General features: G+C 41.8%; 2 protein-coding genes across 3 annotated transcripts; one reads left to right on the plus strand and one right to left on the minus strand.

Moving 5' to 3' along the window:
• Positions 1–29,009: 29,009 nt before the first annotated feature.
• Positions 29,010–125,405, plus strand: FHIP1A (FHF complex subunit HOOK interacting protein 1A). Of its 2 annotated transcripts, XR_009558141.1 has the most exons (13): positions 29,010–29,430; positions 68,216–68,425; positions 69,589–70,215; positions 76,456–76,614; positions 83,342–83,428; positions 94,780–94,947; positions 99,404–99,483; positions 100,680–100,867; positions 104,607–105,659; positions 109,266–109,444; positions 110,022–110,160; positions 114,648–121,107; positions 121,159–125,405. XR_009558141.1 is itself a non-coding variant. In XM_035114011.2 (12 exons), exons 2-12 carry the CDS (start codon positions 68,321–68,323, stop codon positions 114,896–114,898), a joined length of 3,036 nt encoding a protein of 1,011 aa, XP_034969902.2. In that variant the 5' UTR covers positions 29,010–29,430; positions 68,216–68,320; the 3' UTR covers positions 114,899–125,405. The 2 variants fall into 2 exon arrangements, 1 of the variants encoding a protein (XP_034969902.2); XM_035114011.2 differs by having other exon boundaries at positions 114,648–125,405.
• On the minus strand, positions 123,333–162,081 carry GATB (glutamyl-tRNA amidotransferase subunit B). Its single transcript, XM_035112165.2, has 13 exons — positions 161,897–162,081; positions 159,033–159,183; positions 151,960–152,073; positions 149,298–149,496; positions 147,940–148,062; positions 144,105–144,218; positions 142,177–142,261; positions 141,344–141,388; positions 138,241–138,430; positions 133,998–134,131; positions 133,310–133,388; positions 128,379–128,513; positions 123,333–124,828 (listed from the first exon to the last, which is right to left on the minus strand). Exons 1-13 carry the CDS (start codon positions 162,046–162,048, stop codon positions 124,703–124,705), a joined length of 1,647 nt encoding a protein of 548 aa, XP_034968056.1. The 5' UTR covers positions 162,049–162,081; the 3' UTR covers positions 123,333–124,702.
• Between the last annotated feature and the right edge of the window lie 126,277 nt (positions 162,082–288,358).

Here is a 288,358-nt window from a genome sequence, read left to right on the forward strand (position 1 = left end):
ATGCTGGGAATTGTAGTCTCAAAACATCTGGAGGGCCAAGGTTGAGGAACCCTGCCTTAATTCAATGATAGAGTGCATGTTTTGCATACAGGTTCAGTTCCTGGTAGGGCTGTCTGAAACCCTGGAGAACTGATGCCAATCAGTGTAGATTGGACTTCAACTCATTCTCCCTGAGCACTGGCCATGCTGACTGGGGTGGATGGAAGTTGGTGTCCAACAACATCTGGGAGGAGGCACAGTTTCCCCATCAATGGAACAGACACTCCTGAGCTAGACAGACCAAGAATTTATGGGTTTCATATATGATCATATAACATCATGATTTCAATAACTGGAAGAAAGTCTGGGTTGGTGCAAGGTGCCCAAGTAATGATGCGTGCCACTTTTTAAATTTATACAAAACAAAAAGTAGTGTACAAATAAGCACCGGGGAGTAACTCTCCTATATATTGCGACAAGAAGAGCTAGAACAACGTTTATATACAAACTATTTGTATTAAACATACAAATTTGTTTGTTTCAGTCAAAGTTTAGGCCTTAAGACCTGACATGATAATTTCGAAAGATGGCTTAATAGGAATGCTCGTACAGTTCTTACAAGTGGAAAGACCAATCTGGTATTTTAAAGCAACCCCCCCCCCCCCCCATTTTGGAAAAGTTGTATATCAGTCTTCTCATTCTCAGTGATGCAACACGGATGCCTTTGCATTATTGCTTACAAATCCCAACTTTCTACATGAAGCTTTCTACATGCATAGCTGTGAGCTTCTGTGCATAACTTTCTACATGAAGCTTATGCACAGAAGCTCACAGCTAACGTCATCATAGCTGCCAAGTCTCCCGTATTCCCTGGGAAACCCCCGTTTTTCCAGCTGTTCCCAGCCGAAAAAACGGATTATTTTTGTTTTTCCTTGGTTTATTCTGGCGCGACGGCCATTTTGGAACTGGGCGGAGCATGCTCAGATGCGACTTTTGATGCTGCTCCGCCCAGTTCCAAAATGGCGGCAGCGCTACTTCCGGTCTGCTACTTCTGGTCCAGTCCCTTATTTATTAGGCCGGAACTTGGCAGGTATGAACGTCATCCACACCATACATTTAAAGCACTCTTACGCCACGTTGACAGTCGTGACTTTCCTCAAAGAATCATGGGAGTTGTAGTCTCTTAAGTGTGCCCACAAAGCTACAATTCCCAGCACCCTTAAGAAACTACCATTCCCATCATTCTTTGGAGGAAGCCACAACTTAAAATGTTATAGGAATGCTTTAAATATACATTGTGGGACTGGATCTATACTCATCAAAGAAGTGCTTCAATTTAAAGTATAAATTTAAACAGGGAAAACAGGTAGAGAAAAACAGGATTCCACGTTGCCATCTGATGGCACAATGTTATATCTATCACACATGAAACTCATATAAATCACTTTTTCTTTACCAGTCTAGCAGAGTCCTGGGTGTGACCTTAAGTGTTTACACCAGGCACTTCCTATGTGATGCATGCTATAATGTGCCAGCAATACTGTTATCACAAATCTGGCACCTGCACTGGCAATATGCAGAAACAGTAGAAGATTTCAGTCTACCAGAACATGCAAGGTTACTGACTTTAAGGTATCATCCTTGAGCAAAGGAACTCCAAAGGGAAATTCTGGCATGAAACTGCTAACTCACAACATAACAAAAAGTGTTTTTTATTTTGAACTGAAGAGAGACTGTGCCTTCTTGTTCCACTACAGGGGTTAATACATTACTCTTGACATTGCAGAGTACAAATTATCTCCAATAGCTGTTATTGAGGAGAGTCACTCTGCTTATTCTGCATATGTTTAAGCTCTTAATTGTAGAGGCAGTATAGTACCGGTACTTTTCACATTTTATTGCCATTTTAACTCCCAAGTTCTACATATCTGCTCCCACTGCCTAAGGATCACACTTTCTAATCATCCGGTGAACTCTGATAAATATGATCTTCTGTAACACACAACATTTGTCAGTTGTTGTTTTTCCTGCAACTGACTAACATGGCTACTCCTCTGGAACTTACATATAATTATACAGTTATATGAGTCAGTTGTTATTCCTTAATGCTGCTGTTGCTTTTGTATGCTATATACAAAATAAATAGCAAAGAAAGGGATGAAGAAACAAAAGGTTGATTTTCATAGGTGTGTACATATGCATGGATACTTTTGCCCAGTCATGCCTCCAGTCTGGTCAGTAACCGAAATGATTCAGTCAGTCAGTCATGCCTCACCCACTGCTGTTAAGACTGTGCAAAAGTCCTGTAGAAAGCAGTAGGATGAGTCTTGAAAGGTCACATAGACCTAAAAGATTATGGAGATGGGAGAGGGCTGAGTATAGAAGTTTCACATATTGGCAACTAGAAACTGCAATCACATCTGTCCAGTTTCTAAGCCTTTAGCAGGAATGACTAGATTGTTCTCCCTGCTTGTAAATCATCTGCAATGAGGAATCACAGTTACGGTATATATGTTATTTCCTGTTTCTTTTCTTTTTAATAGCGTAGATAAAGGGAGGCTGGAAATAAGAAAATGGCACGCACCCTTTCTGGAATCTGGTGTCCAGTGTTCATGCTTCATGGTGCTTCATATTAAGTCTTTATTATTGTCTTATTATGAGGATATGTCCTGTTCCAAAGGCAGAATCAATATGCAGTGACATTTTACTTTTGCCTGTACTACTATTTTTGCCCAATAATAAACTGTGGCCCTTAATTCTGGAGTTGGGAGGTGGTGTTCTTCATCCCAATCATCCTACTAAGGTTTGAGAATAATAATAATAATAATAATAATAATAATAATAATAATAATAATAAAGCACTTGCAAGGATCCACCTATCAAAAGGCTGCAGCAGACAATATAATAGCAGTGTAGCAGGAGGATGAGTCCGTGAACCTGGAATTTCTTCTTGGGTAGAAGCCAAATCTAGAGTTAAAGTCTCACTTAGATGTCTGGAGTGAACCAGACATCTTATGTTGGCAGAGATCCTACATGGTACTCCCAGCCTTTTGTCTCGGGGCATCTGAGTAGCATCTTGATATCATCATCACCACCACAGTTATGAGGATAAATGGAAAATAATAAATAAGCAGAAACAGAATTATGAAAGGTGGAGGAGACACATTTAGGTCAATTACTGCTGTCCAAAGGCCTACCCTGTTGTTGTTGTTTAGTCGTTTAGTCGTTTCCGACTCTTCGTGACCCCATGGACAGCGCCGTCTTAAGCGCTCCCGGCGCTGTGGTGTGCCGGATCCCTCCGGCGCCCTCCGGTGCCCTCCCGCCCCGTTCCGGCGCCCTCCCGCCCCGTTTCCCAGCGCGGTGGGCGGGTGGGCGCCGCGCACAGCGCGGGTGCAACAGGCGCTGCTGCGCGGCAGACCGGTCGGCCAGCGGGTGGGCGCAGCTCACGGCGCCCTCCTGGCGGGCCGGCGCCATGGTGCCCTGCGCCACCCAGCCTGCACGTTGGGCCGGCCCTGCCCATGGACCATAGCACGCCAGGCACTCCTGTCTTCCACTGCCTCCCGCAGTTTGGTCAAACTCATGTTCGTAGCTTTGAGAACATGGCATACCCTAGCCTAGCACAAAGGTGAGGAACATGTGACCCACCAAGTGTTGCAGGGATGTTCCCATCCATCCTGGCCATCAGCCATGTTGCCCTGGGCTGATAGGAACTGGGAGCCCAACAGCATGTGTAGGGCTGCAGGTTCCTTACCCCTACTCTAGGGATAATGGTTCTGAAGCCAATCCAACTGTAAGATCAGTTAAGAAAGAAAAAGATTTATTAAATCTGTTTAGTAGATATACATAGAGAAATCTAGAGTACAGTGGTGTCTCACAAGACGAAAGTAATCGTTCCGCGAGTGAGATTTTTGTCTTGCGAAGCGCGGTTTGCCACGGCAAAAACAAAACAAAACCAAAAAACGCTGAAAAACTTTGTCTTATGAAGCGAGGCCATAGAAAACTTTGTCTTGCGAAGCTCCAAAAACATTGCAAAACGCTTTCGTCTTGAGAGTTTTTCGTTGCGCGAGGCATTTGTCTTGCGAGGTGCTACTGTATATCTACGAACAGCATTGTTATATATTGTGACAGGCACAGGATGGGGTTCGGGACTGATTTGCAATGGAGCCTTAACCTGTACCAGGTTGCAGCACCTTTATGGTTCTCTATAGCACCTCCTTCCCTAGCCTCAAAATCCTTCCTAAACAGGGCAGGAGAAGATCTGCTGAGGAGCACTGCACTAAGTCATATTATTGATCCTGATACTATCAACCCTTGATTGGCAACAACTCTCCAGAGCATTAAGATATATTTTGGGGGTCATTTTTTTTTGCCTGTTTCTGCTCAGTGGTCTCACCAGTTGATATGCTACTGTAATCTTCTGAATCCGTACTGCAATGTCCAAAGGGAAAACGTGTTCCAGCAGGAAACTTGATGGAAACACACATTGCAGCTGTACACACTGGTTATCATAATTTTTGTAGCTTGATTCAACAAATTTATACAGTTTGTTTTTTAAAAGATACATTTCAGCCTTTCCAACAACGTTTTGAAAAGCAAGTAGGAGCTTTTTCAAAAAAAGGCAATGCATTTCCAAAAACTGAGTAGTTGACCAAGAGGAGGAAGTAATCCCTCCACATATACACTGCACATAAAATGAAGTAAACAGGCCTCAGTGAACCAACATAATCCGCTTAAAAATGATATCCAGAAGAACTGGAGTTTACTAATCTCTTATCCACTAAAGTAGTTTCAGAGCTATACATGTCAAGCCTTTAAGAAAAGTCACTAACAGTCTCCACATACCTAAAACTCTCTCCTGCTATTTGAAGTTGATTTGCAACCCAGCTAGTTGCTTATATACACACTTCTCTGCACAACTCAGGACTGTTCAGTTTCTTAAGGATGAGTGTGAAATCTGGAGAAATGCTGAGTTGCAAAGATTTGATGAATTCTGGCCATAAGAGAACAAAAGGTAGAGTTAAAGGGACCCTGACCATTAGGTCCAGTCGTGACCGACTCTGGGGTTGTGCGCTCATCTCGCATTATTGGCCGAGGGAGCCGGCGTATAGCTTCCAGGTCATGTGGCCAGAATGACAAAGCCGCTTCTGGCAAACCAGAGCAGCACACGGAAACGCCGTTTACCTTCCCACTGTATTTATCTACTTGTTTTGTTTTTTTAAAAAAAATAATTTTATTGGTTTTACAGAAAAACACAACACTTTAAACACAACAAATACAAAAAAATAACAAAAAAATAACATTACAAAAATAACAATAAAAACACAAAAATCAAAGTACCATAATCCTTTTCCTTTAACATTGTAAGAGGGGACTTCCTCGAGTTCCCTCTATCTGCGGTTCATTTCTCTTTCATCTTTAGCAATTTCCAATTCATTGTTTAAAACTCCTTGCAATTTCAAATCTCTCCTACATAATTTATTTAACATAATTCTCAAACCCGCAGTTTCTATAAACCTATTTATCTACTTGTACTTTGACGTGCTTTTGAACTGCTAGGTTGGCAGGAGCTGGGAAAAAGTGACGGGAGCTCACCCCGTCGCAGGGATTCGAACCGCCGACCTTCTGATTGGCAAGCCCTAGGCTCTGTGGTTTAACCCACAGTGCCACCCGTGTCCCATAAGAGAACCAGAGAAGGCTATATAAACATATGAAAGATACAGAGTAGCCCTCTTCAGACATTCAAAAAAGAAAAAGAAAAAGTGAGGAGCAGGTACACAAAAAGCCACCATCCCCAACATCTCTCTGCATGCCAGCTCCCATTTCTGACGTTTACACACTAAGAATCCTTCGTGGATTGAGAATACCATGGTTAGAATCTGCCCCATCCTGTATAATCAACTATTCTCTTCCAAGCTATCCTAATCGTGTTCAGCTAAACATGGTTAGCATGACCTTTGTACTCTTCAAGGCATGAAAATCAGGAGAGGCATTGCTAACACACACATGTCCCAAGGCAGCTTCATAGTTTGAGCCCTCATGCAATCTTTTGAATGCCTAAAGTGGGCTAAGTCAGAGTAATTATCATCTCAGTCCTTATTGCGCAGCACAACCTTAGCTTGATGCTACTTGACTAAGCCACCTTCAGACAGCCATTTTTGCCCCAATGGATTCCATTCACTCCATGGCTCCCGAGACTTCTTCCTGCTTCGTCAGTCAACCAGATATAAAGGTAAAGGTAAAGGGACCCCTGACCATTAGGTCCAGTCGTGACCGACTCTGGGGTTGCGCGCTCATCTCGCATTATTGGCCGAGGGAGCCAGCGTATAGCTTCCAGGTCATGTGGCCAGCATGACAAAGCCGCTTCTGGCAAACCAGAGCAGCACATGGAAACGCCGTTTACCAGATATATAAAAGACAAATTTAGCCAGAATCCTGGGAGTGACAGTGAGAGCAGGCAGCTTTAAAAGCCTGGCTCAATAAATCCACTTCTGATGGATGATATAACTTTTTCCTTTTTTCTATTGCTGAAAGCATTTCTGTAGTGTGATTGCAGAGGACTGCATTGTGTGGATTTCTTCAAAGAGCGTTCTCTTGCCTTGAAAGTTCAACAAATTACCTGTACTGCAAGCACAGTTCCACGGAACATCTGTTATAAATAAATAACACTATTATAAAATGCTTCTGCCGGAAGGCTTAATCGAGGTCCATGAATATTCAAGAAGAAAACTTACAAACTCTAGAGAGGAGGAGGAGGAAGAGGATGTGACAAGGTACATTACCAAGGCATTATATATAGGTGCAGAGTTTGCAAGGGATAACCCTTTATATAGCAGGATATTATTTTGCTTCAGATGATTTTGCTCAGGGGGGGAGGGATTGAGGCTGGAAGATGAATGGTTCTTAAATATAAAGTTATACCAGCATTTATCAGATTATATTATTCTTGACTTTAAGCCCTTTTCTTGATGCTTTGGAGATAAAGTGATGCTGTTCTATATGAAAGAAATGGCTCTTATCATGGCTCAAATGAAATATGATATTTATCAGATCCAGCTTTGTGTAGTAACTCATCCCTTGAAGCACAAACTTGAGATAATACTCTTTTCTGGATAAATATATTAGCTTAAAAGGATGAAAATCAATGCCAGAGTTTTTTCAGCTTCATTACAGTAAACTGACCTAAGTGCTTAACATTTAAAATGATGCTAGGGTTGAATCTTGCCTTGATATTAAATGCTCTGCGCTGGAACTCCTTATGCTCCTAAGGGGAATATTGTCATTATATGAATAACAGTAATGGAAAGGATATTTGCACATGCACCGTGGAATTAATTTTTCCATTGTATTTTCAATTATAAACACCACCACCTAAGATCAATAATGTTATTTTATAAGTGTAATTAATGTATGCACACAACACGATAACAAACACCATAAGCAAATAAAAGATTATTGCCCCAAAGATCTTAACATTATAAATTTCAGTAGATAACCAGACAACAGAGAGAGGGGAGAAAGACAGAAAGAAGGAAGAAGGAAAGGTAACAGGAGAATGATATCCACAAACAAAGTTATATGTGCTTAGACTTAGTTCAAAAACTATTTTATTCTTAGTAAACATTACAAGCAACTAGGTAAAGGTAAAGGGACCCCTGACCATTAGGTCCAGTTGTGGACGACTCTGGGGTTGCGGCGCTCATCTCGCTTTACTGGCCAAGGGAGTCGGTGTACAACTTCCAGGTCAGCATGACTAAGCCACTTCTGGCGAACCAGAGCAGCGCACCTTCCTGTCGGAGCGGTACCTATTTATCTACTTGCACTTTGACGTGCTTTCGAACTGCTAGGTTGGCAGATGAAGGGACCAAGCAACGGGAGCTCACCGCGTCGTGGGGTTTCGAACCGCCGACCTTCTGATCTGCAAGCCCTAGGCTCTGTGGTTTAGACCACAGTACCACCCGCATCCCCACAAGCAACTAAGGTAAAGGCAAATATAATCATTTGAAAAACATAGGTGTAACTAAGGCTCAAACTAAATTTCAGCTTTTTGTAAGTGTGTATTTTACTCTTCACAAAATGCTCATTTTAAGCCCAAACAGAAATGACAGTCCAAGTTAAAATATTGTGAACATTCAGTGTGTGGCACATTGTGCACTTTAAAAACACCAGCTGCTGTAGCTTTACAGTGGTACCTTGGTTTAAGAACAGTCCTGTTTAAGAACGATTTGGTTTATGAGCTCCGCAAAACCGGAAATAGTGTCCCGGTTTGCGAACCTTACCTCTGTCTAAGAACAGAATCTGAATAGTGGAAGGCCACCAGCGGCGGGAGGCCTCATTAGGGAAAGCATGCTTTGTTTTAAGAACTGTTTCGATTTAAGAATGGACTTCCGGAACAGATTAAGTTTGTAAACCGAGGTACCACTGTAGTTCATCATCCTGAGAACCCTCTGAGCGGATTTACCATTTTAACATTTCACAGGTGTAGAGCTGAGAAACGGTTACCTGCTCCAGCCCACCCTACAAGGGAAACCTCCGATTTGAAATCCGACCATTTTCAAGTCAATCCACCAATGCGACAGAATGCAATTTTGCTATTACAAAACTATATAACTGTTTTAGCTGTTTTAACATATTATATGCATCACCTTGAGACAAAAACATGGAAAGTGGTATAATTCAAAAAATCAACAGCAGAGGCAGATGACATGGTTTTCTATCAAATATTTTGGACAATAACTCCCAATAAGCTCAGCCAATATTGATGATGGGAGCTGTAATTTACAACATCGAGAAGGTACCAAGTTGGCTACCCTTAATATATACAGTAATAAAATACAATAGGCTGCAACCAAGCCATATAGAGGGATTGCAGTAAAACCTGGTTTGTTTTAGAGGACGCTGTAGTTCCACAAATGACCAGAGAGTGGCAGAATGACAACAAAAACAAGCACAATCTGGACAAGCATTCCCTTCTGCAACTAGGCTCTTTAGTCCTACTCTGTTTTAGTTACAAAATAGAAACAATAAGAGGACATGAGATACTGCAAGTTAAACTAATTAAGATTAGATAGTATATGAGGATATTCCAGTGAATATCCAGTGAAGTTGGCATTTCTAAATACAATATTTGATCTGATTTGCTTATCTTATTTAGTCCACACAGCTAATGCTGATTGTCTTATCTACCTAGAGGAAAGATAACTTTAATGCAAATAATATTACAGATAAGGATTTTTCAGTTTTATTTGTTTCACTCATTAGCCACATTTTAATACCTGTATATGAACCTACAGTGTCTAAAAAGAGCAAGGTGAAAGGCAGCTTAGTTTAGAGTACACCCATTGCCTAAATATCAATAAAGCACCTAAATGTGTAAACCATTTTTCTCTTTCACTTTCTGGCAGACTTTATTTAAAAGCAAAGGGTGGTAATCCTCAGGGTAGTTGACAGATATAACACATTAATGTCAAGGGTCTACTCAGAGTAGGACTAGTGTTGAACCCAAATAATCAGTTTTTGTAAACCAATCCTCATGTTCCTTGAACAATTTAGTGAAGAAGGAATTTGAACTTAATATGTTATAGATCAGCACAATAACACTGTGGCAAATCCTGTATTCCCATATTTGCACATGCAATGCCACAGAGCGCAAGGAGTACTGCATTTTTTTCTCTCTGAAACTGTTTGTGTATTAAACTGAAATCCAAGCCAGATTAAAGCATTTCCCGGAGTGCACCCATTCAAACAAGGACTAGGGTGCAACCTTTGTGGGGACCAAGAAGAACTGTGTGTATTTATCTATCATCCTGTTTTTGAATTCCTGCTTAGAAACAGACTTCCTATATCTATGACTGCAGTTTATTGAAGGAAAAATGCTCCAAAACTTGAGTAAATAATATATACTAGGTACTCTAATTTAGCCATGCTGGATTGAATCTGTTCTAACAAACATACTTTCACTAATTTTCTCTGGCAAAATATGTTAGCTTGGAGTCTTAGACCAATAATTTTTAATAATTAGTGATGACTCCTGCTGCGATTCTGTGATGCCAGAAGTGGGTTTTGGTTTTTTTTTGTGACCCTGCCCATGGTTGCCAAAACATGTCCTTTATTTTTTAAGAAAAAATTTAAAAACCAGCTACACCTACTTTTACACTTCAGCCATGCCCCGTTTGATATGCAGCCTCCAATTGGTTGACCATGGGTCAATATGGCCTGAAAAAGCCAAGCCACCCCCATTCATGAGCCTTAGAACTCGCCATAATTTGATCACTGAAATAATTTCCTTATTTCTCAGTGCTAGAAAATAGTGCTTCAAAGGATTGGTATGATTCTGCTTGTTCAATTATATGGGGATTTAAGCACCAGGTGTGGAGAGCTGTTTTATTCCCTAATGTATCCACTTTAGTTTTATTGTAATTAATGTTCAGCAGATTCTCCTTGCAAAAAGAACTTAAGGCAACTGTACTTCTAAGCCAGGCATAGGCAACCTTGGCTCTCCAGATGTTTTGGAACTACAACTCCCATGGTTCCTAGCTAACAGGGCCAGCTAACAGGGATCATGGGAGTTGTAGTTCCAAAACATCTGGAGAGCCAAGGTTGCCTATCCCTGTTCTAAGCAGTAGATGGAAGCCTGCTTAGTGAAGGAAAAGGGTACCATGTTGTTTGCATAAAGCAGTGAAGAGAGCTTTCTTTTCCCTTTGTCGGATGGAATGAGTTTCTCATCCCTGGTCTTTGAGGCATAATCGTTTATAAAGAAGTTACATGGGAATGGATGAAGTACACACCCATGTTTCCACATTACTATATACTGGTTAGTATATACACTGGATACAGTGTTGTTTATAAGCAATACTGGAAGCCGCAGATCTAAAATTCAAGCTATTACTATTGTAAACCGTTCACACTAACAAAAAAATAAGTGATGATCCAGACAGGTTATTTGAATGGTATTGAAAGAACCACAGAAGCAATGAACTAGGAAGCCTTTCACAGACACATATTTATGCAAAAACAAAAAACAAAAAAAAACCAGGCAAACAACATAATTATTAATTGTGGCGTAGCTGGATCTGAAACTATCTTCCTCCTTGGCAAAAAATATATATTGGCAGACCATTTCTCAAGATGCAAAACTAGATAGTTTTCATAGTTGGCCTCCATGTTAAGTATAAATGTCTATAATTTGAGAAGTTGATGCTGTGCTCCTACTTGTAGATGATAACTATTATGCGCCAGACAACAGAACTGGGTGATAAAATCAAAATGGTTCCTCATAATCACAGCCCATCCTTTAAGGTGTTCTGGTCCCATCACCTCCTGGCAAATAGAAGGGGAAGAAATGGAGGCAGTGAGAGATTTTACTTTCTTGGGCTCCTTGATCACTGCAGATGGTGACAGCAGTCACGAAATTAAAAGACGCCTGCTTCTTGGGAGAAAAGCAATGACAAACCTAGACAGCATCTTAAAAAGCAGAGACATCACCTTGCCGACAAAGGTCCGTATAGTTAAAGCTATGGTTTTCCCAGTAGTGATGTATGGAAGTGAGAGCTGGACCATAAAGAAGGCTGATCGCCGAAGAATTGATGCTTTTGAATTATGGTGCTGGAGGAGACTCTTGAGAGTCCCATGGACTGCAAGAAGATCAAACCTATCCATTCTTAAGGAAATCAGCCCTGAGTGCTCCCTGGAAGGACAGATCGTGAAGCTGAGGCTCCAATACTTTGGCCACCTCATGAGAAGAGAAGAATCCTTGGAAAAGACCCTGATGTTGGGAAAGATTGAGGGCACTAGGAGAAGGGGACGACAGAGGACAAGATGGTTGGACAGTGTTCTCGAAGCTACGAACATGAGTTTGACCAAACTGCGGGAGGCAGTGCAAGACATGAGGGCCTGGCGTGCTATGGTCCATGGGGTCACGAAGAGTCGGACACGACTAAACGACTAAACAACAACAACAACAAATAGCTCACGTCTGCCATCATTTCCCAAAGACTTGCTATTAGAAAATGGGGTGATCAATACCACAGGTTCTGGGGCTATGGTAAAAAAGGTAAAGGTAAAGGACCCCTGGATGGTTAAGTCCAGTCAAAGGTGACTATGGGGTTGCAGCACTCATCTCACTTTCAGGTCGATTGAGCTGGCATTTGTCCAGTTTTCTGGGTTATGTGGCCAGCATGACTAAACCGCTACTGGCGCATGGAGGTGATGAGTGACAGAGCGCACGGAAACACCATTTACCTTCCCGCTGCAGTGATACCTATTTATCTACTTGCACTGGCATGCTTTTGAACTGCTAGGTTGGCAGAAGCTGGGACAGAGCAACGAGAGCTCACACCATCGCGGGGATTTGAACTGCCAACCTTCCAGTCAGCAAACCCAAGAGGCTCAGTGGTTTAGACCACAGCGCCACCCACGTTCCTACACTGGGGCTATAGCAGCAGGTCAGAGGTCATAGACATAAGATTGCTATTAAACCCCTGAGAGACCTAACTCGGTGAACACAAAGATGGTGAAGAAATGCTGTTTCCAAACACAATCCCATTAGGCTATATCCAGTTGTGTTAGTCCTTTAGCATAGTAGGTTCCTACTCTCACAAGTGGATGCTTCCTTCCCTCTCGCATCCCTTCAAATCTGTTTCAAATGGTTACGGGATTCTCTGGAGCAGATTTGAGTGGGAAGAGAGGGAAGAGCAGTCCACCCATTACTTACTGTTAGTCTTTTCTTTACAATCTCTACTAATTTACAAAAGTTGGCAGACTTCTTAGTCTGAATTGCCATTTCTAAGCAGAACCAAATATGTCTCTGGTCAGTGAACTTTTTGGCTTTCAAGACAGATTTACAGCCCCCCCCCTGCAACTACAACAGATTTAATTAATGATGAATAAGTATCTTTTGAAAATTCTCCTTGCAGGGTTGACCTTTTCTTAGCAACCTTACATCTCGATTGAACCATAATACTCTATTACCTCTTGCTCTAGAAGAAATACTAAGTACCATGAGAATAGAGTTTATTATGTCATCTATCTGTTGGCAAAAATATTTAATACTGGACATGAAAATGCAGGAAAGTGGTCTAAGCAGAGTATGGTTTTATTTGAACAACTTTACTAACCATTTTAGTATCAACAAGTACTTAGAGGGGTGGGGAACTTAATAACCTCTGTTCCTTGGCCTATCTTTCTTCCTTCCTTGGTGTGACACCCCCCCCCCCACTCTTCCTAGTGGCTATTGGCTGAAATAAAATGACACAGTAAATGGTCACTTGTCCTGAGACCTGTGTTTCAAGGAAAACAGCTGGATTTCCCTGGTGCAGAAACGTCTTAATGAAGTAATTACTTTATTAACTAGAAATACAGTGGTACCTCAGTTTAAGTACGCAATTGGTTCCGGAAGTCTGTACAGTGGTACCTCTACTTACGAATTTAATGCGTTCCAAACGCACATTTGTAAGTCGAAAAAAATTGTAAGTCGAATCCCATAGGAATGCATTGGGAGAAAAAATTCGTAAGTAGAAGCAACCCTATCTAAAAATTCGTAAGTAGAAAAAATCCTATCTAAACCGCATCCAAGATGGCGGACGGAGCTCCATTCGTAAGTAGAAACATTCGTAAGTAGAGTTATTCGTAAGTAGAGGTACCACTGTACTTAACCTGAAGCGTACTTAACCTGAAGTGAACTTTCCCATTGAAAGTAATGGAAAGTGAATTAATCCGTTCCAGACGGGTCCGTGGAGTACTTAAACTGAAAGTACTCAAACCGAAGCGTACTTAAACCGAGGTATGACTGTACTTTATTTCCAAGTACAATATTACATGTAAGAACTAGTGAAAAATGCATCTGTCAGAGAACTGAGCAGCACATGAAATTGGACCAATAGAACACCAATTGTTCAGAATCTGCCCTGGCTACCTATACACAACTGCCCCTTGTTTAAGGTATTGATGGCTTAGTCATGCTGGCCACATGACCCAGAAGCTGTACGCCGGCTCCCTCAGCCAGTAAAGCGAGATGAGTGCTGCGACTGAACCTAATGGTCAGGGGTCCCTTTACCTTTTGCTACCTTATAAAGGTGTTGGGCCATACTTTGAGATCTGCAGGTGAGGCCCTTATCTGTATGGATTTTGTCTGCTGCTGTATTGATATGAGGTGCTTAATTCTATTTCAGTATTTTATTTTTATTGATTAGTGTTTTTTCTTGATTTGTGAATTGTAAACTACGCTGCATTTTAATCAATGAAACTTAAATGGGAACTTTTGCCATCCTCAAAGACGAGCAGAAAAAAATGTAGACAAATATTGTAACAAACAGTGATCTTCTGATGTTTTCACCAACAAATCACTTGTTTGCACTAACTACAGCTCAGAACTGACATATGACTTTTTCTATATTGATATTTATTTAAAGTATTTATTATTAAAGGTATGTCAATAGAACAGAGCGGCAGCAAAGAACCATGTACGCTGCCTTGAATTCCTTGGAGGAACCCCAGAATGTAAATACTGTAAACTCTCTGTTAGGGTGTCCAGATGAAACACTTAAATATGATTGTGATGGTGCTAAGGGCTACTTGGTAATGGCATGTTCTACCACCAAGAAAAGTTGAAAAAAAAATATTTTGCCATTTTGCTAAAAGACTATAGGGCAAAGCAAGAAAAGTAAAGGCCAATGTTGTTAAAGTAAAAGTAAAGGAACAATTAGAGCAATGCATAAGCCACTAGAACAAAAATGTGGTTTAATGTTGAGTGCACTAGCTGACTTGCATTCTGGATCGTTGTAATTAATGTCATTAATGTAGACATGCTGTAGAGATAATTACCATTGATACTTAAACAAAACAGGATTGGTCTCCTTTCCCACCACTGGACATTCCATTTTACAAGTTGTTTTAATTTTGGTGCAGTCGTAACTGCAGATAACGTTTTGTACAGGACAAAATCAATTGGATACATGCCGTTTGTTTATGGCAAGTAACTGCATCATCCGATTTCAATTATACAATTACACAGGCACCAAAACTGAGTTTGCAAGACAACTTTCTGGTTTTTTTACTATCGTAACACCGTAAGACCAATTTTTATTTATATTTGGCATGCAATATATGCACTTGTATAATACAGTTTTCTAATTTGCATTAGAGTTACTCTGTTAACAACAGTAGTACAAGCACATTAATAATACATTGCTGCATATGTCGTGGTGCAAATCAGATATCAAGTGAGTTGAAAATTTCTGTTTAGTACAGTCATACCTTGGTTTAAGTATGCCTCGATTTGAGTATTTTCAGTTTAAGTACTCCGCGGACCCGTCTGGAACGGATTAATGGTGTAGTGGTTAAGAGCGGTAGACTCGTAATCTGGGGAACCGGGTTTGCGTCTCCGCTCCTCTACATGCAGCTGCTGGGTGACCTTGGGCTACTCACACTTCTTTGAAGTCTCTCAGCCCTACCCACCTCACAGAGTGTCTGTTGTGGGGGAGGAGGGGAAAGGAGATTGTTAGCCGCCTTGAGACTCCTTCGGGTAGTGATAAAGTGGGATATCAAATCCAAACTCCTCTTCTTCTTTCAATGGGAAAGTTCGCTTCAGGTTAAGTACGCTTCAGGTTAAGTACGGACTTCCAGAACCAATTACACTCATACCTCGGGATAAGTACGCTTCAGGTTGAGTACTCCGCGGACCCGTCTGGAACAGATTAATCCACTTTCCATTACTTTCAATGGGAAAGTACGCTTCAGGTTAAGTACAGTCTTCCGGAACCAATTGTGTTTGTAAACTGAGGTACCACTGTAATTTGTTAAAGCACCAGCTATCATGGATTGCACTTCACTTCATCAGATTCATTAAATGTTATCCAGAGATCAACTATACACATACATGGTCTTGTGGATTATGGCCTGAACAGTTAGATCAAGGGGATTTTTTTAAAATAAAAAATACAGATTGTAATAATTATATTAAAGCTAAAATGTATGTAAAATAATTAGCACCAACAAAGAAGTGATGATAAGCAAGCATCCTGGCATTTGTCAGCTAATTAACACCTATAGTTAGATAAAAACCCATTATCTTGATTTAGGCCGGAAATGAGCTAAGCCCTACTACATTCAATTGAGCTTACTCCTGTGTAAATATGCAGAGAATGGAGCTATGAATAGCAGTGCATGACAGAGCTCCATGACAGTTAATGTTTGCTCATGTCTGTAGTTCATGACTACAATCACGTATACAAAGCTGATCTGTACGCTTTTGTAACTGCAAGAGATGCTTGCTTTTATTTTAATAGTTCACATCTGCCAGAGGTAGTGAGTAAAATATTCAGGTCCATCAACATGACCTCAAGCTGATTTTTTGTGGTGATGGTGTAGAGCAGGCATCCCCAAACTGCGGCCCTCCAGATGTTTTGGCCTACAATTCCCATGATCCCTAGCTAACAGGACCAGTGGTCGGGGAAGATGGGAATTATAGTCCAAAACAAATGGAGGGCCGAAATTTGGGGATGCCTGGTGTAGAGAGTCTCTAAAAGGACAACAAACTTGGCTCATTTTAGAAACAAAAGTGTTAAAATTTTAAGACTTTAAAAGTAATGCCCAGTCCTAGTGCTTCTGTTAATTAAAACATCTACATTCCCAATATACTTTCCTCTGTACTTAGTCACTTTAATTTATTATAATTTGTTTCTTCCTCTCATATCCTAATGAAATGCCATATTTCTAAAATGGTGAAGTGGATTATATAAATAGGCTGTTTTTAGAATTAATGAAACCTCCTCAGTTTTAATTAATTCAAAGTTTTAACGAGGGTTGTATTCAGGATGATTAACCTGCCAAGGTATTGAAATTGTTCTCTCCAACCCCAATCCAATCAGGTAAGGTGGGTAATAATAGGTGGCAGGCAAGTCCCAGGAGTCGCGCCTAGGTACCAGTTTTCTTTTCAGTGCCAGACCTTTTTTTTTTGCCCAGGTATTTTATGCCTCCGTTTTAAAACTCATCTTATTTCCTCTGGTGCACTTTTATATCTCTGTCTTTGTACCTGATATGGGTATATTTTTAGGTGCATGTTTGAATTTTAAAGTAAATTGTATAGTTTTTCTGTTTGTGGGTTGTTGTTGTTGTTTTTTTGCTGCATAAATTCTCCAAATACATTAAAATAACACAAACCAGCTCACCTTACACCAGTATTTTACAGCAGAGGTGTGTGTGTGTGTGTGTGCGCGTGTGTGTGAAAGAGAGAGAAAATTAATAAATCTCATTAATTTCAATGGTGCTTACTTTCAAGTCAGTATGATTATGTATTGTGATCATACTGCGAGATTCTGCAAAACAGAGCATGCTACATCAGTGAGGATCGCTTCCTAGCTAAAAATCAGTGCAACAAAAATCTGAAGTAAGCGTGCATAGAACAGGGCTGCAAGTCTCTTGACGGCGCTTAACCATACACACTATCTCAGCAATGTGTCCACCACATCTTATATTGCTTCAGACTACAAATATGTTACATTATATATAAAATGCCAAATACAAATTGTACTAATTATCTAGGCATCTGCCTACAGAATTATGCCATATTTAGAAGACTATTGTAATAAAAATACTGCATTTTCATTTCCCACCCCATGTGGACGTTATTTTAGGATACTTCCTGTAGCCATAGACATGGGAATTGGGTGTCAAAAGATTTACTGGAGAAAGAGTGAGTGAGAGAGAGAAAATAGTTTTACACATTTGCTTGGAAAAGTCAAGAGAACTGAGAAAAACAAAAACAAAAATTAGATAAACACAAGCTGTCTGCTATCCAGTCTGTAAACCACAAGTAGCCATTTTTGGGTGGCTGTTCGTCCTACAGAATTTTAACAGTGAGATTCGCCAGCACCTCTAGTTTATTGAACAAGCATGCACAAATTCTAAGTGTGGAAACTTGGATAATCCAAAGGTGGCATGAATGAAGAAGTAGGGTGGCAAAGTGAAAAAGAGGACAGGGCTCTTGTACCTTTAATAGTTGTGTAGAAAAGGAATTTCAACAGGTGTGGCTTTGCCATGCAAGCTATACCTGTTGGAAACCCCTCTTTATCTGGCTAGTCAAATAAGGTTGTATTTATTTTATGTACTTATTTATGAGCTATACCTGTTGGAAACCCCTCTTTATCTGGCTAGTCAAATAAGGTTGTATTTATTTTATGTACTTATTTATGAGCTATACCTGTTGGAAACCCCTCTTTATCTGGCTAGTCAAATAAGGTTGTATTTATTTTATGTACTTATTTATGAGCTATACCTGTTGGAAACCCCTCTTTATCTGGCTAGTCAAATAAGGTTGTATTTATTTTATGTACTTATTTATGAGCTATACCTGTTGGAAACCCCTCTTTATCTGGCTAGTCAAATAAGGTTGTATTTATTTTATGTACTTATTTATGAGCTATACCTGTTGGAAACCCCTCTTTATCTGGCTAGTCAAATAAGGTTGTATTTATTTTATGTACTTATTTATGATGTTATACCACAACAGTTGTCCCAAAGCGGTTTCCCAAGCAATAAAATAATATCTGTACTACTATCAGAGGTTTTCTTCGAGCAAAAAGGTGCCGGCGGTACTGACCATGAAATTGTTACAGTAAGTGCCACACTTTTTTTTTTGTAGATAATGATTTATTAGTTTCCAATTACATTCCAATAATAACCTCATTATAACAATGCCGATTTATAATACAATTATCAATACCAATCGTTCAAATACCTAATTATATAATTTAATTAAAGTGCCTCCCCCACGTGCTAAATTTGCTGGCTTTCTGATTTTATTTATTTCTGCGATTCAAAATCTGTTTAGTTTCAATTACATTCTAGTCATAATAATAATTCCCTATACAACAACTGCGATGTTAATAACTTCTATTCGTGTTGACACATTGATTTATAAAACCTTTTGCAAAATAGAGCTTCCCTCCCTCTCCCCTTTTTTACACACACAGTTCCATTTGATGTTATAATCCATATTGTTAATCCAATTTCTTCCATCCTCACTTCTACAAGTATAGTTTGAACTAACATTCAGGGGAGGGTTGCTGAATCATAAATAGAGGAAAACTTTAAATAAACAAACCGTAGGCTCCCCCCCCCGTCTTTTGCACCAAATGAAGTCTTATCTCAAATGCAAACCTTAAAGTCCTTGCCATTGGTTTGTTCCAGTTTGTGATCTCATCTCTTCTAGCAAGTGCCTGTACTTTAGTCCAATTAAGCTTCTAATCAACAGGAGAACCTTTGTTTCTTAATGGCGGCGTAGGAGGGCTTTTGCCAGGCAAAGTGCTTTTGCACTTAGCACCTCCCTGGCCCCTGCATTCCATGCTGGAGTGAGACCCAGGTAATGAGACAGCCTGCAAGTGAAGTAGCCCTGGGGGGAATTTGCAAGAATGATCTACCCTCTATCATCCTTGTTTTTGCATCTCCTACGCTCTCCTACTGTCGTTGGGGCTGCCTCCATTAAGGCAGATTGGAACCGGAAGCAAGTAAGTCCCACACTTTTAACCAGTGCTTTTCTTCTAGAAAAATGGTGCTGGTGTATCCTTCAGTACCCCCAGAAAAAAAAAGCACTGCTTGAGAGGATGATGATGTCTTCATTTGGTGATGACAGAGCATCACTGATGTGCTCATCCATGCTTCCAGGAGGAAGTTGGATCTCATAATGAATGAGAAGGTTGTATTTGACATTGTATTTTAATATTCTGTTGGAAGCCGCCCAGAGTGGCTGGGGAAGCCCAGCCAGATGGGAGGGGTATAAATAATAATTATCCCCACACACTGAGCAACACTGTCCCCTCCACTTTAGGAAGAAGCACTTAAGGGTTTTATATGTTCCAGTAAGATATAGGCAATCAGTGCAAATTCAACACGAGTAGTGTGAGGCCTTATAGCACCTAAATACCAGCTAATACTTGAGTGATAGCATTCTGCACTAGCTGCAGTTTCTCATTCATCTTCAAAAGTAGCCCTGTGTAGAGCATACCACAATAGTCAAGGTGGGACATTACCAGAACATGCAGGATAGTGATCCAGCTATCTTGGTCCAGAACTACCATAGCTGATGAACCAGCTGGAATTCGAAGCAGGTGTTGTTGTTGTTGTTTAGTTGTTTAGTCGTGTCCGACTCTTCGTGACCCCATGGACCACAGCATGCCAGGCACTCCTGTCTTCCACTGCCTCCTGCAGTTTGGTCAAAATCATGTTGGTAGCTTCAAGAATACTGTCCAACCATCTTGTCCTCTGTCGTCCCCTTCTCCTTGTGCCCTCCATCTTTCCCAGCATCAGGGTCTTTTCCAGGGAGTCTTCTCTTCTCAAGAGGTAGCCAAAGTATTGGAGCCTCAGCTTCACGATCTGTCCTTCCAGTTGTCAGGAGTATGGGCAGGAGTCAGGCTCTGGGGCCTATAGTGCTTTGCAGGACTGGTGCCTGCCTTAGCTTGTGCTGGAGAAGCAAGGCGTGGCCACACAGGTGAAGTCCTCAGCTTGTGCTGGAGAGGCAAGGAGTAGTCACCCAGGTGAGGCCACTTGAGATCTCACTGCACCTGGTGGCAGGAGCTGGGAGGGATAAAAGCCCAGCATTTCCCTTCAGCTCTTTGCCACAGCGACGCTATCCCTGCCTGGTTGCAGCTGGCCTCCTGCTCCTTGGACCCTTGCCTTGCTGCCGCCTTGCTTCTTGTTCCTGGATCCTTCGCCTTGCTCCTTGCTCCTTGGACCCTTGCTTCGCCTTCGCCTTGCTCTTGCCCCGTGGACCTTCGCCTTGCTTCTTGTTCCTGGATCCTTCGCCTTGCTCCTTCCTCCTTGGACCCTTGCTTCGCCTTCGCCCTGCTCTTGCCCCGTGGACCTTCGCCTTGCTTCTTGTTCCTGGATCCTTCGCCTTGCTCCTTGGACCCTTGCTTCGCCTTCGCCTTGCTCTTGCCCCGTGGACCTTCGCCTTGCTTCTTGTTCCTGGATCCTTCGCCTTGCTCCTTGGACCCTTGCTTCGCCTTCGCCTTGCTTCGTGCCCCGTGGACCTTCGCCTCTGCCTTGCTCCTCGACCCTGCTTTTTCACCACCATCTTGCCTCTGGTCCTGACGCCCGCCGACCGGACCGTGACACCAGTGAGCACTCAGGGCTGATTTACTTAAGAATGGATAGGTTTGATCTTCTTGCAGTCCATGGGACACTCAAGAGTCTTCTCCAGCACCATAATTCAAAAGCATCAATCCTTTGGCGATCAGCCTTCTTTATGGTCCAGCTCTCACTTCCCTACATCACTACTGGGAAAACCATAGCTTTAACTATACGGACCTTTGTCGGCAAGGTGATGTCTCTGTTTTTTAAGATGCTGCCTAGGTTTGTCATTGCTTTTCTCCCAAGAAGCAGGCGTCTTTTAATTTTGTGACTGCTGTCACCATCTGCAGTGATCATGGAACCCAAGAAAGTAAAATCTCTCACTGCCTCCATTTCTTCCCCTTAAATTTGCCAGGAGGTGACGCGACCAGTGGCCATGATCTTGGGTTTTTTGATGTTGAGCTTCAGACCATATTTTGCGCTCTCATCTTTCACCCTCCTTAAAAGGTTCTTTAATTCCTCCTCACTTTCTGCCATCAAGGTTGTGTCATCAGCATATCTGAGGTTGTTGATATTTCTTCCGGCAATCTTAATTCTAGTTTGGGATTCATCCAGTCCAGCCTTTCGCATGATGAATTCTGCATATAAGTTAAATAAGCAGGGAGACAATATACAGCCTTGTCGTACTCCTTTCCCAATTTTGAACCAATCAGTTACTGTATTGCATATCCAGTTCTAACTGTAGCTTCTTGTCCCACATAGAGATTTCTCAGGAGACAGATGAGATGATCAGGCACTCCCATTTCTTTAAGAACTTGCCATAGTTTGCTGTGGTCAACATAGTCAAATGCTTTTGCGTAGTCAATGAAGCAGAAGTAGATGTTTTTCTGGAACTCTCTAGCTTTCTCTATAATCCATCACATTTGCAATTTGGTCTCTGGTTCCTCTGCCCCTTCGGAACTCCACTTCTGGGAGTTCTCAGTCCACATACTGCTTAAGCCTGCCTTGTAGAGTTCAGTTCAGAGCTTACTACGGCTATAAGTCCACTAGGTATAAAACACACAACATAAAATACAAAATACAAAAATCAGATTTTAGCAGACGGCCACACCACCGCCATTGGTGATAAACGTAAACATAAACATAAGCGTATAAAAGCTATGGTTAGAAATAAAACAACAGACCATTTCGTCTCTTTTGGGAGAGAACTGAGGTTAAAAACCTCGCTACTTGCAAGGTTATATGGGGGTTGCAGTCCTGTAGAATTAAGGCAAGGTGTCTCTCTGTTGGGGAATCAGCCAATTTCAGGATTATTGGGCCCAGTAAATTCGTTCATGCCGCATTATGCAACCTTGTAAATTTTAAGCATAACCTTGCTATCGTGTGAAATGAGCACAATTGTGCGGTAGTTGGAGCATTCTTTGGCACTGCCCTTCTTTGGGATTGAGATGTAGACTGATCTTCTCCAATCCTCTGACCACAGGTGAATTTTCCAAACTTGCTGGCATATTGAGTGTAGCACCTTGACAGCATCATCTTTTAAAATTTTACATAGTTCAGCTGGAATATCATCACTTCCACTGGCCTTGTTATTAGCAGTGCTTGAAGCAGGTACTGAATACTATGAATAGCACTTTTGCCTCCAGTGATAAAGATGGACCTACGAGCACATTCAGACCACTTACCTGCTCATTCGGTGTCAGTGTGACTCCATTCAGAATAAGGCTGAGCACCCAATCGATGTACATAAGAAGCATATGTATGTGATGTTGAATGCAGTCAATGGGAGTTTTTAAGACTAAAAAAAGGTTTTGGGGTGTGTGTGAACAGGCTCTACGGTGCCCTTAAAACAACCATCAGTCAGAAAGCCAATTACATAGCACATTATTAAGCACATAGTCAGAGCACATCAAATAATGCCAGCTTGGTTGAGAGCAGTGAAGACATAGAATAAATAATTACTGACAGATTTAAATACTTTCTTTAGAGAAAACAAGTACAAAAATATGGCATCTCCACTCCCTAGTGTGCCCTTGCTAGTTATAAATTAGCAAAATATATAACACTTTACTTTTTATTCTCATGCCATGTTCTTTACTCTTTTCATTCAACACCCCCTAAAGCAGTGAGAGTTAATATTATCATGGTCAGTCATCATATAATATGCTAGTTGTGCCCACTGATGGAATCAGCAATTTGATTGTGTATTGTTGGAATCTCAAGATTTTGAAAACAACCCAAAGCCATTTTAATTTAAGAAAGAAAATATACACAAAGCACATGGAATCTGGAGACTGGCACAGAACCAGGCACATTGTGTAACTGATTCCTCAGAGGCCAGCTGCTTCTTCTTTCTTTCTTTTAAAATTGCTATTTAGTTTTATTCTCAATTGTGGATCAAGAGCTTGTAACTTAACCAAAGTTCCTCCTATTTCAGTTCAATTGATGATCACTTCAGGGGCAAACAATACATTATACACAGATATGTGTAACAAAATCATTCCGTTCTATTTTCTTCCAAAATGAGACCCACACTTGAAAACTTGCAAGCTGAAACACAGAAGCAGTACGTCTTGTTGGTTCTTAGTCCTTTTTCTCACAGCCAAAGATTACCCCCTCTAGCACTTTTTCACACGACAAGGGAAAAGATACCAATATCTATGTTGTATGTTGCTAGCAGTGAGGGGCATGAGCTTTAAAGAAACAGTGCACAACTACAGTATATTTGGAAACTAGAAGCACTTTTGATAGAACCAGAGTTAACTGGAATAAATGAGTAATTCTTAGGCTGCAAACTACTAAACACACTTACCTGTCCTAGCAAACTTAACAGGGATTACTTCTGAATAGACATGTATAGGAAGACGCTGTTACTCAAAATAACAAAAAATGCATGAATAACTCTATGTCACAGATGATCTCAGGTCTGAGTCATACAATTGTGAATACTTTTTTTTAGTGTAGTGTACACCCGTCTTAAAATAGGACTGTAATCCAAACGGGGGGGGGGGGGGGAGAGATCCGGCCAAGGACAACAGAATGGACATAAAAAGTGAAATGTTTAGGTGGATCATAGTTTGCCATGTCATGGGAAATCTTTCTTAAATGAGTTGATCCAGGATATGTGAGCTGACATCTTGACAGCTTTTCGTGCATTCATAAGAGACTGTTTATGACTTCTGAATCCCTCAAAATAAGTAAAATGTAGTGCGTCCTGCATAATAATAATCCCTCAAAAGAAGTAAATTGTAGTGTCTCCTGCATAATAATGATGATGATGAATGAATGAAAATGTATATTCAAAGTGATAGTTTTGCTGGATGAAAATATTAAAAATGAAGGAAAATATGTATATCTTACTATTGTCTTAATATTTGTAGAGAAAGAACATTATTATTTACAGTATTATAATTTACAGAATGCCTAATATGCGCTAGATACTACACAGAAATAATATTATAAACCCACAAGACCCTGCCTGCAGGCTTAGAATCTAAACATCATGAGGGAAAGTTAGAGAGAAAGGATAACCTTTGTACAAGTTGGGAGAAAGTGAAAGAAGGAGAGTAGGAACAAAAATACAATAATTAACTTCAGAATAAGAAACAGAAAAGCCAAACAATGCATTAAGATGGAAAATACAAGAGCGGATATGTCACCTGAATATTCCATCCGCAAGATGACTAAAGAAAGAGCAGCGACAAGGAACAGAGTAAGGGTGTGTCAGTTTACCAAAAAGATTAGTGTTAGATGAATGTTGGTCCTGGGAAGATTTGAGAGAGATAAATAAGAAGGGAGCAATATCATGGAGATCAGTTCAAAACTTACTGCAAAAACAGCAGAGAAATCCAGCAAAGGGAAAAATATAAATATATAAAAGTGAAGAAACAAGCACTAAATGAACAGAAGAGTTGAAAACTGAGATAATGTTTATCTCAGATCAATTTTCAGAATGTTCTAGAGAAAGAATGGGGGGGGCAGACTTTGGCCAAAGCAGAAATATGAAACAAAGAGAAGGATAAACATTTGCTGAGAAGACTAGAGGATAATATTTCTAACTGAACGAGAAAAATAAGCCAGCAGCAAAGGTTTAAGGAGGAATGGCTAACCTATGGCCCTCCAGATGTTGTTGAACTACATCTCTGACTGTGCTGGCTGGGCTGAGGGAAAGTTAGATATGAGTCCAGCTAGATATGGAAGACCGCAGATGAGTCACCCTGATTTAGGGAGAAACACAATACATGCACAGTGCACTTCTATACATGTTTACTCAAAAGAAAGTCCCAATAAGTTCACTGGGGCTTCCTCCCAGGAAATGGTGTATAGGATTGCAACATTAGGCTTGTACATATTAACGTTGTTTTTAAATGTTTTTATTCAGTTTTTACAAAAGTAAGCATCAAAACTGTGCTAATATATCAATAGACATTTGAAGAAAGTACACTTTTACATGTATAGATGGATTTCCAGGCAGGAAAATAATAAAAGAAGTGCCAATAGTTGGTGTCTTGAGTTCCATTTAGAGCTCTTGTATATTTTGTAAGTGTCTCCATTAATGCCACTGTCCATCTCTTTTGTCTCCGTAAGGCAAATCGCAAGTTTGCTGATTCCACACCCACCCACCCCAGTTTTGTGCCACCTGTAGCCCGACTGCCACAAGTAGAAATGTTATTAGTTCCTTGGAATGCAACTCCTATTGCTCTCCATGGAAAACATATTAGATACCGGTATTAAGTTTGAGATAATGATCCAGCATCCAGGCAGATATAGACTAGACATATTGGTAAAAACAGCAGGAGAAGAGGAAACGGGGGTGGGAAGGGTGAAGAGCTAGATATTGTCAGTAGGATACTGAAAGTCAAAAAAAGAAACCAGATTGCCAAGAGTAAGTGTACAAAGAGTAAAGGGAAATAAGCCCAATACAGTGGTGCCTCGCTTAACAAACGCCCTGTAAGACAAAATTTTCGCTTAAAGAAAGGATTTTTCTAGCAGAGGTTGCCTCGCTAGACAAATTCGTTTTACGAAAAATTCGTCTAGCGAATCGCAGTTTCCCATAGGAATGCATTGAAATTCAATTAATGCGTTCCTATGGGCAATTTTTTTAAAAAAAAAATTCCAATGCATTCCTATGGGATTCGCTAGACAAATTTTTCGTTATAAGAATAGACCCGTGGAACGAATTAAATTTGTCTAGTGAGGCACCACTGTAACTGAAACACTGAGAAAAGAAAAAAGAGCAATTGACAGAACTGTAAAGAAATGATTTGTGAAGTAGGTTAATCCAGAACAGTACATAAGATATATTTTATGACACCTTTGCTTGTGTCACGTTTCTTCTGGATTCAGTTCCCCACCCTGCCAGTTAACACAGTTAACAGTTAACTCTTTCCCTTTAACCTTCAGTGTCTATAAACACAGGAATTTTCTAATTGTGTCAAGATTAGTCATTATATCATTCCTAGTTCTGGCTGACATCATGGGCATAGCCAGGACTTTTGTTGGGGCGGCAGAACCGATGTGAATGGTCAGTTAAGTATTTCTATTGTTTTACTTGATTTGGGGGTAGCTGCTCCCCCTGCCCCCACTTGGCCACACCCATGGCTGACATTGCAACACATAAGAGTGCTTAGTTCAGATTGTCCTTTTTAAAGCATGGACAATAGAAATCGTGTTAGCATAATGCCTTCAAAAGCATGTTCCTGAGACATTGATTGGTCCAAAGTTTTCTAACTATAGAAGATTCTCCAGTCTCAAAAATTCAATGAAGATGACAGAGAAGGTTTTAGGTTAGCACAACTGGTGTGGTTGCACACGGGGTGTCATGCTGCAGGGGCACCAAAACAATGCTGTAAAACAGAGTGTGAGAGGCAGGGGGGGATTTTAGTACAGGGTGCTGCTGAAATTTGAGAGCCCAAGGTCCGCCATTGAAGATGGAGCTTGCTACTATAGGGTAACTACTTTCCCTGCTCCTTTTATCAAAGAGCAACAGCAACCATTAATCATTGGACTATGTGGGGCAACCTTTGAAGGTGACCTGGAAACTACAACTACTGTAATCCAGAATGCGGCAGCTAGATTGGTGACCGGGAGTGGCCGCCGAGACCACATAACACTGGTCTTGAAAGACCTACATTGGCTTCCAGTACATTTCCGAGCACAATTCAAAGTGTTGGTGCTGACCTTTGGTTGAAAACCAAACCATTTACTACCGGGTGTGCGTCATTCGAAAACCAAAACATTTGTCAATGGAGACGTTCAAAAACCGAGATACCACTGCATTAGGGGCTTGATAGTTTAGAAAAAAGGCAAATAAGGAGGGGCATGATAGATGTTTATAAGTTCATGCATGGCATGAAGATACTGGGTAGGACTGGGAAGACGCTTTTCTCTCTCACAAAACTAGACACACACACACACAGTGGTAGGAGGCCTGGCGGTGTCCATTATGGCAAGGCCCAGCAGAGTCTGCGAGCAGGCCTGGCGGGGGCCATTGCAGCTGCTGGAAGCTCTGGAGGGGGTGGTTGCAGGTAGGCCCTGTGAAACCTGTTGCCGGCCACAGGTAGACTGCAGCTGCGGGAAGGCCCAATAGGGCCTGCTGCAAGCTGCAGAGTATTGAGACCCAGCCCCCTACTAGAAAATGGGGGGGGGAGGCTTGCTCTCTCCCCCCCCCATGGCGCTCCTGATACTAGAAATGGGGTCCATCCAACAAAGGTGGCTGTGGGAAGATTCAGGACAGACAAAATAAACTTCTTCACACAATACTAAGCTAAACTATTGAAATTGCTCCCACAAAATGTAAAATGATATTCACCTACTTGCATGCCGTTTAAAGAGGCTAAGACAAATTAATGGAGGAACAAGTCCATCAGCAGCTACTTGTAATGTCTACAGCCTTCCCATAGGAATCTGGTTAGCCACTGTAAGAACAAGATGCTGGAGTAGATGGGCCTTTGGTCTGATTCACCAGGACTTATGCTCTTAACCTTTCATTACTGCTTGAGACAAAAAGGAAAAGTCTACGCCTGCCGTCTTAGCTGTCCCTGCTACTTCTGCCACCTTCATTAGCCATAGGAATCCCACTTTGCTTATTTTGGGTGAGCAAGGAAAGACCCTTGTCCCACCTGCCTTACAGGGTTGTTGTAAGGACTTCTGGATCATGCACATGGACAGCGGAGAACTCTGTGGACATAATCCTGCCAGTGCCAGGGGATTTACGTGGCACTTGAAAGCTCCTAATTTTGCCTGAACTATATCCTATGCTCTACACCAGGCATCCCCAAACTCGGCCCTCCAAATGTTTTGGGACTACAATTCCCATCATCCCTAACCACTGCTCCTGTTAGCTAGGGATGATGAGAGTTGTAGTCCCAAAAAATCTGGAGGGCCGAGTTTGGGGATGCCTGCTCTAAACACTTACTTGTCAAATCATATTATATTAAACCACTAAAGCTCAATCCTTCTTTCCCCCTTTTCTTACTCTTTTTCTGTTGCCCCTTAGGGACAGAATTTCAGCTGGCATTGGCAGTCCGACTGGATCCCACCTGTCCGTGCAATGCGAGTTTTTATTGTAGAGAGGATACTCCTCCCTGAACCCCCTTGACATTTTGCAGACTTAGAAGGAACCAGAAATATTCAGCGAGCGAAGGGACAAGAGAGGTCTCCACCTCCTACTTGCTCCGAGGCGTCAGCAGAAAAGGCGCTTCGTTTGCAGATAAGCGGCCATCCCTAAGCAGAGCGAGCAGGCAGCTCATGATGGGACTCCGCGGAGGCCAGGTCTTTAAAACCGGGGTGAAAATCAAGGCTCAGGAAATTAAGCCCCAGAGGTGCGTGAAGACACTCACGTTACACGTTCCAGCTCTTTCTTCCTCGTGACTCACACGCCCCCAAACCCAAGGCCCGCTTGCAGCCCACGCTGGCTGCCTTGTTACGCGCCCCGCCGCCCGCCCAGTTTCTCCATTCCTGCGCCGCCCGCACGCCGTCAAACTGCTGTTGTTCCAACTGTGTTTTCTGGAAAGGGGCTGGCAGGGACTCGGCGGAGCAGCCTCTCCTTCTCCCCCGCCCTTCCCTCCAGTGCTTGGAGGATTATTGCTCAAAGCCGGCTGCTCCAGCGCAAGGGAGGGATTTACCTGCTGCTGCTGCTGGAGCTGTTGTTGTTGTTAGCAGCGCCTCCCCGCCTCTCTCCCCAGAGGCAGCGCAGCGGCGCCCAGAGGATTGCGCGGGGCTGAGCCAACTCCCAGGGAACCCGTGTCGGGGGGAAGCGCCTCGCCGTGGAGAAAACTTTCTGCTCTCCGGACATGGGAGGCTCACTACTCTAGATAAAGTACCCGGCAGGGGCGAAGAGCACCACCACCGAGCAAAACAATCGCCGAGGAGGCGCTCGAGGCCGCCCAGGTATTCCTTCGCTCCTTTTAATTCTTTAGTGTTAATCTGATGTGGCAGCGGCTCACCCACCCACGTGTTTCTCCCGAGAGGAATTTTCCTCTTTAGGGGAGTTTCGCGTTTCTTCACTCCGGACTGAGGGGTCGCGCCGAGCTGGAGGATGCTTTGCTCTCATGGGGAGTCGGTCGCGACCCCCGGGAATGACGCCGTTTTGACCTCGAATTACCACTGCGGCCTAGGAAGGAGCCGGGTGGTGCACTTGCTTGCGTGCGGCGTTTTGTTGTGCCTCCCAGAGGTGATGGGCCAGTTCAGGTTTCAGCGGAGGAGGAGGGGCACGCCTGTTGCAAAGCTTGAAAAGGGAGGAAGAAAAGAAAGGCTTGGAGAGGTTTGTGAAGTCTTCCCGCCTTTTCCCGTGTCGGGTTTCTCCCTCACCTCCTCCTCCCGTGCCTGAAAGTATTTCTGAAACACTTGTTGCCTCTCCAAAAAGGTTTGGAACCCGGGAGTTTTCTCTCCTCCCCTCCCCCTCAGCGTGCCTGGTTGCAAGATGCGTCCGCACAAAGCATTGCAATTTGCAAATGCAGGAGAGGGAGGGTTGGGTGCTGCTTGCCTCGGGTTTTGTAAGAACACGAGCGGCAGATGACTCAAAAGTCTTCCCTCACTGTCAAACTCTGCCCAGACGAAACCGGTCTCTCTCTTGAGTTAACAAACTTAATCCTCTCCCTGCTGGGGGGGTGGATGCTGCTGCTGTGGGAGGGGCAAACAAGGAAGCGGCTTTCTTAGCTAGAGGAAGGTAGCAACACGTTACAGCAAACTTTGTTTACTTCACATCGCTACTAATAATTACAGTACTGTTCTGTTTTAAAATTGATTGGATCGACCCTTTCCCATTGCCCCCAGAAAAGGGTTAGGTTGTGGTTATTGCCATTCCATCCCTAGATGGCCTGCACTAATAGTAACTGGCAAGCTGACACAATTATATAGGTCACTGGGAAATAATTCCAGCTTAATCGCCTTTATCTTTTTCGCTAAGAGGGAAAAGAGTTTCCACTTACCATAGAGATGGCTGTTTTGGTCAAAGTAAGGCTCTTTTCAGAAATGATGCTTAGACTCAGAGTGATACTTTTTTCATTTTTTAAATTTCTTGCACTTTTATATCAACTATCTTTGTTTTGGATTTTCCTGGAACTAGACATCCAACGCACATTTTCCAAACATTTTATGATCAAGGAATGATCCCATTTACACAATTCTTTTCCTTCCTTGAAGCCAGTATGAACTGCAGCAAAGTAATATGTGATCTAGGAATAATTTATAGTACCTGTAGTTTGTCAACGAATATACAGGTTAGTTGTTTAAAAATGCATGTATATTGTTTCATCAGCTGGATGCAGCATGAATCTCCGCTAGCAGATATATTGGCTTATAGAGCAGAGGGGAGCTGCAAATAGTGGTGGCAGATGCAATGAGTCCATGTATGGAAGACTTTCCCAACCCAGGGCACTAGGTTTGTGAAGGCTGATGTGAAGCTTGCATGTATACAAGTGAACTAGTGATCAGACCCCTCCAGTCCAAATTATTTTTCTACGGTTTGAGTATGAAACCTTAGTATGTTTCTAGGGTTTTGTGGAGACACTAAAAGGGTTCTGTTAAACATGTAAATTCATTCCTAGCTCCTCAACAGGTTGTGTGGCCCTGTCTCCCTATCCCTCAGAATGGGTGCCTAAAAACTGACTTCTGGCTGGCTTTCCGAATCTTGATTCTGGCCTCTAGGCGCATATAAGGTGATCACATGGATACATTTTAGTGAAGTTCTTCATTACAACATTTAAAATAAACTTGGGAAGTTTTACTTTCAGCAGTTCGATGCCTAATGAATCTTAAGGCACAAGCTTAAGCATCTTTACCATCAAATAAGTTTGGCTGGGTGAAAAGAAAGCTTGTAAGTGAGTGAAGGGTCCTTACATGTTTAGGCTGTAACCTGATTCATAGTTATCAGAGTTGGCCTTGGTTATGAGTAAACATGTAGATGACACTATGATTTATTTTGATAAAATAGATAGTTAATTTCTTTCTTTGGGTATATTGTATGACTGGAGATTAGAGATAAGGGGAACAATAGTTAAGTAAGTTTTTTGGAAATCATGTGAGCTAAGTCTTTTTATTATTCTAGGCACATAACTGTGGAGGTGAAGAAGGCATAGAAAAGCTGTTTCAGCAAATGAGCTTCTAAAACCACAGTATGCCTTTTTAAAATGTATTGATGAACATAGACTTGCTTAACTGCTTTCTTTAATTTTTGTGAAAATGGGGGGCGGGAAGAGTTACCTGTAGTTTGATTTGACACAGATTGGCTGGCCTGTGTGAAGTCTGTGACCTAAGCAGTCAGCCATGTAGGGTGGTTTATCAGAGTCTTGACAAAACACCTGTTTTGTTGTCTATTTGAAACTATAGTACAGAAAGGCAAGTTGTGAAGCACTTGGCAGATCACAATACTTGGCTGGTGGAATGTTGTTTGACTTGAAGTTGGTTACTGATCACTTGTTTCCAGTGCATGTTTGATTAAGGAAACTAGTAATAATGGCATCCATAAGTGATGTTGTTCTACACTAATTGAGACTCCTTCAGATAGTGATAAAGCGGGATATCAAATCCAAACTCCTCCTCCTCCTCCTCTTCTTCTTCTAATTGACACGTGATTGTGTTTAGATGTTGTCTGCTTTCTGTCTATATATATATATATATATATATATATATATATATATTTGCAAGAGCTTAGTATTTGTAAACTTGATCCTAAGTGGTCATGCATTTTATTAATTGTTGTTGTTGTTGTTGTTGTTTAGTCGTTTAGTCGTGTCCGACTCTTCGTGACCCCATGGACCATAGCACGCCAGGCACTCCTGTCTTGCACTGCCTCCCGCAGTTTGGTCAAACTCATGTTCGTAGCTTCGAGAACACTGTCCAACCATCTTGTCCTCTGTCGTCCCCTTCTCCTAGTGCCCTCAATCTTTCCCAACATCAGGGTCTTTTCCAAGGATTCTTCTCTTCTCATGAGGTGGCCAAAGTATTGGAGCCTCAGCTTCACGATCTGTCCTTCCAGTGAGCACTCAGGGCTGATTTCCTTCAGAATGGATAGGTCTGATCTTCTAGCAGTCCATGGGACTCTCAAGAGTCTCCTCCAGCACCATAATTCAAAAGCATCAATTCTTCGACGATCAGCCTTCTTTATGGTCCAGCTCTCACTTCCATACATCACTACTGGGAAAACCATAGCTTTAACTATACGGACCTTTGTCGGCAAAGTGATGTCTCTGCTTTTTAAGATGCTGTCTAGGTTTGTCATTGCTTTTCTCCCAAGAAGCAGGCGTCTTTTAATTTCGTGACTGCTGTCACCATCTGCAGTGATCAAGGAGCCCAAGAAGGTAAAATCTCTCACTGCCTCCATTTCTTCCCCTTCTATTTGCCAGGAGGTGATGGGACCAGTGGCCATGATCTTGGTTTTTTTGATGTTGAGCTTCAGACCATAATTTGCGCTCTCCGCTTTCACCCTCATTAAAAGGTTCTTTAATTCCTCCTCGCTTTCTGCCATCAAGGTTGTGTCATCTGCATATCTGAGGTTGTTGATATTTCTTCCGGCAATCTTAATTCCGGCTTGGGATTCATCTAGTCCAGCCTTTCGCATGATGAATTCTGCATATAAGTTAAATAAGCAGGGAGACAATATACAACCTTGTCGTACTCCTTTCCCAATTTTGAACCACTCAGTTGTTCCATATCCAGTTCTAACTGTAGCTTCTTGTCCCACATAGAGATTTCTCAGGAGACAGATGAGGTGATCAGGCACTCCCATTTCTTTAAGAACTTGCCATAGTTTGCTGTGGTCGACACAGTCAAAGGCTTTTGCATAGTCAATGAAGCAGAAGTAGACGTTTTTCTGGAACTCTCTAGCTTTCTCCATAATCCAGCGCATGTTTGCTATTTGGTCTCTGGTTCCTCTGCCCTTTCGAAATCCAGCTTGCACTTCTGGGAGTTCTCGGTCCACATACTGCCTAAGCCTGCCTTGTAGAATTTTAAGCATAACCTTGCTAGCGTGTGAAATGAGCGCAATTGTGCGGTAGTTGGAGCATTCTTTGGCACTGCCCTTCTTTGGAATTGGGATGTAGACTGATCTTCTCCAATCCTCTGGCCATTGCTGAGTTTTCCAAACTTGCTGGCATATTGGGTGTAGCACCTTAACAGCATCATTTTTTAAAATTTTAAATAGTTCAGCTGGAATATCATCACTTCCACTGGCCTTGTTATTAGCAATGCTTTCTAAGGCCCATTTGACTTCACTCTCCAAGATGTCTGGCTCAAGGTCAGCAACCACACTACCTGGGGTGTATGAGACCTCCATATCTTTCTGGTATAATTCCTCTGTGTATTCTTGCCACCTCTTCTTGATGTCTTCTGCTTCTGTTAGGTCCTTACCACTTTTGTCCTTGATTATGGTAATCTTTGTACGAAATGTTCCTTTCATATCTCCAATTTTCTTGAACAGATCTCTGGTTTTCCCCATTCTATTGTTTTCCTCTATTTCTTTGCATTGCTCATTTAAGAAGACCCTCTTGTCTCTCCTTGCTGTTTTTTGGAAATCTGCATTCAGTTTCCTGTATCTTTCCCTATCTCCCTTGCATTTTGCTTGCCTCCTCTCCTCCGCTATTTGTAAGGCCTCGTTGGATAGCCATTTTGCTTTCTTGCATTTCCTTTTCCTTGGGATGGTTTTCGTTGCTGCCTCCTGTATAATGTTACGAGCCTCCATCCACAGTTCTTCAGGAACTCTGTCCACCAAATCTAAATACTTAAACCTGTTCCTCACTTCCAGTGTGTATTCATAAGGGATTTGATTCAGATTGTATCTTACTGGCCCAGTGGTTTTTCCTACTTTCTTCAGTTTAAGCTGGAATTTTGCTATAAGAAGCTGATGATCTGAGTTACAGTCAGCTCCAGGTCTTGTTTTTGCTGACTGTATAGAGCTTCTCCATCTTTGGCTGCAGAGAATATAATCAATCTGATTTCGATGCTGCCCATTTGGTGATATCCATGTGTAGAGTCGTCTCTTGTGTTGTTGGAAGAGAGTGTTTGTGATGACCAGCTTGTTCTCTTGACAGAACTCTATTAGCCTTTGCCCTGCTTCATTTTGAACTCCAAGGCCAAACTTGCCAGTTGTTCCTTTTATCTCTTGATTCCCTACTTTAGCATTCCAATCCCCTGTAATGAGAAGAACATCCTTCTTTGGTGTCATTTCTAGAAGTTGTTGTAGGTCTTCATAGAATTGGTCAATTTCACTTTCTTCAGCACCGGTAGTTGGTGCATAAACTTGGATTACTGTGATGTTAAAAGGTCTGCCTTGGATTCGTATCGAGATCATTCTGTCATTTTTGAGATTGCATCCCATTACAGCTTTTGCCACTCTTTTGTTGACTATGAGGGCCACTCCATTTCTGCTACAGGATTCTTGCCCACAGTAGTAGATATGATAGTCACCCGAACTGAATTCACCCATTCCCTTCCATTTTAGTTCACTGATGCCCAGGATGTCGATATTTATTCTTGTCATCTCATTTTTGACCACATCCAGCTTACCTCCACTCATGGTTCTTACATTCCAGGTTCCTATGCAATATTTTTCTTTACAGCATCGGACTTTCCTTTCGCTTCCAGGCATATCCGCAACTGAGTGTCCTTTCGGCTTTGGCCCAGCCGCTTCATCAGCTCTGAATCTACTTGTACTTGTCCTCCGCTCTTCCTCAGTAGCATGTTGGACGCCTTCCGACCTGAGGGGCTCATCTTCCAGCGTCATAACTTTTATATGCCTGTTGTCTTTGTCCATGGAGTTTTCTTGGCAGGGATACTGGAGTGGCTTGCCAGTTCCTTCTCCAGGTGGATCACGTTTAGTCAAAACTCTCCACTATGACCTGTCCATCTTGGGTGGCCCTGCATGGCATAGCTCATAGCTTCTCTGAGTTATTCAAGCCCCTTTGCCACGACAAGGCATTGATCCATGAAGGGGATTTTATTAATAGGAATATTAAAGGTCATGAACCAGTTGCATTGAATAGCCACAGCTTTTAAAAATTGTGCCCTTACTCTGCTTATCAAATAATGATAACTAAGCCTTTGAATGCATTATCGTTATCTAGATTTAATGATTTCCCAGGACATTCTTGTGTTGCTATCACAGTAAATCTGAGATCATTACTTGATGCAGAAAACCTTGTGACATGGTTTCAGGACTTTCTAGTGTTTGACATGTAGGCTGGTCTAAAGCATGCTTGTTGAGGGATGGGTGAGAGTATGAGCATGAAGTTTCCTACAGCTCATTCATGTAGCACTAAGTCATGGTATAGTGCCATGTCAAACAAGGTCAATCTAAGTTGCTGAAAGCACAAATGCCATACTTACTGACTGTGCTGTTCTGATTGCCTTGCTTCTCATGCTACTGTAACATATTAGATTCTGTCTTTCTTGCAAGTGCGGTTTGATTACAGTATGTGTTGCTGGTTCTTTGCAGTACTTCATATGGCTGGGGATTCCAGTCTTAAGTGCCCCCCCCCCCCCCGTAACAGGACTATCTTGAAAAATAAAAACTTTGCTATGGTTGTATAGAGGTATTTATATTGCAGAGTTATTTCTTCTGTGCCAGCCACTGTCATTACCATTTTCATCACCCGTTGTCTTGCCTGTGCTTTCTGTGGACTTCCACTCTAATCCTCAACACATGTATTTATTATGTAGAAATCCCTAAGGCTTTCTCTTGGAACTTCCAGTTGTGATCTGAATTCCCTTGCTGGAGCAATATGCCAAAAATGTCAGTTGGGTACACCTACTGCAGCTGGCTACCTGACAAAGCAATCATATGACTGGTTCAGGAGGCAGCCAGCTTGACATTCCACCCATTCCACACTCCTTTGGGGGACATTTGTGTTACTTTAATGATCACTGTCAGGCTCTTTCTGTATTATATATTTTAAACGCTATATTATTCTAATTATTTATTAAATTTGTATACAGCCCTTCATCTGAAGATTGCAGGGCGGTTTGTGTGCGGGCCCCTGGTGAGAGCCAGTGTGGTGTAGTGGTTAAGAGCGGTAGACTCATAATCTGGGGAACAAATGGGGAGACACCACAGAAAAAGCCCGTTCTCGTGTTGTCACCCTATATCACTATAGTTGTCATGGCTACCCCCAAAGAATATTGGAGAGTGTGGTTTGTAAAGAGTGCTAAGAGGTATTAGGAGAGACCCATATTCATGTTACAGAACTACAGTTCCCAGAGTTATACCACTCTGGAATTGTGGCTCAGTGAGGAAAATGGTTGTCTGTTGTCTATGGGGTGTGTATCCTGCATTTTAAAAGCCCTGAGTGCAGAGGCCTTTGACAAACTTACTTGTAATGGCAACACACATAATGTTTTGCAAAACATTTACATGGTGAATATAAAGGAAATAAATGTATATTACTCAGCAACTGAACATGGTCTTGCAGACTGGAAGCATTCCAGATTTATCATTGTGGGCAACTTCGCTTGTTAAATCTTAACCTGTCTAGTGTGATTCAGTATGGGTCATAGTAAAATTGGGTAAGTTGAAAAGGCCAAAGTTACTGTCCAGTTTCGGGAAAAGCAGTTTTCATACAATGTAATTCTGGGTGTGTGTTTTGGGCAGTTCTCCTTTCCTTTCACTTTAACTACTGAACTTTTGACTGTTCTCCCAAACTGCCTGCCATGACTTGTTATCAGGAATGTAAAGAAAGCTACAGAAATTTCAAGCTTAATTCCTTGATCCCAAGAATAGTGTATTGAAAGTAAGCACCACTGAGTTAAATGGAATTTGCTGCTTTGTATCACAGCCTAATGGAGAAGGAACTGGCAAACCACTCCAGTATTTTGCCATGAACACTCCATGGACAAAAGGAGAAGCTTTGAGAAGAAATTCTAAGACATGTTCTGGTTCATGGGGTCACGGAGAGTCGAGCATGACTAAGATGACTGAACGACGACCACAACCACAGCCTAAATAATAATATGTTCTTGCTTCGCATGCCATGATACCTACCAGAATAGGACTATTGTGCTATTCCAACTACTGTACTTATGGAAAACCTCTTAAGTGTATCTCCTGTTCCTTGATGGAGTCTTCTTTAGTCAGAAATGATTAATGGTTCAAAGGAAAATTTCCAGCTTGTTATGAGGCTATCTTATGTTACCTTTCTATTGTGGCAAACGCAGTGGATAACTGACACAGTTGTCCACCATTCATACTCACTGCAGGATTATCTGAAGTTTGCATAGTGGCATTACAATTGTGTAGCAACAGCTGCATAGGGATAGCATTTTCTCTACAGAGTTGTCTTTCAAAATGATAGGAAGTGAAAATAGATTTGCCCAAAGCCAGGATGCAAATAGCATCCTCTAGAACTGTGTTTCTGGAATCTTGGGGTTGTAGCCAATTAGTACCCCTCTGCTGATGGAAGGCACGTTGAACAGCACAGCATCCCATCAGCCCTCCCGCTTTATTATTCAAGCTGCTAAGGAGATGTGGGAATTGTGTCCAGGACCTTCTGCATGTAAGGCAGATCCCCTTTACCACTGAGTTTTGGCCATTCCCCAAGGGTGTAATGTAAGAAAAGCAGCCATTTTGAGGGAAAGCCACCCAGAGTGGCTGGGGAAACCCAGCCAGATGGACAAGGTATAAATAATAAATTATATTACAGTGGTGCCTCGACTTACGAATTTAATCCGTTCTGAAGGCACCTTCGTAAGTCGAAAAATTCGGTTGTTGAGTCGTTCGTAAGTCGAGGTACCATTGTATATTATATTCATTATATTACCGTATATTATATTATATTACATTATATAGCTTTCAATCTGTAAATGGGAGAAAGTGCATGAGGTATTGTGCTTCAACACGAGACAGTTGGCATTTCCCCTCCTTGCCTTAAATTAGATTTGCAGGGGGGGGGGTGATGATCTCATGAAACAAAACGCTGGGTTTTATAACTAGTTTGCTTTTAGTCAGTACAAAGTTCTTTCTCGCTTCAAAGCCCTTCAGGAAATCACTCTGGGGAATTTTTTGCCAACAATATTAATAGGATTTACTCCGGACCATTAAATTTTTTTAATAATAATAATAATCCAAAGAAATATAGATTAATAGTCTGCTATGCTTTTTCAAAACTGTTGAACAGTATAAAGGTCAAATAATTGTTAAATATAATGTCAGGAGTGAATGATAAATAATGCCACTAATACCATGAGACTCCTTTTTTTTGGGATGCGGGGGCTTGGATTTTGATCTTGTGCATGTTTAGGTGGAAGCAGGTCTTATTGACTTCAATAAGATTTACTCCAGAAGGAGTGTGTGTATAATTTTATCCCAACAATTTTATGATCCTGCTAAGATGGTTGGTCCTTTAGAGTGTGTTGTTGTTGTTGTTGTTGTTGTTGTTGTTGTTGTTGTTGTTGTTGTTGTTTGTTGTATTTCCAGTTTTAGGAGGCATAATATTGACATTAATACATTATCATTTAAAATGGGGAATTGCAAAGGAACTCTTACTGTCTGGAGTAAGACAGTCCTACCCTTTTCCATCTGATATAACTGGGGAATTGCATTGTCATCTGCTAAAATATAGGTGAATAAAGATGAGAGACTTGAATATAGAAAGGTTTTAAGCTGAATACAGTGGAAACTTTGTTCTCGAATGGCTTAGTTACGAATAAATCGGCTCCCGAACACCGAAAACCCGGAAGTAAGTATTCCAGATTTCAAACGTTCTTAGGAAGCTGAACATCCAACATGGCTTCTGCTTGAGTGCAGGAAGCTCCTGCAGCCAATCGGAAGCCACACCTTGGTTTTCAAACATTTCGGAAGTCGAACGGACTTCTGGAACAGATTACGTTCGAGAACCAAGGTACCACTGTACATTTAAAATATGAATCTCAGAAATGTTCAGTATACTGATATTAGTTACACATTCAACAGTTTTCACCCAAGATCTTTTAAAATGCTGTCTTTAGTAGGTGCAAAATGAAAGTTTTGTGAAGACTATATATATTTTTACACCACAGGGCAAATAAAACACAGGAACAGCTTGATTTCTGCCTTGTTATGAAGAATAAACATGAGGGTGTAAGGTTGATTAACCTCTGTTCTCACTTAAATTTCTTGTAATTACTTCAGGCCTAATGGGAATACTACCACATGCAGTTACTGGACCTAAACAACAACCTCTCATTATACACAGCTATCAAGTGTTGATGATATTTGGCTGCTAATAACATTAAGGGTGGTTTGTGCCTTAACAGGGAGTTTTGTTTTTGTTTTAAATAAAAAAAGTGAATTTACTTAATGAAACAGAACTGATAGTACACTTGGTACATATATGCACAACTTGACTCATGAGATAAATATAGTGGCATACCTCACTTTATTGTGCATAGTTTTATTGTGCACCATAGATAGTGCTTTTTTAAAAACAACAACAACTAATTGAAGCACTGGAGGTGTTGCTGGTGCTGGTGGTGGATTGGAGACGAGGCTATAGAGCCTGCCCAGCTGCTCCTTATGAGGATGCAGGTGCCTGATCAGTCAGCAACTACCAACATCAAGGTAGTGCCCTCCATCAGCCAGAAGATTGTGATTCGCTGAAGGCTCAGGGACGTCCAACTCCCAATAGACTGTGATCTACTCACAGTATTAAAAAACTAGCAGTGATCTACCCATTGTCATAAAAAAATCTAGCAGTGACCTACCTAAAGTTTTTGAGCTTTTTTTTGGGAAGCAAGAGTTGTTTAGCTTTTGTAGGAAGCCAAAGTTGTGGAGCTTTTTGGAGAATGGCAATGTTGTGGAGCTTTTTTAGAAAGCCGTTGTTGTTGTTTTGCTTCTTTTGCTTCTAAGGAGATCGCTGGGGGGCCAGAGATCAACCAAGATCTACCAGGAACACCCCGTGATCTACCAGTAGATCATGATCTACCTGTTGGACATGCCTGGCTTACATGATGGTTCACATATTTTTAGCATTAAAAGTACACGATGTTATTGCGCACTTAATAGACTACAGTGTGGTATAAGCATAACTTTTATGTCTGGGAAACCAGAAAATATGTGTGACTCACATTTTGCGATATTGTGGTGGTCTGGAACTTGAACCCACAGTATCTCCAAGATTATGCCTGTACTTCTGTTCCACAGTTGAAAACATTTTAGCTCTCTCTGTGTATGCAGTAAAACATTTTCCTTACTTTCTTTGTTTGGAGGCAGTTTGAGGATGTTAGTTTCTGCTATTGCACACATCCTCCTGCCTAGCTTAAAAATGTGGAGAAGTATGTGAAGACCACCACAAAAGTTCACTTGAGGTGTTGCTTATTAAATATGATTTATAGAGATTTGTCAGTTGTGTCTCAGAGCTGCAGCTGAAATACTAGACAAGCATACCATGTAAATAGCCAGTTATACATATCCCATATACAGGAGGGGACTGGACGATTACTGACTCATTTAATGAAGATAGAGACATGCAGAATTTCCAGCTAGCAATAGTCTGAGTCATCCTGTCCACCAAGCTTCATTTTAGTACACAGCACACAGGGAACACACTTTAAAACACACCTTCATTATTTGAGTTTGTGGTATGTTAACCGCCAACACGAATTCTAAGATGCTCACGGAAGTGATAAATATATGTTCAGAGGTTTGGTTCTTTAAAATATGAAATATTTACAGTGCATTCCTGTGTGTGTCAGCTCAGACATAAGCCCTAAGGGACTGACTGCCAAGTAAATTTCTATATATTTACAGAGTTGAAATCCCTTTGTAACTACTAAACAAGGTAACTTTTGGATACTTCTAGAAATTAGATACAGTAATTAGTCATTTGAAAGTTATGAAGAATATTTGCATGCTACCTACACAATATAAAAAATAGTTTCTTGTTTTTGATACATTTACGAATAGTTTGGAACTTCACTGGTCGAATCCATAGTGGTAAAATTCGGCCTTTTCTCAATTTTCTCAATTGAAATTGTGATTTTTTTAATCAAATGGGTATTGAGGGGCAAGTGACTAAAATGTAATTTAATACTGAATTTAATACTGTACCAGACTAGTGTAATTATTTTATGTATCCATCACCTATCAGTGCTTACAGAAACTTGTGAGAATGTAGCCTAATATTCATAACCAGGAAATGGTTCTAAAAGGGTTTTTTTTTATATAAAAAAAATGACTTAACGCTAATCTAAATCTATTGAGTTAAATATATGACATCATAGCGTATGTCAGTTTGTGCACTGTTCATTAGCACAATATCATTTACCTAATTAGCACAATGTTTTATTAGAAATAAGACAGTAACGAATTAGGACTCGCTGATTTGTGAATTTATATGGCTTTTGTCTCACAAGTCTGTATTAAAGTACACATGGGGACCTTTTTAGGTGCATCCACCAAAGTGTGGGTTCTTTTTGACCTGGAAGAGGGATGAATGGGGGGTTTAACGGGCTTTTGTGTGCTCTGCTGACGTCTAAAGGGGTGTAACACATTCCGCTAATGTGCGCGGGGGCCAGGAACAGAATCCCTGCACAAAATGGTCGCTGCCGGTATATATGAATAAGTGGTTATAATGTGCAGAATATCATTCTTCCCACTGAGCTGATGGACAGAAACTGGAAAGTTGTCATCTTGAGCCAGAGTTACTCATATTAAGGCAAATTTTAATTTATGATAGGAGCATAATGAAGCTAATATACAGTAAGGCAGCATGCTGGATTTGATTCAGTTGGTGGCTGGCATCTCTCATTACGATTGTACATAGAAAACAGCTGCTTTATTCCATTGGGCAATATCCAGCACCACAGTGGTGGATGCTATGAAATTTCCTGCTTCTCCCCCCCCCCCCCCTTTGCAACCTTGAGTTTCTCCTTCCATTCTGCAAGCAGTCTGACAGCACTGGAAGTCACCCAAGTGTGTGTAACTTCAAATATACAGCACCTAAAGTTGTGAAGTCACGTACGCTTGGTTTTCTGGAGAAGGACGATAGTGAGGGAATTGCTTAATGCCTCTAGTTATAATAATTGAGCTGTTTTTTTACATACCTGTTAAAGCGCTTCATTTGCAACAGTGTGGAAAGTGTCACCAGGCAAAGTGAACCAAAAACGTTATTTCAAAACTATTATCAAAGATAATGTGTATTGTGTCAAAAACCTGCTGGTCTGACATTGGATTTAAAAAATGTGCTGCCAGGACAGATTGGTGTGTAGCCAAGAGGGCATAAGTACATTCCTGACCTTTGGCTTGGATCCAATTTCAAGTTCCTTCTTTCTCACCTCTCTTTTCTCATGAGACATTTACAATTGTTGAGTCATTTGGCCTAAAGTCAGAAGGCTTTAATTTTTCAGAAGGTCATATTGGAGTGCTATTAGATTTGGGTTGCTAATGCGCTAAATTAAAATAACCATGTTATTCTGTGTAGATTTAGCCTTTATTTATTTTTGAATAACTTTTTTTATTGGGTTTTATAAACAAAGATCATATGAGTAGTAAATGATATAAATAAATAGACCAAATCTTCTCATGTCGTTTGTATATCACAAAAATAGCATAATAAATTTGCAGTAATATCTACAATGTATGGTTCAAAGTGAAGATAATTTAAATTTAAAGTTAAATCAATTAGCCAAATGCTGATGGGGGGATTGTTCATTTTTTGGAATACAGTAGACGCTTGGGTTGTGAACGTGACCCATGCGGGAGGCACGTTCTCAACCTGCAGTGCTGAGTCTGCGCACACATGGGTTGCAATTTGGCACTTCTGTGCATGCGCAAAGTGCAATTTAATGCTTATGCACATGCGCGAGCGCTGAAACCTGGAAGTAACCTGTTCTGGTTCTTCTGGGTTTGGCGCGGTGCACAACCCGAAAACGCGCAACCTGAAGCATCTGTAACCCGAGGTATGACTGTACTGGCCTATGTTATAAAATTAAACCACACTGGAGTAAATCCATCTTTCTTGATCCATCCATGTATCCACCGTAGTTTATTTGTTGATCTCTCAAGGAATGCTCTTTCCTAAACTGTTTTGTACTATTTGTTTATTGTTGTGCCAGAAAGGTCTTTCCAGTGTCTGCTTATGGTGTGTCACAGTGCTTGTAATAAATGGCTTATTAATTCTACACTATGTAAATCTAGATTGTTGTCTTGAAATATATTTAATAAAGCAAATTCTGGTTTGACTGCCAATTGTTTCATTATTTTATTAATTTCTTGAATTATGAATTTCTGAAAGACTGGAGTTTTGTACATTCCTGCCACTTGTGGAGATGTGTACTGGGTCTGGAGCAACCCCTTCAGCAATGTGGTGAGGCACCAAGATGGATCTTGGCTAGCTTCCTAGGGGTACCACTTATATATGAATGTTAGGGTTAATTTTCTAGTGCTTGTCGAAATAGACCTGAAGGTGGGGTTTTTTTTTGTCCAAAGTGTATTCTATTGATCTGGGTCATATTCATAGCCAAAACCTGATTCCTGTTGATGTATAATAGGGTTGAGTGAACTCTCTTATGCACTGAGCATAATTTTATAGATTACGAATATTATACCTGGGCCATTACAAATGGGCTAGTAATCTTGTGGCTGCCTTACTGGTAATTAGGTTAGCAAAAAAAAAGGTGTGGATTTGATGGAGTAGCAGCCAAGAGATTTGTAAATTTCCTAGTTTAGTCCACATTTCTTGGTCTAATAGTGGTGTATTTCTGTTATAAAAGTCACATAACTAGTATAGATATTTTGCCTTCCATCCAGCACATAAATTTGTCATGAAGTGTTGTTTGCCGAACAGTCTTAGCTGTGCCTCTGACTTGTGAGGAGACCCGCCTCAGAGCTTGAAGAGGACTGTAGCCAAGCCTTTCTTTAACAAAAGTGGTTTCTTGCTCAGGAGAAATAAGGGAAGATATCATCCTGCTTCTGTGGTTCATCCAAGCAAAGGCATAGCCGCTTGTCTGTGAAGGGAACTGTGGACTAAATTAATAATACATGCAGGCACAAATATATTTCAAGAAGTGTGGCCTGCCGGAAGAATCCTGCAATAGAATAGCCAATAGGGACAATAAGGGAAGTGAATATTGGTTCCAGTCTAGTTTCAATTTTTGCTTAGAAAGTTCAAGAAAAACCAGTTCTGTTATTCAGTGTACAGTACAGTGCTGTGTGTGAAATAAGATTGCCTTCAGAATGTGACCAAAGCGTTTAAGCAGATTTTCATTGTAAATGTATGACTACATTTTTCTTATTTTTAAAAAAATAAATGGCTGCCTTGTTATGATCTGAATTTGATTTTCTAGAATCTTTTTCAACAGTTTCTAGAAACTGTTTTTGGTATGTATGGTTGGAATGGCAACTTAAATATATCTTGTAGATGAAAAGTTATATTGGAACATGACTTTTGCTGCAAAGCTCTTTTAAAAATGAAACAGATCAACACGAGTTTCAAAAATTATAAATCTTTGGTAACCTGAATCTGTGCATATGGAGCTGCATCTCTAGCTTTTCTGAGTAACGAAAGCTGATTTTCCACTCCCCAGAAGCTAGAGCAAAAGGTAAGTTTAGGACAAAACTGTAGCTTACTGTAATAGATGTTGGTTAGCATATTTGTTTACAACATTGCAGATTGGTTGTTGAGACGGCCTCCAAAGATAATATCCCAAACTTGATGTTGGCTGTAATGTTGTAATCATTCTTACTGAATTAGAGTGATTGCACTGAGTAATCAAAGTAACCTCCTCTAGGTGCTTTTGTATAGGTTGATTAAGACATGTGCTTCATAAGCATTTACATCCTTTTATGCTTGATAGCTATTGGACAAATACCAATTTACTGGATGAGGACTGAAAGATTAAAACATTTATAACAGAGTGCGTAAAAAAAGAAAATGTGGCCAGTACAGAGAAAGAAATCTGATTTTTGCAGCTGGTTGGCAAGGAGGTGTAATGTAGGGACTCCAAGGGCATGTTATGGCTTTGAGGGACCTGATGCTGTCATAGAGTTGTCTAGGTGATTCCTGCTGACCCTGGAGTTTCCCACCATGCTGACAAGCAGTACCGAATTGACGTATAAGCTAAACAAGCTATAGCTTAGGGCCCCACTCTCTAAAACCTGGATGTACATTTCTAAAATATAAGATAAAGAACAAAATGAAACCTACATACAGCAATAGTGTTTTGTGTTGTGTAAGCTCCTATGATGTAAGTCATGGGCCCTGCCTGCTAGCTTGCTCCCTAAAATATCACTGGCTTGCTCATTTCTATATACAGTGGTACCTTGGTTCTCAAACTTAATCCGTTCCAGAGGTCTGTTCCAAAACCAAAGCATTCCAAAACAGCAACAATTTGTTGTTGACAAAGGACAGCTGGACATATAACGGGCCCCATTACCTTCAGTAGCTTAGGGTAGGGCCTCATCAAACCTAAATCCAGCCCTGTGTCACGGTCCGGTCGCCGGGCGTCAGGACCAGAGGCAAGATGGTGGTGTAGAAGCAGGAACAGGTGCAGGGCTGAGGGTCCAGCAGCAGGCAGTCGCAGGGTCAAGGAGCAAGGCAGAGGCGAAGGTCTGGAAGTCAAGGAGCAAGGCGTTGACAAGGCGAAGGTCCAAGGAACAAGAAGCAAGGCGGAGGTTCAAGGAACAAGAAGCAAGGCGAAGGTCCAAGGGTCGAGGATCAAAGCGTCGGCAAGGCAAGGGTCCAAGGAGCAAGGATCAAGACGTCGGCAAGGCAAGGGTCCAAGGAGCAAGGATCAAGACGTCGGCAAGGCAAGGGTCCAAGGAGCAAGGATCAAGACGTCGGCAAGGCAAGGGTCCACGGAGCAAGGATCAAGACATCGGCAAGGCAAGGGTCCAAGGAGCAAGGATCAAGAGGCCAGATGCAACCAGGCAGGGATAGCGTTGCTGTGGCAAAAAACTGAAGTGAAATGCTGAGCTTTTATCCCTCCCAGCTCCTGCCACCAGGTGCAGTGAGGTATCAAGTGGCCTCACCTGAGTGACCACTCCTTGCCTCTCCAGCACAAGCTGAGGTCTTCACCTGTGTGGCCACGCCTTGCTTCTCCAGCACAAGCTTAGGCAGGCACCAGTCCTGCAAAGCACTACAGGCCCCAGAGCCTGACTCTTGCCCATACTCCTGACACCCTGCTGACAAGTTAGGAACAGGAAACAATATGGACATGAAGATGCTAAGATATATATCCACAAACGTTCGTTTGCTTTGCTCAGTTGGCAACCACGTGAGAGCTCATTTGTGCTTCATCAGTTTTGTGTTTTTTTAAAAATCCCACCCACCTACCCAATAGAAGAGTATAAAAAGGTAAAGGTAAAGGGACTCCTGACCATTAAGTCCAGTCGCGCTTATTTTGCTTTACTGGCCAAGGGAGCTGGCGTACAGCTTCCGGGTCATGTGGCAAGCATGACTAAGCTGCTTCTGGCAAACCAGAGCAGTGCACGGAAACACTGTTTACCTTCCCGCCGGAGTGGTACCTATTTATCTACTTGCACTTGACGTGCTTTTGAACTGCTAGGTTGGCAGGAGCAGGTACCAAGCAATGGGAGCTCACCCCGTCATGGGGATTTGAACTGCTGACCTTCTGAACAGCAAGTCCTTGGCTCTGTGGTTTAGACCACAGCGCCACCTGCATCCCAATAATAGAAGAGTATAAATCTGTCTAATTAAAATATTGCAATGCAATTTGGTATTGAGCTTTATAGGTGGGTTTTTTTTGGGGGGGGGATGAATTGAAATGTTTTGTGGAAAGTATTACTATTTAAAGTAGGTTAATGTGGCTAGTGTAATTTGGAATGAAAAATTACAGTTTTCACTTGAAAATTTTCTCATGCCCTAGAGCAGGGGTCAGCAAACTTTTTCAGCAGGGGGCCGGTCCACTGTCCCTCAGATCTTGTGGGGGGCCGGACTATATTTTGGAAAAAAATATGAATAAATTCCTATGCTCCACAAATAACCCAGAGATGCACTTTAAATAAAAGAACACATTCTACTCATGTAAAAACATGCTGATTCCCGGACCATCCGTGGGCCGTATTTAGAAGGCGATTGGGCCGCATCCGGCCCCCGGGCTTAGTTTGGGGACCATGCCCTAGAGCAATGGTTCCCAAACTTTCCTCTCCACAGACCACTGGAAAATTGCTAAGGATTTTAGCAAACTGAATGATGGTAGCAATTTTAATGCTCTGTGCTAGATGTGGTATGATTTTAGATGTATTTTAATAGTTTCTTTTATTTCTATTATGGTATTACAATTTAAATTCTTTTTTTAAAAAATTTTTTATTGATTTTCAAACATTTCAACACAAAAACAAAAAAGCAGGAATAAAAATAAAACATCAAAAAAGAAAAAAAGAAAAAAAACCATATAAATTCTTACATTAACTTGACATTGTGGACTTCCTCGATACCCCCACACTGGGTCCATTTTTAAATCTAAATTAAGCAATTTTCCTTTATCATCTTAAATCATTCTGACACAATTTTTCCATTATCTCACAACCAATTCTAATCTACACAAAGGGGGGAAAAACATCGACTATCCTCGACCTATAATTCATTAATTAATCCAAATCTAAATTTATTTTCCCATCAATCTCTAATTCTTCCTTTAGCCTCACAATTTATACCCCCCAAATTTCCATACATTCAAATATTATTTCTTCTATCATAATAACCTTTAAGCACTTTTGTCTAATTCTAACCCCTTCCCCTGGACTCTGGATTTTAAATTCTAAACTGCAATGCAATGAAATACAATATATAATTTGAACTCCACAAAACTCAAATGGTATAATACAATGTAAGAAATAAAAAAGCAGTGAAATGCAATAAAATCAATATGAATATTAAATGCATTTGATGCTCTATCTCACATTGTCAGCCACAAATTCACAAGACACACCATGGACCACCTGAATGAAGCTTGTGGATCACAGTTTGGGAACCTCATGTTAATTCCCCCCCCAGTACACTACAGATATTCAACCTGAAATATTTGAGTGAGGGAAAGTTTAAAACATTCTTAATGTGGGGTTAGGTAAAATCTTTTTACTAGAAGACTGCTTGTAAATATTTAAGGATGTTAGCGTTTGCTTCCCTTACATTGTTTACATTGAAGGAGAAAAACAAACACTCAGCTACTGAAAACGGTTGACATACTAATAAATGTTTAGTAACCAAAGAACTGTGCATGATATGCAACTCACATACTGGTTAGGATTAATCACCTGAGAAATATTAATTACAACTTTGGAACTGCCAAGCTTAGCTAATATTGTATTTGCAACTGACATTCATTTAGTCATTGCTACTAATGAATGTATAAAAAGAAAATTCTGCAGCAAGATAAGGCACTGGAGATTACATGTTTTAGCAAATTTTCAGTGGAAAATTGTATGCATTACGTCACTGCTGCTTGTCTCTGATAGCAATTACCATACTTCCCTGGTGAGCGAAGAAGTAGAAAACAGGAACTCTGCTAGTGCAAGTAGCTAGAATATTTGGCCTGAGTGTGGAAATTAATGTTCAAATTCCCACTTCCCCAAGAAGCTCATTTTGTCTGTCGCCTTGGGCGTGTTGCTATCTGTCAGCCTAATGTACTTCAGAAAGTTGCTGTGAGATAAAATGGGAACCCCATGTATGGTGCCTTGACTTTCTTGTTAAGAAAGGACAAGATAAACTATCATGGCCTCCTTTCCTATCTGTCTTGTGCTGCCACAGCTATTACAGGTACACATCCTGTCTATTTAAAGATTGGACCAGCAGCGTAAGTTGTTCAGTACTTCAGTTCCTGCTTGGAAAAGCAATGCCACTAAATTGCACATATGGCTTTTCCAACCCCCGTTTGCTGAAAATGGCAAGTAAAAGCAAGTTGAATGCAAATTGTTGTATTTTTTTAATGGGGAGTAGCTCCTACTGCCAACCTAGCAGTTCGAAAGCACGTCAAAATGCAAGTAGATAAATAGGAACCGCTACAGTGGGAAGGTAAACGGCGTTTCCATGTGCTGCTCTGGTTTGCCAGAAGCGGCTTTGTCATGCTGGCCACATGACCTGGAAGCTATACGCCGGCTCCCTTGGCCAATAATGCGAGATGAGCGCGCAACCCCAGAGTCGGTTACCTTTAGCTCCTACTGTCATGTTATTCATCTGTTCCTATTACGGTATTATTATTATTATTATTATTAAGATTTATATACTGCCCTTCATAATAAGATTTCAGGGCAGTTCACAGAATAAAATACAGGATAAAAACAAGTAAATAATTAAAACAAAATAGCAAAACAATGACCCCTCCCTTCCCACAGACACGTTTAAAAGGCTGTGGAATATTAATCAGTCAAAGACCTGAAAAAGAATGTTGTCTCCTGGCGCCTAAAATATATATAATGAAGGTGTGTGTTTGTGTGTGTGTGTGTATGTATGTGTATGGCTGGTATGAGCAAACCAGAAGCAAGCCCTTTAATGCCTTTCTGGCTGTTCTTGTAGGACATGAGAGAACAATGAAAGCAGGGGTTTAACCATATTTTTCAGGTTTGGATATCATGGGAAACAGGTTTAACAAGCCAGAATATCAACACCAAAGCTGGTTGTTTGAAGGAAGGAATATGCACATGTTGTGACCTATCTGTAACTTTTCTGTCCAGTAATGAAAGTTAATTTTCATTATGCACGTACAGAGCTAAAGAGAACATGACTCTTTCTGCCTCCCCTCTGCTAAAATGGGCAAGGAAAGAGAGGAGGAAATGTGTGGCCACACAGCCCCCCCCCCCAAAATTATTATTTTTACTTATTAATACAAAGAACAGCAGCAATTAACATTCAAACATTCTATCACCACCCAAGTATCAATTTATTATATTAAACTTTTAAAGTTTTTAAACAAAGATATCATTCACAAGTTGCTATGTAACGATGTTTCATATGTAGTAAAACTATGCCATGTTGATTTTAAAAAGTTGTCTTGTTTTTGACTCAATAAAGCAAACCAAAGTTCTTTTATTTCATAGGACATTCTTGTTTACAAACATTGATAATGCGTACATGATTTCCCTTTTTAAATTAATATAAAGAAATAGGTATTTGGTTGCAGTCAGATTTAAGTGTTCCCGGAACAGTGTTGTTCAATTTTTTTAAAAAGCCAGTGCGTTTAACTTGTTTTTAATGCAAATAAATTTTCTCTCTACCTTGATTTAGATGTAAGGATTGGTGGAGTAAATAAAGAAAGCACATATGCAAGGTCGAATGAGGGCTTCTAACCCATGTGCAAACCAAATCCAGATTTTGCTGCTTGGATCATCTTGGCATGAGGCCGCATTATGCTTTGTATTAGATTTCAGTTTAGTTAGGCCTGTTGGCATAATACAAAGCTATGAGGCTGCACCATTATTTTCTAGAGTTAGTGGCATGGAAGGCATTTGCCTTTTCAATTGCTTACAAATGTAATTGGTGGAATTTATGTGAAATGGCAAAGTTGCCAGAATAGCCCAACAACCTAATCAATCATGGTTCTCATACAACTTCTAAATCAGCCTTTCCCAACTTGGTACATTCCAGCTGTTTTGGGCTGGCTGGGTCTGATTGGGCAAGATTGTTCTAGAATCTAGGTAATATTGCTTTGGAAACTGATACCTTCCCAATTTTTATGCAAAGCATAAAACCTGTACATGGAAATGTATGTTTATAAGATATGCCTTATGTTTGTGACTCACACATGGGAAAAATGGAGATGAATGGGTAGACTTGTAGACTTGATGTGTAGTTAATTTGCTCTTCCTTCCATACCGTTTTTTAAAATTAATTTATCTTCAAGCCTGGCATCTTTTTGCTATATATATCTGTGACATCACAATAATGATAATTTTGTCTCACTCAAGTTGCTGGTATATATTTTATTTGGCTTACCTTGAAAATGGAAAAGTGTGGATTGTGTGTCCATTTGATTCTAATGTTTTTGGCTACTATAAAGTTATATTTTTCATGATTATACTATAGGAAATCTATTTGCCTTAGGGAACTACAGATCTGGAATTACGGATTTCACAGGCAGATTTTTACCTTAAAAGAAACTTGATTAATGAGTGATCAATTTAGGCATTGGGTCAGGTAAGAGGATATATGGGCCACAAAGCCTTTTCTTTCCTTTGTGTTTTTAAGGTCAAATTCTTTTCTAAATTGAGTTGGAAATGAACGCTGTATATCTGGTAGAAATGAAAGATGAATTGATATAATTAAAGGGAGGCTATTCTAAGAGCTTCTGCTAAATGAATTCTCAAAGAAGAGCTGCAGTTTCCTGGAGTGAAAAATTAACAAGAGAGTGCTCTTTGCATTTTAATGGTGCATAGTACGGTAGAATTGTTAGCTGAAGCCAAAGGCAAGCGCTTCAATATTTTGAGGGTGGGAATGGAGGGTGCCTGTGCTTTTGTTTTCAATTCTGTTGCAAGATACTGAAACAATACAGTACATGAGTATACGGTATAAGCAGTTAGATATTCTAGATTGCATGCATTTTTGGAGCATTTTGCATACTGGTGTTTCTATGTATCAGCAGTATCCTTGCCATCTCTTCAAGTCCTCTGTTTTATTCTGCAGAGAGAAATGGTATGGGAACTCCAACCAATTAATTTCTAAGCAATAAGCAGTGCTTTGGATCCTGACCTGAGAATAGCATTTAATGGGTCTGTTACTATTTTCCGTGGAGAAATATTGTCAAATAACTATCCATCAAATATGATTTGTATGTTGAATAAACATGTCATATGTTTTTCTTTCACTGTCCTTATGACTTGTTCCGTTTCTCTGATTTGCAAGTTGGGTATTGTCTGGGGAAGGAGAACCAACATACTTTACAGACCTAGAATTTTAAAAAAGAACCAAGGAATAAACAGTTTAGTGTTTGCATAGGAATTGGAAGGAGAATGATGTAAGGCAGAGGTAACTAATGATGATTACTGTTTTCCCAATCAATCTCTTTTGGGCATATTGCTGTTAATGGCTCACCATCTGAATCATAAATGTATGCATGCAAATCCTTTAAGGCTCATGGGTGATGCTCAAGCTACTTACAAACACAGGACCAATACAGAAAAGGATTAAAGATTTATCATATGTTGTTATTGGTCTTTATTGGCAGAAGTTTAAACAATAAAACCATACAAAGTCATCCAAATATATTGATAATCCAAACACTAGATAGCCACTATTGAATGAACCAGGCAACTTTAGCTTTAGCTTTAAATACCCTGAAACAATCTTGGTGGTTTCAGGAGTATCATCCCTCAACAAATATTGGATTACAGAGTCTTTGTGAATCAATATCTTTAAAGGAGTCACTAGGAGATTTCTGTGAAGGGTGTCGAGAAGAGGGCAATCCAAAATAATAAATTATTTATTATTAGTGATGTATTGTATCTGGTGTTTTCTCATTACAGGAGCAGAATCTGTTCTGGAAGGGGATTTTTTTAAAAAACCTTCTGAACAAAACAGATGAGGGGAAAGCATTTAGACGAGCTAGGGGCTGCAATCCTAAGTAAGCAGATGAACATACAAAAGACTGGGAGGGGTAGAGTTTTTGGATTTCATGATCTACCAGTTTCTGCTTGATGAGAGAGATTTGTGACTCATCCAATAGAAGAAGGGAATCTATTGTGATCCCTATTTGACTGAGTTTGAAAGTAATACGGTATCAGAAAACCATGTAAAATTATGTCTATCTCTCAATAAAGAAGTTAGTAAACTTTCCGGGTCTGTATTAAAGTGAAATTTTAGTTGAAAGTAATAATCCAGCCCTTAGACTATAAGAGATGCTCTGCCTAACTCTGCACACATAGCCAGATAGGAGATGTATTTTGGAGCTCCTAGAATTTCTCGGAAGAAGGATGCCTCAACTTTGTTGTTAAAAGTCAGTTATCCATAAGGGAATCCCATAAAGGTGTGCAAAACAGTTTTTGTGCTATAGGCCCTAACCGCTGCACGCGCATTCTGGTTACCATAGAAAAAATAGAATCGTTTAATTCGTGCTGCAGAGCATTTGGCTAAGTTGGTTATCCTGTTACAATGGGTCACCCATTTTAGATTGTAATAAAAGGTGATCCCTAAATATGTAAATCTTTTAACTTGAAAACCAATACACCTGATCACAAATATACAATTTAGATTGATCATATACCCTAATAGCTTCCAAATGTGCTCAAGAGATAACATGTGTTAATTGCATTATTCCCTAGAGGTAGATTTGACTCTTAAGATAAAGACTTGGTCAAGATCAACCAGTGACATTTACAATTATGCTGAGACTTCATACTGAGGTTTTCCCAGTCTTGTGCCCAACTATCCAACCGCTGTCCATCTCCTATCTTCCTGTATCTGTAGAGTACATACAGGGCAGTAATGATCAGTAATGAACAAAATACTCTATGACAGGTTGTATTCAGCTGAGTCTATTTTGGAGTAGACTACTTGATACTAATGAACCTAAGCTGACTGTGTCCATTAACTTCAAGGGGTCTACTCTGAGTAGAAATCACACTGAATATCACCCATGATTCCATACTAAAAATGTGCTGTGTACAAGAGGCTTTCTTGGTTGTGGCAACCTACTTGGGAAATTCTCTTCCTGTGAAAGCTTGCATTGCTCCTGCAGTAGTGCATTATACCCAACACCCTACTTACCTCAGACCTTTTAATATGGTAAGAAACTTTTATGATGCTGCTTGATTTATTATGCATTTATTGTGATATAAAATTAGTTGCCATTCAAATCCCTGCAATTGAAGTCATGATGAACTTGTTCAAGTAATATAGATTGGATCCAGTCCAATATCTTTAAAAGAAAAACAAACAAAAAATCCCCAATGTGACTGCCTCTGGAATTACAGTGGTACCTTGGTTCTCAGACGCTTTGGTATTCAAACAACTTGGAACCCAAGCACTGCAAACCCAGAAATAAGTGTTACGGTTTGCTAGCTTTTTTTGGAAGCCAAACATGCTCTGTTTTGAGTGTTACGCTTCTGATTTGAGTGCCACACTTCCATGTTGAGTGCCACTCTTCTGTTTTGAGTGTTACACTGAGGTCTCTGTTTTTGCTATTTATTTTGCGTTTTTGTTTTGTTTTGCTTTTGTTACTGTGTGGAACCCAGTTCAGCTACTGATTTATTGATTGTGTGACTACAGTACATTGTTTATTGCTTTCATTTTAGGGATCAATTGTCTCATTAGATAGTAAAATTCATGTTAAATTGCTGTTTTAGGGGTTGGTTTTTAAAAGTCTGGAACGGATTAATCCATTTTGCATTACTTTCTATGGGAAAGTGTGCCTTGGTTTTGGAACGCTTTGGTTTTGGAACGCACTTCTGGAACGTATTAAGTTTGAGAACCAAGGTACCACGGTACTTATTGAAGGCTGCTTTAGAAATTAATTAAATAAACAAATATAAGTGCGAAGTATTATTTCTAAAAATGAAATCCCTTTTACCCCCTGGAACTAACATTTAAAGCCTTTGCTGAGATATACAGAATAATTGTTGAAATTTGGACCCTACTGTTTGCATTCTAAAGGCAGTGTATCAGAGCTTGCTGCTAAATGATATAGATGACAGCAAAAACTGGCTGTGGAACAGGGCTATAAAATTATGCATTGGATAGTTCAATATGTGCTTCTGCTATACTACTGGCACAGGACAATATATTTTGTTTTCCAAAAGCAAAGCAGTTAGATTGGTGAGATTTAAACCATCTGCACACTAGATTAAATTGTCCAAGGATTATGGGAATATTTGCAGACGTGCTGTAAAAGCTATGAAGTAGAACAGATTATTCTGTACATAGCAAAGAGAAAAATCTATTATATAAAGGAATTTGGCTGTAAAGTCTTCTGATGAAGTTGATTTAGTGAGTCAGATGTCCATATGCTTTTCCTGTCAGAGAGAATTCTTGATTGAAATCTGTAGTATGTTTTGTTTTTAGAGTACACAGATCAGCAGTTTTCAATTATAATCTGATATCTAGTTCAATGGCTCATGCTACTGTATGCAGTAATATACAACGAGGCTCTGTGCTCTCATTTTGACATTTATGAAACAACCTGCTGCTGGCTGAATGCTGCTTTGATCTGTGATATCCTAGATCAGGCATCCCCAAACTTCGGCCCTTCAGATGTTTTGGACTACAATTCCCATCTCCCCCGACCACAGGTCCTGTTAGCTAGGGATCATGGGAGTTGTAAGCCAAAACATCTGGAGGGCCGCAGTTTGGGGATGCCTGTCCTAGATGCAGATGAAAATGTTGTTTGGCTGGATCAGATGTTACTCTTCTGCATGGGAAAATGAGAAGAGCACATGAAGAAGTGTTAGGCTGTTGATAATTTCCTTATTCCAGATTCACAAAAGTATCATCAGATGAACTCCTACGTGGTGTTTTGTCTATTCCTGCTCCTTATGGATGACAGCTGTTAAAAGAAATTGAAACTGCAACTTTTAAAAAATGTCACTGGTTATGAAACTGAATATGCTTGTACTGTAAGCAACATTTCATTTTAAATGGTAAAAGTATGCTGTCAGTAAAAATAATGTAGTCTTGAGAATCATGTCCTTGTACGACTTCTAAGTACAGTATTTAGTAATCAGTCAGTTTGAGACTTAACGCTGCCTGCCTGTTCCAGAAAATTCCTGTTCCTTGTAGATCCAAGTGGTATTTTGATTCTGATGTTGTTTAATATTAATTTAGACTTCTAGAGCGTAGAAAGCATGGAAGAGATGTTGGACCTGTTGAGAGATGTTACAATCCAGAAGCTCATTCTGGGGCACTTATTGTATATTTTGATCACATGTTTTGTAGTTGCAGTCAGGATGGCTAAAGTGTAGTTGAAAGCTGTTCCCTCTCTTCCCAATTCTTGACACTGAGTTTTCATATATTCAACTTTCTTGTTTTTGAGCACTCTTGTGATCAAATTTTCCATGAATTCTTAACATGAATCTCTAACTGCGTTAGCCAAAACTTTCTTAGCCACTTTGCACTGACTGTGAAACCAGCCAAGTTGTGTTGATTGTGTGTAGTTATTAATTGTAGAAGTTATCAAATAGGGCCTGAGCTCTGTGACAATTTGCTGGAAGGCACCAACAAGATTGTGTCATAAAAAGTTGACACAATTTTGTCAGATGACAATGTCTCTTGAATATTGCTGCTCAATCTGAGATCATTTCGGTATTTTCACGGCCTGTATTTCTCCAAACACACTTGCAAATTTGGTTGTTGGTATGCATTCTATTCTAAGACACAGAGTCACTGTTCTAACACTTCAAAGTTGTTCACAAAAGTGAAAAATGAAGGAGAGATCAATAGCACTTCCACCACGTTTTTTCATGTGAGCTTCAGGTACTGACAACCCATGCTACGCCACTGGGTTTCGGGTAGAGAGAGAGAAAATGGTTAGACCTAGGCCAGTAGCTATCCATTTCAGCTCCTTATCTGAAAAAATACAAGTATTAATTAGTGAAACAAAGACGGTAAGGCTTGTAAGGCAGCCAAACTAAATAAAGAGCAAACCACATTCAAAGTCTGTATAGTGATAGACAGACTCTATATGAAAACCTAAACAAATATGTAAATTCTTTTTTTAAAAAAAATTAGGACCGAAAGTTTCAAGTGATTTCAGTCTTCCTGAGATCCAGTCTGCCCAGTTGGTTGGTACAAAGTGCTCTTTTAAAAATACAAAACAAGAAGTGAATTGTCTGTCTTTTTAAAAACAGTATGTGAATGCTTGGCTTATAGTTACCGTAGGTGGACTATAGGATTTCTCATGTGTAAATTAACAATGTTCCAACTTTGGAGAAGGGCTACAGGAGATTAACTTCTGGTTTATTCCTGAGTGAGTGAACTGCACTTGTGTGCTTAGATTTAGACATTCACTTGAGAGATTGGCAGGTTACCAGCACTGGATATTGGATTTGATTTGTTTATTTGCTTGAACAGGTTTTCATACGAGAGGCCCTAAGAGAGACTTGCTGAAAGAAAAAGTGGGATAAAAAAAACATGCAGGCTGAAGAATAATTAAAACAGAAGGACTCTTCTTCCAGATGAAGAGAAAGTGTGCCCTGCCCTGTTTTGTTTACAAAGAATTTTTTAAACTTCTTAAAGAACAAAACGGGACTATTAATCTCAGATGGAAAACCAAGAGAAGTACATTTTTAAAAGAGCTAAAATAATATATAGAATTTAAAAACGTATTGAGTTTTGACTTATTGTATATAAATGGATTCATTCCTAGGTATCCTTTCCAATCATATCCGTATGTATTTAAGTAGTTAAAAGAAGATCACATTGTGGCTAATCCTAAACTAAATAATCACAGACCTTTTAGAGATGTTTTAGAATTATATCTTGTGTACTTTAAAAGTATCCTGTACATAAATGCAGCCACAAACCTCTTGGGCTTTGTGAATTTTGTGGAGACCATGCTCTAATAGCATCTCATTACTCAGATTTGTACTCCCTTTCTCAACCAGAGATAGAACTATTGAGAAATTGCTTTTGGCTCATCATCAGAGAGCATCAATCACTGAGGATGGAATTCAGTGATTTGCTGATGCGATAGTTCTGTCACTGCAAGCATTACCTGACAGAATGACATCCGCCTCTTCTTCCCCATGCAGTATTCTGAGGGTTCTCCTGACCCTCCAGAACAGTTTTTGGGGTTGTGTGGGGTGTGTGCTAGCAGATGTCCTTGTACTGGTTTCTTCTAGCACATCAGATTAGTTGAATCCAGTCCTCTGTTGCCACTTCAGATGCTGCAGCACAGATAAACTTGTCCCACTGAAGTTAGATTAGCATTGTATACTGCGGAAATGGTCCTTAAGCTCTGTCTAATTTGTCCATGAAGGCCTATTGACGTCAATTTTGCAAATAATCCCTGGTGCTTCTAGGAGTACCTTTTCCAGCAGAGGCTTGACAGGCATATGTCAAGAATGCTTTGATGGTGTTTCCTGCTTGGCAGGGGGTTGGACTGGATGGCCCTTGTGGTCTCTTCCAACTCTATGATTCTATGGTTGGTTTGCCAGCTGCCAGCTTGCCTTTTGAACAGAGATAATTTAACCATTGTACTCCAGGCACTGTTAACTTTCAGATTGGATTATTGTGATGTGCACTATATGGGGCTGCCCTTGAAGATGACTTGGAAACTTTAGTTGGTCCAAATTGCAGCCGTCAGGTTACAGGCTGGGGTTCCATTCAGATCTCATATAACCCCTATTTTAAACAGCTGTGCTTGGTTGCCAGTTCATTTCTGGGCTCAATTTTAGGTGTTCACATTAGTGTTTAAAACACTAAATGACTCAGGCTTCTTTACAGACCCTCCAGGGTGCTGAAATCAGCAGAGGGGACCTCTTGGTAGTCCTTCCACCTTCAGAGGCTCATGGTGTGGTGGCCCAGGAGAGGGCACTCTCTGTGGCGGCCCCAAAGCTGTGGAAACCCACCCCCAGAGGTATACCTGGCATTTTTATTATACAGCTTCTGGTGAATGCTGAGCATGCACATTTTTCCCTGGCTTTTGGCACTTGAGATATATAGTTTTAGGACCCACCTAATTTTGGGAATTGTAAGTTGTTTTAAATGACGTTTAATATTGTGTTTTAATATCCGCCCCACGACCTTGGAGTGAAGGGAGGGTAATAAATAAATAATAATTAGGTTTTTTTTATAAAAAAAATATGCCACTTGTCCTGCATCTGATATATTCTGGCCAGGATGCTGACTTCCTATAATTTTTCAGAACTGTTGGCTCAGTGGGGAAGGAATGACAAGTTTTAAGCACTTTAAGATAACATGGTTCATACTGTTAAGATAGCTTGACCTTCCATTATCTCCTCGACCCCTTTCCAGCTCTGTACCTTTTGCTTTAACATCATCAGTGCAATTGGGTTTTTCTCTTAATAAATAGCAATCAGTCTTGATGTCATGTGTTTACAGTTTTCTAGTGCAGAGGCTTCCGTTAATGAACGTGATCATTTACACAGTGACACTGTAGTATTGGCATGCTAAATAATTTAGCAGGCTGTGGCAGGTAGATAGCTGTGTAGTGTCTCTGTTACTATGGCAATACATTTCCTTAATGCAAATATTAGTCATTCTGACTATGTAGATCTCTAGACTCAGGAAATTTATTAGTGAGGATGGAGAATTTAGCCTGGAGTGATTCATTTTCCGTGCTGGCTCAGTGTTGAGTCTGGTTTTGGTGAGCCAAATTTGCTTGATAGCCATAAATGCAGACGGCAGGTAGCCTATATTCAGAATAACCTTCTTAATCTTTCACTCTTTTTTTTAAAAAAGCCACTTCCTACCCTTGGCACTGTGGGTTAAACCACAGAGCCTAGGGCTTACCGATCAGAAGGTCGGCGGTTCAAATCCCCGCAATGGGGTGAGCTCCCGTTGCTCGGTCCCAGCTCCTGCCAACCTAGCAGTTCGAAAGCACGTCAAAGTGCAAGTAGATAAATAAGTACCGCTCCGGCAGGAAGGTAAACGGTGTTTCCATGTGCTGCTCTGGTTCGCCAGAAGCGGCTTTGTCATGCTGGCCACATGACTTGGAAGCTGTACGCCAGCTCCCTCGGGCAATAATGAGAGATGAGCGCCGCAACCCCAGAGTTGGTCATGACTGGACCTAATGGTCAGGGGTCCCTTTACCTTTACCCTTGGCAATAATGGTTTTCTCGGTTTACTTTGTTGACATAAGATGGAAATTGGTGACAGTGAAACAGGAAGGGATAGAAAGCAGGTTTGGTGGACTTTTCACCGTCAGCACCATATCTAGTTCATTTAAAACTTTATAAATGGGTGACTTACAAAACCCTTACAAAATACAGTGAGCAAGGCCCCTATCTTGAGGTTTGTTGCCAAATAAACTCAAGGCACTTAGGAAAAATTGAGATTTTCATTATATATTGTTTCAGCAGTTTTCCCATACTGCTATGTAACCTTTCCCAAACAAGTAAAATGCAGAATGGTGATGGTTAAGATTTCCTGCTGACACTTCAGTGCCCTGGATTTGTCCATCACAGCATATAAGAAGAAGTGGTGCTTCTCTTAGAATTCATATTCCCCTAACAGTGCAATTCTATACATGTTTCCTCACAGTATAGCCTTCTGAGTTCGGTGGGATATACTTCTTGGTAAGTGACTATAGTAAAGCAGGCTTAAGCTTCCTGCTTGTCCATGGAGCTTGTGTTTCTTTTTAGTCTTGCATCCCTTTGGGGTTTTTTCCTTGAATTGCTGCCTGCCCTGTTTTCTTGCCTACTACAAGTTTTCCCTAGTTTTCCTGGTCTAGGTCCTTTGTTTCCCTTTTTTACTTGGGATGTGATTTATACTCATCCCTGCCTTGATTCTGTGCAGACTCTTTAGGAAGAAAGTATCAATATTTCTATATGGATGGTCTTAATCCAATTTGGCTGCTAGTTTTTGCGTGTGGAGGTCCCCAAACCACCCCTAAATAAATCACAACGTACACAGAATTAAGTTTAATGGTTTTTGGCATGAATTTGGCCACAACTTTATTAAAATCCAAAACAATGTGTGAGTGGTTGCGTAGGCATTGGTTCCCAACTGTCACCTAAGGACAGAACTGATAATAAGATAAACTTGCCTTGTCAACACGGGGAAATCCCCACAGGGAGAGACGGGGACCGGGTGTACAGAACTCTCCCCTCTCCCTTCAGGCTCCCAGAGGCTTCAATATGCCGTCCTGGCCCCTACCTCGGGGTTACGGACACAGCATAGAGCCACTGTATACCTGACCAGGATTTCCCCACCACAATAAGATAAACTTGCCTTGTCAACACGGGGAAATCCCCACAGGGAGAGACGGGGACCGGGTGTACAGAACTCTCCCCTCTCCCTTCAGGCTCCCAGAGGCTTCAATATGCCGTCCCGGCCCCTACCTAGGGGTTACGGACACAGCATAGAGCCACTGTATACCTGACCAGGATTTCCCCACCACTCAGGCATAAACTTGGGGCCAACTAATCTTTAAGACCCTTAATACAAACATCATAACCAATGCCTAACCGCCAACCTTACAAGTTGTGACTATTTGCTATGCAGTAGGCGAAAACCCAAATGGCACCAGCCAATCAGCCAGATGGGAAAAATTCCTACCGGCCCCTGAATACAGGCGACCAAGAAAAGTCATAGCAATGTCAACACAGAGGCCTAAAAAACAGGGAGGGAGGGTGGGGATCAGAAACGCAGCCAAAGAGAAGGGTCCAGAAAAAACCAACGTTAAGCTTAAATACACCCCAAGGTTTGATTCACAAAATGATACATACCAATTTGCCCAACAACAGCCCTTAACCAATCAAACGGTGGCCACTCATGCCCCCACCTTTGCCATAGGCGTGGTTTTCAGCCCCCACCGCAAATCGTGCTCTCTGTAATGGAGAACCCGTCTTGCCCCTGAATCTTGCTTACATCATGTCTTCTGGCCTTCAGCCATGCTTCTATGTTTCTGCTACCTCTCTGCTGACTGCTGCATCTACTCACATCCTGGACTAAAAATATTATTCCAAGGAAAGACCATGTCTACAAAAGACACAGCTAACCTCCCCACCCCACTAATTAATCTTTTTTAAAATAATTGGAGGAATTTGGAGAGAGAATTTGAGAGAAGCAGTGTTGGCTGCTTAGAGGGCAGAAGGGGATTAAAATATAATGTGTTTTCTGACATAATATTCTGAAAGAGAAAAGCCACACATGAACTACTAGTAATAAGAAACCAAACATTATTTGGTTCTATACACTGTATATTCTGTATTCTGTGTAATAATCTTGGGCATTCTTAGCAAATACTTCTAGCAAGACACTGTCCTCCCTCCCTCCCTCCCTCCCAATAATTGCTCCATTTATTCAAGCAATAGTTGCACAAATAAGCATGATTCTAATATACTGTTCACTTGATAAAGTTTAATGTTATCCTTTGAAATTAAACTTTTCAAGCATTATTAATAGTGTTTATAATAAAGGTTACTGTGATTTGAAATTTAACATTAAAACGGAGGTGATTGCACTCTAGGCTTAACATTGAGAGAAGGTATATGTGCATATTTAACCAGCATAATGAATTGCAAGTTTCACTTATTAGTTCTAAACAGAGTTGTGCGCTGCTTGTAATGGTCCAATAATCTGCTGCTACTGTCTCTTGATACAGTAAGAGATGAGTGCCTTAACAAACATCGTATTCCTTTATTAAATTTAAAGCTTCTTCTGGGGTAGTTAATGTTAGTGCCATCAATGAAATTATGAACAGCATAACTCCTGGGTAAGCATTCATGTCAGTTTCAGGTTGCCATATTTTGAAGAGCCAAAGACACATTTGCCGACTTCTACTTTTAACTATGGATTGCTGTGGTGAATGTCATTTTACATACCCATATAAAAGACAACATATGGCAGCCCTGTGTCTGTTGAACTTGCATGTATCCTGGATCGCCTCAGATTTGAAACTTGTCAGCATTCATGAGAAATGGCTGTTCTGTACAGATGGAGCATTAGGCGGATATCGACAGATTTACGAATTCACATGCCAGCTTGCTAAGGGCAAGTATCTTCAGACAAGGAGGCCACCCAATATATTATAGAGCCAATACGTCACAGAGCCAGTTGCATTTATACAGGACTTGTATTCTGATTTTGTTTAATAGTTGTTTCCAACAGAAATGAACTCTTGTGCCATTGGAATTTGTAGTGCCTCCAAGTAATGAGGTAGAGTGTCCTTGAATTAAAACCAATTTGTGCCCTAAAACACTCCTGGCTGGTTTACAATTACAGCGGTTGCTCAAATTTATTTTCTCTTGACCAGCATATTTTAACCTACTTTCAGATAAAACCATGTTAAAAGCTATTGGGCAGTAATTCTCCTAAAGACAATAGAACAAAAGAGCATGTAATAATATCCAGTGGTGACTTTCTGCTGATGGAAGGGAATCGACTGGAAAAAGAAAAGGAGGCAATTTTCAGCAGTGGTACCATACCTCTAAAATTGTCTTCAAATGAATCTATGGGTTAAACTGTTCTTTTACACAAGTATTCCAAAACCCCTTTTAAAAGTGGAAGTATGTTCCTGCATATCTCATAACTGTGAACATTGTTCAAAATTAAATGCTTTTTGACTATTTGTTAAAGATGCAATTAATATGGTAAAGGTAAAGGGACGCCTGACCATTAGGTCTAGTCGTGACCGACTCTGGGGTTGCAGCGCTCATCTCGCGTTACTGGCTGAGGGAGCCGGCGTACAGCTTCCAGGTCATGTGGCCAGCGCCACCCGCGTCCCTAATTAATATGGTACTAAATAACAGTTTATTGTGCTTTCAAGATAGACACGTGCTATGCCTCTTGAGCAGGCTTGGCCATGGTCCTCCAGATATTGTTGGACTCTAACTCTCATCACACCTGAGGATCAGCCATGTTTATCTGGGACTGATGGGAGTTTGAATCGACCCTTCAACCCAACTCTTAGAAAAAGTAAAGAGAGACAGAAACTTGGGATTCATGTCACCCAAACCCAGCAGATATTGTTGTTCGTTGTTGGATGACCAAGATGGATGAAGAGTAATGCCACACATCTTTACAGGAATATGAAACCAATGAAACCCAGCTTCCTTTCTTAGTTGGAGTGTGCAAGAAACTCTATTTCTTATATCAGTAGTCTAAGTGGCTGATCAGACATTATTTAGAGGCTAGCTTTGACATGCAGTGGAAAGGGACATGGGTGGCGCTGTGGGTTAAACCACAGAGCCTAGGGCTTGCCGATCAGAAGGTCAGCGGTTTGAATCCCCGTGACAGGGTGAGCTCCCGTTGCTCGGTCCCAGCTCCTGCCAACTTAGCAGTTCGAAAGCACGTCAAAGTGCAAGTAGATAAATAGGTACCACTACAGTGGGAAGGTAAATGGCGTTTCCGTGTGCTGCTCTGGTTTGCCAGAAGCGGTTTTGTCATGCTGGCCATATGACCTGGAAGCTGTACGCCGGCTCCCTCGGACAATAACGCGAGATGAGCGCCGCAACCCCAGAGTCGGTCACGACTGGACCTAATGGTCAGGGGTCCCTTTACCTTCACCTTTTCACATGCAGTGCTAGTGTGGAGACTCTACAATTTTAAGACCAAGGGTACAAACACCTATGTTATGGGCTGGACAATCTGAAACAGTAGGGCTTATGTGGATACAGAAAGCAAACAACAGAAAGCAGTGGAAAGAACTTGAAGAGGCACATATCCAAAGATGAATGTGAGACAATGTGAAGAGAAAGAGAGTTTTGACATGCGTTTTCCTAACCCCTGTGGCACAGTATTTCTGAATTTAGATTTATTTGTGAAAGAATTCATGCAGTTACTTGTCTTATCCTCCTAGGGGCTGCTATTTCCTTGCAAGATCTGTGTGTGCTTGCTGCTTTATACTTGAATGTGTTGGAGAAAAACATTTCACTGAAAACGTGAACCAAATTGTAATTCATTTTCAATCAGGTGCAGTGGCTCAAATTGGTGGATGAAACCCGCCCCCATAACAAACTTAGTATTTTGGTAAAGGGACATACCATATGCAATTGAGTCTGCTGAACTGTAAACTTGGTTTACACAATAAATATTCCTCAACTGAAAGGATTTTTGATTGCTACTGTGTTTGGATATCATAATGAACCTTGGTTTATCAGGATGGGAACAGGCTACATTGAACACATGTTTCCTGTTAAACAGCTGTGAGGAAGAGGTATGATTACCATGGAAGACAAAATTTTGTGATGTGATGAAGAAATGCAAAGTCTTGTGGCACCTTTAAAGTGAACATATGTATAATTGATTTTTATTTTTTGGTCAATCCATTTGATCAGCCACATGATGAAGTAGACTGTACTCCAGTAGTCCATGAAACTTTACTACATAATAAATTTGTTAATCTCCAGAAGTGCCATACAACTCTTATTTTTGGTCTGTTGCAGCAAATGCAACAGACCTTTTCTGGAAACTGTGAAGGGAGGCTGTAATCCACATTATATTTAGTTTCAAAATAACTGGGAATCTGGTGTAGGGAAGGGAATTCTCTGTTTTTATTCTGGCTCTGAATACAGCGGTACCTCGGTTTACAAACACAATTGGTTCTGGAAGTCTGTACTTAACCTGAAGCGAACTTAACCTGAAGCGAACTTTCCCATTGAAAGTAATGAAAAGTGGATTAAGCCGTTCCAGATGGTCTGTGGAGTACTTAAACTGAAGCGTACTTAACCTGAAGTGAACCTTCCCATTGAAAGTAATGGAAAGTGGATTCATCTGTTCCAGACGGGTCCGCGGAGTACTCAACCTGAAGCGTACTTAACCCGAGGTATGAGTGTAATTGGTTCCGGAAGTCTGTACTTAACCTGAAACGTACTTAACCTGAAGCGAACTTTTCCTTTGAAAGTAATGGAAAGTGGATTATTCCGTTCCAGACAGGTCCGCGGAGTACTTAAACTGAAAATACTCAAACCGAGGCATTCTTAAACCGAGGTATGACTGTAAGTGAAAACACTCTTCCCCTCTTGTTAAAACAACCCCACTCAGTAGAACACCTATTGAGAAGAAAACCTTTTCTCTCATTGTATTCTTGCTCACCCTGGCACTTGTTAAATTACCTGCCTCTTTCCTTCTCCAAATATTTCTGGTTGCACTTAGCTCATATGAGAATCTATTATAGTATAAAAGAACACCATTTCCCTGAATAGATGAACTGTATACTCTCAGAACTTCCATCTAGTCGGAACTGAGCTTATTTATTGGTCTTCATCCAACTCATTACTGATTCCAGGCACTGGTTCAGCACATTCACGTTAATCTGACAAAGAGAAAAAGAGCTGGGTGCCATCAGTAAATTGATAAAATCTTTCCCCAAATTTCAGAATGACACCCCAGCAATATCTTAGATGTTAAAGAGCACGCAGGACAATGCAGAATCCTGTGGAAATCGATAGCGCCATCAGTAGTTCCAGTATCAGCTGCAGAAATGGTCCTCTAAGATGAGAGCAGAACTCCCATCAGGCCCAGCAAGCATGGCCACATCTGGCAGGCCAAAGGTTCCCCATACTTGTATTAGAGAGACATCTGGAATTAGTTGCAGTACAGTTTTATTATCTAACCAAACGGCTGGGCAATTTTGCTGCGAAAAGTTTTGGGTTTTTTTGGGTGGGTGGGGGATTATTAGCATGATGAGGCAGTTAATATTTACTTCCCAGCAGTTGCAAAGGTCATTTGGTTTGTTCATAATGTCAAGCACATTTCTGAAATCAGCATAATTTGTCTTAATTTCCATACTTGTTAAGCAGCACAGTAATTAAGGTGGACCACTTCCAAGGTGGTTTACCAAGGACTATATATGGCGCAGGAGTCCTAAGATGTATCACTTGGGTAGCAAAACACATCCCTCACCCATTCCCATTAATTGCTCTGAAATGCAAAGAACCAGATAACACTGCTAGCACCGTGTGCCAAATAACAACCGAAATTGCAAATAAATAAATAAATAAAAACAAAAATATTGTTTTGTCTGTCTGTTGAGTCCAAGAATCTATCTCTTGTTAGTCTGTTGCAGCACCTTTGATTAATGCATTTATTGTTGTATGACCATGTGTGTGGTCAGTTTCATGGGCTATGAAGCTGATTTATTTAATAACAGTTTGTGATAAACGATGACACAACAAGCACAGATCTTGTGAAATGAAACACTGGCTATTTCTCCCGGCTGTGTGGGAGGAGAATAAAGAGCAGGGGAGCACACTAACCCAAGGCTTGGCTCAGGCTCATTATAACTAGTGCGAAATCATGGTTTCAAATTATGTGTGAATGTGACCAGGATGGTGGTATGCTGTCATTTATCTGACCAAAATGATGCTTTGATTACATGTAGGAACTTCTCTTTATTTTCATGGCATTTTACCATTGGTACAAACCACAGTGTGGGGACCCTGTGCTCTTTCACACCCTGTAATTTCACACAGCTTGTTCTTATTAACAACAGCAACCCCAAAAGGGTCATGTTTCTGAATGAATTGCTGTTTTTGTCAGTAATCTTTTTAAAAGGCCCTCAACCTTGCATATGTATTCAGCTTTTGTCGTTAGTATTGCTTAGTTACCAAGGATAATATAGGAAAAGGCATGATGTATTTTCACGTGTACCAAATATAGCTTTAATTCGCTTTTGTGTTCTTCCAATTAGTACGGTAGCTCCCACAGAAGCCCATTCTAGTTATAAACATCCTTCACCATACTGTACTTCCCTCCCCCCGAGGGGAGGAATGATAACCTTTCCCACAACATACTCCTGGCTATGGTGTGCTGCAAAGAGCACAGAATCAAGAAATGATCACTTTGGCAGAAACATGGGTTAATCTAGTAAAACAATAAAGTACGTAAGAATAATCTTTCTAGATCAAACCAAAGGCCTGCCTATCTAGTTCAGTATCCTGTATCCCATAGCGTCCAACAAGATGTCTATAGGAAGCCCACTAGCAAGAGATGACTGCAATATCCCTCTTCTGTTATTTTCTGCCAGGGATATGTAATGCTATAAAGAAGTGAGAAGATGCCGACTTGTGTTGCAAGAGATCCAGGGCCATGTGTATAATCTCACATTATTCCCAGTACATATTTTAAAATCTAAGTTGTTTTATGTTGCTATTAAATCCCATGTTTGTTCTTTATGAATTTTGGTTTTGGTTTTTTTGCAGGTCAAAGATGCTATCCAGACTTGACACTTGTGATGCAGTGATCAGCAACAGAAGAGAGCAAAGGAAATTGAATATGGCCTCATAGAATTGAACTTTGGAGCGTTTATGATGTCCACAGGTGCAAGTGGCAGGAAAAACCATCAGGCTGTGAGCCTCGAAGGAGTTGACCCAGAAACCTGCATGATAGTGTTTAAAACTCACTGGGCACAGGTAAAGTAGCTCAGGGAAGCTTTTATTCTATTGGTTTTTAAAGTTGGTTGCAGTGGTAAGAATCCATTCCAAAACAACAACAAAAACAAGAAACAACAAAAGGATTGGGGGTTGGTTTTAACTGCCAATACACAGCATGCAGTCTGTTCCCAACACCCAAGTGCATTTTCTGTTCTTGTTATGGAAAATGGTAGAATCTTGCTACTCCATTATTTAGTTAACATCACATGTAATAATAAAGTGGCATAGCTCTGTTTGATGGGTAGGCTAGAGAAGGAGCTAGAAGATTTAGATTTTATGAAAGGAGATAAAATTTAGAATATAACTTTGAATTCTCGTGCTTTGACGGTCCAGTGGATTTTAAAGATAAGGCTCAATTATATATTAGCATTGGATGCAAACCTGCACATGGTTAGGCTCTTAAATCCTATTGAAGCAGGCTTTGTGCAGGTGTGCAGACTAAGGAGATGCATTTTACAGCAGCAGGCAATTATCTATTTTAATCCAGTATTGTTCACACTGACAGACGTGTCTACAGTCAAGTTGCCTTCCTCAGTCTGTCACCTGAGGTCCTTCCATTGTAATGTTGGGATTGACCTAACACACCCTCTTAGCGTTTATACAAGCAAACGATGCCACTTAATCATGGCTTCAGCTACTCAGTTCTCCCAGAAGTTGAATTAGCAAAAGACATTGTCAGTACTGAATTTGGTATTTGAAACTTGGTTGGCCAGCACTCTCAATTTTAATATATTTACTTACAAGAATTGTGACCAGTGGTAGCTTGCTACATAATGTTATGAGGCAATTAAAGAACCATTGGGGTTGAAGACCAGAATATAAATATGTTAAATAAATATTTTTTTAACAAACCCATTCGATGAACTGTTTAAATGTGCTTTCATAAATTAATTCCTATTGCTAATTTATAAGTTGTTTGCTACTTGATTAAATTATTAATCTCTGCAATCCATTCTGAGGTCCATTTTGAGAGGCACTTCGCTGCATTTGTTCAATAGATGTTTTTACATTGGGAGCTTAAAGCACTGATTCAGTCTAGCAACTTTGAAGAGTGAGTTTAGTGAAAAATAGGATTTGAGTTAAAAGGTTAGTTAAGAACCTCTTCACTCTGATAACGAGAATGTTGTTTCACGTTTCTCTAGGTGGTGAAAATATTAGAGAAGCATGACCCTTTGAAAAATATTCAGGCAAAATATGGGGCAATTCCTCCTGATGAGGCCAGCACTGTGCAGAATTACGTAGAACACATGCTCTTCCTGTTAATCGAAGAACAAGCAAAAGACGCTGCCATGGGACCTATCCTGGAGTTTGTTGTTACCGAGAATATAATGGAGAAACTCTTCCTTTGGAGTCTCAGGAGGGAGTTCACTGATGAGATGAAAATCGAACAGTTGAAGATGTATGAAATGCTTGTCACTCAGTCCCACCAGCCCTTGCTGCATCACAAGCCCATCTTGAAACCTTTGATGATGTTGCTGAGTTCTTGCTCAGGAACTACTACACCAGCCGTGGAAGCTGAGCTGGTGGTTCTTCTCAACCAGCTGTGCTCAATCCTAGCCAAAGATCCATCTATTTTAGAACTCTTTTTCCATACCAGTGAGGACCAAGGAGCTGCAAACTTCCTAATTTTCTCTCTCTTGATTCCTTTTATCCATCGAGAAGGGACTGTGGGCCAACAGGCTCGTGATGCACTGCTTTTTATAATGTCACTTTCTGCAGAAAACAATGTTGTTGCTAACCATATAGTAGAAAACACTTACTTCTGTCCGGTAAGTTGCTTGTTCTGACCCTACCCTCTAAAAAGAAACCCAACCCACCTCTCAACTTGATACTTTCCCCACCAACAAAGCAGAACTGAATTTATTTGGTACATTTTGTTACGGTTTTGCAGAAGTGGGAAGTGGTGGCATCAGGGGGATATAGCTTTCTGAACCAGTCTGTATTTAATTGTGGTCATTTCTATACTATAATTTGCTCCTCAACAGAAAACGTATCAGGAGCAAAATGAACAAATTAGGGACTAAATACATGCAATTTAGTGGGGATAATATCAAAGTATCAAAGTATGATATTTAGGTGGCCATTTGGGTCTAATTAACGTTGGTATTAGTATACCAACGTTAACATGGTATTATAATGTGCCATTTGAAGATCAGTTTTTTGAATAAAACATTTGCATTAGGTATTAAAGCTGTAAAGTGTTGAAATTTTCAAAAAATCTCTCCAGTTATGCTTCAGTTATGCTAGCTACATTTTGTTTTTTAAACAAATCAAACTATTTCCCTCCAACTTAATCTTACTGAACTCACAGTAGCCAAGAATTAGGTGTTTTCATTTTGCTCCACCACGTACCTATCACAATGACACACATGCCAACTTGCATAAGTTCCTATGAGTTTGTGGAAGGTGATTCCCAAAGGGAAGCAGCCTGCTTCCTTTTTATTCTTTCAAGTCAGAAACTAGCAGCGTTCAAACCAAGCTAACTTCACACTTACTGCTTCTACTCCCTGCCTCCATTCAGTTCCTGCTATCCTTTGACCTGCTGCCTCATCATTTATTTATTATATGCGTATCTGGCTTTTTCAGACAAATACTTTGAAAGTGGTTCATATCAGTAAAAAAGAAAATTAGTCCGGGAAAGGAGCTAGAGAAGGGCGAGGACTTTGATAACGCTGGAATGAAGTGATGAATTGTGTGTCTGGTTTCCAGTGGTGGCCAGATTAGACTGATAACTCTGGAACAAAGTGTTGAACTGAAGATGATCCAGTGATGATTGTACTGATCTACCTTTGCAGTTGATAACAGTTGGTGCAACTGCCTGATGCAGCTTGTTCCCGAGTGTTGTTAGGTTGGGCTAAGTTAGTTGAAAATAGTTCCTACTGCAACCCAGGGGTACCAACTTGAATGAAATATTGGGAGGCCCCAGGCCCCACCCCACATAATCGATCGCAAGATGTGGCACATGCACACCGTCTGAATGGCAATGCCCATCAACTTTGGGGGGTCCCGGCCCCTTCAAATATTTTACAGGGGTGGGGCAAAGGGACCTTGTCCCCTAGGTGTTGGCTCCTATGCTGCAACCAGTGGGGCAAATTGGTAAGGACTTGATTTGCTTTCCGTTTCAACTAACTATGTCTGAATCCAAACCTTCCCTCATACTTTTTGTACCAGCCCACCCATAAGGCAGGGTGAGGCCATTGCCTCAGGTGGCAGAAGCCCCACTGCCTCCATGAACAGCAGGGAAACACCACTACTATTGGCGCCAATCTGGCAGAGAATACAATATCTCATGTGATTTTGGGCAAGACCTTGTCCAAATCAGCCTGATTTTTCCAAAAATTGCTGTCAATGACAGCGGCACTTCTCTGTCATTGGCACTGGCAGAGCAGGTAGGAGGTGGCAGGAGGAAGGTAAGGTGAGACTTCCCATTTCACATCAAGTGGCGAGACGAGACGTGGGTCCCTTTATTCCATGCCAACTGACACAAAGGTCCAAATATCTGAGAACACTTTTCTTTCTCCCCCACTGACCTAGTATACAAAGAAATGAAATTGGATAGGCTCAAAATAAGTTGCATAGTTAAGGAAAGTTTTAGTCTAAAAATTAACACATTCGTAGCCTCAGCCCTTTTTGACATCATTTTAAAGATCCTCCTGGAAGAGTGTGTGTCGAGAGTGACAACATGGGTCACAGCATGTAAACAATTGAATGACACATTGTGAAACAACTTTCTGCCCTGTTTCTAATGAATCTCTTTACATGTACCGTATATCAAGATTTCAGTTGTACTTGCAAGCACTGAGTAACATGTCTCTAGCATAGACTTTTTCTTGTTGACTTCATTTAAATTGATACATCTAAAGAGTACTCATTTTTTAAAATTGTCCCCAAGGTAGATACCCTTATTAGATCCATGCTGTAACTTCCATAATTACATTTGCCAATTAATTTTTAGAATGACTTTTTACTCTGAAGATTAAAGCAAGCTGTATTAACCTTCAAACAGCTGGGCGTCTTGAGTGACAAAACACATTCCTAATTAGAATGATTGTCTTAGTGTGTAAAAGGTAGCTAGCCCAAGTCTATAATAAAATATCAGAGTCCGCTCCTGAGGGCTGCTCACTTTTTAAAGACCCATAATGTGTTGGTCTTGTGAGTTTGATCTTTGCAGTTTGGGGAGTTCTATACTGCCTTCGCGAAAAATCAGAATGATGCCGCAGGGATCTGGTTAGCATCCATCGTTCACTCAGGCAAAAAATACAGAATGATTAAAGGATTTCTTTCACTGTTATTTTCCCGTGAATGTAATAAAATAATCTAAATTCTGATTCAATTAAAAGAAAGCTAGGCGTGATATTGTACTGAATGTCAAAATCCCTCCTCTGTAATTAAAATAATGATAGCTAGAGTGCAGAAGCAAGCATTCAACCGTAGGCCATTCCAGAATGTGTGCCCTTATGCAAACTTCAACTACAGTAGTTGAAAAAGCAAGTCAGCCCTACTAATGCTATGGACTTCTTAGCAACCCCCTGTGTGCAGGGACACCCATGAGCAGGTCTAGAATACTGTGGATTGCAGCCATCCTGCAACACTATATTAAATATCTGATGGATGAGCTGTGTAGAGCTGACATCATGCAAGAAACAGAGGATAAGCAGAGTGGAAGGTCAAAATTGCTGCATGGGCAAGGTGGGGGTTACCTTAACTTTTGAAGCATTTTCCTAACTGGGAACTGCATGAGTAGGGAAGAGAAAAGCAATGTATCTAATTGACAAAAAAGAAAGAGGTGGATTAAATTTACCGGATTTCAAATTATATCATGATGCGGCTGCCCTATTTTGGCTAAAAGAATGGATTGAGTTAAAAGATAGTGAAGTTCTGGACCTTGAAGGTGCTGGACTGGGGTTTGGTTGGCACTGGCACTTGTCAAGAGAAAAATTAAATGTACACAATGCCTTGTGGAATAATATTATTAGGAAATCAATCTACAGAACATGGATAAAATACAGGGGGATATTGGAGCCGAGGACACCGTGGTGGATATCACCTAAAGAAATAATATCAGTTAAAAAAATAAATATGGAAAGTAATTGGCCAACATATAATGAATTATTAGAAAAGGTAGATGGGAATTTAAAATTAAAAGATTATAATGAAATTAGAAAATACTGCAATGTGTGGTTACAATATTTTGAAATTAATGAAAGATTTAAAAAAGATAAGATAATTGGCTTCGAAAAAGAGATGTCTAAATTTGGTAAAATAATATTGGAAGGGGGAAATAAATTTATAAAAAATTTGTATGAATTGATTCTGGAATGGGAAACCAAAGATGAATTAACAAAAGATGTAATGGTCAAATGGGCACAAGATGTGAGTAAACCAATAATGTATGAAAATTGGGAAAAATTATGGACAAGGGATATCAAAATGATAACTAGTTATGATTTAAAGGAAAATATCTACAAAATGCAATTTAGGTGGTATCTAACCCCGGTGCGCCTGGCAAAGATATACAAGGGAAATGATAAGTCTTGCTGGAGATGCAAGGAAGAAACTGGAACATTTATACATGTCTGGTGGTGGTGTAAAAAAATAAGAAATTTTTGGGATGAAATATATAAGGAGTTAAAAAAGATAACCAAAACATCATTCAAGAAAGATCCGGAAATATTTCTTTTGAGTATGTTAAGTGACGAAATTAAGGCTGAAAACAGATGTGTGGTAATGTATAGCACCATAGCCGCCAGAGTCCTAATCGCACAAAATTGGAAAAGTGATAAAATTCCAAACATAAAAGATTGGCTATTGAAAGTAGTGGGATATAAGAATCTGGCTATTAAAAATGGGATTTCCAAAGGATTGGGTAGAGAAAAAGCGGGCAAGAATTGGGAATCCTTCGAGTTTTATATGAAAAATAAGGTTGAATAAGCGAATCTTGTGGCAGAGGTAGGAAAGGCAAGGAAATCAGAGAGAAGGGGAAAAAAAATCAAATCGAGTATGCACCAGAAGAAAGAAAGATAATCAACATATAGGAATGACTGGAAGTCATCAGGGGGAGAGGGCAGGGGGAGGGCAGTTAGTGGTTAGCCTTTTAACACTAATGGTCAAAATGAATTAGATTAAAATTTGGGAAAATAAGGGGCCAAGTATGGATGACCCTCGGAAAGAATGATTTGTCTATTCTTATTTGATCCCATTATAAGCTTTTATGTTCTGTTTGACGATTAAGGTTTTTTTTATGTCAGTTTTTCTATTTTTGTTATGTTATAATTATGATTTAGAGATATTATAATATTATTATATATTATAATATTATTCTGTTTAAGTTATTGTTTTTGTTAAGTTTTGTCTTTTTCTATTTTCTTAACTTCTTTTTCTTTATGTTAATGTTATATGTGTAAATAATTATTATTAATAAAGTGTATTTTTAAACAAAAAAAAAGTAAAAAAAGAAAAAGAAAAGCAATGTATCATACTTGGGGAAGAATTTTTGTTTGTTCTACTTTTACTTGTTCCTTTTGAAATAACTTAAAGGTTATTTTGAAATAACTTAAAGTTGACAACGGTCAATAATACCACTACTGACAAATGGTAGCACTAGCTATGTTGGGGAATAAAATTGTTGTGTATTTATTGGATTGTCTACATGACTAACGTGCAACCCAACCATGCAGAATTGTGGCTATAGTTAGTCTTTCTAAAATATTAGTCTGATAGACTATAGCTTCTTTTCACCCTACAGTTCTATTAATTGTAGCTTGGGTGATGGAATAAGTAGCGAGTAAAGAACATAATAGATGCAGAGAAACACACATTGGCAGTCTTTTTATGCCTGTCAATCAAAAAAATAATAATGTTTCAACTTGGTGCCTCTAGAAAATCAGGCTTATCACCCCAGGTACTCAAAATGATTTACAAGTAGAATAGCTTTAACTGGCTCTTGTAAAACTAAAGTTGCATGACTGGTAATATTTATTCTTTCCATGTCTCTGCATTGATTGTTGGAGTAAGGCTAAGAACTTACACCCACCACTTCCCATTAATAACTACAATTTTTTAAAAACATCAACAACACAAAATTCCTTTTATGACTTCTGCTTAGACTGGGTATTTACATTCAAAGAAAAACCTGTAATGTTCCACCTACCAGTAGTATTCTTTTAGTAAGTCTTGCTTGTGTTGGTCCAAGGGTCAATTGCATTCATAGTAATATAGAGTGACATCTATAAACATACAATAATGGTTAGTGTACTGAGCATGGATTTTGTATGTCCATTCCAGAAGTAGCACTGTTCTCTAGGCAGAAGGTGGTGGTAAGGATGTGAGAACAAATCACATAAACTCTTCTGTGAGTACGTTGTTTTCATTGACACCTACAGTATATATTTTAGAAACAGATGAAAAATACAAATTGTGGAAGAAAGCACACCTTCCGTTTTTGCGTTAAAGCAACCATATATCACGTAAGCTGAGCTGTTACAAAAACCTAGAGCAGCAAATTCTGCTATACAAACACAAAGGCAGGTGTGGGGAACCTTTGGCCCTCCAGATGTTGAACTATAATGCTTGTTACCATTGGCCTTGCTTACTGGTGATTGTAATTCAGCAGAATCCAGTCAAAGGTTTCCCATACCTGATCTATTGGCTAACCTACATCTTACTCATCAAATATGTTTCGTGCATCTACACATGTGCTTACACTGGAAGTGTGAATCTTACACTTTTCAAACATTCAAGCTTGCAACAGATGCAGAGAAGGGAGCCACTATTTTATTTCAGTGTCCTGTGTCTACTGTGTGTTGCCCACATGTCGTTGATAGTTTACATACATGTGTCTCCTTTTTATGTTTAGTGCTCTCAACAACTAGTTCTGTTTGTTTACTTAATTTGTTTGTCTATATTCCAAGAAATCTCAGTTCTGTCTTAATGAAAAGCTTATCAATGATGCAAACACTGTGTTTAAATAGTTGCTTTCTCTCCCCCTCCCTTTATGTCCTTCAATTCAGGTGCTAGCCACAGGCTTAAGTGGCCTATACTCGTCTTTGCCTACAAAGTTGGAAGACAAAGGAGAAGAATGGCACTGTCTGCTGAAAGATGACTGGCTTCTTTCTCCAGCTCTTGTCCAATTCATGAACTCCCTTGAGTTCTGCAATGCTGTAATACAGGTACTGGACTCAAGGAGAGAGCCTGCTTATGAAACTAACCTTTTAAAATATGTGGATGATGCCCATTTGTCCTCTTCCATTTGTTGAGGATTTTTAATCCCATGTCCTCTGCTAACAAAAGGCGAGCAAAAAGCAATTTTTGCTGATTCCTTTTCTGCCCTGCATCCCTCTCCTTCCTTTTCAAAATCTCCTCCAGAGAGATAGGGGACAGTGGGGAAGGTAGCATGGGAGGGAGAAGGAGAAATGGGTGCAAATAGTTTTCATTCCCTTCTATTACCAGAGGTCTTGATGAGATCAAGTGCTTTTGGATGAACAGAAGGCGTTCTGTCCACATTAAGGGCACAGTTGAATCAAACCCTATGCTGTGAATATTTACAGTTCATATATTTAATTATTCGGTCTTGATTTCAAGAGAGAGCAAGTTTCTTGCAAGTATAGGCAAGTATTAATAATTGTGATTTACATAACAAATATTCCTCATAAATCAGATACATATTTCTCTTTATTAACATTGCCCTCTTCCCAAAGATGGTTGACTGAACACCCTTTATTGATTCTAAAATCAAAGATTTATTTTTCAGACAGAACATTGTGGTTGTCTGGGCTAATTATTCTAGTTTATGATCAGGTTCTCATAACAGTAAAATGCATGCACACAAATGCACCCCAATAGCTGTGAAAGCCATTTTCATTGTGGTTGAGCTGATCAGGAGGTTAAGTATGTTTCACGAATCTAAATTAAATTCTGTTTGGTCTTCTCATGTTCTTTGTTCTTGATTATTTCTTAATTAGATTTTCACTCTTTTGAGTCTTTGTTCTTCTCCAGTCTAATGATAAAATCACATTTTATATCTCTTTGATGCTGCACTTAGGATTCTTATTGCGGCAAGGCTGTTCAGTATCTATAGCTTTATGTGAGTTATGCAACTTTGCTGAGTTTCATTAGTGAAAATACAGGATGGAAGTGTTTGTATATGCCATGTAGAAAAATTCCTGTTTTTTATTCTCTTTACAAAAGTGATGCATGTAGGGGGAAAGCACCCTCATTTTGTCTTAATGTCTTTGTCTTTCTTTCTTTTTTGACTTCCAGATTCAGAAAGCTGTCTCTTTTATAGCAAACCTTTATTATGAAGTTGACCAAATGTATTGTATTATAAAAAGGCCTTTGAAAAAGTGTATTTGCCAGAGATGTCGCCAGGTGCCTCAACACCGTCCGTTTCTGTGTTTCTCTAACTACCTGAAATATACTCGGAGTCAAGAGTGAATTTCATGCTCTTTATTCAGCTCATAGTCATCAAGGAGGAGAAGAGAAGACGAATGGCTCTTTTCCCCAAACCATCTGCTTATATACATTATTTACACAATGGGCCTTGCGTGATTGGCTACTTCAGGGCTACACCTGTGGGCCAATTATATTATGGATTGACTTCTGCCTGCAGCCTGATTGGCTGCTCCTACAGGCCAATCAGGTAGCAGATTCACTTCTGCCAGCCGCCTGATTGGCTGCTCCAGCAGGCCAATCAGGTTGCGGATTCACTTCCACCTGGAGTTGGATTGGGTAGCTCCCGCTGATTCTGAATCCTATTGTTCTAGGATTCAGCTCAGTACATAACACCCCTCCCCTCTAAGTTCCAGTCCTGCCCGGGAAGTTGCATTCGTAGTCCCCAAGGTCTGCTGGCCGCCTCCGTGTGCGTTGTGGCCTGGGGTGTTCCTTGGTCAGGGGTTCTGGTTCTGGCTCGTGTTCCGAGGCTGCTGGCTGTGCCAGGGCTGTCTGGTCTGGCGCCACTGAACCACTAGGTTGTAGCTCTGGTTCCGGTGTCCTTCCAGCCTCGGGGCGCCCCTCTGTGCCTACTGCTTCTGCTTCCCCTGCCCACCCCTCTCGCTCTACAGGCCTCACTGCCCTGCTGTCCCCTTGGGGCCCCTCTGTCCCGCTCTCCTCCCGGGTTCCTCCTGGGAATCGTCGTCGTAGCTGGTCGCAGTGGCGGCGCCAACATTGCCCCCCTTCCGTTAGTACCTCGTACGACACGGGACCGGTCACCTTGGTGACTGTGGCGGGTACCCATGCTGGGCCTGCCCCAAAATTCTTTGCATACACTGGGTCCTGGGCCACAAATGTCCGGGGGTTCCTGCCTTTCCCCACCACTACCTCATCCTGAGCTCTGTCGGGGTGAAGTCGGTCCAGTCTAGTTGCAAGGCGCCGGCCCATTAGTAATTCAGCTGGGCTCCGGCCCGTCGTTGTGCTTGGGGTGCTGTGCTGTGCTAGAAGAAATGCGGCAAGGCGGTATTCCCAGTCCCCTTGTGTCATGCGGCGGAGGCTGTCCTTGGTGGTCCGCACCATGCGCTCCGCTTGGCCATTGGTGGCAGGGTGGAATGGTGCTGAGCGGATGTGGCGGATGGCGTTCTGCGCTGTGAAGGTCTGGAACTCCTCTGACGTGAATGCGGTTCCATTGTCCGAGACGAGGGTGTCAGGGAGCCCGTGGGTCGCAAACAGCTTACGTAGTACCCGGATGGCTGCCGCCGTAGAAGTGGATGGTACCAGTGCGACCTCCAGCCATTTGGTGTAGGAATCCACCACTATGAAGAATGTTTTTCCCTGGAAGGGGCCAGCGAAGTCCACGTGCAAGCGTGACCATGGATGTCGGGCGGACTCCCAGGGCTGGACTGGGGCCCTTGGGGGATCCGGGCGGGATTCTTGGCAGGTCTGGCAGTGTTGGACCCAGGCCTCTATCTCTCTGTCAATCCCCGGCCACCACACATAACTCCTGGCAAGGGCCTTCATCCTCACTACCCCTGGGTGTGTCTCGTGTAGGGCTGTGAGGACCCTTTTGCGGAGGGGCTGGGGAACAACAACCCTGCTTCCCCATAACAGGCACCCCTTGTGGGCCGACAGTTCATGTTTGCGGTTTGTGTAGCCAGCGAATTCTGGCCCGGGGCTGCTGCTGGGCCATCCTCGCCACACCCAGTCCAGGACCCGGGAGATGACCCTATCTTTTGTGGAATGGTGCGCAACTTCTTGTGCCTGAATGGGTCGGTCGGGAAGCAGCTCCAGGGTCATAACCTCTTGCGCAGGCGCTGGGTCGGGGCCTGTTTCTGGTAGTGGTAGCCTGCTGAGGGCGTCTGCGTGGCCCATCGCCTTCCCAGGGCGGTGGATTAGTGCATACTGGTAGCCGGCAAGGAAAATTGACCACCTGAGGACACGTGGAGACAACACTTGGGGGGTCTGCTTCTCAGGGGCAAACAGGCCAAGCAACGGCTTGTGGTCAGTCACTATGGTAAAGGGCCGCCCGTACAAGAAATCATGGAATTTTTTTACGCCCTTCACGATTGCCAGACCCTCCTTGTCAATCTGCGAGTAGTTTCGTTCGGCTGCAGCAAGCGTCTGGGAGAAGTATGCCACCGGCACCTCTCTTCCATCCGGGAGTTGGTGTCCCAGGACAGCGCCGATGCCATAGGGAGAGGCGTCGCATGCCAGCACCACTGGCAGCCTCTCGTCGAAGTGTGCTAAGACCGAGTTCGAGACGAGCAAGTCCTTGACTGCCTGGAATGCGGCCCTTTGTCGCTGGCCCCACACCCAAGGGGCCCTTTTATCTAGGAGTCTGTGTAGGGGCTCCGCTACCGCTGCCTTATGGGGAAGGAAGGCATGGTAAAAGTTCAATAGTCCCAAGAATGACTGAAGTTCGGGCTTGCTCTTGGGCGCTGGGGCCTCACAAATGGCCCGTACCTTGTCACCGGTTGGATGGACCCCTTCTGCGTCCACCTTAAATCCCAGAAAGTCCACCTGCGGCACTCCCAGTAAACACTTTTCCCGCTTCACCTTGAGGCCCGCCGTCTGGAAACGGTGCAGGACGGAGCGGAGGCGGTCCTCAAATTCCTCTGGTGTGGGCCCGGCGATCAGTACATCATCGAAGAAGGGGGTGACGCCAGGAATCCCTTTAAGGAGAGAGTCCATTAGATTCTGGAATATGCCTGGTGCCACGCTAACGCCAAATTGCAGCCGCTTAACTCTGAATGCCCCTCTGTGCGTCACAATCGTCTGAGCCTCTGCTGTGGCTTCGTCCACAGGCAACTGTTGATACGCTTGGGCCAAGTCCAGTTTGCCAAAGATTTTTGACCCAGCCAGGGTGGCGAGGACATGGCTGACCACTGGCACTGGGTATGCATGGGCCGTGAGAGCCTTGTTTATGGTGCATTTGTAGTCTGCACAGATGCGGACCGAACCGTTAGGCTTGACGGGTGTGACAATTGGAGTTTCCCAGGGGGCGTTGGGCACCGGCTCCAGCACTCCTTGCTCCACGAGCCGGTCCAATTCCTCGTCTATGCGGGGTTTCAGGGCGAACGGGACCCGGCGGGCCTTGTGCCTGATGGGTCGTACAGCGGGGTCCAGCTGTAGGGCAATGGGGGGTCCTGTATATCGTCCCAATGCCCCATCGAAAACCCCTGGAAACTCTTTGCATATGGCGTCCACGTCCACTTGTAAGCTAGTGCGGTTCACCCCGGTAACGGCTAGCCCCAGAGGTCCAAACCATGCCAGTCCCAGTAAGCTAACGTAGGGGCCCTTAACTACCAGCAAGTCCAATTGTTGCTTTCGCCCTCGATATTGCACCCTGAAGGTCCCCACCCCCATAGTAGGGACCTTACGTTTCTGGAAGTCCCGGAGGGTGAATGGGGCCGGCCTTAGTTTGGGACCCCCATTAGGGCACAGTTCCCTTAATGTTCGGGCCGAGATTATGGATAGAGTTGAACCCGTGTCCAGCTCCATGCGGCATGGGGCTCCCTCTATCTGTACCTCTATATAAATTTTCTCTGTGCTGGGATGGGGCAACTGGAATACCTGGTAGTCCGTGATCTCCGTCGAGTTGCCTTGGTGCATGGTGCTGTGTGACCTGGGGCTCCTGGGTCGGTCATCTGATGCTTGTCGACGGGTGAGTCGAGCCCGACACACCCGGGCGATGTGTCCCAATTTTCTGCACTGCCTGCACTCTGCGTTGCGGAAACGACAGGTCCTCCTCTCGTGGTTCTCCCCGCAGCTTGCACAGTTCCCTCCTTCTCGTCGAGGCTGCTGTGGTGTGTGTGCTGCTTGAGTGCGCCGCTGTACTCGGTGTACTTCCTCCCTGTCAGATTCGGATTCATCGGTGAGGTCTTCGTGGTAGACCCTCGGTTGGGATGGCGGGGCCGGTCGTGCCTCTTGCGTTGACCTCTCGGCGGCTTCGGTTGCCAGGGCTTCCTCCAGAGCAATCTGGAACGTGAGGTCTTTTTTGGCGTAGAGGCGTCGTTGCAACATCTCGTCCCTCAGGCCACCGACGAGGCGGTCACGAAGCATGTTCTCCAATTCTGAGAAGTTGCATAACCGGGCGGCTTGGCGGAGGGAGGTCACAAACCCAGTTATGGTTTCCCCCGGGGCTTGCCGCTTTGCGTAGAAGGCATTTCGGCAAGCTACCACCGAGGGCTGTGGTGAGAAGTGCTCCTTCAGCCGTTCCATTATTGTTTTGTAAGAGACGGTAGCGACATCTCTAGGTGCAAGGAGAGCCCGGGCGATTTCAAACGTCTCCTCTCCACAGACGCTGAAGAATGTCGCCCTCTTCATGGCATCGTTGGTGACTTCTTTCGCTTGCAGGAGGAAGTTGAAACGGGCGGCGTACCCTTCCCAGTCTCCTGATGCTGGTTTGAATGGCGAGAAGCTGCTGTCGGTTGCCATTCTGGGTTCCTTGGGTCCTGGAGCTGAAGCCTGGATGCACGGTGCGATGCAGCGGTGCAGCAGGTGGCGGTGCTGCGGTGCAGTGCGTGGTGGCGGTCAGCTCAGCAGGATCCCATCTTCGTCGCCAGTGAAATATACTCGGAGTCAAGAGTGAATTTCATGCTCTTTATTCAGCTCATAGTCATCAAGGAGGAGAAGAGAAGACGAATGGCTCTTTTCCCCAAACCATCTGCTTATATACATTATTTACACAATGGGCCTTGCGTGATTGGCTACTTCAGGGCTACACCTGTGGGCCAATTATATTATGGATTGACTTCTGCCTGCAGCCTGATTGGCTGCTCCTACAGGCCAATCAGGTAGCAGATTCACTTCTGCCAGCCGCCTGATTGGCTGCTCCAGCAGGCCAATCAGGTTGCGGATTCACTTCCACCTGGAGTTGGATTGGGTAGCTCCCGCTGATTCTGAATCCTATTGTTCTAGGATTCAGCTCAGTACATAACACTACCAAATAGTAGTTGCGGAAAAACTGGTTTGTTTGAACTATTGAAATAATGTTGTTATGTATTGAAAAGCTGAAACATGAATAATGGTCTTCCTGTTGCTTCACTATAATTTTGATAAATTTAATAGTAGCTTGGCCATTCTAAAATGACCTTAGTCGGCTGTAATGTACACTTGGGTGGCTATTAATCTATCATCTTGCACCATTAAATTGTATGACATAGGGATATGAGCCTTTTGATCTTTGCTTACATATGAATTAATTTCCCTTAAATATACCGCACAGTTCTACACACGCTTATATACACAAGTAAGCCTATCTTGAATTTAATAGGATTCTGTGCATAGGATATAAGCTATAGTTTGTCTCTTGATTTGTGTAAAGGTGGTTGGAGGACTTTATCAGAGGTTAATTATTATTACTATTTAATTTTTCTGTGAACTTCAGAAAAATATGTTAAATCATATCTTAAGTTTGATGCCTTTTTGATTGAAATCCCATGATCACTCTCCCCTTCACTTCTTTAGGTGGCACATCCTTTGATTCGGATGCAGCTTGTGGATTACATTTATAATGGGTTTCTGGTACCAGTTATGGCCCCAGCATTGCATAAGGTCAGTGTTTTTTGTATGGGTTTTTTTAAAAAATAAGCAGCCATTTTCAGAGTCTTAAGAATATTACGTGCGTGATGAAGATGGACCAATCTAAGCATAACTACTTTAGCCTAGTTTCTTTACTTGAACTACTCGTTAGACATCTGCTGATATAGCAGCAGAAGGTCACATCCCTTGAGTTGCTATTTGATCTATAATCAAATACAAAATGTTTGCCTGGCTGAAATCATAGTAATTCAGAGAAATATGGCAGGTAGTTCTGCTAGTGAAGTGAGTATATTTGAATAAAGGTAAAGGGACCCCTGACCATTAGGTCCGGTTGCGGACGACTCTGGGGTTGCGGCGCTCATCTCGCATTATTGGCCAAGGGAGCCGGCATACAGCTTCCAGATCATGTGGCCAGCATGACTAAGCTGCTTCTGGCAAACCAGAGCAGCACATGGAAATGCCGTTTACCTTCCCGCCAGAGTGGTACCTATTTATCTACTTGTACTTTGACGTGCTTTCGAACTGCTAGGTTGGCAGGAGCTGGGACCAAGCAACGGGAACTCACCCCATCGCGGGTATTCGAACCGCTGACCTTCTGATCTGCATGCCCTAGGCTCTGTGGTTTAACTCACAGCGCCACCTGCGTCCCAACTATTTGAATAGTTGACTTTAAATTGATTTGCTGATAAAATTCTCGAGGTCAAATGGTTGTTCACAGTGGCCAACCAGATTCCTATGGGAAACCAGTAAGCAGGACCTTAATAATAATAATAATAATAATAATAATAATAATAATAATAATAATTTATACCCCACCCATCTGGCTGGGCTTCCCCAGCCACAACAACACTCTATCTACTCTGCCTCTGACAGTTGATGTAGAACATAGCCACTGCAATTAGTAGTCACTTATGGTCCATTAAGTTCTAGTATGTCCCAGAGTTCTAGAATCCAATTCTTCTACCATGCACTTTTTTTTTTACACTTCTGTTATCTCTCCTTTTACTTGCCTTTCCTCTAAACTAAAAAGCACCCAAAGTTATAACTAGGGCTGAGCGACGTTGGGCTTTCAACATTGCAGTGTATCTCCAACCAAACATCGCGATTTGAGAAAAGCTCCATTGATGCCGGGTGAAACTGCTGCAGCTCTCATCGTGGGAGCTGAGGTGCTTTCACCCCAGTGCCTCGCGGGCTGTGGCCAATACAGCTGGTCTCAGCCTGCTGCTCAGCCAGGGGAGGCGGACAGGCCCCTGCCGCCAGTGGAGGCAGCCCCAAGTCCCCTGCAGTTCGCGCTGGAGCAGCAAGGACATTGGGGCTCCTTGCCAAGTTCCCCCTGCCTTCGCTGGCATGGGGGACGGACGAGCTACCTTGCCCACTTGCCACCCACTCCCTGAAGATGGACCAAGCGGCAGTAGCCAAGCGCATGGAACCTGTCAGGCTCCATGCATTTGACTGCTTTCTCCTTTGCCTGCGCAGGTGCGCAGTCTCTTTCTTCCGGTGAGGGGTCATTCACCCCAGGAGGAATGACACAGCCCACCCTCCCGGGCGTAGTCTGCAAGGCGTGGTGTGCAAAGGCACCCTTATCCTGCTGGAGACTTAATGCTCCCCAGCTGAGCAGCCTCAATCCCGCTCCTACTCGCATACAAGCAGGGGCGGGAATCTCCCAGCTGGGGAGGGGGAGCACTTTTACGGAGCCCCCATCCTGCCACTGTGAGGCGGGGGCGAGAGCTCTGTAAAACTGCTTGGCTGAGGCGAGGGCAGCAGTGTGCTCCTCAGCCCAAGCAGTTTAAAGAAGTGGAGGAAGGAACAAGCTGTATCGGCACCTCGCTGATTCAGCTTGATTCTCCCTCTGCCTGGGCAGAGTGTGATGGCGTTTCACCAGTGGTATATTTCTGGTGAAACTGCCACTGCTTGAGTGCCTCCAGCTCCCAGCTAGTTTATTTCTCCCTCAGGGCGCTGGAGGCAGAGGGACTCAAGAGTGGTGACGGTTTCACCAGCGATATACCGCTGAATGAACCTGTCATCACAATCTGCCCCCGCATACTGGTCCCGGATTATATATCGATATCACCCAGGCGTAATTGTAACCTTTCATCATAGAGGAGTTGCTCCGTCCCTTTGGTCATTTTGGTTGCCTTTTTGGGAAACGTCTCCAGTTCTGCAGTATCTTTTTTGAAGTCAGGTTACCAGAACCGTACACTAAGTATTCCAATCATGGTCACACCGTAGATTTGTATAGCAGCACTATGGCATTGACAGTTTTAGTTTCTTTCCCGTTTTAATGGTCCCTAGCATGGCATCCACCTTTTCCACAGCTTCCACACACTGGATCAATTTCTTTATCAAACTCTGTATTATGACCCCAAGGTCTCGTTCCTTGTCAGTCATGGCCAGTTCAGACCCCAAGAGAGTATCCATGAAATTAGGATCTCCCTTCGCAGGTATCACTTTACACTTTTGTCCATTGAATTGCTTTTGTCATTTTACTGCTCACTCACCCACTTTCACATTTGAATTCCTTAAGAACACTTGAGTGGATCTGGTGATTTATCAGAATTTGCTTTGCCCGTTTTTATTTTGTGAGGAAGCTTCTTGTTGTGACTATTTGCCTCAGTTCCTCATATCCCCTTCCTGTGGAATTTATTTTAGGGACAGGGACCTGCCCTATATCTTCACAGCTATTTTCTCTGCAGCATCGATCCATGACACCCTCCCATTTTTAACATGTTTTGGATGTGTTGCCTAAATGAATGTGATATATTCCAACTGCAATCCATCAATCTTTTCAAGTTATGCTTTGGCAAACTAGAAGGGGAGAACTTAACCTGGGGCCTGGCAGCACATCTGAAGCATGGACTGGTATTTCGGCAGCGCATTGTCGCATTGCTGCAGCATGAGCACTTCAGCTGTTTAAATGAGAGATTGCTGTGACAGTCTCATTAGCATTTGAAAGGCTCTCAGGTTCAGCCTGCCATGTAGATAATTAATAGAATTATTAATATTGCCGAAAAAGTGTCCTTATTTCCTTTGGATTTGTCAGTGTGTCCTGTCATCTTTACCTGTCAAGACTTTTGAGCTCCTAGTCTCATCACCATTTTGGCACAAAACAAGTACAAATACAATTAAATGTCTATGTATGTGTTTTTAAATGGTTTATGTACTTGCAGAGAAACAAAACTTTCCTTCTGGGTATGAGGAAAAATAAATAAATCCTAGGAGTGAATGTGATCCAGGCATTATCAGTACCTTCAAAGGACTTCCCTGCATCTGGATCAGAAATGCAGGGAGTTGAAATAGATGATCTTTGTGATCCCTCACAACTCTACAGTTCTATGATTCTGTGTGGTTTGAACTTCAGAACTACCCATTTATGTGGTTACCAGTAAGTTATACTAAAAAGAAAAAAGAAACATTTGAGCAGCAATTCTGGGAAGTACGTTTGAGCCCTTTTTTATTTTATATGGCCAGATGGTACAAATACCAACGCTTCTTCTAACTGAAGCTTTGGTAAATGAAGAAAGGAGGAAAAATAAACACTAAAGTCCAAAAGGCCAGTTTGTAATGAAACTTGTGATCATTTCATTACTGGTAAGACAAATTATGGATGAAGTCGCCAAAGGGTACAGTGTCCCCTGCGAATAAAATTTGCTATCTAGTAATTGATGTAGAATTTTAAAAGTGCCTTCTGTTTCCTTGTATTAACTATATTAACATCTGCAGAATGTCTTCAGTTAGAATTTCTGCCACTTCCAGAGATGAGCTACCACCAACCTCAGCAGTTCTTTTTCACTTCAGCATGGTGGTGGGGTTTTTTAAAGAAGTTTTTGATTTTTTGCTTTTGCCACACTGATTAATTCCAGCCAACATTTTCTGTTATAGGCGATCTTTTGGTGGGTTATTAGGTCTTTATACTATTTTTTTAGGGCACATACGGCAAGGTAGGCTTGCTGCCTGACAGAATTTTCGGATGTCGGGGCGGCTTTATAGACATTTTGCAGGGCTTTCAATGGCCTCAAAACAGGTGTGATCAAATCAGGGTTTGTTTGTTGTTATTGTTTAAATTGGCCTTTTCCCTGTGGTATTAAAAAGATGGTGTTATCCCAATGTATGCTGATCACATGTTAATTTTTAGCAATGTCATTTGCTGTATCTTTTTGAACATCTTGGACAGAGAAGGTTGGAATGTGCCATCTAGTGGATCTGAGGGGAAACTAAAAGAGGTGGCTGAAACCAAAATGCTCAATCAGATATAAATGAGTTAACTAAACATGCACCTGGATTCTTCACTTAATTGCTTTTTTTCATAAACTTGTTTAAATACTAAACAGGTGACGCTTGCACAATAATGACCTTTGCATTCAGGATAGTCAGTCTCTGGCTGACCCAGATAAGGAACACTTTTTCACTATTCTGGGACAACTCTTTTTTATGTTACCAAACGATTTGAAATCACCAAGTAATTTGTACTGACTTGATGGTGTTTTCTAGCTATATATCTCACCCACCTGATTTTTTTAAAATATAGAATGGATAAATTAGAAAAAAAGGAGATTTCAGATCTCACCCAATTTCTATCTCTAGCGCTCCCCCCTTCAATTTATTAAATTAAATGGAAGCATGTTATATTAGTATTCTAATCTGGTGAGGATGCACTGATTTTCAGAATACTGAATTTTGAACGACAGAGGCTGCTGTATAACTGTTAGGCCATAGTTTGTCCCATTTTTCTCTGGTACTCATTTTGCTGGTGGAGAAATATGGAGTCTCCATTCTCCTGAAATTCAGTCTACAAAATGCACTTCCAGTTTTTTTATTGTAATTACTTTATAGTTACTCCACCCAGGTCTCAGTGATACAGACCAGATCAGCCTCCTCATCCATCATCAGATCAGGGCTGAGAGTGGTCTTACTTAAGAGTCAGCCTGGCATTCAGCAACAGCAGCTGGAAACCAGAGGGCTGGCAGATAGGACAAACTTTGATTTTCTTTTGGAGCTTGCATGTGTTAAGTGACTTTTGAAGTGTGAACTCCTACTAGAGATATGGTGTGTGTGAACAGATCGGGACCATCAACTTCTGCTTCCGTGCGCTCTTCATCTCAGCATGCCCATACAGACTATGGAGGAAAAGGTGGAACCTAGTATGCTGTCTATACTGGAATATTTGTTCATCTAGCTCAGTATTATCCAATCTGACGGATGGTCCCTCTCTGGGGTCTCAGCAGACATCTTTCTTATCACCTACTAGCTGTTCCCTCTGAACTAGATATACCAGAGATTGAACTTGGAACTTTCTGTGAGCTTTACCAGGGAACTTTGCTAAGCAGAAGGTGCTGCAATGAACAGTCTGAATGTAGCCAGCTTCCAGTTGTACTAATACAGCACATACATTGATGCCTCTTCTCGGGTTACTACATCTTTGTAGCTACATAGCAAGATATTCCCTTGGCGAAAGCCATTTACATTTCAAGGCAGATGTCATTTTATCTAAGCAACTTTCTCATGACTGAGAGATAAGAGTCCATATATTAAAAAAATTAAATACCACTTTTGTAAAAACAAGTTACTCAGTACTATTTTAGCAATAAGATAAAATGCAACAAGTGGGAAGGGGAAAAAATCCATGCAGCCCAAGGTCTTGAAAGTTAGTGTAAAAAGCTAAAGTACTGAAAGTTGAAGCATGGACTTAAGGCTACCACAAGCTGAAACCCAACATAATATAACAGATTATAACTTGGTGCAGATCTACAGGGTGTCCTAAGCTGCACCTCCCAGGAATATAGCACTGGATTGGGTCATCCTTGGAATATATTAAAACAGGATCCTCTTTCGACAGAAGGCATGCCATAGCTACTCTGCATTTGAGGCTATAAGGCTTTAACTTTTTGTACTTGGAAACGGACTTGGTCCACATGATACGCTGCCTAAATTGCCGCCCCCCCCCCCCGGCCATCCCACAATGAAAAGGTAGGCAAGAGTATTCAGCATTTGCTGCAGCTTTTAGACAGTAATCAAAGCTAGCCCTTTATTACAATAATAAATCCTCAGGGCTGCCGGAGAATGAATAATATGGCAAGGTCTCCATGTAAGGGGATAGCTGGCACACCTTAGGGGATGTGTCCTCCCATAAGTCCCTCCCTTCCACTGCAGACAGAGGGTGAAAGGTCTCCTCTGTTTTCAGTTCTCCACTCATGTAAAACTGTTTTGAGCAAGTATCAGTGCTTTTTCCCAACAGTGCACCATCTCTATGAAACATCCTCCCAAAGGACATTCCTGATGTCATTCTGCCAGCAAGTAAAAGCTCCCTTGCTTTTAAAACCTTTTTTTTTATCAGGGAGTGATCAGCAGCTCTGAGGTTTTTATATGGGAATGGTAGTGTTTTGCTGCAGCCTTAGTCGCATTGCATATAGTGACTTTTATTAGCTTTTAAAGCTTGGACACTGCCTCAGGTGTGTCTGGCATAGTGTAGTTTGTAAATACTGTAAGTAAATAAATGAATAGCTGGAACAAATGAAAACCATTTGTATACACACTGTCATCACCTTAAGTCTTCAGTAGCAAAGCTGGATCCAGAGTATTCCCAAGTTGTGTACATGATCCTTCAGGATAATTATGATCCTCTGCAGAGCAGGAAGCCCCTCCTCATCCAGAATGTCTAAACAAGCCTTCGCCATCTCATGCTATCCAGATGTTTTGAACTATAGCTCCCATCAACTACATGTCGCACAGCTAATGGTCAGATATGATAGATATTGCAGTCCAGAAAACCTAGAGGGTACCAGACTAGCAGAAGCTGGAGTAAACCATGATTGATCAGATCTTGTAAATTAAAGTTGGCGCACTTCAGTTGTAGCCTTTGTGTTGAATCCAAAGGTGCTGTTCTGTGAGCCGAAAGCTTCTACTACATGTGTAAAGGATTCTCTTGACCCAGATTGTAGTTTGTGGAATATCATTCCTAATGAGATGTGTTTGTCTCCATCATTACTAACTTTCAGGAAGAATTTGAAAACATTTCTTTTTGCCTGAAGAATATGAAACAGGTCAATAAAACATTGATCTCTCCCAATAAAAAACCCACTGTCCCCCCCATCTTCCTTATGAATGTATATTCATAAGCTTGACCCTGCAGAAATTAAGATTTATGCATATTGTGCAAGCCTTCATAGTCCTGTCCAGGCATGTCACAGTTCTTCCTTCTCATGTTGACTATGTGCCACACTTTGGCCATCCCCCTGTCTTAAAAAAAAATGAAAGGCACAAATACAGGATGGGAGACACCTGGCTTGAGAGCAGTACATGTGAAAAGGATCTAGGAGTCTTGGTAGACCACAAACTTGACATGAGTCAACAGTGTGATGCAGCAGCTTAAAAAGCCAATGCAATTCTGGGCTGCATCAATAGGAGTATAGCATCTAGATCAAGGGAAGTAATAGTACCACTGTATTCTGCTCTGGTCAGACCTCACCTGGAGTACTGTGTCCAGTTCTGGGCACCACAGTTCAAGAAGGATACTGACAAGCTGGAATGTGTCCAGAAGAGGGCAACCAAAATGGTCAAAGGCCGGGAAACGATGCCTTATGAGGAACGGCTTAGGGAGCTGGGTATGTTTAGCCTGGAGAAGAGAAGGTTAAGGGGTGATATGATAGCCATGTTCAAATATATAAAAGGATGTCATATAGAGGAGGGAGAAAGGTTGTTTTCTGCTGCTCCAGAGAAGCGGACACAGAGCAGTGGATTCAAACTACAAGAAAGAAGATTCCACTTAAACATTAGGAAGAACTTCCTGACAGTAAGAGCTGTTCGGCAGTGGAATTTGCTACCAAGGAGTGTGGTGGAGTCTCCTTCTTTGGAGGTCTTTAAGCAGAGGCTTGAGAGGCATATGTCAAGAATGCTTTGATGATGTTTCCTGCTTGACAGGGGGTTGGACTGGATGGCTCTTGTGGTCTCTTCCAACTCTATGATTCTATAAAGTGTTGGGAACAGGGCGAATTCAGCCCATTTCCTAAATCTTCCTCCTCTCCCATGACAGCTGCTGCAGCATTTTCTGTTGCTGCTATTCCTATTGTTCTTTTCTATTAGTCCTTTGCTGTGTCAGCAGTGGTGACAAGAGCCTGGCCTGTGTTTGCATTCAATATTGCTTTTGGCTCCCTCCCTCCCCCCCCCAAAGAAATTCCCCAGTGCAAGCATTTCCATTTCAAAAGTTTTTGTAATAGATAGCCACTGTTGCAAGTTCTGGGGAAAAGTACAGTTGTACTTTAAAAATGTTTATAGACAACCAACATTTATGTATACAACACAACTTCCTCCAAACTGTTTCTCCTGCAGAATGTATTACCTTTTCATTATAGCCTGGTGCCCTCCAGATGTTTAGCACTACATGTTACCTGACCATTGGCAACGCTAGCTGAGGCTGATGAGTGTTGTAGTGCAGATCTCTGGAAGGCGCCAGGTTTAGAAGACTGCTGTATTCTGTGGTGTGTTCTTCTCTATGTACACATAGGGTCTTGAGCGGTTTCCTGCTTAAAGATGTCCACATAGGGACTTGCTCATCTTGTAGCTGTTGACTTCTATTCCAATAAAAGTTGCATCTTACACTCCTCTTTGAAGTTCTGGTGATTTTATTCTTCATCTTCTTCCTTTTTCTAGGATCTTGAATATTGTTGTTATTGCTTATTCATGTTGGAGGCAGATTCTAACGAGGCACGGAAATTGTAGAAACCCCTTTTGTGAGTACAGAGCATGGTTAATTTGTGGGTTACCAGGACATCACCTGAAGTTGCGTTTACAAAGTTAAATGCTCTGAGGCCTCTGTAACTCCTGCCTGCCCTCTCACCTGGCAAAGTGAAATAGCATCTGTTGTGTATATGAGAGCATTTCAATAAGGTTTGAAACAGACACACACACACACACACACACACACACACACACACACATCTCATAGGAAACTGCTAGCAACCAAAGCCTGGGCCTACTCAGCTCTTCATTCCTGCTTTAAAAAAAATGTGTATACACGGCTGTTGGAATAAAGGTTAGGCTGTAAGCTTATTTGCTCAGGAACCAGGTCCTCAAGCCAATTTGGAAAGTGCTGAGTATACACCCTTCTCTCATAAATAATGTATTGCTGAGGACTGTCAATCTAGTATATGCAGGGTACAGAATACATTATATGGTCCTTTTCTGTCTTTTCCTCCCTGAAATTGCTTAAGTTGGGAAGCCTATAACGGTGGCTCTAGAGGATCAATGTAACTCGGAGGAAGACTGAGGTGATCAGGTTTTTTATGGTTGGATGTGCTTTTATTTGTTTCTAATTTGAACTTAGATAAGGGAGGGGGGGAAATGCACCCATAATGAAAATTGCTCATGTTGCATCTGTGGTAGCTTGTACTTAATCATATGACTGTGAACGCCTAAATATGTTGCAGAGGTAATAGCACAAACTTTTGAAGCAAATGTAGTCCACCGGTTAGTCGTTAGATGCTATTTGGTATGTAAATATGAATGGAAACATAGTGTTAACAAGATGTTTTCTTTAGTTGAGGTCTTTGATGTTAATACGTATGTTTTTGATTACAATCTTTAAACTGCTGAACAAAACAGCTAATGTGTTGCATGAGCAGACAGAGAGAGAGAGAGAGAGAGAGAGAGAGAGAGCATTTTATGCAAAATGAGAGCGCATTTTATGCAAAACCATCCACTGGAGTACTTTCCAAATCCTCTTAGCTCTTAAATGACAGCTTGGAGTCTCTCCTTTACCTGTTTCTTTCTTAAGGAGAAAAAAAAACCCTCTCCTCATTTATTCAATGAAGAATACTAAAAAAAGATGGTTAATGCTCCTTTTCATATAGGCAGACCAGTATGCACCGTATTTGTATCTGTGCTTTTAAGCTTATTAAGCTTCCACGTAACTATTTTTGAAAATGCTGACTTTGCACCATTTGGTGCACAACACAAAGGCTGGATCTAAAATATCAGACACCTACTGACGAATGATATTCTAGGGACTGCATTAGCAAAGTAACTTGTTTCACTAGTAGAAACAGGAACATTCACCACAAGAGGCTGAGGTGTAATTGAAAGTTTATAGCTAGTACATATATTCCATTATTTTTTGTATTTACTTTACAACAAATCTGTTCTTCTTCTTCTGGGACCAGGCACTATTGGTGTCTACAATAAACCACAGCTAGCTCATGGATCACTTGTCATGCCTTGTCATGGTGAAGGGGCTTGAATAACTCAGAGAAGCTATGAGCTATGCCGTGATGTATGGGAGTGAGAGCTGGACCATAAAGAAGGCTGATCGCTGAAGAATTGATGCTTTTGAATTATGGTGCTGGAGGAGACTCTTGAGAGTCCCATGGACTGCAAGAAGATCAAACCTATCCATTCTGAAGGAAATCAGCCCTGAGTGCTCACTGGAAGGACAGTTCCTGAAGCTGAGGCTCCAATACTTTGGCTACCTCATGAGAAGAGAAGACTCCCTGGAAAAGACCCTGATGTTGGGAAAGATTGAGGGCACTTGGAGAAGGGCATGACAGAGGTCGAGATGGTTGGACAGTGTACTCGAAGCTACTAACATGAGTTTGACCAAACTGCAGGAGGCAGTGGAAGACAGGAGTGCCTGGCGTGCTGTGGTTCATGGGGTCATGAAAAGTCGGACACGACTAAATGACTAAAGAACAACAACAAAGCTAGATGTCAAAATCTGCCGATGTCTCTTAGTGCATCAACCAGGTGGCAACATGTAGTGGCGCAATCCATGGAGGGAGGGTTTGCTACAAACCAAGTGAGCTTTCGTAGGCTACCTTGTGCTCCTCGACTTCCGTAGCAGACAAAAGAAATAGGTGTGCTGTGTGACTGACTGAACTGGAAGAAACATGTTCACAATAATTTGTGCCAACTGATAGGAGAAGTGTGATTTTTCTTTATAACTCAGTATGGGCAAAGCTTGAGGCAGGAAAAGTAGAGAGCACATATAATGCAGCAGGAGGATTTTTATAAAACCCTGCATCTCTTGCAAGCACCTTCTCTGAATGTCAAATAGCAGGCCTTTTGGTGTTTAGCAAACAGCATCTTCAAGAGGAAGTCAAGTACTGGAAGAGAATGTTCCAAATAAATGGTTCGGTTGTTTGCATCCATCTTTCCTAGCATAGCAATGAAACTCCTGCACTATCATTAGCTAATCAAAATACTCAAACTAGCACACTGATGTTTGTTTTTGTGTATGCTGGCTTAGACCCACAGAAAACAAACAAACTGTGCTTATTATATATCCCATTGCAAGGTCATTGTGGAGGCCACATAGACTGTATAATCAGAGCAGCAAAGTTGATGTGGTCTGTAATCATTTGTGTATTCATTTTCAGGTGACGGTGGAGGAAGTAATGACTACAACTGCCTACCTGGATCTCTTCTTGCGGAGTGTTTCAGAACCAGCTTTACTACAGATCTTCCTCCGGTTCATCTTGCTGCACCGCCATGAGAACGTGCACATCTTGGATACCCTCACAAGCCGCATAAACACTCCATTTCGGGTGAGATGAGAATAACAGGAACATGGCCGTCTTTTACTCTGTGGGATTGTTTTAGACAACTGCAAGCTTATTTTGCTTATGCCTTTGTGTATTTAGTTACTTTAATATTCTTTAGAAAGTGCTTAAAATTTCTTGAAAAAACTCCACACCTACAAACAACACCGGCCCTGTTTTCAAGCTTACAATTTAATAGACTCAATACAAAAAGAAAAATGGAGGGAAGAAGAAAATAAGGAAAATTCCAGTTTCATCTCTTAAATAATGTTGCAGTGACAACTACAGTACCAATTTATTTCACCAAGTGGCCCATATGATTATTTTTTTCAGGGGCATTCTGGGAATTTGTCCCAGAATTTCTCCTCACTTCAGAATGATACAACAACATCCAGGCCATCCAGGGAATAAGATGAAATGAGCTGCAAGGAGGTGTGGGGGAGGATAACCTGGGATGTTTGGGGGAGGAAATGATGTACCAAAGCTCACCCAGTGAATCTACAACAGACTTGGTTCATTTCAAATCCCCAATATAAGAATCATTCTCTCCTAGCAGTTTCTGCACATCTAGAAAACTGTTTCCCATCTGAAGTTTGAGGTGCATAAATTCTGCTTTTGGACAGCGTATTCATTGTTATCCAGTTATGCCATCACAGGCTGTGAAACCCATACATTTAAATCACATGACTGGCCCCCCCAAAAGAATACCAGGGACTGTATTTTACTCCTCACAGATATACAATTTCCAGGACACAACAAATTACAGTTCTCATGAATCTTTTTTTGTGGGTGGAATGTGCTTGAAATACCTGGTGTGTATGGTTCGAAAGCATGCCCCAAAGTGCAAGTAGATAAATAGGTACCACTCCGGTGGGAAGGTAAACGGCATTTCCGTGCGCTGCTCTGGTTCGCCAGAAGCAGCTTAGTCATGCGGGCCACATGACCCGGAAGCTGTCTGCAGACAAACGCCGGCTCCCTCAGCCTATAGAGCGAGATGAGCGCGCAATACCAGAGTCGTCCGTGGCTGGACGTAACGGTCAGGGGTACCTTTACCTTTATGCTGCCACAATCCAATGGTGTAATGGTGTGAGAGGCAGAAACATATTTCCATTGAAACAAATTTGGAGGTTCTAAAGAATTCTAAAGTATCAGGCATCTGAATATAACACTGTTTCAGATAAATCATGGAACTGGTATTAGAATTTCAAATTGCTATTTTAATTCTGGATGTGACGCTGTGTCTGCCTCTTTGCAAGTTGTTTTTGATACTTAATTTGAGTTTATTTTATTTGTTTCTTCATTTTAAGTTTATTGCTTGTCTCTTTCGCCTTTACCAAGTCCTCAAGCCGACTACACTGCATTAGAAACAACCATAGCAATACAATAAAATTTAATTGTATAAACAATTAAAACAATAACACTATTAATGTAAACAACAATAAAATCAATGAGTCAGCAGTAAAATCAGCCCTGCAGCAGCATAAAACCGAATTGGAGTTTTGGAGTGTTTTTCTTGCCACTTAATTGGAGTTTGTTTTTTTGGTTATTCCCTGTGCGTTAAGTAATCAACTGCAGAAGTGTGCATCTCAGAAGCAGGCTTTTATAAAATTTTAATGACACCATATTTTTGAGTGTTCGAAATTAACTATGCAGACTTACGAAGTAGTCACTCGCCCCCTTCCCAAAACCGTTACTCGCTTGTCCCCAAGCAAGCTTTCATATTTTCATTGTCTCAGTTTAGAGAGGTAGAGTGAGGGGGCCCTCTATGCAGCATCGGAACACTTGCTTTAGTATACGGACGTTGCTCAATATGATGTCAATATAATGCTATCAGTGCAGCCAGCTTGATCAGTCCTTTGGTTTTTGCAACATAAAAGTATTTCTGTGGTATTGAATGGACTGCCAAGAGCCGCTCCTGAAAATAATTGTGGCATGTTAATTAAGCCACAGAAATAGTTAATCTAATAGGAGCATCCATTTGCAAGCAGGTTAATCTTGAAGCACCTGCTGCAGTCTGCATTCAGCAAGCTGCACTTCTGATCCCCTCTTTGGCTGGCACTTACTCAGTATTAAATGATGGAGGATGCACTGCAGCATATGGGTGGAAATGCAGGCAGAGCCAAATGATCAACGGGTGTATTACGTTTATGTATTAAGGACGACACCTTGCACCAAATAAACATTTCCAAGTAATAGCTGCACGTCCTCGTGGCTGTGACTCTAGCTCCAAGCAGATTAACTCTCTGAAAACTCCCAAGCAGCTTCAGTCGCTTACAACTTGCTAATGTGTGTGTCTCCTGTACCATAATTATTTGTTCCACAGACAAGAGGGCGTGGGTATTGCGAAGAATTCTCCAGCCACTAGCAACTCAGGAGCTCCGCCAAAATGCATCAGTGATGCTAAATGAGTTCTCTGCTGTATAACTTAGCCAAGTATAGAAACCAGCCCCACAGCTTTCGGCACGTTACCATAGCACTGTTGTTATTGCAGAAAGGTTTTGCAATACTTGATAGGATTAAATGTACAAGTGCTTCTGTCCACTTGGAACACACCTATAAAGCAGCTTTCCTTTCACCTAATGAACTAATTAAGACTCCCATTTCTCTCCATGAATGTTTTTGGTCACTCCCCCCTACATCCTATTCCTTTAAACTGTAGATCCATAATTTTGATCAGTGTATTCTCCACAGCTTCAACAGATGACAGCACTCGGCAAGAACAAAAACTCTATACAATAGCAGAACCCCATTTATGACGTTCGTTTACAGAATCCGATTTTAGTGTCCTGTTAATCAATAATATCCCTACATGAATTTTCATTTAATGCTGCCCTGCGGTCCTAACCAATGAGGTGAACCTTCTTAAAGTGCCTCAAACTGTTCTCTCAAACAAGGGTATGCATGTAATTTTGCTTGGCACTCTAGGCAAAGCAGCAGTCCACCTTCACCTCTTTGTACAGCTGCGATAGGAAGCAGTGATTCACACAGTACAAGAACAGGAATAGAAGAGATGGTCTTGAGGATATCATGCCTAACTTGACAGGAAGAGGAAACCCTTTTTGTGCCTATAGTGCTTAAGGTCTGAAGGTCAGGCATTTCTGTGCTCAGCCGATTTTAGAGAATTGTACCATGAGAGAGGCTTGAGATGCTCTTCCTTGATTTAGGAAGCCCAGATTTTGAGTGGGATAACCTGAGATGCAGATAATGTCATCCATTTGAGTATAGCACCACAGAATGCAAGCAACTTTATCCCTACCATAAGCTTTCAGCAGCTGGGGTGTCTTTGAAATGTTGATGTTAATCAAGGAATGCATCATGTGCACTGAATTTTCCTAAACATCTAAATAGACTCCAAGTCCCCGGTATTCAAACTTCCAGATGCAGCTAAACACTATCTTCAGTGAAATACAGTGGCTCTCACAATAGATCTTTCCCAATATAGTGGTACATCGGGTTACAAACCCCTTGGGTTACAAACACTTCGGGTTACAGACTCCGCTAACCCCTAAGTAGTACCTCGGGTTAATATAATAATAATAATAATAATAATAATAATAATAATAAATAATAATAATAATAGTAATAATTTATTTATTTATACCCCGCCCATCTGGCTTGGTTTCCCTGGCGGCTTCCAGTCGAATATTAAAAACAGTACAGCATCAAAGTTAAGAACTTTGCTCCAGGATGAGGACAGAAATCGTGCACCAGCAGCGCAGCGGCAGCGGGAGGCCCCATTAGCTAAAGTGGTACCTCACTTTAAGAACGGTTTCAGGTTGAGAACGGACCTCCGGAACGAATTAAGTTCGTAACCAGAGGTACCACTGTATTTAGTCCTTATTCTCTAGTAAACTACAGATAAAATGTAATCGGTAACATGACATGAGTCTTAATGCTTCTATGCAAGGTTTGCATAAAGCCATTAACCTTTTCCATTTTTAGGCAGCTGTTTTTGATGAAAAAATATATGATGGTACCTGACTGGTACCTGAGTTTCTCTACATTTGTTGAGGAACAGAACCATTTTTCTTAAAAGGCCTCCAGCTGTTTCAGAGTGTTCCAGACATATGACATGATACCATTCCAACATAATTTGACCCTGTGTATGATGATTGTATAATAATTCTGTCTAAGAAAGAGAAAAGAATACTTGCGTAAGTGTTTGAGGGTTTGGGGTTAATCACATTTCAGTTCTCTTTAAAAATTCATATTTGACTAATTGGAATCTTCTCTCCCTTACTGCATTACTGAAAGGATTATAGTATATATCTATGCTTATATCTGACTTTATTGGGGCATGCTAAATTAATTTGTTAGGCGATGTTATCTAGGTGAACTAAAACATCTCTCTCAAAAATTGCAAAAATTTAGGTTGTGAGCTGCTTTAATACAAAATAATGTTTTACCTTAGGAAAGCATGGGGAATTACAGATTTTGACTCTGCTTATCTTTTTTTTTTTAGCTCTGTGTGGTGTCCCTGGCATTGTTCAGAACACTTATCAGCTTGCATTGTGAAGATGTGATGTTACAGCTAGTTTTAAGGTAGAATCAAACACTCTTTCTCCTGATGTTGCCCCTGCTATTTCCTCCCTGATGATTAGTATCCTGTGATTGCTTTATACCTGTTGTTTTACCCATGCTGTGCATGGTGTGAGTAGGTGGAGATGTATGTGTTACACTGTTGTGGGTGAAGATCACACACTTCTGTTTTAGGATGTACAGAAAGCTCAATGTCAATCCTAGACGTCTAGTGCCGAAAAAATGAAAAATGAGAATTTTTAAAAACACAAACCACTTAAAAGAATGAAAGTAGACTTTCCACAAATTTAGCAGACTGAGTGAAGCATTTACATTCATTCGGGCTAAATTGATAGAGGCTCTTCTGCATACAGAGTGATGTGTCTTGTTTCTGAAAAAGGTCAGTACTTCCTAGGATTTGTGAGTGCATTAGGAAGAATACGATCAATTTTTGCAAAATAGTTTTGAGGAAGCCTAATGAGCCTGGGACGCGGGTGGCGCTGTGGGTTAAACCACTGCACCTAGGGTTTGCCAATCAGAAGGTCGGCGGTTCGAATCCCTGCGACGGGGTAAGCTCCCATTGCTCGGTCCCAGCTCCTGCCAACCTAGCAGTTCGAAAGCACGTCAAAGTGCAAGTAGATAAATAGGTACCGCTACAAGTGGGAAGGTAAACGGTGTTTCCGTGTGCTGCTCTGGTTCACCAGAAGCGGCTTTGTCATGCTGGCCACATGATCTGGAAGCTGTACGCCGACTCCCTCGGCCAATAACGCGAGATGAGCGCTGCAACCCCAGAGTCAGTCACGACTGGATCTAATGGTCAGGGGTCCTTTTACCTTTAATGAGAGTTAGCTGGCTTGGCACTGCACTTTCACAACTTACCAGTCAGATACATCCCTGTAAGATCGGCAACTTGAGTACCTGGTTGTTGAGTAGTGTTATGTTAATTGCTAGTATTCCTATGATGATGGTGAACCAGTTTGGTTCCTTCACCACCCTGTACAAACTGGAGTCCACTCTTCCATAGTCCTTTCTTGTCGTATTTTCCATATCCTGCAGACAAGTAGCAACTCGGCAGTTCAGTCATCAGACCTGAGACAGTTGGTATTATAAAATTTGGCTCATCTATGTGATTTAGTTTAAGGAATAAATGAGGGCTGGAGAATAACTTTTTTATAAGAGCTATTTCATGGCAGTTAATTAATGAAACCCTCTGTTCCTAGGTACTTGATACCCTGTAATCACATCATGTTCAGCCAAAGATGGGCTGTAAGGGAACGAGATTGGTATTCTGTATCTGCTGCTAGATTGCTTGCCTTGACTCCAGTCTGCTGCTCTAGTGGGATTACTCTGACTTTTGAAAAACAAGAAAAAGATTATATCCTGTGGAGGAAAAACATACACAGGGCAGGTAAATATTTCACCTGTTTTCTGAATGGACAAGTTGGCATCAGGCTGTTTTCCCTCTTTCGTTCCTCGCGGTGTATTCAGTGCCATTGAGTTCATGATTATCATTAAATTTCTTAATTTCTCCCATGTGTAACATTTGACTAAATTCATATTCTACTGGACTAACGAAAGAACACCCCCCCCCCCCCGCCCTGCATCACATCCACGCTATGCACTTAAAGCAGCGTGAGGACTTTAGCGCAGGATTTCTGTGTTCCAGGCAAATGCTTCCATCTCTCTTACACCAGTCTCATGAGATTTTGTGAAAACCTCTTTACTCTTGTCAGCATTTGGACTGAAGAGCTGAGTATTTACTACTATTACTAACTGTGTGTGGGATGCTAGGTTTCTGATTACACGCACGTACACTATTAGGTGTGGTTTTCCTTACCGCTGGTTAGAATAAGGAGGAGGAAGCTTCAGGAATAAACGTGTTGTGTGTGCATGAACATGCAGACTGTTTGCAAAAATATGGAAAACTCTTTACTTCTGAAAGGCTTTTTTAAAAAAAGTTTTTATTTTATTTACAGTGTATAAACAACAAGAACTGTTATGACCATCTTGACTGTATTTGCATTATTCACCCATAAGAGCATTCAGGATACTGTGAATGAAAGTAATTTACATTGACACACCATGCAAATAGTATACAAGAATATACTGTAATCAAGGAGATATCTCCAATGTCCACCATGAGACTGTGGGTGGGTGGGGAGGGAACCCTTGTCTGTTCTTCCTGCCTCATGTAAACAGTTGCTTTGCCATGTGGTGGTTTTTAATATTCTGAGAGAACAGAGGAAAAGAGGTGCTGGGTTCACTGGGTTCACACTAGGAACCCAGTTTCTCATTTTTCCCCAGCCTTAACTTCAGTTTGTCTCATTTCTGCATCAGTTTAGCAAGTCGAAAAGAAAAGAAAGTCCTAATGGAAATCAATGCACATTTGTCCACATTTCTTGTAATATATGCATTTACGCAAGCAATTTTCTCAACGTGTTGTTGTCATTATTTTAACTAATACAAGCGTTATTACGCACACTTTCCAAAAAATAAATGCTTTTTTGTAGACAATATTTGGTTTCAGAGCTGCCTTGCAAAATTGGGAGAATTGCAACTTTTGAAGCAAAGCTCCATTTTTAGTGAGTGAGTTTGTATTAAAATGGAAACTGAGCAATTCCCCCCCCCCCCATTCCTAGTTTGCACATGGGAAACCAGAGTTTCACACCCATGCTCAACTACATACCTCTCTAGGTACCTTTGTTCAAGCAGTTGTTTCTCAACCTAACCTGCCTCTCGGAGGTGGTTGTAACAGTTGTTGTTGTTGTTTAGTCGTTTAGTCGTGTCTGACTCTTCGTGACCCCATGGACCATAGCACGCCAGGCAGTAACAGTAAATGCAGCTAAATATGTATTATAACAGACTTGGGAGTTTTTGAGATAGGAAATAAATTCTAAGTAAAGGGGAGCATTGCCCCTTCTTTCAAATCCATCAAAAGTAAAACCATTCCCCATTGGAAAGAAATGTCAACTATGCAACCTAATAAAACTTGAGTCGATTGCCCCAAACTTTTGTATTTTGTCTATAAGAGCATCATAAATATCTTAGGACATCTTGGTCATAGGTCAGTTGAACAAATTTATTGGAAATTTGGTGGAAATTGCCTTTCCGGTGACCAGTGACATGATCTTTAACACTTCATTGTTTCTGTGTTTATGGCTGACAATTCAGTCAGATTGAGGAAAAAAATACACTTTTATTTTGTGTGTGTATGGGGGGGATTCATTGAACTTCTTGTTGCAAGGCAAACTGTTGTGCTAAATGTTTTAGAGCCATCCATAAAAATAAAGGACATTCCATACCGTAGAGAAACCTATTACATTTTGCCAAATTGAGGCTTTCTCCACATTTGTTTGTCTGTTCTCTAAAAAATTCAAACAGTTGGCTATTTAGTTGCTCAGTACTGCCTGTTTGATTTGTGATACATGGAGCTTCCTCGAGTCATTTAAACTTCATTGCATGGATCATTGCAGGAGGATTTTTCCCTTGAGCTTATAATAAGAGCAAGATCTGAAATACGTTTCCGAGCACAATTCAAAGTGTTGGTGCTGACCTTTAAAGCCCTAAACGGCCTCGGTCCAGTATACCTGAAGGAGCGTCTCCACCTCCATCGTTCTGCCCAGACACAGGTCCAGCGCCAAGGGCCTTCTGCCGCTTCCCTCGCTGTGAGAAGCCAAGTTACAGGGAACCAGGCAGAGGGCCTTCTCGGTAGTGGCACCTGCCCTGTGGAACGCCCTCCCACCAGATGTCAAAGAGAAAAACAACTACCAGACTTTTAGAGGACATCTGAAGGCAGCCCTGTTTAGGGTTTGGGTTTAATCTTTAAGAAATTAGTGTATTCTAATACTTCTGTTGGAAGCCGCCCAGAGTGGCTAGGGAAATCCAGCCAGATGGGCGGGGTATAAATATATTATTATTATTATTATTATTATTATTATTATTATTATTAGGAATTCAGTACAGTCGTATCTTTTTTTTTTTTTTTTGCAACCGGGATCCGTTCTGGAGCCCCGGACACTAGACGAAAAGGACACACGACAAAGAGCTGCTCTTTGTCGTGTTTGCGCTTCTGCACGAAGCGGGATTTAGTGCTTCTGCGCATGCGTGAGAGGCAACCCCGGAAGTAATCCGTTCCGGTACTTCCGGGTTTGCTGCGGACGTTCAACAAAATGTACGCTCAACGAGGTGGACTCAAAACGAGGTACCACTGTAGTAGTGTTCAGTAGAGTTCATTTAACTAGCTATGGTGAACTGATTTAGAAGGGGCTTGCCAAGTGACCTTGTTTCTTGGACCATTGAGAAGCACAAAACTATGTGCTATTACTGACAGGGCAGGACAGTTTTCTCTCTACTGCATCTTGTGGAATCTGGCAGCCTGTAGGAGCAACATATCTCAACATTAATTTGCTTCGGAGAGTTTTGTTAAAATTAAGTGGGAGAGGTCCTTCCTTTTGCCCCACTTGCCAGGGACAGGATGCGAGTTTGCAGCTGTTGCATAAATCACTCTTCTGCACTGTTACAGCTTGTTTACTGATAGCATCTTGCTTTTCAGGAGCTTACTTCCAAGTTTTAAGGACCATTGAACTAGTCTGCATAAAATAGGGACTATCTAGTCTAGGGAAAGGGACACGGGTGGTGCTGTGGGTTAAACCACAGAGCCTAGGGCTTGCCGATCAGAAGGTCAGTAGTTCGAATCCCTGCAACGGGGTGAGCACGTCAAAGTGCAAGCAGATAAATAGGTACAGCGGGAAGGTAAACGGCGTTGCTGTGTGCTGCTCTGGTTCGCCAGAAGCGGCTTTGTCATGCTGGCCACATGACCTGGAACCTGTATGCCGGCTCCCTTGGTCAATAACGCGAGATGAGCGCCACAACCCCAGAGTCGGTATCGACTGGACCTAATAGTCAGGGGTCCCTTTACCTAGTCCAGGGAAACTGGAAAATCTTCTTCCTTTGGCCTAATCTAAATAGCCACATTTCTCTCTGTAAATTTGCCTGCTTGTGGAATAGTGCTGTTTATTCACGTGCCACCTGACTATGATAGCTGTGTAACCCATGTATAAGTTACAAGCATATTCATAGCATCTTTCTATGCATGTTTGTGTTGCTGTTCAACACCCTAACTGTGACTCCCTGCCATTCCATTTCAGGTACAACTGAAGAGTCCAGCAGCAGAGGTACTGCAGACTCCACATGTATTGTGGAATATGGGAAGACTGTTGATATCAGTTACCTGCAGTACCTTTGGGATGCGCAATCCCTCATTCTCCACTGTATGAAAGACTGCCAGGTTTGGTCTGCTCCATATGACGGCGAAAGCCCTGATCCACGTACCTTTATCCAAACACTAGCTGACGAGGATGGTAAAAACCTAGACCAGCCCATTTTCCGATTTCAGCACAGAACACCTAGTAATACAAGTTCCTCTCAGATAACTCCTTTGGGAGAAAAGTTGCAGCTGGAGCTGGAATGGGACGATAGCTATGATACGGGGATCTCTCCTGGATCTGATACGGGCTCTCCACAGCATGATAATGCTTTGGGCAATGTAAACCCACAAGCACCTGCAGCGCCACCAAAGCACATTCAAGAAATGAAGAAAAATGCAATCATGCTGATCAAAGGGTCATACATAGAAGAATCAGACTTTCAGGATGATGTCATGGTTTATAGGTTATGTGCTGAAAAGGATGCTCAGGAAGCAGACAGCGCAAAGGAGGAAGCTCCGGTGTCAGAATCTCAAAGCACAGGTGATCAGCAGTCGCTCCCTGCCAATGGTCCCCTTAAAAGTCCCCAGACAGACTCCAGTTTGGAGGAACACAATATGAAAAATTCAAACTTGATCCAGCACACCACAGTCAAACAAATCCATGACAGCGTTGCTGAAACCCCGCAGCCAGACTTGGAACTGAAGTTGTCTTGCCTTGAAGAAGACCACAATGCTAACACGAGCTTGCTGAGCCCAGAAAGTGAGGATTTTATTTCCCAATGTGATAACATCATTAAAGAGTTAGATTCTACCCCTACAGAGTTGGTCGAGCTTAAATTGCTTATTCCTGAACCAATCTCTCCCGTGGAAGAGGAAGAAGACTTTGAAAATTTTTCAGCCGACACACCATCAGCAGAAAGTATGCCTTCACCTTTTGGGCCAAAAGATGTATGGTCCAGCAATCTGGCAAGGACCCAGAGCATCCCATTTACAGGTGAAATTTTCTAATCAAGTCACCTAAAACTCTTTTAAACAATGTTCTTGGTGGGGGAGAGGGCCATGTTAATAAGAGACTTATTGATTATGTTGACATTGAATATTAAGTGTAGATATATTCTTGGCTTGGATTTCATATCAATGAAATCTAAGTAGACCAATATACTTCTCAATATATCTTGTACAGAAATTCTCTAATAGCAGCATAATTCTAGAAAATATCCCTACATAGTTTAGGAAAAGGGATAATCGAACTATTACAGCAGGCACTGCTAAAGAGCAATTGCCACAAAAAGATTTGACAATAGCTATTATTTCTAGTAAGACAAAACAACAACACCTTGTTTATTCACTGTAAAATAAAAGTTGCAAATGTCTTAGTCACTTCTGATCACTAGATGGCAGCTCTGCTGCCATTCTGTGCATCTGCCCCATTTTACCTGCACATTGAGACATTTTGCTCCCTACCAATTGCGAAACGCTTAGCACTGCTGAATTGAATTCATCCTGTTTTCAATATCACACTTCCCTAAAGGATTTTATTGTAATGATGAAGGACACATTGTATTTGGGCTTAAAAACACTGTTATTTATTTAACTTTGGTAGCTCTTGGAACACAATTTGTTCTGAATTATCTCAGCTCCCCTGAATGACATGATGTGAATATTCACCCTATGGGGGGGGGTAGGGATGATGGTGGTAAAATGGGTGGGAAATTTCAAATATGCGCTCATAATGACAAAAGCAAATAACTAAAGCAAACTTCCATTTATTGTTACCTACTAATTTAAAATTGTATTTTTCCAGCGCTTCTCTGTTCCCATAAAGATCCAGGCAATACAATATAACTGAGAAATTGTCCAGATAATACTTTTCAGGGAAAGGGTGGAGAAGAAGGGAATGTTAAATATGGCCGCATGTCACATAACTCCATCGATCAATTAAACTGAGTAATGCAATTGAATAAGCATATTGCTATCAGGTTTATTATTCTGGTCTGGAAATAATTTCCTTTCCACTGGTGCAGCTGTCTGGCCACTGTGAAAAATAATCAGCTTAACGAAAAAAATCATCATAAATAGTTGGATTTGTGTTGCTAAAAGACCAGGAGCTTTGTGGCTTCTGAACAGTAGCAGTTGGTGGTAACTTTGATATTCCAAAACCCACACGGGTCAGTCAAATTAAGGAAAAGTTAACATTTCACATTATTGCAGTACTAATGCATCTTCAGCTCTTTGAGTGGCATCTTCCTTCTCAGTTGCCCAGCTGGCATGTAACAGTAAACCATATTTTAACATTACTAGGATGAACTGCAGTAAGCCTTGGGCCTCCTGGCTTCTTTTCCTGTTTATAAAAAGGAAGGAGCTGCGTGCAAATGCATAGAGCTTGTACATATTCTGGTTTCTTTAACCACAATTTTATCATCGAAACACAGCCAGCATAAAGAATTCTGTTGATTCCTTCTTTCCCATAGGATTGTAGCACTGAAACAAAGTTTCTGTGTCAAGGAATAAGAAGATTTCTTTTGTTCAGAGCTCAAGGTGGACAATGAACTGATCTTTGTATGTGGTACTAATGTTTTGTGTTTGTTGAGAAGAAAATAGCATCAGCTCCTTTCTAATAATTTATTGCGACTCAAATCCCAACTCATTCATCCACCGACAAGGACACAATCAGTATTTTAGTAATGGGAATGTAATGTGGCAAATAAAACTTTTATTATGAATAGGACCCCAATTAGTTTTATGTCCGCCTGCACGGTGAGTTTTGTATAACATCATTAATTTTGATCTAATTAGTCTGTGATACTCCTCTTGCAAAGCTTGTAAACCTCTACTTGTCACCTGAGATTCTTCATCTAACAAGGTGCTTGAAGCTAGCTTAGTGATGACAGGGCCATTTATATGTACCATGGTTCAGTCTTTGGAAGCAACTCACCGTGCAGCAAGAACCCCTTTGCAACTAAAGCCGTTTATGTATTTCCAAAATCGTTTACCATTCAATATCTACCACCCCCATACTTTTCTCTTTAATCTCTCACACAGCTTTTGCTCTTGGATCATGTCAGCAGTATTCGTCAGCGTCTGAAAACGATAATTCCAATAAGACAAGGGGATTAAATAATAATAATTATTATGGAGCTGTCCTGGGAGCTTCTTAAGAATTGCAAGATTGCAAGGGAGAACTTGCAATGGTTACAAGCAATCCCACTGCTAGTCTCTCCCAGCTCTACCTGGAGATGCCAGGGATTGAACATGGGACCTTATGCATGTGCTCGCCCTCTGAGTCACAGCCTTTCACAGAATAGCTCAGTTGGTTAGAGCGTGGTGCTGATAATGCCAAGGTTGTAGGTTCAAAACCCCTTATGGGACAACTGCCTATTTCTACTTTGCAGGAGGTTGGACTAGATGATTATCAGTGTCCCTTCCAACTCTACAGTTCTATGATTCCTGTGCATTGTGCATATAGCAACATTGCTATGCTAAACAAAAGGTGTTGAGTTTTTAATTTCCTTCCTTGGTAACGCAAACTTTTCTTGGTGTAGTAGAGGTTAAAAGGTCACAGTCATCTCTGATGGACTTCCTGGATTTTAACTGCCATGTAGGAAGGCTGAGAAACCTGATTCTAATGCTATGCTGCATAGTGGCATCTTAGGCATGGCAAGTGAGGCAGCGATGTCCAGCTGTGCCCTGCTTGCCATTTTAAACCCCTTTATATCAATTAATTGGTCAAGCCTCTATGAAGTAGACACTGTGAAATGCCAGAGCTCCAAGACCATGCTAAAATAGCACGAGGTTGTCACTGTCTGTACTCCCTCCTAAGCTTAGGAAAAAGATATATAAGAATGCCATTGTGCAATTCCTGGGCTGGGTGCTGGTGGTAGTTGTGTCCTCCAGAGCGAGGGGTGGGGGAGTTCTATGTTTAGAGCAGTGCAGCCTTGCATTAGTGCAGCCCCTCATAGCATTGCTATGTGTGGCCGATCTCCAAGTCAAAATTCCCTTGTTTCCACAGCAGGGAGCAGGTAGAGGAGACAGGAAGTGCCCGTTCTGCTGGGTTGAAAACAAGGCAGAATTCCCTTCCTGACCCCCTCCCTCTTGGCAGGCCATATCAAGCTGCAGGGAGAGAGAAGAAAAGGGGGGGAGTCTCTCCTTTCTCCGAAGCGTCAGGCTAGGCCAACGTAGCCCATGGAAAATGCAGGGCTACTTGACGTTGCGTTAGCCCTGTAGAAACTACAGTCCCCTGGGGCAACTGCTGGAGAAGAGAAGGGAGTCCTCTGTGGCTTGCTGGAGTGAGAGGGCTGCTGCCAGTCAGCCCAATAAGTGGAATGGGAGCAAATGAAGAAGGCTGGATGGCTGGGAAGGAGAGGATTTTAAGCAGGGGGCTAATTGAAAGGGAAAATAAGCGATACTACTTAAGTATTTTTGGGTGAAGGAACTTCTGTGGAAGTCTGATGCAAGCAGATGGCCCATTCTTGGACTCCACTACAGTTTGTCCTGGTAGCACTACAACCAGCACAAAATGAGCTTACCCAAAGGCCCAAACGGACTGGAAAACAGTGCTTCGCAATTAATCACTTGTGGATGTGTGTTTTTAAATCCTCAGGTCCATTTATCAGTGTGGTGCTCTCAAAGCTGGAAAACATGTTGGAGAACTCCTTGCATGTCAACTTGCTGCTCATTGGCATTGTCACACATCTGGCCAGTTACCCACAGCCCCTCCTTCGTTCCTTTCTGCTCAATACCAACATGGTGTTCCAGCCTAGTGTGCGGTCATTGTACCAGGTACTTCATGATTGCTTGACAGAAGTCCTAATATGGTTGAAGATATAACTTGCTGTTAAACATTCTCGGTATATAGTGCCATCATTATGCATGAATGCTAGAATGACAGAATGACATAAGCAACAGCCAGGTCCTTGCTCCAAGGAGTTTACAGTCTTCTTCTAAGAGGAAAAGGGAATAAGGAATGAATGCAAACAAATGTGATTGGGTTTTAGCGTCAGTTTGTTCTACACTTTATTTCCCTGCGTATTTGCAGCTTAACTCTATTGGGCCTCACTCCACAAGGCTGCAATGAGACATCTAGAGATCTCCCTTGTGAATTTCCATTGTTTCTAATCACTGGCCACATACCCCTTTAAAAACAAGGAAGATTTGCAAAATACTTTACCCTGATCTTTTTCTTTAGCTGCCACTGAACGGTGCCTTAAAGTTGATGCGTTAATAATGCTGTTGGGCAGAGCTTGGCACCACAGCTGCCCTTAATGTGATTTTGAGAGCAAGGGACACAGTAAACAGATGATTTGGGACACAACTCAAATGGCAATATGAAGATTTATTGCTGCTATTGTTTCGGCAGGTGCTGGCATCTGTGAAAAACAAAATTGAGCAGTTTGCTTCCATTGAAAAGGACTTCCCTGGACTACTCATAGAAGCCCAGCAATATCTGCTTTTACGGGTGGACATGTCAGATATTCCTCTGGAGTCATTGATTAAAGGCAAGCAACTACTATTCTTAAAAGCATATATATTCTTAAAAGCATATATATTATTTTTTAAAAAACACGTATTACTATCAATTATTTATTTTTAACAAGATCTCAAAGATCTCACTATGTTTATGTTCCTATGAAAGCATGTTTTGGGTTTGCTTTAACTATGTGGTAGTCTTAATATATTGGGATTAAATACAGTGTGAAACATCCCACCCACCCTTCCTTTAGATACAGAAGGCTGGAATGTTTTGAGGGTTAGCTTCACTATGTGGTCGCACCGCTGGGAGTATGGGTCACTCCACACTGGGTCCTGGGGTGCCTGAGCTGAGCCCTTCAGGAACATCTATGGTACAGTATCCTATAATGAGAGACCTGGTTAAAGGACATATAGGCTGTGGCTGCTGTCTTATAGAAGCAGGGTGAAGCAACAATCTTGCCTTGTCTGTAAGAGCAGAATCTAGATACCCTTTTAAGTTTACAAGAACAGAAGAATTCGTCTTATATATATTAGGGCAGACTTAGTTGCATATATAGCTTAGGATTGTCTACTCTGACTGGCAGCAGCTCCCCAAGATCTGGGGCAGATATATTCCCCATCACCTGCTATCTTATCCTTTTAACTGGTGATGCCATTGATTACACTCGGAATTTCCTGCACAGAAAACCTGCGCAGTACATTTGAGATGTGTTCTCTTCCCCCTCCAAGCAGCTGTGGGCAATGTACACGGTTGTCTCGGTTTATCCTCATTACAAGGCACCAAGGTAGGGTAGGTTGAGATAGGTAACTTGCCCAGGTTGACCCAGTTATCTTTATGACGATGGACCCCGCACCCTTAAAATATCTCTGTATGTGCACAGCTGCTTTTCACTATATAACTTCTAACTCCTGAAGGGAGTAACCATGTTTTCTTCTTTTCAGGGCTAGCAGAAGGGTAACTGGTAATGTGTGTGTGTGTGTGTGTGGATTGCTTTATTTTTAGAATGACCATGTGATGGAGAGTGTGGTTGCAAACATTCATTTAGGAATCCTAGAGGGCGGGGCGGGAAACCTCTGCAGTTTACGCATTGTCGTGAGAGATGAGCATGTCCAACATTTCATGAATGTGCTCTCTCAAGTGGAGTCGACCATGTTAAAAATAAGTCCTTCCATAACTCCCTGGGGGTGAGGGGAGGAGTTGTTTGGTCTTACCATGCAGAACAGCTTCCCCATCTGCAGCTGCCTTCTGAATATATTACCACCAGTTCTCATGCGTTAGCCAGTCAACTTTTATTACTGCGACCGAAGCACAAGCAGGGTCATGAGTAGTAAAGTGTATTACCTTTGACTGAGAAAGGTATGCGCATTTTCTGTGATTCTCTCTCCAGACCTCCTTGCAGAGAATTCCCAGGTTGCCTACTTACAACAATGCAGTCTCGGATTTTTTTTTTTTTTTGCACAAAAGCTGTTTAAAAGGAAACTTGGGAGATAAAACTATCCATGTGCACTAGAGGTCACTTCCTTTAAACAGCTCTTGTACCAAATCTCCAAACTGCTTCTTAAATTTGGGACTTTGAGTTCCTTGTCACCCAGTTATTAGCGTGCCGTATGAGTAGTTCTATTTGTCATACTAGGATTTGGATGTCACCTGTCAAGGTAGAGCCATTGCCACAGAGGTATCAGATTTTCCTAACACAAACCCATATACTTCAGTGGGTGTGTACTAAGGGTGACTAAGTCTGGAAACAAGCCATGCTGATTGAAAGAAAAGCCTTTGCTTATTTGTTTGAGGGGGTCAGCAAACTATTCAAATAGGGACGGTTTGGCAGCCATTATTACGTGCCAAAGAGCGTTTGATGAGGTCCCTTGCAAAAGTACTACAGAGCAGCAGCCAGCAGTTCTGGGATAAGAAGTGAGATCCTTTTCTGGATTGTTAAGCAAAGGGTAGGAATCAACAGAAAGTTCTCAAATTGAAGGGAAGTAAACAGTAGAGGCTCCTCAAGGATTGTTGGGACTGGTGCAATTTTACTTATTCACAAAAGATGCACAGTCAGAGGTGATGACTGTCACAGTTTCTTGCCTACCCCAAATTAATCTGGATGGGTGACATCCCAAGCAGTGTTTGAAGAGCTCTCTATAAAGAATGTCCTTGTGTTGGAGGAGGTTTTTTTTTAGTTGAGATGAAATATGACCAAGAGGAAGCAAGTCACAGGTTTACAAAACTATGAAAAATGTGGGTAAAGGGTATCTCTCCTCTCCCAACACCTCACTGATGATGTCTGGTTGGTTATAGGTTGATGATGATGATAAACAAATCAAAGCACTACTTCACACAGCATGCAGTGACCATCACAAGCTGATGTGGTATGATGACCACCAACAGATGTGGTGGTAGATTGCTCTTAGACCAATGCATAGATAATAGGTTTGGCAGCCATGCCTAAATGGAACCTCTGTCTTCAGAGACAATATACCTCTGTTTCCTGAATCATCTGGAAGTAATGTGGATGTTCCGTAGACTGAAGTTGGTCTGTGTTCTGCTTTCATAATTAAATTCCTCCTGCCCCTTCCCCCCAGCCCTGGTTCTTATCTTGCTAGAATCACTGTATCAGAGCACTGTTCTTGTAGGTATAAATTTTCATTAGAAGCTATGTTCAGGGGGTAATGTGCAGAATCTGATGAGCACAGTAACCATAGTGACTAATTGCTTACCAGTAGTATGTGTAAAGGAGTCACTTATTTTGGGAAGTAAAATCCTTGCCTTTCTGCTTGATTTAATTTGAAGCATTTCAGTAGTGCTGTGGGAAGCAGCCGCAGCCAATGTGTCCCCCGCTTCCCTTGCCTTTGAGCGTTCATCTTAGTGTAGCTCCATTTATAATTGACATACTGACATCTTCTAACATACTATGGAGCTTGCAAGATCATTGCCTGCTTCTTAATGTATTATTATCCTATCATGGGTGTGTGCAGTAAATAAGATGCTTAGCAGAGGTCATAGGATTTGGGAAGCTGTTTCAGATAATTACTACAGAAAAGTTTGCTGTTGTGAGGCAGTGTAGCTTGAGCTATGGATTTTGGGTTCGAAACCCAACATCCAATGACTGGGATCAACAGTTGCTTAGGTTCCTGCCTATGGCTTCCGTTAGCCTAATGAGTTTTTCTTTAAACAGCTGACTCCTAGGGTATATCATAAACTGCATTTGAATCAGGCCTAGGTTTCAAAATGAGTCTTCCTGGGGGCATGACGAGTGCTTTTAGAGGGGGAAAACAAGCCTCAAACTCCCTCGAGGACATAGAATTATATTTATGTTTCTTTGGATCCTGGCTACCGTTTTATGTCTTCCCCTAAGGGCTCACTATGAGATCTTTTCCTATCATATTCTCAACGTGGCTTCATCAATCCAAAACAGTTATTCATGCTGTGTGAACAAGTCCCAATATTCAGTGAATATTATTCATAGTTTGGTTCATATTATTTAGTACTTCATATCCTCTCTCTCACACACACCCCCAACACCTTTATTATTAAAAAAATGGATTGATCATTTGCAAAGATGTTGCACATTTTTTTAAATAAATCTGAAGCACAGGCTAGTCACTCTGCCTGTGCTGCCCCCCCCCATGCACAACCATATTAATGCTTATACAATAAACAAATGCCTGGATAGCTGCAAGTTTGGCGCTTAGTCATGCTCATAATGTCAGCAATCAAATTCCAGTGCCTGCAGCCAGTTGTCCATCAACTTGTATCATTATGTCAATTAGGGAATATAAGGTAGAAATGGCCTGTGGTAATGGTATATACAAGACTATTTGAACTGTGGCTAGGTTATGGCGGAATGCTCGGATCCAATTTTACCAATAAAATGAGCACTTTTCTTCCTTGAGCTGTAAAGTAAATGTGGTTTGTATATGTATACGGGGAATTTTCTTGGCACCACCTTACATTTTGAATACCGACGAATTTATGTTCAGCCTTAATGATTACGATTTTGCTTTAAGATTAGAGCATACAGAAAAGATGTGCATGTAGGAAATGTATTTACTGGAGACTAGAAAGATATATTGTAGGGTGTAAAGCTAAAGGACCCCTGGACAGTTAAGCCCAGTCAAGGTTGACTATGAGGTGTGGCACTCATCTTGATTCAGGCCAAGGAAGCCAGCGCTTGTCCACAGACAGCTTTCTAGGTCATGTGGCCAGCCTGACTTCTGGCGCAACAGAACACCGTGATGCATGCCAGAGCACACAGAAACGTGGCGAAGCCAGAATTCAGAGCCTACCAGTCCTGGTTCTCTATTGGTGGAATGAGAATACTTACGACTGATCTTCCTAGGATGGTTGTGTGGGTGAAAGAAAATGAGAATTGTAAAGCACTTGGCAGATTTTAAAAGTCCTATAGGAATTATTTAAAACTGATTCTGGGCTAGAGTTCCATGTACTAAACTTGGGTTGCAATTGCCTTAAATTTGTTTTGGTACAAAAGTGATTGGTTTTTTTCTTTCTCCTTTTCAGACAATGCACAGCACAACCATGCTTTGGGGAAAGGCAGGAACCTTTCTGAGGCTTCCCAGGTCATCCTGCAACCTTTCTTTGGAAGTAAGGAAAAGAAAGGAACGGCTCTTCCCAGCGTCCCCCTGCACATCCGGAATGCCATCCTGGCAGCTGCCCTGTTCCCAGAGTTTCTCAAGGAGCTGGCTGCTCTTGCACAGGAACACTCCATACTCTGTTACAAAGTATTTGGTGACTTTGAGAATTTTTATTAGCTTTAATACTTTTTTTAAGGATGTTTTAATTTAAAAAAAACACAGAGAGCTACTTATAAAGGAAAATTCTACTTTATGTTCCTGGTAATACTTGATTTGGGGGAAAACTGTTACACCTTTATGTTGGGCCTTATTTCCTACTGTGCAGCATAAACACTTGATGTATTTGATTTCTTATTTTACCCTATTCCCACCCTTGAACTTCCTTACCTCAAGATTCCTTCTTTTAAACTCTGCTATAGACACTTTTGGTTAAAAAGGCACAATTGTGTAACCAGCTAAAAGGTGGTTTGCTTTTGTGTTGTTGTTTTTCTATCTAGAAAAGTTGGCTGCTCTGTAAGAGAGTGCTTACCTGGATGAGCATGTCAAATCTGATAAGCCTTCTATGCAAATAACGTTTTAGGTATCTCTTTCCTTCCCTGCTTTCTGCATTGTGAGTGGCTGGACTTGTGAATCCAAATGGATTCAACAGATATAAGCCTGCTACTTGCTAAAAGCAGGTGCTGTGCTGAATACATACCATATTGCCTTACACTGTGGACAAGTCTAACACTCTCAGCTGTTGATTCCTTTGAAGTTTAAATGAAATGAGTAAATGGATGTTGAGTGCAGACTGTATGGAATTCCCACCCACCCCCACCGCCATTTCTCAGCATTCTTTGAAAATGCTAGATCTCTACCTAAACTAAACGCTCAAGCCTTAATTTTAGTAATATTTGCACACAATGAAATGTTTCTATGCAAACCGTAGCCTTTTTGGTAGACCATATTTGTACACTTTTATTGATAAGCTGAACACAAATACTCCAGTTATTGTTTGAGTAGTTTCAAAAGGTTACCGTCATCTGGGAGTTGTTACTATCTATTTTTAAGTACTATTTTTTTAAACAAAATTGAAAGAATAGCCTGCCTTTATAAGCTGTGTTTTTTCTTTTTAGCTTAAAAAGTTATTTTGGTTCAAGGAAAGCTTTGTGGTATTGTAAAACACTAGCTGTTTATTTATGATGTATGTTGACTTGTCCTAACATTGCACTTTTGAAGGATGGCAGAAATGTTTTGCTCCCTAGTAGTAGAGAGGAGGATGTTACTTGGGACAGATACACTAGAACTTGTTGCAGCTGCTGTCCAATAGCCTAAGAACATTTTCTTTTGTGAGTAATGAGACTCATTAGAACGGGTCCAAACATGATGAATTGCTGCATTACAGCTGCATTTCAGTTTGTGCTAGTAAGAGTAATTGTTCCTCCAGTGCTGAAGTTGGCTTTGTGTTAATAGTGGCTCTGTGCTTGAAAGCCTTCATTTTCTTTTACAGTAGGTGAATATGACAAACTGCTCCAAAACCAATGAAAACAGTATCTGAAGACAAGACTTGAAAACAGCTTTGCTCCTCTTTGTAAACTCCATATTGAGGTACTAATAGTAGCAGTTGAGGTTTGCATGTTCTATGCTAGAACATGGCACCTGAGCAAATGGGAATTTCACAGGCATCTTTTGGGAGGGTTGCCTGAAATGATGTGTATATTTGTTTAGAAGTGCAATAATGGCAAGAGAGGGATTTCAGTGTACCCATTTCTTGCTCCACTGGTCTACTGTGACGGGTCCATTTGCTCAGTCTCCTCTCCCACCACCATCCATGGGCAGAATTAGAATCCTGCAGGCCATAGAAATCAAAGAGGAGAGAGCAGCTTCCTTTTAACTTCTCAAAGCATTGCAAGCTGTAAAAATCTTATGCAGGGGAGGATCTGCCAGTCCTGTTATTTGGCCCGTTCCCCATGTCTGGTGACATCTTCATAAAAAAATAAAATGATCTCATAATTCTAGTCCTGCTACCTTCTCTGTGGGAAGCGATCCATCCTTTTGATTGACTGATTAATTGTGTATGTGTTAACTGTAGCAGATTTTTAAAAATTGCTCTCAAAAGACATTGTATTTTCATGCTCTTATTTAAAGTTAAGATAGGTGAGGTTTTTTAAATAATGTGGGTTTGTTAATAATCACATAAAATGTGATTATATTTGCTGCATTTGAAAAGCATACATTTAAAATGTTGGACATTTGAAAACCAGCAAGGCTACCATAGTATGGACTATGTAGTAGTTTCATGAAATTTTGACATGCTTGTTGCTGAAAGGAAGCAATCATGTGCCCACACCCTCGCAATGTTTAGGCTTAGTTCAAGGCTTAACAGAGCATTTAATAGTGGTATAGAAAAGTATAACAGATTACTTTGTTAGAAACTATTCATATTTTGTTTGAATCATGATTACAGCAGGAAGGGCAGATTCCACTTGTTGGTCAGTTAGTGAAATGTAGGTCCAGGATATGGCATGTTATATTAATAAGGGAAGGGCCATAGCTCAGTGGCAGAACATGTGCTTTCCATTAAAAAGGTCTCAGCATCAATCCCTGGCATCTCCAGGTAAGACTGGGAAAGATTCCTGTCTTACACTCTGCTTATTAAGTCAAGTTGCCCTTAAGCCATTCACCAATCTTCTGAGCTGCATTCAGTGGAGATACTTGTGCCTCTCATGTAAGCCACTGTTAACATTTGTGAAGTTAGGTTCTCGCTGAGAGTAGAGAGAGGATATTTGGTCTCTGTATATTTTAATAAAATAAGAGTTAAAAATATGAATTGGAGAATTACTGTACAGTCTTTACAGTGACTTTTTGGAGGGTTAGTAATGGAAAACCACAGAATGATATACACAAATAAGTAAAAATGACACCTACAAATTGTTGGTAAGCTTGATGATCCTTGACACATATGAGTACAAAATACAAATACTTTGCTATTTTGGCTTGTTTCATGTCAAAAAGCACCCAAATATTTTTTTTTTAAAAAAAACATAACCACCCCTCCAAACATCTCTGAAATTGAGTGCTGCAGTCTTCTGGTGTAATTATCCGAGCCATGATTATAGCACTAATTCAAGCTGTAGTGTTGTAATTATTCCTATATAAATGCCATCTCAGGGAAAGTGAAAATTGCATCTTGCTTAATGTGGCTTTGGATTGCTTTGCATAAGTAAGCTATTTGGAATAATTTAGTGATGGGTACTAGCCCAAAAAGGCATCTAGAAAGCAAGCTACCCCTAAAATACTTCTGCAGCAGGAATAGTTAACAGCTTTCCTTAAGTCAGCTCAAATTAAGCATTTTGCTGATTTGAATACCATTCTACTAGTGTTTGTTGTGCATCTGTTAAAGTGACTGGATCTTTGTGGCCATTGATTTAACACTCACGAGGCCTCTGTGTTCAGGCTTGGCTTTAAAAAAAACAACAACACTTTTAGTCTTAAGTAGAATATATTCCATTGCCCTGTCTCTACAGTTCTCTCTATGCATCTGATGGAGTACATTCTTCCCACAATTGACAGCTCATGCCACTGTCACGTTATCTGTCGTTAAGGTGCCACAGCTACTCTAATTAGTAGGACTATGTGAAAACTCTCTTTTTAAAACACTGACAAATTCTACTCCTTGCAGAATACAGGAATGTTAACCCAAAGATGCTGTATGCAGAGAAACTGATTTTTTAAAATCATTCTTTGGTTTTCCAAGAGCAGTTTAGGTGCTTTTTAATCAAACATAGATTTACCGAGCTAAATGTTGTCCAATCACAAAATTAATAGAGTTGATTTTTTTCACACCCAAAAACATATTTTTAAGACCCCCTCACTGAAGAAATATGCAAAAATTAAGTTTCATTCCCTAAAATGACATGCCCTACTGCCTCTCAGCCATCTTACAATATTATAGGGGGGGGGAATTAAGTCTCTAATGTGCTTCCTGCATTTGCACCAAGATTAGTGTGTGGCATAATATGGCCTAGCTGCTGCTACAATGTAATTTTATAATAATCTTCTATCTCCTTAATTGTAGAAAATGAGGACTGTACTCTCAATTTTTGTGGGTTTTATTTGTGTGTTTTCTTCCAGCTACAACAATTTGCAGCACAAAAAGACTTTAATACAATGAATCTGAATTCAGTTTAGTTTCTCTATTCTAAGCACTTTAAAGACATTTCCCTACATCACAAAGCAACTTATGTAAGAAATGCCTTTTAAAATTGGAAAGCTTGGGAATGTGGAGTCTTTGAAGATACTGCTCCTCAATCTGCTGCTACATCAACTACTGTTCTCTAGAGACTCCCTGTTGCATAGGTTCAAACATAATTGGATGTATCCTTTCACAGTTCTCTACATCCCACTCTCCAGTTAATGATTTCAACAAAACAAAATACATTCTCTGGCCTACCAACACCACCTATGGTCCATGCCTATTCCTGGCAAGAGGTCATGCAAAATATAGTAGGTTGTTTCCAGGCTTTTAAGGTAAGGCTGAAGTTATCACAAAACAGCTATGTTTTATTCTCTATGCCTCTTCATTACAAGGCAAATTATAGCATTTCACCCCAGTTGCAATTCCTATGTCATCTTTCAAGGGCAGCCTTGCATCCAACATATTACTGTGGCAAGCTCTCATGCCTCTAAAAGGGGACAGAGCTTACACAGCTAAGAAAATGTATTCCTGGATACTCACACTTTGTCCAGAACTGTCAGGCTCCAAACCTGTTACAGGACAATGATCAAGATTGGTGGGATTACTCCTTCTTGTCTTGACTCAATGTCAGTTTTTCACCCACTTGCTGCTGCTTCCAGACTAAGATGGCAATTTGTGGATACCTAGTTAATAAAATGTAGAGCTGGATGCTTCTAATTCATTGATAAAAAGGTAAAGGTACCCTGACAGTTAGGTCCAGTTGCGGACAACTCTGGGGTTGTGCGCTCATCTCGCTCTATAGGCTGAGGGAGCCGCCGTTTGTCCGCAGACTGCTTCAGGGTCATGTGGCCAGCATGACAAAGCCACTTCTGGCGAACCAGAGCAGCACACGGAAACACCGTTTACCTTTCCGCCGGAGCAGTACCTATTTATCTACCTGCACTTTTGAGCGTGCTTTTGAACTGCTAGGTGGGCAGGAGCTGGGATCAAACAACGGGAGCTCACCCTGTCACAGGGATTCGAACCGTCGACCTTCTGATTGGCAAGCCCTACTAGGCTCTGTGGTTTAGACCACAGCGCCACCCGCGTCCCTCTAATTCATTGATACCATACTTAAATTTGCATTGATATTCTCCAGAAACTATGCAACAATGTTAAATTGAAATGTCAATAAACCAGAGCCTTTCAGAACACTTCAGGTCAGTTTCTTATAGTACTGAAGTAGTCTTTCTACTGACTTACTGTTGACTTAGGTGAGATAGAAAAGATTAGAGTCTTGCCTAGAGTCCCCTAGCTATAATTTAATCTATGATATTAGAGCTGCAGAGAGCACCAACTCAATCATCAGTGAGATAGTATCTTTGTTAATTTCAGAAGCAGATTACCCATTACGTTCACTAATACCACCTCACAGTAATGAGTCCCACAGCTAAGCCACAATTTGCAGGGGAAGAAGTATGTTTGCTCAGCTATCACTTAAGTAGCTTTTCTAAAAAGGGGAGGTGGAATATTAGTCTTTAACTAAGAATAATACGGGACCCAGGTGGCTCTGTGGGTTAAACCACTGAGCCTAGGGCTTGCTGATCAGAAGGTCGGCAGTTCGAATCCCTGTGACGGGGTGAGCTCCTGTTGCTTGGTCCCAGCTCCTGCCAACCTAGCAGTTCGAAAGCACGTCAAAATGCAAGTAGATAAATAGGAACCGCTACAGCGGGAAGGTAAACGGCGTTTCCATGTGCTGCTCTGGTTTTCCAGAAGCGGCTTTGTCATGCTGGCCACATGACCTGGAAGCTATACGCCGGCTCCCTCGGCCAATAATGCGAGATGAGCGCGCAACCCCAGAGTCGGTCACGACTGGACCTAATGGTCAGGGGTCCCTTTACCTTTACCTTTAAGAATAATACAGCCAGTTATACACATCTGTATCCACTGTCTCCTTTCTAGGGAAGTTAACTGCATGTTTAGTTATACAAGAATAAGTACTACAAATTATTATTACTTTTATTACTAATGAATAAAGCAGCATCCTTCTGAAGAACCCATTTATGATAGAGGATTGTTTCCCTCAAGAATTAATGCTGTTAAATGACCCTCGCTAAAATCCACTTTTGCTAGACTTGACAAGGCATCATGTATGCACATCAGGCCTGTGCTAACTTTCCAAACCCCCAAACATACTCTTGGAATAGTAGATTTTTACAACTGCAAAAAAGTGGTTCTTTCCAAACTGCCAAAAAGTGGTTCTTTCCAAACTGCAAAAAAGTGGTTCTTTCCAAAGCTCCTACTACCGTGGACACTGTATTTACAATGTGGTGTCTATGGCAGTTAAGCACATGTAATAAGGTCAGTAACCTCTAAAGATTTAGTAACACAATTGAGAACCAGGGTGATGGTACAAGATTGGAACTAGCTTCAGGTACAATAACTCCCTGGAACTTGTAAAACAGCATTCCAAGCAAGCACTTCCTCTACACAAAGTTGATGGCCATCACTTCAGTTTCTGATCATACACTTCAGTTTCTGATCATCTGAAGAAGTGTGCATGCACACGAAAGCTCATACCAAAATATAAACTTAGTTGGTCTTTAAGGTGCTACTGAAGGAATTTTTTTATTTTGCTTCGACTCAGACCAACACGGCTACCTACCTGTAACTGATCATACACCAAACAAGAAAAACAATGAAGCGATATGTTTAATTCTTAGCTTTTTAAAAAACCTGATCGCTTGTTACTACGCTATCTTTGTCCACAGATTTTGACAGACAAAAAGAAGCTTATAAATCTTACTGGTTGCTTTTGGTAGAAGAGTTGATGCCAAAATTCAGTTTCAACCCTAATAACTTGTTTCAAATTATTATTGTATAGCCAAAGCACCTGTTGCCAGAATTGTATTGAAAATGGTAATTCAAACACTAAAATCTGGCAAATCCATCCATGATTGATTGAATGCGTAGCATTGTTACGTTTTGATACTGTGCATAATATTCCTAATTCATTGCTACTCTCATATAGGAATGTTCATTCAGATAGTTCATTGATTCCTGAAAAGAGCCTTCTGCCTAGGATGGAGATACATATTCAGATGTATATCTGAATCACCTACCCAACACAGAAGCCTGCTAGTATACATAGGGCACACTGGGTGATGGTTTTCATCAGTTTCATTCAAAACAGTACAAAATACCTTCAGGGATAGACAGGTGTTCTATAGAATAGAATAGTACCTAGCTTTTATTAAAAAATAAAAGACACAAAAGGCTTTGTCTTCAATTTGGTAAGTGTTATGGTTTCTCTAATTTTGACACTGTGATGGCTTACACCTATGGGGCATGACAGCCCCATAGGTGGTTTATTACAACCAGCCAGTATGGTGTAGACACAGCATGAAAATGGCTATATAATAGGTAAAAGGTAAATAACCCCTGGACAGTTAAGTCCAGTCAAAGGTGACCTTGGGGTGCAGGCTATATAAGGCAACAAAGAGGAGTCTGGTATTATGAGTCAAATGAGGTTTTATATCACCTATGATTGTTGCAATAAGTGACCACTCCACTATGCTTTTTTTGTTGTTGCATACATTTGATCTGTAATTTAATTGTCACTATCTTTGTTTGGACCGTGTTGTTTTGTAACCCCTGTTACAACTATGGACCTGCAACTGAGGAAAACCTGCCATGTGTTTATCAAAGAATGCAGCAGAATCTAGTCTATGAAAGCTTATGCCATAATATTTGTTAAGTCTTTTTAAGGTGCCACAAGACTTTGTTTTTTGCTGCACATGAACCCCTGGAAATTGTATAAACCACACACTGTTAATTGAAATGTAATGTGAACCAAGAGACATTAAAACACAAAGCTTTCTTTGCAGAAGTGTCTTCTACAATTTCCATTCTCATTACTTTGGGTTCCCATTTTGGCAGCAATTGATGGATTATAAACTCATGTCCACTGTCAGGTCATCACCATCACAACTAAGGCAGTGACCTTAAGGCAGTGACCAGACTGTGCTGAAATCTGAGGACAACGGTGAAATGGTGAATGGTTGTACATTGCCCCTATAACTTGTATTTGGTGTTCTTACCTTTTGGAAGCATTGGTCTGTTGGATCTCATCTTTCAGGTATGTTTACTCACTTAAGCTTATATCTCAGCTAAACCAATATAGAACAAAAAGGCAACCGCAAAATGGCAAAAGGCACTATGGGCCACCTGCTATTACAAAAATATGTAATTCCAAACCATAAGCAACATCTGTTGCTTATAATACTTGACTTCATGGAGCCATGCATCTCTGTGATACGAATGCAGCCTTTGACAATCCACTTTTTAAAAAAGTGTTGAAGGTGGTTTAATTCTCCCCAGCAAAAATAAGTCCATCTAAATGTTACTTTTTTATTGCTGATAAATAGTTCTTATGTACAAATGTTAAAATCTTCATTACTCTAGTGTCTTGAAATGCCAGACTATTTTCTTTAGATATTGGGGAAAACCTGCAGTCTGAAATTTGTTTGAAGGGCATAATTTTGGCTTCAAAAGCAAAACAATTTTACTCTAGGTTGAAGCTTAAAGGGGTCATTTTGGGAGGACTTAGCTTAAAATTACAGAAACAGGCAGCTGAGCTGTTTGGCAGTTACCCTGTTTCTCATATTTTAAGCCATACCCATAAAATAAGCCATAGCAGGATTTTTAAGCATTCAAGGAATATAAGCCATACCCCGAAAATAAGACATAGTGATAGGCGCAGCAGCAATGCTGGCCACGGCAGGAGGAGGAGGAAAAAAATAAGACATCCCTTGAAAATAAGCCATAGTGTGTTTTTTTGAGGAAAAAATAAATATAAGACGTGTCTTATAATATGAGAAACACGGGTCTCTCTCTCCACCCAAATATATAGAACTGTGATCATTCTAAACACAAGAGATTGCTAAAAAGTTTTTCCTTTTTAATAAGGTTCTTCATTTTGTTTTGTTTCTAAATTAGAAGAACTGACCACCTCATTCTATAGTTTTTTGTGGAGCTACAGGCAGCCCTGTTTAGGGAAGTTTTTAATGTTTGATGTTTTATTCTGTTTAATATTCTGCTGGGAGCTGCCCAGAGTGGCTGGGGAAACCCAGCTAGATGGGTGGGGTATAAATATTATATTATATTATAATTATTATTATTAAAAATTACGATAGAATGAAAAGAGTTCTTCCTCAGAGAGGGCATAGTTTATTACAGTCAAAAATAACCCCCACCCCACCCCCCAATAAAACAAAGTGTGAAGACATGTCTGGTCTGCTTAATGAAACATCAATACTGAAATAATACCTTTAATATATTATTTATATTCCCTTACTCCTATAACAAAATACTTGCTTTTAACAGCTGTCCATACAAGCAATTGTGGGTATTAAGTCTCTCGAGTACTTTACAAACTTAGGAATGCTCTGCTTTGATAATTCACCAAGAAAATACTTTAAGAAGTATTTAAGCTACTTCTGAAAAATATTACTAATAAATTGGAAGAAACAATTCTTTATATGTTACAAAACCATAATTATACCAAATTATACCAAATACAAAACCACATACCATTGGAATTCTTTCTTTGCATACCTTATGTTCCAGTTTGACAGTCACTTAAGAGGATGATGGCCTGAGTAAAGCTGAAAAACTGCAGAAAGTGGCTGCAGTTAACTTGATACAGTAAGCAAGAAGTGAATGAAGTCAGTACATTGGCTTGATTGCGAAAGATAGAAGTATCAAGTAATTACCACTCTGATAACAGCAGCGAATATCAGATATGGAATTTTCACCGCAGGCTCCTATGATAGCAGCTTCTCTAGTATTTGTTTCACCAGGACAGGGTCTGAGCGTCCTCTTGTTGTTCTTTGAACCTGTCCAATAAGCTTATTCAGTACTTTTTTGTTGCCCTTCTTTATCTCTGCCACCTTGAAAGAAAAATTACAAAACAAAACTCATTTTTGAGCAACATCAAACTAAAGCAAAAACGCACCGAAGAGAGTCGCTGCTAAATCCTAGTCTTCACGACCGGAAAAGCCAGAGCAAACCTTGAGAACTGGCAGGTTATTTTCTGTTCTTGATGTGCCATCATAAAACGTGACAGTTTAGCAACCCAGAAGCTTAGAATGATTTTATTTCATTACCATAATATTAAAGAATACAATTCTCATGTCCTTTCTCACATTTCCATAGAGCAAACTAAGGTCTACCTGGATTTAAAGATTCTACATTTGCAAAGCAAGGTTGTTGTGCAGCACAAAATGGCAAGCCAAGATGGACTTTCCTTTTTTGCCAACAGCAAGCTTGGTGTAGAGAGCATGCATTGTGAAATTAGATTGTTGCACCGATCAGTCTTCGCCACTAATGAGGTGAAGGTTCATTACAGCACTCTACAGCAGGCTTGTAATGGAGTCTGTTACAAGAGGCAGTGCGTAACTTTCCATTAGTTGGGCTAACAAGTTATCTCATCAGTAGAGCAGATATTTCTCCATTAACCTTTATATATTTATATATATATATATATATATATATATATATATATATATATATATATATATATATATATATATGATATATACATGGTGTTTTTCAAGAGCAGTAAGTGATTTCACAGATTTAAAAATACACACTAACCCATGTATGTTGTTTGTTTGTTTGTTGGCTGAATTCTGTGAAACAAGTTCCTGCTCGGCAGGAAAACTGGTGGTGGTGGGGAGTGAACTGGCTTGCTTGAGCACCTAGCAACTTACAGTATTCCAGGAGGAGGTATGATTGGCTCGAACCCTGAACAGGAGCACTGCTGTTAAGGCAGATGTGGGGAACTTTTGGCTCTTCAGATGATAGCCTGCAGCTCCCATCATCCCTGACCATTGGCTGCACTGATTGGAGGTGATAGGAATTTGAATCCATCATCCTCTGGAGGACATGTTCCCTAGGCCTGAATTAGAGTCAGGGTGTGATTTTATCCTTTTACTACAAGCCCCATTCGTTTGAAAGCAAGCTCTCAGCACTAAAAGAGCAGCAATGAAAGTCTTGGAAAGAATAAAGCAGATCTGTAGAACCTGCTATCGTTATGTCAACCACAGCCCACCAGCCGTGTACTGTGATCTGCCAAAAGAAATCACAGCCTTTCCTAGCCTCATAAGGTAAGCGAAGGCAAAAGGCCTATAAACCCACTAGCTGAGATGCATTTGGCTTGGTGGGTCATGTGAATCCCACTTCTGCGACAGAGCAATGGTTCCTTTAATCCATCAGCTTGTTAACGGCAGTGGCCATCCAGCTCTTCTGGGGAGCCCACAAGCACAACATGAACATCTCGTTCCCCAGCAGCTGGTATTAAGTAGCATCCTGACTCTGAACTTGGAAGCAGCTGCAAGCAGACATCATAACTAGTACCACTGGACTGAAGGGAAGCAGGGCATTCAGAACTTGCATTCTACTTTCAGGCTGAGCAGGGAGTCATCTCTGGACTAAGAAGAAGAAAAAATAATGCAGCTACTGAATCTCACAACTATACACTAATTCAAGGTCTGATGGGGTAGAGCTGCCCTGTGGACACTGGTATCATTGCTTACCTGGGCAAGGGCGCCGACAGGGCTGTATGGTGGCACTGGGGGACAGCCACTAATCTTGGGCAACCTTACTGGTCCCCCTTCCATCTAGGAAAGTAGTAGTAGCAGCAGTGCCTGTGGCAGGAGGGGGGCTCTAGGGCCCAACCCAAACACACCACTACTGTTTGCCAGCACTTTAATTAGTCTGTAGTACTACGAGATACGGCATCTGCTTTGTGGCTCGACCACATGCACGGCTGCTGGCAACACCCAGACACTTTTCAGATGATTTATGGGACTTATTATTATGCTTAACTGCGGTCTTTCAAAACCATTCAGTTAAAAGCTCTTATTATTAAAGCAAGATACCTGTTCTGTCACCAAAGCTAAAGGGTTTATTCAAATAATTCTATAAACAATACAGTTATTGCCTCAGTACTGGAAAACCAAGTAAGTTCTCTTCAGGTAATGCTGCTGCTGAGGGGGAAATCTAATTTTCCCAGCACCCAAAACATAGCTTTCCGTTGCTGGGGCAAAATACCGTATTTCCTCAGGGCTAGCAAGGCAGTTTCTAATTTAATTGCCAAAGCCACAGAGGAGGTGATTGCAGATTTATAGCACATAGAAGGTTGCTGGATGGTCCCTGTGGCATCAGGGATACGGCACAACTCTCCCTATCCTGTTTTGTGACTCTGAAATAAACATTGCTTCAAAATCACTTACAGGGGCTACGTGGCAGTGTGTATCAAAAGGGTATTTCCCCATCCCCTACTTCCGCTCCCAAACATCCAGCTATGTCCTGCCGTTATTGTGGCATGATTGGTTTGCTCTTGGAACTGAATAGTTCTCTCTCTGCAAAAAAACCCCAAAACCTATGGTCCCTGCGGTGAGTGTTTTGCCTATTATACAGGAATTGGACACAGTGCTACTTGTCCTGGAAAAGGGCTTGCAGGATTATCCTGTTGATATTGAAGTCGTGGTGTGGCAAATACTTCGATTAGTTATCTGGAAAAAGTCCTAAATCATACATAAGATCTCATGGTAGTATGAGCATAGAGTCACCAATTTAAATAGTGTCTTATCGTTTAGAAAACCAGAATCAAAACAGCCTTTGATTTTTCATGCCCGCCTCCACTAGAATACTAGTTAAAGATTTAAATACTCAAAATCCATGTTGTTATTGAAACAAAAAAACACTTGTGGTCCTTGATCTGTTTTAATGCTCAGACTGCCTCTGCTTGCACTTCAGTACCAGCTGGAAAACACAGAGGCACTTTCATCAGCCACTGCAAATTAGTTAGCACGATGAAGGTCAGGCAGACCTAGCACACGCTCATTTTATTTATCAAAAGCTCTCTGCAAAGCTGTTAGCCTCCAGTGAAGAGCTGTGGGTGTGGGTAGCATTGTTCTCGATAGATGTTAGCATTTTCCCTACTGCATATGTAACCAGACAATATTTTACTTAACGTTAAGCCATTCATTGCTGCTTTTCCAATCTGTGCTCAGGAGAGAACACAAAAGCACTTGCTCTTTATAAAACTAATTTTGGATCTTTGGAAGGATTTCTTTTAATTTGCAAGGGTTTATTAATTTTAAAAACCCCTGTAAAATTAGAAGCTTCAGGTGGACATATTTTCTACTTTGCTCCTATTATTCCATGCAAATGCTATTTTGCAAGCGTATAGTCCAAAGAATATCCACGTTAGTGTAGAGTTGCTGGAGTCAAGGGGACATGGATTTAAGTTGCCATCTCCTGCAGCCACTTCATGTGTCACAATGCAATTTCCCTCCCATTTTCTCTGAAGAGTTTCCAAACAAAAGGGCAACATGAAAGGAAGGTGGCAATTTAAATCTTTTATCTCCATCACCCACCCTGAAGAGTCAAAGTCTCTTGTTCCCAATTTCCCAGGGTTGCTATCAATATCACCTCTTTCTGATGGGCTCCCATCACAGTCTGACAGATGCACTCAAGCTCATTCTGATCCCGGAACAGTTCAAGTTTCTCTTCTTTAACAATCAGAGATGGAGTCTTCCCTTCCCCCTTCCACATCACTTCCAACACCTGCAGCATCAAGATAAAGGAAAATCAGTGCTTGAAACATGTCTCTCAGAAGGCAAGGATGACGTTTGCAATAACAAGAAGGCAAAGATGTATTAACAGGCATAATGACTCCCATTCTGACACAAAATCAGAAATCAAATCTTCTGATAACATCCCATATCTTGATGCGCAAAGGATGTAAAGTTTCCTAATTCTCAGATAAGTTTCCTTTAGAAAAATCGTGATTGCCTCTTTCTGGACTCACATTTCTAGTTCTCTCAGAAAGCAGGGTAATATTTAGTCTCATGTGCCAAGCAGGTATTTTTTAATTGTGGCACAGGTGTGCAAGGCTATGTCACAATCCTACTGAGAAGGTATTTTTGGTGACCCTTGTCCAATCATAAAAAAGCATCATTAGAAGAGTCACATCATCCCACATGCCTGAACACAAACACCTCTACACTTTAGGGTCTACGGTATCCAGGACTACTGTAGTTACTGCCCCAAACAGTAACACTAGGCTAAATGAATACTTCTCCTGGCTCCTAATGCTGTTCGCAGGCTCCACATAAAGCATCTCACATTTGGGCTCAATAATGTGCCACAATAAAATGTCTATTGATCAGGCTTGGTGGAAAATCTCTCTCCTATTTTCTTCCTTTATAAGGGATAATACATGTCCATTCTTTAAGTCTGTAAAATGCAGCATCTTCCTTTTGGTTAAAAAAAAGGGGGGGCTCTTAGCGAAAGTCTGGTCTCAAATGTGATGTGCAAAGTCAAGGTTACTAATGCAGACTGGTTATAACTAACCGGTGTGTACAAGTGTGTGTCTAATACTATGGATTGAATACATATTCCAGGTAGTTTTGGGGTCTCTTTCCCTGCCCCTCAATGCTTGCTCATCTGTGTACAATGATGATTTTGGCCATAATTGTGAATACCACACTAGGTTGGGACTGTGTAGCTGGTAGTATTTATTAACGGTGTGACCTCTGCATATGCACATCATGGAGTATGGATAAATGAAATTGCAAAATGAGATTTAGTTGAGATTCCTGCATTGCAGGGGACACTTGGCTAGATGACCCTCAGTGTCCCTTCCAACTCTCCAATTCTATGATTCTACAAATTTCCCACAGTTACCATTTAACCAGGCAACTGTTACTCTGCTGACTGTCAGTGGGGTAAAAGGAGTCATAGACCACAGAGGTGTGGAAGGTTATAATGCAGAACCCTGTGGCAGCTCTAGCCCAGTTATCCATCACTGTGAAGCACAGCTGGATGAACTTAAGTGTCTGTCTGGAATAATTATTAGTTAAAAGTTACAGTGCTTTGTAGTTGGGCTCTGATACCTTGGAAAAAACCCTAGAGAATGGGGCTATTTATAAAAAGGCAATTTCTTTGGGCAGTCATTTTCTGTATTCCCTCTGCTCTTATTTCAGAGATGGAGGCAGAGAGAGAGAGAGAGGGAGCAGAAGGAGACCTTTTAAAACAGCTGCTTCTGCTCATTCCTGCACTGAAGACATAATTGCATGTTTGGGCAATTGCAATTTGCCAATGCAGAAATGACTGTCATGTTGGAAATTCCATGTTACTAATTCACCAAAGCTAAGAAAATGGAAGTGCTTTTTAATGTAACGCTCCCTAGCACAATTAGCATTGCTTTACACAAAACAAGATTACAGCGAGATGGGGGAGAACTAACCAAGTTACAAATCTTCCGCCACAACGGTTGAAATTTCTCCCAGGGCTACAAGATCACCTGGTCCAAAGTAACGGTACAGGTATGTGGCAAACTACACATTGATGCTATTTGAGCCACTCTTCAAATAAATCTGCCTTGTATCAAGTCTCCAAGCCGTTAACTTGCAGTTGCATTTGTTTGGTCGGAGGCCACAAAATTGGCAATAACAAAGCAATCCCACGTAGCCACTGTGCAGCTTGATCTCATTCTTGAGACAGTCAAGGCATGTGATGGTGTTAAATATATTTAAGTAAGCATTTCAGAATCTTTTGTAGGGAAGAGATAGGATGAAGACCCTGTGTTCATCAGGGTTGACAATATATAGTATGCAACTAGATGGACCACTGACATTACTCAGCGTGAGGCACCTCTCTATCCTTAAAAGCTGGGATTTGTGCAGCTTCCCAGTCAGAGCTCTTAATCATGGAAAACATGCCAAATGTCTCACCTGAAAGGTTCTGTTGTATAGATATGAATTAATTGGCTATACAGTAAGCAAAAAAGCTCACACCTGGAAAGATTCGCTGGTTGCTGTGTGCATAGGTTTGGAAAAAGGTTTGTTTGGGAGTGCTGCAATTACACAATGCAGCCATATTTCCTCTCATGGCCACAAAACATACCATTTCTAATAAGGCTCACAGCCCTTCACAATTTGAGCTTCCTGAACTGCAGAAAGCATAAACAACAGTAGTAGTAGTAGTAGCAGCAGCAGCAGCAGCAGCAGCAGCAACCCTGCTGGAAGCTTCCAACAATGTGTACATGTGTTGCCTGTGTGCGTGTGTCTCAGTTTGTCTAGCCCATCAGTGCTGCAGTTCAATCACCCCACTCTCAAATGCAGCAATTCATTCACTGTTGTGTGTGTGTGTATATAGCTATTTGTGCCCTCAGGCCATCCAATCTCCCTGCCTACTGCTGAGAATCGTTAGAAACATTTGTTATTCTTCAGACATCTAGCCCATCAAAGTCCTCTGTAGCAAGGATGCTGTTTTTCACAGGATTAACCAATGATGGCCAAACAATGACTTTGTTAGTTGGTGTCTTAATTATATTGGTTATTAGATTGCATTTGTGAAGCCCACCCTGGATTTGAGGTGGGTATAAATCTTGAATAAGTTATTAATTTAAAGACACAGAGAATACTAGTTCTATTACAAACAGATGAAAGCTAAACAGTCCTCCCCCAACAGGTAAAAGGTAAAGGTAAAGGACCCCTGGATGCTTAGGTCCAGTCAAACGCAACTATGGGGTGCAGCACTTATCTCGCTTTCAGGCTGAGGGAACCAGTGTTTGTCCGCCAACAGCTTTCCAGGTAATGTGGCCAGCACGACTAAACCACTTCTGGCACAACGGAACACCATGATGGAAGCCAGAGCACACGGAAACACAGTTTACCTTCCTTCCACAGCGGTACCTATTTATCTACTTGCATGGGTGTGCTTTAGAACTCCTAGGTTGGCAGGAACTGGGACAGAGCGCCGGGATCTCACCCCGTCACATGGATTTGAACCGCCAGTGGTTTATACCACAGCACCACCCGCTCCCTGCCATTAACACAGTATACAAATCAAGAAAAAAATATTAGAAATCTAAACACACTCTGTAAGATACTGACCTGGTTTACAGATTTTAACTATGCTTTAATGTGAACATAAACACAATGTGCAAGTTGATGTGCCATCTAAACCTGGCCTTGTGCTTTGTTTCTCTCCAAACAAACTATAAAAGGTAAGGTTTGTTCTTTGTTTACCACTCATTGTTTGTTTGGAAAGAAACAAACCATGAGCCAGGTTTGGATGACACATGAGTCAGAATCTGGCTTCTTTCATTAGCAGGAAGGAGTGCTGAAGGAACTTTCCTGCAGTGTGCAAAGCTCAATCACATTAAACCATAGTTTGTGACATGTGACGTGGTCCACTGAGAGCGTTGATATCAATGCATTTATGGAACTTCTGCAAAAAGCATACAGAGGACACTGGGTAACGGTACCGTGCCAACCTGCTTTATACAATACATTTCTTCAAAGGCTTAAGGTTCAGTGCTCTTAAAAATACTGTCCCATCCTTTGCTAGGCTGCTACTGCAGAAGAGAACAGATGTCATGTCGCAGTGGCAATCATGGTGATTAGCTGCCACTAATGTTCATATAACTGATGCCTCTTCACGGGGACAAAAAGGCAGTAAACTGCCATTCAGCCTCAGTTACAGATAAGTCCAAGATTTCTGTACATGCCCCATGAACTATAGTCACAAGTTAAAAAACACACACACATGCTGTATAATTTTTTAAAAAATTATTAGCTTAACAACAAGCCACAAAATAAAAAGTTCTTTAAAAAACATTTTGAAGAAGCTTGCATATCTCTCATATGAGACTGAGGCTTAGAGTACACATAGTAATGATCCTGTATAGTTTTCTCCACCTCCAAACCCCCATCAATAATTTATTTTCACCTAAAGTGGCCTCTGAGGCTAGTCTCCAATAGTAAACTAGCATTAAGGGAATATGAACTCTGGCAGTTTTTCAGCTCTAAAATGTGTCCTTCCCCCCCATGCCAGCCATTTTGCGAGCCATGGAGAAAAACAAAAGGATACATTTGATCTTCCTCTACAGAGACAAAAAGAGATTGGGTGGGCAGCTGAAGGCTGATGACAGGCCGAGAAGGAAGATTTAATATTACCCCATCTCCAAAAAGAAATTTTTGAGTGGGGGAGTGAAAGTTGAGAATCACCGCTACATATGATTTTCACCCAATGCTGAAATCCTACCCACATTGCTCAATGGAGCTAAGTTCAAGCGAGACTTATTTCAGAATATATACGCACACGATCAGCCTTGCACAAGTATGCCCAAACAATGATCCTTTTATCTTTTGTCGTTTCTTTGTAACTGAACACAAAAATGAGGAAATGAGGATTATTGAGATAATAGATATCAGCTTTTTCTTTTTTGAAAGGGGGTTGTGTTTTCAAACTAAGGCCAAACAAGATATAACATTTTACAAATTCAAGACTCAAATGCACCGTGACACAAACAAGCTCATGCTGAAGGTAATGTTAAAAAGAGGAATGCTCACTTGTTTGGCTGCCGAGGAGGAAATCGTTCCGCTTTCCAGAAGGTTCAGAAGTTCGGCCAAAAGAAGAGGACTGACTGGACTAGACCACATAAAATGGATTGAAATAAGCAGAGATGCAGAAATACAGCACAAGATACTCCTCACATTTAACATAGTTGTATCGAAGTTGGGATGTGCAGAAAACCATCTGAGCAAAAGGCTCCAACTGTTTTGCCTGGGTCGTACATTAGGTTTCCCCATGACCATCCTAATCCAGTTCTGTTCATGCAATTTTAAACAGGAGGTGATGTGCTAGCTGCAAATGCATCCCACTGAGAGCACTGTAGTGCTGGCTGACATCTGTAGTCATTTGCACATTCTAATGGATGTTCACCCTCTTTTCTTCGCTGCCCACCTATAACTTGCAACATACTTTTCTCCTTCACCCATTGATCTCACCCCTCTTCCTTTTGTAAATTAGTAGAACCAGATAAAGAAGGTTCAGTATGATTTTTATGCATCAGTTGAACAACAGTAACTACTATGTAAGAAACTGAACCTTCAAGGTTACTGTGGCATCCCTAATTACAGAACAGTTTATTCAAATGCCCATGTGGCAACAGAGGACTACATTATTTACCATTATCGAAGACTAATATTTGTGTACAAGATTTGCTTGCGCAAAAGTATAAACATTAAAAAGCCTCACCTTTCCTTTACTTCAAGGTTATACTGTTTTAAATAGGCAAGAATATCTTTTACAATCCAGCCAGCGACCTTTTTGGGAGCCATTCCTGTTGCATTCACCACAGCTTCAAAAAATTCTGCTAATCCATCTTCGTTCTGCTCAGAGACAAAATGGTGTGTTAAGATGGCAGCAGCTGAACCAGCTATCCACACCACCACAAAAACAAAAAATAAAAATAAAAATAACAACTCATATCCATGAGCTTTTGGGCCTTATCACATGTGGAATATTCTTAACCTCTTGGCTTCGCAGCTTATTTGCAACAGTCAATTGATCAACATGCCTCAAGTTAACTTCACAATGCTTCCAAAAACTGCCACAGCATGAGTATTCAATAGAATAGCAAGATAGGCATGCCTTTAGCCTCTCCACGGCTAGTTTTGCAGAAATTATATACCCTTATAATTTGTGAGGTTTTTTTTTTTTGCTTGTGTGTATATGTTTTCAGTTAGGCTGCTCTTTTTAGTGTTCTGAGACCACCAAATACATACACAATCAGAACGGCACGACCCACCCTGCAAGCATACCATAGTTTTTCTTCCTTTCCCTGTGAAATCAGATGACATCACAGAAGCATGTAAGCACTCACATTATAAGGGAGTGTCCCAAGGGAGAGATGTGTACACATATGGTAAATATTTGTATCTATGTCACTAGACAGGTAAAGAAAGGCACAGGTGTTGAGTGCAGTGGGGAAGGAGGAGCTTGACAAAACTCCTGTTAACCCAGTATGAAAGATCAGCCAGGACTCGCCCTGCTTACTGTCCAATTTCATAATAGTATTCTATACTGATGCTTTCCAAAATGGCTGAAATAGATATGGCTACAACAGCCCACCCAGTAGCTGAACCAGACCTGGCACATACAGTCAGAATCAATTTCAGACAAACACAAAGCAAGAGGAAAACACACAACTCTATAATCTTCAAACAGATTATATAGAGACTCGGTAATTAAAGGCAGATCAGCAAGCATCATTGGTCACAATATAAATGCTTCTGTCAAATGCGAGTGTGTGTTTTAAGTTGAATCAAAACTCCTCCTGAGTGACAAGCTGAATCCTTGCCTTCTGGTTCTTGCAGTTTTTGTATTGCAAGCAAGACTTGAGCAGTCGTTTGCTCCCAGACAGCTTTTACTGCTGGAAAGTTGATCAAAATGCATGGCAGACTCAAACTAGCACTCACTCAGCACAGAAGGCTGGAGTAATCCTATGACTCATAGGAGGAATATTTTTCTCTCAGACAGTTTGTCAGCTTAGGGAATAAGCTCACACACAAGGCAACCCTTGAACGGAACTTGCTTATATCCAGTGCCAAGTGCAATCGTCTCCAAAATCCTAACCCTTATCCAGTCCCATTCAGTTCAAAGCAAATTTGTCAGGAGATTCAATTATCTTACTGCATATATTATACACATATTCCTAAGAGCTTGATGAGATGTTCAGTCTGGTAGAAAGCCTACATATTTAACAAGTACACCGATGTGGATCTGTCTACTACTGCTGCCATTTTAAATTTCATATACACACTTGCATGCAAGTCAAAGATGTCAGGAGATGTTTAGGGAGATTACTCAGGATGTATCGGAAATAACACCCTGGTCCCACAGCAACAATAACCCGCAGTCCACTTGCCTAGTGCCCATTCAATCAAAGGAGAGATTTGAGCAGGAGCTCAGAGCAATTACTAGCTGTGTGCAGACATAGCCATTTGGGAGGGGGGCCATTTGGTCCAGGGCCTTGAGCTCAAAGGGGGCCTCACATTTAGACACCAAATGCATCCCATAAGGCCGTAACTATCATATGTAATGTATAAAAAGCTGAGATTGTTGAAGCAGAGGCAAAAGTATGCGAACAGCTCAGTGAAATTAAAAGCATTTGGTGAAATTTTGGACAGTGTTCTCGAAGCTACAAACATGGGTTTGACCAAACTGCAGGAGGCAGTGCAAGACAGGAGTGCCTGGCGTGCTATGGTCCATGGGGTCACGAAGAGTCGGACACAACTAAACGACTAAACAACAACAACAAAGCAGTTTCAGTTTTGAACTTCAGAAAGTAGGTATCACTTTTCACTAGCGAAATGTGTTTTTTTCAGTGGTTTGGGGGATTTTCTCACTGCTGAAAATACTGGGAGCCAAATTAGTTACTGTGAGCAGAGCTAAACCAGAGGTCCTTTTATGTATTTTTTATATTCAATAAATATACTGGAGGTCTTGGTGGAACAGCAGCATAGTCCAAAAGATACTAAAGTATATACAGTGGTACCTCAGGTTACAAACTCTTCAGGTTACAAACGCTTCAGGTTACGGACTCCACTAACCCAGAAATAGTACCTCAGGTTGAGACCTTTGCTTCAGGATGAGAACAGAAATTGTGCACTGAAGGCGCGGCGGCAGCAGGAGGCCCCATTAGCTAAAGTGGTGCTTCAGGTTAAGAATGGTTTCAGGTTAAGAACGGACCTCCGGAACGAATTAAGTTCTTAACCAGAGGTACCACTGTACATACATTAAAGTCTTATAACTTCAACCATTATTTAGATCTGTGTTTCACCATACAATGCCTTATTCACACTTGGACCATAACCTGCTTCAGCTACATGTACAACACTGAATTTATTGCCTTTGCTGCATATTGTTTGTTTCCTACCTATTTTTATGCGCAGGCTCTAATTATTTTATTTTTGGGGGCTCGTTACAGTTAAAGTAGCCTGGTGGAAATTTAGAATACATACTTCAAAATCTCCCTAAGGATTAATGCAACACTGACTAGAGTGACCAAAGAATAATATTTCATTACTGAAGTATGACTTTATTTTAATGCAATTTCCCCTGCACAATGCTTCCGCTAACAAGTTGGCAGGGAGTGTGGATCTTGCATTTTGAAGGTGTCCCAGTACCTATGCCATTTATTTAATGAGCACGCTTGGGCACTCTAACTTGAAAGACTGTTCATTAGATTTATGCATCCTCCCCATTAGCAATCTGTTTGTATTCCTGATATAGGCTTAAAACACCAACGGAAACTAGACGTCTCAGGTGAATTTAGATTAGCTGGACTCTCAGTAAATCAAAAGAAAAGAAATAGTGTTTGTGGAGCAATACTCTCCTCCCCAAGACCTAAATGTAGAGAGAATGGTTGGCAGGAAGTCATTATTGGACCAAAAACATTGATAGTACTCCCGTTGGCTCAATGGGTTGGTACCATCTTCGGAATAAGCACCTGAGTTACTTTCTGCTCAACTATGCAGGCTTCCAGAATAGGCCTGGTGTCCAAGTGTCAGAAAGACACATTAGACAGAAAGAGATGAGGAAAAAAACACAGGAGAAAAGGCTAACATTAGTCAAAGCTGAGTACTCAGTAGAATGAAAGGGATCTAAGGTTAGGCTAGGCAGTCTCATTTATTTCCCCTGCTAAAAAGAAGCCCAGGAGCCAGCATATATGTTACATGAAAGGGCTTGTTCATATAGTAGGCTTATGACAGATACATGCATGATTAAATTCCAGCAAAGTGTCACAGTTTCTAGTATTTAGAGTGCATTAACGTAGGTTTATGGTAGAATAACAGATCAAATGTCATAAAGCCATACGGTGCTGTTCTATTCTATGAATTTCTCCCCCTTTAAGCTACAAGGGTGGTCCCAAGGTCATGCATCCAAGAGAAGGTTAACAAAAAATTTAAAACTGCTTGGCGTGTGACTTTTCAATGTTACAGACAGCGATACTCCACGGAATATAGCCACAAGCTGATGAATAATGTGGGAAAAGCCCTACTGGCCCAGCTCTTAAGATTGATTGAGCTGGTACATTAGGATGAGATGCACCAACTGGGCTCACAGAGCACACACTTTAATGCCAGCATTCCAGAGATAGTAGTGTTGTAGGCAAATACATTGGAAAAATTACAATACAGGAATGTTTTTAAGACAAAAAAGGTTTTGAGGCTACAATAACTAGCTATATATTTCAATTTACTATGATGCTGATGGACGCAAGCAAAAAAGAAAAGAAAAGCAGGTATAGTTTCAGAGACCCTGTTGTGTACATTATCTGAGCAGAAACAGCCAAGCGTGTTGAACTCATTTTCTACGTAAGAAAAATCTATGAGAACCGACAGCTAGCTAATATGGCATTCTTAGCAGTGTTTTCTGAAGCACTGAATCTTTTGAAGTTTCTTGGTTTACTTGAATGTTCAGTCAATAGACCTACCAATAAGGTGAAACTGTGCTGCGGCTGAATCCCATAACATTCAACAAGCTTTGCTCTCTTCGCACTGGGGAGGTCAGGAAGCCTCTCCCGAAGCCAATCAATATTCACCACTTGCCGGTCGCTTGTGTGAGCAGGCGAAGATTTAGAATCGTGAAGAATCAATGGAGGAAGGTTTGGCTCCGGCATAAACCTGAGAGAAAACAAAGGGAGGCTCCTCTACTGTCCTTTTCACTTAAACCCTTTTGCCGCATCCCAGCCACCTGTGATGAAGTTGCTCCTTCTCCTAACAATTATGGGACTTAATGGAAGCAAACCAAATGCTCGGAGTCCACAGCTGAGTGCAAGTCCTCTCAGCAGCAACAGATAAGTCCCTGTGCCGAGGTGCATAACCTCAAGCTTCTCTCTCTCTTTTTTTCTTTGATGATCCGCCACTAGCTGTCAACAGCCAGCAACGGGGAGAAGGAATAAATTTAAGCCATTTTACGCCCTCCCCAAAAAACACAAATAAAATGCAGATGCCGCTTATCGTCCTCGGTGCCAAACAGGACCTGTGATTTCAGGCCAACTGGGAGTACAATCTGGCAAAGGGGAAAAGGAAGAATGACAGCCAGATGCTAGCAGTGTTCCACGCAGGTTGCAACCTCCCTCGTATTAGTCGGAGGAGTTTCAATGAAAGGAGGAAACCGCGCTAAAAGCCAAGTTGCCATCTTCAGCGGGGTGCCATGGTAAATAAATCTGAGTGACAACATCAAATGACAAGGGCTGCGCCGAAAAAGGGGCTAATTCAAACCACCACAAAAACATGGCGATTAAAGAGCCAACTCCTGCCTTGCACAAACAAATGATGGATTTGCAAACTTAAACAATTAAAGCGTTGCCATGTCTCTTTGCAAACAGCTGAGATGCATTCCTTGAAGAAGTTACACTTAAGCTGCACCCGCTACTTTCAAATCCAGATTTCAATAAACAAAAGCACAGTTTAAAAAGCAAATTTCACTCTAGGTTTTGAATTGATTTATTCGTGCTTTCTTTCTCTCCGTTTTTATTTTATTTTAAATAAAACATTCAAGTTCATCAGTTTAAGCTGTGAAACAGGCTGAGGCTAGCAGATGTGTAAAGAACTAATGAAATAGCCACAGCGCCCTCCTCACAAAAGTATCCTGCGATATAGGGAAATGAGGTCTAAAGAGGTTAGTACTGCATTAGCTACAGTGTTCAACTGCATTAGCTGTGCAAAAATCTAAACTCTATTGAAAAAAGTACAACCACTTTTATCCACGAAGCAAGGGCACATACATTATGATCAAATAATGATGGACAACTGGAAGTGCTATTTATGCAGCTTTGAACATACCTGGAAGTGGGCTTTCAACAAATTTCAGCTGGTAATAAACATTTGTAGCACCGACTACTAAAGAGGTGGTAGCTATTTCAAATATTTGAAGGGCTGTCAGAAAACAACAGATCAGATTTATTTTCTGTTGCTCCAGAGGGTAGGAGCTAAACCCACTGGTTCGAAGAAAAAGGAAAAAAAATGATTTTTTAAAAAAGAAAAAAAAAAGATTTAAAGAGTGAACATTAGAAAGAACTTCATGATGGTACGAGCAATCCAACAGTAGAACAGACCAGCTTGGAGTGTGATGTATTCTCAACTCACTTTTACTCAGAGTAGACCCATAGGTCATGGCTAACTTAGTTCCATTAATTTCAATGGGTTTACTTTCGAGAATACAACTCTGTCTTCTAGCAGCCAGGGATAGATTGCAAAGTCCTGACTGACGACCAGCTAACAAGAATGAATGTTATTTTCAGCTGTGGTCTGTCTTGGGATCATTTATAGTAATTTTTCTGTTTTGCCTTTCAGCCCATTGGGCCCTCCAAGCTCGTTTACATTTATAGCAACAAAACACTAGTCTTGGTACGATAAAAATGAGAACAGTAAAACAGAGCAGAGGTCAGCAAGGTTTACCTTGCCTGGGCCGGTTCACTCCAGCGGAGATCCCTCTATGGGCCGGATTGCGCACAGACACAATTTTCGGTGCTGTGGAAGCAAGTCCCCATGCCGTGCTGCGCTGGTTTAGCACAGCACGTGGGGACTTGCCAAACGGGTGGCTCGGTTCGGAGGCGGCTCGTGGGCTGGTTAAACGACCCCTGTGGGCCGCTTGTGGCCCATGGGCCTTAGGTTGCCTACCCCCATAGCTGCCAAGTCTCCCGTATTCCCCGGGAAACCCCCGGTTTTCCTGCTGTTCCCAGCTGAAAAAACGATTTTTTTTGTTTCCCCCCGGTTTATTCTGGCGCGACGGCCATTTTGGAACTGGGCGGAGCATGCTCAGAAGCGACTTTTGATGCAGCTCTGCCCAGTTCCAAAATGGCTGCAGTGCAACTTCTGGCGTGGCGGCCATTTTGGAACTGGGCAAAGCAGCATCAAAAGTCACTTCTGACCATGCTCCGCCCAGTTCCAAAATGGTGGCAGTGCTACTTCTGGTCTGCTACTTCCGGTCCGATCCATTATTTCTCCGACAGAAACTTGGCAGGTATGCCTACCCCTGAGTTAGAGCATGGTGCTGATAACACCATGTTTGTGAGTTCATATGGGCCACCTGCCCGTTGGACGAAATGACCCTTGGGTTTCCTTCCAACCCTACAATTCTATGATTCCAAAGTAAACTGACAATAAAAATCCACCAGAAGCCTGCAGAAGCCAACATATCTTGACTAAAAGCCATTGCTGAATAGGCCAGTTGAACCTGTCTTCGGCGAAAGAGGGTTGCTGCTATAGAGAAGGCCCTCTCTCATGCTACAGTACCTGCTAGTGTCAATGTGATTTGGCAGTGGAACATGGCAGCATTACAAATTATAAACTTCCCTGTTAAAATATTAATAAATGCACGAACAATATCCTCCCTCCCCGCACCTGTTGTAAGTCTAACCGAAGGGCAGCAGGTGACTAATTCTGTTCAGCTTCCTCTCAACTCCGAAGAATCACTCTGTGAGGTAATTACTATCACCAATGACTTGTCAAGTCTGAGGAAGCCAAAAGGGAGTCACAACTTACAGGTGCTCAACGAAGAGCTTCCTTCAGAAACAATCTAAAGATAATTACCGATAGTCTTGTTTTCCTTCTTTGTCTCTCATTGCTATGGTGCGCCTAAAAAAATAAGGACAAAAAGTTAGGTTGGTTGACTGGTGCCGACAGCGAGGAAATTCCCTACTGCAGCCAACCTAGCTGACTGCTCCTTGACAAGTGGGGTTCGCTGACATTTTAAGCTTCGAATTCGTCCTTTGCAGCTTCATGGTTACCTGATGTCAGGTGTGGGGGCAGGTGGCCATGGTTTGAAAAAACAGCCTGCTGGATCTAATTTGGCCATAGGTTCCTCATAGCCACCCTAACAGATAGTTTGGCATTTACTTTACTCTTAGCAATTTAAATGCTTATCTCCTGATTTAATCTGTCGACTTCAACGTCTTTACATAGGAATCTTCCCACTCACAGAGGCATAATCACATGATTATCTCAGTATGTAACAGGCAGCGGGGGGCGGGGGGAAGAAACCTAGGCACTTTGGTGGTTGTATGCTAAGTCCACCCTCTGTAGAATTTGACTTTCAGCATTTAAACACAAAAAGGAGAATGTGTAGAAAACCAAAACTACAAATACGGCAGAAAGCCAGATTGCCACAGGCAAGAACCATCACACAGAATTTCAAAGTACTTTCCTCATAGCTACCAAATGTCCAGTGGCTGTATGAACAGGCCATGGGTCCACAATTCAAAATAATTTTGTTTAGGAACAGAGCATCAGATATGTTCAGGGTGGCTCTGTGGCCAATAATGCTGCCTTCCTTTCCATTGAGATTTTTTAGTGTGGGTGGGTGTGGGTATGTCCTTCCAATATGTAACAAACAATCCCCACCAATGGTAGAATGAAAAACTTACCCAAGTTTAAAGTCAAAGGCTCTGGTTTCATTCAAAATAGTTCCTCCATTCTCCAGCTCTTCAATTTGCCTTTGTATTTCATAGTCTTAACAAAACAAATAAATTAAGCTTAGTTGTGATGTACCTTTGCCTATTTTTAATTTTTAAACCCCGGGGGGGGGGGGGAGCACACACTTTAAAACGCTTATCAATGCCAAAGTAAGCCTAAAGGAAATATTAGAGAATCGCAAATAAACTGAATTGCTTTAAGACAATTAATTTATACTGTTTTTGGAAGGCATAAATTTTCAACACAATCCCATTCCAAAACACCCTGAAGTGATACAGCTGAAACAGTCATTCTGCTCTCATACAGAATAAGACTGACTGCACACTTTTATCTCCACCTTTATTCCAAAGGGCCTTTCTTGGACTAATTTTTTTTGGAGATCAAGAGCAAGTTCTGCATTTTTTTGACTCACCCCGAGATGCAAAAATAACCTGCATATACAGAAATATAATAAAGCTGCCTTACTCCAAGTGAAACCACTGGTCCACCTGGCAGTGACAATCCAGGATTCAACTAGAGTCCTTCTGGTTCTCCCTGGAGATGCCACAGACTGACCTTTAAGTATGCAAAGCATGCGCTCTACCACTGAGCTTCAGCCCTTCCTCTAACATATAGCGGCACTCATAAATCTTGACTGAGTCTTGGAAGACATCCCCTCTGACATGCTTCCCCACCTGGCCTGGGAGGGTGGGGTCCTGACTGACTCCAGCTACAAAAGCTTAGGCTGCTGAGCTGACTCTTGGGCTGAGGTATTGTTTAGGGGGTTTTTTTTGTGGGGGGTTGTTGCTGTTATATTACTATTTTTGAGTCTTTGTTTCAGATCTTACTATGATTTATATGGAAACTGAGCAATTTGGTGGTGTACTTTTTGATTTTTTATTGATTGCTTATGACTACTTTTGTTACGTTTGTGATTATGGTTTCCCCCCACATGTTGTACCATAAGTGGCCCTGAGCATGGTTCTATCTATGGAAAGGCAGCATACGAACAAAATGATGTATGTATTTTCCTGCATTGTAGGGGGTTCGGCTAGACGATCTTTGGGGTCCCTCCCAACTCTATGATTCTATATAAATGTTTCCCCTTCTCTATTCTGAGTCCAATAATTCTCTTGCATAGAAACATAGCAGCATCCACCTCTTCATGTGACACTCACATTGTAGATGCACATTCTCTGTGGATCACACACACACACACACACACCCCACACACCTCACTGCGTCTCTTGCGTCACCTAAGAGAATGTGGGCGTGCTACTATGGAACTAAAACATAAATGGGCTAAACCCGCCAATCAATTGCCAGCCAAGAAATTATACTTTCCCTGTATTATAACACCACATTTCATGCATGTGTGCACACCTAATAGGCTAACATGCAATATAAGGTAATAACTGAAAACAAGGAAAACAGAATTAAGAAGAACAAATTAAACCAGCATGCTTGCATTTCAGCCAATTAAGTACCATTTAAGTAGTTTGCAGGCACCTGGTCCTATTGATTACAGAAGTGATGGTACAAGCTGACATTCCAAACCAGGAAGGCAGCAAAGAAGTTATGTTCCCAGTCAAGGTGTCCTCCCCAAAAGACTCGTTCCAACCACTATATTTCTAGACCATCTGTGGCCAGGGGAAAAGGCTACACCCCAGTCACACAAAAGCCAAAGGTTTATACACACAGCGACCGCTATTAACGCAAAGACACATTATCACAGTTCACAAGGATGGATTTCAGATAGGCTAAAGACATCAAAACAATGCATGCAACTTAGAGGTACCAAGTTTGCATATAGTATTAGCATAACCTGCCCAGTTTTTTTTTCTGGCATGGCATTCCAAACTCCCTGTCCAGATTTTCTTTTGGGAAGTGCTTCACTTACCTATGGCCTTGGCAAGAAATCGGGCACTGTTGATATTCTTCACTTCAGTCCTCACTCCAAGATGTTCTCCAGGGCGATGCACGGATACATTGGCATCTACTCTCAGTTGACCCTCTAAAGAGATATCGGCAGTTGAATGAGATTTCATCAAATGGAATTAATCCCACATTATCTGCAAGTGGTTTGTACAGGGCTTCCAATAAAAAGTTTGGGACAGGGACAAGGATTTGTGCACTCATAGCCCCCCCTATATATATAAAGGAAAAAGAGAGAGGACATGCCCTCCATTAAGGTTTTGTAGCTCAGATACAAATTCCTGGCAAGACTACATAGCACAGAGAACTGCGGCACAACATTTGGAATCTATTGTGCAAACTTTGTGCATCGTGACACCTCCTTTAATCAGACTTTGTTTCTTGAGGTTTTAACCAAACTAATAGTTGTACACGAAGGTCCTTTTGATGATCCTCCCTAGGAAGAGAAGAGAAATCTGACCAAAGTCTCTAATGGCAAGCAGTGAAACCACAAAATGTCAAGACAGAATATGGCTTTTGTCTAGTATGAAACTATCATTTGAGGAGTTCACATGGCTCTGTCACAAAGCCAATTACTGCTCAGGGCAGATTTACTGAAGTGTCCTTGAAAATTTACGCCTCAAGGACAGGTGTCAGAAACCTGTTTTTGCCTTCCCTGTAAGAAACTGTAATATTTGCCACAAATACAATTTTGAAGCCTTCCCAGCTGCCAAAAAGTGTCATACATATAGCCCTGTAGAAAGTGATGCAGAGGGCAATCTCCTGCTAAAGAGAAATCTGGGGTAGAAACACCACAACAGCTTTTTCGAGTTATTATTCTTTGCTTTTCCACATCCTTTTAAAAACAGGTATCTAACAGTCTGGCAACCGATATAACACCCTCTCTAATAAATGCCATCCCGCTAAATGACAACACACAGGCTTTTGCATCTTCCTTCTTATCAACACTTAAGTTAATGCGCTTTAAAGTGAAACAAATATTGGATATTTACACAATGCAGTAAACAGCACAGGAATTGCATTTGTAAAGGATAAAAACTGAGTGTCCAGCCAGACTTAAGTCTTCTCAAGGGCACTTTCCAAAGACACAAGTGCTCCCATTCTATATTTTTTGTGAAGAATACTAGGCAAGGAAAAATGCTGGAGGATAGCACCCTTCCTTTTAAGGCATTCTCACAAAGCACATGTACATGGATGTGGTGTGTTTTTTTTCTTTAAAAATGTTTAGGGGTATTCTCATTTTGACTCAAGAAAATCACCATTTTATAGTTCAAATTGGGAATAATAAAGACAGTAAATGGACAAAAGTCCTCTGATCAACAGCTTCTGGCATACTTCACACATGGCGATTTTTATATTATAGTAAAGTATGAATACTGTAAGTGTGAAGTATGAAAATGCATGAATAGTTTCAGGCCTATCTGGAGATGTTCATGAGCCAACACATACAGGAGTTCCTCGGTAGGCTTGTTAATGTGAAAAGGGTTCCCTCAAGACAGAAGACCTGAACATCACTGACTGAAGCCACTGGAGCTCTTGCTTATATTGATAGCTATATACACAACCAATTCTGTGGTTGTGTACGTATTGCACAGCCACTGGAACCCAAACTCAGCACCAACCAAGCAAACAAAAAAAATCCGCATCTTGTCCTTGAGACACATTTCATACTCCTATGATTCTACAAAATATCTATATGTAAGTACATTTCCCCAAATCCTGAGGACTAGAAACATTTCTCTTTTTTTAAAAAAGGCAAATATTGTCATAAATTCTATGCCCAGGACCAAATTCCACAGGGCAATAATGAAACTGCAGAGTAACAGAAACTCTGCCTGCATTCCCTAAGACTTGAAATTGTATTTGTATTGAGTGGAACTGAATCTCTACTACCTGTTCCCTTGGCCCACAGCTCATTTGTAGTTCTGATATGTCCTTTATCACAATGCTCTTTCTGGATTAAGTGTCCATTAAGCAATTGCATGTTCTTAGACTCCTAGCTGCAGGTGAACTACTTATTACTTACCCTTTGACAATTCATACCTTCACCTTCATTTTTAGTTGACTTCAAAGTCCCACTCTTGTAGGTAGTAACTATGTGCTCAATCTACTCCTAGAGACTTTCATAAACCCAAGGGCATGGCATGGCAATCAGACAGCTAGCACACACCCCAAATGCATTCACCTTTTCCGATTATCTTGCTATGAAGTCATGTACCTGATCTTGACACACTGCAGGTACCTGCTACTGAAAGGATGGATGCTGAATTCAGCCTTTGTCTCCACACTCAATTGGAAGATAGGATAAGGCAGGAAGGGGCAAACTTGTCCTCAATGAGAAATAGCTCAGATAATACAAAAGTAGCCTCTGTACCACCGGATGAAAAATGAATGTGGCTGAATCTGATAAGACTGCAGGAAAAAAATACCACTAGCAGACAAGAGGAGCAAATGGTGCAAGCCCCACAAGAATTTCACAGCCAAAAATCTGCCATTGGAAAAAAGGGATGCAAATTAATGTGCATTCCCTGAAAATTATATCTTAAGGAATAGGCTCCGTGTCAAGGCTTATGGGTGCTTGGTACTTCAGTTAAGTGTTGAAAATGAAAAAAGAAGCCATCACAACAAATACCTAAAAAGATGCCTTGGGCACCATTCAGTACAAAAGCAGGAAACAAATGGAAACAAATAAATAATAAAAAGGATAAAAATCAATGAAACCTCTTCCAGGTAAGGCTGCCTTCCTGAAAAAGTTCTTAGAAGCAACTGACACCATCAGCAGCAGGAACTTTTGCAATTGTAAGCAGAGGAATTGGTGTTGGGGAAGCCAGCAGACAGCAATGGAAACCTCAAGTAAACTGACAAGGAGTGGCAGACTCCATGCCCCACTGAGGGTTTATTTGGAAGGCAGCTGCCCTATTTAAGTGGCTACAATTTTTCCTCTACTGATGATTTCTGAACAGGAGGGGCAGAAATAAGCAATGCTGCTGCCCACTGTTCAGAAGCGCAGAGCCCACAGCAGACAGCGTGTTTCCTCCTCAATAATTATTGCTGCTTTCAGCAACTGTGCAGCTGCATGCAAAGATGAGAGTATGAAGGAAAGGGGGAGGTGCCAAGATGCACGCAATATAATGAGGAATTGAGTGTGAGAGATGTTGATGCTTATTCATGCGCCCCACTATAGTGGTTTGGGGGGGACCTTGATCTAGAATTAATTCTGAGGTGCTGGACGAATTCTAATATGCAATTGGTATATGTACACATACACATATACCCTACCATGTTAAGTGTTTGATATCAAACATCCACTTCTACCCCCATTGCTTGATCCTCCCTCCAAACCCTCCCAGGATTGCTCCCACATAGCTGAGGTGAGCCCAGAGATTAATAGTCGGGTTGCAACTGCAGTCGTTCCAAAGAACCTGCATGACAGCATCACTTGGAAGGAAGGCAAGCAGGCAAGCAAGGGGAGGGGGTGGAGAAGCAGCACCGAAGCCATCAGTCATTCCCTTCCTGCTAAGATTTATTATGTAAAATTTAGAAAGGCCTCGGAGTACAAAAGAATCTGAGCCGAAGATGAGGCAGCTGGGCCCCTCTTAGGCACCAGAGGCGCAAGTGACCTTAATTCAGAATCAGAAGATTTTGACGAAGGAAAAAAGGAAGCAAAACACAACACGACACCACAACAATACCGAACGATAAGCAGCTGGAAGGCAAAGTAAGAAAGATGCCGTGAAAGTGCCTTTGTGAGAGGAAAATTACAGCTGAGGAATGATAAACATGCCCTCCTCGGTCTCTACCTGCCATGTTTGCTTGGCTGCTCCCAAGAGCCTGCAGGATAAGCTGAAGCTCTCTCACTGCTGCAGCCGCCTCTTCCCCACAGCACATGTTGGGCTCCATGACAACCTCCATGAGGCCAACTCCTACCAGAGACAGACAAGAAATTTTGAACAGCAGCTTTTGATCTCATGTAAACAGTTCAGACATTAAAAAAAGAAGAGCCCACATGAAAAGTGCTTAAGCTTTTGTGGGAGGAAAAACTGGTTATCATTTATTATTTAATCACTGTCAAAATGCTTGGATCTGCAAAACCAGCACACAAATGCTCATTTCCCTCTATCACCAAGAGAAAAAACGAGGTCCAACATTTTTCAAGGGTAAGGGGAAGCAGTTGCTCAGGGCCAGTCTCTTGTGTTGAGTTGATTTAATATTTGCATCCTGCTTTTCCAACAACAAATGTTGAGCACAAAGAGGCTCGCAATGATCTCAGTAGCATTAAAAAAACGAACATCACGACCACTATAACATCAAACTCATTGGCATATAAAAGCAAATGACGAGAACCAATTCATCAAAACAAATAATACAATTAAACAAAGTCATAGCGACCCATAGTATTGCCGGGACACTTCCTAATTCGGGCTAGGAGAAGGTTTCTGAGACAGCAATTCCTCTCTATTGTGTTTGGCAAAAAAAAAAAACCAGGCCTGGCAGCGCAGGCCACTGAAAAACAGAATTGGCAGCAAGACCCAGCAGGTGGGGGGGGGGTGCTTAAAGTTTTCCCCACAAACCTCAATCTTTCCCCTACTCAAAATATTAAGCCTGTATGTATGGGCTGAGATGTTACAGTTCAGCACTAGGCCATATTGTGTCACACTCAAGGTCTTGTATAAATCCGTCGTCTCACACTTTTCCATTCAGTTCATGTCTAAAGCTACATTATTCCATTCACACTCCTGGATGGAAGAACCTGGGCTTGAAGAAAAGTGCTCTCTCTCTCTCTCTCTCTCTCTCTCTCTCTCTCTCTCTCTCTCTCTCTCTCTCTCTCTGTGTGTGTGTGTGTGTGTGTGTGCCTGAGCATGTATGAAGGATCCAGATTCACCCAGCCACCTTTCACCTCTGAAAATGGCAAATACAACTATGAGCCAGAGTCCCGTCCCTGGGTTTGCTGCCAGACATGCAGACCAGCTGTGAGAAAGGCATTCTTTTGATGCCTTTATCAAGCCAGCCTTTCAGTTTGGGTTTGTGTGTGTAGAACAACTCGCAATTCAGGAGGTAACACTGACAGCCTCAGATAGAAGCACAGAATGCTGCTGCCTTTTTTCCTTTAAAAAATAAATAAATAATAGTTACATAGACAAAAGAGTACCAAACCTACCTGCCCTGTTCAAATCCACAAGGGTCTGGCTCCTTAAATCATCGTGAAGACTCTTTCCACTGTCTTGCTCCAACTGTATCTGCTTGATCCTCACACTCCTGGTTACCATTTCATTCTGGTTTTTCCCCATGCGTAGAATGTATGACAAGTTCCCATTCACAGCAATGGGGAGCCTTTGCTGAGTGATCTGATAGCCAGCCTGCATTTAAAATTGCAGCGATCAACAATTTTAAAATGGTCACATATCAACATTATATTCCAATAGATGGCCCTTTTATCTGAGCAATTATTAACAACAAATTCATGCAATACACATTAAAGACTCAGTGTAATCTTTCCTCTTAGCTTTCCCCTCCACCATTCCCCATTAAAATGATTACTTTTTAAACCTATTAGATGACAAGTGACAAGAAGAAACAGGCCTTCCATTTTCTATCCGAAGCCCCATTTTTCATATCCAACCGCCCAAAGATCTCCAAAGTAGCATTTATCTTATCTACATGTGTAACAAAACCATGAATCTCATTACAGGCTCTGATAATGCTAGCTTACGGCAGTTTTGCATGAGAAAAACAACCTTGGGGAGTAGGACTGAACTGGCTGACAGAAGGGTCAAGTATCCTCTCCTGCCTGCTATCTCTCCCCTTCAAATAAATCACAGCCTGCGTTAGTGTTCTACCCCATTTCCCCCTCGTAACAAACTGGGCATTGCACACACTTAACACACTGTATGGCGAGGGAAAGGGGGCAGACTGCAAGTGTTTTGAACTAACAAAATGTGGCTTCTATTCTTTTGTTACAGTGTAATAATACTTTATTGACCTTTTGTGTCTCATATGTGAATGTACTGAATATAGATTGTGGGGCTAAATTATAGGGAGCCCTGGCTAAAATTAAGGCTTGTGTGTGAACCTCAAAGGGCAACTCCAAACCCTAATGAATGGCTTGATAGTTCTTCTATTTCAAGTTGAACCACAAGCAGAACCCCTTTTAAAATGCTCAAAAAATAACAAACAGAATTGGCAGTCAACCTCTCTTTAATCAACACCCAGAATGGAGTTCTGTTGTTTATTTTCGTATGGTCTTTGTATACGGTACCATGAACACACTTTCAAATTCCCACTCACATAAAACTTGCAACGGTTAAAGTAGACAATCATGGATCCCCCCCCGCCCCCCCCACACTTGTTAAGGTTTAAGAGGAACCACATGGCTTCCCGCCCCTGTTGTTTTTAGGCTAAAAACCACTTGTGGTCTCTGCATGTGCATATTGCACCTGTCTTTTCCACCAGTGGAGCCCACATCAGCCTCAGGACCAGTAGTTGTGACTGAGAAAACAGCATAGCAAGGAAGGCTAAAGACCTTTCCCCCAGCTCCACTCCTTTCCTCATGGCAGATTTTATACTTTTAAAAAGGCCAGGTGATTTGATTAGAGATCTCCCACATCATGTTTAGTTTGGCCTAGGTGACCTTTGGCAATCCCTATCTGTTAATCTAATCTACCTTGAAATGTTTTTATACAGGTGAAGAAGTCAACAATGACCACAACTTATTAGGGGTTTTTCCTACTAAACACTTCTAAGGAGATCCTCCCTCCCTGCCATTGCATCCCATCCCGAGAATATGGGGCAGGGATGGGGAACCTTTTCTGGCCAAATAGGTGAGGCCAACCACTTGTCAATCACCTGACCTTATAGTGATATCAGGTGATGCTGCCCTCTGAATACCATATTGGTAGGACTTTCAAACAGTCCTTAGTAAACAACCCACACTGCTCACAGGAATGTTTACAAAGGGCTTTCCAAGAGCCCTTGTGCTGTTCCTTCAAACTTCCACAAAATGGAGGTTTGAAGGAGCACTGCAGTGCACATATCCAAACTGCTTCTTCAAATGGATGCATGATATTAGGTGGGTCAAAATGGCCAGGTGGGCACAGGCTGGCTGGAGGTTCTCCAATCCTGATGCAGGGATTTTCAAAGAAAAAACTATCATGTATCTTTAGCATTACAATTGTGGCTTCAAGGAAAAACACAGGCCCCTATTTAAATTTTAAAATGATTAATTTGATTAATTTGAACGGACGGGTTTCACTTTATATGTGAGCTTTGCCTCATTACGTTTGAAAAAGCAAGTCTGGTCCTAATATAAGCGTCATCTGTAATATCAGCAGGTAATACTGCATGATTTTTTAAAGTCTTCTTCATTTGCTTTTGCGATCAGCGACATGTAAAAACAGGATGTTGCATTTCAGATCCTTTAAAGTAATGAGAACCAATGCCTGTGATGTCTACAGGACCATAATGCGGATTTGTAATACATTCATTTCAAACGCAAAGATCAAAATCAGACTGTTTGTCTTAACCCTAACAGACAATTAGAGGGAATAGAGGAAGTCTGGCCCTAGCAGCGCCTTCTCGCAATTCAATTATCCAAAGCCATTGGAAACATGAGGCGCAGGACTGCAGTCAGCAATCAGGACAATCACCTTCAATCAGAAAGAGCCTGGCTACAGCTGCCTATTCATCAGGGCTCAGTGCTTGGATGGGCAAAACAGTGGCAGAGAACAAAAAACCGTCTCTTCTCCCAGCCTGTTTTCCCCATCAGTTCTCCAGGCTTGTCCCTCTTCTGATTTGCCGAGGGACAAAGCTCAATACATACTCACAGGCAGATCTGCATAGAAATAGTGTTTCCTGTCAAACAAGGACTTCTTGTTTATGGTGCAGTTCAGCGCAAGGCCCGTCATCACTGCGGCTTCTACACATCTCCTGTTGAGAACCTAAAGAAACATGACAGATGACTTCACTCAGATACCCAGTATAAAACAAATGCCTCTCCCACACACTGCCTTTTAAACAGCGCACATTCCACTTTACTTGCCTTCAAGAAGCATTATCTGTCTTTTTCATGCGTGGGAAGCTCAGCCTCAGCAGCAAGACGCTGGAGCCTTATGCAAAAGAGTATTTTCCCATGCCAGAGTGAGTGGGGTGGAAGCTGCTGCTCAGGGATAGAAACATGCTTTCAACATATGGCACATCCCAGGTTTAAGGTTTTGGTTCTCACCCTTGCCAGCTACTGATGCAAGTGAAAAACAAGCAAGGGTCAACTCACAGGAAGGGGTTCCTATAGCACTACAGTAAAGCTCAGGTGCTCCAGAAGGCAATTCAGGACCAGAGCAACATGGGACATCTTTCCAGGCATTCTCTTTGTGTCATTTGGATTTGAAAGACCAATGAAAAGTGTGGATACACAGAGGGTAAGCAGCAAGCAAGTGTAATTTCTTGCTGCTGTTTAGGGAAGCTTTTAATGTTTAATAGATTATTGTATTTAATATCCTTCTGGAAGCCACCCAGAGTGGCTGGGGAATAAATAATAAATTTATTATTATTATTACTGCACAAAATCATTTCTGATTGTAGGGCACAGATAAGCCTCAGAACATGCAATAAATAAAAGTGAAATCCAGCGTCGAAACCTAGGTCATATCCACACCATATACTTAAAGCAGTTTTATCAAGCATGGCTTACTTCAAAGAATACTGTGAAGTGTAGCTCTTAAGGCTGCTGGGAACTGTAGCTCTGGGAGGGGCCTCCTGACAACTCTCAGCACCCTTAAAGTACAGCTCCCAGGATTCTTGGAGGGAAGCCATGACTGTTAAAGTCGTATAACAGTGCTTCCAGTCTATGTTGTAGGCATGGCCCTACTCTCCAGTCTCATGCCAAGGGATGTCAATTTATTTATGTGCCAACTCACAAATTATTTATGTGCGCACTCAGACTGACTACTTGATAACACTCAAAATCAGATTTCCAAAATTCTTCTAATACAAGGACACGGGTCTTTATTTGTTCAGGCCAGGTTAATACAGCTTTAAGCCAGGGGTGGGGAACCTGCAGCCCTCCAGGTGTTGTTGCGTTCTAATTCTGTTGTTGGCCCCAGCCAACATGGTCAATGGTCCAATGGTGTTGCCACTGTATCCGGAGGGCCATAAGTTCTCCATCCTTCCCTTAAATTAAACTGAAAGGAATCACCAAGCCTTCCTTTAATATGCAGCTTCAAAGTGTGCCTATTGTCACCGGTTTCAAATGGCAACCGAGCTGCCATTATTCTGTGCTCCATCATAGTATAGCTATCAAGAGGTCTAGAATAGCAAGATGAAGAAATTATTGCTGTTCTGCAAGGAATGTCCTACACTTTAAACATTTTCTTTCCTCCTCCCTTCTGCCATGGCTTTCTTTGTGGAGGATGCAATCCCCGTGCTTTCTGGGACAGGAGCGTCAATGTGTAGAAATGTAAGAAGCTGTGATATATTTAGTCAGAGCATTGGTCCATATAATGTCTACACTGACTGGCAGTGGTTCTTTGGGGTTTCAGACTTTCGCAGCCATACCTGGTGCTCCCAAGGATTGAACCTGGGATTTTCTGCAGATGCTCTACCACTGAGCAACAGCCCTTCCCAAACGAAAAGCCAGTCCGTAAATAGGATGCACAACTCCAAATACATCCTGGCTATAATATGTGTCAAGTCTTGGTCCCCTGCCCCAAGGAATTCAATGATTTGGCTTTAGAATTAACTCAGTCCTAGAAGCAACCCAAAATCTGAATCTAATAAGGTAATGGGATACAGACATACACTTGAAGGAAAGATGGCATAGAACGAACAAAGAAACGAACAAATAAATAAATAGGATGCTGTTAAACCTTTCGTGTAACTGGAATGGCTTCTTGGGTGTTTGCTTATATATTTGAGAAAACTGTTGAGCCTAAAATAAAAATGTGTAAAATACAGCAGAAATGTTTAAAGAGCAGCAGAATGGGATCCAATTATTCCTGACTTGTAGACCAAAATGAGAGATTGCCAACAATGCTGAAGTATTAAATTGTTTTAGTGTCAAAATAATAGTTTCCTATGCAGGAAGTGTTTCTGGTGTCAGTTGTAAATTTTCTCTTCTACAACATAAAAGAATACCCATAATTGTCCCTCTCCTGGCATTTTTCATTGGTTTTTAACTGTTCAGCTATCTGCATGAAACTGGAGCCTTTTTTGCCACTTGGGTTTCATCACAGTTTTATTTAAAAGCATTTCTAGAGTTTTAAAGGGTAAAACTTAAGGAGAACTTAGCTGCAAAGCTTCTGACCACTTGTGTGGGATTCAGTGAAAACAGTGCTTCCACACCAACAGCACACAACCCTGGGAACCATGATTTATTAATTTGGGGGGAAGTAAGCAGTAAAAGCTATGTAAACAATATGTCTGCTAGTGGCACAAGCAAGCACATTTGGGGAGCTGCTACACTGATCCTATAAGAACAATATGCAATTGTTTATACATGTGTGTGTTTAGGATAGGCCAATGGGTTATTTTGGCAATGCAGCTTAATGCCAAATGTGTGTGTTTGTGTATCTGTGGAGAGGAGAGGAGAGGTCTTTAATCCCAGATTGGATGAACTTCCAATTTGGGATTCCCAAAATCTATAGGTTTTACAGAAAAAAAAACTAAAACACCTAAAAAACAGGAAACTTAAATCTAATATAGATGTTTAGGAGCTATTACAAGTTTATTGATTCACTAATCTACCACAACTGTGTTGTTAGAAAGCAGCTCTTGCATAATAAAGCCCTCAAATATTGGCGTTTGTGGAAAAGAGAAATTCAATAAAGGCAGTCCTGCATTACCAGCACAAATTGGAAAAAGAGATGTTCTCAGTGCTAATCATCAATGTGCATGTATTGGTTTAGTTCAGTGAATGGGCTGGATCCTTCTTCCAGATAAATAACCCATCACATTCAATCCCTTGCTACCTCAAATGAGGTGCCATTAATAATTACATAAGGGATTTGCCAAAGTTAATAATGAACTGTGCTCTTTATTTTTTATTCTGCCAATGCAAAACTAATTTAAGACAGATCAAAGAAATATTTAGATACTGCAGGACAGAATAATGAAGACCACAAAAATCCCTTTGCAGACACAAGACCTTCCAGTAAACAAAATGATTCTTCCTCAACTTTCAACTGTAGACATCATTCCCCAGGTGACAGATTAATCTAAATTAATTAACTATTGATATGGAACTTCAGGTTCAAAATAATTAAGCTCTACACTCTCCTGGTTTAACTTTTCCCCAGCTATAAAAAATGCTGGCACACAACTAGGATTGCAAAAGTCTCAGTATTGACCTCATTTGGCACCTACTGAAGTTGAAATCAATATGAAATTCATAGTAACCAAGCGAGTAGATTTATGCTGGCTAAATATTTTACACCCATTTCATGAAAGACCCTCCTCACTACTTTAAGCAGGAACATCAAATTCATGGCACGAATGACCAAACTCTCCATCCAGTAGATGCCCAGTAGCCGTATGCAATTTTTAAAAATCAAAACAGCCAACTTGGTAAAAGTGTAGCCAAACAAGGGATCAATTTCATGGTACAGTGGAATTCAAGCTGGAGACACCCCAATTTGTAGCGCTCTCTCAAAAAATGCACTGTGCCAGCTTTAAAACTAGGATTTTAGAAATATTTTTAATGCAGAATGTTAGTAGGATGGTGAGGTGGTAATTAGGAATTGTTTCCTTGCAGGTTTTAGGAAGAGGACACCAGTGAACTCCAGAGAGCCACACAGGGGCCATTTGTCTCTGTGAAAGAGCCCAAAGCGTAAGGCTTTCTTGCCTAACTGGATGCAAGCCCCAACCCTATTCAGCCAACTTTGTGTGTATCAGGCGTCGTCAGTGTGCCATTGGTACTAATGCCCAACATTACTAATGCCCAACACATAACTCTGTGTATGACTTTTTGGGAGATTTGTAGCTAAACATGAGGGCTGCCCTTCTGGCAAAAATGCCTCCCAAGACAACCACCCATATAAAGTAAAACATAACATTAAAGGCATTAAAATCACTTAAAACAATCCCATCTTGTGTGTCCTTGAGTTCTCCATTTTGTTTCAGTCTGTCTGAGAGTACAATGAACTTCAAAGCAGAAGAGATGCATGCTGTATGTTCTCTCATCACCCACCCCTCCTATGGGGATAACAGCTTTGAATGAGTAATCTAGATTAGGACAATGATGCAGGAAAGTGTTAAATTTCACCTTTCCCAGCATCAGTCCCAATTGCCTCTCTTGCATGACTGCTTTTAATGCCCACCTCCCCAAAAGTTCTCCCCACAGATGATTAGTTGTCTGTTTTCCGACCTTCAACAGTGCTGGGAAACATGTTGTTTGAATCTGCTATAAGAAAGTTTGGTATTTACTCCATAAATATAAACAGTCTTGTGTTTAACACAACTGAAATTTTCATATGCAACTGAAGTATCTAAAGGAATACTTCTTCCATCTGTTAACTTTAAAGCAGACAGAATTTTAAGCCTAAAACAGATGCCAAATCACATCTGGAATAATACTCCATTAACTAAATTGTGCAACCATTAAGATGTTCATGCACACTAAAGTACCCTGTTAAAATCAGGAAGGTACCATCACTCTTGCCTAAAACCGTAAAATAATAAAATAAAATTATGAAGCAGTAATAGTAATAAAAAATAGAATTCCGTATCACATTCTGACACCCAAGTACTAACATTTTTAAATATACACTTTCAACTTATCTACCAAAAACTGCAAAGGAAAAAAAATTCTTTCCCTCTCCTTGCACAGATAAAAGCCTCTGTTGGAGGTGAACAAGAGCAGATCACGGATTTTTCATTAGGTTAGCCATCAAGCTGACTACTAATCAGGAGCTCTTATCTCAAAGGAAGCCTGTTTCAGCTTAGGCTCAAGATTTCTCACTAGGGAACAACTGTAAAAGGAACAACCATTTCTCCTTAAAATGTACAGAAATCCAGAAGAATATGGCAAGATGCATGGAAGCTGCCCTCACACATATTCCGTATGTGCTTAGGGACAATCTTCACACGTAACTCTATTTTGCTTTATTTATCTAGGCACTTCTAAGGTGCTATGTATGTTTATATTTATCAGGATTAACCCTCCCAAGGTAGCTCACAACATACAACTTTATTGTGAAAGAATGGTAGAGATACAGCAAAAATGCACTGTACCACAACACACTCTCGTTTTTGCCTGATGTGGGCTATTTTGATGGACAACAGCTCTACAACACTTCAGATGGGGTGCTCCTCAGTCATAACCCAGGGTCCTGCTACAGGACACATCAACAGCTGCATCCAGGAATTTTTGTTTGTATAGCACGGGCTCCGTTACAAATAAAAAATAGCAGAAAGGTCATCTTTGCTTCCCACAAGAGGTCCAACTCCATTTAACTGTCATACACGTACCACAAAACCATCAATGGGTTTTATCCATTTATGCCTTTAGTGGAAAATGATACCAATTTCTTGCCAATCCCTCCTACTTACTGCAGCCCTCTCTGCTGTATCCCATTCTGGGTTCAACCATAATTAACGACTAGAAGGGAGAGAATAGTTGGCTTAATTGGGTTAGGGGGAGATGGCTGAAGATGGGGGTGTCCCAACTTACGTAAATGGAAGCACTTTATGCAAAGGCAAAAGGCACCGTTGGATACCACCCAGTAGATTTAAGGCTTTTTCTTCATGCGTACTTAGTCTGTCCAAAATAAGAAATATAACAATACTACACTATACTGAAAGCTGATTGGCCACACCTAGCAGTATCTCTCTCTACATGCAACTTGTTCAATATCCAACAATCTCATTGCAGCAGGTGCCAGTCTCTTGTTGAGGGACATGGCTCATGAGCAGAACACGTTTTGTATGCAAAAGGTCCCAATTTCAACTCCCAGCATCTCCAGTGACGACTGGGGAAAAGTAGGCCAAGTAGACAATGGCGAGCTAGCTGGCCCAATGGTCTGACTTGGTGTAAGGCAGTTTCCTATGTTTCTATACATACCTTCAGATAAACACAAGGAGAGGTAATCTTACTGCATCCCACCAAAGAACCTCTGTTGGAGCACTAAATAATCTTGTGTATTAAAATAAGTCAATAATTTCAAACTGCTTGACCAAATACTATATAGTAGTTTGGTTGGAGAATCAGTCAGGAAGGCTCACAATCTTCCACTCACTTGCAGGCATAGGGCAAGTTTTGAAATAAGCATTCAGATGGCAAACTACCAAAAACTCATGTTGCAGATTGCTATGACAGCAAGGAAACACCACCTTGCCGTAAAAGACTAGCAGTGTTTAAAGCTGAAGGAAACTCAGAGCCTGTGGAGTCAGTGGCTCTACCAAGTCCAGATCTCTAGTAGGTCCTGGGGGTGCATGTGAGCCAGCTGTAAGGACAGTTGTCTTTTTTGTTTGTTATTAAACTTCTTATAAGTACATGTAACATGAATGGTGCTCTGTTAAATAATGGTGATGTATTTGGAGTGGTTATATTTGTATCCTGCTTTTCAGACAAATATTGAATGCCAAACCAGCTTATACCAATATTAAAAAAAGAAAGTGAGACAAGAGGCACTGCCCTCTAGTTTACAAATTTAAAAAGGCAAGATTACACAAAAAGGAATCAATGTGGAGGGAAAAGGTAGAGGGAAATTAAGTGGCCAGTTGCAAGCTGCTTGTTCCTTCTTAGATAGAAGTGTTTCAACCATCCAGTATCCCCTTTAAACATTATGAGTCTTAATAATTTTAAAAACCTGAAGAATTAATGGTGGCTGCCTGTTCCTGTTTGATAAGACAGGCTTTATTGTTGTTGAAAATTCAACACTAATATAAGCATTCAATTCAAACTTACAGGTAGAGTTCCAGGTAGAGAAGCATCAAAAAAAGATACTAAGGAATTAGGTGCTCCTGCAAACTGGACTTGTGAACCGGAGAAAAGCTTTGAGTTGGAGCAGATCTGTGCATGAATTTCCAGGCCTACCACTGCTGCCCAGGGAACATTCCTAAAAGAAAGTCAAAAGAAATATTCACTAGCTGGGTTGATGCAATTCAAATTTCTAAAACAGCTGGGGTGTGGTGTGGTGGTGAATACAAATGTCAAAAGTATCAGAGTTCAACAGTATGCTGGAGCACACTGCAAGCCCACAACTGCTGTATAATGAACATTGAAAGATGTTGTGAAATGTTTCCATAAACAGCTGAAAATTGTACAAAAAGCAGCATGTTAGAAGGCAAAAAGAAACCCACATCCTGAAAGCCTTACATCGATTTAAAGTGCATTTCAGAAGTTACATTTTATCCAGAGAGAAAGGGTTTGTTGGGCAGGTGTCTAATTTTGTACCCAGTGGAGATTATGAAATAGAAAATAAATATTAATTGATATCCTTCTATGTATGAGAAATCTCCGACAGGCAGGTGGCATATTCAATTATGCATATGCTGTCAGATGGTCACTTTCAAGCTGGGAAAGGTGGGTCTACAGAGCACCATTAGTACTGAATTAGCATAAACATCAGTAGTCTGGCAATAGAGAAATCATCTTTTCAACTCAAGAGATGGTTCTCTGAACAGGAAGAACAAGCAGCACCTTCCTATCTGCTGAAAAGTAATTGCAGCTCTCACATCCATAATCTTTATATGAGCAAGAGAACAGTCACCTTTACTGCCTGAACCACTTGACAGGTTCTGGAAGTAATTATCTGGACTTGTACAAAGAAGAGACACAAATATCATATTTCACTGGTGAAGTCAAGCTTATGCCATAGCTATGACAGAAGTACTTAGATCAAGATGGGAGATTAGGAAAGCAGAAAAGCTCTAAGCAAATACATCAAATATAGTGCTTCTTTCGAACATTAAAACACTTAAAAAAAAACCCCAACCAAAACCAAAGTTCTGTTTCTGTATAATGGAATTATTCAAACTATAACAAAGTGAGCTTCCCATTCTCATCTCATTTATTATGAAAAGTAATTAGGAGTAATTGTTGAATACTGTTTTAAGTTACTATTTTGCTTATATTCAAAGCACATTGGTGGGGGAAAAGGAAGCAAAAGATATATCTGGGTGGGGCACCTGTGTCCCTGCAGATGTTACCGGATTCTCACTCCCATCATCCCTGACTACTGACCAGCCTGGCTCAGATTTATAGGAGCTGAGATCCAACAATAGCTGGAGGGGCACAGGTTCCCCATCCCTGGGATATATATTCAACAGAACTTCACAGAATAAATTATGGAACAACATGCATTTAGAAAACATTAGAACTAAAATGACATGTTTTGCCAGAAAGGTTACAGCAGGGGTCAGCAAACTTTTTCAGCAGGGGGCCGGTCCACTGTCCCTCAGACTTTGTGGGGGGCTGGAATATATTTTGAAGAAAAAAAATAGAACAAATTCCTATGCCCCACAAATAACCCAGAGATGCATTTTAAATAAAAGGACACATTCTACTCATGTAAAAACACGTTGATTCCCAGACCGTCCATGGGCCGGATTTAGAAGGCGATTGGGCCAGATCCGGCCTCTGGGCCTTAATTTACCTACCCATGGGTTACAGGATGGGGTGGGAACCCAAATTGCACCTTCTGTAAAAGAGCACCATGACCTTGGCATGATGTCTGTCTTAAGTGTAATTTCCACAAGGATAGCCATGCTTGTGGTTTCTACTGCAACACCAGCTAAGACTCTCATGGCACTTTGAAGACCAACAAATTTATTGTTTTATTAGCTTTTGTGGACTGGAGTTGACTTCATTGACTGAATGATACTCTGGTGACACATCTGATGAAGTAAACTCTAGTCCACAAAAAAAAAAATGGTGCCTATATTTTAATCTTTAAATATGCCACAAGACTCTTTGTTGTATTGTAGATAGCTGAAAAACAAGAAGCTGATTTTAATGAAACAGTTTCTCACGTGTGCTTGAAACTGCCATTTAAAGGCTGCTACAAACATGTCATTTATTATGCAGTTAAAGGAAAAGAAGGCAGTGTAGATGTGCAGACATCATAATCCAATGGGCACGTACTGTATATTTATTTTTTGTAATGCATGCATAGGAACATAGGAAGCTTTCTTACACTGAATCAGACAATTATTCCATCTAGGTCAGTACTAATTTCATTAATTGGTAGTGGTCCTCCAGGGTTTCTAATGGGATATTCCCAGTCCTACCTGGAGACTTGAAGCCAATACCTTCTGCATGCAAAGCAGATGCTCTACTACCATTGAGTTAAGAACCTTCTCCTGTATGCTAGGTCCTGCACATTTCGCCCTCCACAAACTTGTGCCACTGGTAAAAGGAAAACTTGCACTTTTTAAAAACCCAATGTTGGGTTTTTAAAAATGGGTAAGAAATGTATACTTTTTGACACGGTCCTCAGTCTATTTGTATAAACCTTCATTTTATTTTAAACTTTGAGAAACGAGCTTTTTTTGTGTGGAGTAGTGGGGGCGGCGGCCAGGGATTGCGGGTTGTTAACTACCTTATTCTAATACCGCTCCTATCCAGACCTTTGCGACAGTCAGATTGATAGTTGCTCTGTGTCGTGAGGGGGGGGGGAGAGAACGGGGGAGGCTGACAAAAAAGGCAGAATATTACCCTAGGGAGGCGAACTGCATGAAGCACAAATAAACATTGCAAGGGATGGAGGCTAGCATATGCGACAGGAGTCCTTACTCTCCCAGCCCGGTTACTACTACTCCCTGTCGTACCGTTTCTGCTTCTCTGTCATCTCTTTCGCACTCCGGCAGAGCGCGCTAGCGGCCACCGGACCCTCCGGGCCGCGCAGTTCGGCGACATTCCCGACGCTGCGATGCCCAGCCCCGAGCCAAACCCGGCAGCGCCGCATCACGGGCGCCGCCATTTTGCTCGGAGTTTGTGAAGCGTCAGGTGACCCACCGACTCTTGCGGAGCCTCCTGGGAAATGCAGTCCCGACCGCGCGCGGACTAGAGGAAACGAAGGGAAGCAAAAAAGCATTTCCCGTGGTGCACCGCGACTGATCCCTTCTAAATCCAATGGGGAGAGTAGCACGGAGAGAGGGCGAGCTAATCTGTTGCAGCCGTTCGGCCGGTGGAAATAGGCCGATGGTTCACGCTCCCTCTGGTGGCAGGTGGGGCGGGTGGGGTGCAAAATTAGGTGCCTGTGGTCTGGAATCAAAAGGAACCTAGGGCAGTACAGTATACTGAGTAGAGTAGTCTGCCTGTACCACTGGTTCACACCTCTCTCGCTCTCTGTACCCAGCTCACGTACAGAATCCACTTTCCTATGTCCGTTGCTCCTTATCTGACTATGCATTTATTTTTCAAGTGAGATATTATCTTACAAGATTCTCAGTAAACGTGAAAGCACGGAAATTATACTTTTTAAGATGCATGCACCAGGAGTCAGGCTTGCAATGGAAAGTTCAGTAATTTATCTGGAAATTCTATTCTTTAGCACTGGAGCATCTCTGTAATGTGAGCAAAACAATTTCATGCTGAAATGGTGATATGCTCGAGATTATTTATAGCTGTTGTGGGCCGATTTCATTTTTGTTTAAATCTTATCACGGTTTGGCCTGGTATTGTTTTGTGGTGGAAGTGTCTGTTCAATCACAAAAATATGTGCATAATCATTGTGGTATGTTGTCAGTCACTTGTAGGTGTTTTATTATAGGAGCAGCTGGGATATTTTAATAGGCAGGCTCCTATAAATGAAATACATTATTCTCTCTGTCATTTACCCTAAGGGAGTGAATCACTGTTCCTTTTCCGTAAGTGGATATATTGAGGCTTGATCTCTTGTATGTCCTTGAAAAGATGGACATTCAATAGGTAAGGAACAAGTTGTGCCAGCGTTTTCTCTCTCTCTCTGTTACACAGCTATTACACTCTCATTATATTACACAGCTTATTATACTATTGCTGTATTGCCGTTGTTAGCTCATTTCTTGCCTATTTGCTACCCTGAGACTCTTTTTCCCAAGACCACGTGCAAACGAAAGACCTTATGGACCTTCTCTCAGTTCAAAACAACAGGATGAGGCTGGGTCTACATATGTAGCAGAATGAGGTGGGACCGGGAGGTCTGCATGGACTGTGTGACTTCAGACAACAGATGGGAAATTGCATTTTGTAATGCTCCCTTGTGTGAACAAATAATGTAAGAAGAAAACTAGAACAACTCAGAACCTTGCTCCCTGATATGCTAGCTTTTTACTTGCGATGAACCTTTTGTTGCTGTCATCATCAAATGTAGGATAATAATAAGAAACGACATATTCTACCTGCAGCCCAAAGTGGTGGTACAGCCTACACTAAATACCCCCCCCCCAGGTGTCCCACAAATAATTCTGTGGCATGTTTAGCATATATAGACTAGACTTGATTGTAAAGATTTTGGCTAGCACCTGGATCAGTGTCTAGAATGTACTTTGCAAAATGGGGCTGCAGTTTCACAGTTGGGACTGAAGGCAGTTATAGACACTAGTTTAATATTGTACAAACAAATGTGTAAGCATATAGCACAGGTGCCGGCTGAACAGGTAAATGGCATAAAGAACAGAACAAACATTCCCAACCCCCTGAGGCTTCACTTGAATGTGCACTAGATGCTGTTTGTGTCATCTTGGTAGGACACTTGCTTGAAAAGATGATGAGTCATGGGCACTTTGAGTCAGTAGCTGTGATATTATCCAGTAGAGGACAGTGGAGTACACAAGGCCCCAGCCAATATTTTACATTCCCCAAACCATAAAAAAAGCTGCAGAAAACAGGGTAGGACACTTTTTTCCCCTTTAGAAAAGGGCACAGTGCTCTATAGAATAATTGCCCACGTTTTCTGCTTTTAGCTGCAAATAATTATGAAGTGTATGAAATTAACGTGGCATGTAGAAAGCGAGGGACATAAGGTATGGATTGTAAAGCATTCTTCATATTAAAAGTGCAATAGAAATGATAAATGTATGCTTATAATTCTCTATAAATTACTGGTGCTCCTTACCAGACCGGGATAAAATGCAGCAGATACTTGTTTATATTTAACTGTTCCATCCAGACTTCAAGTTGATGATTGTTTGTTTTCTGAAATTCTCTCATCCTGCGCAGGATGAACCAAACTGTTCTTGCAGCAATAAAAGGATTGGAAGCAATCCCTCAGTGACACTTCTAGAAGGAAAAAAAAGGGCCATTTTGGATCTTATATCATCTGTTGTTGCAGAGCCTTGAAAGGTTTATTAGAGTTTCTGGGTTTTTGTTTTTTTTATTCTGCGAAAACCTCTGTGTCCAGCACAGCAGAGACATCCATACAGCATCCAGGTCTCATCACATCCAGTTTATCACAGGATTGAGTATTAGTGTAAAAATATGTTATTCTAATAAAAAAAATCCTTTGCCAATTGTAAACATGAAATTAGCATTGTGTAGGGAGGTACAAGTAAAACCAACACATTCATAAATATGCAGGGCAATCCTATGCATTTCTACTTGGAGGTAAGCTGCACTGAGTTCAATAGGGCTTACTCTTGGGTAAGTGTGTATAGAACTGCAGCCATTGTTCTTCATTTTAATTTAGGCAGCATAATGGTATAGACTGGGGAACTATCACTTTCTTTTCAAGTTGCAGCCACAGTGGTTCTGCAGTAGAATATTATTGGGGAAGGCAGAAGAAATCGTAAAGCTGTATTTCCTAAATTATACATGGTATTTGCCCTGTTCTTTCCTGTTTCTGGGTTAGTTTTGCATCAGATGAAGTGTGCCTTTTTCATTGTGTTGTGAATCAGTTCCACGAGATATGCACAAACACACAGTTATTCAGCATAGGGACAGGGCAATTACTAGGTCAGGCCTGTGTTTGTCCGTTCATCACAAAAGAGGCCCAGTATGTATGTTAGCCTTTGCCAGCCTGTATCCCCAGGTGGTTTGGACTGCATCTCCCATCAGTCCCAGCCACCAGGAACTAGGTTGGCGAACAATAACCTACTGCATCTATTTCAACAATGGAAATAACTTAGGGTTCAACTACTGCTGGGTGAAGTCTACCAGCTGGAGCAGAGACTTTCTTTACCAAGGTATGGGGCTCTTCTGTCAGTTTAGGTCAGGTGGTGAGGAATGTTAGACATTTATTTTATTTATTTATGTAAAATGTTTCTATTCCGTCCTCCTAGTGATCTATGCACCACTAAGGGTGGCTTATGACAATTTAAAATCAAAATAGGGGGGAAATGAGTGAAAGCCAATGGGATTTGCAGGGAGATGAGCTAGTCAGGCACCTAACAAACTAGGACACAGCTGGTTCAGTTACTTCCAAAGAAGAACTGGTATTATCTGTCTTCTGTGTATCTACATTGAATCCTATGGTGGCTTTTCCTCTTTGGGAAAGCGTTTTCTAATAACAATCATTATTATAATTTATTGCACTTAATAGTCACTTTTTAATGAAAAGTGAACCCAGAGCAGATTATACAATAGAATACAAAAAGCTAACCAATATAAAACTAAAACTAAAGCTGAAAACATTCATATACACAGAAGGCACACTAACACATCCCACCTGCTAAAGGAGAACACAATATCTAAAACACTTCAAGTTAAGGCCAAATGCCTGCTCACTTAACCCTTTCTTGTCCTTTTCTCTGCATGCATAAACCCTTATACATTAACATATATAATAGATTTCCCAAGTGTTGGGCATTAGGAAATGTATGAAATGTATTTTTTCAAATTATTTTTCAAATTATTGGTTTTTAAATTTGGGGCTAAACTGGGATTTGCCTGGTGGTATTGTTTCTGCTGTTGCGGGGATATATATATATATAGGATACTTAATAACATCAATATGTAATTTTAGTTCCTCTAAAAAGTGATTTAATTTCTTTTCTGTTTCCCTAACTACTGAATACCAAAAAGACGCCTCGTAAAGTCATAGAACTGTAGAGTTGGAAGAGATCCCAAGGAACATCTAGTCCAACTCCTGCAATGCAGGAATCGCAATTAAAGAATCCCTGACAGATGGCCATCCAACCTCTCTTTAAAAACTTCTAGAGAAGGAGAGTCCACCATCTTCCGAGGGAAGTCCGTTTAACTGTCAAACAGTTCTGACTGTCAGAATGGTCTTGATATTTAGTCAAAATCTCCTTTCTTGTGATTTGAATCCACAGGTTGCCATCATCTCAGGGTTCCTCCCTTGTGTTAGGGTTAGGGCAAAGGAGAGATATTCCTCCCTTGTGCAGTATACTTCATAAAACGGAATGTTAGATGCTTGGGTGCCATTTTGAAAATTCAGTGTGTATTCATAAAAACCATTCCAAGCATGGAATTCAAGAAGAGAGCAGCATGTTTGTAAAGAAATACATAGATTACATTGGACTAGCAAAGGATCAATATTTGTAATGTAATTAATTGCAACAAGAGTAGTGTTATAGTCATAGATTAGTGGGAAGACCACCTCACTCCTGAGAGCAGTATCTTGGGACTGGTGGAGCCTCTCTAAGTGTGCTCCTGAAGAATAATGTGCTATGAGAAAAATGTGAATGGAATGCAGCAGTACTAAAGCAAATAGTCAAGATTGCCTGCATTCTTGTCAGCTGTTGGTCTTAGGAAAGCCTTAGAAATAGAAGGGGGGAGGGGACAGAGATCTACTTACAAATTTCTGCCCTGGCTGATAGTACTAATTGGTCCTGCTAATGAATTATCAAATTAGGCCAATGCATTTGATCAGTGTCTGTGTGCATTTAGCGGGGGTTGTGGTTGGAGATACCACTAAGCATCTGTTAGAAAGCTTTAAATCCTATTTTAGAACTGGAGATGTGTAAACCTTTCAATGCTAGGATCATTCCCAGAGATACTAAATACCCAACTAAAAACTCAGTGAGTACACTCCTGTTATAGCTGTAGATAACGGGATGTCTGGATAAAAGGGAATGTTGTCAACTTTAAGATGGGGGTCACACGAGGATATATCGTGAAATAGGATTAGCGTGGAGTTTTAGGTGACAAAGATGCACATAACTGGAGTTCTTTCCAGGAACAGCAGGCGGTTTCAAATATTGTGGGAGGACTATTATGAAATATGTGGAAACTGTAGGCATAACTACTTGGGCAGGGCACAAAGTGCATGTTGTAGTGAATCTGAGCTGGTCAGTTTAGGATTTCACAAAAATGCCTACGAGGTAAATTGGGATTTGATGTAGGACGAAAGTTCTGTTATTTAATGTAATGGTCTAAACCATACGGTCTCACTCATATGAAAGAAGACCTTCTTGAATTTCACTTGATGGTGTTAGGGAGAAACCTCTAAAGTCATGTTTCTTGAAAGCTATGTTTAGCACACATACTTACCCTTTTTGTGGGAGATCTGGGTGCAGCATCCAGAGTGTAAGGTATTCTTCCTGAGTGTTTTGTTTCAGCATATGGGATAAGGATAGGCTTGGACCTCTGTTAGATTTTGAAAGGGAGAGTATGGCTCTGGGACAGTCAAATTCCATCATATTAAAAGCCAAATGTGTGTGTGTGTGTGTGTGTGTGTGTGTGTGTGTGTGTGTGTGTGTGTTTTAAAGGAAGAATGGGGACCGATTTAAAACTGGGAAACCAACTTTAGAAAGGGATGTTTTCAAGCTCCTAGATGATTAGTATTTATTCATTGTTTTAATTGCAATGACAACATTAATGAAAAGAATGTACCAGATTATTCTACTGTTATTCTTTTAATCATTAGTACATGTACGAGATCGTAGACTGGGAAAATGTTAAAAGGCCATCTGTTTCCGAAAACAGCACTACCTGCCATTTCTGGTCCCAAAAAGCAGAACTACCGTACTTACCTGCAATCTTCTTTCCCTTGCCCCCACCCCACCTCTTTCTTATCAACTTATTATTCCAGGACAAGCAGAGATAGTGGGGGCGAGACACTAAGGGTGTTTGTAGAGCAGGTCACTCCTGGCGATGCAATTTGAGAGCCAAGTCAAACATTGCAGGCAACAACAAAAAGGCAGATGAGGCCAGTCTCCTGGCTTCTGTAACAGCCTTTTGCTCATGGCAAATATTGGCTCTTCAGAATATGGCAACCAACTTTGCTTGACTGAAAAGACAAATATGAGGTTGTCTGATGGTATCATGTAGATGCCCCCCCTTTTTTGCCCTTACAATTGACAGCCTTCCTCGATCCCAGTATTAGATTTGTACATGCCAAGGAAAAGGCAAGCAATAAAATTGACAGCCTGATTTGAAATTTCTCACCAAGAGAGTACACAGGAGGAACTTTTGTGTTTTGTAATGTGTTTGTTCCATGAAGCAAAAATAAAAACCAAACCAACAAACAAAAATGTGGGGCTTCCCAATGTAAAACAAAACAAATGCAAGGGGTGTGGTTTAACAGCTGAAAGTTGCCACTTTCAATCTCAGCTGACCTTTAAATCTCAGCTCAACTTGAGTCACAGTTTCTACACACTTTGGAGTAAATCCTATTCAACTCAATGGGGCTTATTTCTTAGTAGCAGTCATGTATAGGACTTATCACACTGTTAGTGACTTGCTCAAGGCTGTAGACCAGGCACAGGCAAACGCGGCCCTCCAGATGTTTTGGGACTACAACTCCCATCATCCCAGCGGTCAGGGATGATGGGAGTTGTAGTCCCAAAACATCTGGAGGGCCGCATTTGCCTATGCCTGCTGTAGACAAGTGGTAGTCAGCCTCTTCTCTAGATGTTGTTGGACTACAATTCCCATCATTTCTCACCATTGGACTTGCTAGCTTGGGCTGATGGGAGCTGGAGGACACCTAGAGGACATAATGTTGGCTACCTTGTTTATAGTCTGAGTCACAGTCACCAAAGGTACATGTAACAAGTGCATGAGTGACTGTAAAGATCCAGTCGTGACCGGCTCTGGGGTTGCGGCGCTCATCTCGCGTTATTGGCCAAGGGAGCCGGCGTACAGCTTCCAGGTCATGTGGCCAGCATGACAAAGCCGCTTCTGGCGGACCAGAGCAGCACACAGAAACACCATTTACCTTCCCGCTGTAGCAGTCCCTATTTATCTACTTGCACTTTGACGTGCTTTCGAACTGCTAGGTTGGCAGGAGCTGGGACCGAGCAACGGGAGCTCACCCCATGGTGGGGATTCAAACTGCCGACCTTCTGATCGGCAATCCCTAGGCTCTGTGGTTTAACCCACAGCGCCACCCGCGTCCCCCGCATGAGTGACTGTAGCAAGGTCCAATTTGGCTAGGAAGGAATGAGAGAGGTGAACCAGCCCCAGCTGCTGAAAAGTATTCCTGGGCATTGCCACTATCTGGGTATCTAGGAGACACTTGGAATCCAGAAGTGCTGCCAAGCTGCCTACCTGATCCTTTAGGGAAAATGCAGCCTTGTCTGAAATAGGCCAAATGCACTTGTATCTACGGAATCCCCCCCTCCAATAGTGCCTCCATATTTTCTGGATAGTTTCAACTTTTTCTCCATATCCAGCCCAATACCAATAACAAACAAGCGTCATGATGTGCACTTTATGGTGCTAAACAGAAAAACAAATTTTCCCGGAATACAGCATAGACCAATTCCACTGGGCCACCTCATTTTCTATAAACACCAACAGGAACCTGTGACAGTCGGGGAGGAATGCATACCTTTTAAGAGAGGCCCTTCTTGCCCAATGTGTTATTAAAGTACAACCATCTTAATAGCAAGAAGCAAAAGTCTATTGAGCTGTTGCTTGCTACTGATTTTGTTTCTATTTAATCCAAGTAATACCACTGATCATAAAAATATTCAAGCTCAATTGCTCCTCAGAAATCTTATAAAAGTGTATTACCCATCAAATTATGAGGCACAAAATACACACAAAAAAATGCAGCAAACCAACAGAAACAAGGAAGAGATTAAGACAAGGAGCCATCCTGGGCTCACTTGGAGAATGTTAATTTAAGCAAGTTTTCTTTATCTCACAGTGCCTGCTATTGCATTCCTTAAAAATACCCAGTCACAGAGACACGTCGGGACAACAATCATACTGTATATAGAAACTTAACAAAGGAAGCTTTCCTCGTTGCTCTGTTTCAGGGCAGATCTGTGCCATACACTTAAAGCACATGACTTCCCCCACAGAATCCTGGGAACTGTAGTTTGATCAGGATGCTGGCAATTGAAAATCTGTGAGAGGGAAAATGAAGATTATTTGGGGGAAGGCATGTGCTTTAAATGTGCGTTGAATGCACTTCAAAGGATTGGTGTGGATATGCCTGAAGGGTCATGGTAAATTGCTGCATTTCTGCAGGTGGAAACCCTATTCAAATAAGAGGGAAGAAGGGAAGGTTTGCATTGGGGCTGCAATAGGGAAGGGAGATACAGGCTTGATGAACAATGCTGTAAGTGCTTCTTACTTGGGCTACTAAAGGCAGCATATTTCCAATCCCCCTACATCCCTCTGAAATCCATTTTAGGTAATCAACAGTAGGCTTGGTTGCTGTTCAATGCCCAATCTGCAGTTGAGAAAAATGTTTGTTAATTAGCTAAGTGCTAACCTAGATATTAGTGAGAACTTTAATATGTTTGAATCCAGCCATCTCTAGCATATAGTGACACTAAGAAAATCCACCCCCCCTTTAACAAGGCAATTTCCTGAGCTTTTTGCTTCCATTAGTTCTGGTGACTGTATTCTTAAGGGGTTGGAATTCTCAAATTATTATTCTAATCTGTATGAAAGAGAACCCAAACTAACCTTGCAGCTATTGCCCCATCAGTTAATGCAACTTTAATGCGTTTTTTAATGATACAGGCTGGGAAAACAGGGGTGCAAATAACCATTTTATTATTTTGCTAAGATCCAGGTAAATTTAGGTCAGGATGCTCCACAATTAACAACTCTCATTTTAGAGCATTTAATTTGCAAAATGCTCAAGGCAGAGTAATGACATCTCTATCCTGCCTTTGCTGATCTGAAGCTAATAGTTGAATCAGTAGGATGATACGAACTCTGCAAATTCAGATCATAGACTTAGCCATGATATCAAATATTGTGATACCATCGTTCGGTTATGATGACAGCCTGAACAGTGATGCATTTGGGCACCTTTTCTTTGTAATTTTTATTTTAAGTTAGTTACAGAATCCAACCAGTCCTTCGTTTCTGTTGCCAGTACTATACATACTTATACTATGTTATCTTAAACCCAAAAGGACTCGCGCTGTTTGTTGGCAGCCTTAGGAAATTTACAAATTGCTGTCAATTACTGATGACAAACCAAGCATTTATATTCAGAAGCAGACCTAAGAAACCTACCTGATGAGTTAAAGATCACTAACTGCAAAACCCTGTACAAGTATACTCAACACAGTACATGTCCTTTTTGAGCTCTGAGCTACTAAGTATGGGATTGTAGACTTAAGTCAGGTGTAGACCAAATCTTATTCTTACCTGGAAGCAATATTTTCTGAAACTAGTGGTTGAGAGAATAACTTACAATCTATGAAATAGATTAAGAAAAAAACACACCTAACTACCAAATGGTTTGCTTAAGTCTTGGAATCAAAGTTTTCCCAAAAACAAAAAGATTAAAAGGTAAACTGTACCTACAAATATATTACAAATATATTTTGGTGCTGAAATGGGGACATCATTGGTGCCGTAGAACTGCAAAGATTTCAGAAGAAAATCACATTCATCTACCTTAGTAATACTCACATGGTGCTAGTTTGGTCTGAACAGGTAGCATACCAGTTAAGGTGGGAGTTGACATATGTATTTTAAACTGTTGAATTAAAATTCAATGTATGATACACAGCATACTACCTAGATTGTGTTTGCAATAACTAATGGCTAAGGTAATTAAAGGACATCTGACTCCTTAAGAGCATTTAATTCAGTCATATGGCTTTTAATTAGTTTACTTTAACAGGGTTAGAATATAGGTGGTTAAACCCTGCTCAAAAATAGACTAAATGAGGTTGTACATTCCGATTTAGAACAGCTCTCTACTACAAGATCAGCAGTGGTGACTGGTGACTATGAGGACCAGGGAGGCCAACAATAGCTAGAGCCAGAACCAATGAGAAATGGAGAAAACTAATTCTAGTCCTGGCGTTATCCTCCTCCCTGCTAAGTTCTTTGTTGTTGTTTAGTCGTTTAGTCGTGTCCGACTCTTCATGACCCCATGGACCATAGCACGCCAGGCACTCCTGTCTTCCACTGCCTCCCGCAGTTTGGTCAAACTCATGTTCGTAGCTTCAAGAACACTGTCCAGCCATCCCGTCCTCTGTCGTCCCTTCTCCTTGTGCCCTCCATCTTTCCCAACATCAGGGTCTTTTCCAGGGAGTCTTCTCTTCTCATGAGGTGGCCAAAGTATTGTAGCCTCAGCTTCAGGATCTGTCTATCCAGTGAACACTTGGGGCTGATTTCCTTCAGAATGGATAGGTTTGATCTTCTTGCAGTCCATGGGACTCTCAAGAGTCTCCTCCAGCACCAAAATTCAAAAGCATCAATTCTTCGGCGATCAGCCTTCTTTATGGTCCAGCTCTCACTTCCATACATCACTACTGGGAAAACCATAGCGTTAACTATATGGACCTTTGCTGGCAAGGTGATGTCTCTGCTTTTTTAGATGTTGTCTAGGTTTGTCATTGCTTTTCTCCCAAGAAGCAGGCGTCTTTTAATTTCGTGACTGCTGTCACCATCTGCAGTGATCAAGGAGCCCAAGAAAGTAAAATCTCTCACTGCCTCCATTTCTTCCCCTTCTGTTTGCCAGGAGGTGATGGGACCAGTGGCCATGATCTTGGTTTTTTTGATGTTGAGCTTCAGACCATATTTTGCGCTCTCCTCTTTCACCCTCATTAAAAGGTTCTTTAATTCCTCCTCGCTTTCTGCCATCAAGGTTGTGTCATCTGCATATCTGAGGTTGTTGATATTTCTTCCGGCAATCTTAATTCCGGCTTGGGATTCATCTAGTCCAGCCTTTCGCATGATGAATTCTGCATATAAGTTAAATAAGCAGGGAGACAATATACAACCTTGTCGTACTCCTTTCCCAATTTTGAACCAGTCAGTTGTTCCATATCCAGTTCTAGCTGTAGCTTCTTGTCCCACATAGAGATTTCTCAGAAGACAGATGAGGTGATCAGGCACTCCCATTTCTTTCTACACAAGGGCAAAACTGAGACTAATGGGGAGGAAGCTGATAGCCAGGGCCACTCCCTGGGTTGGTTGTATGTAATGGGGGAGAGTTGACTGAAAGCAGACTCAGGTTGGTGGAGCAGTGCTCTGTTTGCCCTAATGGAACAACCTCCACTAAAGGCCATTCAAGTTGGTGATCATCAGTCCCTCTGTGGGAGTGAATTTCATAGCTCAGCTATGCATTGTGCTCAGCAGTAATAGGTCTGTTTTTGAAAAAGTTGTGTTTTTGTTAAGGTAAACATCAATAGTTCATATCTGAGTTTTCAACTAACAGTTTTTATGGATGCCCTTGATTTTAGAGGATTTAACTATCTTTAAAAATGGGCATGGATTTCTTGCTGTTTTAGAGCTCAGGAATTTGTTTTTGGTCAAACTCTTTTGATTTTAATAATCTGGTTCTGGTTGCACAGGTAACATGTTCGAGTGGAAAATCGGTGTGTTGTGCATCCACAGAAATTATTCTGAAAGCCATCCTGTGGATTCAAACCATTATTTCGGAACAGGCTATGTGGCAGAAATCTAATATTTCCAACGTTAAGAGCATCACCTCTTGTTACAACTCTTGTTTCAGACTATCTATGACTGTATATGTAAGGTCAGAGCTATGAAGTTTCCTCTGTGTATAGTTTCACATAACATGGGTCCAGATTGAGAACTTAATTACCATGACTCCAAATTCAGAGGGCATGCTAAGAGCCATTATTCAAGCACAAGCTTAGATATTGTTCATTTATTGTTTCTAAAGCCAATGCGTTGTACTGTTGTGGTTCGCCGTGAGAATTCACTTACGATGTAAAAGTTACATCAGACACAGAAGTTGCTCATAAAGGTATCCATTTCCTAGTACTGTATGATGCTTCAGTTCCACAAATTCATTGGCAGTTTTAAAATTCCAGCAGGCAAATCCACCAAAATCAAAAATAGATACAAAAGAAGATTGTTTAAAGGGGTGGGGAATTCTCTGATCTGTGACGCACACATCAAAATGATTTGTCTAAATGTCACAACATTAATGATCAGCCACATTTTTCAATTAACATTGACACTCAAATCGTATGAGAAGCTTCATTGAGAGGAACTGATCGAGAATGGTGTTGAACAATATAAGTTTGTATTAAGGCCATTATAATGTTAGTCTAAAATTAATTTTTTAATCAAACACATTTTAAAAATAGTCTCAAGTGTTAAATTCCAGCAGGGCACTGTTTTTCATAGTGGGATTTCTGTAAAATGCAGGATTATTTATAGGTTACAAGCAATTTAATGAGGTTACATTATAAAAGAAAATGATACTCCAGAGCTTTAGTGCTGTGTGGTTCGGAGCCGCCATTGCTGAGCTCCCCACACAGCAGATTGCTTTTAATCTTCTGAAGCAACAAGAGTTGTGAGTTAAAAGGTCTCGTCAGATAGCTGTTCAGTTGTTTATGCTGAGCTTGGGTGGAACAAAGATGCATGAAGGCAAAGAGATATACGATGCTGGCTCTTAGGCAGGGCTGGCCCTGTCATAGGAGGAGAGAAGACTTGTGGCTTTGGGGTGACCACATGCCTTCTTGATCCCTGCTGATCTTGGCTGGTGAAAGCCAGGCAAGGTGGTGTGACTAGTAGAGTTTAGAGTCTGGGAAACACTTTGTTGTGAGATAGGGTGGTGCCTGCCATCCTGAAAGAGCAGGCCTGGAGAGTCTTCAGGCATGCAGGCTAAATGAATCCCTCTAAGATCACACCTCGTCTTCTTATGCCATACAGCAGTCACGAGTCCTCAGTGCTCTCCTTAATATTTTTGTTTAAACTGTTGTTTTTTGCCATCCTGGGCCCCTTTGGGTGGAAGGGCAGGATATAAATTTAATAAATAATAATACCATGTTAGGATCATAACCATTGCTATTTCTGTAGCAGGGTCCCTGACTCCAGGGTCTTAGAGCTACCCAATCAGCATGAAAGGGGGGCTTTTTAGTCCCAGAGAAGATATATTTTCCACCCTTTGTGCCGACTTGAGCCAATCGGAGTGAAAAGGAGGTGAATCAGCCACTGAGGACTGGCTCCTAGGATCACTCAGGAGAAGGTATGTGGGAAGAACACCAAGGAGTTGTTCTGCATGTTCTAAAGCTTAGGATTTAGGAAGGCTGAAAACACAAGATGCTTCTGTTTACAAGAATGGTGTGCAGCTTCTATCTCATACATTAAAGCTTCAATGAAAATACAACTTAAGTAACTGGAAGAAAATACTGGAACACTCCAAAATCATTTCTGTGTACACACACAGAAAACAGTTGGTCCAGCTGAAAGGCAGCACATTGATCATTGCTATGCATCTTTCATCACTATTATTGAAGAATTCTAATATTATTTTATAACCTTAGAAGGTTGCATAATCTTAGAAGGGAGTATGGCAGTGAGCAGACATGGCTGTAAAGGAGCCCCGCACTTATGTATTTGCCACTGCACTACTTATAAGAGTTGAGTGAGGTTCTCTTGTCCAGTCTCCTGGCCAATGCAGGAACTGCACTTCAGGATTCAACCACAGCACCCGTGGCAGATGATAGTCTAGTCTCTGCTTAAATACCTCTGGTGAAGGAGAGCCCACTACCTCCCAAAGCAGTCTGTTCTGACTATGCTTTATCTGTTAATTGAGAGAAGAATGTGCAGAATATTATGAATACTCCCAAGTATCATGATACATTTGGTACCTAATAATCCCAGCAGTAATAATTCTTGATTTAAAAGGCTACTGTGTGAACTAGAAGATTCCCCCGCCAGCATCCATCCTTGCTTAGTTTCATTGTTGAGAGGGAAATAACTTGGTTTAAAAGGAAAACTTTAGCAGTAAGCATTTCTCTTAAAGAACTCACAAGAGGTAGGGAGTTTATATCTCCCAGTCATTCTGAAGCCTGTAATAAATAGCACCCTAGGCCCAAACAAGTCCTAGGATGCACTAAATTAAATTACGGAAAAGGTCAAAGCTAGGGAACAATGTTTCTCATGCATAGAGAGATTGACAAATTTGAGGTAATGTCACAGCACACCTCAAGAGGAGCTGAATGTTTAATTGCATTCTTGCTCCAGTATCTTGAATACATCAAATATAATAAACCAAATTACAGCAAACTCAGGTCTGTCAATTGCCTTTTGCAATTGATGCGGCCTGCATGGTTAAGCAACAGATACTTGCGCATTGTTAGGCATTAGCTACAATCTTGTATGTGGGAGACTGTAAAGCCAGAATAATAGATTGAAGAACCTGCTCAGTTTCTTTGCCCATTCATAATTCTAGTTACATGCCATGATCCGGATATGCCCATATGCCCACGTAATGCGCTTCTTCCCCATGGCAACACTTTGCTGCTAATAAAAAGATAAGGTAAAGGAGCCCTGGACAGTTAAGTCCCATCAAAGGCGACTATGGCGTGCGGTGCTCATCTCGCTTTTCAGGCTGAGGGAGCCGGTGTTTGTCCACACACAGACAGCTTTCTGGGTCACATGGCCAGCATGACTAAACTGCTATTGGTGCATGAAGGACCGCGACATGAGCCAGAGCGCACGGAAACATCGTTTACCTTCCACAGTGGTACCTATTTATGTACTTGCACTGGTGTGCTTCAAACTGCTATAGGGTGATGCTCAGGGGGGCCCTTGACCTTTGAGGGGCACATCTCAGGAACTGATGCTGAAACTGGAGAATTGGAAAAAAAACTTCTTAAATATACAGAACACTGCACAGAACACTTTTCACCCTTGCGTATAGGGTATGTGTGGCTATTGTGTTCCCTTGTAGAAAGAATGAAAAGGTATGTTCTGGTCTGCACTCTGCATTGTTTTCAGGGCAAATGCAACACGTAAGTTCCATTGATTGCAGCTGGTTCATACAACTATCCTATGTTTTATGGGTTTTTGCAGCTTTTCGGCAAAACAATGCAGTGGAAGAAATAAAGTGTGTGGACAGAAGGCTTGTGGTACCTCTATTTCTGACTCTAGGCAATGGGTCTATTCCTCCAGTTTAAACTACACTGATGAACATTTCTTGGAATTAATATATGCTGCGGGCTGCAAAAAAGAAACTTTTATCAACATGGTCCCATAAGACGTGTGACTGCAATTGGGCCATGGCAGATCTCTGTCCTCCAATTTCTCCTGCAATCTGGAGGCAGTTAAAATGGCCCACCACCATAAGCCCCTGGAAAACAGCAGAGAAACAGAATGATTATTGCCCCTGTTAAAATAGTACAGGAACTATCATATTACAGTGGCCAAATGCGGATCCTAGTCACTGGCAAATAATCTTGGGTTTACAGCTCCAATGCGTGTGGCATTTTCTTTCACATATGCTTGTTTTTTTTAAGCCTTTTTCCTACTGGGGGTGAATCAAACACCTTACTTTTGAAGCCATGGAGCTATTAAAACAGTAGGGAAATTTTCTCTACCCAAAGATTAAGCATTATTAAGCTGATTCTTTTGTCCCCCATACAAACACCTGACTGTACAAACCACATTCAAACCCTTCATATAATTCCCTGTTTTGTATTGTCTCCTATTGTTCTCCTTGCCACAGAGACTAATTATTTTCAAAGCTCCTTTGGGTCCATGGCATCTGACCTGCTCATATTTACCAGCCTTGATCTTCTTTGCCTTTTTTGCATTAAGAATCTCTGCATTCTTTGTTTCTTAGCAACTACCTGCACTGCTTCCATCAGTTTCCCACCTTATTTCTACTCTAATTTGGATATCCCTAGCTTGTATCTAGTACAACCAGCTTCTCTGGACTTGAACCCTTTAGTGAGCTGTCTTCTTACCCTTACCTGAACTCCTGTAATAATCCCTATTGCATACATATTCTGAAGTTAGCTTGACCCATGGCACTTGGTGCTCCTTTTGACTTTGGCCCCGCCTGGTCTTTACCTTCAGGCAGACCTGGCCCTGCAGCTCAGTCCTGTTACTGACCCAATACGTAACAATGACATGAAAAATACCTCACTGGAGATAACTGGAGAAAGATAAAGCAATCTGCTGTTTGCCGCTCATACTGAATTCATTTCCCATGCTGCAGTGAAAAGGAAAGAAAGAGCAAGTCTAAATTTAAGAGATTATCCAATTTATTAAAATTTTATGATCCAGGGTCTTGGCATATGCAAAGCCGGCAGGAAGCTTTTAAATGTGTAGATATAAATGGCAATTTACTAACCAGTTAGTGGTGCTGAAAGAAATTCCATACTATCTTTGATTGATAGGTAAATAATTTTTTTCTACGCAGGGACCCATAAAAGGAGATTTAAGGAGGAATCTCAACTTACACTGAAATAAGACTGATTGTAACTATCCTAAGTGATATAAAAGAAAGCATGCTGGTATGCATTTTGCTTCTTGTGTTTTCTATAGGAAAGCACAATTCGCACACAGTAGAGTAGGCGGCAACTTAAATGCTTCACATAACAAGTTACTTTGGAAAGTTGCTTTTCACACTGTTCCATTGATTTTTAGCACACACGCTGCAAACCTTCGATAGCTGGTTTCTAATGGCATAGCAAAAATCACCAGAACCTTTCGGAAAATTTAACTCAGTATTGGCCATTACATATGTATTTTATGATTTTATAATGATTTAATGGTTGAGAAAAAAAGGGATTCTATCCAAACAGATATGAAACAATATTTGGATCAAGACTTGAGTCATGTAGACTTGACCAAAAATCCAATGAAAACAATTTTCTACAAGAAATGTGAATAAAAACATGTAAATGATATATACTGTATCTACTATATGTTTTGGAAAGTGGTCTGTCCATTTGTTCAGTCATCTTTCAAGTTATTGGTGCTAATCTGCGCACAAGGTTTCCCGAGGTGGGAGTGGCAGTCTTTGTCAAAGTTTGGATGCCACCCGCCATTTTGAATCATTTCTCCCAGGTCAGAAAGGCTAGAGCAGGCACCCCCAAACTTCGGCCCTCCAGATGTTTTGGACTACAATTCCCATCTTCCCCGACCACTGGTCCTGTTAGCTAGGGATCATGGGAGTTGTAGGCCAAAACATCTGGAGGGCCGCAGTTTGGGGATGCCTGGGCTAGAGTTTAAAAGTGAAGAAATGAAGTTCAGTCTGGGAGTTTTTTTTACTCTGAAGCACCGCCTATGTACACTCTCTTCTGTTCTGGTGAGATGGTGGGGGGAGGGGTGTTTCTGAATGCCAACCAGGAACTGGTGTGGTGACAGCTGTATGTTGTAGCAGAAGTTTGTTAGGAGAGACGGTCCCCTTCACCCTCACAGTGGAGGGAATGCCTCTTAGAATGGCATGCACATACAGTTTTGTTTGAGCGGAAGGACCTTCTGAGTGGCAGCCCCAGCCCTCATGGTTGTGGAATGCCCTCTCCTCTGAGCTGCTTCCATTGGTTGATCAAGGCACACCTCTTTTACTAGGCTTTTGGAAGGGTGGGTTGAAGTGATATTTAGTCAGTGACTCTATTGTCCTGATGGACTTCCCTCTTCGTTGTGCTGTTCAATTTTGTATTGTTGTATTTTTTTATTTTTATGTAACCAGCCCTGGGACCTTTAGGTGAAGGGCACACTTGTTAAATATAATTTAAAATGTGCTGTATGATTAATTGGTGGCACCTTTTACTTGATCAAGATGTTTTAATCAATTAAACACTGCAACCCTACTTAATTTGAAGCTATAATTTTTTAAATTGTGAAAATCAGGCCTCTGGTAATCATGGTGAGAAATGTACTGGATGAAAAGATCATTCAGGAAGATTGGAAAAGAACAATTACTTTTTTTAAAAAAAGGGTCACAATGAAATATTAATGCTTTTGGCTCCTTTGTTTCCATGTAGCCTGGTAAAAAAATCTATTGGTTCAGATTATTTTTATGCTGCTGATTTCTCCATATGGAAGAAAAATAAAAAAAATCAGTATACATTAAGACAACAAGAGAACAAATAGAATTGAAACACCGCTCCCCGCACAGTGCCATATACTCTCTCTCTACGGTCTGCATTGAGCAGAACAAATAACAACTCATTCTTTTTTCTTTCAGACAGCCAAGCCATTAGCAATTTATGGGAGACAAAATAGATCAACCAAAATCAGATGGTCACATAAAGATCATGTAACTCATATTTATTGTTAACGAGAAAAAATTAACAGCTTTCCCATATATACTCTGCAATCCAACATAGTTTCCCATTTTGTTTCTATAATACTGTTATGAATTTTGGGGGTGGGAGGAAGTAGGCTGTATGCAAGATCCCTCTTAACTCCTGGATCCAGCAACCACTGGACACCATCTTCCCAGTCTGAAATCCTGTGTGTGTCATGTGACCTGCGTGAGATATTGGACCCGGAAAAAGCACTTTGAGGGCATAGCACCCTAAAAACGCCATACAACCCCAGGATCAATACAAAATATACAGTCACAAGTGCTGGAAATCAGTAAAATACAAGCGGCAAGAGAATGGGAGCACAGATCATACCTTTAGAGGAAAGATCAATTGTGCTCAGCAAAGCAAAAGTATTCCATAATAAAGACATCTTCACAAGTAAATGGAAGATGACACCAGGCCATCCAAGTTCTACAATTTGGGTGCAGCACTAAGGTGGTGACTCATGCCAACAAAATGCTCCTTCCCCATTCATTCTAGATATAGAGAAAGGCCTCTCCCCATGATCTTAGAAAGAGGGCAGGCGGGTACAGGAGACAGCAGTCCCTTTGGTATCCTGAACCTAAGCCATTTAGGGCTTTAGCCTCATGGCAGTTTTTAAGTCCCAAAGCATTTCTCAAAGCCACCATCAGTTGAAATAAGTGTGCAGCATGGTGTGAGTGAATTAAGAATTCTATGGCTCCCAGTATAGGGTCTGAAACTGATGGTTTTGGAACAAGGCTAATATGCTTCTATAGGCTTTAGACTTATAACCAAGTCTATTACCGGTAACAAATCAAAGAGCCTCAGAGCAGATGATGGAGTTTCTTAGGACTTGCACCTAACTCCTGGAGCTTTTCTGCAATGTGCAGATGTCCTACGTACAAGTTATGCTGTAAACTGTATTATTGTTACTGTTGGTGCTGTGTACTTAGTTGTCAACTAATGCAGGACAAAAGACAAAATACCACAGTACAGGAAAAAGCAGATTGCATTTGAGACAACAGATGTGTCTATCCTACAAGCTTTTCTGGTTTAAATGTCATGGTTCCCACAAGCAACCGTGGGAACTGGAATTGGCTGGAATTTACAGGGTTCTGTGGAAGTATCAGTAATAGCTGAACTGCAGTATAGATATGTCCAGCAGCTGAGACAGGGCTAAGGGGACATGCCGCAAATAACAGCATATAGTCTTTGGCCTGAACAGCATATATTCTACGCTTAACAGCTTGAGTCTGTGGGCTGTTGCTATGATATAGGAACCTATAGGATTGGGGAGTTTGTACAATCCCAGTCCAAGCACTGGAATAGCTTCATCAAATAAAAGGCTTGGAAAATTAGAATGGCTGCTTATCCAGTCACAGGGTGGGTGGCTTCCATCTCCCAGGAGTGACTCTTGGGTTAAACAGCCAGCAGATTGGGAAATTCCCTGGCTGGCCATTGGGATTGGCAGGCTTTCCCACCAGCTGCTTGATTTGAATTCTGGCCTGTCCAGCCAGACTGAGTGGGTGAGGTTTGGGAGCCCCTAAAGGCAAGCTGTGCCCAACCCCAGGGACTCCAGTCCTCCCTTCCCACCCTATTTAGTAATGCTGTGGGTTTTTGTCTGCTAACCTTTTCCTTCCTAGGGCACTGCGCTTATTGGATTTGCTGTGGTTCTAGAATGGTTGCCGTATTCAGAGCTGGCAAGGAATTTGCCTGCAAACAGATTGGCCTGTTTGCAGGTTTTGCCTTACCCATAGCAATGGTCACAACTTTGGCGAATAAGGCATTGGATGGAATCCTTCTAGTCTAACATCAGGTGTAGGTGTGTGTGTGTGTGTGTGTGTGTGTGTGTGTGTGTGTGTGTGTGTGTGTGTAGTGGTGCATCACCCCCACCTCAGAACAGTGCAATAACAGGGTAGCTGCCCAGAGTGGCTGGGGAAACCCAGCCAGATGGGCAGGGTATAAATAATAAATTATTATTATTACCACCCTGTTAGAGGGGTCTTGTTGGAATTCTCTGTCCCAAAGCCAAAGTGTGAAGCAGATGGGCCATAGAGCTTCCTTCAGCAGCTTGGGAAACCTGTCCATTTAAACCTGCATCTTGCAAAGGACCCATTAATGATTAACCCTCGCCTCAACCCTGTCATGCATAAACCCTCCGCCAGGGGCTCCGAGAGGGATATACACCCAATGCTCAAGCCCAAACTTTCCTACACCTGGAATCAAAGTTGTGGCCAATTTTAAGTCACACAACATTGTCCTGTCCGGTTTGTTCTCCCTCACAGGCTAGGCCTTGCTCCTTCCGGAGGGGGTAACTGCGAGCAGGTCCACAACACAAAACACATAATTTAACATAAGCAAACTATTAACACCCCACTTCCCACAAGCACATTTGAAGGGCCATATAATGTTAACCAGCCCAGGGCCTGGTTATAGAGAAATGTTTTCGCCTGGAGTTTTAGGTAAGGAGATCAAAGAATGCTGCTCTAAACAGGTGTGTCTTCAGGAGCTGGCAGAATACCAAGCTGATTGGCTCCTCTTGTGTTTTGACAGATAGAACATTGTGCAACCCTGGTGCCACCAGTGAAAAATCTGATAATCACCAGTGCATGCATGGCCAAACTAAGCAGGTTCCATTTGTTGAAATCTGCTGAGAACATCTCCACAAATCACAAGACTGCTCCTGCAAGTCACCTCAATTTTTTTTTAAAAAAAAAAAAACCCAGCAATTTTATATTGAGAAATCTATGCCAAAGTCACAAGCACTAAGATACCAGAGATATCAATGCCCAAGTTCTGGGATTGCCTTGGCAACACACATATATGTATAATCTCCTGGCACATCATGATTTCAGCAGCTCTTTAAGAGGCCTTGCGGGAAGGTGAAACTTAGAAGAGGCCTTGGGCTACTGCATGTTGTACTGAGCCTCAACCTGCCCTTTAGCACCCTAGAGAGTGGAAAGTAGTTTAATGCCCCGAAGCAGCTGAGGATTTAACCCACAGATTCCGACTCGAGTGAAACTGACGTAATTTAGGAGAGCCTCCGGCAAAGTCAGCAAAACGATGCCCGTCTAAAACATGTGTGTGCTCAACCTCAGGCAGGCCCAGGGAAGCCAGTTATGGGGTAAGGGATTCCATCTCAGTACTTACACCTGCTGTATAAAATCTGGTGCCAGCTCGGCAACAGCTGGTTCCCTTAAACTTTGGGTCACACCCAGTTGGATTGCAGGCTTGCAATGCAATAATACAATACTAACACAGCTGCAGCCAAGCAATGGCAATGGCTGCTGTTTCAGGAGCAAGAATTTGCAGCCCTTTCCTATGCAAAGTTCTCTCCTTCCCCTCCGTCCCCCCCCCCACCTTGAATATCAGTTTTCACAGTTTAGTCACACGTTCCCTTATATACAATAATAATATTTAGCACTTCCACAGCACTTTACAGCTTCAAAGCACAGCACAAGCATTTGACTAATTAATCAGCAATTTGTTAGTTAAATAATCATTAGCATATATAAATATCCCAGGCTGGATTCGTTGTCCATGTAATGGAAGGAGTAATGATTTCCATGTGAGTAAAACATTTCATGAGTGTATTTAAGTCAGGCATAGTATAAAATTCTCACCTCCACCCTATTTCACTGTTTGGCGCTTGTGGGAACGTGACTGTCATTCTCAGAGAGCACTGGGAGCCAGGGCAGAGATGCAGACAAACCAGGCAGGGGGAAAGGACTTGAGCTGCATCTGTGGGTATCTGCATCCAGGCAGACGTGGCAGAAATTAATTTAAAGGTATCTAAATTAAAGATTCATATAATGCAATCCTGTAAATGCCTACTCAGAAATAAACCAAAGTGAGTTGAGTGGGGCTCACTTCCAGGTAGGGGTGTTGGGAAATTCCAATGAAAACTCAGAGCAGGAGCAGAAATTGCCAATGTTTACTTATTTGTCCCATTTCTGGAATGGAAATCAATCCAGAAAATGCAGTATTCGCTGTCGGTGCTTTCAGTCTGCAGACATTATGTAATTGATTACGTTTCCCTCCCACTGCCACCTTTTGCACTGAGTTTCCTTTGCATTACTTATGACTTATTCACACATTAGTCAAGAGTGGGACATTTACATGTTGACTACGGAGCGGGGCCATACTTTTAGCCTCATCCCAACATTGCAACTTCTTCCTGCAGTGTCTCATGCCTGGTTCTCTGCAGAGAAATCTGTAGGTGCTTCATGTGACTGGGACACTCTTGCAGCACAGTTGTTGTAGGTGGGGCTAAAAGCCCACCTTTATCCTCAGTCAGCCCAGAAATATCCTACAGTGCACTCAAGTGAATAGGGCTATCGTTTGGCTGCAGTTCTACACCCACCTACCTAGGAGTAGTCCCATTAAGACCAACGAGACTCCCTCTCTGAGGAGATATGTTTAGGATTGCACTGCTAGTCTGCAGGTTCAGAGGCATCTTCCCCCAGATGTTCATCAGAATCTGAGCCTCAGTACATTGAAAGTGTTTGGTTTCCTGAAACCAAAAAGCAAACATTAACTTGAATACTAGCAGAGATTTCAGACTGATCTGCTTTTGGCAAACTGCACATGCTGCTTCAATGCATCCAGTCCCTAGAGAACATGAAAGTGGGTGCTTTAGCATTTTCTGGACAGACTGGTGTGGTTTATGCGACCTATTTGCCTGGCTTCCTAAGGAACGTGTGCTTACAGCCCCACAGGACTGATTCACACAGCAATTTTGCATACAGTGGATGCAGATTCACTCATACTTTAGTTCCATTGAAATCAATAGGAGAACTAAAGCATGACTAGTAAGTCCCATTGATTTTTCACACCACTGCAGACTTCTTTTGAGCATTTGACAATGTGAGCTGAATTCACTACATGGCAGTGCAATGTATGTGCATTACTGGGTGTCTCAGGAATACATTTCAAGGAGTTACCGTATATTCAAATGACCTGCATTGTAGGGGGTGGAAAAGGTGACCCTTGGTGTCCCTTCCAACCCTACAATTCTATGATTCTATGACCACCATGTTCTTCTGACTCAAACTGGAACAATGAGAATCTTTTGGATATACCTTAACATTAATGGTACTGTATACATTTTTTAAGTATTAGCATTGCAATTGTATGCACACTTGCTTTGGAGTGCACACTGCACTCCTGAAATCAATGGGACATTTTCTGAGCATACATGCCATTGCATTTTGCCATGCATTTTGACCATACATTTAACATGTATGCATGCATACATCTTAAGTACTTTAGCAGGTGTTCCCAAGTCCACATGAAAATTCACAAACTCCCTGTAGGGTCCCTATATGTACCTGCACAATGGCCACTCACCTAGACAGTCCTGGGCAGCGGCGGTTTGCGTTCTGGTGCAGGTGCAGCCCAGACTGGGGCCTTTGTTCTCCATGTCTCCATTGTGGGGTGTCATGGACTGGCCGGATGCAGAGGAGTGTTGGGAGGCACCAGTGGGGGAACCTCCAAGGGAGCCCTCAAGGGAAGGCGGTTCAGGGCCAGGGGATTGATGGTGGGATGACAACAAGTGGTCAGAGGAAGAAGAGGAAGCAGATTGGGAGGAGGTGGTGTGAGAAGTTGAAGAGGTAACAGGGTTTAATTAGCAGAAAGGGGTTGTGGCAGAGAGCAGTCCAGAATCAGAGGCAGGAGTAGAGGCCAGAGAGGAGTGGGGCCAAGAGGCAGAGATCAGGGAGGCTTCTGAAGAAGCCAGGGCCTCTCCTCCTGCTGCTGTGACCAGATCCCCTCCCCCTGGTCTCCCAGGAGCAAAAGACATAGGAAGAGGGCAGAGCAGAGACAGGCAAGACAAAGGAGCCTCAGATTGCTTGGGAAGGAACTGGGGGAAGAAGAGATTGAGGCAGCTATGGGAAGGTCCTCACAAGTGCGTCACTGGGCAGGAAGTGTTGCTGTGCCCCCTAAGCCTGGCCTCCAGAGCTGTTTGTTTCTTTGAATAAAGAGTTAACTTCACGGACACCATGTGAGTTAATCTTGATCTGCTCCTAGCACCCACCCCTGACATGGTCATAGCAATCGTCACAACTTTTGGCTGATAAGGCACTGGGCTGGATCCTTTAGTAAGTGGTATCCACCTAAAGGGGTCCATGAAGAGGTTCTGTGTCTGGGAATTCACATGGGAGCCAATGGGACATGACACTCCCAAATGGCAGTCATGGTAGGATTGCCCTTATTTGACCCATGTCACGGGGGAACCCTCAATCCAGGGTCAACTCAGCCTTTCAATCGGACAGCAGATTAGGGATTACATTAATCAATAAAAGTTGTGGCCTGTTTCAACCCAAACACTGATGTAATGTGTCTTATTTCACCTCTTCTCTGTGCTTCCTGTGACTGGGTCCACAAAGACTCTTCCAATATGGGATTAAAGATATTGCTCAAACCTGTCCTGACTTTTCAGACATTACTTAGGGGCTGCAATATTCTTGGATTCATTTCTATCTGTCCCCCAGGATATGGGTACTGATTTTTGTTACATGATTTAATTCAAGACTGTCAAAATCATTTAGAATATCTTTTTAAATATATGTTTGTATTTATTTCCCTTCCCCCTCACCTCCAAAGAATCTAAGTGACAGTAATACAGTGCATTGGTGAACATACTCTAGTTTATGTAGGTCCAATTTAGTAAGATCAGATCTCATTATCTTCATCCTTAATAGAACCTGCAGGCAACAGTTTGAGCAAAATCGCTACTGAAGTGAAAAATAACTAACGTTGAAACAGTAAGGGGTTAATCAGGGCTATTGAGCAGCAGTAGCAGCAGCTAACTCACAAAGAATATTCCTCAGAAACTTCAATTGATGCATTGCACTTGCTCTTCATTCTTTCGGTATGCTGTTATTAAAGCATCAGTCCCACATTGTGCACTGTAAGAGCACTTAATGATAGCAAATAAGGGAAAAAGACTGTGTGTAGACTCCAGTATCACATCCTGTACATAAGTATAAATGGAAACTAAGCAGAATACCACTGAAGATAAATGGAATTCTTAATTCTTAAAATCCATTCAATGGATTTGTAACTGGCTGACTGACCGAACCCAAAGGGTGCTCATCAATGGCTCCTCCTCCTCATGGAGAGTAGTGACTAGTGGGGTGCCACAGGGTTCTGGCTTGGGCCCAGTCTTATTCAACATCTTTATCAATGACTTGGATGATGGTCTTGAGGGCATCCTGAGCAAGTTTGCAGACAACACCCAATTGGGAGGGGTGGCTAATACCCCAGAGGACAGGATCACACTTCAAAATGACCTTAACAGATTAGACAACTGGGCCAAAGCAAACAAGATGAATTTTAACAAGGAGAAATGTAAAGTACTACACTTGGGCAAAAAAATATGAAAGGCACAAATACAGGATGGGTGACACCTGGCTTGAGAGCAGTACATGTGAAAAGGATCTAGGAGTCTTGGTAGACCACAAACTTGACATGAGTCAACAGTGTGATGCAGCAGCTTAAAAAGGCAATGCAATTCTGGGATGCATCAATAGGAGTATAGCATCTAGATCAAGGGAAGTAATAGTACCACTGTATTCTGCTCTGGTCAGACCTCACTTGGAGTACTGTGTCCAGTTCTGGGCACCACAGTTCAAGAAGGATACTGAAAAGCTGGAAAGTGTCCAGAGGAGGGCAACCAAAATGGTCAAAGGCCTGGAAACGATGCCTTATGAGGAACAGCTTAGGGAGCTGGGTATGTTTAGCCTGGAGAAGAGAAGGTTAAGGGGTGATATGATAGCCATGTTCAAATATATCAAAGGATGTCATATAGAGAAGGGAGAATGGTTGTTTTCTGCTGCTCCAGAGAAGCGGACACGGAGCAATGGATTCAAGCTACAAGAAAGAAGATTCCACCTAAACATTAGGAAGAACTTCCTGACAGTAAGAGCTGTTCAGCAGTGGAATTTGCTACCAAGGAATGTGGTGCAGTCTCCTTCTTTGGAGGTCTTTAAGCAGAGACTTGACAGGCATATGTCAAGAATGCTTTGATGGTGTTTCCTGCTTGGCAGGGGGTTGGACTGGATGGCCCTTGTGGTCTCTTCCAACCCTATGATTCTATGATTCTTCTTGAGAAAAGGTGGGGGTTTTTTGTTTTGTTTTTGGCAGCTTCTACATAGAAGGCAGCGACATAGCTAGCCGCTTGGCTGCCCAGTGTAGTGCACATAGGGAGAGGCAGTGGACAGACGCAAGCTCCATGCTGCTGTTTCAGGCAGGGGTACTCATATTTTGACTCAAGAAAACCACCGTTTTATAGTTCAAATTGGGAAAAATAAAGACAGAAAATGGACAAAAGTACAAAGATTCACAAAATGTTTAGGGGTATGTGTACCCCTGCATACCCCCAGAAAAAAGCACTGCTTGTGTGTAAGATGTAGTAGTATTAAATGCAGCGCAGAAGTGCAGCAATGGTTAATTCCTATATTGGGGATTGAAGTGTGTGTGTTTTGCTTTGGTCTGTAATTAGCTGAGTGGGGTGTTTGGGGTTTTTTTTAGCAACAATGTAGAGTTTTGTTTAAAGTAGTAATCCAGATATCCACTATATAATAATGGTGACTCAATAACTAATTACTGTTCTTTTAAATAACTGTTGAAATTGCAATAGCAGATGAGCAACTGGTCTTCTCTTAAGAGTTTTCTGGAGCAGAATGACATTTTACACCACTCGTCTTCTCTTTACTGCATCAAAACAGTTCCTTGTCTCATTTAAATGGAACAAGTGGAAATGTGTGCTCCTTCCCTACTTGTTGTTATCAGAGGCATATGCTAAAGGGAGTTTTCCCCCCTCCATTTACCATCACAATAAATCTGTTCCAAATACTATAGTTAAGATTGCAATCCTATAATACACACTTATCTGGGATGAAGGCTCACTGAAGACAGTAGGAGCTTTGCTTCTGAGTTGGCATGCATAGGATCGCATGGTAAGTGAGCCATAAGTGCCGAGGACATAAAAACATAAGAATACCCTGCTGAAGGAGGCAATGCTCTGTATAGGGCAGCGTGCTGTTCTCACAGTGGCCACCCAGGTGGCTGTGGGAAACTCAAGCAGGACCCAAAAACAAGAGCACTCTCCCCTCCTACAGCTTCCAGCAACTGGTGTCCAGAAGCATTATTGCCTTTGGCCATGGAGGCTGAGCATAGCCATAATGGCCATTAGCCATTGATAGTCTTTACCTCCATGAATTTGCCTAATCCTCTTTTTAAAGCAATCACTGTCTCCTGTGGGAGCCAGTTCCACAGTTTAACTATGTACTACATGAAGAAGAAACTCTCTTTTATCTGTCCTGAATCTTCCAACATTTGGTTTCATTGGCCCTTCTTCATGTGCCTCTTTCATGAGAGGTCCAGAGGGTGACAACATGAGAAGGGGCCTTTTCTGCAGTGGCTCCCCATATGTGGAATAATGCTCCTCCCCAGGGAGGTTTGCCTGGGCACCTTCATTATACCTTTAGGCTCCAGATGAAAATGCTCCTCTTTAACCAGGCTTTGGTTTGATTGACATCCTGTGCCCTTTTAAAATGTGTTGGGGGTGTGTGTTATTGGGTTGTCTTTGTTCTTATTTTGATTATGTATTTTGTGGTTTTATATTCTGATTTTATCCTGTGAACTGCCCTGAGACCTGTGGATATAGGGCGGTACATAAATTTAAACAACAACAACAACAATGTCCACGAGTTCTAGTGTTATGAGAGAGGGAGAGCATTTTTCTCCTCTCCCCACTTTCCCCATCACCAGGCATAATTGTATACTACACGACTAAATGACTAAACAAACAAACAAAACCTCTTAGTCACCTTTTCTGTAAACTAAAAAGTCCTGGATGTGGCAACCTTTTCTTCATAGGGGAGCCGCTCATATTTGAGGCCAAGGCTTGTCTGTACCACATCACACTGTCTTTCCCATTTGACAGAGAAAAACACAGTTGTTACATCTCCGCTGAATTTGTTTTTTGCTACCACTGTAATTTTCCGGCGTTCATCACCTGCTGTTTTACTGTGGTTAATCTGATAATTGATATGACTGTTTTAATGGTTTTCATTTTGTTAGCCACCTGGGGAACCATGATTCTGAAGGGTGGCATAGATTTTTCCCTAAGTAAATGAACGAATGAACGAACGAATGAAACTGCCTACCTCACAATGTGGCGGCGGGGGTAAAATGAGAAAACAAAACAAAACCCAAGAACATTGTCCCAAACTTCTGGGAGGAAAAAGTGGGAGAAATGAATGACAAAGACACACACACCAGACAGAACACAGCAAGAAGACAGATTCTTCCTTATTAAATAGCTTTCACTGAGAGGAATGCTGCACAAAACAATGAGTTATACATCATTTTGTCCTTCCATTCACAGAAGGCTCTTGGATCCAGTCGAAGCTTCTTCGAATGGAAGGGCAAGAATCAATTTTTGAAATATCCTTCTTACCCCAGCATACCCCACGAAACCTGCTCCACAGTAAGGGTCCCAGGAGATGTATGAAGGTACGTGAGGTCACTGGACGTGCCTGGACATTTCCAGATGAGTTTTTGTGTTTTTATCATTATTATTATTTAAGTCTTCAGGAAAATTAATCAGCACTTCAGGGTGAATTTCTATATATATATTTGTTGTTGTTGTTTAGTCGTTTAGTCGTGTCCGACTCTTCGTGACCCCATGGACCATAGCACGCCAGGCACTCCTGTCTTGCACTGCCTCCCGCAGTTTGGTCAAACTCATGTTCGTAGCTTCGAGAACACTGTCCAACCATCTTGTCCTCTGTCGTCCCCTTCTCCTAGTGCCCTCAATCTTTCCCAACATCAGGGTCTTTTCCAAGGATTCTTCTCTTCTCATGAGGTGGCCAAAGTATTGGAGCCTCAGCTTCATGATCTGTCCTTCCAGGGAGCACTCAGGGCTGATTTCCTTAAGAATGGATAGGTTTGATCTTCTTGCAGTCCATGGGACTCTCAAGAGTCTCCTCCAGCACCATAATTCAAAAGCATCAATTCTTCGGCGATCAGCCTTCTTTATGGTCCAGCTCTCACTTCCATACATCACTACTGGGAAAACCATAGCTTTAACTATACGGACCTTTCTCGGCAAGGTGATGTCTCTGCTTTTTAAGATGCTGTCTAGGTTTGTCATTGCTTTTCTTCCAAGAAGCAGGCGTCTTTTAATTTCGTGACTGCTGTCACCATCTGCAGTGATCAAGGAGCCCAAGAAAGTAAAATCTCTCACTGCCTCCATTTTTCCCCCTTCTATTTGCCAGGAGGTGATGGGACCAGTGGCCATGATCTTGGTTTTTTTGATGTTGAGCTTCAGACCATATTTTGCGCTCTCCTCTTTCACCCTCATTAAAAGGTTCTTTAATTCCTCCTTGCTTTCTGCCATCAAGGTTGTGTCATCTGCATATCTGAGGTTGTATATATATATGCACACACACACACACACATTTTAATATGCATTTTTGTACCCAATACAGTGGAACCTTGGTTTTCGAACGTAATCCATTCTCGAGGACCATTCAACTTCCGAAACGTCCAAAAACTGAAAGCTGAAGCCTCAATCCAATAGGGAAATTCAAAATGAAAGCCGCGTAGCACGTTCGGCTTCTGAAAATCGTTCAAAAACCAAAGCAGTCACTTCCGGCTTTTCGGCGTTCAAGTTCCGAAACGTTCGTCAACGGAGACGTTCAAGAACCGAGGTTCCACTATATACCTGTTTTTGCAAAGCAATTTTGCCAAACAGAATGCAGTCGGATGGGCAGCATATAAATACTAAATTATTATTATTATTATTATTAAATGCTATTTTCACCAACATATGCTTTTGCACGCCAGTATGCTTCAGTTGGTTTGCACAGGGAATCTAGCAGAAAGGAAGAAACCCGCCTGCCCCACCCCCTCCTCAAACCCGCTTCTCTATTTTCAGTGTTCCGATCGCACTATGACACCCTGCTCTGGCCACCAAAGGGCTAATTGACTCTGCTTGCTACTTGATCTCTGCCCAGTGGTAAGATTGTAGTGGAGAACCTGGGCTTGCTCTGTACATGTCTCTTGCTGATTATGTGTGCTTCCCCCACCAATGCCCTCCCTCCCTTTTCTTTTTAGTTGCCTGAAATCACTCTGAGGTAGAGTGCCTGTTATGTGCCAGTTTTGCAGGGGAAACACCACAGGAGGAGGTAAATGAGCTTCTAATGTCAGCTGCATAAATGAGTTCAACTGAATCGTTTCAACTTCACAGGAATCAGATTAAGCGTATAAAAAGAGTCCTGATGGAACAAACATGTAGTCTGTCTAGTCCAGCATCCTGCCTCCAGTAGAGGCCAGCTAAAAACTTCTGGGATTTTGCAAGTATTTACATTAAGGCTACACACATAGCTGAGAATAAGAAGGGCTTAGTACTGAATACACAAGCACAGAACTGCACCTACAATCTTATTGTATGATGTCGTTAGATTGCCTTTAACATGTTGGGAGCCATCTTGAGAGGGGCAATCCAAATAAAATGATTTTGCACTCTTTTGCTGCCTGCTCCCTTGGTTTATACAGATCCCTCTGGAGTTCTTTACAGCCTGTTTGCATAGCTGCCAAGTCTCCCATTTTTCACAGGAAACCCCCGTATTTAAACCCGTTTTCCGCTGTTATCCTGAATAGAGAAAAATCCCATAAATCCCCTGGATTTCCTACCTGCCAGGGAGGCTCCTTCTAGGCATGTCTGGACATGTGGAGAAGCAACTTCCGGTGCCGCGCCGCTGCTGATCCTGGATTTTTCTTACCGGGAGTTGGAGGGTATGTGTTTGGGTTTACACAATCCTGAATAATTAGGAGTCAACCTTGGCTTCCTCACTGCTCACCGCTGACTCAAAATCAATGTAATAATTAAATAGCAATATTCTCAATGCAGAACCTTGTGGGATCAACCTTCAGCTTACTTCCCTCCATTTGAGAACTGTCCCTCTGCTTTCTGTTCTTTAAAGAGTTACCAGTTCATAAGGGGAAAGGCCATTTCTCACCTTGGTTTAATCAGGAAACTTTACTGAAAGTTTTTGTCACAAAACTTTTGGGAAGTTCTGGTAATGTTGTGTCTACTGGATATTTACGTGCTTATTGGCACTCTTAAATAAACTCTAGGAGGTTGCTGAGGCAGGACTTGCATTTGCAGAAACTATGCTGTTCCTTCTTCAGCAAGTCTTGTTCTTCGATAAGTTGAATAATTCTAGTTTTTATAACACTTTCCACCAAATTGCCAAGGACGGACATTACCAGGAATGTAACTATCAATCATACTTTGAAATCTTTCCTAGGCTGGCCTAACAGATCCATTATCGTATCTGTGACATCTATTTAGTATTTAACGTAAACTAAAATACTGGGAGAGAAAGCAACAACAAACAGGGTCCGTCTACATGAAGTTAACTCAGTGGTTCTCAAAGGGTGTGGCAGGAGAGGATGGTAAGTGTGGTGGGAAGATTCAAGGACATCAGAGAAACATTTAAAAATTTCAGTATAGTATAGAATCAATATATATTTTTTATTTGCAGAATATGGATAGGTATCTTTTCAAAATGAGAGCAAGAGTGATATCGCAAGCTCACACTGAGTTTGTATACATCCTGAAGGTACATATTGTGAAGCTCATTTATAATTATATTTTGGGAATGATTCCTGTTCTTATGTAGCTGCATTGTTTTGTACTTTATGATCTATGATTGTGGGTGTGGCATGAGGAAATTTTTATTCTGAAAGTGTGGACCAGTGAAAAAAAGCTTGAGAACCACTGAGTTAATGACATATTTTTGTCTTCTTACCCATAGATTGCCAGAACAGGGAATCTAATTCAGGTTGGTACTCTAGTGTAAAGGTAGTGGGGGGCTTTAACCTTTTCTTTCCCACTCTGTATGGCCCCCCCATGAGCTGTTTGCATTGCAAAAAGAAGAAAAACAGTTTGATTGAAATGAATGGGACTTTTCCCCAATGCAAATTGACTGTGTGTTTATGCATGTGTGGGGATCCAATTAGGACTGCCCTGAGGACAATGGCTAACGCTTCCCTACCCACCCACAGCCCTAAAGACTGAATCCAGGACTGACCATTTGGAAACAACCACTCAGCACATTTAACTACACGGTTAAGGTTGCATGTAGTTCAGGCATTACAGCTGTTCTTTCAGCTCTTGGATTCCTTCTGCTTCCCCTCATGATGTTCTTGTATTCCTGTCTTGGGGTCCTGTCTATATTGCTCATATGCAAGTGTTAATTCATTCCAATGCAAACACCTTTTACAATGCCAAATCCTGAAGCCAAAATATAAATGGGCCTATTGATTGGTTTAAAATAACCGGAGGCAGCTCTAGCAGTATTGCATAAAGAGATTATAGCTCTTATATTCCAAATAAATGAAACAGCCTGACCAATTCATATATGCACCCATACAAATGTGAAAGTAATTATGAATGCATGCAGTTTATAGCCAAACTAGAGCAGCAACTGGATTATATAGGCATTGTAGGGTACTCCCTGTTTAGCTGCCGTGAGATTTCAAGTTCTTGAGAAAAATTTAGTTAAAAGGCATATGCCAAGAGAAGCTCGAAGGGATGGATTTACACTTTTCTTGACTCAGTGCCTTTCCCATGCCAACAGTGACATCCTGGGATAAAGCACAAAAAAGGAGAAGCAGCATGTTCCCATTATACCAGGATTTGCCATTATCCCCTCTTCAAAGGAGAGTGATGTCAAAAGGGATTAAAACTCTCTCTCTCCCCCCCCCCCCCCGGAATCCTACTTTTGGCGCGCACACACAAAAACCTCCACTCCATCTCCTTTTCAGTGAAGGAAAACCAACCAACCACTACTTGCGAGAAAATAATGCGGTTGTAATTGTTGAATAAATATTATCAGTAAATAGAAATGCATTCTTTGGGGTTGAGTATTGGTTAGGTTATTGAGTACTGTATTCACAATTATTCCTTCATGAAATGTCTCCAGAAATGTTGACACTGGTCAGACTAAATGAAGTATATGCAATCTTGACTGAGGCAGACAACATTTTAAAGTATTCATGTGGCTATGAATCCCATTGACTTTATTAATCAGAAAAAAGTATTTTTGTAATTTTCCATTGTAACAATTTCCAGAGGGATAGCTGTGGTAGCCAGTTGTGGCAAGAAAAAGCAAATTTGTTAAATTTCCTACCGTAATTCTTAAGGTGACAAGGTTGTTTGTTTCTTTTTGAGCTGCTCATCCATCACTTGAAATCCCATTTCATTATTGTAATTAATTTTTCCTTTTTGGGGGGGGGCGTATTTTTTTATTCAGCTACAAAATTGTTATCAATCTAATTTGACAAAATCTTCCAGAATTTTAATAGGAGCATACTTTCTTCTGTTTATGCCCCCAGGTCACCATTGTATCTACTTGAATCTAAGCTTGAAAACTGAATCTGAAACTGTTCTGTTTCTCAAAGGAATGGATGACATAGCGCAAAATCTGTATAATAAGATCAAAGACTTGAATGACCAGAATGAAAATACGAAGGCTCTTACAGGAGTCCTTATTAAAGATAGCATCTCTTTGTATAGCAGAACTGAACTAGTAAATTGTTCAGTGAAACATTATATAGAGCAGTACATTTTTCTAGACATCTTTCATCTAACATTTATTTTTAAGTTTTAAAAACAATGGTAGAACATTTTTGGGAACCATTCTAAAAATCAGTGCAGTGCTCAGTTTAGTAGAAAATAATCTATCGGTTTTCAGTGGTCTTGGACTAAGGGCCAAAGTACACATGTATGCTAAATGTGTCCATTCAAGTTATGTGAATCAACATTTCTCTCTAAATAGCAGCTATGGAGGCCCTGATCATAACTGGAAGCTTGTTAGATGGAGGATGGAGGTAATAACTGTTAGATGGAGGGTGGAGAGTAAAATTTGTTGGGGCCATTACAAGGAAGTAAAGGGTTAACTACTCCCTCATGCTTTATGGTCCTGATTAGGGATGGAAGGATCTGTCAGTTTTGGTCCCCTCAATTTCTCATTTTTCCCATTCTTCAGTTCATTCTCCACATGTCTGCAGCATTTTTTAAAAAAATAAAAATAAAAATCCTCATTTTAGTGGGAATTTCTCCTAATAAATAGATTTTGTATGCAGCTTTAGCTAATGCACACATTTTTGCAATCCACTTCTCTTAATATAATGTATCTCTGTGTTATTTTCAGAAATAATATTCATTTTTATACACCTTTCCCTCTAATATATGCATTGTTCGTAAACATTGGTTTATTGGCAAACAACATTGCAAAGTTCAGATAAGTGTGACTTTTGAAAGATAGTGGTGTTTCAGTCGTCATATTTCCTGGAAACTGCACATTTGATCAATTTAGCTTTAGATGTAAACTGAATCAAATTTTCCCCATCCCTTGTCATGATCTGTATAACGTGTGCGCACACACACACACACACCTTACTCAGAGATACATACACACCCGTTTATGTTTTATTATCCATGGACAGCTCTCATTTCCATCCCTGGTGACTTTTAAAAACAACTTCTCAGTATGAACCAAAAATGACCTGCCCCAACAATGAGAAGACTCTTTTCATTGTATTTTTTAAAAAATAAAATGCATCTACTTTTTTGTATCAATGTGTCTGTTCCTCTGTCCTCCTTTCCCAAAATAATCCATCCCGCCCTGCTCCCAATTTTCTGCCACTTTCCATTCCATGCCACTGGCCATGCTTATACCCTCTTGTGCATGGGAAATGCCATTTTGGCTCTACATAAGGACTGGAACTTAACTGAGATCACTATGTGTGTTCTGTATGTGTGTTACAATTATAACAAAAAAAAATTGTAATTTTTTTGTTTTACCATAGTGATTACAAATGTTTCTATTGCAAGTGGTATTTTGACTTAGACACTACTTTGTTCTTCCGGGTAAGGACTAACTTCAAACTATGAATGATACCAAATCTTTCTATAACTATCGATTTCAAATTAAAGAAAAAATTGAATGAAAATGTTGCTACTTGTAAATTTCAATGCATTCTTTCTTTTTTTTTGCAATTTTTATGTAGTCCCTCCACCCCCCTCAGTTTAAATACAGTACTTGCTAATGTTGGTGGCATTATTCCTAGATTTAAATTGTCCATTACTCTTCTTTATACTTCTTGTGTTTTGTATGTTTACCTCTCTGCTTGCATGATCTATAGGTATTTTTATACACACATTCTGAGTTTAAAGGCAAATGGGGATTATACAGATTTATAGTTTTTTTTTAAATAAGTCTTTGTATATTGTTAGCCATGCAAGATTTCTTCCATATTAAGAAGGAAGTAGGACACATCTACTAGCAGGAATGCTGCCTGCCATCTGATATAGGCCTTGGGCAGTTGGGCAGCATGGTCCAATACACAAACAGCAACAGGCCATGTCAACAGGCTTATATTGCCAGTGCTTTCTCTTAAGGTGACTTGGAAAAACAAACAAACCACAACCACAACTAACAACACTGAAAACACTGATATGTAGGCATTAGCTTGCAAACCTCGCAATGTAGATAATCACGTGTGACAACTGCACATATAATTTTGCAACATGCAGCCACATTTAAATTAATTTATTTAAAGATTTATACTTTGGGTGGTTTTTTTTAAAGGAACTTCCACCATAGATTTACAATAAAACCAATGCCACCTAGCCAAACAATGACAAACACAATGCACTTAACAGATAAACTAGCATTAATAAAAAAAAAAACCATTGATAAATCCAGCAAACTTTCCAGCTATGACCCTCACCCTTATTTTGCATTTAAAGCCAAAGCGAAAAGATAACTTTTTAAAGCTTTTTGAAAAGATTCAAATGACAAGAGTTATCCTGAACTCTGTTGAAGTGAATTCCAATGCTGAAAAGGGCCAAATTTTGTGTGCCCATTAGTTTGATAGTTGTCGGCCCTGCAACAGACTAGACTCTCTGACACTGAGGTTATGATATGGGCAGGAGAAGATGGGCAATTCTCTGGATATTCTAGTCCAAACCCATTCAGGGCTTTAAAGCAGTGGAGGATGCCTCACGAGGGTGAACCGGGCACTGCCGCACCAACCTCTGTTGGCCTTCAGCCAGCCCCTGCTTGCCTGCCTTCTTACAACCAGTCAGAGGGCAACACTGCCTATTGGCTTTTCCTTCCTTATTCTTAGTGTTGACCTTATAGAACAGGGGTCAGCAAACTTTTTCAGCAGGGGGCCAGTCCACTGTCCCTCAGACCTTGTGGGGGACCGAACTATATTTTGAAAAATAATTTGAATGAATTCCTATGCCGCACAATGCACAACCTAGAGGTGCATTTTAAATAAAAGGACACATTCTACTCATGTAAAAACACGCTGATTCCCGGACCATCCGTGGGCCGGATTTAGAAGGCGATTGGGCCGGATCTGGCCCCCGGGCCTTAGTTTGCCTACCCATGTTATAGAACCAAGGATGAAGGAAGATGGGAAGAAATCTGGAACAAGTTGGCTCTGCCTATGATTCACTCTGGCTTCACTTACTGTTGGTATCCCTGCCTTCCACTTTACCATTCCCAATGGGCACCAAGCACCACAATTTAAAAGTAATAACCAGCACCAGGAGTGCACATGTTCTTGTGCATCTCTGGGTACAATTCAAAGTGTTGGTTTTGACTGGGCTCTGTAAATGATTGTCTGCTTCCACAGGAACCTGCCTGCCTATTAAGATAATCTCCAAAGGCCCTTCTTCAGGTGCCTTCACAGGCGATAACTAGAAACAGAACCTTTAATATGGCAGCACCACTGTTATGGAATACTCTCCTCACAGTTTTGCCTGCAAATGAAGCTACTGTATTGAGTTTCAGATGCCAGGTTAAAACTGTTTTATTTGGTCAACCTATCTGTGAGCAAGAATTTCTGTGCTCTGTTGCTGATGTCTGTTTTGATTTACTGTATTAATATTTGTTGTGGTTTCTGAGTTTCTCACTGGAAGATCCTTGCAAATGATCTCAGCTTAAAAGCAGGATAGATATGTATTCAGTGGGTAAGCAAATAAATAAAATATGCTGGGAAGTTATTGTTCTCTGGAATACACGGATTCTCCCAAATGCATTCATGTGTGGTCATAGGCGGGCAGTCTCACATTATGTGAAAGTACTTTTCTGTATTTTGGAATGTAGCCTGCCAGCCATAGCCTAGTCCAACATGGCCACCGTGGAGGAAGAAAGGAGTCAAACGACACCGGGTGCTTTAGAGAAAAGAGCTTTTTATTTCCGCCATGCAAGCAGGGCAGAAAGGTGATGCGTTCAAAGCAACACACTGTGTTGAGTTTGTAGCTACATTATATACCCTTGTTCCTGTGGGGTGGGGCAGTCCTACCCCTCCGTTCTGGAGTGCCACGTTGATACATTCCAGCCTTGGCTGCGTTGGTACATTCCAGCCTTGCGTTGGGCAAGCCGGAGGCCCCCCACAGCGGGGGTCTTGTAAATTCCCATTAAGCAAGATGATGGGGCAAAGTATTTCCTTATTATATTATTTTACAAGCTCATATATTGTCCATGGGAGAGTCATGGCTTGGGGCCCCCAGAAATGTAGCATGACTAGCATTTCTTTCCTATCTTTAAGGAGTGCCTTTTTGAGGAACAGCTTAGGGGGCTGGGTATGTTTAGCCTGGAGAAGAGAAGGTTGAGGGGGTGAAGGGTTGCTTTCTGCTACCCCAGAAAAGTAGACACAAACCATGGATTCAAACTACAAGAGTATTCCACCCATACGTCAGGAAGAACCTCCCGGCAGCGAGAGCTGTTCGGCAGTGGAATTTGCCTGCAGGTAATGTGGTGGACTCTCCTTCCCTGGAGGTTTCCATGCAGAGGCTTGATAGCCACGTCAGGAATACTCTGATGGTGTTTCCTGCCTGGCAGGTTGGATTGGATGGCCCCCTCTCCATGGCCTCCTCCAACTCAACTCCTTTCTAATGTGAGAGAATATTTTGCCAATAATTTGAACTTAATGAAGTGGGGAGAAATCAGATTCAGTTCTTGCTCAAAGATAAACTTAACACACACGTGCACTTTACTTTGTAAGGAATGTTGTCCCTGCAAAGATGTGTGCCTTGCCCACTGTCGCTGCCAGACCTGTTTGGCAGCTGTTCTTGCGGGGTAGGTATGTGATGATCTTATCTATAGCCGAAGGCTACTTCCTTCATTCCCTCCTCTTCTTTTGGACAGCTTCCTAGCTCGTCCAGGGGGAGGGGTTGATATTCTGCAAGGGCAAGGATTCGGGGCCTTATAGATTCATTAGCAATACGCTGCATCATATTTTGGCACAGTTGCAAGAAGCAGGGTATACATAAGCAAAGAAGCAATAAAATAATAATAGGTCCTAAGAACATCATTAACAAACCCTTGAGCCATGCCAACCCCGGGAATATGTCATTTAGCCACGACATGTCCCATCCTTCCCATTGTCATACTGCTGGTGCTGGTACTGGTGCTCCCTTCTTTGGCTATTCAGACTATAAAATTGAGGCTATCTGCAATATCCCATGTGCTCTTAATTTGGACAGTGGTAGCATCGTACGTTTGGTTACACTGGGATAGCCCTTCGTATGTTATATTGTGAGAGCTCCCTTTCCTTTGGTGGACACAATGCCATCCTGTGAGTCGGTGGACTCGCAGAGGGATTGTGGAATTCCACAAATGGGCATTCAGGGAATCAAATTCAAATACTGGGCTGGTCAGAGTAGTCTCATTCCACGACACAGGGAGGAAAGGTATTCCACCGATTGCTTTGGCGGGGCCTAGTGTGCATACCAAGCACTCCATGCTGTTAGTGGAATTGGCCACCATCAAAAGGTCCTGTCCCAAATCTAATAGAAATTGATTATAAGAACCAGGGCAAGCTTGTATGTGCGCAGTTGGTCCTTCAGGGAATCTCCCTTTAAACTATAAAAACTATAACTGGCAAGAGTGCAGGTGGCCATGAGCAAATATTGCTCTCCGCATCCCTGATCTATAACTTTAACACAAGTACTTAAAATTGCTCCAGCCTGGCAGACCTCAAAATGGTGAGGGGAAGAGCCGTAATTTTGTTGCTCCTTCATCCCTGCGCTCTTTGCCTGCGTTAAGATTTTGTAATTGTTTTTGAAAACTTTGGTGCATGTTTCATCACGTGGATTCAGGCCACGCAATCAATAGCACTCTTTGGTTTACATAATTGTACTACAGGAGTGCAATATACGTGTTAATGAGATTACTTGCAAAAAGTGGAGCTAACTTAGCAGGATACTTACGAAAAACATGTCCCCTACTCCAAAAAAAACTGTTCCCAAAACAATAATATAGTTCAGGGCATCGTAATCCTATAAACACTCACAGAATCTCACTTGATGTGTGCTTGCTTTGATGAAGGCATGAAATAGCCTAGCAAATTACATATTTTGTAAGCAATTCAAAAATACATTCTTAATGCACATCCCTACCCCTGACTATAGGCAATGTTGCCTGGGGTGGATGGGAATTGTAGTACAAAACATTTGGAGTCCCCTCAGTTGTGGAAGGCTGTGGTGTGGGCAGTACATTGTCTAGATCAGGGGTCAGCAAACTTTTTCAGCAGGGGGCCGGTCCACTGTCTCCCAGACCTTGTGGGGGGCCGGACTGTATTTTTTTATAAAACTGAACGAATTCCTATGCCCCACAAATAACCCACAGATGCATTTTAAACAAAAGGACACATTCTACTCATGTAAAAAACATGCTGATTCCCGGACCGTCCGCGGGCCGGATTTAGAAGGCAATTGGGCCGCATCCAGCCCCCGGGCCTTAGTCTGGGGACCCCTGGTCTAGATGGTCCAATTATCTTGCAGCTTTCTGTGTTCATCCAGAGGTTAGACTGGGGCGTAATTTTGATTCAGTCTGCATTTAAAGAAGAACCTACCTAAATCACACGTTCTAAAAATTCCGAAAGAACGCACGTACTGAAACATAGCCATGCATCAAAGTTCAATATGCTCTTGATTCCCCCTTCTTCAGTGTGTTGGCAAAAATTCTGCCAGCTTCTGAGGGTGTGTGTGTCTTAAGTGCCTACAATTACCCTGCTCACCTTCCCCATCTTAGCAGAGGGCTGAAAAGGAGGAGTTAGTTTCTAAAGCAGCACTAGGAAACCTGAAACCCTGGAGCCACATGTGGCCCTAAGCTTATTTTAATGTGGCCCTCCAGACATTCTGGGAAATGTTGGTTCCAACTGGTTGTTTTTTTTTTTTCTTCGTGGGGTCAACAGCGCTTCAAAGAAGGAAGTTGCCACCGCCCCATTCTAAAGAGAAGCAATTGGGAGTTCCAGCCAGCCTGTCACGCAGCTTGTGACCCTATATGCATGCTGAAACTCTTTACAAACAGATTTCTAGGGCTCCCACCCTGCCCTGATGAGTTTTAGCCCAAGGCACTTAGGACCAACCCTACTCCATAGAGGGGGCTGCTGATAGTTGTGCAGTAGCAAGGCCAAATACCCACCATTCACACTGAGGAGACCTGCAAGTTACTCCACTCATTTCAGGGCAAATCTAAAATAGAATTCATGGCTTAAACAGAACCCTGTCTGTATCTTAATCCCATTTCTATTAAATCTCTTGAATGGCTTTTTAAGGTTGGGGGGAGAGTGTTGCATTCTGTCTGCCCAAGAGCTTGTGTCTATTTGGTTCACAGCCTCCCTGCCCTGCCCCACCCACTATGAAGTGCAGTAAGGCAAACTGTGGGGTTGCTGTTTGGCACAGGGAAATCTGCGCTCTGTACTACCTGCCTGGTCTCTTTGTAGTAGGAAGCAGAGGGGAACTCTGGCCAGATTAGACAAGTCTCTGGTTTTAAAGGCTGCCATTTGAAAAGCGACAGGAGATCATTTTAAGCAAAACGGCAAGTACATTTGTAGTGTAGGCTGCGTATGTGGATATAACCCCCCTCAAAATGTGCCTCTAAGAGGTAGATGCACCCACAAGAATAGCAAACTACTGCTAGATAGGCGCAGCTAATCCCCCTACAATAGGCCCAGCATAAGCAATTTGGGGCCCTATTGTTTCTTCCACTAATTGGACAGGGATAGATTGTTCTGAATTATCGGGGAATCGAACAGTTAGCTCACAGTTACAGATCTTCCCATATGATAACAGTCTCTTTTGTCCCCTGTTGTCCTTCTGTCCTCAAGCTTCCAGCGTGCGCAGGGCCATCAGCTGGGGTGATGGCAGCAGGCTGCTGGTTCCGCTGTCCTCTGGAGATGGTGAGCTTCAGGGGCTGTCCAGGAACTGGGGCTGCAGTAGGGTGTTAGCCCAGTCTTTGACCCACACTTCTTCTCCTGGTCAGGGCCTCTGCGTTGCTATTCCCAGTTCCACTGATCCTCAGACCTCTGGTAGTTGAACCCAGCGAGTGACCTCCGCGATGCCAGCCACCTTTCATCCCTGTGATAGAATAGGCCGAATCTCATAGCCAGGCAGCATCACATGATCCTGTAGAAAGGATAAAATAGAACACAGGGGAAACTGCCCCTGTTCAAGGCCATAAACAATCTATGAATGTAGGCCCATCTCCATTTCCAATAGTTCATATAATAATCAATAGGCCAATGAATCTAACAGTCCCGGTACTTGGCCAAGAGAGATGAAATAAATCTTCACCCAGTTCAATAAAATCTCAATGAAAAAAAAAATTGCACAAAAGTTATGCATCGGATATTTCAGCCTCTTATAACAGTCTGATGATATAAAATCAAGCTGCACTTTATACTGTAAGTCTTGCCGAGGCTTCTTGCACCAAAACGCTGGGCGGATAATAAGGTCAACCCCCTTTTCACAGTCACTGATGTGCCAATCCTGCCAAGCCAATTCCTTTCATTGAATAGAGCTCATCTTATACTTTAAATTCAGTTGGTCAGTCTCATTAAATATAGTTGGTCCTGGTGTGGCTTTCAACTTGTGGGCATTTGCATATTGGTACAGGAATTGGTTGTTTGCAGAAATTAATTCCACCGGCTAATATCCTTTGTCATACTAAAGAAAGTCACTTGTGCCTGTGCTGTAAACTTTTCTGATTAAAAGTCCCATTGATTAAATTCAGGAATTTAAATTCACTGGGATAAGCTTTTCCTTTTAAAATAAAACCTTTTTCCTGACAAAAGCAGCTGGAAAATATTCCACATCTGTATTAACAGGAATCAGTTCAGATTGAGAGTCAATTCTCCCTTTCCCAAACTTTCCATAGCTTCCTGACAGTGTCGTTAAGGGATTATCATATACCACTTGCAATGGGAACCTGCCTGCAGGGCCCATTCCTCCCTTTCCCTCCTGCTCCTGCTTTCTTCTCCTCTCCTCTCTTCCTTCTGCTGCACTTCCTTTTCCTCTCTCTGTACATAAATCTTCTGGGCTAAAGCTAGCATCCAATCCAGAGTTTTCCCCATGAAATTATCCTTCTTTTGAATCCCTCTCTCTCTGTGTCTCTCTGTCTCTCTCTCTCTGTCTGTCTCTCTCTGTCTCTCTCCCTCTCTCTCTCTCTGTCTCTCTCCCTCTCTCTCTCTCTGTATATATATGGGGCAGATTGTCCCACAAAGGCTGCCTTTACTACTGCATGCTGGCCCACGGATTAATCGCTGTGTATCTTCTATGGGCATCTCATCTAACTTCTATATGATTTCTGATACTTTGGACATATTAATTGGCCTGCATACCACCCTCCTCATTTCATAAAGGAGTGTCTCCCTATAAATTCCCAAGGAGGCAATCCCATATGGAGTGTTATAATCCCAATTGGGGTTGTGGCATGGGTACCTATCTTTCCACTAATCTTCTGGCACTTGGGTGTCATGCATGTGCTATCTTGCCCCTCCATATTCCTGATTTCTTCACTACTAAGCAAGGCATCCAATAAATAGATGCAATCATCATAAGTTGGGTCATATTTTGTTGTTGTTGTTGGTTTTTTTTTTTTTTTAATGTTCCCAAACAATTTAATTGTCTTCTCTGGGTCCTGCTCAGAACTTCTGGTCTGATTCCTCCAATTATATACTAATTATGGGGAGGGGAAGTTGTCCTGCCTCTGCCAGGACCCTTGGGGTGTCATACACACTTCACAAGGGGGTCGTCATGACTGCTGCTACCTCTTCCTTGCTTTCTTTGCTTTCTTTCAATTGTCTATAAAATACTGCAAGGGGTTGCAGCCTTGTTTGCTGACCCTACCTCCCATTGTTCCACCTCTTTACTCCTAAGAACAATAAATCATTCACTCACAGAACCACACATCGCTTCGTCAGTGGTCCTGGACCCCAACGCCTCATACACTTCAGTCACAGAGGTGGAACCACTCTTCACACACATATTCCCAATATCCCCTCCCAACCTAGCTATTTTCCTTCCCCGGAGCTCTTCCAATGCCTTGCTCCATTTCCCTATGGGAGGATCGTTGACACGTCTTACATCCAGTGCGTGCTTACTAGACCACTCCCGGGAGACTGGCCAAGTCTCCCTGCCCTAATTCTGCTGTGGGCTTTTTCCTTCCCAAGCCTTTGGGCTTACCTTACCCCCAGGACGTCCGTTCCCCTGCGGCCGCGCCCATTTCTCTCGCCACCACTATGTCTCCACTCACTTAAGCGTGTCCTTTTCCCTCATGCAAAAATTAGCATGTGCGCGCTGGGTTAGGCGACGCCCCAGAGCTGTTCACAGTGGTGACATCACCCTTTCCTTTCACTCCCCCATCGGGGGGCCATCCCGGACGAGCCCCCAGAAATGTAGCCTGCCAGCCATAGCCTAGTCCAACATGGCCACCGTGGAGGAAGAAAGGAGTCAAACGACACCGGGTGCTTTAGAGAAAAGAGCTTTTTATTTCCGCCATGCAAGCAGGGCAGAAAGGTGATGCGTTCAAAGCAACACACTGTGTTGAGTTTGTAGCTACATTATATACCCTTGTTCCTGTGGGGTGGGGCAGTCCTACCCCTCCGTTCTGGAGTGCCACGTTGATACATTCCAGCCTTGGCTGCGTTGGTACATTCCAGCCTTGCGTTGGGCAAGCCGGAGGCCCCCCACAGCGGGGGTCTTGTAAATTCCCATTAAGCAAGATGATGGGGCAAAGTATTTCCTTATTATATTATTTTACAAGCTCATATATTGTCCATGGGAGAGTCATGGCTTGGGGCCCCCAGAAATGTAGCATGACTAGCATTTCTTTCCTATCTTTAAGGAGTGCCTTTTTGAGGAACAGCTTAGGGGGCTGGGTATGTTTAGCCTGGAGAAGAGAAGGTTGAGGGGGTGAAGGGTTGCTTTCTGCTACCCCAGAAAAGTAGACACAAACCATGGATTCAAACTACAAGAGTATTCCACCCATACGTCAGGAAGAACCTCCCGGCAGCGAGAGCTGTTCGGCAGTGGAATTTGCCTGCAGGTAATGTGGTGGACTCTCCTTCCCTGGAGGTTTCCATGCAGAGGCTTGATAGCCACGTCAGGAATACTCTGATGGTGTTTCCTGCCTGGCAGGTTGGATTGGATGGCCCCCTCTCCATGGCCTCCTCCAACTCAACTCCTTTCTAATGTGAGAGAATATTTTGCCAATAATTTGAACTTAATGAAGTGGGGAGAAATCAGATTCAGTTCTTGCTCAAAGATAAACTTAACACACACGTGCACTTTACTTTGTAAGGAATGTTGTCCCTGCAAAGATGTGTGCCTTGCCCACTGTCGCTGCCAGACCTGTTTGGCAGCTGTTCTTGCGGGGTAGGTATGTGATGATCTTATCTATAGCCGAAGGCTACTTCCTTCAGGAACATTTGCAATGGCCCCCATTTACAAAACAGTTTGGGTTTCCCTGGTGCGTAACACCTCTAGGCTGTGTATTTTTACCCTTGTAACAATGTCTGGATTGCTCAGTAGTAGTGGTAAGACAATAGTTTGCTTAAGGGCAATATGTCATCTTCCATTTATTCATTAAATGGAACGATGAAGTGAAATGTTGAATCGTCTTATGCTTGGTTTCTAAATAATTTCTCTAAGTTTAAGATATAGGAAAGATACTCTGTGGGTCAATTATTTTACCTTCATCATTTGCAGTTAAACCCAGAGTATCATTCAGACTGCAAATCGGAAGCTTTCTCTGTATGGCTCCAGCAGTCTTGCCGTAGTTCTGTGCTGCTAGCCATGGCATAGCTCAGTGGAGGGAGAAGCCAGCCAGCCAGCCAAGTTTCAGGGGGGTACTTGCCTGGAGGCAGAATCCATATACAAGGTCCCATCCAGTCTTAAGGTCAGAAGTATCTCAGTTCAGCAGTCAGATGATTCAGGGGTCAAGAAAGCCGAGGGTCCAAGGTTGCAAGAAGCAGCAAGGTCTGGTCAAGAATGACAATTATTGTTTCCAGCAACTGACTGAGCCTGGAAACCTGGTTAAGAAAGCTGGAGCCACCTGGTTCTCATCAGGAGCAAGAAGGCTGATCAGCAGCAGGTGGAGTCACTTTGACTTCTTATCCTTCAGGCTGCTGCTCAGCAGGTGAAGCTGACTCCTGGCCCATGACAAGTCTTCCATTACAACAGGCATCCCCAAACTCAGCCCTCTAGATGTTTTGGGACTACAATTCCCATCGTCCCTGACCACTGGACATTTTCCTGCATATGTGTCTGGCATTTTCCTTTGGGCCAAAGAAGGGTAATAGCACTTCAGGCATCTGTGCTGAGTGTCCAAATACTGTATGTCTTAAGTCGCAGAGTCCAGTACATGTGCAGGCAATCTTCCCTGTCACAGTTCAGTCAATACCAGCTTGGCTTCTCTAGCACAGCATCAGAATGGTGATATGACAAGTCCAGCTAAGCAACCATTTCCTTAGGATGAAAATGAAGAGGGACAGGATGCTGGAACCTGTCAAGTAGGAGTATTGCTTTAAGATACAAAATACCTGGAAAAACTTCCTTAGGGCTGAATGAAATGACACAGGAGATGCATAGATGCACCTTCTAACATTTTAAATTTTGCTAAAAGAAGCTGCTGGGGAGATTTAAATTGGAGCTGTGGCATGAGGGGGTATTTAACCCTCTCCTTCCATGATGAACGGAATTGCCTGCACTGGGACTGCAGGGAAAAAACATACAGGAACTCATATTGCAGCTGGTTTTAGGAAGAGGACAAGGATTTGGGAGATGCACTGGCATATCTCCTGTGTCAGGATTAGTTAGGTCCTTTGAGCATAGGTGATAAAGATATTGTGTGCTGCTTAGTATTATTCACATCATTGGCATTATCCATTAAGCACTTACACTCAAGCAGCTAAGTTCCACCCAGCAATTTCAATATAAATGGTTGTGATACCTGGGGAAATAATCACATTTTTCCACAAGTGATGACCCAAGAGATTTTGCTGCCTGAGATATAACATCCAAATGTTCTTCCATAATTGTAAAATATTATAATAGCTAAATAATTGGAAATTTAATGGTACCCCTGATCTAACCCTGTCTAATGGCAGAACTGTCCATGTTTCCTAGCTACAAAATAGAGTGAATCTATTGCTAGAAAAAAAATCACATAATCACATGTGGGGTGCTTAACAGAATTGCAGTACAGAGGGAAGATATCTAGACTTTGAACTACAAATGGGAAACAAATGTGCATTTGTTGTGCTAAAAACTGATTTTGTGGAAAGGCTGTGGGTTTGATCGTGCAGTTATGGGCTTATTCATGTAAGGAGCCACAGCTTCTCTCCCCAATCCATAACCACATGAAAAGTTAAAGCTACAGCATTTCCCACAGGTGGGATCCAAAGGTTCCCTTCTACACAACAGAAAAGGCTCTTTTCTCCAGTGCAGAAAGTTCATGTTAGACAAAACTTCCCTATTGGTAGAAATAATCAACCCCAAGTTTGTGGTAGCTGGGGAGAAAAAAGTGGTTTCAGATTTGTAGAAGTTGTTGCAGGCTGCATCTGTGCACAGCCCAGTTCACACCGCGAGCTTCAGGCGCTTCCATGGAAACAGAAACATAACTGTTTCTGAACCAATCCTATGCTCCTGTCAAGGTTAAAGCCAGCCCAAAATACAACTCACATTGTGTTCCCAGTTGGCATCTTTAACCAAGATACAGAAAACGCATAAAGACAGATATCTTCTGAGAGCGTATTTTTTTCTTGCTTAAATTGCTGGAGGTGGGAACTCCTGTCTTTTTCATTCTTTGCTGAAGGTGTAGAAAAGAATTGTGTTTGGGAAGTTGTTTCCTTATTTTCTCCTGGGTAGGGGGAATGGGGTGTATGGAAGAGAACAGAATTTCTAGCCCAGTTTGGAATTTCTTGAATGCACAGCTATTTATACCATAGTGCTCTCTCTCTCTCTCTCTCTCCCTCCCTCCCTCCCTCTCTCTCTCTCTCTCTGCTTCTCCTGAGCTCTCAGTAGTTTACAGGTTTCTACACTGATGAGATCCATTACTTAGAAAAATTACCATAATCCAATGACAGCCCCAAAGAAAGCCGTCACAAGACTGATAACAACGTGTCAGTTCAGAGAACTATGATATTTTAGCACTTCACTGCTTTCTACTGCAAATCTTTTCAGAGTTCTGTTGATATAACTAAATCTTCATAAAAGAAAATCTGCTGCATGCGCTATATTTAATAACACTTACTATGCCCCTGGGAAGGAGAGCTAAAATATGCACCTGTTTACATAGGAATTTAGATGTTTCAGTCTTACTAAAGCTATATAGTTTAACTACAAATAGGGGGATTTGAGCTTCTTCTTTCACCAGTTGACATGAGGATGCCTGGGAGGGAGGGACAGTAGAGGTGGCTCTTTGCAGGCTCACCTTATTTACTATTTACCTTAATGTTACACATCCTGTAGGAATTCACATCCTGTCAGAGTTGGAAATAAAGTGTTGCTTTCTGGACTTTTTCTGCCCTACTGCAGTCCAGACCTACAGATTTCAGCCAGAAATAAGTATTACAGACCTGGATATTTCAATCTGGATTCTGTTAAATTTGTGGGATGCATACAGAAACTGTTCTGGATTCCAGTGCTGGTGATGAATCGATCGAAATCTGATGGTTTTCAGTGATTCAAATCAAATCAAACTTTATTTGCATAGCCCATCGGGCCATAGCATCAAAAAGACAAACACCAACAAAAATACATTACAAATATGGTTACCAATAAAACCTATTAAACCTATTAAAACCCAAGGTAAAAGCTGGGCTGTCATTCAGTCGATATCCCTCTGTCCCATGGGCGGCAACCTTCTCTCTGGTAGAATGTTCCGGGCTGGTTAAGTGTAGAGTCCAGCCAAATTGAAAGATTGTGAATATAGCCTCAGGAGGATGGTCAGGACAAGGAGAAAGATAATAATAACCAAATAAGCAGGGGATAATAAATAAAAGTGAGTTAATAATCTCATTCCTTGAAACTTGGCATAAATAAAAAGAATAAAATCCTAGGCGGGGAATCCGGGTGACTACGCCGTTGTCATGTTTTCAGTGATTCCAGAAGTTTTCCTTTTGCCGTGCATGTTCAAAGGCCTACAGGCTACTCCCCATTTCCATGGGTGTTGCGTTTTAGGTCAAAGCGCACATCGCATTCTGTCCCCATTCCATCCCATCCCCATCCCATCCTGTTCTTCTCTCTGTTCTTCCCTGCTCCTTCCTCGGTGCCTCGGTCTTATCTGGATTGAGCTTCGGTTTGTTGGTTCCCATCCAGTCCTTTACCAAGGCAAGGCAACAGTCCAGCACAGCCACTGCCTCACCTGCAGATGTAAAGGAGAAGTAGAGCTGTGTGTCATCAGCATATTGCTGACACCACACTCCAAACCTCAGCTGTTTCATGTAGATGTTAAACAGCTTGGGGAGTAAAACTGAATCCTGAAGAACCCAACATTGAAGGCTCCATGGGGCCCAAGCATCACTCTCTGGAAATGACCATCCAAGTAGGACCAGAACCACCACAAAGCAAAAGCCACTGAGAGTTTGATAATTAATAAGGACATGTTTCCTCTGTCTCTCAGCCAATAGAGGTCCTCATGCAAGGAAACCAAAGCAATTTCTATGCCAAAACCAGACCTAAACCCCATTTGAAATTGATCTAGAAAATCAGTTTCCTTCAAGAAAGCCTGGATCTTGTTTCTGACCACCCACTCAGGAACCTTGCCCAAGAAGGGGAGATTGACAACTAGCCAGTAATTACTTAGATTTTGTAAATCCAGGGAGAGTTTTTTTGAGGAATAGTTTTACCAGTGTCTCCTTCAAGCAGACAGGAACCGAAACATTAGGAAGAACTTCCTGACAGAAAGAGCTGTTTGGCAGTGGAATTTGCTACCAAGGAGTGTGGTGGAGTCTCCTTCTTTGGAGGTCTTTAAGCAGAGGCTTGACAGGCATATGTCAAGAATGCTTTGATGGTGTTTCCTGCTTGGAAGGGGGTTGGACTGGATGGCCCTTGTGGTCTCTTCCAACTCTATGATTCTATGAGGGACCACCTGCTCTAGTAAGGAGGCATTAATCACCACTCTGGCCCAGCCAGCTGTCCCCTCCCTGCTTGATTTTATCAGCCAAGAGGGGCAAGGGTCCGAGTGTGAGTGGTCACCCTGACCAATCCAAGCACCTTGTCCACATCCTTGAGCCTTGAGTAACTGAAACACAACCACCTATGCCCTATGTTGAACAGAGGAGGCCCTGTTGGTGCTGCTGCCATGGGGGCTCTCTGGTTCGTTCTGACCAATGACAGATCCATCTCAGTGGTGGTTTTCTTTTTGTGGAATGCTCACCTGGTGAGGTGTATCTGTCACTAAATATTAATATTCAGGAGGAATTTATAAACATTCCTGTTTACCCAGGCATTTGATGACTGGAAAATACTGCTCTTGGAGTTATTTGTTATGAGGGTATGTGGCTGTTATTAATTATTTTTAGATTGTCTTCAATTGGTTTGAAAAAGGTTTTAAATGCATTTCTTATTTTTAATTGCATTGTTTTACTACTTTGCTGTTTGACACTGAGCTCCATTTGGAAGGGCAAGATAGAAATTTGATGATGAATAATTTAGAATTCTTTTTATTATCTCTAGTCATCTGTAGTTAACTGATGTTTCTCTGCAGCTGTAATTTTGATTTGGTGTATTTTACTGCTATTTTAAAAACATGCTTGTTCTAGCTGGTGAAAACAAGGCCAGATCCTTTAGTAACTGGAAGGTTCAGGGGTGTTTGTGTGGCTAATATATAATTGTTTGATGGCTGCTCAAAATGCCACTGCTAGATTTGTATTCCCTGCCCAGACAGTGCCTGAATTCCAGTTTTTCATTGGTGGGGTGATGATGAATAAAATTAGCCATCATACGACACAGGGGGCAAGCAGGTTACAACTCCAGGGAACAAGACTGAAGTAAGCCTTAGTTATTATGATTATGGAGTATAAAAGTGAAGTCAGGTGGCTTAGAAGTTTTTCAGAAGTCCTACTTGTTATAATTTGAAACCATTTTTGTTATATTCAAAAGTATGTGAAGTATAGAAGAGATATAATTCAAAACAAGGCCACCATCGAGGTTCTGTACCTAAGTGATTCAGATACAAAAGCTAGAACAAACATTAAAGCGCATCACTTCAAATTTCACAGATGATGGATGAATTTGCACGCTCACCATATCCAGTCAATAAGTTGTATCCAAAGCTGTCATTGCATGAGTGGAATGCACTCCTACTCACACAAGGGGATTTCACCTCCTTCTCCTCCCATATGCAGTTCTCCGCTCCCCCAACCTGCTCTCGAATGTTGGGAACCCTCCGAAGCCGATTATAGGGTGTGCAGAGGGCTTCAGGGGAGAAGTGAAGAAAGTGAAGTCTCATGTGAGTGAAAGCTTGTTCAATGGTGGGTTATTACCCAATGTAATTTTAAAATAATGATGTGCTTTTATTCAAGTGTGGGATCTTTCACATAATGGTGGCTATTGTACAATGTTGTTAGCTACAATAATATTTTCAGATCTCCCTTTCCTCGTCCCTTTCACTGACATTCTCATCTCTCCAAGATGTTTTCCTTTGGCTCTCTCTGTGTGGGTATATTACTCTGTGTAGCTTTCACTGATTACTTTGTATTCTGGCATTAGTAACAGATAACGTTTTGTAAAGAAGAAGAAGAAGAAGAAGAAGACTTCAGATATCTATCCAGGCCTTTTGTAGTATGAAAAGAGGAATATAGCTGTGGCTGAACACATTTGTGCATTGGAATGAAAACATAGATCAAAGATGGGACTATTTTTCAAATCTCTCCTTCCACTACAGTCTTCAAACTTGAACAGCTAGGCAATTTTAGCCAAGCTTTCAGTGGAATACTTTGCAAAATACCATGTATTCTGTTTGCTTTAAAATATAGTTCTCCTTATTTGTGATTCCAAGTTATCAGGATTCTTCATTCAGTGAAGGGGAGAGCTCAATTCAAAAGAATATAGAGTATTTGTGCAGAATATTTGTGCAGAATATTTCTGCTGAAATGAGCAGGAAAGTCTATGCACAGGTAGATGGAGGAGTGGAGAAATCTGTCAATTTGTCCCATGTTGTGATTTTTTCACATGTGTTTTTGTACACAATTTAAAGGGTAATTTCTGCTAATATAATGCATTTGTTATGTTATTTTCACTAATATATACATCTTGGGTACCATGTCCCATAATATATTTACAGTGTCCCATGTGTGCATTTTTCTGCTCCATTTTTGGTTGGAGAATGGCATCATGAAATGCAGAGAAGTGCAAATATTGAATGATAACTTTTTTTTGGTCCCTATTGGTTTTGGAAGTGCAGATTAGGTAGATCTGCATTAAAATGTGAGTAAAAAAGTACACACACACCCATGTCCGATCCCTAGGTAGGAATACTGTTTGTGCACAAGCTTTATTTTTGCAGATGCACATGCAAAGTGTGAAAGATTTAGACATTTCTCTATTGTTCAGTTGCAGTTTCTGCAGTCAGCCAATGGTAGGCCCTTGTTTGCAGCAAAACAACAAAGAACCTTTTGGCACCTTAAAGAGTAACAAATTTTGTTGTGGCACAAGCTTTTGTGCACTATAGTCCACTTCATCAGATGCCTGAAGTGTTACTCTCAGTTGCAGCTGACACATGGCGAGGAGTTGTAAGCAGTGAGGTCAGAGGGAAACAAAATGCAAAAAGTACAGACTGACAGTTCAAATAGAGTCTCTTGCTCTCTGGCAAGTTAGAAGGGACAGATTAAAGAAAGAGTTGTTATGGGCGGTTGTCATGCAGTACTGGAACTCCCTCTTTCATAGGACATATGTAGGCTTGAGCCTGAGTAGAATAAAGCATTGGGACAATAGAAATACTAGAAAAGCCACTGCAAGGATTCATGAAAGGCCTATAGCAACACCTTATAGAACAGCACAGGTAGCCGCAGAGTAATGCTTGTTTGAAAGCCAGAAGTGCTATTTCAGAAGAATCACAGAATAGAATTGTTGGAAGGGACCCTGAGGGTCTTCTGGTCCAACCTCCTGCAATGCAGGAATCTCAGCTAAAGCATCCATGGCAGATGGCCATCCAACCTCTGCTTAAAAATCTGCAATGAAGAAGAGCAAGAAGATTAGGTCTGGAAGATTCACAAAGGCACATAGTTCTGCAGTACTGTGTGGCCAATGAGCACATTCCTACTGAGAGTGTATTAAGTCATAAACAGGAAGTGATATTATGAATGTAATAGCCCTGCTAGATCAGGCCTATGTCCATATCATCCAGTGTCCTATTCCCACAGTGGCCAATGGGAAGTGTGAAAGCAGTATCCAAGTGCAACAGTGCTCTCCCTACTTGTGATTGTCAACAACAGTTCTATGCGCTGTGTGCCTGCTCCCGTCTTTATTGCAGCTTACATGAGGAAGAATTTGCGTCCCTAGTCTTTGCATTGGCAGTGGACTTTCTAACCTTGGCCACTGCGTATAAAAAGCAGACTTCTGGAGTACATATTTCTGCTGCACTCACTTTGCTCCCCTTCACGATCGCCCATCTGTCAATGCCCCTATCAATTTGCAGTCACTGTTAGCTTCCTTGGCTGTATCAGACAGCCAAATTGGGGTTGCGGCACATTTGAGTCTCTAATCTATTTCTGCACTGTTCTCTGTATCTGCTAATTTCCCACATTGTTTAGCTACCTAGTGTATGTTACTGCAAATTTGAATGGTATTCCATACACGTACAGCAGCAGCTGAAGCATGCCAGACGTCGGCATAGGTTAGGCATTCTGGCACACACCCTGAAAAAAAATTCAAGTATAAGATCACTTTGAGGTCATCAAAGTGTCACCAGTAGCAGCACAGCTAGAAGATACCATTCAATTAACATCAATTGCTCACAACTCATTCAATGGCTCGTAGAAGAATTTGACAGATAAAACATAACTTCTGCTGTCTTTTTTTTGTAAAAAAAAAAGATTTTAGGATGACATGTCTCATGAGCTAAAACGTTGTCGAGTTCTGTTTTCTTCCTCTTCTTCAGTATAGTCACAGAGCTATATTCCTGAAGGTCATTTTACCCAGCCTTCTGGGTTAAAAACAACATATTCAATACATCCAGCTCAGTGGCACCATCAAAGTAGGACTTTGGGCCATATATCCAGTGTCCCACCAAGGAGAAAGTAACAGGAACCCCCAAACACAGCAAGGCTGACTTACCACAGTTTGAAGGAAGTGAAGTAATACACATTACCAACTCAAGAGTGCCCCCCACCAAAGACCAGTCATCACATATCACACATCCTTTAAGCATCTGCAGAGAAACACCGAGGAGTGGTGGTCAATATGTGGCTCCCAAGATTGGAAAGCAGCAGAGGGAGATTTAGGGCAGTGCGGCCGTTTCCACCACTCTGGGTACTGAACCTAGGGGGCATCACAGGGTATCACAACTATTACATGGTGAATTGAGAAGAACGGAAGGTGAGAGGCGGGTGTTTGCGCTGAAGTTTGCCCTCGCACAAAGTGCTGCTGAAATTTCAAAGACCAAAGTCCACCCCTAAGGGCAAGAGGATTCAATATGGAATGAGACAGCCAAACTGGGCAGGTTTGCATAACCTGCAACCCATCAAGTTAATCACACTGAACCAACCTTGTTTCTCTCTTGCCCACCACCAGCATACAGGTTTTGTAGCATAAGGCAGGCCACTAATAAGGATGGGGGATAAATTTGATTCAGTTCACATTTAAAGGTGAACTTACCTAATTTGCACTTATTGAAATAATACACCAGGCATAGGCAACCTTGGCTCTCCAGATGTTTTGGAACTACAACTCCCATGATCCTTAGCTAACAGGGCCAGTGGTCCAGGATCATGGGAGTTGTAGTTCCAAAACATCTGGAGAGCCAAGGTTGCCTATGCCTATAATACACAAACCAAAGCACAGCTATTCTTTGAATTTTTCTTCTTCTCTGAATTTTGCAATGCAGTTTTCTAGCCATGTAATGTGTACAAAAATGCATATGAATGCGCATAATATTGAAAATAGCATACAGAATGCATTATATTAGAAGAAAATCTTTTTCGATGTGTAGATCAGGCAAAACTTAAATGTTGATGAATTTTCATGAGAAGGTTTTTTTATAAAAAAAATTGCAAACTGGTGTGGAAATGTAGGGAAATGAACTTTAAGATTGGAAAAATGAGAAACTGAAACTGATACATATGTTCATCCCCAGCCATTAGTTTGCTGTCTAACACATCCTTGGCTTGAAAGCTCACCAGTTGTGCAAGACTGATATAGAAAAAGACATCCATTTGCCTCAAGCCACTGGACAATGTGATCTGAGGAAAATTCCTTCTAATTCCAAATACTGTATAACACTTATGGCCAATTCAAATGGCCATTGTCAAAAGGGCTGAGAGCACAAGTTGACTTTTTCCAATGGATACGGATGTGTTTAACAGGTCTTATAAATGTGCCAATGTGTGACTAGTTAGTTGCATCCTGGTTTAAAAATAGCACCTTTTTAGTATGTGAAGTGCTGTGCAGTACAATCCTGACTGTGTTTATTCAGTAAATAAAATTTCACTTATAAAGATAAGCTGAAAGAAATGTGAAAAAGGAAGAGGAAGGGAGAAGTTGTGAATCTCAATCAATCATGTTTGTTCAGACACTCTTCTATTCTGTTGCTATTCAATTAAAAAAAGTAAACCCCTAAACTGCACAGAAAGTGTGGAAATGGTTTTTGGCGTTTTTTTTTTACATTCAGTATCCCATATAGTAAATGGAACTGTCTCCCAGGTAACTGTGATTAAGCCATTCATCTGCACTTCTCTTATAGACACTCTCCACTTTAACTGTAACTGAGGCTGAAAGCATTGACTTGCCCAAGGCTATCTAGCGATTTGAAGTCAAGATTCCTCAATACCAACTCTATAGTCTATATTGTATCCCCTCTACATCACACTGAGCCTTAGGTTTTGGGAAGAATTTTCAAGATGCGATGGATCATGTGACAAACGTAGCTTCAGCCCTTATGAGACCACCACTTCAGATGATCTTTAATTAAACCCTTCAAAGGTGAAGGGAGAAAAAGTTGCAAAGGAGGGGATAGAACTTTGTTTTTAAAGGATACATTTTGATGGAAGGAGCAGGGGAGAGTGGGCTGACCTTAAGACAAGGATGGGGAATCATCCCTGACTATTTTCCATGCTGGCTGTGGCTAATGTGAGTTGGAGTTCAATAATATCTGGAGGACCATTGGCTCTCTGCAGGGGTGGAGTCTGGTCTTTCAAATTTCAATGGCCCCAGTGCGAGGCCCAAATTCAGTGCCCCCCCTCTGTTCTACTCAATTCACTGTATGTCATAGTTGTGGTGCCTTGGCAGCACCCCCTAGGCTCGGCACCCAATGTGGTGAAACCAATCTCTCTACCCTAAATCTGCCTCTGCTCCCCACCCCTGGGCTTAGGAACTATACAAAGGTGTTGGAGAGCTGTTTTTATTTCGTTCAATTAAAAACAACACCTCCTATGCTTTCCTTCAGCAGTGCAGGGCTCTTTAGCATCAACATTCCAGAACAGCAAGTTTTTTCTGGAATGATCATATGGCCACACATGATGTGAAGCTCCAGCACTGATCTCCGGCATTTGTACTAGGGTTCATAGAACATTTCAATCAAGACTTGGAAATGAAGATCTCTACTCAACATTTGGTAACATCTCATTATTTCAAATATAATGTGGGGTGTCACAGAAATTTTCGACAGCAACCCAGCTAGCCAGAAGGCCCAAGGGTGATAGCTTTCATGCTTCTCTACATTCCGGGAATTGTTTTCTAGAATAAAAAATGACACCCAAAGCAGGGATTCAAGGGGAGAAAGCCCCAGTGCCATTGTGTTAAAGCTTGTCCCACAAGCATGCAAATTGCATGCAGATTTTGCCACTTAAATGCAGAGAAATATGTGAACATTTGCTGTGGCCCTCCATGCTGAATAAGCAGCTCACCTCCGCCCCCATGATGTAAAAGAATGAGGCTGATTAATGACATGGTGAAAAGGGGGAGACGAGATGAGAATAATGCATAACAAAAGATATTACTCATGGTAATGCTGCCTATTCTCATACTACAACAGGAAGGATCTGCCCCATAACCATTAATACCCCCCTTTCATTCTACCCTGCTAATCATATTTTCAACTAGATCTATTATTCGTAAGTACTCTAAGTGCTTTCCTCTGATTGCATTGGTGCAGTTAGGTAAGCCATTACCTATCATTACCTTTATTTCAAATTGTCAGTTCTTTTTCTCTGTAGCCAGCATCCTTGGAAAGGCTGTGAGTGTGTGTACGAGTGAGAGAAGAGTCGGAGTCTTGATCAGAAAATAAAATCTCTCTGTAAAAAATGAGGTGATAGAAATGTGAGCAAGGAAAAAGGAAGAGGGGAGATGTGAATCTTGATAAATCATCTTTGTCCAAAGGTCATTCTATTCTGTGGCTATAAAAAAAACCTCAACACCCTTCATAGCAAGCGTGGAGATGGTTTTGTCAGTGACTCCTTTCCCTCCTTTGTGCTTACAGCCTCAAACGTTGTTTACATAATATATATCAATGCAGTATTGTTACATTATATATCCTTAGAAGAGACAAGGAACAAAAAAGGCAAGGAATGGATTCATCTATGAAAGTTCCTTAGCTGAAGTCCATTAACATCAGGAAAGGTCATTGCATTCCCCTTCCCAAATATCTTTTAAAATTCTGGGCAAAGCAATCCAAATTCTTGGCTGGCGGAGACTGGGCTTAATGGAGCAGCCACTACCGTACCTCACTAGACAGGGTGGAAATGCTCTTGTACTAGACCAGCTTCTGGGCCGGTGCAGAGAAGAGGTCCAGACTGGGGCCACTGCTAACACATGACAGCAGCAGGATCCTGTACAGACTCTGTTCTTGTTTCTGATTGACACTTCCAGCAGGGACACAATCAGCAGTAGCTTCTGCCTGTCCACTGTGGGCAGCAGAAAACCACTTGGACGCATGCCTAGAAAGCATGAGACAAGCAGAAAACCGCTCTGACTCGTGTTTTCTAGGCACATGATAACTGGGACGAGCCCTTGGCTGGGGTTTCACGTCAATTGTGAATTTCATCTGGATGGTATTTGTCCTTGGGGGCTGCTACACCTTTATTGGACAGAAAGTAATACAGCAATTCAGCCGCAGTTCCTCCATTTTAGATATTGTTCTCCTGAAAATAAATCACTTTGCCTGTACGTGGTTTCTGGTTTTGTTTCTCAGTAATCTAGAATCTTTCCCCTTCTAATCATTGTACTATATGATTGTTCCATTTGGTACAGTTTCCCAAATCAATTATTTAACATTCTTTTCCACTAAATTGCATTAGCCATCTGCCAGCTTAATTACCTAAATTATCCAAATCCTCCTGAATCCATTTACATTACTTGTCATCATTTGCTCTAAGTATCAGCAATGAATTTGATGGTGTTATTCCCCACCCTGTTATTATTGCAATCACAGGCATTGGTCATCAGTAATAGCATTTGGTATCGAGCCTTTATGTCACCCACAATTCTTTCATCCAAAACCAACCTAGCCTGGGACAGTGAAGGTCCACATCCACCATTTAAGTTCTGAAGAACTTTACAGTTCCTGATGAGCATGACCTAGCAAAATTGATCTTTAAAATTTTATCTCAAAGCATCCTATATTTCCCCAAACATGCTATAGTGGTCCTGATCTTTTTATGAGGAAGTTTGATGTGGCTTCTTCAGTAAGGTCTTCCTAGTACCCTTCCTTTATTATTACTATAATAACAATAAAAAATAATGTTACTTTTTTAAAAGCATCTGTTGTGCTTGCAATGTGATGGGTGCTATACAGAAAGCACACACACATACATCCCTTTCCTAGAAGGCTGATGGTCAATGTCAGTGGAACAATAAAGGGAAAAGGTCCCCTAAGCACCACAACATTGAATGCAGGGTGGGAGAGATTGTTGGGCAGGAAAGAGGCAGCATAGGATGCCTTGTGGCAGGGAAGATGCTGGACTGCATTGTTTCAGGGTATTTCAGGACTGTGCAAGAGAGGCGGCAATGAGGCTCAGAATAACAGAATCACAAACTGTAGAGTTGAAAGGGGCTCAAAGCGTCATCTAGTTCGCCCTGTAGTCACAGCTAAAGGGTGTTGCCTGGGCAGGCCAAAGAACAGCACAACCCATTTTCCTGCTACTTTTTGGTCTGAGGAGCACATTGGACTTTGGGTGGTCATTTTGCTAACTGGGGAGGGACTTTTGTCCTGGTCCTGATTGGCTGATGGTTCCCCCCCTTCCTGGGGTGCTGGTGTTGTTATTTATATTTACTGCTTGCTTTCCTCTCCACAAAGGTGAACTCACAGTGACTTAGAGCTCGCCGATACTTGTGCCATGCCTAGAAAGCATGGGGCCAAGTGGTTTTCTGCTTGACCCACACTTTCTAGGCATGGGTCTGAGCGATATCCCCCTTGGCCTGCTCCTTCCCAAGGGAAAACCCACTCTTTAGTGATAGATAGGAACAAACGGCAATCCCTGGGGGAAAGCAGTTTACAGAAATAAACATTAAGGACAAGTACAAGAGAAAAAGCAACACAAAATGCCCAGTAATTAGTATAAAAGAGCAGCATAGTTAGTAAGAGTTCACGTGCATTAGTTTATTTGGTTCTATTTTGCTATGTCTAAAGTGCTTCCCTTTTGCTCTTGGGTTAGCTGGCTCTGATGGAAGAGAAGGAAGAAATAGAGCGGTGGGGGACTGGATGGTGGGAATGGCCGCTCACTGCTTCCATGGGGGGGGGGGATAGTTGCAGCCCCTTGTGCTCTGCCTTCATCCCTGGCAGTCAGAACATGCTCACCCGCAGGCTGTTGTTGGGAAATTCCCTCAGCCGGTGGTATTAAGGGGCAGTCTTCCCACAAAAAGGTGCAACTTTGATTGGGCCAATTGGATGGCTGGCCAGGCATTTGCTGCTGCCTTTCCCAACATGGCAGCAAGGCTTGAAAAGCCAGCTGTGTGAGGCTTCCACAGCAGTGAACCTTCTATTCCCTGGTCCCAACTTCATTCGGTTTGGAAGAGAGAGCCAAGTTTGCTGGCTCTCCCAATAAAATCTTTTTGCAGACTGTAGAGTCTCCGTGGAAGCTGGGGAGGACTTTGAGCAGGCTGAACAGAAAGAGGTGTCTGAACTGGAGATAGAACAGGAGGGTGCAGTTTTGTCACCTGGAATCACCTGTCCTGATGCAGCACGCACTTGCAATCTTGGCATTTCCACAAGGTGAGACAGTCTCACGAGTAAGCAGGCCATACCTTTAAAAGCATGGTAGAAGTGGTGGGAAACCTTGTTGGGACATCTCTTTCACTTCCTCCCTTCCTCCTGAGATTCCCGACTTCTAAGCATTGTTTCAGCTGCCGAGCATCTAATATTACTTGCCTGAATGGAGCGATCTTTCTTACTCATACAGTAAGTAAAAGCCTCTGCCTGCATATGCTGGGCAGAAGCTAGGACAGGTGGTTGGTTGTATTATGATGGAAAAACCTATAAATTAGATTGGCTTTGATTTTTCTTTTGTTTAGTTTTCTGCTACCTAAGTGGCTTAATTAAAATTTCAATTTTATTCAGAGCTCAGTTTGTGATAGCAGATTGGGGTGATGCATTTGGCAAAATTTCTTTCTGTCGTGTTTCCGTACTCAGTAATCTGACGTACATCACCAAATGAGAAACAAGAAAGGTTCACGACAAAGAGAATTTATATTATATTCCTTTCATTCCAGGATATGAGTCACGGGGAAGACAAATGACCTTTATCAGATTGGAATTTAATTTGAGATTCCTTTTGAATGAACATTTGTCATGCTTTATTTACTGATGCATGGTGGATATCAGGTTGTTTGAACTTAATATAAAACTACAGTTTAGTATTGAGTTATTCATTTTCTAACGATCAACTTTTCTTCTGCCTGCATGTCTCTAAAGCAGGCATCCCCAAACTGCGACCCTCCAGATGTTTCCCACTGGTCTCCCACTGGTCCTGTTAGCTAGGGATCATGGGAGTTGTAGTCCAAAACATCTGGAGGGCCGAAGTTTGGGGATGCCTGCTCTAAAGGTACAATAGGGGACAGAGAAATTAAAAATTGTTCTGTAATTGTTTTTGTTTCTTTCTAACAAATTCTCCATTTTCTTATATTTTCAAAGTTCTGGGATGTGAGTTCTGACAATTTTTTTGCTATGAGTCTTTGCTTCAGATGTAAGACCCAGGAGACAAAGTCCTATTCTAGGATGGCTCCAAACCAGGTTGTTCTTCACATATATGTGTGTGTGTGTTAGCTTGGTTTGATTCAGCGCATGGCACCTGGTTGTGCGAATGTGTTCATTATTAACACAACTTACTGTACTGTTCATTCATGAGCTCTGTAAGCTCTTCAGTCGCAACCATTGCTAGATGTTAAGTCCATGCTGTTGCATCTTTGCCCATTCTTGAAGCTATTCACATGAGCAATCACTCTGTAGTGATTCATAGTGAGTTGCCTACAAAACCAGATTAGCTGAAATATAGCTGAAAAAAGGCCTTGACAGTTGGCATTCCTGCTCTCTTCTGAACCTGTTTGGTTGACAAAATATTTAAGTTAGGGCCAGCCAAAACAAACAAACAAAACCTATTATAGCCCTTGACCAGCTTGTCCAAACTAAAACTAAAAAAGGAACATCAAGTGAGAGATGTCAAAGAAAGACATTCCAGGTAGTCTATGGGTAGATCTACATACAGTGGTACCTCGGTTTAAGTACACAATTGGTTCCGGAAGTCTGTAATTAACCTGAAGCGTACTTAACCTGAAGCGAACCTTCCCATTGAAAGTAATGGAAAGTGGATTAATCCATTCCAGATGGGTCCACGGAGTACTTAAACTGAAAGTACTCAAACCGAAGCGTATTGAAACCGAGGTATGACTGTACAGGAAAAAAGACTATAAATAAGTCAGAAATTAAATTGTTATAACCAAAGAAAAAATGCTATGGGAAAATTGCAAAGATATATTTTTTTGCTCTCCAGCGCCATCTGGTTTTGCATTCAAAACACTTTTTTGACTAATGTAGCTGAGTCCTAGGTTGCTTCTACATCAGATGAAATTAGCATTCCAGTTATCAATTCAATGGCGCTACAGTATCTAGGAATGCTTATTTCCAGCTCCAGTTGGCTCACCAGATGTGGCTCTGGTTGGGCAGAGAGTACTAGGCTATTGTACTCCAAGCTCAGGCGACATCCAGACTGGATTATTGCAGCATGCTCTGTGTGAGGCTGCCTTGGAAGACAACTCAGAAATTCTAACGGTTCTGAAATTCAGCAGCGAGATTATTGTGTGGGGTTCAATTTAGAACCCACATCTCACAACCCCTCTTTGACAACAGCTGCACTCCTTGCCAGTTAATTTTCAGGCCCAATTTGTATCAGTGTTCAAAGTGCTAAACAACTTAGACCCCAAAAATCTGAAATACCGCCTACAGACCCTACTAAATTTAAATATAAATTCAATGCAGCTCTCCCAAAGTGGGAAGGACCATGGTCAGGATAACCTATGTGCTTGCTCAGTCTGTTGTTCTACTGCTAACTCTCGGTGGGGTCCCTGGTCTCCCTTCTTTTGATTTCTTATCTTTAAGACAGATTTCGTTTTAAGCTGCTGCCAGAAATCGCTTTGAGAGCCTGGAGGGGTGAGGGCATAAATTAGTTCAAATAAATAATTGAATTCTATTTTCTTACAATGTTTCTAATTTCAAAATTTTAGGGCCTTAATTCCTTTGAGTTGCTTTTGTTTCCCTTTTCCATTTCCCTTTAATGCTCCCCACCCCCTCTAAAGCAAAGATTATGTGAAACGTGTATGTGAAGCACGGCTGCAGGCAAACTTAAGCTGGCATTTCCAAAAGAAGAATGGTTCATAAACTCCCCTTACCCCCCTTTCCATTTATTTATTTATCTACACTTATTGCCCACAGCATCTGTGGCAGTGAAGCAGCAAATGCGCATTACAAGAGAGGCTAAGAATCATCAGAACAAAACACGAGCGAAGCCCAAACATCTGTTAGGAGCGGTAGAAAGAACAACAAAGTTTTTAAAATGATTCCCGTTACAGAAACACTTTTGTCTTGGGTTTTTCCTAATGTTTTCTTTATTGGTTGGTTATTCAGTTGACTATTCAGGCACCATCTGCACTTTAACGCAGCATCGTATCACTTTTAAACAGCCTTGACTTCTCCAAAGAATCCTGCAAATCGTAATTTGTTAAGGGTACTGAGAGTTGTTCGGAGACCCATATTCCCATCAGTGAGCTACACATTCCGGCAAAGAGGGATTGATTGCCAAACCACCATGCAAACTGTAGCTCTGTGAAGGGGCTAGCATCTCCGAGCACCTGTCCGGGACTGGGCAGAGGAGGAATGGTGGAGACGGGAAGACAATATAGATTTACAACAGGGGTTTGCAGGAGGTCACAGCTCAGAGACAGATTATGGGGAAAGTTGGGAAATCATGGGAGAGCCAGAACAGCTGGCTGACACGTTGTCATTAGAAAGCATTCCAGACCCTCCATCTCCCAGAACATGTTGAGCCTTAAAAGTTGGAGAGCAAAGAGCTCAAAAACAGAGGGCACATAACAGCACCTGTAGAGAAGATGATGAGAATGACGAATGAGGAAGTGGGAGAGAGGGATGGGAGGGTGAAGATTCATTCGTGACAATGCCATTATACAAGAGGCTGGGTTCTATAGCCTCTCTCTGCAAAGATTGAAATAAAAAAGGACTGTAAGAAACTTGTATTTATAATTTCCTGGACAACCAGCCGGGAGCCGCTGACAGCATCCTGACAGCACCCTTAACAAACTGAAGCTCCTAGGATTCTTCAAGAGGAGCCATGACTGGTTAAAGTGGCACAATATGACTTTAAATGTATAGATAAGATAGGGCCTTAGGTTCTAAACTAGGGGTGGACAACCTCTGCACCTTTCCTGTCCTGTTTGGGCTGCATTCTCTCAGTGGTAATTTCTGGAGCTCAAAGTGGATGGAGTTGGAGCCAGTGGTGGGACCATTCCTTCTCATTAACCCTGCAACATAACAGCAGTAGTCATAATAATTATGAATACTAATACTGTATAGTGAAATAATTAAGTGAAATATTGTGCAAAAAACCCAAATGTTTTAAATCAAAGTAAGCACTTGAAATGTATTAACTATGGTCTGTAGTGATTTATGGAAAACACCTTCTCCTGTATTTGAAAACATGGGCTATAAAAACTATTGTGAGTGAATCACTCTATGGTTGGTAGAAAGTATTAAAATAATCTCAAAGATTTACCCAGACTGAAAATACTCCTGGTCATTTGAAGGAAAGCCAGCATGAGAATGCACAATCTAAAGTTAATGGAAGCAGATGTTCTAATGCGCGCAGAAGAAAATAATGGCTACCCCAAATAAATGTTTCTGCTGATTTGGGGGAGCAAATCGTCAGCTATTTTGTTTTTACTGCTAGGGAGCGGTGAAAATGTTTTATTCTGCCTGGCTGGATCTGGGTACTGGGGGAGCGGGGTGGGGGTGGAGGGAGAGTTGCTGTTCCACTTTAAGCAGTAAAAATAAAATAAAATGTATTGGATCAGTCCTTGTGTTAGAATATAGGATAAATACAGATGAACATTTACCAAGTGTTGAGTTAACGTGAGGGACATACAGCCATCACATTTGTAGTGTCCTTTCATGTTGTGAGGAGAATTTTACTCCACACTTACATCCTGTCACAATACTGTACCAGGTAAGCAGAGGAGCAGTGAAACTCTCTTATCCATGAAAGAAAATAACCAACTCTCTGTGTGGCCCTATCAACTTTAAGTGTGAGGCCTCCTTCTGTAATGAAAGCAAACAGAGATATTTCCTTCATATTTCTTGAGGTACATTTGCAAATGCACTTTCAGTGCAATCACGTATAGGTCCTGCTGAATCCCCTGAGGCTTATTTGCAAGTGTGCCCATTAAAATTCTCCTAAATAATTAGAGAAGGTATTGAATACTCAATGAAGTTTATTGTTGTGCTCAGTATGAAACTCATGTCCAGTAGCACAAGCTGTTGTACTAGCAAGTATGAAATTAAAATGGGGCGTGGGGACAGTGACAACTGCTGTGCTAGCACACTGTCATAATGTGCAACATTGCTCTGGCTGTCTTGATAGGCATTCAAGGGTGTTTTCAAAACCCAGTATTGTTACCTCAGAGACTGCCTCTCTCCTTGCGCAACGCCACAGAACTGCCTGAGATTGCTTGAGTATGTGTTGCCCTTGTGATAGCTGCAAGGGCTTTAAGGGGTTTCTGTGGAATTTATGCCTTTTATGACATTGGTTCAGTAAATCCCAATGGCCTTCTAGTAACACCGGGACTGATTAGACATTATATTAAGCGTCATATTGAGTCGTGGTGAAGCCAACATGTGAAGAATTCATTTAGTGTTGCCACATTAGTCTCAAATCAATGTCTCTAAACTTTCTCCAGAGACTGGCTTCTTCTCACAGTTGTAAGCCATACCACTTGCTTCTTATAACAGTGTTCACAACACTGTCAGTTTGATTGTTGTGAAGTACATCTTGATAAATCAAACATTTCTAGTCAGAAACATAACAAATGAAAATTGTTACTGTGGCCCATTTTGCCCTGTGCATTTAAAGCTGTATCACACTACTTTAAACAATCATGACTTCCCCCAAAGAATCCTGGGAACTATCGCTCACAGACCTTCAGTTCACAAAGTTCCCTAAACCACTTTGTTAAACCACTCTGAGAATTGTAGTTCTGTGAAGGGAATAGGGATTTCCAAACAACTCTCAGCACTCTTAAGAAACTACAGTTCCCAGAATTCTTTGGAGGAAACCATGACTAAACTAGTGTGATACTGCTTTAAATGCAAAGTGCAGATGGGGCTTAGATGCCTACTGGGGTGCCCTCTCTCTTCCTGGAGGTCTTCAAGCAGAGACTGAACCCACAGCCATCTGATTGGGATGACCTGAATGGGATCACAAGGCTGAGTGGATAAGACCCTGCTACTATGTCCAACAGCTGTGCCTTACCGAATTTGCTTGGAGCATGTGAGAAAGGGCTCTACTCACGTACACCAATGGATATAGATTCATAGAGCCCTTTCTTCAATGCCTTAATGTCCTTCACTTGTCTTCTCATTGCATGAGAGGGTTGTCTGAAGCCATGCAGTATACCAGTTCAAAGAAGAGCAGGTATATTTGTTCCCATGTAAATGTAGGTGAAACAAAGTCTTTCTGGACCCCCAAACAAGGAGCTTTGTCTTCGAATCGCCTGTTCAAAGTTCATTTGATATATTTATGTCTACAACAGCTGGATGCAGGGACAGATTGATGTGTAGTGGATTTCTTACAGGCAATATCCAGCTTCTTATTAGGGAATTGGGAAAATTGTGTGTTAGCCATTCTCTGATGACAAAATGGGACAGAAGCCTTGTGTTCAGTTCAAGGACTTAGTTGTCATGGTTCTTGAGAAAAACATCAAGATTTGGCTTAAAGACAGCACAAATTCTCTATTGAAAAGAGTTGGATTCTGTATAGCTAATTAAAAGTGTTTGCTTGTTTTGCATAATTTTATGAACTTACGCTATCCATGGGGAAAGGAAATGAACTATGAAAGACATTGAGGGTCATATCCAATCTGCTGATCCACTAGCGCAGTAGAGTTCAGTTGACACAACAGAACTTTCCCCTCCTTTCTACTGCAGCCCCCTGCATACTCAAAATCTGATCCAGAGGTTAGGAAGACCTTCTAGAAGAGATTTTGATGACACACAGGGAGAGGAGAGTAAATGACTATTCCTTGACTGGAACTTTGCTTGGAAATTTAAAAAAGGGTCTGCTGGTTTCTCTTTAAGGTTTCCAGACTCAAAAGAGAGCAGGACAATTAAAGGCACAGAAGTCCTGTCCTCTATAGTCTGGCAACCCTAATGGGTGGGCTTCTTCCTTTTGTGGAAATGATAGGTACGGGCATAGCTGCCAAGTTATCCCTTTTTTTAAAGGGAAATTCCCTTATGCTGAATAGGCTTCCTCGTGAGAAAAGGGAAAACTTGGCAGCTATGGGTACGGGGTGTATGTATTGTGTATGATATCTGAGTTAGAATTCATATGAAATATGGATCAAAGAGATGGAGTGGGTGCCATATGTAGCATTCTGTCTTTCATCCTGAGAGACTGGCATAGCTGCCAAGTTATCCCTTTTTTAAAGGGATTTCCCCTTATGCTGAATAGGCTTCCTCGCGAGAAAAGGGAAAACTTGGCAGCTATGGAGACTGGGAAGACCAAGCCATTTTCCTGGGATTTATTCTCATGTAAATTTCACTCCAGCCTTTAAGTTCTAACCCCACACACCTGACAGAGGGTGCCATCATCCCAAGCTTTCAAGTCCTCATGATATGACTTCAGGAAGTATGGACATAAGAACCCCAGAATATTCAGAATATGTTCAGTTTCATGGTTTGCTTGTTTATTTGATTTATAATCTGTGCTTTAACAGGTTGGGGGGGGGAGTTAAATTTGCTTGCAAATGGCTTGCAAAAAGTTCAATTGCAACACAACAAAATTAAAACAAAAACATTAAAACAAGAATATCAGAACATTGCAATGTAAAAGAGTGGTATAAAAGCAATCAATGGAACCAAAAGAAAACAAAAACAAACAAACATTAAGTGTAGCCAAATAACCTTTCTGGAAGTCTAGGCATGAAGTCTGATTGTTTGTTTCTCTTCTGCTTCTAGTTTCTTCTCTCTGTGCATGCCTTGGATATATTAAGGTTAACATGCTTTAGTTCTGGTTATTCCCTTCGAACAGCATGGAATGATGCTTATGCGCTCTGAAGAAGTAACTGAGCAGCACATTTAAAAGGTCCACAACTTTGTGGGTATTTGGAGAGGAAATGTAATTTTGTTTTCTTACTAACTCTGCAGGCATGCACCCACTGGCAGCAACCACATCTAAAGAATGCTGCACCAGCAAGCACCGGAGACAGCATGCTGCAACATCAGAGCCATTGCTTTTGTATTACCAATTACAGTTTTAAATCTGGCTTGGAGGTTTCAGCAGGTGGCTAAAGTATGCAGATATCTAATTAATTATATAGATGAGGCTTACTCTGAAAGGGGAGAAAAGGGGGAAATTTTGATAATAAGCAGTCTACCCTTTCACTCATTTATAGCAAATTAGATGGTACCAAAATACATCACATCACAGAGCGTGCTGTACAGTTCTAAGAACTGCCACACAGCAGACCTGAAAAAGCAGCGATGTTAAGGGAATCCCCTGGCGTCCAAACACACTGCAGATAAATCTTGAAGGAAAGACAAGAGAGTTAATTCTGTTGCAACAGTACATAACCTCATGAATGGCTCTCTGGTGAAGTCATAATTAAGTGCCTACATGCATGGGGCTGCCCAGTAATATTTTCTAGAAGCTCTTGCTGTCAACAAGGACCTGGCAATTCGGCTGTTAGTTAGAATGGTCCTACACAGACCTGTTAGAAACTGTAATATTCATCAGATGCTACACCACTTTTGTCAGTTCCGATTAGGAACAACACTTGTTTTCAAGCTTAAGATGTAGTGACAAGTGTCAAATTAAATTTTTCATCTTTCAGCATATTCAAGTGTTGCTCCTCTTGGATCTGTGTAGAGAAAGAGTGGGGGGCGGGGGGGGGGAGCTCACAATCCTACTGTAACAGAATAAGGACAGACATAATTGTCATTTATAATATCCTTGGCTGCCGTCTGGCAGACCTGGAAGCCTAGTAATTTGATTTGCTTGATCTGTGATTTCTCCCCTTGTTACAGGGATTGAACAAGTATTTGTTTTCTCACAGCTTGCAAAGGATCTTAATTTTGCATATTGCTTTTCAGGTATATTACAGCTGATATACCTATAACAACAAAGGAGACCAGGGTTTGTGGGGAACTCACAAGACGGAAGCTTTTCAGTTTCTTCACAATCTACAAACAGAATTAAAAAAGGGGGGGGGGAAACAATGTGGTAACTAGTTCAAAGATAATCCCCTTAGTTATCGTGTGAAATTTAGGCTTTCATATGAATGTGCGCATGAAATGCCTTCAGATCTCAGCCCACACATTACAATCTGCTATTTTGTTTTGAATGAATAGTGCCGTGACTAGCTGCTTAAGTAGTAGCAATAGATAAGCTTCAACTGAACAGTCTAATGATATCCTCTTTCAGGCCGGTAAGTAGAAATGATATTTTCTTTGGCTTTCCCTGGGTCCAGTGAGAATATGATTAAAATTCCCTTTACATAAAAGCAAGGAACACATGGTGAACAGAAAAGCATATCTTTAATCAAAAGGGATGCATCCTCAAGCCTCTAGCATGTTATTCACCGTTGTGTGTGGGGGAACCTATCTTTCTTGATCTTCAGAAATTCAAAATTAATGCTTTGAACATATTCCAGCTATGCAAGCCCTTTGCATTTCTTTGTAGCTGTGTAAGAAAATTATTTTTTTTATAGTTATTTGCTTTTGGTGTCCCAGCAAGCTATATTTTAAATACGGTGGCCTTTGCTGAATTTTATTCCATATTTGTTTACACTTTCACCTAATCTGAATACACTGAAATACACAAATGGCAGAGATAATGGAAGAGGTTAATTGTTGAGTTAATGCTGATGGTTTGGATCTTCTGCCTTACTTTTTTCTGAGCCTGCCTTTCATTTCACCAAAAGAAGACTTCATAGGCTTCAGTGGGACTTTTGCCTGGGTATAGGAACATGGCAGCCTCATACCAAGTAAAACTAATGGTCCAGATAGTTCAGTCTTCCCAACCTGGTGACCGCAAGATAGTTTGGACTACAATTCCCATCAGCCCCAACAAGCATGGTTGCATTGGCTGAGGCTGATGGGAGCTATAGTCCAAAACATTGGAGGGCACCAGGTTTGGGAAATTGGGTCCTCCCTAACAAAAGGTGGGACCAGGCAATCAGGCCTAGGTGTTGGGGCGGGAACATTGGAGTGGCCACAACATCCTATTGGTGGTCCCTCTAACGGGGAGCAATTGGGCTATGAGCATGCCAATCAAAGTAGTTAGAGGGACCACTATTTAGCTGCTGCACGTGACCCTGAGCTTCTCTTTCGTGTCTCAGTGCACCGGAACACCCGCCCACCTCTCCCTATCTTTAGGGCTTGTGCTTGACCTTGCTATGCTGTCAAGCTATGCAGGAATTTTCCCCATTTGCAGGGCCGTCTTAAGCAGGTTTGGCACCCTGGCCCTGTGGTGCGCAGATCGCTCCACGCCCCCGCCCCGTTTCTTCCCGCGGCTGGTGGGCGGGTGCAGCGCGCAGTGGGGTTTCCGCGCGGCTTCACCATGCAACGCCCCCCTGCCGACCCAGCGCCCTGGCGCCCCGCGCCACCCAGCCTACCCCTAGAGCCGGCCCTGCCCATTTGGCTGATGGCTGGTGCCGCTTGGGTTTCGCTTGCCGCGTAGCAAATCTTCACAACTTGTAAGGTTGGCGGATAGGCTCTGGTTCTTGTTGATAGGGGTGGCAGGATGCCTAGCCATCCCTATGCGATGGGTATTCATTTAAAGGAATCCAAGGACTCATGGTTGGTCTTCCCTGAGCGGGGTTGTGCCCTGAGCCTGAGTTCAGGGCTCATCTGGGGGAAGGTGTCCCAAGGATGACTTATGGTTGCTGCCCAGAGTCAGCGCGGCCTGCAATGCTGCAGGAAGCTCGCCGAACCAGAGCCTATGCAACCACTCACTTGATTTGTAATCAAAAAAGTTGTGGCCTAAATTTTTGCCAAAAACCAAACCAAAAATTTGAGTCCTGATTGAATTTATTTCTAGGCCAGGTTAAAGGGTCTCCACACGCAACACTGAACTAGTTCACTAAGGACTATAGGGAGCTGCCTTATACTGAGTCTGACTATAGCTCCATCTAGCTCCATATTGTCTACACTAGCGGGCAGTGGCTCTCAAGAGTTTTAGACTGGGGTCTCACTGATAAATATTCCATTATAATTGGGATTTTGAAAGCAGCTTCCCAGAGCTTGCCAAATGACACAGCCAACCAAGCAAAGCATGGCACGGGATGAAATAGTCTCCCAAAACATTGTGGCTGAGTGACAGTAGCCAAATATTGCTGTTGGCAGCGTGCAACAAAGAGATATGCAGTTTAAAGGTGCAAAAAGACCCAAATCCAAGATAATGCATTTGTATATTTGAGGATTTTAAAAAACACACCCTCGGTCTGCAAATGCTGCTTCCTTATTGGCTGGGCAGGTCCATCTCCCTGCATGGATTGGCTGGCTCAGACACATATCAAAAAACTGTTGGGTGATTCCTGCTGTTATTCATCCCTCAGCCTGCTTCCTGCAAAGTACCGTAGTTGGGAGATAACTTGCCACCTGTCTCTACCACCCACAATCACACACACACACACACACACACACACACACACACACACACTATTCCGTCTGCTTATGGGCTGAATGTCCTTGTGTGGTTTAAGCATCCATCTACAAAAGGTACAGGGCAAACTTATTTTTGATTAGTAGAAAAATCTTTAAAAATTATTTTTAAAAGTTCTTACACTGCAATATGTATATATGACAGAGGTAGGAAAGGTTATACAATATATTCTTATCATAGATGTATTGCCCCTAAAATCCTCAAATGGGATTTTTTAAAAAAGGTAATGCAATCCTAAGAAATTATCCTTATCTTATCAGATATTAAACTTCAGCTGTAGCTGCTGGGAAGATCAGCTTTTCTCCTGATTGCCTTATTCTTCTTACTGGCTCATAGTCATCAAAGCTATAAATCGATATGGAGTGTCAGTGGGAGGTTTCTGTTGTGTTGTTACGGGAAAAGAGCCACCGAGTCTCCTATATTTAAGGAATCGCCTTTCACGAATCAAGCTGTTAGCCAATAGAAAATCAGACTGCTCTGTGAAGCAGAATAACAGAATCAGCTATTTTGTAGGGTGGCAGTATATCTACATTTGTTAACACATAAACATTTATCCAATATCCAGGAATAAAATGTGAGCAGAAAGTAATTGCATCTGTAAAGCTCTGCTATATTTTTTAATAATTACAATACACTAAACAGCCTTTGATTAAGCTCCTGTTTCTACTTGCTAATCTTTCAGTTTTCTGTATTTTCCAATAGAATCCCCCTTCAAGATGAATAAGTGGTGCTTTGCATTTACTCGTTAATACATGCTGTTAAGATTTTTGACACGAATCTTTCATTAAGGGCTGTCCTACCCAGAGAGAGGCAACATGGTCTAGCGCTTAGTGGTGGACCAGGACTTGGGGTTCCAGGGTTCAAATATCCGCTCATCTGCTGACGCTCATTTGGACTAGTCCCTGTCCCTCAATCTAGTTTACTTCACAGGGTTGTTGTGATGATGATTTGGTGAGGGGCAGAATGATGCATGCTACCTTGAGCTCCTTCAAGGGACGTACTGGGGTATAAATGCAAAAAAATAAAAAATGCTAACAGCACAATCTTGCGGCCTGAGTTAGGATTGCTCTATAAATGTATGTAAATACCCTGCATCGTGCATAAACAAGTCACTGTTAAGAAAAAGAATTGCGATTTCAAAGTTGTATGTCCCAATGACTATATTATTTTCACGGTAACACCACATTGAACTGTTGTTCAGGACCATTAATGGAGAGGTACACTGAGGAATCCTGAGTTTGGCCCTATGGATCCAGGAGGTAGAGGTCAGCCCAGAGACACTCTTTCTGCAAGGAGCGGATAAACTCTTTCCCCCTGTAGCTCCAAGGGACCTATCACTGCATACTCTTTAAGATCACCCATTGTGGAAAATGCTAGTGAATGACCTTTTTTTGTGGGGCAGACGCTGAATATCTTGCCACCCAAAGGCTGCAGTGCCTTTTCTATCTCCCCACAGGCTAGATTTAATACTCAGTTGCCCTGGGAGGAGTAGCCTGAGAAACTCAACACCCAGAACCACGGAAAATATAGGAGTGCTTTCTCCTTTAAACACTATTATATATTTATTTTGAAAATGTAGAAAACTTGCTTGAATTTCTATAAAGAAAAAGAGGTTTCTCTTGGGTGTTGGGCATACGGACCTGCTAAGCTTCAGTTCTTTAAGTATGTGCAATCCTATATATAGCCTGGATGACATTTAGCCCTCTTGTATTGTTTGTTCATTGCTGTGACTCTTGGTAAAGTGTTCTACATGCAATAAAATTGTATAAGCAGTTTTGAGCTGCCCCAGGTGTGGGTGGATGGATATAGCACTTGGCTTGCAAAATTCTATCAAGATGGATTGATTTCTAATTTATAGCAGAACAGGGTATTCACACCACAAATCCAGCTGAGGGCTTCTAGTTGCACATGAAATATCTGATGAGTATTTTGTTGTCTAATGAGAGCACAAAAGTCACGGAGAGTTTATGAATCTTTCATGCATGCCAAGTACAAAACAAAAAGGATGTTTATGTGATGGGAATGATTTATGCGTTTCCTGTAAATAATGCACTCTCCCTGTGTTTAGCAATTTATCTGTTTTTAATTTTCCCCTCACGGTAATAAAATGAAAACACACACACACATGTTGTTTTACCCACCTCAGCAGTGACATATTCTAGGTGTTTGTAGCTTTAAAAGAAGATAAACTGATCATACAGCATTCATAGTCTAGAGCTGAGAACTGCTCATCATTCCAGTTCTCTGATTAGATGTGGCCCTAAGAATAGAGAATCATTTCAGTAATATGCCCTTTAAAAATAATAATAACTGAGTCATAGGTCTGAGAAGAGTGATATCTGGAACACAGTGATTAATTTGGCATATTACTATTGTGATTTTATAGCAATATTATGGGAGGAATCACCTTTCATCTCTTGTGTTTAGCATGGCTTTGGTTAGGTCTGATCACTTGTGGCTCTCTGATTGTTAACCTGAAGTGAAGAATAATTTTGCTAGATTGCCTAAATATTAATCACTTAAAAAACAACAACAACCAACATAGTAATACACTTTCTAGATTTAGATGCAAGTCAGTATGTACTTAATTAGGAGTTACCCTCAGATAACAACATATACGGTAACCTACTTCATTTATGGATTTGTTTACTGTCAGAAGAGATTGGTTGTTAAGTTCTTATCTAATATAACAGGGTTAATCACTCTGTAGGTCCAGAACAAGAGGCTGTTTATTGAAGAACAAGTCATCACACAACTGCCTAGGAAACAAAGTAATTACAAGGACAAACTAAAGAGTGCAGTCTTAGAGTGTGTTCACATTACTGCCTTAGAGTGAAGTAAAATGAAGTTCCACACCCAGTGGTGCATTTCAGAACCCTTTGTCCCCTGGCTGTTCACAGCAACAGAGCATCGGTTTATTTCTGTTTGTGATACACAATGTTGAAGTGGCAGGGCGGGGATGTTTTTACGCTATGCAAAGGTGTTCACACCTTGGCTAAAATGAAATGTTTAATGACCCCAATTAATGCAAAACTGGTTTGAGAAACAATGCATCTGACAGCAGTATCATTTAACAAAGAACAGAATGCATATGCATTTTGGATAGCATCACGTGAAGATTAAAATCCAGCATTGGAAACTGCAGTGAGTGCACAGTATATGATAGCATGAACAAAGCCTCATTTCCGACCACTGGCGGAGGAAGAGGAGTGCGGGGGGAGCGCACCGCCCCCAGCAGCGCAATCCTGGCAGGGTGCCATTGCGGCTGCCCCACCCTCACCCGCGCCATGACCCTGAGGGTGGTGCGCCCCGCCCAAGCTTCTTTTTGACAACACTTTTTCAGAAGGAGATCCATAAAGTTTTCCCCACTTGACTATTCAAAGTTGGATCCAGGTTGATTCCGAAAAGGTTTAACCAACTAGCCAGCCATGTAATTTAGTTACCAATATTTGTTAGGTTTTGTTGATTTTGTTGATGATTATATTTAGAGAGTCTTCTGGTTAAGTGCTCTTTAAATTGCTCTAAATACAAAAAATATAGATGAAATAAAATCGTATGGATCACAACAGGAAGGGCTAGTCCCTAAAATCTGAAGAATTCGAGCTATTTTGTTTCATTCATATACTTCAGGGGTCGGCAGCATTTTTTGAGGCTGGGCCAGTCCACTCCCCAGCAGCCCTTTTGCTATTTCCAGTGTTCTTCCACCCCGGAAGTTGGTCCCCATGGCAAGAAAAAAATGGCGCCATTTAAAAAAAGCACGGAATCCCCACGCTGATCCACGGTTGCTGACCTATGATATACTTTAAAGATACATGGTAACAACCTACTTCTTCTCTCCTAAATCTCTCAGGTTCCCTATACTAGCAATTCCCAATGTTAGTTTAGTCTTGCAGCATTTAATAATGTCAGTAATCTGTTTCAAATCTTTGTGTACTGTGCTTGATGCATGACCACAACAAGAGATGTTAAAGAAGCAATATCATGCATATCATGGCATGTCAACCCCATAAGTTACGGGTTAAAGGACATCATATCCTGGAGTCCAATATACAGAACATTATGAGGTCTTAGTGACTAGCAATGCACATGCGGCAGTAATAATAATAATAATAATAATAATAATTCTTTATACCCCGCCCATTTGGCTGGGTTTCCCCAGCCACTCTGGCCGGCTCCCAACACAACATTAAACAGAATAAAACATCAAACATTAAAAACTTCCCTAAACAGGACTACCTTCAGATGTCTTCTAAAAGTCAGATAGTTGTTTGTCTCCTTGACATCTGATGGGAGGGCGTTCCTCAGGGCGGTCACCATCACCGAGAAGGCCCTCTGCCTGGTTCAATATGTTGACTGACTGCCATTGTCTGCACCAGCTGTGGCCTCAGTTGTCAGTAACAGCACTACACAGAATTATTTTCGAGGACATTATAAATCTAAATAATAGTTGGCTAAAGTTCTTAATGCTTCAAAGCACCAAACATTTTGTGTGCTTGAGTTAAATGTTAATGTACTTTACTGTCTCACCCCAAATCTCAAATTTTGCTGTTTTTCTATCATATTGTTCTATCCCTCCCAATTCCACATTATAGCAGAGATCCCATTCATTTTCCAGTTGCTATTTGAAGCCCTAGACTAATGAGCAGACACAGGTCAATGAGCTGCAAACCTTCATGGCCAGAGGAAGCATTACCCAGTGCACTGTGCTTTCCTGATTTATCATTAATGAGTACTAATAATTGCATATTATATTCCAAGTATAATTTTCATAATTTATGTTTTGTTTAAATTAGATAAGCTTAATTAGAATACATTTTATTTTGAACTTCAGGGGTCCTTTAACTGTTGAGAGGAAAGTCCTCTTTATTAAACCGACAGAAGTGATTAGTAGCACTAGCATCGATTTTTGTCAGATTATGCTAAGGCAAATCATTTTGTCTGTCATGTTTTCTCCATTGGTTTCAGGGAAATTCTGATATTGCTATCTTTAGGAAGAAAGATTAAAAAACAAACAAGTTAACTTGCACTCACATTTGGGGTTAGCGTATTTGATGTAAGGATGAGAGAGGGACATTGCATCTGTGGCAGATTGATTTTGCCAACAGGTGGATGAAAATAACAACACAGGAAGAAAAATTGCTGCTATTATAAGGGATGCAAGTATGTGGGCCTTGTGCATTCCAGCTCATTTCTCTGATGACTTAGAAGGTATGAATGATGTGTCTCAAGCATCACTTGTCTTGTGCTTGCACATGTTGATTCTATTTATGCAAGTAAATGAGGGGATGTAGAAGAAGAAAAAGGGAGAACACAATCTAAGTTGTGTTATAATAAAGAGGGTAGGTAAATGTATGGAAGGTATTTGTGCCAGTGCCTATTGCCCATAATAATCAAAACTGAAATGTCTGTTTTAAGAGAGAGTATGTCCCTGACTACTAATAAATGCTGGGGACTAATAGGGGGGCACTGATGTTGTTGTCATACCCTGACTCTGAACTTCCTTGTGGGCTCCTGTCAGTACACTGAAGAAGATAGCTCAGGGATGAGGAACATGTGGCCCTCTGGATGTTATTGGACTCCACTCTCATCACCCCCAGAAAGCATGATTATTGGTCAGGGATAATGGGAACTGGAGTTCAACAATAGCTGAAGGATTGCAAGTTCCCTGTCCCTGAAGAAGATAGAGATAGACATTTGGCTTGGTTGAACATGGACCACTGTTCTTTTGTTCTTCGTATCTAACAATGTAATTCCTGACATCATTATTCAGATGCTGAATTGTGGACTGTACTGTAATGCCTGAAGGAATGATCTACATAAGGAATTTACATATGCCCAACCACCCGTGATGGAGCAAATGAAAAGTTGTTGGAGGCAGGGGCGCTGAAGAATCTTGAACAGAGCAAAGATGACAGATTACAGAACACATAAAATGAAAATGTATCAAACTTGTAAGCATGGCTTTTGTTATTTTAATAAGACCACTTTTCCTTGGGGACTTCAGCAAAGAATCACTGTAGTAACTTAGGTAGGCTAATAATATTTACAAATGAAGCATCTGAATTCACAAGCCTTCCTGTGTGTGTGTGTGTGTGTGTGTGTGTGTGTGTGTGTGAGAGAGAGAGAGAGAGAGAGAGAGAGAGAGAGAGAGAGAGAGAGAGATACCTAGTATATACATTATAAGTGGCATAGTACTTGGATTAGGTTGACTTCATTTTGTCTCCTATAATATATGAAATGGTAAAAGTAATAGCTTTATTTAGTGCCTTCTGTGAAAAATGGGTTCTAGTTCAAAAGGCAGCATGAAACAGATGTGCGCTATAAAAGTTGACTGCTGATGGTTGATTTGCCTTATAAACCAGCAATTTCCATACTCCTGGGTTGGAAGAACATGTAAATGGGTGGGTATCAACTTGTTGGAAGTAGATGCTGCTGATAAAGTGGTAAGCGGCTCTAATGAAGATGCATGGATGGAACTCAAGCAAAGGAAAGATCCCATTGGTAGTTTCTCTTAGTCAAATAATATTAGAAATGTGTTTAGTCACAATCATTCCCACGTTACAGGAGAGGGAACTGAGTCAGTGAAGCTGTACTGGGGCTGAGTGAGTTAATAGCTGAGCTGGGAAATGGTTTTCCAAGTCCAGGCTGTGTCCATTGCAGAACAGGCCCATTTTATGGAGCCTGCATAAAGCTTCTTGAGCTTAGTTTGAAATCATTGAACTTGCTGTGCATCAACTAGTGATGAACTCAATGGGAAGCTGCTTTGGGGGGGGGGGGGACAACAACATTGAGTAGCAATGAAAAGTATCCTTCCATTTGGAAACTTTTCATTATTGACCTCATTCTCAGGTAGCTTTAAGACAGGCATCCCCAAACTTCGGCCCTCCTGATATTTTGGACTACAATTCCCATCATCCCTGATCACTGCTCCTGTTAGCTAGGGATCATGGGAGTTGTAGGCCAAAACATCTGGAGGGCCACAGGTTGGGGATGCCTGCTTTAAGACATTGCCACACAGCCAAATCTGACTTGCTACCTAGTATGTTGATGTCGTTGCACTCAATTTAGCCTCTTTCAGACTCCCCTCCCCGCCCCGCGCTAACAGTGAATGGGTGGAGGTAGAAGCCAGGATTGCATCTCCTGGCCCCGTCCAGACCCTTGTGTATAGAGCTGAAGGTCTGAAAAGGGGTGACAGTGCACATACACCTGTGAACCTGTGTGCACTTCATGGGATTAGAAGCCCATCATGTGCACAGGTATATTTGCACAGGTATCTCTCTTCAGCCTTCAGTTCTACATCAGAGGGCAACACCAAGTGCAGAACAAATGGCACAACCCCACTTCTGCCTGCTCTATGCATTTTCACTGAATGTGTGGAATAAGATTTGGATGGCACAAAGATGATCACTGAATTGGTTACAACAGTTGTTCGCTGGAATAAAACATTCAAGTTTTCAAGCAAAAATAGGGCCAAAGTAGCAGCTGATCAGGGGATGAACGATAAACAAGGTGGGGTGATTGTGGATCTTTTTTTTTTGCCTTGCTCCAAAAGCACTACTTTCCTTCTCAGAATCAATACAGGGAAACATTTATTGTAGCTCTAGTATCAACATAAATAATGTTCTAAAACTGAGAAGGTACACATTGCACATCTCTTAGCAATCTCAGGTTATTTTTCTTCCTTTTGTAATCAGCTTTTCCCCCCACTTCTCTCACTCCTGAAATACCAACATGTTTTGCTGTTTGATGTTCAGTTCTGCTATATTCCCAAGACAATTTTTTTTGCCTTAGGCAAGAGATTCTTCTGGGCAAATTCAAAGAAAAAGCATAAAGCTATTTTTTACAAAATACGATGACTGGTCCCATTACCACTTCCTATACTTCCCCAAATGTAAGTAGCAGCAATTGCCAAGCAATTAGAATGCCAATATATTAAATTCCAGCAACAGAGTTCAAATGCAGTATACCGTTACAATGTGAACTTGTTCTCTGAATTTCCTGGTTATTCAAATGAATATTACACACTCCATTTCAAAATGAGTCTCATTTCTCCAAATGTTCTGTAGTCCCCACTTTACCTTTTGAGGTGCTGTACATTAATATCAGTTGTATTTTCTATGCAGAGCTTAGGGGCAGAGCTTTAGAGCTCTTCTCTGTCAGGCTTTGCTCATGGATATAAGATGGTAGCCAAGGCCTACTTCAGGTTTTTCTGGAGAAAACAAATCTTGCCACAGATACACATACATAATTTATTTTTAAAACTTGCTTCCTCTTTCCTAAAAAAACACAAAAAAACAAAAACCCACACACACACTCTCAAAATGGCTTACAATAACAAAATATAGACACAATGAAACCCAACCCAAAATGCATATTAAAACCATTCCAAAATCAACAAAACCATCTTGTTTATGGCCATATCAAACTATATCTACTTCAATGGGTTGTGTTTAGTTTCTGAGTTCAATCCAATGTGCAGGTTTGACCTTGTTTGGGGCCCTGGGTATGCAAAGGACTACCCCTTATCCTTAAATACAGGAGCAGCCCAAGCTATTTTGCTGCCTGAAGTGAAGGAAAAGATGCATTCCCCATTCATTGAACAAAATCTGACTAGACAGGTAGTTGGATTTTACACCAGTACTAGTGTCGGAACAGAGCTCTCCACTACACCCTTAGGGCAGCAAGCTAGCTTTATGGAGGCTGCAGGGCAGACCACATGGCACACATTTCTAGCCACTTTCTGCCCCTCAGAATGTGCCTCCTGAGGCAGCTGGCGCTGGCTCACTCTGCCAGCCCTGTTTAGCTCTTCTATACACACACACACACACACACACACACACACACACACACACACACACGTCCTTTCATCATCTGGGTAACTGATGGGTTGGGTAAGGGGACATGGCCTTTTCTGTAACTTGGGATGGAAACATTTTCCAGACTGCGGCCCCACAAGACCTTATGAACAACATTCCAGGGGCTTCATGCCAGTCGGGTGGGCCTGAAGGTGACAAATGGGTGAGACAATGCATGTAATTTTTTCCCAGCAGATTATATTCTAGTCACACAACTGTAGAGGCTTTTTTTTTTTTACACATACATACCTCACATCTCGAAGCTACCAACATGAGTTTGACCAAACTGCGGGAGGCAGTGGAAGACAGGAGTGCCTAGCGTGCTATGGTCCATGGGGTCACAAAGAGTCGGACACAACTAAACGACTAAACAACAACAACATCACCTCACTTCACTCCGTCATCCTTCCAGCTAAGGCTGCTAAGCAAAAGGTATTATCAGGTTTCAAGGGGAGGGTAAAGAGCAGGGCCAGTGGGGAATGTGTCATGGGGAGAGTCGTGGGGGCCACATTGAGGGACCTGGAGACTTTTGGCCCCTGTGTCTAAAGTTCCCCTGTGTTGCTGCTGTAACAGTTCCCAAGTTATGGGACATTTTAGTTATAGGATATCTAATGTTTTGTGCTCAGGCATGTTTCCCAGTGGATATAGTATATCATCTGGCTCAACTATATGCTGTAATTTGGTTCACCTCATTTTGTTGTGGAAGGGTTGCTTTATTAAAGTATGAAATAATTACTTTCTACCATAGCTGTAACTCATCCCAGTACACATATACTTGGATGCCATCTTCCCCTAGCTAAGTTGTGTATGCAGATCATAATTCTAGAATTACTTTGCTTTAAAAATAATAATGAATTTGGTCACCTTTAAACATCTAACTTACTCTAATTAATTTCCTCCTCCAAGGCATTCACCGGCTGCTATTCCCTCTCCTCGTGATGTTGGCTGCTGCTTTTTATTTTCCTTTAGAGAAGCATGCAAATTCAGCACTCGTCAATGTATGCGAGAAGCTTAGTTTATTATTATTATTTTACTTTTTACCAGTGTGAAGTTCTTTAATTCATCCAAGTTAAATTTCCATTATTGGTGTGTTGTTTGATTCCCACAGCATTTAAATCCATTTGTAGTTTCTCAAAAAAACCCATTTTCTTTCATAAAGAAAATAAGAACGAATCAATCAAAATGCTTTGGTGTCATCAGGAATTTGTAAGAAGGGATTGAGTGACAATTATATGCCAATTATTCATATAATCTATTATATAATTAGGGAAGGAGGCACAAGGCATGCTAAAGGATCATTTTGGAGCTTGCTTTCCCAAAAGCAGAGCAAAAGCTTCAAGGAAGCTTCAGGGATGCATAAAAGCTTCCAGTGTATCTTTGCCCTGATATAGTGAGGCAAATCTAGAAAAAGGGAAAGCAGGCCCTGCCTTTCCCATCGATGCAAAAACATGCTGCGGATGCGATAGGAGAGAAGCCTTTGACTTAAGCTGCATACACACACCATGCAATTAAAACACACACTCCCAAAGAATCCTGGGAACTGTAGCTTGTTAAGGTGCTGTGAACTGCTGCTCTGTAAGGAGGTCAACTACAGTTCCCAGGATGCTTTGGAGGAAATGTTTCAATTATATGGTGCGTATACATGTGTGTGTGTGTGTAGTACTAGTAGTAGTAGTAGCCTCCGCCGCTGCAGTATCCAATGTTCCCAGGGTTATCCTTCCCCCTGGAAGTTTATTGTTCGAGGAGAAAATAGAAAGGAGTAGAGGAGATCCTCTTGGACTGCTTGGTCAATAAGGACCCAGTGGCAGAGCCAGGGCAGTCTCGAGCAGGTCGCGCGCCCTGGTGCTGAGGGGCGGAGATCGCTCCAGCGCCCCCGCCCTTGCAGGGCGCAGCATGGTTTCCGCGCGGCTCCGGCGCCCTGGCGCACCGCGCCACCGGGGGTCTACCTAGAGCCGGCCCTGGGCAGAGCTTCATGCTCTGGCATCAGGGGGCGGAGAGCAGGTGGGGGTGGGCTGGGGCTGGCGTGCATCCTGGGGGACATGGCATGCCGCCCGCATGGGCAGGGAGGAGCAGCCGCAATGGCACCCTGCTGGGATCGCGCTGCCGGGGGTGGGGCGCTCCCCCTGCATTCCTCTTCCTCCACCAGTGTAAGGACCAAGTGTGAAATGTTGGGAGAATTCAACTAGGCGAAGCAACCTGGTCAGCTCAGCAATCACGCAAATGTCACCATTGCCGGAAGGTTGGCTTAAGAGGATGGGAAGTGGTGGTGGTGGGGAGGCTGGAGTCAAATGGCTGTAGAGGGAGGGGTCTGCTGCCATGTCTTCCCAGAATCCAATGCCTGAAACAATCTCTCCACTCTGCCTAGTAGTAGGACTGGCCCTGCTTCTGGTGAATATGATTGCTCCCCGCTTGACACTTAGATCATTTTTATATATTTGTACTTGTGCACACTGTCAACCCCATTCAAAAATGAGCAAACATATGTACAAGAGTCCTCATCCATCCTATTTTCTCCTTGTGTGAGCCACATATCTTGTCAAGGGCCCCCCCAGATGCCCTCTGAAGGCATGATTCCCTTTTGCCCTCCATTACTGGCTGCCCATGGTGACAAGGCCTTCCAGGAAATGGTGTCCTGATTGGTATGACAGGATCAGGCAAAGACTGCTGCTGTTTGTAGCCTTTGCCGACAGGATATGGAAGCCAATAATTGAGCCTACATATGGCCGTTAATTAAACCTTGTTAACTAATTTGCCTTCTTCAAAATAAAACATGTCACTATTTGGACGGCATCATGAGTCGCATCTTTAAATCCTAAATTATTTCTTTCACTTCAGCATTATGAGGTCAGGAACACCTGCTACTCAGTGTTTCCACGTGAGGTGAGAACAGGAAACACTTCACAGGGCTACACCCTCAGTCTGCTCACTGTCACTCCGTATAAATGTGAAAGATACATATTGTTTGCTTTCGACAGATGATATCCCAGAGAAAACCTGACTGACTTCCAGGAATGCATCTCCTCTGCCTCTAAATAATCATACTATGCATTTCAAATGTTGTGTCTGTTAATTATATCTGCATATTAATGAGACCGGGAGCTGTTCCCCTGATATATTTTGAAGAACGCATAAAGACACAATGACTCAGGAAAACATTTGGCTCCGATTTAGGATATGTTTGCACTAGATAGATGACTTGGTGAGTTCCTTGCAGAGGGTTTGAGGTTGGTTTTTTGTTTTTGTTTTGCATGCTTTGTCAAGTAAATGCTGCTGTGAATGCTTACCAATGAAGTGAAAAAGTTCCACCCTCACAGGAAATGCACAGTAGGAGAATTGATGCAGGTTTATTTGACAAAAGACCAATGGCCACTGAGGAACCCAACCCATCACAGGCCTATAGATGACACAGATTTATATAGAAGCATCACCTCGCCTTGGCTTTACACAGGTGAAGAAATTAAGTCATGTTCACAGGAAGGTGCCTGATTCAGAGAGGCAAACAGGATATCAGGCAGAGCATTTCCTGCACAAACATTCTTGACACCTCCTTAATACAGTCTGGTGAGGGGAATTAGCAGATTCCCCTTACACCAGCCATATCCTTTGTCAGGGAAATAGCGTGTTGATTGGCTATGATATTCCACATGTGGGCTTAATAAGGAGAACTAGATGTTGGTAACAGGATTTCTTCATGCCCTCCTTTTAAATGGATTAAATGGAGAGAGAATATTGACTTTCAGTTTGATGGTGGTGCATAGCTGTCAAGTTCTCCCTTTTTTAAAAGGGAAATTCCCTTATGCTGAATAGGCTTCCTTGCAAGAAAAGGGAAAACTTGACAGCTATGTGGTGGTGGTTCTTGATGGAAGCTGGGGGAAATGTGCATGTCTGAGCAGCCATAGTGGAAAGGGTGCACAGCCTCAATCCATCTATCTTCTTTCCACCTCACATTGCAGCCTGTACAGGCTAATTTTGGCTTTGAAAAACAAAAACAAATAAACACACACAAATGGGGAAATAGCACCCCATTAAGCATGGTTTCCTTACATGCTGTCCCTTTAGTTTTGAAATACCATCACTGGTCACCTCGAGACTGTCAGTACTTTATGGGAAGAATTTGGTTGCATACAACAAATTAAGGTTTTCCAAGTACAGCGCATTAAAGCATTTTGCTGCAACAAATCCACTCTTTTTTTAAAAAACAAACAAACAAAAACAGAACAAAAACTAAACTGGGCCTTTTGTAGTTAAGAGACCTACAGGGAAATACACTAAAATGAGTGGGATAAAAAATAGATTGTATGACCTATGTGCAAGCAAATCAAGATAAATGCTCATTGTATAATATCTCTGCAAACAAATATGAAGAAATGCTCAGTAAACAGTGGACATCGTATAACCTCCATGTAACCTTTGTGCAAGCAAACCAGGATGAAAGCTGAATGAACCAGTCTGGAGGAGTCCCTTTGTTTATTCACTTATTTCAAAGCATCTGGCAATGTTATTGTTATCAACCTTATGCATTCTAGTATTACTGGAGTTCCTGCAAACATCATCTTTGGGACAAATATCAAGTGTGTATGATATTTGAGAAGAAACACGTGGGGGCCCCCAGTCTGGACCAGGGTTGTGATTCATATTGCTCAACTTCTTCTTTTTTGGGTGGGGGAGGGAGGGAGTGGCATGTTAACATAAATTGTACTTTGGTACCAATAGAGGCACAGGAGCCCTTCCAGAAAGAAAGTTGGCAACCCAACTGTTGCGTATTGAATTTGCAGGCACAGCACAGTTGCAGAGCAGCCAGGAACTAGTTAAGGGAGGTAGTGATTGCTTTTAATTAGCTTCACCTGGGTTGGGCAGGCTAGCCCAAGTGCCTATATATATAGTAGCAGGGCTGGGGTTTTTGTGTGTCTTTTTACTTGCTTGCTGCCATGAATAAATATGTTACTATACTACCACTGGCTGGACTCACTATATAACACTAACTCTTCAGGACACCAGTGGCATTTGGTTTAGTTTTAATTCTCTACAGGGATGGGGACCCTGTGGACTCCCAGATGTTGTTGGATTCCAGATCTCACCATCGCTCACCATTGGCCATGCTGGCTAGGGCTGATGGGACTTGCAGTCCAGCAACATTTTGGGGATCGCAAGTTCATCATCTCTCATGTAATGGTTGGTCTTGAAGATGAGTTCAACATTGCTGCCCTATACCGTACATGTGCGCTCTGAAGGAAGTACAGTTGAGTTCAATGGGGCTTACTCTCACATAAGTATCTATCAGATTGCAATCTTAACAAGTAATGTTGGTTCCATTCTTGTATTTGGAAATACTGTAGAACAAAGTTAAATGCGATGGTTTTTCTCAAGCCATCATTAATGAGAGCACTGGAGTTTTCACATTAGATAATGAAAAAGATAATGACTCTGCTTTTTGAGGGTAAAGCAGTAGCATCACTAATTACGTTCTACCCTCCTCTATTTGAAATTTCCAGGCTAAGTGCCATACAATGAAAGTGATTTAAAAGATAAGTCATCTGTCTATCCCAATATACTCTGCCAAATGCCCCCCCCAGCCCTGCATGTAATGATTTGTGGTCCAAAAGAGAGGTATTTATAATCTTGAATGGGAGAAAAGTAACATTACGACGAATTGGGCTGTGAGAAACATATTCATTACTTGACCACGGAAATGCAGGGAACACATTCATACTCTGAACTTTCTTGCCTGGGAGGGGAAAAATATCACCAGGAAAATTAGTTTTTCAGAGACCCTGAAAAATTAATGGCAGGTTAGCCTACACCAGTGAGTTATTCAGAAACAAGGCCAACATCTATCTCGAGAAATTGAACAAGCTGCACAATCTGGGAAGTGCAGAGGAAAGGGTAGTTTAAGAAAATGTACAGTTCACTGATTCACATGTAGAATATACAGGTTTATAAGGATGGATGACAAGCAGCTTTCTCTAAGCACATTGGCAGAATTGCAGCACTTTCAAAGGCAGTATTTAGGGCCAATTCCTCATATTTTTATGTAGGCTGCATTTTGTTCATGGTCATGCCAGGTTTCGGCTCAGGGGCAGCATTCCCCTTATATTTCTTAATTCATTCAACTTATATTTCTTAAGGTTGTTGAAGCACAATAGCCCACATCCAAAGCAAACATGTATGGACTAAAGTGGGGAGCAGATACAGGCTGGATCTACACAGACAGGTAGAATATTTTCAGAACGATCGGAAATGGATCGTTTTAAAAAGTCACAGGGCTGATTTGTGGAATAAAATGATTTTCCCCTTGTTTTCTTTTGTCGATTTTAGGTTAGACCTGGCCACACCGTTTCCTATAGCGTTTTTTCTCTCCTAGCTGCTTGTTGCTCTCTTGCTCTGCCCCGCCCTCTAGTGTCACAGTTAAATTCTCCCTCCGTCCCTCCCTCAGAGTCCTTAGTTCGCATAAAAAATTACAGACACACACACATCTCCCATAGATGTTGGACACACAGCACACACAGAGAGAGAGACTATAAAAGAGAAACTGGAAGTGAGAACTAATGGCGAGAACATAAGAAGCAAAAGGCAGGAGGAAAAACTTAACACTGCCCCTTGAATACCATTGGATGGTGGTCAGCTTTTGAATGCAGAAAAAAGGTGAAACACTACCAAATGATTAAAGTGAAGTGATATAACAGACAAGGTAATAACACATTAATAGCATTACAGCAGAACACAGTTTGCCCTTATGCATGTTATAACCATTCCTTAACAATCCCTTAACGTTGTGAAACAACAGGTGTAGATGAGTTTACATTATGGTACATACAGAAGTCCATTCCTCCACCGACCAGATCTCTACATTCATAGTAGGAGTATGTCCCAAAGCCTAGCTGAAAGAAAATGGCCACGCTGTTGTTTAAACCAAAAGGTCAGTTTCACAAAATGTTTGTTTTCCCCCTTCCCCAATAAGTTTATTAGCAAGGAAGCAAACATCCTCTGGAAAACACTGCACAAAACATCTTGAAGATGATCCTGGCACATCTGCAATGCACACACTTACGAAAGTTATGAATATTCATCTGGGAGACATGTCACGTTTTCTATGTACAAGATAATACTGTATAAGGTATTCTCTGCTCAGAAAATGTCATATACTTCAAAAGCAAAGGAAATATTTCAAGTTGTGCGCCACATGAGAAAAAAGCTTAACACCTTTTATCTCCCCCCCTCCCAGAATAAGTAGAGGGGGAGTGTTGTCTAAAATATTAATTATAGCTTAGTATGTGCCCTTGCATGCCCTGTATAAACATCACTTGTATTTACCTGATTTTTAAAATAATAATAATAATAATAATAATAATAATAATAATAATAATAATATGGGTTGAAATTCAGAGCTGGTCAAGGAAATAATTGACTTGTGGGCATTTGATGACCATGATGCTCAATGGTCTGTATGAAGTGAATTGCGGCTCTCACATCATTTCCCATACACATTCCAGCTGGCACAATACTACTGCCAAGAACTACTTAGGCAAAATGGAGCCTAGAGTGAGAACAACACTACTATGGCGAAATTGAGATAAAATTGGTATCAGGTTTGTTTTGGAACTGCCTAGTGTTTGTCAGTATTTCATGTTCCCAGTATCTCCCCTTGCATGAGTACATATATTATTTTATTAAGTTATATTTACATTGCCAATGTGATGCTGCTATATCACAAAGACAAATTATTCTGTACCAAATGGTACTGGTGAGACATTTTGTATTGTGTATTGTGGAGGTGGGGAGAAGGGATGTTCACAGATGCCCAAAGGCCTGCAGCTCTAGGCATTCGAAGACAAACTGTGTGTCCAGATCCTAACATCTCTCCTGCCCACTGTTCATTATGCTGAGTGGAGCCAGTGTGGTGTAGTGGTTAAGAGCGGTGGACTCGTAATCTGGTGAACTGGGTCCGTGTCTCCACTCCTCCACATGGAGCTGCTGGGTGACCTTGGGCTAGTCACACTTCTTTGAAGTCTCTCAGCCCTACTCACCTCACAGAGTGTTTGTTGTGGGGGAGGAAGGGAAAGGAGAATGTTAGCCGCTTTGAGACTCCTTAGGGTAATGATAAAGCGGGGTATCAAATCCAAACTCCTCCTCCTCCTCTTCCTCTTCTTCTTCTGCCCCCCAAGTCCTATCCTGATGTCACTCACCGCTGCTACAAATACTTCAACCTATCCCTGGTTTTGCTCTATGTGTGTTCTCTAAACAAATGACAAGATAACACAAGCAATGTGCAATGTTTTCCAGCAAAATACTTCGGAAAATCAAAATAGTTGAGACAACTATCTGCTTGCTATATAAAAAAATTAATAAAGATGTACTTTGGGGTATCAACCAATTCACATTTCCTGATGGGAGAGACCCATTCTGCTGTATTATTAGCAAGGTGACCATTCTTCCCTGTCGATCTCTGTAAGACATACTTAAGGGCTTAATGTGATTTAAAGGGAAATGGGATTAGGCAAAGCATGAAAAATCAGAGGTTCTGAATTGCGCTAGAAGAGAATGGTAGAGCAAAACAGGAACAAAAATGAGTAAAGGAAATAGGTTGAAGGCATTCCTAGTTTAGAACGTCATTCACCACAAAAAAAAAACCCACAGAAGGTCAGGGTCTGTACGATGATTTGATGTTTTTACAGTGCGCTGTTTACTTCTCATTTTTAACCTCTTCATATTTGATCAGAATGGTGGGATTTGCAGAAAGCATTCACATCTTATTGAACAAGAGTTACTTGACAGACAGCTGGCTTCTTGCTGGCTTGAATCGTCACACTTATAGAATACCTTGTTAATGACTAGTGGCGGGAATCACTTCTAGAAGCAGTTACCAGATCAACTGCGCTTGAAGCACAAAGGACAGTGTGAGCAGCACAGGCTGGAGAACCAGGAATTTCTCAAGTTCAGCCTGAGTAATTATAGTGCAGCAAATACATAGGAATGTGTGCCAAATCCTTTCTGAAAGAGAAGATTCCCTATTTATTTATATTTACATACAGCTTACAACACAAGGTGGTTCACATCATGAAACAAATAAAAATAATGAAATGTGTATTTCACAATAACAGTTCATAATCCACTTGCACAGGGACCTCTTCAATTTATTACTTAGAGTGCTTAGGAACTTTTGTCAATAATAAATGATGATTGCTTTTTTTTGTGTGTGCATGAAATGTATATTCCACCAAGGTAGAACTTTTGTTTCTGACACTTCTTATTTTCCCAGCACTCAAATTTATGCTGCTAGGAAAATGAGATCTTGAGTGTTCCATTACTGTTCTAAACACTGCATAGAACCTGGGTGTAAGGGAGTCTCAAGCATCTATTATATGTGTTGTGTTGTGTTGTGTTGTGTTGGACAGGGCTCTCTAGGCTACCAAAACCAACTTCATCTTTGAACTTAGATCATTCCTGTATCACTGCCAGTGATTACAACACAGTTCTTCCCTATATGTGTAATATAGTCGTACCTTGGTTTTCGAACAGCTTAGTTCTTGAACGTTTTGGCTCCCGAACACCGCAAACCCAGAAGTGACTGTTCTGGTTTGTGAACTATTTTTGGAAGCCGAATGTCCGACAGGGCTTCTGCGGCTTCCGATTGGCTGCAGGCGCTTCTTGCAGCCAATCAGAAGCTGTCCTTTGGTTTCTGAAAGTTTTGGAACGGATTCCGTTCCAAGGTACTACTACATTTTTTTTTGTAAGTTAGAGACTTTTTTTTTTGTAGTGAGAAACTAATAGGTAATGATGATGTGCAAGGCCAGTTCCAGACCAAATGGTGATCTGGGTGCAGAGAATCTTTGCCATCCCCATTTGTTTAACTACTGAATACCTTGCAAATGATGAAAAAGAAGGTTAGCACAAAACTGGCTAAGCAGGTCAGTGTTGCCAACATTACAAGTGAAGATGAACTATTGGGATCCCCCTCAGTGGTTGAATAGATAGCCCATGATAGCAGCGACTCCACAAAACTGGAGACAGAGGGAGCTAGAGCTCCCCACCACAAGGTTGTTGAAGGGACCCCCGATAATGAGTAGGCAGAAGAACCCACACAACTGTCCCTCCTGGACTTAGCTGGAGATGCTGGGATTGAATCTGGGACATTCTGCAGGAGAAGCAGATGTTCTACTACTGAACTACATCCTTTCCCCAAGGGGAAGCTATTCAAGGATGAGCCATGGAAGGCTAATTGACAGAAGAGAGGGAGAGGTACAACACTAGGACCCAGCAACTGACAGCAGCATCTTGCCTGTTGTACCTGGGAGAAGAGCTTAGCTCTGAATGAAGAAACTGTGCCAAGAGTTAAGGTGCGGACAGTGAGGTGGTAAATGGGCTAAAGCTGAGAATTGAGAGGCTGAACCATGAACAACGTGCTTCTAGTTTTGCCCTATCCACTTCCTCCATGCCATGCAGAATTCCATAAAGTTCTATCATGTTGCCACCAAAAGTCTCAAAGGCAGCAATCTTTCTTTATTGTGGGGCAGAGGGGTGGGGGCCACCCTTCATCATTTGGGTGGCCCTTTTCGGAACCTTTGACAACTCGGCAATATCCTTTGTGAGGTGAGGCAACCAGAACTGTAAGCAGTACCCCAAATGCATTTGCACTATAGATTTGTATAATGACACGATATTGGCAGTTTTATATTCAATGCCTTTCCTAACGATCCCAAGCATGGATTTTACCTTTTCACAGCCACTACACGGGTCAACATCTTCATCACGTTATCTACAATGACCCCCATTTCCCACTTACTCCTGCCCCGTGATTCAGGAGACAAAAGACTTCTGATGACAAGCCCTGAGAGAAATTGAAATGGACCAAATGGTCACATCCTTTCAGCAACTTTTTCTAGGGTTTCCATCCCATGTTGCTAAGCACCCCTCTCTCTTTCTTTCTCTCAATATCTCTCTCTCCCCTGGTGCCCGACACAAAGCTTATTCCCCATCACAACTATTAGGTTAAAGATGCATACTGTGCCATTGCGTACTGAATTGATGTGATGCAAGTACAGGGGAAGCTGAGGGCAGAAATATGTTTAGAAACATCGTCTGGAAGCCTCATCAATGAGATTTTATGCCTTGAAATGGAAAGAAAAGCATTCAAAAGCTGAGAGTTGGCAGGTATGCTTGTTAACCAGAAGAGGAGGGGGAGGCCTGTACCACCCCTGCTACCAGTGGAATGCAGTACTTGTGACTAGCCCACAATACATATATATCTGTGAAAAGGGAAGTTTTTAATGCCTGCTGTGTGAGCAAAGTACATTAGTTTGATAGACAACTCTTTGTTCTTCAACTAGGAGGAAATAATGGCAGCTGGAATAAAGAGAGTTACGGTGAAAGTCATCTTAAGTGCATCACAAATGCATCACAAATATAGAATGAATGGATCAGAAGGCTGTTTGAAAAGAACATACAGCCATGAGTTTTATTTTTTAAAAAACCTAGTACTTTAGGACCTTCATTCATCTTGCATCAATGCAAATTGAAAGTATCACATTTACTTCAGCAGGGCTTGGAGAATACTGCAAAATCCCTGCAATAGTAACATCCAGTAACCCACTGACAAGGAAGGAGTCGGAAGAGGGGTTGGCGAGGGAAGGTGTGGATCTTATTCAAAAGTCACTCATTTCCCCCCTGGAGAAAATTCTCATTGAGTCTATTGAAATCGGGGCAGAAAGAAAGCTGAATAGGGTTCTACTGTGGCAGACTAGAATGGTACCAGTTATGTAACCCCCATGAAAAGCTTCTTTAGAAACCTGGGCATTACTGTAAAAAAAAGAGAGAGACAAAAGGGAAAAGATTAATAAAGAACCCTCTTTAACATGTATTGTGGAACCAGATGATGAGATTAATCTTTTCCTTTCCCCTTCCAGTTTTGAAACTGGGATCGAGACTGATTGTGAGAAGTAGAAGCTTGTTTGGCTGACCAACTTTAAAAATCCATTGCAGTTGGATACAAATCTGCACCCCTTCAACTAAGTTATTTAGATGTACCGTGCAGGTGAGAAGGGCAAAAGAGATATTTCAACAATTACCTGTGGAAAGGTGTGGGGAAGCTGTGGCTTTCAAGATATTGTTGGACTACAAGTTTTATTATCTGGAGTCCAGTAGATATAATTGTTGTTGTTGTTTAGTCGTTTAGTCGTGTCCGACTCTTCGTGACCCCATGGACCATAGCACGCCAAGCACTCCTGTCTTCCACTGCCTCCCGCAGTTTGGTCAAACTCATGTTCGTAGCTTCGAGAACACTGTCCAACCATCTCGTCCTCTGCCGTCCCCTTCTCCTAGTGCCCTCAATCTTTCCCAACATCAGGGTCTTTCCCAAGGATTCTTCTCTTCTCATGAGGTGGCCAAAGTATTGGAGCCTCAGCTTCACGATCTGTCCTTCCAGATATAATTACTGTACTGCAATTTAAATACATCTCACCACAGTGAGAAAAACTCTGGCCAGTAGTGCCTGCTCAGTCTGCTGACAGAATCAAACTGTCGATGGGCAACTTCAAAGCCCATTCCACCCTTCCTTCTTAGAGTTCTTTATCTTTAAATCTCAACTTGGACCAGACAGTGCTTCAGGCTGAGAACTCTTTCAAATAGATTGCCTTCTGTAAAGTAGGGCATATCGACAACCTAACTAACTTTTCCTACCACTAAGATGCTCTTAGTGCTTCTGCCGTTCCAGTATATTTTTGATGTCTTACATTGCTTTTATTAACTGATAGCTACATTGAGAGCAGAATACTGAAGGATGGTGTCTAACTAATAATAAATGCAAGTGAGTGAACAAGGTGGGAAAAACATGGAAAAGGCAGGCCAAATGCTTGGATGCTGTCAGCAAAAGTTAACAGAAGTAAAACGAACTAAAGTGACTTACACCAGATGAGGATACATCCATTAGATTTCAATTTCAGATGTTCCATTGCATATGGATTTCTCAGCACTGTGCTTCCGTTTTATTAATGCTCCTCATTTTGTTATGTTATCCCAGCATTTGGCAACCTGTTATAGAATCCAAATATTTAACGTAATCTGTGGTTAAGTGTATGTGAAGCTATAGCAGAAGTCAGCGCTTGATTCATAAAACTTGTTTTGAGGATGCAATTCTGTTGGTGATCTCTCATCTATAGCAGCCGGGCTACATGCGGAATGTCTGATTTGGAAGTGAGAGTTTGCTGCAAGGCAGGACTGGGAAATGCTGTTAAAGCGACTGCAGCTCCATACAAAATTGAATCGTGGTTATAGGGAAATATCCCATTTTGTCCTCTAAAAGATTTAATAACTCCATCTTTACATTTAATTCACACAAAATTTAATTCACACAAAAGTCTTGGGGACTTTTTGTGTGAATTTAATGCTGCCCGAGGAAGACCAGCAGGAAAGGGGGGGGGGTAAATCACTCAGTTTTCTGTTCGTTCATCATATGGATGATAAATTCGTGGAATGAGCAGGAACTCTGACCCAAGGGTTATTTTCACAAGTGGCTTAGAATGCCTTTGAGTGTGCAATGAGGCACTAGTGAATGGTAATGTGGGATGGAAAGTGGAAGGGCACCATTAAAAATGTTTTTGCATTAATGACTCCTTCCCAGGTCTGGTGGCTCTTCAGTGGCTCCTTTCCAGGCTTTGAGTCTTGTTGTGGGGGCATCCATCTTTCTTGAGAGACAATGGAGTGTGCCTCTAGGGGTGAAGTCAAACCGCTGCATTAGCAGCACTGAAGTGCAAGCCTGGGCAGTGTGTATGGGGGTCCCAGATGGTAAGCCCCTCCTCTCAGCCTCGCTGATGTGGTCTGAAGGAAAGCAGAACAATACATTTGGCACCAGTTTGGCTGCAGTACTTGCTGGAAGGAGGCGTACAAGGTGCCATTCAACTGTCTTAAGGACTCCACTCTGAAATTGTGTATGATTTACTCCAGGGGTCCCCAAACTAAGGCTCGGGGGCCAGATGCGGCCCAATCACCTTCTAAATCCGGCCTGCGGATGGTCCAGGAATCAGCATGTTTTTACATGAGTAGAATGTGTCCTTTTATTTAAAGTGTATCTCTGGGTTATTTGTGGGGCCTACCTGGTGTTTTTAGATGAGTAGAATGTGTCCTTTTATTTAAAATGCATCTCTGGGTTATTTGTGGGGCATAGGAATTTGTTCATTCCCCCCCCCAAAAAAATATAGTCCGGCCCCCCACAAGGTCTGAGGGACAGTGGACCGCCTCCTGCTGAAAAAGTTTGCTGACCCCTGATTTACTCCTTAGCCTTTTCTCCTGCCAAAGATATCCAGCAAGGGAGCAGGGGTTTAGGATCAGAGTTTTCCTTCCCCTAGATGGGCTACCTTCTCAGGTTGATAAGCCCCATCTGCCCCTAACTTCCCTCTACAGCAGACTTCCTCAATCTCGGCCCTCCCGATTTTTGAGACTACAATTCCTACACCCCTAAAATGACCTGAACCACCAAAAACAGGGCTTTCGCTTTCCTCCTTCCTATAGAAGCTCAACAATTTTTATGTGAACCCCCCAAAACAGAGCTTTCCTTCCTAAAAAAAGCTCAACAACTTTGACCTGAACTGCCAACTCTGTGAGTTGTTCGCTGTCTCTTGGAAGTTGGCCACCCCTGATCTAAGCAACTCAGTGACTCAGGCAAAAAGATGCTCCACCAGGGACTGCTATAGATTGCAAGTTCCAAAGTGACTCAGCAAGTGAACAAAGCAGCAACTCAAGTGAACAACCAATACACAACTAAACCTTCCAGAATCTCTTATAGCCCTCTGAACTGGGCAGGAAATATCTTCTGGACCACCACCAGTCATGCTGTGTACACATAATAAATTTAAAGCACATGACTTCCCCAAAAGAATCTTGAAAACTGTGTGGTAGGTAGCTAATTTTTTACGCAGCATAGACCCATTGAAATGAATGAACATGGCTAAGTTAGGTCCATTAATTTCAATGGATCTAATATGAATAAAACTTCACTGGATACCACTCGGTAATTTGTTAAGGGTGCTAGGAGTTGTAGCTCTTTGAGAGCTTCCCAGGATTCTTTGCAGGAAGCCATGTGCTTCAAAAGTGTTTTAAACGTATGGTGTCCACACAGGCTCAATCAAACCCTGAAAAAGTACAAAACAAATCACGTTGTGTGCAGGAAATAGTATGGGCTGACTCAAGGTTCAAACAAACTCCTGCTTTTGGTTGAGATAATAAGAATGTAAAAAGCACAAGAAAAACAAGACCATTCCTGATCCCGAACAGAATGACCTATTCGCTCTATTGGAGCCATGTTTGAGTAGCTGTAGCGGGCTATAACTACCATAAAACATCAGGACTCTAGAAAAGACTCAATCACATGTCTTCTTTCCTCCTGTAGTGTTTGATGTTATAGTTATTTAGAAACAGGGTTTTCAAAGTCACATTGGTTTATGACTGCTCATATGTCTAAAAACTAATTAACTATGACAAGTTGACCATTAGGAAAAAAAATGTTCCTAACAATGACAAGATGACAGATGTTTTAATGCCAGAACAATGACATCCTTTAAAAGGATGTGATGACTTTAAGTTTCAATTAATTACATGGGGTCTGGAATACAATAGTAATTTGCAAATCATTGAACCTGTTTGGCTAGGATAAGAGTATGTAGATCTTATTTTAAAGGCAGTATTCAACACAAATGTGGCCTGACTGTATGGGGGAATTTCACTTTACTCTACAAATCTACACTTTTTACAATTCAGTATTTAATAGTTGAGTTAACAGTTTTACTGTCATTTGCTTTCATATAGATAAAGAGGCCTGCATCCTTTCCCCCCATTTGGTCATTTTCCAGAAAAGTGAATCAAAAAAGATTTCCAGATGAAAGGAAGACTGGGTGATTCAGAAGTGAAGATTTTTAAGACAATTGTTCTGTTAAACTAAAAAGAATATTTGTTAAAAACATTCGATATGCTAGTTATCATACAAAGCAGGCAACTTCTATATTTTCCATGTGAGGTAAACAACAGCTTTAGGAGGAGGGCAATTTAGATCAAGAAAATGGTGTGGGAAATGGAGTTAACTCCGCCTCCCCCAGCACGTCAACACCAGTTTGATTTCTTTTTCCCTGGTTGTTTTAAGTTTTAAATAAACCAAGGGAGATCTGATCATGGCTTTCTGATGTTAATGTCTAGCTTGACCTCTGCAACAAAAGAAAGGAAGCTGGCTTGGCTAGGTTTCATCTTGTAGAAAATATGTTATGTACTAAGTTTGGATCCTAGAACAATAGGCAAGTAGGATCCTAGAATGCAACAACTGATTGGCTTGCAGGAGAAGACCAATCAGGCTCCAGGAAGAAGTTAATCAGCCTATTAGGCTGGTAGGATCGCAGAATGCAACAACTGATTGGTCTGCAGGGAAAGACCAGTCAGGCCCCAGGAGGAAAGCAGAATCAGCCAATCAGGCGGGACTCATTGTGTAAATAATGTATATAAAAGCCTGAGGTTTGGGGGGCATTTCATTCACTGTTTTACAAGCTGCAGTAAAGAGCATGAAGTCACTACAGGACTCTGAGTATATTCCAAAATACATTCCTTTTTTTGTGCTCAGAGATAATCTAAACAGCCCTTGGTATAAATGTTTAGGAGGTGCAAAGTAGTGTATCTTTTCAAGGTATGCCTATTCCATTTCCAATTTGTTTCTACAGTTTGGTATTAAACAGATTAAATTTTGTTACCACACAGATCCTCTGATCCATCACCCAGGAGCCTCCTTAAGGACAGTAATTTACTTGTTGGATAATAGTGTGAAAATTATAACACACATTTACTGCCTTTAATAGAAATGAGAGTAGCACCATATAGGCAGCTATCACAAATGGATACGTGTTTATGCACTAGATCAACCCTTTGAAATTTCGATCATGCTGTGGCTTCAGCATCTTTTTCAGGGATACATTTGCATTTATACGCCAAGGGAATGGAGTGATAGGTTCTAATCGCTTCCTTGTTTTCCCCTTGCATGTTGCAAACACACTTTTCACTGGCTTGAAGTCATCACAAAATTTATTTGCTCTTGGAATCTTGCTGAGTCACGACAGTAAAATGCTTCCTTTGCGCAGAAGATAACACGAGGCAACAGACAGGAATGGAATTAAACTACCCCTGCAATAAATACATGCTGTTTGACTTTAATGAACCTCAGGACTACGCATATCAGAACTCTCTCTCTACAGCACTGGCTATTCAAATGTGCTTAACTCAAAAGCAGGGTATGATGGAGATGACACTCCAACCTATGTCTGCCTTCATCCCGATAAAAGGCAAACCTCCTCAAAGATTCCATGCTCTGCTGTTGTGAGCACTAGACTAGATGAACTGGGCTAAGTCTACAAATCAATTTCAGCAGATGAATTCTAGGTCCAGTGACCCAGAGTTTTAATTGGCTATTATTTTCCCAGAGGATCCTGGCATTGATCAATATATATTGGGTCCTTTTCTCTTGCACTTCCTATTCAGGCTGCATAGCTGAAGCCCAAACCAACCCGGGCTGCCGTTTCATATCTGGAGAGGAGAGGAGAGATCTGGGGAATAAAGGCCACTCTCGGATATATTCAAGATAAAGGACATTTCCCAAGTATTTACTTAGTTACTTTTAAAATTCCTCTGAATAACAATGTCAAACGGCAGGCGCTGAGTACAGTTCAGCCAGTGACCCTTCCTTTGTTTTCCAGGCAAAATGATTTGAGTAATTATTTCTATATTTGCATCTATAGATTAAAATTAGTATATGCAAATGTCCTGCAATTTTGTGCCCTCTGATGTTCCTCTGACATGTCTAATCATTTCATTTATTTCCTGTAATCTCAGTTATGTGGGCATTGCTAAAGTAAGCGTCACTCATGAAAGTATAAAGTATGATGTGGTCAAAGAAACATAATTCCCTTTATCCTGTGACTAGAGTTTTTGCTTCCATCGTATGGAATATATTAATTAGGAAGAAAACATAAAACCAATGAATAAATTAATGCCAATTATAAATATTCTACAAGATTTCAAGAACATATCTCTTCAACAGGAAAGGAAATGGCTCACCCCAATTTGTGATTTCTTTTATATTTACCCCAAAATGAGCTATGACCCTATTGATTCCAACAATGGTAGCTGATAATGTGAAGCCCCAGGCAGAGAGTTAGGGCCAATGAGGGACACCAGGAGGTGGTATTCAACAAAACAGTTGCACATACAACTGGACATCTCTCCTTCTTCTGTGCTGTTGGGGGAACTCCCAGATTTAGGGGATGCACAGCAGGAGGAAAATCTTCAGCTTAGCTGTAGCACTACATCGAATGCAATCCAGAAGGACCTAACGGACAGCCAAGGGTCACAGTGGTCTTTTGACCTTTATTTATAGACAGTAAATGAACAGCTGACAATGACAAGGTGAGCCCCATCTGCCACACTGAGATATTGAGGGAAGACTCCTGGAGAATCTTAGGAGTATGGTTGATCTACACTGGGTACTCTTACTATGCTCAGCCCCTAGCCCTAATAGCTGTAGTTGGATGATTGATTCCTGCCAGCTCAGAAAAGAAGTCATATATACTGTGGATCTAGATCAGGCATCCCCAAACTTCGGCCCTCCAGATGTTTTGGACTGCAATTTCCATCATCCCTGACCACTGGTCCTCTTAGCTAGGGATGATGGGAGTTGTAGGCCAAAACATCTCGAGGGCCGCAGTTTGGGGATGCCTGATCTAGATGATATAGCTATAATAAATAAGGAAAAAACTCTGCTTGGGGTGTCCTAGTTTTTTTTTACTTTTTGAAATAGGGCAACCCTACCTTACAATAATCTTTTAAGGTAAGTCAAACTTAAAATCCCTGTTCTTAAGTTTGGGCCTGAGGTTTAGAGATAGAATCTTGCCTAAGGCCACCTAAGGAGTTCATAGCTATGGTAAAATTAGGACTTCCTAGGTAATGCACTCTTGGCCTTGGCACTTTTACCATGTCTCTTCCACTTCCAAGTTGATTTGCAAGTACTTGCATTCACTCCATAGACTGAAAGGTCATGCGAACTGGCCTTTAGGGAAGAGAATTCAGGGATCAAGGCATAAACCACTCATCATAGTTTACGGGTGCTCTCACAAGCATTTCATATGCCGGCTCATTACTCTCATCTTTTGAAGTCATGGTGAGACAGCTGGTCTATAAAACAATTCCCTCTCTGTTAGGTCTGATTTATTGTCTCAGGTTACAACCGCATGATGTTCACAGTTATACTTTGGGTATAGTGTCTCAAGGATTAGCATTTATAGGTCTTCCTCACAAGGTCTGGAGCTGTCCCAACTTTCTCCACATGAAGATTACTTGCCCTTCGCCTCTTGCTAATTCTGCTTTGAGTTTCTATTTTCTTCTTCGTCTTTCATTTCCCATTTATAATTATTATTATTTGGAAAAACATGGAATATTTGTACTTATCCTTTTTTTGGTCATATTTTAGATCACACTTTTTGTTTTGTCTTGCTTTTGTTAGGTCCTGAATATTTTTCAATTTCATACTATTGATTGAACTTCTATATAGCTTGGTAATGTTTTCTGCACTGATATCCAGGCTGCCACCCATCTTTTGCAATACATATAATTTATGATTTCCTACTCTAATGTAGTTGAAGATGTGATGTCATAATTGTACAGAAAGGGTCCCCAATATGCAAAGTAATGCTTCCAGGTATGGATGATTTAGTAGCATCCAGTCATTGCTCTACTGCTGTAAGCTGTAACTGAAATAGCAATTCTTCTAGACCAGGCATCCCCAAACTTCGGCCCTCCAGATGTTTTGGACTACAATTCCCATCTTCCCTGACCACTGGTCCTGTTAGCTTGTGATCATGGGAGTTGTAGGCGAAAACATCTGGAGGGCTGCAGTTTGGGGATGCCTGTTCTAGACTTCTGGGATCCAGATAACAATCTGTAGCCAACTGGACAGTCCCGATTTCTCCAACTCCAAATGTTGAGGTGGTGATTTTCAATGGGCCTGGGGGGTGAAAGGGTTAAAAACTTCCCTCTCTACTTGCTGAACTCCTGATCATGATTTTCTGTTCACTGCAATTTAGGGGGAGGGGAGGGGAGAGAGGAAAGAAACTGATATAAGGCTTATCCCTTTTCCTATTTGGAAATGGGTTAGAGTTGCTTTCTCGAGAAGCAAGAGGGACCAAGGGAAGAAGATGCAAGAGCGATTGGCAGAGGCCATAACTCACTTAAATCTCACATAACAACTGCAAAATGGGCTTCGTACACTTAGTGATGAATGAATCTTGCCAGTTATAGCTTTTCACAGTTTCTCCCTCCCCCTGCCCCCATCTTGAGTTTGCCCAATTTCTGCATACATGTCTGATTTAGAGGGGAAAGTTCACATGAGAATTTGTAACATTTTCATGCGTGTTCCTCTTACTATACACACAAATTTGCCTAGTTTATATCCAATTTCTCCTCAGTAGAAATCATTTTTGTATGTATTTTTTAACGGAGGACCTAAAAATTAGATCACAAAATTAGAAGAACTTCAGATTTCAAATGAGTGCTCTGTTTTGGTTTGTTTGGTGGTTAATGAAGCATGAATTTTGTAGGTTTGAAGTAAACTGCACACTGAATGAGTTTCTCCCCCATTCCTAACCACACCTGTGGAAATGGCGTGAGCTTTGGGTGGGAAAAACACACACCAAACTGAGCAGTTTGTTTTGTGATCAAAGTGTGGTTGTTCCCAGTGTGGAAGAAGCACCGTGCAAAAGATTCTTCATGAGGAGAATCTTCCATTCTGTAAAGGGTGCCTGCAGCTTTACTTGTTCTATTGCTAGTCAATTCACGCTTGCTTTTTCCATTGCAGGGTTGGATCACAATTTGCCCTGACATCTACACACATCCTGTAGTAAAACATCATTGAGAGCAAAATGCAGTTATATAACTGTGATCTCCTGGGAAGACAGGGTATACATTTCATCAACAGCAAAGATGCATAGTTATTATTTGGAGATACAAGGGCACAGTGAAAATGAAAAATAAAATAAAATACCTGACAGTAAACCAACAAACAGGCTAGAATTTCTCAGATATCTGCTGGCAGCCAACCCCTGCAAGGCGTATTCATCAAAGGGATAAAAGAAACCTTTCCCTTCATTGAACGAAGCAAAATTTAAAGTCTTTGTAATACCCTTTCTACATTTAAAATGTACTTTTTGGTTAATGGGACACTTTGTGCTGGAATCAGGAGGGGGAGAGTTTTGTTCGTTGAGTGAAGCATACTTCTATTAGGATCAAAACATGCCCTCAACAAAAGCCACTGGATTTTACATCACACCAGTGCAGACACTGTCCACTCTCCACAACCACATATACACATGTGGCTCCCTGACACACTTAAATCTGTGGTGGTAGGCGCTGGATACATGTCAGAAGTTTTCTATTGCGAAGAGCTAGGTTGAATGAAGTACATATTAGGGGTGTGCATCAGCTCTGTTTGTACTCTGAATGAATAAAGAGGTGAAATGAATGATTCAAGTTATGATTTCACATCCCTACGTCCAACCATACAAGACATGCCTAAGTGGATCATGTATCTCTCTATGCTTCTAAGGCACTCTGGTCTTGTTCCCCCCCCCCACAAAAAAGTTAAACACACGTCATTCCCAACATTTTATTTTCTGAGAGGTAGAGTAGATGGGAGTGTGGTGTGAGCACCTTTCATTTTGACAGACAAGTCGGGCTTTTACCTACATTTTCTGAGACCACTCTAGTCAAAGTGATTTGGGTGAGGGATGTTGAATTATTGTAAATAGAGTTGTTCTTCATACTTATCAGCTTCTGGATAGCTCAGTTGGTGAGAGCATGGTGCTGGTAACACCAAGGTTGCGGGTTCAATCCCCTTATGGGACGGCTGCATCTTCCTGCATTGTAGGGGGTTGGACTGGATGATCCTCGGGGTCATCCAACTCTACAATTCCATGATTCTATGTGGATCATCATTTTCAAAGTTCAGGCCATGACAGTAGAGTGTAATGAATAGAATTAGACTATGGGGTGGCTATACATGTAAAGGAGCATATATAACTCTGGGTCCTCTTTGTCTCCTTTTCACTTTTTTTTTTGCATTTTCCTTTAAAAAGTTAACAACTTTCAGAGAGTCCTGGTTTTTACTTTTTGAAATATGGCAAACCTACCTAAGCAGTAAAGACTGTCCTTCTGGAAGAACCTCTGCATCCATCTTTCTGAAATATGCCAGGCCTCGCCCCCTCAGAAGTGCCCATGCCTGCAATTTGCAGCCAATTCTGGCAAAAAAAATTTTGAGGCTTCCTTTTTTCCACACACACACACACCACAAGTCTCTGCAAGAAAAACTGAGGGGCTTAATCCACTCCGGAAGGCCTCCTTTGTCTGAAAATTTCAGCTACTTAAGCAGAAAGAGGAAAAAGGTATCGCCATTTTTTTAGTTTTCTCATTATAGTTAATGGGGCAGAATGGAGCTCTGGATTTAACAGATCAGATTCAGACCTGAATTACAAATTGAACTGTAGCAACACAATACAGATCTGAAACTGACTGGACTGCTCCCAAATGCTACAGATACTGGAGGAATGTTGTAGTTATTCCACACACCTAGTATGAATGCTGACTTCCCTTTGCTCTGTCAATTCTCCAGGCACTCTGTTAAATATACTTTGATTCCTCTCATTGCATTCTCAGCTTCCACCCCACACTTCTATTGTCTACAGAATAAATGCAATTAGTGACCTGACTTCAAATCTCTTGAAAGCATTTATGTTTTCAAATTTCTGCAGTTGTCTGCATTGCTCTGCTTCCAGCTCTACCCAACCTATTTACCTGCAAGACTAAAATGTTGTGGAAGTGTGTAATACATACCAATGGCAGCATACAGGTGAACTGGAAACCTTTTTCACTTATTGAGAAGGCATTTTAGCTGTCTCAGTGTGTGTGTGTGTGTGTGTGTGTGTGTGTGTGTGTGTTTGTTTTAATATCACAGCAGGGCTTTTAAGGTGTTTCATTTTTTGAGGTCAATAGGAAAACATATTTTTCACATATTCTTTTGGAGACTGGAATATGTTTATACTTCCCACCCAGAGCTCTAAGTCATTGTATTTTGGGTTTTTAATGCAGCATGAAGGAAAATCCTGCATGAATGGGAGTTTTCAGACATGAAGTTTAAATTACTGTTTAGCCTCTTCAGTGCTATTATGATCATTGATAGCAGAGGTTAAAACATGGAAAGGGGGCATGCATAATTTGAAGCAGCATTCTAGCCAATGTAGGTTTTGTAGTTACATGGGTTACGGAGAGGAATTTACTGCTTCATGTGTAAAAATGTCTTATGGGTGCACATCTACTATGACAGGAATCGCCAACATGACACCTGTGGCTGCTTGTGCCCCCTTATATCACTTATGGTGTCTGTGAAAAGTCTAAATAAGTATCACCTCAAAAGCCAACAATACAGAATAGACTGCATTCCTGCTCAGTTCCTATCTGCACTATCTCAGCCTCTCCTGCATTTAAATTGCCCCCTTAAACAGTTCACATTTTACTGAATGATTAGATGCCCCCATCCCTTTCATCCTGGACAGAGATGAAGGGCAAAGAGTTTTTTTTCTGTGGCAGTGGCTAATGTGGCCCATGGCTTTCTCCCACTGATAGAATAACTGATACTGCTTTTCCTGATCTTAGATGTTGCATCGACTATGCCATGACCTCTGACTGCTGGATAGTATGGATCATTTAATAGTGGAGAATCAACTAAGCTGAAGATGTGCTCGTCAAGCTGGATATTTATGTACAGGTTTGTTTTTCTTCATAAAAACAATTATAGCAGAAACATTTTATTGATACGCGGTGGTCCACACAACTCCCAGATTATGCCTCTTGGGGAGGATCTTAGAGCTGCTTTGCTCCTTCTCAGCCTTTAATTATTATTTTTTTAACTGCAGCACCATGAACCAGAACTCAAGTTAAATGCTCTCCTTACTAAGCCCGAGCTGCAGCCAAGAAGAAACCTTTACCTCACTATGTTTAACACATTTGGTGAAGAAAATATGGAATGACCACTTGGCAGGGAAAAACCTGCTAGGGTTAGAGACAATGTACTTTTATGAAACTAAGAAGTTGTGTATGTATTACATATTAAAACACACTAATATTTTAAAATTAATTATTCCCCCAACACAGACAATGTTATGATATGGGAGGCCTCATAAAGGAGAGGCCTTCTATTTGAAACCTTATGTTTCAAATAGAATCATGTTAGACCATGTCAGATCATTTATATTCCACCAGCAGGGTGGCTGCTGTTGCTAGTGGAATATAAATGATCTCCCTACACAATTTTACCAGCTGGAGCTAAAGCATGAAGAAGCATGCTCAGTGAAAATATATCTATAAAACATTTAAGGCTGTAAGGAAATAATTAGACTTAATTAATTGTACTCAGATGGAAACAGATGGGGAGAGTTTACATTTTTTTGAAATGGGGTAGCCAATGGGATACTTTCCAGAAGTTTTTGGACTACAGTGCCCATCATTCCTGACCATTGACTACGCTGGTTGGGGCCGATGGGACTCCACATTACCTACATTTGTCTTAAAACAATGAATGTTTGAGAGAGACAATAAACTAGGTAGGCATTTAGTATCATTGCTAAAACACACACACAATAATATGGTCTGAAGGAGGGAAATAAGGTACTTACTGTGTTATAGCCTCTAAGTATGTATAACTACGGTATACTTCGGAGAACCTACACAAAGAAGGAAATAAATATTTCTGAGAGAAAATTAATTTGAATGTCTACCTTTAACTACAGAGGACACTGAAAATTTGCCAGATCCAATCACAACAGAAGAATTGCTAAATCATCGTAGCATTGGGGGGGAAAGTAAGCCTGTGGATGTTCTGCTGAATTTTTAAAAAGTCTTCCTAAATGTATTATCACATCTCTGCTTAACTGCACTGAATAAACAATGGAAAAGCATTTTTCCCCCTTGGGAAGATGCAAAAATAATTGATATTCTGAAATAGGGCATGGCTGAATGTAATTAATGATGAATATATTCCAGAAGATCAGGCAAGCTTTATTAGAAATCATAAATTATCACTGTACATACAAAACCTCTTGGTCATAATTTACATAAAAAGAAAGGTTTTTTTTAAAAAGGCATTTGAGCTATTATTCCTTGATATGGAAAAAAGCTTTCAAAAATTTAGAATGTGACCATCTGTCAGGTTTTAAGTAAAATAGGTACAACATGAATTGGATTAAGATTTCAGGTGCTAATCCAATTTCATTAATCTCATTAACAGTGCAATCTAGTACCTGTCTACTCATAAGTAAGATCCACTGACTTCACCCGGATTTGCTCCCAGGTGAGTGTGTGTAGCCTAGATGGGGCAGATTCAGATCTATTCTACTTTTGAAGAGGAACACATGGTAGGGATATGAATGAATGAATGAAACTTTATTTGCATCAGCTGTCAGCCATAGCAACAAAAGAACATTACGATAAACACAAAATAAAATAAAAAGTTGATTATATAAAACACAGTTTAGGGTCCTGAATCAGCAGTCTAATAGTGGACCTTACTCTGGTTGCCCCAGCTAGAAACCTTGCAACCTTTGGTGTCATCTGTTCCTCTTGATCTGCCTGGAGAAAAGACACTGTGGCAGTGGTTGGGCGACCTGGAATGGACAATAAAAGAGGGGTGATAATCTCATTTCTCAGGTCTTTATAAAGGCAGGGATATTTTATCACCTTTGTTGTTTACTTCAGGTGCAGCAGTAAACCATGCTCTCTGACATAATGGCCGATCGTGCAAATACATGTTGCTTGTGTGCACCCAAGAGTTTTCATGCAGAAACAAAAATAATCCCAGCTACTGTTAAATAAAGTTTGGGGCTCAACATAGCTTCTAAAATGAGGCACAACACTGCTGACATAGTTCAAATTCCTATTGTTGTAGCTTCAAGATACAGTAGTGGTTTTCAACATAGTTGGAAAATATGTCTTTTTATGTAGCTACAAATCTAGAGGATAAGTAGAATCCATTTTATGTTTCATTTATACATGTAGGACAGAAGAAAAGTTGTTCTTCATAAAGTTGTGATTACAAATGGACATATCCCATATTCTGAAGATTTGCCCTGTTTTGAATTACATTCTGGTTATGTATAGGCTCTAGATTGCTTTGAGGTACCTCATACCAATCTTTGAAATCAATGAAATAATTTACAATCCTCTCCCTTTGCTTGTTTGTCATATTCCTCGCCCCGCCCCCACCCCCACCATCAATCTTTCCTTCACTCCTTCTGTGCCCTGGAAGCAGAGACACATCTACCAAGTGGCACTACGGCAGGAGAGGCCTTTCCCCTTGCTTCCAGATATTCTTAATTAGTGCAGATTTATTGACTAAAATAAGCTGTATTTGACAAATTTCTTGGGTGGGTGGGTCAGTGGGTAGGGAGGGATGAAAGTAAATAAAACAAAAATAAAATATGTTCTATCTATTTTCATTACAACTTCATGTTCTTTCACTGTCCTCTAGGTTGGGCTTTTCCTTGTAATGTTAAATTAATTAAATGATAGTTAAGCCAAGTGGCACAAGGGTTGCAGACAGCTTCTAATAATGAAATATCTTGTATTTCAAGTGAGTACTGTTTTCCCCCTCCTCCAAGACAAAATTAATGTCTGGCTGCTTCCAGAGTTTACTGAGCATGGTTTTAATTTAAGGTTCTAAATTTGTTTAGTGCTCCCTCTTCAGAATTCAGGTGATGCCTTGGAGGGGATGGAGGGGGAAAAAATCCCTCACTATCTTACACCATGAATATTTCTTTGCTGATTCACAGGCAGGTGACAAATACGACAAGAGAATGTATTAGTTCTTTTTCTCTTTCTTTCTTTCTCTTTCTCTTTCTCTCCCTCTCTCCCTCTTTCCCTCTCTCTCTCTCTCTCTCTCTCCTGCCTGCCCTGCCCAACCACCAGCACTTATATTTGGGTAGGGTAAGTATTAGGAGCGCACAAAAACCTGTACCAGCAAATTACATTAAACCAACCCCAAGAATAAATTAGCAGAAATATTTAGGACAGTGCTGCAAGCCTTGCTGAAATCTACACTTCTTTCAGCACTTTTTGTTATATAGAGCTGTGCCCTTGTATGCAACTCTGCAATCATACATACAATATAAAATTAATGTAAATATAACATATGTATTATTTTATACATTACTTATTGGATGTTGAAGAGCTCCAGACACAAACAGAACCATTTTTCTGCCAATTTTCTGTGATGATTGGATTGAATCTGTCCAATAATGGCTATGATAGCTAAGGCTTAGTTAACTCTTACAATGTGATTCTATCCATCCCATGTGGTTTCTCCATTACTATCTTACCAGACCAGTGTGGAAAGCTGCCTCAGGGAAGCTGCTACCACACCATTTTTCTAATGTGTGCACAGTTCTTCTCACATTGTTCCGAGTAGGCATCTTGTCATGTACTCCTAACCCGAAGTGCTAATCTCTTGAATACTTTATAGGAACACATGCCTTACTGGTTAGATGTGCTTCCTGTGGTTCAGATGCAATCAACAAACCACTTACCCTAGACATATGGTTCCGCCAAAACTCTACTGGGATTTACTCTAGTCCTTCAATAAATAGTTTATGCATGCTAGTCTGTATCTAGAGATAGGAGCTATGTGGACAAATGGTTAGCCCTTTGCTTATGGCTTCTAGCAGTCCATGCTTTGGGTCAATCACAAGTTGGTTCTTTAGGCAACTGTAATAGAAAAAGAAAAAACTGGCTTGCACTTGAGAAATGGCATCTTTGTCTTTTGAGATCTTTAAAAGAAATCCTAACTTCTTTTCAAAAATTCAGTTTTATAATACCAGTAAAGATTTTGATGGCAATTCTTTAGAAGTCAGAGAAGAACAAATTGCACCATCAGCCTTGCCAGAGGATCATAACTACTATACTTGCTCTTTATTTGACAGATAAATGGCTACTATAATGCCCATTATTGCTTCATTTTAAATGCTGCTCAGAAAAGACAGGAAGGGGAAAACTCGGTAGGAACTTGCATTTAGATCAAGTGCAGCCAAACAGTCCTTCAAGGTACAGACCCCTTTACTCAGACCATGGTTGCATGATCCCACAAGTCTCCAGCAGGTTATGGGGAAACACCAGTTCCACAGGTTCACTTAACAGAATACATTTCCCCATCACATTATGTAACCCAGTTGCTGTTTCATGCCAAAATGTTTTCGATCAAAGCTACGTACACCTCTGTGTCTATATTTTTGCACTCTCAAGGTGACCTCTTAAGCACAACCGTCAATGGCTCAGGACCACAATACCTGTAGGACTGCATCTCCCATTTTGAACCAACCCAGACCCTGCACTCATCCTCTGAAGCCTAACCTTTGTGTGCCTCCTCCACGAGAGGTCCAGAGGGTGGCAACACAAGAAATGTCATTTTCTGCAGCAGTTCGCCGTTTGTAGAATGCTCTTCCCAGGCAGGCTCACCAGGCACCATCATTGTATATCTTTAGGTGCACCAGGCAAAATATTTCCTTTGTAGCCGGGCTTTTGGCTTTCAACTATCTATTGGCCTTTTAGAAGTGGGTGGGATGTTTTTAATGTGTTTTGCTTTCCTTTTCATTTTAATGTGGTGAACAGAAAGGGTACGTGAAAGAAAACAACGTGAGGGGAACAAAATGTGGTGTTTATTGTCTGTTTCGTTGGTTGGAAGTCGCTTTGGGTTGCCCTGGGCAACGGAGATGGAGGCAGGCAGGCAGGTGGGGAGGAGTAAGATGAAGGGATCACTTTGGTGAGGAGTAAGGGAAGGAGGCAGTGAAGACAGGAGTGCCTGGCGTGCTCTGGTCCATGGGGTCACGAAGAGTCGGACATGACTAAGCAACTAAACAACAACAACAGCAATGGAAGGAATGAGAGGTGGCTGTGGTGAAGTGTAAAGAGAGGGGTGGGTAGCTTTGGAAAGTGGGTGGGTGGTGGTTGATGAGTAGGCAGGATTGGTGGTAGGTGGGGTTGGTGATCAACATAGCTGCCAAGTTCTCCCTTTTTAAAGGGAAATTCCATTATGCTGAATAGGCTTCCTCACGAGAAAAGGGAAAACTTGGCAGCTATGGTGATCAAAGAAAGCAGATGTGCAGTCCTTAGTCTCTCTTACTGTTTACAAATCAAACAATCATGACATAACTTATTAATATAGATTTAACCAGCACGTCTTCCATTTTCTAGCAGTTATCAGCTAGCTATTTACTTACTTACTTACTTACTTACTTAATCACTCACTCACTCCCAAGGTACTTAGTAAGGTGGCCTCCATCGGTGCTGGTTGCTTTCGCACAAAGCTTTCTTAATAATGTACACTTGTGACAGGGCCATGTTGCATTTCAGCACACAGCTTGTTGTAGGAAAAACTTAGTTGTGTAGAGTCAACAGTGGGATTAGCTAGAAAGGGAAAAGATGGATAAGCCACCTTCTTTGCACTGTTGTGAATTCTAAGTCGAATAACCTCATAAATGGAAGTTATGAAGGGGAGAAGGGATAAAGGTTCAGAAAAACTTATAATATATGTGCTGAGACAAGGCAATAAATACTAACCTCCCTCCTCCCCACTCCACCGCATAGACATGCACATTCATCTTCATTCCAACTCATGGAAAAAATGATTAAGGGATTGTCAACAAAGCTAACACTCAATCTCTTTAGCTTTAGGTTTAGCTTATTACGTGTATTGGGAAGATAATAGCCTTAGCTCAGATTAAAAAAAACATTGAAGGTAATGAAAACCTAGACATTCAACAATTGGAGAAGAGATTGCTGTTTGTTGATCAAAATGTTTTTTGACATAAATATTTGTGAAAGTAGGCCTAGGCATCCTTTGTTTTGCTTTTTTGCAATTTCTCTTAAGAGAGACTTCCCATTCTGTGAATACCAGAGCTGACCAGATACTAGCATTCAGTTTCTGAAATATTATCTTGCTTTGAACTTTTCACAAAGGATTCTGGTTGTTTGAACTTAAGATGAGCCTTTTCCATAAAGCAGGGGTAGGAAACTAGGGGCCCCCCAGGAGCTGTGGAATTCCATCTCCATCAGTACTACATAGGGCAGACAGTTGTCAGGGTTGCAGAGAATTTCAGTCCATAACATCCAGACGGCCACAGGTTTCACCCCTGCTATGAAGACTCTGAGATTACTAACAATAATTAAAACTAATAGAAGTAATATCACAGCAGATAAAATCTACAGTGACCACTTCTAGAAACCGAACAACATTTAATTAAAAAATTGGTTTGGCGGTTGGATTCTCCATCAAAGAAAGAAGCAAGAAAAGAAGTTTGGGTGGAATTTTTTTAACATTTGAGAACTTGTTTTATAGTTCCAATTGAATTATTTATTGACCAGCTGTTTATAATAGCAAAACAAAACAAATAAATAAAAACCAAATCTGGCGGCTTTGTGGTACTTCAGCCTTTGAAGATATATTGGACAATTATGGATAAACACAAGGGGAAAGACCCAGAGATAACCTTTGAAGAGCTGTTCAAATTGAAATGATATGGACGCACAACTTGGATTTAACAAGTTGAACAGTACAGAGATTCTTATTAGCTCTTCATTGCCTACTGATGCATAAAGGATAATTAATTTCTTAGATCCATTTTGCAGCCTGAACTCTATTAGAATTAAGATATGATAAGAGATTTTCCTGATAAACAAAGCTGGTATTCTTAATTAATCACATTCCTGATTGGAGACAGTGTTCTTAGACTGTTTTGCTAAGAACATCCCCCCCCTTTTTTAAGCCATTAAACCAGTGTGCTTTTAACTACATTGTCTTAATGAGACAGGAATGGTATGTCAACAACTTGGAGTCCATATCGTGCACACACATTATAATATTGTTTGCCAATGAACATTTGCTTCCAACCTTGCCTTGCCCCAAGGACAATGGTCTTACAGTCACAAAATAGTGATTGATTGGTATGATGATAAAAATGGCCTCTCCATAGTAAGTGATTCTTGTCCCACATAGAGCAGCTCATAGGCATATTGAATCCGATTTGTGGGAATTAATATGGTATGTAGTATATCCAATGTCCATGCCAAGTTAGAATCCCAGTAGTGAATGAGATACATACTTGGAGCCTTAATTTCTGTTTTGCAATAGTGATAACGAGAGTCCACAACAGTCTTTCCTTTTTGCATTTTTTTTGAAAAGTCCCACCATATTAAGTGGAACTTACACTCAAGTAAGTGTGCATAGATTAGCAACTTCATGTGCCATTTACACTGCATTACCTGTTATGTTGTGGCTTTTTGACCAATATACTGTCATATCACACTAAATTTTAAATGGTGGGAAAGAATTGTATGTTGGAACTGTCCCCAAATTTCATCAAGTGACATTACAATGCAAAATTCCCATAATTTCCCCAGTTAATAGGGTTGCAAACATATTTATTCCTGGAAACCAATAACACAGAAATGAGTACTAAACTTCTGTTAGATTCTCCCGTTTTTCAAAAGAAATCGTGTGCCCAGCACACCTAACTGCTAGGGGGACACACACAAAATGTTCACAGCAACTGTCTGGGATGTAAAAATGGCCCCAACTTTATTGATTTCAGATGTAGGAAGCCTTGGCATAGCCATTGGGCATGTATCCCTCAGCCCCCTTCTGGGGAACTGAGGCATGGCAGGGTCTATTTGGGGGTGGATCCATTGCAAAATGCAGGTTTACGTGGATAGTACTGAAATGCTGAGGGAAGCTATATGGCCCACTGGCCCTACGCAACTGGCTCCTTGGACAGATACTTCCCTCCAGACCCTGTTATTGCTGCCACAGAGAACAGGGGGATAAGTGTGTCACCACTTCACCACACCCTCTGGATGAAAGACTAAAGGATTCCGACCCAAGCCTAAGCCACCAGCTTGTGACTAAGGGGAAGGGGGAAATTCCTTCTCAGCCCCGAATACGGCAACCATCATAAGACCAAAGCAAAGCCCTCCTAGATGAAAAGGAAAATGGTTAAAGCAGCAAGAAATTAACGTAGAGAGGGAAAGGGTGGGTGATGCTCCCAGCGTTGGCTGGGATATATAGTTGGCAGGTGGACCTGAGTGAAGCCTGTCTAACTCAGGTCCGTTTGCCAAGGCACGCCTTCCCTTGGTCACCAAGGATTGGCCCAATTTGAAACCGGGTTTGGCGGGAACCTGTGAGCCTCCGCGGCAGCCAAGGGGGATCCGCACAGCAATATGGCGTGGCGCATCCGGGCCGGTAGAGGAGGCACCGCGTAGGACCGCAACTGCAGCTCACCGGCAAAGCAAATAAGCGGCCATTCTCAGACAAGGAAATGTTGGGGAAATGGGGGGAAAGTGTTGTCAGACTGCAGCCTTAGTATATTTTGAAAATGTCTCATTCTCCAACAAACATTTTAAATGCAGGTTGTAGCAGCATTGGATTTGAAATGGTTTTTGTATGTGTTTCATTGTCAATGTTTTTATCGTTAATTGCTTCAGGATGTTTCATGGGAAGCACTTAATAAATGAAAGGAATGCATCTGGGATTCCTAAACTTTAGGCAGCCCATCACACAACCTGTCTGTTTATGCTGTATGTGTTTTGTCAAGAGAACCAGACTTCTTATCTTTGGGAAATGTTTTCAAACTATTGCCTCTGCAGAATTGCTGCACTAAGATATTGCTACCTCTTGGCCCTGTTCTGCATGCTCAGCCTACATTTTTGACATCTTGAATTCAGGCACAGTTCTATAAATAAATATGTTTTCTCATGCTCTATATAGCATAGCCTGTGCAAGAGAAGTCACCTGCCCAGCAGCAGCAGCAGCTGGCATGATGGGGCAGAGCAATACCACCACCTTCCTGAAAGCAGCATCACTCTTGCTTATCAAGATGGTGCAGAGCTTGGGCAGGGGTGCAGTGGGATTGGGACCGCGCTGCTACCAATGAATGCAATTCAGCACTCCTGTCCGTGAACTGCAGATTCCCAACCTTGCCACTGACCCATCTCCATTCCGTCCCGATCAATGGCACCAATACTGATGCTGGGAGGCTGGCCATGCAACAATGCCCCACAATGGCTATGTTCTGCCTTCACTGTGTATGCCTCTGGAATCGCAGGTGGGCAGAGTGCTCAGGTCCAGCTTTCAGGCTTCCCACAGGCGCCTGGTCAGCCACTGTGAGAACAGGATGCTGGACTAGACAAGACAATGGCTTGACCCAACAGGCTCTTCTCATGTTCTTATTGAAGCCATGCTAAAGCCAGCTGTGGCCTGGGAAGAGTATCAAGAGCCACACAGAGAGGTCAGGAGGGCTGCATTCAGGCCCTGACCCTGGGGTTTCCTACTCCTGGTCTAAAATTACCAAGCTGCACCACTGAATTTCACTAGCCTTGCCTGGATAAGCACCCACTCATATAAACTGCCCTCTCCACGCAAGCTCCTCCTGAATCTGGGGTATTCTCATTTTGGTTGCCGGCAATCTGGCACAGAGTTATAATGGCCATATGACCTATGTGACTGAAATTAGGAGCTTTAGTCGTTACTACAAAAGTTTATGGTATTTAACCTCCCTATCTGAATACAGACCGCCTTGAATATATTGCAGTGAGCAATGCTTTTAAATTTCCTCTGGATACATAAATAGCAGGGAAGACAGTTCATCCATTTGATAGATTTTTCTCAGACACAATGTATGCAGATAACGGGAGTGGAAGGAAGTCGATGTGGGGGCTGCAGAGGACAATGATGCTCCAGTGATGAGTGATTAGCCTGATGGCTTTATATAATAGCTCTAAGGACTACTCCCTAAGTTGCAAGAAGGCATGGGAAAATTCTTAAGACATCTTTTAACCAGCTGAAATTCCAAGACCTGTAATTTTGTCTACATAATGTAGCAAACACGACACATGATATGATTCTGGGCTATAGTATCCTTGGGTATTTATCCAGAACACTGCTTTGGTGGAAGCAACATTCTTTTATTTGGATAACATTTCATCAGTTTATAAATGAACAGTACAGCTAAATATATAGTAAAGTGAAAGAGCAATTTCAGCAGATGCAAATTACTTCCCTGGGTTACTAGTCACCTAATCTTGCTTTATGTTTATTTGTCTTCATAAAGAGACTACACCAAGGCTCCTTGTAACAAATGCCACTTGGTATTCATGATTTCTCTAGTTACCGTTTTTGTAATCATCTTGTAATTTGATTACTATTTCCTTTGCTTGCCCTTAATCTAATAAAATGAAGAGGAAATGTTTCTACTTGACCTTTTAGATGTTCCCAAGTCTTTTGATGAAATGTAAGGTCATTAAGATTTTTGTTCATTAGGGCTTATTAACAGCTTTAAAATGGATAGTTGATATGGTCAAACTATGCAATTATCCATATTCTGGAATGTTTTGTTTTGCCATGTGTTATACTTGGGATTGAAATGATTGTTATGCCTAGACTGCTTTCTTTGTGGCATACCACAAAGACATTGGGAACTTTTTACAAAATGTGCAGTATAATAGCAATCAGGGATGGCCAAATAAGTGACCTGTGAGGCAATTGTATCTGCGCCTCCCACCTTGCCACGCTAGGTCTCTGCCAAATTCTAATAAAGCAATTGCATGCAATTTGATGTTATATATTTCTTCTTCAGTTTTATACTCCAAATATAAATGGCAGATTTACTGTTCTGCATAATAACTGTAAATCCCTTACAGCAAGCTGGCTCAACTTTATCAGAGCCTGACCACTCAGAAAAGGGTTTGTGTTGTGCAGGATAAGTAACGTCTGGCCTCCCAGGTCACTGTATGAAGAAGACATGGGCTCTGAAGAATGCAATGTAATTGCCCCATCATCCAGACACAGCAGGTATGGGGAATGCCAAAAGTTTGCAGACATATGAAACTAACTTGGCTGGGGTGGGGGTGGGGAACTCTGCTTGGATGAAGAGCCTCAAAACAGCCAATGAGAAGGGCTAAGTGCAATCAGGTGCCATGGCATCCTGACTGTTGGGGGGAAGCTGGAAAATCAGGTGGGAGGGAGAATGGAATGGAACAGTGGGCCAAAGTGCCTCCCCCTGGGTATTGCAGGGAGCAGTTGTGGAGCTGCAGCAACCATTTTGGGCAACTTCTTAAAGACAACCCAAACACTAATGTCCCCGATCAGCCCTCTTTCCTGTTCTTCCCGAAGTTTGGCATATGGATTCTGAGAGAATATTATAATGACTCAAGGCCGCAAAATGAGCTACTGAGTAATGAAAGCATGTTTCAAAGTGGCCTATTATACACTCTTTCCACAAAGCATAGCTCTAATAACTTTTCAGATTTGTTTGATGTTTGATTGTGCATGGAGTGGAGCAGATACTTGTCAGCTAATTTCTCTTTTAATCTCATGCATATCCTGTCAGATCTAAGGTACCTTAGCAATCAGGCTTTATTTTCCTGTTAGTTATCTTTCCAACTCACATTCAGGGAGTGTAGTTTTTATTTTGTGCCAAAGGGGGGGGGGAATTCCGGAGGCAATGTTTATCAGCTTTGCTTGATTTGCAGATATGTCTGGCATGGAAAGAATGAGCTTAACTCATGAATGCAAAGAGGAGGAGGATTGCGGAGGGTCAGGAGGGGGATTCCTTGGATTCTCTCTGATCAGCGTAAGGAGCTGATCTTGTCATTGAAACCAGTGACAGAATGCCTTTTTGACTTTCAAGGTGGTAGAAAACAAATCTACAAGACCTTAAGTGTGTGGCAGACTGGCTTCACGACAGCAGCACATATGCTGAATAGCTGTGTTGGCCAAATACACTAAATCAGGAAAATCTTAAATAGAGATGGAAGGGAGACTTAGCAACAGCTAGAGTTGACCCACTGCAACAAATAGGACTAACCTAAATCCTATTCATTTCAGTGGGTATTATTTAACTATGGTTAAGACTGCATCCAGTCCACTGATTCTTCCTTGAATTTAATTATTTCTTTTATTTACTACATTTGTATACTGCCCTATATTCGTAGATCTCAGGGAAGTTCACGATGTAAAATTACAATGTAAAGAACACAAAATATATCATAAAAATAAGAAGAAAAACCAACCAATAATCCCTCGTCCCACAACACATAGAAAAGGGCATTGAATGGATGCAGCCTAGCTGCACAGGCCCATCATTTGTGTGGTCATTTCCTTTCTTTTCATTTAAGATTTGTACCCTACTTTCCCCTCTGCATAGAAGCCCAAAGTACAGGCTGACAACCTGTACAACACAATCAGTACAAAATCAATGTATATCTCTAAACCAGGGGTGCCTTTTTTGGGATCAGAGGGCTGCATTTAATGATCAGCAGATGTGTCAATTTCTCCACATTCCTACATTAGATTCGAGGACAGTGGTACCTCGGGTTAAGAACTTAATTCGTTCTGGAGGTCAGTTCTTAACCCGAAACTGTTCTTCACCTGAGGTACCACTTTAGCTAATGGGGCCTCCCGCTGCCGCCGCACGCTTTCTCTTCTCATCCTGAAGCAAAGTTCTTAACCCGAGGTACTATTTCTGGGTTAGCAGAGTCTGCAACCTGAAGCATCTGTAACCTGAAGCGTCTGTAACCCGAGGTACCACTGTATAATTTTTAAAGGCCTTATGAAAATTCATCAGCATTTCAATGTGGATTTCTCCTATTATGCAATGCTTCTGTGCAATTTTGTCTAATGCATACATTTTATTTTATTTTTTGCAAAGCATTTTCCCCTTGTGTCACGCAGGTTTGTGTGTTGTTTTCACAAATATATGTGCTTTATGCACTCTTTACCACACACACACACATTTCAGTTCACATATTGTGAGAGTGAAGTGAGAGTTAGGTAGGTTTGCTTATAATGGGAGGCTAAATAAAATTGCTTCCACATCCATAGTTGCATTCACTAATTACTGCATGCCGGTGGTGGACATGGCTACCTCACAGTCTCATGCACACACCACACACAGGACACAAAGCCTTCCTTCTCAGCTGATCCATGTAGATCAGTCTGATGACCGTGAAGAGACAATTTGCTTCTTCATCATGGTGCTGGGTTGGGTGGAAAGGTGCTGTGTCTTCTATAACTCTCCCCCACCCTGGCTTTTTCCTTTTCTTTGGCTACTGGTAGGGTTTTGATGGACTCACTGAGGCTCTTGGGCCAGGGCTTAGCCACCTCAGTCTAAAAGATAATGCAGTTCAATTGCAACTCACCTAATAAATTTAACGATAAAATCCGATAATTGTTCTGATAATCTTGCAAATGCTTCTGGACTGGTATTTATTGTGAGATTGATGCTCCTTGTGGAGTCATATTTCTCGCCGTATCCATATAGCATTGTTGACTTCAAAATGCCAACCTGTATTTCTCACCCAAACCCATTTAATCCACATCAAACCTTTCCAGTGAAATCATATCTCTCTATTTATCATCTATTGATCTACCTGTTCCCAACAACCTGTTGGCATATTAAGGCCCCACCTTGAAGTACCCTGGTGATCTGAGATAAGATGTGCTGGATATTACATGCATAGGTAGATTGCATTTGAAGTGGTCGCCTCAGAATACTGGAAGTGGTGCAAGTATTTGGGGTGAATGGAGAGGCCAGCAACAATCTCATTCCCTTCTGTACATAATGGCCAGATCAGGGATAAACAGCATCCATTCCAGCCCTCCTAATTTTCTTTTGTTTTGAATGCAGACATGCCAGCACCAATGTTTAGAATTTTGGACACCAGAGTTCCCAGTTAAACTATTGAACTCTTTGTCCACACTGAGATACGTGATTTGCTCCAGGGCAATTTCCCTGAAACTAGAAAAAAGGCAGATATTCAGCACATAAAATCAAGGTTGGAGACAGACTAGCTATGATCTCATCAGCATTCAGTACACTGACCTAACGTGAAAATACTGGGGTGGAGGGCAATGGTTGGGGGAAAAAGCATGAAAAGCAAGACAGCGTTACAAGGAAATGTGCTGTCTTAAGCAACCACAGGAAAAGTGAATGGCATATATTGAAAGTCTAACAATATGAGAACATTTATTCAGGTGAGCAACAGATTGACTTAGGTACCTGTTATGTACTGAGCTGAATCCTAGAACAATAGGATTCAGAAACAGCGGGAGCTACCCAATCCAACTCCAGGTGGAAGTGAATCCGCAACCTGATTGGCCTGCTGGAGCAGCCAATCAGGCGGCTGGCAGAAGTGAATCTGCTACCTGATTGGCCTGTAGGAGCAGCCAATCAGGCTGCAGGCAGAAGTCAATCCACAATATAATTGGCCCACAGGTGTAGCCCTGAAGTAGCCAATCACGCAAGGCCCATTGTGTAAATAATGTATATAAGCAGATGGTTTTGGGAAAAGAGCCATTCTTCTTCTCCTCTTCTCCTTGATGACTATGAGCTGAATAAAGAGCATGAAATTCACTCTCGACTCCGAGTACATTTCACTGGCGACGAGGATGGGATCCTGCTGAGCTGACCGCCACCACGCACTGCACCGCAGCACCGCCACCTGCTGCACCGCTGCATCGCACCGTGCATCCAGGCTTCAGCTCCAGGACCCAAGGAACCCAGAATGGCAACCGACAGCAGCTTCTCGCCATTCAAACCAGCATCAGGAGACTGGGAAGGGTACGCCGCCCGTTTCAACTTCCTCCTGCAAGCGAAAGAAGTCACCAACGATGCCATGAAGAGGGCGACATTCTTCAGCGTCTGTGGAGAGGAGACGTTTGAAATCGCCCGGGCTCTCCTTGCACCTAGAGATGTCGCTACCGTCTCTTACAAAACAATAATGGAACGGCTGAAGGAGCACTTCTCACCACAGCCCTCGGTGGTAGCTTGCCGAAATGCCTTCTATGCAAAGCGGCAAGCCCCGGGGGAAACCATAACTGGGTTTGTGACCTCCCTCCGCCAAGCCGCCCTGCTTTGCAACTTCTCAGAGTTGGAGAACATGCTTCGTGACCGCCTCGTCGGTGGCCTGAGGGACGAGATGTTGCAACGACGCCTCTATGCCAAAAAAGACCTCACGTTCCAGATTGCTCTGGAGGAAGCCCTGGCAACCGAAGCCGCCGAGAGGTCAACGCAAGAGGCACGACCGGCCCCGCCATCCCAACCGAGGGTCTACCACGAAGACCTCACCGACGAATCCGAATCTGACAGGGAGGAAGTACACCGAGTACAGCGGCGCACTCAAGCAGCACACACACCACAGCAGCCTCGACGAGAAGGAGGGAACTGTGCAAGCTGCGGGGAGAACCACGAGAGGAGGACCTGTCGTTTCCGCAACGCAGAGTGCAGGCAGTGCAGAAAATTGGGACACATCGCCCGGGTGTGTCGGGCTCGACTCACCCGTCGACAAGCATCAGATGACCGACCCAGGAGCCCCAGGTCACACGGCACCATGCACCAAGGCAACTCGACGGAGATCACGGACTACCAGGTATTCCAGTTGCCCCATCCCAGCACAGAGAAAATTTATATAGAGGTACAGATAGAGGGAGCCCCATGCCGCATGGAGCTGGACACGGGTTCAACTCTATCCATAATCTCGGCCCGAACATTAAGGGAACTGTGCCCTAATGGGGGTCCCAAACTAAGGCCGGCCCCATTCACCCTCCGGGACTTCCAGAAACGTAAGGTCCCTACAATGGGGGTGGGGACCTTCAGGGTGCAATATCGAGGGCGAAAGCAACAATTGGACTTGCTGGTAGTTAAGGGCCCCTACGTTAGCTTACTGGGACTGGCATGGTTTGGACCTCTGGGGCTAGCCGTTACCGGGGTGAACCGCACTAGCTTACAAGTGGACGTGGACGCCATATGCAAAGAGTTTCCAGGGGTTTTCGATGGGGCATTGGGACGATATACAGGACCCCCTATTGCCCTACAGCTAGACCCCGCGGTACGACCCATCAGGCACAAGGCCCGCCGGGTCCCGTTCGCCCTGAAACCCCGCATAGACGAGGAATTGGACCGACTCGTGGAGCAAGGAGTGCTGGAGCCGGTGCCCAACGCCCCCTGGGAAACTCCAATTGTCACACCCGTCAAGCCTAACGGTTCGGTCCGCATCTGTGCAGACTACAAATGCACCATAAACAAGGCTCTCACGGCCCATGCATACCCAGTGCCAGTGGTCAGCCATGTCCTCGCCACCCTGGCTGGGTCAAAAATCTTTGGCAAACTGGACTTGGCCCAAGCGTATCAACAGTTGCCTGTGGACGAAGCCACAGCAGAGGCTCAGACGATTGTGACGCACAGAGGGGCATTCAGAGTAAAGCGGCTGCAATTTGGCGTTAGCGTGGCACCAGGCATATTCCAGAATCTAATGGACTCTCTCCTTAAAGGGATTCCTGGCGTCACCCCCTTCTTCGATGATGTACTGATCGCCGGGCCCACACCAGAGGAATTTGAGGACCGCCTCCGCTCCGTCCTGCACCGTTTCCAGACGGCGGGCCTCAAGGTGAAGCGGGAAAAGTGTTTACTGGGAGTGCCGCAGGTGGACTTTCTGGGATTTAAGGTGGACGCAGAAGGGGTCCATCCAACCGGTGACAAGGTACGGGCCATTTGTGAGGCCCCAGCGCCCAAGAGCAAGCCCGAACTTCAGTCATTCTTGGGACTATTGAACTTTTACCATGCCTTTCTTCCGCATAAGGCAGCGGTAGCGGAGCCCCTACACAGACTCCTAGATAAAAGGGCCCCTTGGGTGTGGGGCCAGCGACAAAGGGCCGCATTCCAGGCAGTCAAGGACTTGCTCGTCTCGAACTCGGTCTTGGCACACTTCGACGAGAGGCTGCCAGTGGTGCTGGCATGCGACGCCTCTCCCTATGGCATCGGCGCTGTCCTGGGACACCAACTCCCGGATGGAAGAGAGGTGCCGGTGGCATACTTCTCCCAGACGCTTGCTGCAGCCGAACGAAACTACTCACAGATTGACAAGGAGGGTCTGGCAATCGTGAAGGGCGTAAAAAAATTCCATGATTTCTTGTACGGGCGGCCCTTTACCATAGTGACTGACCACAAGCCGTTGCTTGGCCTGTTTGCCCCCGAGAAGCAGACCCCCCAAGTGTTGTCTCCACGTGTCCTCAGGTGGTCAATTTTCCTTGCCGGCTACCAGTATGCACTAATCCACCGCCCTGGGAAGGCGATGGGCCACGCAGACGCCCTCAGCAGGCTACCACTACCAGAAACAGGCCCCGACCCAGCGCCTGCGCAAGAGGTTATGACCCTGGAGCTGCTTCCCGACCGACCCATTCAGGCACAAGAAGTTGCGCACCATTCCACAAAAGATAGGGTCATCTCCCAGGTCCTGGACTGGGTGTGGCGAGGATGGCCCAGCAGCAGCCCCGGGCCAGAATTCGCTGGCTACACAAACCGCAAACATGAACTGTCGGCCCACAAGGGGTGCCTGTTATGGGGAAGCAGGGTTGTTGTTCCCCAGCCCCTCCGCAAAAGGGTCCTCACAGCCCTACACGAGACACACCCAGGGGTAGTGAGGATGAAGGCCCTTGCCAGGAGTTATGTGTGGTGGCCGGGGATTGACAGAGAGATAGAGGCCTGGGTCCAACACTGCCAGACCTGCCAAGAATCCCGCCCGGATCCCCCAAGGGCCCCAGTCCAGCCCTGGGAGTCCGCCCGACATCCATGGTCACGCTTGCACGTGGACTTCGCTGGTCCCTTCCAGGGAAAAACATTCTTCATAGTGGTGGATTCCTACACCAAATGGCTGGAGGTCGCACTGGTACCGTCCACTTCTACGGCGGCAGCCATCCGGGTACTACGTAAGCTTTTTGCAACCCACGGGCTCCCTGACACCCTCGTCTCGGACAATGGAACCGCATTCACGTCAGAGGAGTTCCAGACCTTCACAGCGCAGAACGCCATCCGCCACATCCGCTCAGCACCATTCCACCCTGCCACCAATGGCCAAGCGGAGCGCATGGTCCGGACCACCAAGGACAGCCTCCGCCGCATGACACAAGGGGACTGGGAATACCGCCTTGCCGCATTTCTTCTAGCACAGCACAGCACCCCAAGCACAACGACGGGCTGGAGCCCAGCTGAACTACTAATGGGCCGGCGCCTTGCAACTAGACTGGACCGACTTCACCCCGACAGAGCTCAGGATGAGGTAGTGGTGGGGAAAGGCAGGAACCCCCGGACATTTGTGGCCCAGGACGCAGTGTACGCAAAGAATTTTGGGGCAGGCCCAGCATGGGTACCCGCCACAGTCACCAAGGTGACCGGTCCCGTGTCGTACGAGGTACTAACGGAAGGGGGGCAATGTTGGCGCCGCCACTGCGACCAGCTACGGCGACGATTCCCAGGAGGAACCCGGGAGGAGAGCGGGACAGAGGGGTCCCAAGGGGACAGCAGGGCAGTGAGGCCTGTAGAGCGAGAGGGGTGGGCAGGGGAAGCAGAAGCAGTAGGCACAGAGGGGCGCCCCGAGGCTGGAAGGACACCGGAACCAGAGCCACAACCTAGTGGTTCAGTGGCGCCAGACCAGACAGCCCCGGCACAGCCAGCAGCCTCGGAACACGAGCCAGAACCAGAACCCCTGACCAAGGAACACCCCAGGCCACAACGCACATGGAGGCGGCCAGCAGACCTTGGGGACTACGAATGCAACTTCCCGGGCAGGACTGGAACTTAGAGGGGAGGGGTGTTATGTACTGAGCTGAATCCTAGAACAATAGGATTCAGAAACAGCGGGAGCTACCCAATCCAACTCCAGGTGGAAGTGAATCCGCAACCTGATTGGCCTGCTGGAGCAGCCAATCAGGCGGCTGGCAGAAGTGAATCTGCTACCTGATTGGCCTGTAGGAGCAGCCAATCAGGCTGCAGGCAGAAGTCAATCCACAATATAATTGGCCCACAGGTGTAGCCCTGAAGTAGCCAATCACGCAAGGCCCATTGTGTAAATAATGTATATAAGCAGATGGTTTTGGGAAAAGAGCCATTCTTCTTCTCCTCTTCTCCTTGATGACTATGAGCTGAATAAAGAGCATGAAATTCACTCTCGACTCCGAGTACATTTCAGTACCCATCCTAACAAACTGCCAATATCCTGAGAGTAATCACGGATTTGATTAAGAAAAAGACAGAATATGGCTCTGCCGTGGCAGCAGTAGTCCATGCTGGCTTTGAGGACGATCACTGTCTGATGCATAGCTTTTAATTATGCTGATTATAGTTTCACTGAAAAATAGAAGCTGTCTCAGAATCAGCCAAGACCCAAATTGATGTGATATGCATTTTGCATGGATAGAAATCCTTGCCATTTTCACTGATTGTTTTTGCAGATTCTTGAAGCCAACACCTGCATGGTTAGCTAAATGTCATTTAGAGTGTCTAATATTGTTACAGGATAGTTGTTTTTTTAAACCACCCTTGATATATTTACTTTTGTAGATTCATTGCTGCGAATAGCAGTGGTTGTCATTTTGAACTTTTGAGGCTGGCAACCATTCATTCCCCAGAAAACACAGGTATCTCCAAGGATCACCTATTGGATTTCTTCATTTTTTTTCCTGCCCTACAAATAGTTCTTATTCTTCTATTCTCTTGTCAGAGATTGTTTGTTTTCCCCTGCATAGCTACAGTACAGAGGGGGGCTATCAAAATCATCGCTTCAGCACAAAGGGAGGTTAGATCCCTGCTTTCTCTGCTACCAAAGCCCCAGTTCAAATTGGATCCACCTCCCAGAGTTTTAAGAAAAAGATGTTGGGAGGCACATTCATAAGCTTCCTGTTTCATATTTTGTTTTCTCCAAATTGTGATTAAAAAAAACTGCAGACATTTAAATAGGCATTTGAATAACATGCACATGTCTGGGCAGACTAGATTGTATTAGTATCATCATCATTTGATTTATATACCACTTAAATGTCATAATGTCTTCTAAGTAGTTTACAAGCATAAAATCAATTGTAAAAATTCATACATAATGAAAAACACAAATATCTAAAATATACTATAAAATAGACCTGTTAAAAAGCACAACAATTTTAAACAGTTAAAACAAACAATGAAACAGCTCAAAAAGTTCAAGTTCAGGAGAATGCTTGCCTCTGCAAGTGTGTCTTCAAGAGCCGGTGGAATGCCAATACAGATGAGGCTTCTCATATATCAGGGAGGGCATTCCATGACACTGGTGCTACCAGTTAAAAAGCCTACCTCCATGTTAGCACAAACCACTAACTATCAGGCCTTGGCAAAACTAGCCATGTTCTAGGCACCACAAATTTCCTTCTCCATTGTGTCAGGACCCATGAAGGTGCTCTACTATCTTGCTTTTGCTCTTTTCAAATAAGGAATTTATACAATTCTACTTCATGGCAAGGGCATGCAATTTCTTTCTCTCCATAGATACAAACAGACTTTTGTGGTACAGCTTGTTCCCCTGTTCTTTTAGCTATGCCGTAGAGATGATACCTTTTCATATGGATGAGTGTTTTCCAAACTATAGTCGAACATTTTAGCAGGCTGTAAGTTTCCCAGAAAGGAGGCAGCCTCAGGCATTATAATTTCCTTGTTTCTCATCTCCTCATCCCTATCCAATATCTATTTTCATGCTCATGAGCTTCTTAGATGTTAACAATACATTGCAGTTTTCCAACTGAGGGAACATTCGAAGGACATTGGGTTTGATTCAGCGTACAATTCTAGACTTAGAATGGCTTTGAATTTAAAGTGAGCCGTCAAATAATGCTTTGTAAAACTACCATATCACACCATTACTGTGACTTAAAAGGTGTCTCTAGATAGGTGTTGCTGTTATATTACTCGTGTCGTGCATGTAAACGATTTAAAATGCCCCTATCCAAATAATCAGAATGAGATAGTATATTGTAAATCAGATGAGCCAACATTTGTAAAGGACCTGCCAAACCACATTGTTTTGTTTCATATAAAAGTAGTAAGGACAATTCATTTAAATGTCATTCAGAGTCAGGAAAGGTTTCACACATCAGTTGGGCATTTTAACCTTTTAATAATTCTGTGAGGAGGGAAGGCAAGTGAACTTTAAGATTTTTTTTGAAAAAAAAATGTTTTTCTTCAGGTGTATATATATATATATATATATATATATATATATATATATATATATCTGACATTTTGAAGTAACCCACAGAAATGAACCTGTTTGTTGCTGAAGTTTGAACTGAAAGGTATTATGTTATTCCACTTAATAGACCAGCATCCAACTAAACTGATATTATAGAGAAGTGGGGCCTTGCAGAGTTCAGCCACTATTTTCCATCCACCCCACTGGGTTTTTGTTTCCTCACTACAACAACATTTTCCCACAATAATCATTATCAGCCCTGATCATGCAAGGGATAGAGGAGAAATTTGATTTCTTTCACAACTAAAGGTTCACCTACCAAACCCTCACTTTCAAAGGAATATGCAAACCAAAACACAGTCATTATTCAAACTTCACTCTTCTCTGAATTTTATAATGCAGTTCTCTGGCCAAGTAGTGTGTACAAACATGCATGTACTAGATTCAAGTGTGCATTAAAATGTACACATTAGTGAGCATAATATGCAAAATGTTATATTAAGGGAAACTGCAATAATAATGTGTGTATTATGAGAAATTCACACTAAAATGCTAACACATTTTGAGGATTTTTAATACTGGTATATTTTTTAGAAAAGACAAACCAATGTGAAAATGTGGAGAGCAGAGCGGAGCTGAGAAAATGAGAGAAACCAAAACTGACGGGCTCATCCATTCATTATTTGTCAGTGTAATTATGCTGAATCACTGGGTTGGTTGTATGTTGAATTTTTATTCCCTTCTTGGTTTTTTGTTTGTTTGTGTGTGTGTGTGTGTGTGTGTGTGTGTGTGTGTGTGTGTGAGAGAGAGAGAGAGAGAGAGAGAGAGAGAGAGAGAGAGAGAGAAGGGGGGGGGAGAGAGGGTTCCAGGCACTTCACAATTTTGTGCCAGTAGTGTTGTTTTGGTGGCGTAAGAGTAGATACACAAGAATTTGCGCGGTATTAAAGTACATATA

The sequence above is a fragment of the Zootoca vivipara genome, chromosome 9 (genome assembly GCF_963506605.1).
Source record: "Zootoca vivipara chromosome 9, rZooViv1.1, whole genome shotgun sequence".
Lineage (NCBI taxonomy): Eukaryota > Metazoa > Chordata > Lepidosauria > Squamata > Lacertidae > Zootoca > Zootoca vivipara.

Excerpts from the sequence above, each read along its gene's own strand:
- GATB (XM_035112165.2), bottom strand. The coding sequence starts at position 162,048 with ATGGCGGCGCCCGTGATGCGGCGCTGCCGGGTTTGGCTCGGGGCTGGG. Across the intron at positions 152,074-159,032 it reads CTCTACCTGGAACTCTACCT|GTTCTCAACAGGAGATGTGT; the intron begins GTAAGTTTGAAT and ends ATGTTTCTTTAG. Across the intron at positions 138,431-141,343 it reads GAAGGAAAACAAGACTATCG|GTTTATGCCGGAGCCAAACC; the intron begins GTAATTATCTTT and ends GTTTTCTCTCAG.
- FHIP1A (XM_035114011.2), top strand. The coding sequence starts at position 68,321 with ATGATGTCCACAGGTGCAAGTGGCAGGAAAAACCATCAGGCTGTGAGC. Across the intron at positions 68,426-69,588 it reads TTAAAACTCACTGGGCACAG|GTGGTGAAAATATTAGAGAA; the intron begins GTAAAGTAGCTC and ends ACGTTTCTCTAG. Across the intron at positions 99,484-100,679 it reads ATGTTACAGCTAGTTTTAAG|GTACTTGATACCCTGTAATC; the intron begins GTAGAATCAAAC and ends CTCTGTTCCTAG.